This window comes from Pelophylax lessonae, assembly GCF_965119305.1.
Source record: "Pelophylax lessonae genome assembly, chromosome: 5".
Classification (NCBI taxonomy): domain Eukaryota; kingdom Metazoa; phylum Chordata; class Amphibia; order Anura; family Ranidae; genus Pelophylax; species Pelophylax lessonae.
In genome coordinates this window covers 95,316,289-95,604,646 of record NC_138772.1, presented here as the reverse complement: position 1 = coordinate 95,604,646, position 288,358 = coordinate 95,316,289, and positions in this window count along the sequence as shown.

Here is a 288,358-nt window from a genome sequence, read left to right as displayed (position 1 = left end):
CTCTTAGAAATATATATTATTCTTCTTTGTATTATCTCTTCTGTATGTTTCTTGAATATGAACATTTGATGAGTAGACTGTGAACAATTTGATATATGCAGTACATGTATTCATTGAGATTGTAAGCACGATCCACAACCTCATTTCCGGTGTAAACATTGAAGGAATATCATTAATAATACACCTGTTTAAAAAGCAATATGGCGGAGCTAGTATATCCGCCGGAACTCCGCTTACAAGTTCTTTCAAAATGGCCGCGACGATACTTCCGGTCCAGCTTATATAAATAAACGTCACATCCAGTATAGGCCACTCCCTGAGGAAGTCACGTGATGTGACGTAACGCGTAGGAGGAGCCGCCAGACTACCGGAAGTGACGTTGGAGATCGGAGCGATATCGCTCCCCGCGCTGCATTCATATATTATTTGCGAATGAATGATCTACAAATTGTAAGTGCAACTATGTTTTTAACAATAAACCTGATTTGATATACTGCACCATGATTGCCCTCTATTTTAACTGAGCTTACGATAAGGAGTTAAGGACGCCAGAAAGCTTAACACCCCAAAAGCTGAAAGGACAGGACAGGAAAATACCCGGAGGTCGAAACAGGAGATTGGAATTAGCAAAAGCCTACATGTTACCCGGAGGCTAAGCTTTATATACAGGCGCAATATACACCTTATTGAGGTGAGAATATAGAACACCTAGATGTGACACCTGGTGGAGGCAGCAAGTCACAACACCCTTATTTTTTGCATGAGAGCACATTTACTATTCTTTGAAGCTATTGAAGGGAATTGCACCTGACTTTTGAATTTTGATGAATGGACACCTTGAACAGTGCACTTTATTTATTTATTTTAGAAAGCACAAAGCACCTTTAATTGTTTTTGAAGTTCCATCTATATATTTATACTTTGTTAACGGATTATTTATACATTGAAGTACTCAGCACTTTTTCGTATAGAAGATATATTGTAATGGTTTATTTACATTTTAATTTATTTGATCACCACGGCATAATTTAACGATAACACAATTTTATCACAGGAACACGTTTTTATTTTATATATTCACAATTTTAAGCCATGTTTTAAGCCACACCCTTATAAGTTACATTTCCACTTCTGAAGCGCACCACCCACCCAAATTGCACACAGGAAATTATGTTTCTGGGGTGTGGTTATTATGCATTCTGTGTACAGAACACCTCCAGGTAGCCAAAGTGCATTGCATTTTCAGAAAATTACAACAGCTGCAGATGGAAAAGGAAAGGTCATTTTTAATAACATTCAATTGCAATATGATTTGTGTCGCAACTGTATACGCTATATTATTTTTTATTTATTTGCTATTCTTTTTCCCCACAAAAGGGGAGTTACCCTTTAGATCATTGTTTTACAGCATTACCAACCTTCAGTTTCCTCAATATAGCATTACTGCATACGTTTAGATTTTAAAAGGTTTTATTTAATACCCTGATGTCTATATCTTTTTATATGTCATAGTATATTTGAAAATGATGTCCTATTTTGTATGGGTTAATAAATATGTTAGTGCATTTTTAAAGAAAATACGACTTTGATTTTAAAAAAATGTCATCCTTTAACCACTTTACCACCGGAGGATTTTGCTGTCTTACGTCCAGGCTACTTTTTGCGATTCGGCACTGTGCTAATTTAACGGATAATTGCGCGGTCGTGCGATGCCGTACCCAAACGAAATTTACGTCCTTTTTTTCCCACAAACAGAGGTTTCTTTTGGTGGTATTTGATCACCTGTGCAATTATTACTTTTTGCGCTATAAACAAAAAAAGAGCGTAAATTTTGAAAAATAACAATATTTTTCACATTTTTTTATATGAAATTCCCCCCAAAAAAAAGTAAAAATCAAAATTTTTTTAAATTTTTGGCCAATTTGTTTTCTGCTATCTATGTTTGGTAAAAAAAAATCACAATAAGCGTATTTTGATTGGTTTGCGCAAAAGTTATTGCGTTTACTAACTAAGGGAAAGATTTCTGTCATTTTTGGTGTTTTTTTTTAACAAGTAATGGCGGCGATCTGCGTTTTTTTTTGCGGGACTGCGACATTGCGGCAGACAGATCGGACCCTTGACTGACATTTTTGACACTTTTGGGGGTACCAGTGACATTACTACAGTAATCAGTGCTATAAATATGCACTGTTACTGTAAAAATGACACTGGCAGGGAAGGGGTTAATTTTATTGGAGAGGGAGGGGTTAATGTATGCCTGGTGCTTACTAACGTGTGTGGGGGGAGGTGACTGAGTGACACAAGGACAGATCGCATGTTCAGCTATGCTGAACCCTGCAATCTGTCACTGTCTGTCACTTAGGAGATCCGCCCGATTTGTTTACACAAGCGGGCGGATCTCCAAACTCGATTCCCCGACGATCGGGGAAGAGCAGCGGCGATCACCCACAAGGGGAGGAGTCCAGCGTCGTAGGTCTACGTCGCTGGACGATAACTAACCACTTTGCCGCAGTAGAGCTCGAGTGAGCGGTCGACAAGTGGTTAAAATCAGTGACGCCTTTTTTTAATTCTGAATGTCCTGCATTTTTAGAAAAGATATTGTTTGGGAGGTGGGGTGTCTTTTGCAAACTTTCAAAGCTGTAATGTGTATGCGAAAATAATGAAATTGTTTAGGCACCTGAGGTGAAAAGAAAAGGCAGTGGCCGGCAGCAAAAAGGTTAAAGGGGACCTGTCATAACAATGAACACCTGTCTCGGAAGCAGCTGTTGGTTTCCCATGACATGCAGGCTAAATACTAGTTCCAGGCAATAAAGAAGAGCTAATTTAGCTTCACAGCGAGTGTCACTTGCCCAACATAGTATGCAGGCTGTGAAACGGGGAAAGAAAGCTTCCATCTTAGCTTTGTAACAAATTCCCTTTCAGGCTTTTTGATTTTGCTGAATGCTTCAAAGAATTTCTGTGAATTCTATTGTACTGGGCTTTTTTTTTGTTATACAGTTCAGTTTATATCAAGAGGTACATTATGATAGAAATGAATGGACTGGTGCTGACGTTGCTCTTTATGAAATATTATACAATGTCATTTTGTTAACTGCTGTAGTCACAATTTGTAATATCATTTAAAATACATGTACAAATGCGCTACTAAAATATAAGTAGAGGTTAACTTCAAGGTCCATGCAAGCTGGCTAGGAATCAACCCCACTTAATAAAAGAAGGGACTTTGTAGGGCATGGCTTGTGCAATCGTGAGCATTAATTCGCAAAGGAAGACAAACTACATATAAAAAATTCAATTTACTGTATATACATAAAAACATACTGGAACAACAATTATAAATATAATATTGCCATTACATATCTGTCAGGAAGAACTTTTCGGCCAATAGATGCAAATGGCCTGATGGTAGTCCCAACAAAGATGACAAAGATGACATAGGACTGACGCTTTTCGCCGAACTAAATCGTTCAAGAGTGCTTCCTCAGAAACCCTTTTTAAATCTTGGCAGGCTTTGTAAAGAAGAAATAATTACATAAAATGCAACAACCATTTCATATTTCATTCAATTAGTCACATTCAAATACAAATACATAATATTGCTCACCATGTACAAATAAAACAAAAAATCATCCTTGAAAGCTGGGATGGATAGGTGTACCAAGGACATCCAACAGCAGTAGATTGAGAGGGATCCCCCAGTGTATATTATTTAGTCTGTGTGAAAGTTAGAGTTTACAAACTATGCTATATATGAAAATTGATCTCATTTCGTGAACCCCTAAAATGCCAAAACAGTATAAATACAAATGACACCTTTTTGGAAAGAAGACAGTCCAAGGTATTAAGTAATAGGCATGATCATTTTTTTAAAATGGTACATTTTTGTCAAAATTTTGGGGAAAAATAAGCAGAAAAAAATCGAATTTTATTTATGATAACATACTGTGATTCGGCACACTGACTATTAACAGTATGTAAAAACAAAAGTAATAAAAATGATTATTTCCATTTTTAAAAATTGTTATAAGCAATCATTTAATGAATGCCATCTATTAATTTACAGGGTGTGCTATTGTGATAGCTGTGATTGATCACAGCTGTCACATGGTATAGATGCGCTGTGATTGTCCTTGTCTGTACAATGTGATCATTGTGACCAATCACACACAATGAATGGCTATGAAAGCTATTCCTTGTTTACAACTGTCATGTGATCGCTGTGATTGGTCACAGTGATCACATGGTAACAGGGCCAGCCTGGTACAATGCTCTGTCATCTGCTGTGTTCGGTGGACACAGAGGGTGACAGATCACGCTGCAGTGTGGCTTCTAGGGGGGCACACGAGGTGTGTGACTGGGTGGATGTTATATGATGTTCACCCGGAGCTGTAGTGCTCCCGCTCAGCTGTCATTTGTCTATAGGCCAGGCGGGAAGCAGTGAAAGCTATAAGATTTAATCCAATTTGGTGAAATGCGAGCATGGGCATGGACACAGTCGGAGATGGTCTACCAGCCAGGCAGGGGCAATAAATATACAGTGCATGGAGTGAAGTCATCAATGTGAGGTCTTGTTTTCGTTATTTGCTAGATAAAATAAATGCTTTCAATGTTATAGTTAACAGGGAGAAGTAAGAGACGTTATTTGTTATGATCGACATATTTATTAATATAAGACACTTTTCTACTATTCAGTTATTCAACTTTTTTATTCTTAGCTAATCTATATGCCTGCAATATAAAAATAACACATTTCATAGCATGTAGATTACACAATCAAGAAAACCTGCAAACCTATTTACTGTATGTAGCACCTCCTAGGTAGGTGCTAGGAAAACCATAAGGGAGGCCCTGTCTGCTTATCAGGGGGGCCGGATTGTTCAGCTAGGCTGTCATGTGTTCCTAGGTGTACTTGTTGAGCTTGGGGAGTCTCCCCACTGTGTTCAATGAGGGCTCTCATTGGACAATGGAGGAAACCTGACCAATAGCACACCAGGGCTTGTATCTACCCCAGAGGGCAGAATCTGCCGCAGTGCATGCTGGGAGGGGATATAAGTCTGAGGGGAGCACATGACAGGGGGTCATGCTAAGTGTTAATCTGACAAAGGTTTGGCGGGAAGCAGAGTCCCAGGAGGAGGGTGACGGCTGTCTCTCCTCCTGTCAGCATCAGTAAAGGTGTCCTTGGAGGTCGGCCTAGAGGACAGAAGGTTGAGCTAAGCTGCAGAGAGGGATCCAGTGTACTGTGGATGGAGTGGAGCTGCTGGGGCAGAAGTTTCCAGGAAAGCAGTGTCGTAAATACTGTAAACTGCCCAGGGGTCTGGCTGGGATAGGGGACCACTCCAGAAGGTCAGAGGTTTCCAGGAGCCAGCTAACCAGGAGGAAGCTTAGAAAGGGGGTGCCTGAGTCTAAGCCCTGAAGAGAAGTGTGTGTGTAAAGAGGGCGCCAGTGAGTGCCCTGAAGTGTTAAGCGTTGCAGCAGATGTATAAGTAGCTGAAATTGACATATAAAGCAAATGAGACGTATAGGTAACCCATTTATTATCAGGCAACTCTATGCTAAGTTTTAATAAGACAAAGCGTCTGCTGTGCTGACTCTTTATATAGGTTTAACTGCTTCCATACCGGGGAATTCTGGCATTCCTCTCCTACATGTAAAAATCATAATTTCTTTGCTAGAAAATTACTCAAAACACCAAACCAAACATTATGTATATTTTTTTTTAGCAAGGACCCTATGGAATAAAACAGCGGTCATTGCAATTTTTTATGTCACACAGCAATTTTTCAAACGTGATTTTTTGGGGAAAAAACTCTTTCATTAATTAAAAAAAAAAAAAACAGTAGTCCAATTTTTTTATATAATGTGAAAGATGAGGTTACGTCGAGTAAATAGATACCTAACATGTCATGCGCACATGGAATGGCGCCAAACTTCATTACTTAAAAATCTCCATAGGCTATGCTTTGAAATGTTTTACAGGTTACCAGTTTAGAGTTACAAAGGAGGTCTTGCCCTAGAATTATTGTTCACATTCTAACATTCGCGGCGATACCTCACGTGTGGTTTGAACGTCATTTACATATGTGGACACGACCTACGTATGCGTTCGCGTCTGCGTACGAGCACGAGGGGATGGGGTACAATACTTTTTTTTTAATTGTTTATTTTATTTTCCTTTTTTTATTTTTACACTTTCCCCTAATTTTTATTTATTTTTTGATCACTTTTATTACTATTACAAGGAATGTAAACATCCCTTGTAATAGGAATAGGGCATGAAAGGTCCTCTTTATGGAGAGATGTGGGGTCTACAAGGCCCCCGCATCTCTCCTCTAGGTTGGAAAGCCTGAGAAAAAAAAAAAAACACCTCAGGCTTTCCAGTTGAACACAAAGCAGTGTTTACAGCTGCCGGGGCTGAACGTGACGTCATAATGTCGCGCCTGGCCTCCGAGACTACTAGAGATGAACAGGGATCATAAACTTCCATCGCCGGCGGATTACTTTGTTACTTCTCTGGCTTGCCGCTTGTGTGGGGGGTGGGGGGGGGGTCCCTACAGTGCAGGGAATTGCCTACAGAAAAAAACATATCTGATTGACACCTGTAGCTGCACCCAGTTTTCAGATATCTATGCTAAAAGCCCAGGAGGTCATATGACATTCAGCAATATGGGAGTGGTTAAAAATTATATAAATATTGACCCAAAAACATAATTTCCTATTCTCTATAGGCCACTAGAGGTCTCCTCTATAGCCTGTATTTTGTTCTATTCTGCCGTGAGAGCTTGCTTTCAAGCCGGGGGGTTTCCATGGCAACATTCACTAAATATTGGAATGGGTGATGATTTGGCTCCACCCCCGCTGAAGAAGTCCCGTAGGACGTAATGCGTATGGGAGGAGGAACCTCACATTATTGATGTCACCTGCTGCTATGTGGTGGAGCCGACAGAGGATTGGAGTCATTTGTATATTACTCACTGCTTGTTTTAAGAGTTTTCCTGTAAGTGCGATTCTATTTATTAAATACTCAGTTTATATACAGTACGCACTTAGATGCTTTTTATTCCCATATACCTATATGTGCTGGCTGGTTGACACATTATTCCGCTGGTGAAACGGGAGGCACGACTGATCCTTATATACAGTGGATTGCCATTCACAAAGCTATGAGCAGGTGGAATGCTGAGGATCATCTTCCACTCTTCCCTTCGACCTTTCTTTTTGGTGGACTAAAGTGTGTTTGTCCTGCTGGTAATACAGGGGTCTTACAGTGAGGTGAGCGCATTCGATTGCATATTGGTGAAGTGATTGTCACCTGAAGTAGATCCGGTTTTCTGGCACCCTCTCTCTTACCTATCATTGGACTTTACCTGTTTACCAAGGGACTTTTGGGCCTCACTGCTATATGTGTTTGATGTGTGTTAGACACATTATTTATTGCGCTGCACTGTCTTTTGAATTTAAGATATCGATAGAACATCTAATTATTTTTCTGATTATGTATTAATAGAAAAGGCTTTCCTGGCATTCTCCTAAATGTGTTTAATATCTGTAGGGTTGGGCAAAAAGTGCATTTATATTTCAATGATTTTTATTGATTTCTTATTTTTCACACAAAGGAAAAAAAAAAACAGAAAAAAATATAACATTACATTTCAATAACATCGTATCTATATACCTAAACACGTCTATGTATAATCCAATCAATGAATCTCTTGGACTTTAACAATGCACTTGTCGCTGAGAGTTGCCCACCGGATCTCTCAATATAACCAGGTGGGTTCTCCCTATTACATAAATCACCCACACTACAGCAATATACCATTTAGTAATTAATAAGGAGAGGGAAAAAATAAAGGGGGGGGGAAAACCATAAAGGTAACCATCAAATCTCAATAAATATTTTGAAAATTAAACTATATATTCCCTTAAATGGGCTTAAATATTTAGTCCTCTCAGCCATATTGCCCAACTCTTATCAAATTTAATACAAGAAGAATTATTTAATGCCAATAATAGTTCATACTGATAATTCTCCTGTACCAAACATTTAACCTCAGAAATATTAGGGGACTCAGAGGATTTCCATTTCCTAAGAATAATATTGCGAGCAGCCAGGAGAATATGAGTCACTACTTGCCTCATCTGGCTCGGATACAAGTCAATACCCAAATTCAATATTGCCAGACCTGAATTCAAGGGCATTGTGGCTCCTGTAATAGTCCCCAGAAGCTGAAAAACGCCCTCCCAATAACTTATAAGATTGGGACAGTCCCACAATATGTGTAGCAATGTCCCTTTTCCACCACAATTACGCCAGCAATCTGAGGAACAACAAGTGTATTTAACCACTTGCCGACCGCCGCACGACTATTTACGGCGGCGGTCAGCCCCTCACAGGCAAAGCGACGTAGGGCTATGTCACTAGCCTGTGAGGCTCTGGGGAGCGAGCGCGCGCCGCCGGAGGCGCGCTCCCACTCGGTCACGGACCCCCCCCCCGGCGTCGCGATCGTCCGTTACACCGGGAGAAAGGCAGGCGGCTAGTGTAAACAAAGCCGCCTGTCATTCTTCCCTGTGTAAGAATAGTGATCATACGGTTCTGCTATGTAGGACCGTTGATCACTTTTCTCACACCTTAAGCCACAACCAATCACAGTTAGAAACACGCCCCTAGGGACACACTTAACCCCTCCCTCTCAAAAAAAGTTAACCCCTTCACTGCCAGTGTCATTTTTACAGTAACAGTGCATATGTATAGCACTGATTACTGTAGTAATGTCACTGGTAACCCCAAAAGTGTCAAAAATGTCAGTCAAGGGTCTGATCTGTCCGCCGCAATGTCGCAGTCCCGCAAAAAAAATCGCAGATTGCCACTATTACTCGTTAAAAAAAAACAACAAAAATGACAAAACTCTTTCCCTTAGTTAGTAAATGCAATAACCTTTGCGCAAACCAATCAAAATACGATTTTTGCGATTTTTTTTTTACCAAGCATATGTAGCATAAAACAAATTGGCCTAGAATGTTAAACAATTTTGATTTTTACATTTTTTTGGGAATTTCATATAAAAAATGTGAAAAATATTGTTATTTTTGCAAAATTGACGCTCTTTTTTTGTTTATAGCGCATGATCAAAAAAAAAAAAATCACACAGGTGATCAATACCACCAAAAGAAAGCTCTGTTTGTGGGAAAAAAAGGACGACAAATTAGTTTAGGTACAGCGCCGCACGACCGCGCAATTCGTTAAAGTCACGCAGTGCCGAATCGCAAAATAGGCCCTGGTCAGGAAGGGGGTAAAATCTTCCGGGGCTTAAGTGGTTAAAGGGGTGCTGAGGATGCCCTTTATTTCACAAAAAATAAAACTGCAGGATGTCTTAATATTTTTCCCCTTCCCATCTCAATTTCTTTGTTTCAAATTCAGATGTCAGCCACTGGAATGTCAGCCAAAGGAATTTTTTTTTTTTCGATATAGAAAAATAGTTATTTTAGGACTGCAAGCTTATAGGAATTGGTCATCTAGTTAAGAGGCGCAAGATTTCTATTTATACAGATATTCCTAAAATTATTATATTCATTTATTGAATTTCTAAAGTGGCAATATAACTAATTATTAAATAATAGGTTGTGATCTCAAACATGAATAACACTGATCTAGTTTTTAATAGGTGGAAATAACTGGATTAAACATGTATACACATATTGTCCTCAAAATTCACTCATGAACAGTAATATCCTTAAATTTAGTTTGACAATAACACCTACAAACAGTTTATGTTGCTTGTTTCTTAGATATATTTTGTTTTTTTTATTTTTTATCTTGTAAATCTGTCTGTCAAGATACTTGTAGTTTTATTTGCTCAACAAAAGTTGAACTTGATTTGTGTTGTTTTGTGTTTCCCTGGCATCCCTACTAAATCTTTTAGTTGTCTTGCAATAGTAGAACTGTATTAATACTAAGTAGTCACTTTTTATGGCATCCCAGAGAAGATAATAATACATTTGTATAACTTATGTTAGAGTTTTCTTAACATTAATCATGTTTTTTTTCCACAAGGGAAAACAAACTTTCATGATCTCCATTTCTGAAACATAAATAAAGTGAATGTAGCGAAGATATAAATTCTGCCAAAGAAAATATAACAGAGGAAACATATTCATATTTATATTTTAAGTTACCTATAATTTAATAAGGCTCCTGTGCAGAATTATAGGAAGTTGGCTGATTTCTTTTATTACATATATTTATTTTTATGCAAATCTGCAAGTGAAAACATTATTTATTCCAAAAACACAAAAAAATAAATAAATCTATAACACCCTTTTTAAAGTAGAACTTCACTCTTCCAATCAACATTACTTATTTTTAATCTTCATGCTGCTAGCATTAGTAAACAGATAGAAAAGTATATCATACTTACTTGTTTTAAACTTTTTTTTTTTTTTTTACATTTATTCAGTTACTTCCTGGTTTCTTGCCTAGGCAAATGATGTCATACATCCCCGAAGTCTTCAGGATTGGAGGAGGGGTTTTCTCAGCTGAGCACATTCAGGGCAGATGGTTTCCAGGAAGTAAATGCTAAATGATTAGTTTGCCCTTTCTTAAGATGGCAACTGCCAGAAATGCTAGGGTTTATTTTTCACAGTGATTTCTGAACAAAATAGAGCATAGAGACATGGATGGATATGGGAAATTGCTTTAAATATTAAAAATGAATTGAATAGAGTTTATGGTTTGTGGTGCTCAGATTAAGTGAAGAACCGCTTTAATAAAGTAGTTTACTTTGTTAAATAATTGGGCTCTAGTTCATCAAACTGCAATTGCAGAAGTGCACTTAAGGAATGCTATAGTGGTGCTATAGTGAGCAGGCTGCATGTTTGGATAAGGGTCTATTATGGATTTGGGGGGGGGGATGGCATTTAGAAAAATATGTTTTTTTGTTAAATACATTTTGGCATGGGGTCCCCCTTAAAATCCATACCAGACCCAAAAAAAGGGCCTGGTATGAATTGGGGGGGGGGTAGTACATCCACATGGTTTCTTTTGTTTTATATATATATATATATATATATATATATATATACTTTTTTTGTGTATTGGCAGCATTTCTTTTTTTCAAGAAAGTGTGCAGCTGGGAAAATCAATTTAAGTTATTTTTTTTTCTTTATAAATGTCAGTTTTGCTGTACAGGCAATATACTTAAAGGAGTTTTATATTTTTATTGTTTCACTTAAAGCATCATTAAAATCACTACTCATTTAAAATTATATTTTTAAAAAAATGTTTGCATTGAATCATGTCTCCCAGGGCAGTACCAGGGCCAATAACTTGCATATAAGCCTTCCAAATGGGGACTTTTGATGTTTCAAGTTTGGGTCCCTAGACTTTAATAGGATTTCGCTTCAGGTCTGAACTTTTTCCATGTTCAGGAGTTGTGGTGTGAACCAAATTGGGGGATGTTTGGCTCATCACTACTGTTTACCTGCCAAAGAATTTGCTGTCCATCAGTTCTTAGATGTTCCCTATTCTGCTTTATAACACAGACCTGTTTGGCAGGGCAGGAAACCTTATTTATGCAATTTAAAGCAGAAGCTCACCCTAAAGGAAATTCATACTTATGCCCTCCTATCCCCCCTTCTTCTATTTAGGGGGGGGGGGGTTCACCTCCACCTCAATCCCTCCTCCCTTCCCACTTGCTCGCAACCTTCTGGGAAACATCAAAGTTCCCAGAAGGCTGCGGAACTGTTCACAAAGAGCAGTGTGCAGTGGGCAGCCAGATAGCAAGCCATAAGGAATCACAGCCAGCTGCCCACAGTAAACATGCCAGCATCAGTGACCTGAAGACGGAAAATGGTTAAGGATAGTATTTGATAAGTCTTAAACCACCCCCCAGGATGTGACTCAACAGTAAAATGGGAAGCAACAGACTAATGAGCTCATCTCTCTGTCACTCTGCTCTTTCCTCGTACCAGCATTTTCCTTGTTAGTACATGTAACATAAAAGGAATGGCTTCCCTTGCTTATTCTCCCTCTCCCAGTATGATTTTTTACCTTTTAGCACCGGCACCTCCTGGCCCTTGAAGAGGTTTACGGTGCCGGGAGGCGAGGCACTGCTTAGGATCATGTGACCACCCTGATTGGCTGTCTCAGCAGTCACGTGGTCTGAAAACTCCCGATCGCTCCTTGTGGTTAGTCCACGGTATCTGTTCTAGGAGCGCGCAGCACAAGCGCTCTCGGCACAGGTATATTGGCAGTAATTCATGAGACTATGTGGCCCCTTAGGCCCCTTTTACACAGGCAGATCTGAACGGATGCCCCATGCATCTCTATGGGGCATCAGATGTCAGCGGAGACATGTCCGCTGACATCCGATCCGGTCCGTCAAATCTGAACGGATGGAAACCCTATTTTTCATCCGTCCAGCGGATATGAACGGATGGGAGCGGACAAAGGGTCCGTTCTCATCCGATTCCCCCATAGAGAACAGCGGGGACCTGACAGCTCTGTCTCCGCACACAGCGTGGAGACAAAGCTGCCATTCGCCTGTTCAGTGGTGATCGGCGGATCAATTCCCCCGCTGAGAAAACCAGAGTCCGCCAACGGACTCTACAGTGTGAAAGGGGCCTTAGTGCTAAGGATCAGATGCATATTTGTGTATGGCCGGCCCCAAGGGGTTCATGCACAGATGATTACAAGAGGCTGATATCAAGTCAAATTCAGATACTTACACTTCTTGCAAAAATGTATTTATGAAGAAGGCTGCATTGTGACCTATGTTGATGTGTGATGTTCAGCTTTAGACGCTACTTATTTCATTTAAACTCTTTGGCAATTTAATAAAAGCAGTTTTTTTGTATTAATTGCCCAGCTGTCATATAGCCTGTATAAGAGAATTGGAAAACTGGGCATTTCCTGCAGCAATGGGCTAATCGCCATCTTGCCAACGACTATTGAATTGTTTGTTTGAGCATTGTCTGCATCAATTGACTTGGTAAGGTATTGTCAGTATAATTGAAATGGGACATTGTATTTATTAAATAGAAATTTGGGCTTTGTCTGAATTTATTTCACTGATCTGAAAAAATGTAACTGCTCCATTTTCAATCTAAATTGATAGTTGGTAATTAATTGGCTAGCAGAGCATTCAGTGTAAAATGGAACAGTCTTTTCTCTAAAATAACGGAAAAAGCATTTCCCTTTATGCCTTACGTTTATAATAAACACATCCTCTCTTTTCTTTACAAATTGTGATTAGGGACAAAAGCACAATGTGTTAAAAAAATCATTTTAGCATTTTCATTATTATTAGTAGTAGTGGTAAAAATGAATACAGTAGATGACGTGTCTTGAAGCAAGAACAAAACCCTAGCTGGAAATAAAGACCCCTTTCACACTGCTCTGTAGCAAAATGTGCTGCTTCAGAAGCGTTTTCTGTGCGTTTCTGGGAGAAAAAGAAAAAATGTATGTATTCCAATGAACCTAGTTTACACCATTGTAGTGCCTTTATGTGCATCTACAAAAAGTACAGCACGCTGCATTTTTCAGCACCAGAAGGCAACAAAAATGCGCATGCGAACGCACCGCAAACACAGATGAACTTACGGGAATGCATAAAAAATGCACATAAATTAAACTGAAAGAAAATAAATTTAAATAAATGCAAAATGATTCCAAAAGATTCACTGCAAATGCACTGCAAACACATTGCAAACACATGTAAATGAACTACAAATGCACACAAATGTGTGCAAGCAAAAATTGTACAGGGAACACAGAAATTTAGGTGTAAATGAGCTTTAAAGCGTAAAGTTTTGTTGAGAAAATACATTCCCCTCTGGGTGATCTACGTACATTACATGGATTTTAACATTTTAAAATTTGCTTTGTTGCAGATTCCTACCTTTTGTTATTCAGAAGAAATCCCAGTTTTTTCCTCTGTGCCTCTGTGCTGAGTGGGTCAAATGGGAGTGGTTTCATAATTATCTATCAGCTGTGGCAGCTACAGAGCTCTAATGAGGAAATTTGCTTGGTTTGCATCCCTTTAGACGTGTTCCTATTGGGAGTGTCTCACCAAAAATGACATTTTTGTTGCAGGGGATGCCAGAAATCTGACTTGCATCTTAGGAAGACTTCTGGGAAAATTGGTGAGCCAATCACACGAGCAGGAAATTATGTTTCTGGGGTGTGGTCAGTACACATTCTGTGTACAGAACAGCTCCAGGTAGCCATATTGCATTGCATTTTCAGAAAATTACAGCGGCTGCAGATTGAAAAGGAAAGGTCATTTGCAATAACATTCAATTACAATATGATTTGTGTCGCAATTGTATACACTATATTATTTTTTATTTATTTGATGAATATTTACCCTTTAAAGGTCATTTTAGACTGTGCTTTGCATTTCATACATTAGGACACACTTTGGTAAGGCAGGTAATTAAAAAATGGCTAAACACCCTAAAGGGTTTCTAAAGTCAAAAGGTTTTTTTCCCTTAATACGTTATCTTCATCGGGATAAAAAACGTCCCACTTCTTTCCCCTCCCAATCCATAAACACGTATCTGCCTCCTCTCACAATTAAGCACTGTCCTGGCGGCAGCACCACTATCACTGGTCTCACATGAGACACTGGCAGCAGGCTCCCGCTGCTGTCAATCAGGAGGAGTGGGGTTTACGGTACTGTGTTTGTCTATGGACGCACACAGTCCAGATAAGGAGCAGGTGTTCATGGCACACAAGCCATGTGCTGAGAGGGGAACCTGCAGGGAGGAGGAGCAGAGAGCACTGGCGGGGGGATTCAAAAAGAGGAGGTAAAGGACCCCTCTGTGCAGTACTATTGCACAAAGCAGGTAAGTTTGACATCTTTATTTTAAAGTGAAACTTTAGTCATAAAATGAAGTCCTTCTAGATGACTTCAGGCTGGTCCCTTTTGCAGGTTTAGCTATGTGAAACATTATAAATAAGTGCCTATACTGTTTAAAATCCAGTAATACAGTCTTCTTACCCCGCTCTGCACATGCTCAGTTGCTCTATTTTTTGGCACTGTGCCACACAGAGCCGCTAGAGGCCAATCTGCTGAAAGCTTAAACATTTAGGCCCCTTTCACACTGATGGACAGATTGGGTTCGCCTGTCAGTTTTTCAGGCAGACCCGATCAGACCATCCATTGCTCTCTATGGAGTGGCGGACGTCAGTGGACATGTGTCGCTGACACCCACCGGCATCCAATCTGATAAAACAGGTGGATGGGGATCTGCCCACCATCTGTGCAGTGCAATGGAAACAGACAGCCCCATAGAGAACAGCAGACTATGGGGTTTATTTACCAACGCTAGAGAGGTTTCTGCAGAGAAACCAATCAGCTTCCAGGTTTGTATTGCTAAATTAAACAAGCTGAGGTTAGAAGCTGATTGGTTTCTTTGCAGAATTGTGACTAATTTTGCCCTCTCTAGCTCTTGCAAATAAACCCCTATGTGTCTGTGTCCACTCTGGATCAGCGGAATGGACTCAATCCTGTCATCCGCCTGCTCATCAGGGATCAGCAGACAGATCTCTGGTGAGCAGGCAGATCTGCTTAACAGAGTCTGCCCCGTTTGAAAGAGGCCTTACTGCTGCTCAGGGGCTCTGAGCTTCAGCAATATGGCAGCCTCCTGCAAAAAGAAACAGGAGCAATGCTGGAAGCATTTTACATCACACACTAATTATGGAAGAATAATTATTAATGTGGAATGTATGTTCCTTGGTAATGAACATTTTTTATGAAGTTGTTATGGGTAAAGTTCCACTTTTAATTTAAAAAAAATGTAGCCTTTATTACCACTTTAAGGTATTGTGTAATAGTAATAATTGTGAATAGGTCCTCCACTTTTCATACATACTTTTGTGTTATTGCCTGATTCAAAAAACATAAAGTGCTCCCTTTGACGAGCAGCCAGGGGACAGTGAAAACAGGTCCATGAGCTGCAGATTTAACACCCCCTGGATGCCCGCCTGAACTGTCCCTATACAGCTGGATGGGGCTGTACAGATGCTTCACCCGCAACATTTTTATCTTTGAGTGCAGAGTTTATCAAGCAGTACTAAACAACAACAACATTATGGTGTTCTACTAGTGTGGACAGAACTGCAATATATATGCAGTGTATAATAGGACAACTGTTAAGGATAAAGTGAGTAGTGGAGGAATCCAGGATAGTTTCCAAATCTTAATGATGGTAGTAGTCCAAGTAAACAAGGCTGCCGGCCGGAGCAAGGAGAGGCTCTACATGGTAAGAAGAAACAAAAAAACAGCGCCTACTGAGTGTAGCATAAAACGTTTAATAGGGGTTAAAAGAAATTATGCACTCTCAAAAGGTAAATGGTATGCCAGCATGGTGAATGTAATAGGTCATCTCCAGAGTCTCTGGTAGCGGATGGATGCTGCTGAGATGGGTAGGCTGATGGCTGTCAGTGTCTATCAGTCGGCATAGCTCCCCCAGAGCCTGATGAAGGAGCATGCAATATTTTTGCTCGTAGTGTGCATGGACCCTTAAAGTATCAACAGGTATTTTTGCACTTATGAAACTCATAGGAAAACACTTTTAATGGCATATCTAATACACCAAAAGAGATCAAGTAGGAAAGGTTCACTCTTAGAGATCCTACTCTATACTGTATACGTTAACAGACAACAAGGCTCAGTTTGCTAAAGGATAAAGATTTTTTATTTTCAGCCACGTGACTATAGTTCCAAACATCGTTGGACTTTACTTATGATTACTGTCACTTTTGTGAAAATATGGATCATTCTTTATCCTTTTGTGTTAGCTTTGTTAATTAAGCCTATGGGCTAGAAAACTGATTAAATGGATATTAATATATCCAAGCATGGGGGATCGTGAACAAAAGTGTGAAAAAATTATATCTTTAACCTATGCTCAGAATAACAATATTTTGTGATCGCATTGTGCTCAATATAATCATTTCTAGTTTCATTAAATCTTCCATTTATATTACTTTCATTCTTTTTAATAATCATTAAAGAAAATTCCAGTTTCACAAAATAACTCAGTCATCCATAGTTATGGTCTGTATTCTTAATTATTATCATCCATGCTTGTGGCAGCTTTGAATATTTTGTCAGAGCTATTTCTGAAAAATCTATTTAAATCTTGAAAAGCAAAAAAAAATAAAAAATTTAAATAATAATAATGTGAAAAGAAAAAGACATTTTCTTAAAAGAGTGTGATAATGCATTTTTTATGATCTGTTTTTGTCCATTACATCAAAGGTATATTTAATTCTAAGTACTTTTTGCAAATAAAACTGTCAGATTAGACTTAGATTCCAGACAATAGCATATTATTCATGAATAATGGTGAGAGAGAAAACTTTTTAATCTGTGTAAAAGTTCATATTAGACTTTAGCTAGATCAAGTATTGTTCATTACATTGCCCTTGCTCTTCACAGTCACATAAATGAATCGATTGCAAGTAGTCATTTATCAACTTATCTTCTAGAGGGAATGACGATTTTCTTCACCAAATTTGAAATAGGTATATTTCCTTTCTTAAATTCAGATGGATTTTATATCCTTGAAAAGAAAATTACCCCTCTCGCAATCATTGGTAAATAACTGATGTGAACTCAGTTTCCAAGATACTAAATACTGACATTCTGTCTACTGCCCAGAGACAAATAAAAGCTACTATGGATCCAGAGTGGTACAAAGGCATTTGCCATACAACTTTATGTGATCAACCATTAAAATCTTAAAAAGAGCTTCACCATTTTCTTAACAATTACAACAAAAGCATCTTTTCCAACTTTACTCACAATGTCCTAGGAGCTGTCTGCCACGCAGCTTTCCCAGGTAGTTCCTCAGTGAGGGAGATAAAATAACCTTCTTCATGCCAGGACTCCAGGACAGGGCCCTCCAGCAAAAAATACTTTAGAAATGTCCTCCAGGCCCAGCAACTGCTAAGGCCCAAACTGCAGTCCTTCAGTACACTCTAGCTGCCTCCTAGGGGCAGCAGGCCTGTGAGAAGAGAAACCCTCCTAGTAGAAGAAGAACACTCTAGAAAGCCCTCCTAAACATTTATTAACTCCCCAGCCACCTTTTGATGCCCCCTTTCAGGTATTGGCTTATGCATTATAAATATTCATAACAAAATATTTGATCTTCCCTGCTCTATATTCTGGAAGCTTCTCCTAGAAGCAGTAGAAATCAAACACCCAGTGTAGACTGCCCTGACCAGATAAAACAATATGTCACTGCTCCACTGACTATATTGAAGCCAAAAAACGAAGAAGGCTAAAAAGACCTTGCAACTCCCGCTATCTAGCAGTGGTCTGGAACTCCTGGATTTTCAATTATATTACTGGGAAGCGGTGCTAGTTAATGTGCCCTGGTGGTTTTCTACCAGCCTAGACAGAATCCTGCAGTAGCCTTGGAGGTGGCCCTCTTGAGCTCCTATGTGGCCTTAAGTAACCCGGTCTAAGTAACCAGGACCCCTCTGTGACAGGAGCTATGAGATTCACGATTCGAGTAGGGATTCAACATGGGCTATATATTTTCCCCACACCTCCCATTGTGGGGGAATCAGTGTCTTCCTCGCTTATATACACTTCAAGAATGATCCACACTTGTGGGCTAAATGGGGGATAACTACCCTAAAACATGTTTTCTCGAACGTTAAGCGTTTTTCCTTTTTGTCTCTGTGGCAAACGTATTCGTTGCCCAGATCCCTTAAATTCCGATACTGGCAATTGCAGCACACTATCATGGCTCAATTCCCAGAACCTATCGTCTAGGGGTTTGATCCTGTTGAGGACCTACTGTCCTTTAGCGTCATGGGGAAATGCTTGTCTTCCTTGTACCCCAGCTTGTCAGTGGCCTATGACACCAAATCTACCTGAGCCTTTGATTGATGGTAAGTTGATATTCCCACCCTTAATGAGGATGAGTGGGACGACGTGTCTCTTCCTATGTGACCTGTTATATAAGATAACATATGAGAGCAGAAGTTTTCCTAAAAAGTTTGACAACATATGGTCCACTTGGATCAATGCATATAGTCAGGATTCCTTGGATGATGCTTTATTGTGCTACCTCCTTTGACCTTCTCACCTCTTCTTCCCTTTTTCTTCCTTTGATGCCCCCTCTTCCCTTTCCCCTTCCCTCCTATAGTCTTAGTTTCTTTTCCCCCTTTTCTCTGACCCCCCTCCCCTCTTGTATCTCTTTTTCTTCACCCTTGTTTGTCAAGGAGCTAGCGCTAACATCTCCCTCTGGGTTTTATGTCTTTATATTATGTTTCCTTTTATGCTTTTGTATCACTGTATGCCATCCAGGACTATTTTACAAATTGTGAAATGTTTTCTTTTTGGCTGTAATGTAAACTTTGCTAATGCTAAAGTTTCTGTTAAAAAAAAAAAAACAATTAGGCTAACAACCTAACTAAACTTAGTAATGGCAATCTATAAACAGATACTGTAAGGTCTGTCAGGAGACTCTGACCGTCCCTCCAGTTTCCTGACTGGTAGTCTTCTTATTCCAGTATCAGATGGAAGGGCGGTTGGAATCCTACAGTCAGAAATATGGGACCTCAATAGAAAGTGCACACAGACTATATCAAGGAACACCAAACAAGCACTCATGGTTAGTAGAGAGAAGTCAGCGAACCAAGATCTGCGAAAATCCAAAAGGAGTAGTCCAAAAGGCAAGGTCAGGAACAGACAGAGTCAGCAATAGCAATCAACGAAATCCAAAGGGGTAGTCCAAGAAGCAAGGTTGGGAACAGGTAGAGTCGGCAACATCAATCAATGAAATCCAAGTTTCCCACCAACACATAGGGAACAAGGCCTATACTAGGGCGAAGACAGGAAGGGGAAGTAAGTGATGATTTATAGGATCACTGGATTAGATGACAGCCAACAGCTGGACACAGGTTGGAGCCAGCATCCAAACTCAAGGAATAGAAAAGCAAGGGTGTTACTCAAAAGAAGTTCCCCAGTAGCACAGGCAATAGGGAACTGTCCTAGGAACACCAGGTCTCAGGATTGAATCCCTGACACGGTGTGAGAGAACCCCCCACACAAAGATGCCCCCACCCTATTTGGGTTTGAATGGGTGCCTATTATAGAAAGGCTTGACCAGCCGTGGGGCATGAACATCACAAGCAGGCACCCAAGTCCTTTCTGCAATGGAGAAGCCCTTCCAGTCCACTAGATACTGTAATTGTCTACCCCTACGTTGGTAATCCAGGATTTTGTTAACTTCAATTTCCTAATGGTCATTCACCGAGACCGGTGAAGGACATTGAGGGTAGAGAGAACCTATTCTTAACAAAGGGTTTAAGCAAGGATACATGAAATGTATTAGAGATATGGAGGTGAGGGGGTAAGCGAAATTTATAAGATACAGGATTAACTTGCTGAAGAATGCAAAAAGGTCCTATAAATCTAGGACCTAATTTGGAAGAGGGCTGTCGCAGCTTAATGTTCTTGGTGGCCCTAGAGCCATGAGGGAGGCGTTGAGGGAATTCCAACCAGTCATTCAAGTTCGGAGTGTCAAATATTGATATTGACAACAAGACTACTGTCTCATACAGTGTGTGAGAGTGTGGAATGAGGAACCTACAGCTTTTTCAGCTGACAACAGAGATTGGCATTGGCCAAGAAACACTTTCTAGACTTTTCTGTGTCTTATCTTCCTGGACCCCTAAACACCCTTGCAGACCAGTTGGGCTGGAGAGTCTCAAACCACATCCTTAATTCCAAGTATCTAGCAAAAAGTTTTGCCCAGTAGGGGTTCTGGAAGTGGATCTCATGGAAACCATAAACAATTTCCAAGTGGCACTGGTTTTGTCCCAGTATTTTTTCCATGAGATCTAGGACTGAATGCCCTCTCCCAGATTTGGGATTTCAAGTTTGTGTACCTCTTTCCTCCAGCAGCCTTGGTTCTATGGTCCTTATTGAAGATCATAGAAGAGGAAGTGTCAGAAATAACAATTGCTTCCTTCTAGCCGAGAAGGCCATGGTATTCCCTTCTGTGTCAATTGCAACATCCCCAGGTAAGGCTTCCTTGAGTCCAAGGCCTGCTGTTACAGGACCGGCTGTTTCAACCGGACCCGGACTATCTGGCCTTGACTGCATGGAGCTTGAGAGGAGCAAGCTACAAGATTTAAACCCCTCTGAGTCTGTGATGTTCACCCTCTTTTCAGACACAAAAATCACTGCGTGTGACAGAGGTTTGAGACCTTTGCTTCCCAAAACCGCTTTTGCTTTCACTCTTCTTCCATTGCAAGTATCCTCAACTTTCTTTAAGCAGGTCTCGATAAGAGGATTAAGCTATACCATTCTAAAGGTGCATATGCCAGCATTGTCGGCTCTGACTAATCATTCCTGGTCTAGGGAACCTCTGGTGGTTCAAGTCCTTAACCAATTGCCGACCGCCCACAGTATATTTACTGCGGCAGTCAGCCCCGTGCAGGCAAAGTGACGTAGTACTACGTTGCTCGCTCCCGCCGGTCTGGGGCGCGGTCCAGCTGATGACCTGTTTGGGTTCAGAACTGATCAGTCATCAGGTCCAGGCCAATAATTTTTGGCCTGGACCTGTTGATCGGTCTTGCCCAATCAGATTCTATGCTGAGCCTGTGTAATGTAAACACAATCTCAGAAAAGACCCGCTCTCTTCTCCCATGATTCTTTTTGGATTCATTGAGAGGAGAGAGCACATCTAACTGTGAGTACTGCACCAAGCACATACATACACACTTAGATAGGCACATTTCACTCCCGATCCCCCCCCCCCCAGTTAACCCCTACACTCCCTTTCACAGCACACACTGTATACTGTACATAGCATTTTCCTATATACCCGTATAAGTGTGACTTGTGACCAGGTTTAGCGTTTGCGGCCCTTCCTTTTACACTTAAAATACCCGCCACCCCCCCCCAATAAAGATTTAACTCCCTGATCCCCCCCTGATCACCACCAGTTAACCCCTTCCCCCCTGTCACATTGCACAATAATACACACGTAATATAGTGTTTTTCTGTATTTTGTATTAGTGCGATTGTGACTTGAGTTAGCGCTAGTGAGTTAGTTTCTGTCCCAAGGAGGTTTAGGGTCCCCGCCACCACCCCCCCAATAAAGATTTAACCCCCTGATCCCCTCCTGATCCCCCCTACACCCCCTGTCACAACACACACTGTATACAGTATATAGCATTTTCCTATATACCCGTATAAGTGTGACTTGTGACCAGGTTTAGCGCTTGTGGTCGTTCCTTTTATCCTTAGGATACCCACCATCCCCCCCAATAAAGATTTAACCCCCTGATCCCACCTGATCCCCCCTGATCACCCCCAGTTAACCCCTTCCCCCCTCTCACATTGCACACTAATAAACACGTAATATAGTGTTTTATTGTATTTTGTAATAGTGTGATTGTGACTTGAGTTAGCGCTAGCGAGTTAGTTTCTGTCCCAAGGAGGTTTAGGGTCCCCGCCACCCCCCCAATGAAGATTTAACCCCCTGATCCCCCCTGATCACCCACAGTTAACCCCTTCATTGCCCTGTCACAGTGTCACTTTTATAGTGTACAGTTTTTTTTCTGATCACTATTATTAGTGACACAGGTGACATTAGCTAGTGTTAGCATCAGTCTAAAATAGCGCAGATCCCCGGCGCATAGTTAGAAATAACCCCTTGATTACCACACACACACGCACACGTGCACATACACTTCCATTACTAGTATAGTGTTTAAACAGATCAATATCTGATCAGAACTATACTAGCGTCCCCATAGTTTAGGGTTCCCAAAACGCAGTGTTTGCACGATCAGCACTGATTCCTGCCAGCACCTGTGTTTAACCCCTCCGCCCAGCCCACCCCACCCAGGCAAGTGTAGTAATCAATAGATTACTGTCACTTACAAAAAACACAACACAAAAAAACGCTGTGTTAGCAGAGTCAGGCCTGATGCCTGCTAGCATTAGCAGTTTTTTTTGGTAGCGGTTGAAATAGTCCTTGACAACCAGGTGCTTTTATTACCTGTGAGTCACACTACTGTACCGGTAAATTTAGTTACTAAAATGTCCAAACGTTGGTACAGTAGTGCAGAGGCTTACAGTATACTGACCATGTCAGATGGCAGAATCAGGGTCAGTATATGAACCTGATGACAGCAGCGGCTCCCTGACAGATAGCTCCAACGACAGATGGGTCCCTGTTAGACCCAGGTGTAGCCGACCCCATTCTGAAGTTGTTGTGATGCAGGAATCACAGGGTGCTCGTATGGAGCAGAGTGTCGGTACTAGTGCCGCTCATCCTTCTGGTGGCCTGGCAAGCGCCAGCGGCCTAGTACACCCTAGACCTAGTACAACCAGCACTGCAGTAACACTTGGTGACGTGGCGAGTCCCATAAGTGCAGTTGAAGATGGTGCGGTAGAAAGCACGAGTAGTGGCCCGCAGCCACCGCGTATTCAAAGACAGGCCCGTAGAGCCCATAGTGCCCTCCCTGATGCGCTGGCATATCCCAATTGGCAACCCACTGATTCTACAGCGGCAGTGCTTCCCCCATTCACTGCCCAACCTGGAATCAATGTGGAGACAGCTGGTTTTACGCCCCTGAACTTTTTTGAGCTGTTCTTCACGGAAGATCTTTTCGGATCTATTGTGGATCAATCAAATTTATACGCACAACAATTCATCGCCACCAACCCAAATTCGCCCCTTGCCAGACAATTCACCTGGAAACCTATAATGGTTCCCGATTTTAAAATCTTTCTGGGCCTTTCCCTGAACATGGGCATAACCAAAAAGAGTGAATTGCGGCTATATTGGTCCACTAGCCCAATCCACCATATGCCTCCATGTCCAGGGCGAGATACGAGCAAATTATGTGATTTATGCATTTCAACGACAATGAAATCTGTCATCCTCGGGGAGACCCTGAATATGATCGGCTCCACAAAATTTGGCCCCTCATAGACCACTTCAATCAGCGGTTTGCAATTTTGTTTACCCCCGAACAAGTTGTCTGCGTTGACGAGTCCCTGATTAAATTTACTGGCCGCCTTGCTATGAAACAGTACCTCCCCAGCAAGCATGCCAAGTACAGGGTCAAGCTGTACAAGCTCTGTGACAGGGCCAAAGGCTATACAGTTAGTTTCCGGGTCTATGAGGGAAAAGATACAGTAGCTGTGTGGAGCCCCCCAACTGCCCAGACTACATAGGGAGCAGCGGCAAGATAGTTTGGGACTTGGTGTCACCCTTATCCGGAAAGGGGTACCATTTGAACGTGGACAACTTTTACCCAAGCGTGTCACTTTTTAGTCACCTTCTCGATTTACAAATTGGCGCATGCGGCACCGTGCGACCTAATCGCCGGGGCTTCCCCCAACGGCTTGTAAATTCCCGTCTTAGTCGGGGGGAGAGAGCCTGCTTGAAAATGGACAAATTGCTTGCAGTGAAGTGGAGGGATACACGGGATGTTTTCGTTCTGTCCTCCATTCACCCAGACACGACACTCCAAATTTCTACGGTAACTGGCGTTATGGATAAACCTCTCTGTCTCCACGAATATAACCTTAATATGGGAGGGGTGGACCTTAACGACCAGCTTTTGGCGCCGTATTTAGTTGCTCATAAAGCCAGACGCTGGTACAAAAAGTGTCTGTTTATTTATTCCAATTGGCTATGCTGAACGCCTTTGTCCTATACAGGGCTTCAGGACGAACTGGATCCTTCCGAGAATCCAAGGAAGAGATCATCGAAGCCTACCTCGGAGGTGTTCCTATCCAACTTCCTCTTCCAGATACAGTGAGCCGGCTGCATGAGAGGCACTTTCCACAAGTCCTCCCGCGTACCCCTACCCAAAGACACCCCCAAAGAAGATGTCGTGTCTGTAGCAGGCGCGGATGTAGGCGTGACACCAGCTATTATTGTCCCGACTGTCCTGGCCAACCTGGTCTCTGCATTGGGGACTGTTTCCGTCGCTACCATACACTAGTGGAGTTTGAGTGGTTATACCAGGATGATGCCTGCAGATTTAGGCATCACCTTGGTATAGTTTTTTACAGCCATCTTACATGTAAAAGCAATCCTAGGGGATAATTGGCCACTAGACTGCTTTTACATGCAGTGGGAGGGGACTCCCCCCCCCCCACCACCACCTTCCGTGGTTTCTCTCAGGCTCTCCTGTCCCACCGGTTAACCCGAGAGTGCAACCGGTGGTTCAATTATCTAACCATAGAGCTGATTGGAGATGAGAATGGCTCCAATCATCTCTATGGCCTAAGATACCGGAAGCTACGAGCATTTCATGACTTCTGTTTTGCCAGAAATAAACAGCGCCATTGGGAAATTAGGAAAGTATTTTATTACACCAATTTTTGGTGTGGTCAGATGCGTTAAGGTCAGAGGAGAGATCTAGAGTCTAAAAGACCCCAATTTTTTTTAAAAAGAGTACCTGTCACTACATATTGCTATCATAGGGGATATTTAAATTCACTGTGATAACAATAAAAATTATTAAAAAAAAAAATGGAAGGAAAGGTGTCAAAATAACATAAAAAAGTAAAATAAAAAAATAAAATAAAAACTCAAGCCCCCCCTGTCCCCCCGTGCTTGCGCGCAAAGGCGCACGCAAGCGTTGGTCTAGTGTCATATGTAAACCACAATTGCAGCATGCATGTGAGGTATAGCCGCGAACGCCAGGTCAAGGGCAGTAATTCTTGCAGTAGACCTCCTCTGTAAGTCTAAAGTGGTAACCTGTAAAGACTTTTAAAGGCTTTTAAAAATGTACGTAGTTTGTTGCCGCTGCACAGGCGTGCACAATTTTTAAAGCATGTCATGTTTGGTATCTATGTACTCAGCATAAGATCATCTTTTAAATTTTACCAAACAATTTGGAATTATATAGTGTATTTGTGCATTAAAATGTAAATTTTTTTTTTTTGCAGAAATTGTGTTTGGAAAATCTGTGCGCAAATACCGTGTGACAAAGAAATTTGCAACATCCACCATTTTGTTCTATAGGGCCTCTGCTTTAAATATATATGTTCGGGGGTTCAAAGTAATTTTCTAGTAAAAAAAATATATATTTTTTCATGTAAACAAAAAGTCACAGAAAAGGCTTGGTTTTCAAGTGGTTGGAAGAGTGGGTGATGTGTGGCTAAGATTGAGCATAAAATGCCAGGACAGTTCAAACACCCCCCAAGTGACCCCTTTTTGAAAAGTAGACACCCAAAGCTATTTGCTGAGAGGCATATTGAGTCCATGGAGTATTTTATATTTTTCCCTAAGTTTCGGGAAGGTGACAATTTGTTTTTTTTTGTTTTTTGGTTTTTTTTACAGAAAGTTGTCACTAAATGATATATTGCTCACATATGTCATGGGTATATGTTAAATGACACCCAAAAATGCATTGTGCTGCTTCTCCTGAGTACAGGGATACCACATGTGTGAGACTTTTTGGGAGCCTAGCTGTGTACGGGACCCCGAAAACCAATCCCTATCTTCAGGTTTTCTAATGGCGTAAATTGCTTATTTTACCTCTGCACTACCTGTCACAGTTTCAGAGGCCCTGAAATTTCAAGATAGCACAAAACACCCCCCAAATGACCCTATTTTGCAAAGTAGACACTCCAAGCTATTAGCTGAGAGGCATGATGAGTCTATGGAATAGTTTATATTTTGCCACAAGTTTCAGGAAAATTATTATTTTTTTGTTTTTTTGTTTTTTTACACAAAGTTGTCAGTAAATTATATAATGCTCACACATGCCATGGGTATATGTGAAATGACACCCCAAAATAATACATTCTGCTGCTTTTCCTGAGTACAGGGATACCCCATGTGTGAGACTTTTTGGCAGTCTAGCCGCGTACAGGACCCCGAAAACCAACCCGCACCTTCTGGCTTTCTAAGGGCGTAAATTGTTGATCTCACTCCTTACTACCTATCACACTTTTGAAGGCCATGAAATGCCAAGATGGCACAAACCCCGCCCCCCCCCCCAAATGACCCCATTTTGCAAAGTAGACACTCCAATCTATTTGCTGAGAGGCATGGTGAGTATTTTGCAGCTCTCTTTTTTTTTTTTTTTTTTGGAAAATGAAGAAGAAACAGGAAAATGCATTTTTTCCCCTCTTTTTCCAAATTCCAAAACTTTGTGACAAAAAGTGAGATCTGCAAAACACTCAACATGCCTCTCTGCAAATAGCTTAGGGTGTCTACTTTCCAAAAAGGGGTCATTTGGGGGGGGGGGGGTTGTGCTGTCTTGGCATTTCATGGCCTCCGAAAATGTGATAGGTAGTCAGGAGTGAAATCAACAATTTATGCCCTTGGAAAGCCTGAAAGTGGGGATTGGTTTTTGGGGTCCTGTACTCGGCTAGACTGCAAAAGTCTCACACATGGGGTATCCATGTATTTTGGGGTGTCATTTCACATATACCCATGGCATGTGTGAGCAATATATTATTAAGTGACAACTTTGTGTAAAAAATATATATATATATAAATTGACATTATATGACGTAAATTGAGTATATTGTATATTTTTTAAAATACAAAGTTGAAAATGTCATTTTTTCTCAAAATGTTTGCTTTTTTTTATTAATATCGCAAAAATAAAAAGCGCAGAGGTGATCAAATACCACCAAAAGAAAGCTCTGTTTGTGGGAAAAAAAGGATGTAAATTTTGTTTGGGTACATCATTGCATGACTGCGCAATTGTCAGTTAAAATCACGCAGTGCCAAGTTGAAAAAAGGGGTCTGGTCTTTGAGCAGGAAAATCCTCCGAGGCTTAAGTGGTTAAGGCAGCCATCATGATTCCGCCACCTATCCGCTCTTTTTTCCAGAAGTGGGACCTGCCGTTAGTCTTGAAAAGTTTTTTGGAATCTCCTTTCTTTCCAGGAACGGACAGTTATATTTGGTATCTCACTTTAAAGACTGTCTTTCATAAAGCATTGCTTTCAGTGTCGCATGTTCTGGATTTTAGCGCTTTCTCTTGTAAGGAGCCATATCGCACCTTCTTTTCCAATAGTATGGTCTTGAGGCCTTCTCCAAGCTTCCTTCTGAAGGTTTCTTCAGAATTCCACTTCAACTGGAAGTCCATTTTTTTGGCCATTCCAACATCATCCTTAGGTTCAGAGGACCCGTGATATGGTAAATTAGATCTTAAGGCTCTTTTACAGCACATAGGACAGGCATTTAGATATAAGCGCAAGAGGTATATTCCATAGTTACCATGCCCACGAGAGCTCCCCTCTAGTCTGACTTAACTAATATAAACCTAACTCTCATAGACTTGCCTAGGGCCATACTGATTGGTGGAGCTATCCTACCCCTCTCCTCCCTCCGGGGGTATCTCATCCAGGATTGGATAATTTACTCTTCCCCTCTTCCCTGGGGGAGGGAGAAATTAATTATGCAAGGTAACCTCCTCTTGAATGGGGCATTAGGTATGCAAGGTCATACCCTGGGCAAATTGCCCATTTCTCAACATTTGCACACCTTCGTTGCATAACTAAAGAGAGCGTCTTTGAAGTGGAGGGAGAGATAGCAAAGTATGTGAAACGGCCTGGGGTAAATTATTACCTCGGTCCAGTAAAGTCTGCGAAAGAAACTTAATTAAGGTGTTGTCCTTTCTTGCATACAAGTTTACAGTAAATAGCAGAACCTCTTTAGGGACACACACATGTTTAGCCCAACCTAACATTCCTGCACTTCAAAAGGACTTGGCATAATTAAAGTCGTCACTTTTTTACCTTTTATCTACAATGGGATGGGATGAGTCAGCAGGGATGGTATGAGTGGCAGTAGGGATAGGATGGGATGAGTCAGCAGGGATGGGATGGCATGAATGGCAGCAGGGATGGTATTGGATGGTATAATAAGGCTTACCTGTAGGTAAAATTAATATCTCCTAAACCTGCAAGGTTTAGGAGATATTTGACTTGCATGCAGCCGCTGGCTGACCTTCAAAGCTCTATGCCAGCTCCTTGCCAGATAGTGACCCCTGCGCGCATGCGTGGGAGTGACGTCATCGCGGCTCCGGCCACTCACAGCACCGGAGTCGTCGAACCCAGAAGAGATGCTGAGGGAACATGACAGCTCCCTCAGCGGTGTCCAGGTGACCGTGTCGGGGGTTTGTTTTAAGGTAAGTATTTCATAATGAGCTAGTATGCATACTAGCTCATTATGCCTTTGTATTGCAGGGTTTTTTTTGAGGGGGGTTTTCGGTGAGGACACGGCTTTAATTTCCTGCAGACAGACACACAAATTAACTTCATTTAACCACCTCCCACCCGGCAACTGTACATATACGGCCGGGTGGGAGTCTCGTCCTTCTGATCGGACGTTCCGGAACGTCCTTCAGAAGGAGCGAGATCGCGCCGCCGCAATCTTGATGTGCCTGTGTCCCTCGGACACAGAGCAACAAGATGCAGCAGGAGGGCCCTGTGATTGGCCCTCCTGATCACATGACGGCTGTGTCCAATCACAGCCATCATGTAATGTAAACACAGCCGTTGTAACGGCTTCGATCTCTTCTCCTAACTGACAGGATCTGTACTGCAGCCGGGATGATCAGTGAGTATTTCTAATTACTCACTGATCACAGGAGGGGGGGGTCTGTGCTGGTAATCAGAACATTGATTACCAGTGCAGCCCTAGGGGGGGTGCCACTAGAGCCACCAGGGATGCCCACCCATGACCACCAGGGATACCCACCATGGCCACCAGGGATGGCAAACAGAGCTCAGAGAGCCTGCCAGTGGTGCCCTCCCTATCACTGCTGCCCACCAATGCCATCTATCAGTGCTGCCCACCAGTGCCCATTATTGCCATCTATCAGTGCCGCCCACCAGTGCCCATTATTGCCCACCAGTGCTGACTATCAGTGCACATCAGTGCCGCCCATCAGTGCCGATCAGTGCCGCCCATCAGTGCTGATCAGTGCCGCCCATCAGTGCCACCTATCAGTGCCGATCAGTGCCCATCAGTGCCGCCGATCAGTGGCCATCAGTGCTGCCTATCAGTGCCCATCAGTGCCGCCGATCAGTGGCCATCAGTGCTGCCTATCAGTGCCCATCAGTGCTGCCTATCAGTGCCCACCAATGCTGAATATCAGTGCTATCTATCAGTGCCACATATCAGTGCCCATCAGTTCTGCATATCAGTGCTACCTATCAGTGCCCATCAGTGCTGCGTATCAGTGCCACCCCATCAGTGCCACCCCATCAGTGCCACCCCATCAGTGTCTCCTCATCAGTGCCTGTCAGTGCGGCGTCATCAGTGCTCATCAGTGCAGGAAAAAATGTATCTATTTTAATTTTTTTATTTGTGCGCCAAAAAAGAAAAAACCTGGCGGTGATCAAATACCACCAAAAGAATACTCTATTTGTGGGGAAAAAAATACACAAATTTTGGTTTAGGTACAGTGTTGCATGACCGTGCAATTGTCATTCAAAATGCACCAGCGCTAAAAGCTGAAAATTGGCCTGGGAAGGAAGGGGGTTTAAGTGCCCAGTATTCAGATAGTTAACTTATATCAAACTATTAGTAGATACCAAAACCCAATATCTCCTATATATATATATATATATATATATATATATATATATATCACATATCTATTAACAGTTGCTAATAGAGATTGCACATAAACTCCTCAAAAGGCAACAATTCCCATGGGGGCACTCATGCGGACTGAATCCCAAGCCTTGCTGCTAAATCCATTAACATAGACAGCGGGACTTGGTCCTGCTCCCTTGTCACTGGAGTTGATTGACAGGAGCCAATGGCTCCCACTGCTATTGATTTGCACAGGGAGGAGGGACAAAGCCAGGTGAGGCAGCTCTCATGCACAGCGCTGGATCGCGATAGGGTTCAGGTAAGTATAAGGGGGGTAAGTCTGGCACACAGAAGGTTTTTTTTCTTACTTTAATGCATAGAATGCATTAAGTTAAAAACCCTGAGGCTTTAGAACCACTTTAAAGTACATCCATCATGACAGAAAGTCAAAAGCCATTGTTGATCCACTTCTGAATTTTAGTTCAGAACTGTTTTTCCAGACTCCTGACTTGAAGAGGAGCTCCAGGCTCCAGAAAAAAATAATTACTGTAACTGTTGACTTTTAATATTTGGACACTTACCTGTCCAGGGATCCAGTGATGTCAGCACCCAAACCGATTTTTGAACTGGCTATCGGGTGCTGCTGCTGCCATCTCTACTAAGGGAAACAGGTAGTGAAGACTTGCGGCTTCACAGACAGTTCCCTACTGTGCATGCATTAAGCATGCTATGCTCTGTGAATGGGCCAGCTGCAGGGGAAGGAGGAGGGGGGCCAAACTTCTGGCTTAGTTCGCCACGCCAAAGTGTGTCAGAAGTGGAAGCGGGTACCTGCCAAAACCAGGTACCCACCCCCACCCCCTCCCCCAAAAGGTGCCAAATGTGGCAGCAGAGGGGGGGAGTAGGCAGACATGGGAAGCTTCCCCTTTTGGGGGGAGCTCCACTTTAAGCAAGTTTTAAATGACTGACCTGGAACAAATGTGCAGTTTACAAAATCCTAATCTGCAATCCTGCTCTGGTAAGCCATTCTGTATATTGAAGCAAAAGTATCAGCATGTCAGCCAGGCAAGTAGCATTTTTAGAAAGAGAGGTCAGTGAAGACAGGCTTCATGTTTCTCTCATGAAAAGTTTTCTTTAAACTCAATTATTCAACATCTTCCTTTTTTCTGGTGGGTAAAGACTAACTATAATCAGGCAAATTCTAAATCTTTTTAACTCTGTTTGGTCATCTGAAGCTTTCATTATATCGTCATGAAAACTTCAAACCCATAAATGTTCTTGTTCCTTTTATAACAGTTCAGATCAGTCACATCTTTTAAAAATATATTCTAGCTGTTTTTTTTTTTTTTTTTTAGTCACATCTAAAATAGAAGTATATGCTTTGCAGTAACACAGGGCTTTCCCTCAGCATCTGTGTTACGGCCATCAAAAGAACAGTTGTACAATAGACGAGCCTTTTATATGTTCTTCACACAATAGAACAAAATGTAAAGCTATGAGCATCAATTCAGCTAACAGTAACGGAATCTTCCCCAACATATGCTCCCTTTTCTTTATACAGTGGTATCTGCATGAGAGCTTGCATGGGAGTTTTTAAGCATAAATACAGTATATAATACTGTATGCACAAGAGAAACCAAAAACATACAAAAACACTGTGAAAATGCTAAATGATTTCTTAATATAAGACAAAAATCATGTAAGGAGAGCTTTGTTTTCATTTACATTATTTGTATAGTCAGGGATAGAGATGGACGAACATCGGCCGGGCAGTTCACGAACGTCAGCCGCAAATTTTCTCAAAAGTCTGCAAACCGCAAGTTCGCAGCGGGCCCCATTGACTTTAATGGGAGGCGAACTTTAAAAACCTTTAGGTCATATTTGCAGCCACAAAAGACGTACTAGCTGTGCAAAAATAGTCCCAGCACATGGACAAACGTCATAACAGAAGTATTGCAATTGAAAAATTTGCCCTAAATTTTTTATTTTTTTTTCCATAAATCAGCCAGAACTGACAGCAGCCGGTAAATACATTGTCTAATACATATAGGTTCCATTCACACATCTGTAAAATGGGTCCACATCCATTCCACAATTTGGCGGAACCTTTACAGACCCATTGTTTTTCATTTCCAGTCTGAAAAATTAGGCATTTACAGGATAAAGAAGTAAGTGTCGGCCATTCCAGGCCCCAAAAATTAGCCCACATGCGTTTACCTGACAGCTAAGAACGTAGTATTCTGTGGCTGAAGGTACATTAGGCATTCACAGGATACAGAAGTAAGTGTCGGCCAGTATTGGCCCCAAAAGTTAGCCCACATGGGTTTACCTGACAGCTAAGAATGTAGTATTCTGTGGCTGAAGGTACATTAGGCATTCACACAGTATACAGAAGTAAGTGTCGGCCTGTATAGGCCCCAAAAATTAGCCCACATGGGTTTAACTGACAGCAAAAAACGTAGTGTATTTGATGGCTGGAGGTACAGTAGGCATTCACAGTATACAGAAGTAAGTGTCGGCCTGTATAGGCTCCAAAAATTAGCTCACATGGGTTGAACTGACAGCAAAAAACGTAATATTTGATGGCTGGAGGTACATTAGGCATTCACACAGTATACAGAAGTAAGTGTCGGCCTGTATAGGCCCCAAAAATTAGCCCACATGGGTTTAACTGACAGCAAAGAACATAGTGTATTTGATGGCTGGAGGTACAGTAGGCATTCACAGTATACAGAAGTAAGTGTCGGCCTGTATAGGCTCCAAAAATTAGCTCACATGGGTTTAACTGACAGCAAAGAACGTAGTATTGGATGGCTGGAGGTACAGAAGGCATTCACAGTATACAGAAGTAAGTGTCGGCCTGTATAGGCTCCAAAAATTAGCCCACATGGGTTTAACTGACAGCAAAGAACGTAGTGTATTTGATGGCTGGAGGTACAGTAGGCATTCACAGTATACAGAAGTAAGTGTCGGCCTGTATAGGCTCCAAAAATTAGCCCACATGGGTTTAACTGACCGCAAAGAACGTAGTGTATTTGATGGCTGGAGGTACAGTAGGCATTCACAGTATACAGAAGTAAGTGTCGGCCTGTATTGGCTTCAAAAATTAGCCCACATGGGTTTAACTGACAGCAAAGAACGTAGTGTATTTGATGGCTGGAGGTACAGTAGGCATTCACAATATACAGAAGTAAGTCTCGGCCTGTGTAGGTCCCAAAAATTAGCTCACATGGGTTTAACTGACAGCAAAGAACTTAGTATTTGATGACTAGTGGTACAGTAGGCGTTCACAGGATACAGAAGTGTCGGCCTGTATAGGCCCAAAAAATTAGCTCACATGGGTTTACCTGACAGCAAAGAACTTAGTATTTGATGGCTGGAGGTACATTAGGCATTCACAGTACACAGAACAGTAAGTGTCGGCCTGTACAGGCCCCAAAAATTAGTCATTCAATGGACATGAAATGCCTTTTATGCCGTTGTATTTAGTGAAGACAAGGACCAGGAATTGTTGTGGGTGGATGGCAGATATTTGTGGCCTGTGATGAGGAATTTCAATGAAACATGGTCTACTGGTCACATGTGTTGAATTCCTCAGAGATCCATGCCTCATTCATTTTTATAAATGTGAGGTAGTCTACACTGTCATGAGCTAGGCGAGTGCGCTAATCGGTCACGATCCCCCCTGCTGCGCTGAATGTCCTTTTGGACAGGACACTGGATGGGGGTCAAGCCAACAGTTCCATTGCAAATTGTGCAAGCTCTGGCTAGAGGTCAAGCCTGCCCACACAGTAGTCCAGGGGTTCATCACTCCTCAGAGCGTCCACATCAGCCGTTAACCCGATGTAGTCAAACACCTGTCGGACACCTTTTTTTTACGCTCCAACATTTGAGCCACAGAAGCCTGCCTTTTTCCAGAACAACGTGACAACGGCATCATGGAAGGTGGAGTGTTGGACAACTGTGAGGAGACAGGAGAAGGAGAAGAGGCTGGACGGTGAGAGCCTGGAGTGTGGCTTGGTGGGTTCTGACGGTTTTGCTTCCACTGGGCTCGGTGATGTGATTTCCGGTGCCTTCTTAAGGCGGTGGTCCCTAGGTAAGTGTTGGGCTTACCGCGACTTATGCGTTGACTGCAAATGGTTCCGGATGGCAACAGTGTTGTCAGCAACGGACACATTTAAAAAAGCCCACACTGCGGAGCCATGTGACGGTGTTCTGGGAGCGCCAGATGTGACTGTACATGGTTGATGGCTCGCTCCTGATACCTTTGCAGTCTGCTTTTTACCTCTTGTGCAATTCAAGTTCTGCCTGCCTCTCCTCCCTATCTGCCGGTCCGTCAGTCCGCCAGTTCTACAAATAATTGGCCAGTAACTGTTGTCACTGTGTGTAGCACAGTTAACACAGCAAAAGAGGCCAAATTTTTGCAGGACTAAAATACAATCTTAGAAAAGTATACTGTTAAATAACACCTCACTTCAATCTGTGGTATTGGGGGGCCACAGGTTTATCACACCAGTTCTACAAATAATTGGCCAGTAACTGTTGTCACTGTGTGTAGCACAGTTAACACAGCAAAAGAGGCCAAATCTTTGCAGGACTAAAATACAATCTTAGAAAAGTATACTGTTGAATAACACCTCACTTCGATCTGTGGCATTGGGGGGCCACAGGTTTATCACACCAGTTCAAAAATTGGCCAGTGAGTTTGGCACTGTGTGTAGCACTGTTTACACAGCAAGAGGCCAAATTTTTGCAGGACTAAAATACACTCTTAGAAAATTATACTGTTAAATAACACCCTACTTCAATATGTGGTATTGGGGGGCCATTGGTGTATCACACTAGTTAAAAAAATTGGCCAGTGAGTTTGGCAATGTGTGTACCAGACTTCACTCAGCAAACGAGGCAAAATTGTTGCAGGACAAAAATACACTTGTTAAAGTTTACTCAGATAACACCCCACTTCAATATGTGCTATTGGGGGGCCATTGGTGTATCACACCAGTTAAAAAAATTGGCCAGTGAGTTTGGCACTGTGTGTATCAGACTTAATTCAGCAAAATATTGTTGCAGGACACAAATAAACATGTAAAAGTATACTCAGATAACACCCAGCTTCAATCTGTGGTATTGGGGGGGCAATTGGTCTATCACACCAGTTATAATACATTAAGTGTTTTTGTCACTGTGTGTAGTATTGCTGCAGAAACGCTCAGTCTCACCACCACACCTGTCACAATGCTGCACAGTGCACAATAACACTACTAATCCACTATAATATGCTTTCTACCAGGTATATTATGATACCTGTCCCTATACTGAAGAGAGACTGGACCTATACCGAAATACCAGCCCTGAAAAGGACTTTTGTGGACATTACAGAGTGATTTGTGTGACTGCAGCCGATCTCTAACTGCCCCTAAAGCAACGACTGGATACCTGTCCCTAAACTCAAAAGATACTAGTAAACCTATACCGAAATACCAGCCCTGAAAAGGATTTTTGTGGATCTTCACAGAGCTATTTTTGTCTAGCAAACTCTCCCTCATGAGCACAGCAGACCTCTCCCTACACTGGCAGAAAGCGGAATGTGAAATGGCCGACAGCTCAGGTCTATTTATAGGGTAGGGGGCATGTCCATGTGCTGAAATGTTTCAATTGGCTGTCCCGTTCCACCTGACGGCTGTGTGATGGGTCAAAGTTCTCCCCAATGTAAACTAATATGGCCGCCACGAATGATGCCATGTGTTCGCAAATTTGGCGGGTAGCGAACAAGCAAAATTTGCCACGAACTGACCGCCGGGCGAACCGCAAGGCCATCTCTAGTCAGAGACAGTCAATGTCTATGTAAACCCAAAATCTATTTTTCAGTATGCTGGCATCATGCCTCACTGTATCAGGTTTTCATATAGGCCAACTGAACATTTAAATGAGTTAAATACATTCCTGGTGCATCAAAACAAATAGTGTTGAATGTCTATTTTATTTTTTCTAAAGTAGCCACAGCCTGAAAAGAAAAGCTTGTTCCCTGACAGCAGCTGAAGAGTGGGACCTTTGCTTTCTGTGGAGAAGCAATGTTCTTATTACAGAGGTCTGACCCACCCATTATTGAGTAGAATGGAAAAATAGGGGGAAAAAAATGTTTCCATTTCTTATAAGCTGTTTTTGTTTTTCAGGAAAAATTAAAAAAAAAGAAGTGTGAAATATGTTATTTCATAATGATAAACAATATATCTATGACGTGGTATTCAAACTATATCATGTGAAGACCTTAATGAAAGGTTTCTGAGACTTCAGGTAAAGTTAAATTATTGCAAGATTTCTCAGGCTCAGCTGAAAACAAGAAATTCCTGGAATAAAAATTACAATTCAATTAACACTGTACTTCTCAATGTAGTTCTCAAACAATAGAAATATGCATTTCTGTCACAATGGGGCACTGCAGGGGAAAGGCTCCAGTTTACTTTGCTTGTGGGTTCCATCTTGTAGCTCCTACAGTTGGGTAATTGTTGGGATACAGTAGATGATAGTTTTTTGGTATGATGGCGCTCCCGGACAAAATGGCACAAAAATAACTTGGATACTGCTCGGGATCTTAAATCATTGGACTTGTTTATTAAAATCAGTTAAAAATAAGCTCCTAGACAGGAAAAACCAGTGGTATGCCCAGGGTGCAGCACTCGGCAGACAGGTGTAACACCGGAAGAGACACCTCAAAAGCAAGGAGGACCCAGGAGCGGGGAAGCAACGTCTTACCACCTGTGCAGCCTGGATGGTATGGCACTTGTGGGTGGAATGACAGCCTCAATCAAGCCGGGTAACTTCTCTGCTGCTGTGCCTCCGGGCTGGGCGATGCCTGAGATGTAGAGAAGAGGCTGGGGGGGGGAGTAGAGTACTCAACCCCCACAGACAGCTCCGGTAGCGGTGCACTCCCGAGGCGGTGGCGGCCGCTGCTCGTCGGACCCTACTGGCGTGGCGCCGGAAGATGACGTCACCGGGCGCCTGGCGCAGACATGCGCACCGGGGACTGCAGCACCGATGTAGCTTCTACGGCCGCCGGAGGGATGTGGGAGCAGCTCACAGACAGCTGTACTGTGCAACCAAAGGGTCAACTGGCGGAGCTGTTGTGGAAAGCCACGGATGGAGGGGATGACATGTTTCGGGCCAAGCCCTTCTTCAGATCTCCTGTGGCTGACAGGCAGGGGGCAAATTTAATGAATGTAAGGAGGAAGAGGCGTTGCCCCCCACTCTCTGGCTCCACCTTGTGTCAAAACACACATAGATGATGTATACAAAACAAAAACAAAGACAAAACATCAAATGTCAAAGATCAAAATATAATGATTTAAGATCCCGAGCAGTATCCAAGTTATTTTTGTGCCATTTTGTCCGGGAGCGCCATCATACCCGTTTTTTGTTGCTACTTTCTTTTCTCAGTTGGGATCTGGGTTAGGGTAGGCAGCAGCCCAGACATGGACATGTAATTCATGGTGGACCCCTTTGGGCATTGTCCGACCTTATTGTTCCAGCCCCGCCTTCTGATTACCGGCACCACAGCGCCAGGATTTTCTGTATACATCGATGATAGTTTCTGACCTCTCAGACTCTAATTGACAGGCAAGAGGGTATGTTTTCCCTGACAAATTAGTTTACTTTTATAACCTTTAAATTAATCCAATATTGTTCTCCACACAATGTTCTCTCACGGCATAAATGTTTACCTGTAGTATGGTCAGAAAACAGTTTTTATTTTCCTCCTTTAAGTAAAAAGATGAGACCAACATCTAGAGTTTGGAAACATGTCCACGGTGCAAAGTTGCAATTTGCAAATGTGAGAAAAATATTCCTTTCCAAATGCTACAAGGGTGACAAAACACGTATTGGCATGCCAGAGGTGCCCTAAAAACATTAAAAATACTTTATGGAATTAACTTATGAGGACCATAATAAAAGTGAAAGTTGCTTTTCCCTCCATATTCTGATTCCAGAAGCATGCTGTTTCCTGTTTCTGGTTCATCACAAAGTGGATCTTCACCAGCAGCATCTTAAATAAGGATTTGTTAAAAACCACCATCTCACAAAAATACACAATACCTTAATTTATGACACCTGCTAATCAAAATGATTTCAGTTTGTAAAACTATTTCACACTGATTTTGTTTTTCTTCCTAAAATTTCAATTCGTTCCCAAAAAGCCAAGGGACATTTTTTTTTTTTTTTGGCCCCCAAAATTTTACATCTCTACTAGTGAGTCAGAGCTATTTCCAGCATAGTAGTAAATCCCTGAGCAGAAAACTAAAAATAAAAAACAAAACTAGAAATAAAACTTTGATGTACAGTATGCAATTTTTTCATTCAGCTTACTGTAGTGCTCCTGTCCACCCCAATCTATTTTGTTGGCAACCTAAAAATGTTAGAACTTGCCTGCTTCTCATGATGGAACACCGCCATAAGCTTTCAGCAGTTTCTCCCATTCAGTAAAAAGAGTCAGTACAAATAACATTTTTCAAAGCCATCGATCAGATTGAACCCTGCCTTAGAATTTTGAATGTAATTAGGGATACAGAAAGATAAGAAATAGGAAGTAGGGCTTGCCATATATAGATCGGATTCCTCCATTAACACAATCAAGGTGGATAGAGGAATCCTACCTGCTTGTATTTTGTCAGTGGAACCAGTCTGCTGTCAGAATCCACTGATTAGAGGCTGCAGCACATTGGCTGCAGCACCTTATTGGGAAAAAGTTTCCAACAAACCCATTCGATAGAGCCAGAACACTACACATGGATCGAAATTTAGCTGGTCCCTGCTGAACTGGCTAAATTGCGATCCATCTATGGCCAGCTTAACACAGCATGGCCTAATTCTTCTGGTCCTTCTATTCAGTCTGATTGATGGATTGTGAAATCTGGTTGCAGTGAATTGCCAAAAACTGAGATTAGGGTAAACTGAATGAGATAGTATTGGTAACACACTGATTTCTTTCAACCATTCAATTGCTCCTTAAAAAAAAAATGTATAAAAAGTTTATTTTTATTATTTGTTTGTTTTGAGCATAATAAAAAATTATACAATAAAAAACATTTCCTTGAACTAACCCACCCATTTCCCAGCGCCTGTTTGTAGAATCTTCACTCTTTTGCTGAGCAAAGCAGCCCGAATACTCTTCATATCTTACCACTACCATCACGCCAGCCCCTATGTCACTACAGGGTCAACCAAGCAAATAGTTTTTAATTGAGCACTGGGACAAGTGTTTATAAATTGTGTTCTTTTGCAAGAGCTTTTTGGGGGTTCTTTTATTTCAACAACAGTGCAGCTTTAGTGCCCGTTCACATCAGAATGCCATTTACTTGAATGGGCTGAAAATTGTGTCATGCTGAATCCCACTGATATCACACAAGAACGCAGGGCACCTAAAGAGATAGTAGGGGGGGGGGGATTTACTAAAACTGTAGCGTGCAAAATCTGGTGCAGCTCTGCCAAGAAACCAATCCACTTTCAGGTTGTTTTTTTTTTTTGTCAAAGCTTAATTGAACAAGCTGAAGTTAGAAGCTGATAGACTACCATGCACAGCTTAGCTTAGTAAATCTCCCCCACCAATTTAAAAATGTAGGTAAAAGCACAGAAAAATCAAGTACACAGCCCTTTCCCTACTCATACACCATAGCCCCTTCCTCTTCTAGGAATGTCCAATTACCATCTGTGCTGGCCTAGCTTCTTTGCCCCTCCCTACATTTTATGTAGATGTCAGGGCATGGAGTGTCAATTGAGTGACAGCTGTGAGTCTGCTGGAGCTGCTGATATCACATTCAAGATAAAGGCGTCCAGCAGCAATCTCAAGGCTTTTAGTGGTCTACGCAAGGGAGGCTTTTACAGGAAAATAACATACATGAAATTTGGTTAATGTACATGTAGCACCCTACGGTAAAAGTATAGTGGGCTATGGCTGCCTAGCAGCAGGGCCATGATTTCAGCTGGCTGTCATGTCTCCCAGGTGTGTCTCCTGAGAGAAGAGTCTCCCCACTGGCTCCATGAGAGGATTCTCATTGGGCAGTGGAGGAAACCCACTCAGGGACACACTCAGGCCTGTATCTACTATTCTGCTGCAGAGGATTCTGGGAATGGGTATTCGTTTTGAGGGAACGCATGACGCAGCATCTTTGGTGGGAAGCAGAGTCCCAGGAGGGATAGTACGGCTGTCTCTCCTCCTGTCAGAAGGATTGGGTGTTCCGGGTGGCTGCCTGGGAATCCAGAGAGTGCTGAGTTGAGCTGCAGTGAGGATCCGGTGTGCCAGTGGAGGAAGAGGGGTTCAGTTCCAGGAAAGCCTGCCAAGGTCATGAGTACTGTGAACTGCCCCTAGGGGTCTTCCAAGTGTAGAGGGGACCACTCCAGAGAAGGTTCCAGGGATCCAGGAGTCAGCTAGCTGTAAAGGGGGTGCCTAGTCAGAGGATCTTGAAGTGTTAGAGGGGGTACCTAGTCAGAGAACCCTGAAGTGTAAAGGGGGCACCAGTGGTTAGTCCCTGAAGAGTCAGTGTATAGTGTGCAGTGTACAGAGTTAAGAGTTGCAGCAGCACAAGCAGTGACAAGGAGCTACCTCAGCCAGTGAAGGGTTGGAGGGAGCTATTCAGTGACTTTTGAGCTAGATCGAGTGTCAAGAGTTAAGAGTTCTACAGTCCTGGATTTTCTGAGTTAACAAACAAGTTAAAGTCGAGGTTCCAGCACTAATTCAGCCAAGTGGTATTTGCAAGGGTCAGGAAGCTCTGGTCAGCATTCAGCTGGCGCCAAGACAGCGCTAGTGGGCATTTTTGTACAAAGTCCCAGTTAAGCCTAGAAGAGTCAGAGGAGTATCCCACTCATTCCCTTCTCCCATCCCCAATATACAATAAACAAAACAAACCAAAGATGCAGGAATGGTCATTGTCTCAGTTCTCACACTTGGGTTCACAACTTAAATGTGTTGGGAGTGTTACCGGTACAAATGGCAGACCCACCTCAGGCCCAAGGCCTGGAAACATTGCTACATACATATAATGTTATGGGAAGATTGTTGTTGAAATTAACGGTCTCCATTGGGATCTCTTTATGAATTTGCAGTAAAAAGCAGAGTGAGATAATATTATAATATAAGATTACAGTTGACTTTTGTCTATTTCTTGTTACAGATATGAAAACCACAGCATTTTTGGTTAGAATGAGCAACTCTTTTGTATCTTTATTCCAGTTTTCATAAAGTAGCTCAATTGTATTTTTTTAACAACTCATAATTCAAGCAAAAACACATCTAGTGACATAAAATTCTGGTCAGCACTACTCCTAAAATATTTCTCTGCAAAAAAAGGTTTTCAGCAACATAAAATCAATGAAACAATACATTTAGCTGCTGTGCAGTGTTTTTCTCCCAGCTATTTCTGCGGAGGAGAATAGCTGTTTTCATCTTCTATTTTCCCCAGTGCAGTGTTTCTTCCTAACACTTTTCAAGTACATACAGCAGTACTACATTTAATCATCCACTTTTTAACTTTGTCTATGAAGATGGTTTATGGAAGCAGAAGTTTTATCATTTCAATGCAATAAATAACAATATTGTTTCATTTAAAAACCAAGACTGCCACATTGGACTATTTAAAATCCTTAATATTGTTAAATGAATCTTAAAATTGCCTACCTTGTTATGTATTATAAGGCAAAACTGAACATTGGGAACTAGTTTTGTTCTGATGTAGTGAATTAATTCACCCACCCCCCAATGTGTTATAAATTATTGAGCTTCTTGTTTTTTCTCTTTATAGTACATGATAAGAAGTGTTTTTTTTTCTCAGAGAATAGTTGCAGGAACTCCCAACTTCTAAGTAACTTTGTGCCTCTGCCTTCTACCCACCTCCAAGCACTGATCCTTGGTTACGCCCCTACCCACCTCCAAGCACTGACCCTTGGTTCCGCCCCTACCCACCTCCAAGCACTGACCCTTGGTTCTGCCCCTACCCACCTCTGAGCACTGACCCTTGGTTCTGCCCCTACCCAACTCCAAGCACTGACCCTTGGTTCCGCCCCTACCTACCTCCAAGCACTGACCCCTAGTTCTGCCCCTATCCACCTCCGAGCACCAACTCTTGGTTCCATCCCCTACCCAGCTTCCAGTACAGTCCCTTTTAGAGAATATACAGCCAAGTATCACCTTGTAGTGCTAAGTAATTTTGTATACATTCCATGCTGGAGGTGTCAGACCCGTGTTCCCCCGTGTTCCTGCTGAAAAAAAGTCCTGATAAGAAGCACTCAAAGATGTCTATAATGGCTATGATTGATAATCAAACTGTCCTTACAGTGCCTTTTAGGATACAGCAAGCTCAACACCTCCGTCTGCATTTTACGAATGGGCTGCAAAAGGCAGGCTGTGGTGTAGTGAAGTAACCCTGCACAGTATAACAAAGAGTGGTTAGTTGTATCAGATATGGTTTACTCACAGTATCTGTAATCACAGGAGAATTGTGATTATGCTAATTATTTTTAAACTAATATTCTATACAGTGTATTCATATTTTGCTATTTTATGAAGTTTATTTGTTTTACAAATAAACATTTAATCAAAGTGTGCATCAATGGCACTGATATCACAGAGCATTATGGATCTTCACCAGAAGCTGTTTACTTTCTGGATAGCTATAACTAAAACGTTTTATGGAGTGATCTTAAATATATAATCTTAAATCTCATATATATCTAAAACAACAAACCTGTTATACTTAACTCATCTATGCAGTTAGTTTTGTACAGAGCAGCCTGGATTCTCCTCTTCTCAGGTCCCTCTTCTCTGCTCCTGGCCCCTCCCTCCTGACGAGTGCCCCACAGCAAGCAGCTTGCTATGGGGGCATCTAAACCGAGCTGCAGCTCCGTGTCTCTCTTCAGACACGGACCTACCATTCGACACCGCCCCCTCTCTCTCTACTGATTGGCTAACTGACTATGATTGACTGTCACGGAAGCCAATGGCCCACTGCTGTGTCTCAGCCGATCAGGAGGGAGAGTACCTGACGGCCGAGAGACTCGTGGACATCGCTGGACAGAGATGGGGCTCAGGTAAGTATTAGGGGGTGCTGGGGAGGCTGCTGCACACAGAAGGCTTTTTATCTTAATGCATATAATGCATTAAAATTAAAAACCTTCTGCCTTTACAACTCCTTTAACAGGGAAGGGGGGAATATGAGTTACTACTCTGAATTAATAATTTAGTGTGTGTAAAATTCAGCTTAGGCTGTTGGGCACTATAAATAATGGGCCTTTTCGGCAAAGCAGGGAAAGATATCCTCAAAAAACACATGACAAAGAGACTAGAGTTTCACTGGCTAGCTGAAAACAAGGATTTGAGATATTCAGATAAGTTGTACCTTAAATTGTAAGCTCCTTGGAGACAGGGACTGAATATACAGTATGTAAAATATTACGTAAGTTGCTGGCACTATATAAAAAATATAAAAATATAAAAAAAAAACGCAAGTAATTGTTATAATTATCTGACTAAAAAAGAAAAAAATGTTCTTCCAAAATGAAACTACAGCTTTTACATAGATAATGGTAAATTTAATGACATGTTGTTTTCTTTCCAGTATCCATTCAGGTCTTTGATATCTCTCAGCAGCTGTTTTTAGAGGGAATATGCAGTGATTTTAGAATTTCTTTTATTATTATTATTATTATGAAAATAAAATAATGTATTTTGTTGTGTTTTGCGTTTGATATATATATTTGATATATATATATATATATATATATATATATATATATATATATTTATACCACTGTTGTATGTTGGGCAAATATCAGTTGGCAGTTAGATGTTTCCATTGTCTTTACAGTAATAACGGGCAAATGATGCATTCAGGTAACCAATGGTCAACATAGCTTGACCTTTTAAAATATACAGTATGACTTACTGCATGTATGATACAATAGTGCCATCTAGACGTTAGATTGGAAATTTTTTCACACATAGGACATTAGTGTTAAATAGGGAAAAAGGGAACACACCCATGTAGCATTGTCTACCTAAACTTTCTAAAAAAAATTCAGTAGCCTAAGTTGAAAGGGAGGACTCTATAATTACCTAACACCAAGAAAGGTCTGTGGCAGGAGAAACTTCTCCTGATGACACTTTTGCCTGATTTCCTGCAATCGCTTGTAGAGTAAGCCGGGGGTCCTCGTTTCCTACGGAGATCATGAAGCCGCTTTAACCTGAGCTAAGTTTGGTATAATTATTTTAACCTTACATTTTGTGGCAGCATTCCGTGCCTTTTTGTTTTCACTATCGGTGGCTTGGTGTGCTTTCCCCGCTGACAGCTGAGTTAGTTTGGGCCTGCCTCTTTTGGATCATGTAAATGCTGGCAGGTAGTCGCAACCAAAAAATATTGAAATACCAATGTCCCCTGTCTAGAAGTGAAAGGTGTATGTATCACAAGACTGGTTGAACAGAACTACAGTTTCTTGGCTTTGTTTACATCTGTTTATTTCAGCTGCGTATGGACTTCTTTTGCCAAGCCAAACACCCAGGTTAGCATGAGAAAGAAAACATTTTGGCTTTTCGTTTGATTATTGTTAGAATTTCGTACGATTTACTAGACATTCTCAGCAAGTTTTATTTAGACGTAACACAGTGCAATAGTTTTATGACTGAAGTATTCCAAGTATTCACAAGACAAACTCTCATTCTGACTTGTTTGATAGTCACCAATCTATTCCAAACTGCTGAATTTGTTTCACAGGTTTTAACGTTGTCCAAAAATAACTATTTCAGCTAATCAGTGTTCCTTATATTCACTCATATCTGATCTGCTATACTCCCACACAGTCCGAGTGAAGGTTAATAACAAGCAATGGATATCATTACACACACATCTGAACTACACAGACCACATACGTCTTCTTTGTGAGTAATCATATCATAATGTGCCATCTACACAATGTTCTTGTCAGAAGTCACAGGTGGGTGTGCAGTAAAACTGATATTAGTAAGCAATCTGAGTTTATCATCTTATTTTTACTTATGTTTTCTTTCTCTTGCTACTTTGCAATTTAAAACTGGAAAAAATAAAACTTCTACCTAAATAAAACTCAATGGCCACTCCAAGCAACAAGCTAAAGTCATGCGCAGTTTAGAGTTATGGTCTTTAAACCAGTGGTTCCCAACCTTTTTGGCACCGGGAACCGGTTTAGTGAAAGAAAATATTGCCAGGGACCAGAAGGGGGTGGGGGCTGCAGTTTCTGAGGCTCTGCAATGATGTACATTCAGTTGTACCTTGCGTACAATGGCTGCGTTCTCCTTCTACAGATTTGAATCTGAAGGCCCTATTCACATTTATGTACTGTAGCTATCAGCACACTTATGCAAAGAGGCTCCTTTGACCACATGGCATGCACAGGTGTTCTGTGCATCCAGGTAGAGGCAGTCCCAATCATGTCTATTGGGAATCAGCAGCTGCACAGACCTAGCAGCTGGCTCCAATTTGCCAACCATTCAAGTGCGTGTCCCCAAATTTAAATAGCGGGGTTTATTTACTAATGGGAGTGTGCACAATCAGGCTAATTTCACCAGTTTTCCTTTGATAATAAAAAACAAATCAGGAGATATCTGTTACCATTTACCACCAAATGAAAATCAAATTTGTGCTGGAAAAAAAACAAGGTATGATCCACCTGGATGCACAAAGTAGTTGTAATGATATGAGCAGTTTTACTAACACGTCAAGATTTGTTTTACTCTTAGGCATTAAGACGTTAAGGGTCTGGATATGAAATTGGATGGATAAATTATTACAAATATGGGCTCCGTGGTACCATATTTTTTTTATTATGATACAGGATGTATATAGCACCAACAATTTGCACAGCGCATAACAGAAATAGGGCAGAGAGAACAGTTAGAATACAATTTGGTACAAGTGGAATCAGAGGGCCCTGCTATACTGAGATACCACTCCCTCTATTCCTTTTTTTATAAGTTAACTGTAGAACATGTCATAAACTTTTTTTTTCAACTGCTATCTAGGGCTCATTGTTTTATTCAGTTTCTTATGCAATGTCTAACTCTTGCTTATGTCAGAGAACATATTTTCATCATTGCTTTATAGCAATGTTGGGTAACTTCAGTTCCTTAAAAGAGATATAAGTTTTTTTTTTTAGATTCATACTTACCTAGGTGGATGCAGCATCTATCTCCTGGCGCCTCTAACACTGAGAACCGAGTGATCGAACACCATTGATCCCTCAGTTTTCACAGCTCCGTGAGCAGAGAGCTGCTGACTGTCAGTCAACAGCTCTCTGCTCTGCCCCCTCCTCGCTCACTGAACGCTGAGCTGTGAAGGGGGCAGGAGCAGCCAGCTCAGGCTCTTAGCGGCTCGCTGAGCTTGGTGCCGTTCCAGGCATGTAGACAGATCCTGACTCCATGGTCGTGATGACGCCTGAGCCTAGACCGACTCTGTGAGGTCAGCAGAGAGTGGACTTCAGAACGGGTCATAGAAGTGAAAAACGAACTGCACTCCTGTGATGTGATACAAGCTTTGGCTGTACTTCTCCTTTAACCACATGTAGCCCCCTTGTCATAAGCAGGGTTGCTGGTAAATTTATAATGCTGGGCAGTAACTAGCTTAGCTGATTCATAGCAACGTGGTAAATTGGACTTCCTCTTAATCTGGGTTCTCCCTTCTGTCAGTAGGTGGCACTGTTGCCTCTGACACTAGAGAGAGAAATACAGTTAAACAGGCTATGAATATTTATGTCTCTCTTAGCCAATTACATTGCAACTAGTGCATGCTGGGAGAGGCTATTTAACTGGGGGTAAGCCCAATGCTCTGTCTCTTGCCACCCGGTCCCCCTCTGGGGTGGGTGTGTGCCACTATGCTGCTGCTGGGTAGGCCTGAAGCCTGGGGCCTAGCCACATGCCTGAGACTCTGCTGAGGAGAGCCAGTCTTCTGCATGGAAGTGAGCATCCACAGAGCTCCAACAACCTTCTGTGAGTTACCTGCCCTTTTGATATAGAAGACAGCTGTCCAGCCAGTACAGATTGCTGAAAGAGATTGGACCCAGGGGAGAGGAGTTGCCTCCCAGGTCAGTCTGAAGCTTCACAGATTATTGAAAGGGACATAATCCAGGGAAGAGGAGTTGCCTCCCAGGTCAGTTTGAACCTCAAGGTCTGTTTTCCTGTACCGCTGTCTAAGTGCCTGTCATTTTTGTAAATGGAGTCTGCCAATTTGACTGTTTTCTAAGGGTGTCCTGTGCCCTACCCCTCTCTCCATTATCTTATTTTTGTTCTGTTGAGAAGAAATAAAGCTCTTCTGTTGTTCAAGCATAAAAGTGACTGGCGCCCATCGTTTCTTTACTTGTTCATTACCCACCATGCCTAACAATCCACCCCCCAAAGGAGGTATGTAGGCCCTCTCTGCCTCTAAGGGTCACCACCAGGCCCTAGGAGGTTTGGGGGATCCACTACACACAAATTATATTCTAAATACCTTTGTTCAAAATCTGTTACCATTACAACAGTCTGTATGCTGTATGAACCGGGTGCCTTTTTTTTTTGTAAGTCTTCTTCTCATAGTTGTGCGCAACCTATTGTATTAGGGTGTGCACCTCAAAGTTTAAACACACATTAATGTGTTTACATATATATATATATATAAACATAGACACACACACACACACTCTTATGGCAGAGCCAGTAGCACTGCATTAATGGCAGAACTGGTCAGAGGGAGATATTTCCCATCTCCCTGCTGGCACACAGAGCGATAATGCTAAAGCACATGGGGTGATTAGAGTGTGCTTTCTTGGAGGGTTGAGACAAACTGGATCTTATTCATTTATTTAAAACCCTTATTCTGAAAGGAACACAACTGTTGCTGTAACCACTTAAAAAGTCTTAGCTGGAGTCTCTCTTCAATTTTTTTTAGTGTATTTAAATCTGCTAGTACATCTAGCACTCCCCTCCCCCTCTAACCGATAATGCTGCTGTCCAATGGCATCTTATTGCCCCTTCATTCAGAGTGTAGGCACTCTAATACAGGATGCGACTTACTGGTCAGATCACCAGGTGAGAAGAGGGGGAAAAGGGAAAAAAGCCTAAAAAAAAAAAAAGAAAACGAATGCACACACCACATCTAATGATGGGTAAGCTGAAAAATTACAATTTCTGGTTATTACTGCTTTCATAAAAATACAATTAAAAAAAAGTATGGAGACTTCCAGGTCCACCAACCCCCATCCTTAAAGGCATTCTCCTGCCATGCCCTTTTTAATAAGAAGAATTATATTCATACCTTTTTTTAAAGTGTATTTGATCCAGTCACGTGTTGTACAGCTCCTTTTTTGTCCTCCGTAGTGGGTGGGTCCGACATTTTACAGACGACTGCTTTCTAGTATTATGTGGCACAATTCCATGTAGCATTCTCATGCTCAGTCCTTGATTACCTAATTTGGCACCCTGGAAAGATGGAAGCACTCCATGGCAATTCACTGATGGAAAAGCAGGAGACTGTATCAGTTGTTCCCAAACAAACAGTGACAGAGTCTCTTTAAAATAAAGCTCTTTGTCTCGCATTCAGTATTTTAGTGCATCAAGTATATTTTCCAGCATTTTCCATTAAATATTGATTTTTATATATCACTCACTATTTATCGTTACTATTTAGTACTCATTTTAGTCACTGAAATGTTATTTGCTGTGTGGTATTATATATTGATATTTTAAATTTGGAAAATTGGATGACAGATTATAGCCAGCTTCTGTGTTTAACTATCTACTTGATCCATAACTTTCGCTTCAGCTAGAAACTATTCATTGTCATTTCGGGCTGGAACTTGTCCTACGTTTCCGAGGAAGCGACTCCACCATTTATTTTCAAATCAATACTCAATTACTAGGACTAAGATTTCCTCCTTTTCCCATCTTCAAGATGAAATTATGGACTTCAGCAATAACAGTTAGTCAATGCAATTCACTGTCCATTAACTTGTGATGCTGATAAATTAAAGGCCATGAGGATACTTTATTAGGCCTTTAGTATTGCTCTAATATTAATTAATCTTTGAAGAAAAGGTCTTTTGCATTGTGACGGATGACCTGAGAAAACAATTTACTGCTAACTAAACACCTTTTAATTCCTGTTCTTTTAGTGCTCATTGACAATATCCCTCAACAAGCCATCAACGTTACTAGTAATGTTTCCTTTTTCGTGTTATTGAGAGGAGAGTAGTGATGAACTTTTGTCCTTTTCTTCAAAGAGCAAATCACTAAGTTAGTAAATGTCATGCACTTTGAGAAGGACCCCAGGCAAGCATTAAAATATTATCTATATAGATTCACTGAAAATGGTAGAATTATATTTAAACAGAGCTATGTTTCATTACATTACCTTTAAATAGAATCTACCATAAATCCCCCCTCAAGGGCCTATGTTGAAGTGCTTTTGTTGGCATTAGATGGGTTTTGTACAAGTCTAAGAAAATAGAAAGCCCCCCTCGTAGGTCAAATGCAGCTCAGAAGGAAGTCAACTGCAGGTCAAATGCACCTGTAAATGAATTGGACATGATCTCAAAAGTGCCTAAGGCATCTTTCACATGAAGGGACTGATCAGGTCTGCCTGTCAGTTTTTCATGTGGACCTGATCAGACCCTCTATTCACCCCTATAGACTGTCAGGTGTAAACAAACTTGAGTCCGTTTACACCCACCTACCTCTTATCCAATCTGGTCCACCAAAAGACTGAAGAGGATCTATCCCCCTTCATCTAGATGGATCAGATAAGTGGGTAATTGGGTGTAAACGGACAAGCAAAGTCCATTTATACCCACCGGACAATAAAGCAGATCGGGTTCTGTTCATGTCCGCTCTGCATAAACTGAACATACACGGGCCTGTCATCTGCCCCCTCTGCTCTGATCAGCTTGGGAACAGTGGACAGATCCCCTGATGATCTAATCAGAGCCCATCCCATGTGAAAAGGGCCTTAAACTGATGTCATGGACACAAGCCCAAAGTTCCTCCATACAAACCATAAAAAAAACTCCTGCAGTTTTCAAAACCCTGGTGTTATGGCCAAATGCTGGGCTACTCTGGCAAGAAAAATTCAAACATTTCTTGATAATGTGCCTCTAGCTTTCCCATTTTCCTACTGGCCTATCACTCTGATAGGCTGCCACAATGACCAATGGGAAGGTGCACAAGGCAAGAATGGGTGGGCAGCTTTGGCACCATGAGATTTGCCTATTATAATGGATCAACAGTAACAAGAGATTTTTTGAGGTTGCTGTAGGTAAGTGCAGATGTCCTTTAAAAACAGTATACTGGCAAATATATAAAACACCAAAAATAAGCTACTTGTCCCCATCTCCTTCACAAATAGATCGTTTTTGTTTTTAAATTGCATAATGAACTGGCTGTTCAAAGAATGGATGGGCTCATAGACAAGGTCAGGGAAAATAACTGAGAACAAAATCTTTGTGATTTCGGCAAGTGACTAAAATGTTCACTGGTAATGCATTTTCAAAATAATACTTTGCAAGGACTCTGAAACTCAGCAGCTGTGAAATCTTGGAGCATATTTTCCCTTCCTTCTCTATGACACCTTGATAAGGCAATTATCACATAATTACCTTAACAAGTGGCATTACAGGAAATTATTGTCATTCTACTGTTAAAATAACACATAATCAACTGCAAGTGAATTCTAGAATCCTCAATCAGCATCTCATTAAACAGAACTATCTCAGTAAAGGAAGTGCTATTGGTGAGTAATATATGACAAACAAGTCTACGGGAAAAAAAATTCTAAAAAGTATAAAGAAGAACAAAAATCCACTTAGGCAATATCAGTTTAAATACCTAAAATAAAAAAAAAAAAAAAGCAGCATCTAGGTTTTGTCAAGTCTAATTTGGTTTAATTTTACAAGTACTTTTAGAAACTAGTATGTTACAATATGAGGACAATTATATTTAATACGCACAACTGTCTCCACAGTAAAGTACAAAGTGGTTTATAAATTACTGTACACATCAAAAAGACATAACAATATAGGTTTGTAAAAATATAAGACTACATTTATTATCGTGAAATATACAACAGGAAAAAAAAAACCTCTAATATCAAATTTATTTTTTACATAAATTTAGTGACTCAAGGAAGTGTGGAAGGTGGTTGTACTCCATAAAAGATATCTAAACGGAAGAACAAAATGTAGTATATTTTATTTTGTCAATATTTCAGTATGATGATTTAATTTGTTTTGTTCAGGCTAAGTTCAATTTTTGCAAGTACAGAAAATTATCCGCTGATCCTATCAGAAATCTTTTGTTCTTTTAACTTCCTGTACACTGAACTGACGTCTTAGACATTATCATCAACATTGTAAGCTATATTCTGTCAACTACAAAAAAACTCCCCTCTCTGTAATGACTATGAGGAGGGAAGGTGGTGTAGTCCAAATCAGGAGAGCCAGCTGGAGTGACAACGCTGCTCCTCCACAGACACAGTACAGTAAGTGTCAGCTTAGGACAAGAAGTGTGTTTCTGGTACAATCAACAAGAAAAAAAACTGGAACACAAATACAGTGACCACATCCAAGGACTGGTAATTAGGGTTGAGCGAACCCAGACTGTATTGTTTGGGATCGTACCGGACTTTTGGGTGTTCGGTACCCGGACACGGACCCAAACATTTCACTGTATGTTCGGGATACAGTCCGTTGTTCGGTAATTTATTTCATGTTTTGGCGCGGTTTTAATGGCGCGGTTTCAACAGCTGCAAGGCTGCCAATCAGCAAGCGTTTAACTAGTGTGCCCTTAGAAGCCATCACAGCCATGCCGTCTTACATAGTTACATAGTTAGTGAGGTTGAAAAAAGACATTAGTCCATCCAGTTCAACCTATGATGTGTGTGTGTGTTTGCTTTTAACCGTACATTGTATACCCCTGTATGTTGTGGTCTCTAAGGTGCCCATCTAATAGTTTTTTGAAACTATCAATGCTCCCTGCTGATACGACTGCTTGTGGAAGAGAATTCCACATCCTTACCGCTCTTACAGTGAAGAACCCCTTACGCACTTTAAGGTTAAACCGCCTTTCCTCTAGTTTTAGTGAGTGGCCACGTGTCTTATTGTATCTCCTTTCTCTGAATAGTTTTTTCCTTATGCTAGGGTCGCCAGTACAGTATTTGTACATTGATATCATATCCCCCCTCAATCGTCTCTTCTCCAGAGAGAATAGGTTCAGTGCTTGTAGCCTTTCCTCATAGCTGATGTCCTCAATTCCCCTAATTATTTTTGTTGCCCTTCTCTGGACTCTTTCCAGTTCCAGCACATCCTTCCTGAGAACCGGTGCCCAGAACTGGACAGCATACTCCAGATGTGGCCGGACCAGAGTCTTGTAGAGCGGGAGAATAATCTCTTTATTTCTGGAGTGAATCCCCTTTTTTATACATCCCAGTATTCTGTTGCTTGCAGCGGCTTGGCATTGCATGCCACTGCCAAGCCTGTTGTCTACCAGTACCCCCAAATCCTTTTCCATCCTAGACTCACCCAGAGGTTCCCCCCTAGTGAGTAGCTTGCTTTCTGGTTTCTGGCCCCCAAGTGCATTACTTTACATTTTTCAACATTAAACCTCATCTGCCATGTAGTTGCCCACCCTGTTATTTTGTTCAGGTCCGCTTGAAAGGTTTCCACATCCTGCATAGAAGATATTGGCATGCTTATAAATGAATAAATTAAACAGGATTGGTCCCAGGACAGAACCCTGGGGGACCCCACTTTCCACACCCGCCCAATCCGAGTACTCCCCATTTATCATCACCCTCTGGACTCTCCCCTGGAGCCAGTTCTCTATCCAGGTACTTACCTTATGGTCCATACCTACCTTCCTTAGTTTGTACAGTAAGCGTTTGTGGGGAACGGTGTCAAAGGCCTTTGCAAAGTCCAGATACACCACATCCACAGGCTTTCCTTTATCTAGGTGGCAGCTCACTTCATCGTAGAAGGTTAATAGATTGGTTTGGCAAGAACGATTTTTCATGAATCCATGCTGATTACTACTAATAATACCGTTTTCATTACTAAAGTCTTGTATGTGGTCCCTTAACATCCCCTCCAAAATTTTGCAGACTACTGATGTTAGGCTGACCGGTCTATAGTTACCCGGGATACATCTCGGCCCCTTTTTAAATATTGGTACCACGTTGGCTTTTTTCCAATCAGCTGGCACCATACCCGTCTGTAAACTATCCTTAAAGATCAAGAATAATGGTCTGGCAATCACCTGGCTGAGCTCTTTAAGAACCCTTGGGTGCAAGCCATTCGGGCCCGGGGATTCATTTATGTTAAGTTTCTCTAGTTTAGTTCTAAGTCTATCTTCTGTTAGCCATGGTGGCACTTCCTGAAGTGTGTTGTTTAGTTCGGCCTTACAAGCAAGGTTCGTGTAGCCCCCCGATTCTTTTGTGAAGACTGAAGAGAAGAAATTATTTAACACTTCTGCCTTTTCTCTGTCCTCAGTGGCAATATTTCCTTTGTCATCTTTTATGGGGCCAATGTGTTCTGGCCTCGCTTTCTTACTGTTTATATACTTAAAGAATTTCTTGGGGTTCTTTTTACTCTCCTCCGCTATATGTCTCTCGTGTTCTATTTTAGCGCCCTGATTTCATCTTTACATTTCTTATTACACTCTTTGTAATGCTTAAATGCTGCAAATGACCCCTCAGTCTTGTATTTTTGAAGGCCTTTTCCTTAGCACTAATATGCATTTTTATGTTGGAGTTTAGCCACCCAGGGTTTAGTTTTGCTCTTTTAAATTTATTTCCCTTTGGAATGCACTGGCCAATCCCCTTGTTAAGTATGCTCTTGAAGCACTCCCATTTTTCCTCCGTGTTCTTTGTTCCCAGGGTTCTATCCCATTTGATATTTTCTAGCAGCGAGTGCAGTTTAGGGAAATTGGCTCTTTTGAAATTCAGTGTCCTTATATTACCCTTGTGTTTCCTATTACTGTAATTAATACTGAAACTTATTGACCTATGGTCACTGTTTCTTAAGTTGTCCCGTATTTCTATATCCATGAGCAGGTCTGTATTGTTGGTAATCAGTAGGTCAAGTACCGCATTGTTTCTTGTCGGTGCATTCACCATCTAAACCATGATATTGTCCTGCAAAACATTTAGGAACTGCCTAGCCTTGGCTGAGTGCGCGGTTCCTTCTGCCGAGTCTATATCTGGATAATTAAAGTCCCCCATTATGATGGCATTTCCCATCCTTGCTGCCAATCCTATCTGTAACATGAGGTCCGCCTCCCCCTCCTCCCTCTGGTTGGGAGGCCTATAGCATATGCCCAATATTACCTTCCCCACCGTGCCTTCCCTTTGAAGCTCTACCCATAGGGATTCTGCCTCATCCATAGCTCCATTATTAATATTATCCCTCAAATTTACCTGTATACTGTTCTTAATATACAGACATACCCCTCCTCCTTTTTTACCTTCTCTATCCCTGCGATAAAGGGAATACCCCTGAATGGTCGCCATCCAGTCATGAGAGCTGTCAAACCAAGTCTCAGTTATCCCCACAATGCCTACTAATGGCATGGCTGTGATTGGCCAGTGCAGCATGTGACCCAGCCTCTATATAAGCTGGAGTCACATAGCGCTGCACGTCACTCTGCTCTAACTACTGTAGGGAGAGGTTCCTGATGATGCTGAGGGAGAGATAGGAGATTATTGTAGGGGCAGGCTGGAGATTGCTTTATATATACCCCTATACAGAAGTTCAGATGTTATGCCTGCCTCCAAAGACGCCCAAAAAATGCCCAATAAACGCCTGCAACAAAAACGTCCAGGTGTGTTGTTGCAGGCGTTTTTTTGGGCATTTTTTGGGCGTCTTTGGAGGCAGGCATAACATCTGAACTTCTGTATAGGGGTATATATACACACACACATATATGTATATATACACATACACACATATAGATATGATAGAAGCGGAGCCACATCCCTGCAAATAATTTCATTAGCGCATGGATGGGGTTCGGCTACTTTTACACCTATATGTGTGTATGTGTATATATACATATATGTGTGTGTGTGTATATACCCCTACACCGAAGTTCAAATGTCATGCCTGCCTCCAAAGACGTCCACAAAAAAGCCCAATAAACGCCTGAAACAAAAACACCTAGGTGTGACAGGAGCGGAGCCCCATCCCTGATCTACTAAAAATTCTAAGACAAACTATATTTTTCTTATGGCGGTCACCCTGACATGGATGAATTCAGTCACCCTGGCATACAAGGAGCGGAGCCCCATCCCTGCTCTACTAAAAATTCTAAGAAAAATTATCTTTTTCTTATGGCGGTCACCCTGACATGGATGAATTCTGTCACCCTGGCATAGCAGTCAGAGTCAGTTCACCCTACACTACACTACGGTCACCCTGACACTTAACACTTTCCCTACAGAAACTAGATTATTAAATCTAACTATAGTGGTATATAGTACCCTGACTACACTAGATATCCCTTTCCTCACACTAATAATTGCTAAATGACACTTTTGCAGCAGGAGTAACAGAACTGCTTCCACTCTCTTCCACAGCCCCTGTATTACAGTGCTAGAGATTTGACAGGGCTATGTTATATACTGGGGGGCGTATTCACTACTGATTGGCCTCTGGACCCCCTAGTCACTCCAATCATATTCCTAGCATCCTCTTGCCCCCTCAATTGGCTTCTACTGATGTTTCTGGTCCAATCATGGGCTTTTAAAGCCCAGTTCCTGTCCCATTGCATTTTGGTCGGTTCTGGTTGCCGAATTCCGAACTTTTTCCGTAAAAAGTTCGGAATTCGGCCGAATTTCGAACAGTCAATGTTCGGGTCGACCCGATGGTCGACCCGAACCGTTCGATCATCCCTAGTTCTGATCTGCTATTCAAAAAGCACCGATTTAAGAGGACAATTATTTTTCAGTTTTTCATTCATACTTTACTGTGACACAGTCATACAGCGTTTAGACACCGCAGTTCTAATCTGCTATTCAAAAAGCACCAATTAAGGGGAAAAATAAAAAAGTTTCATACGTTACTGTGATATACACCCGTTGGATACTGTTGTTCTATTCCGCTTGTCAATAAAAACCCCAATTTAGGGGAAAAAAATTAAATTGCGGCATAGTCTGCATCTGCATATGTTACAGTGAGATACACCCATTGGATACTGTTGTTGTATTCCTCTTCTTAATAAAAACCCATTTAGGGGAAAAAAATTAAATTGAGGCCTAGTCTGCATATTTTACAGTGAGATACACCCTTTGGATACTGTTGTTCTATTCCGCTATTCAATAAACACCCATTTAGGGGAAGATCCTAAATTAGAGAAATATGATGGAAGGTCAAATAAGTGACGTGGGTCTGGGTCATGGTGCTGCTGTGGAGTTCCTGTTGCAAGGAGAGGACGTGGTCAATCTGTGCCAGCTACAGGCACAAGTGAAACACCTTCCTCAGGTGTGAGTAGGCAACAGAACCTGCAGCAGTATTTGGCAGTGCCTAATGCGCCTCTACAAATGTTGAGGCCAGAACAAGTACAGGTGATAGTAGATTGGGTTGCTGACAGTGCCTCCAGTTCCTTCACATTGTCTCCCCCCCAGTCTACTGCTGAAAGGTCAGAGCTGGCACCTGCAGCCGATGTCCATCAATCTTTCACCTCAGCCCCTTGCAAATCAGCCAAGCAGTCTGAGCCCCAAGTCATGCAGCAGTCTCTTCTTCTTTTTGATGACTCTGTTAGCATGGTTTCCCAGGGCCATCCACCTAGCCCTGCCCCAGAGGTGGAAGAGATTGAGTGCACCGATGCCCAACCACTTATGTCTCAAGATGAGTACATGGGAGGACCATTGCAGAACGTCTCGGATGATGACGAAACACAGGTGCCAACTGCTGCGGAATTCCAAATTTTGGAGACCGACAAGAAGGGCAGGGGTGAAGACTGGGTGGAAGATGATGTGGAGGATGATGAGGTCCTCGACCCCACATGGAATGAACGTCTTGCAGGTGACCTGAGTAGTTTGGAGGAAGAGGCGGTGGTCGTAAAGAGACACCAGCACAGCAGAAGAGGGAGCAGGGTGAAAAAGCAGAGCGGCCGTGCCCTAGACACTACGCCTGCTACTGCCCAACGCAGCAAGGGACCAAGCACACCAAAGCCAGCTCAAAGGAGTTCCCTAGCGTGGCAGTTCTTCAGACAATGTGAAGATGACAGGACACGAGTGGTTTGCACGCTGTGCAATCAGAGCCTGAAGCAAGGCATAAACATTCTCAACCTGAGCACAACCTGCATGACCAGGCATCTAAGGGCAAAGCAGGAGCTGCAGTGAAGTAGACACCTCAAAAACCAAGAAAGGTCTCTGGCTCCTCCTGCTTCCTCTTCTGCTGCAGTCTCAGCCTCTTCATCCACCTCTGTAGTGAGACCGGCACATGCCACCCCACAAACAGAGGATCTGCCAGCAACACCACCACCTGGGTCACCAACAACCATCTCCACAATGTCCCAATGAAGCGTTCAGCTTTCTATCTCCCAAACACTGGAGCGGAAGAGGAAGTATCCCCCTACCCACCCGCGATCCCTGGCCCTGAATGCCAGCATTTCAAAATTTCTGGCCTTTGAAATTCTGTCATTCCGTGTGATGGAGACGCAGAGTTTTAAAAACCTTATGGCAGTGGCTGTCCCACAGTATGTCGTGCCCAGCCGCCACTACTTTTCCAGGCAAGCCATCCCTTCCCTGCACAACCAAGTGGGTGACAAAATCAGGTGGGCACTGCGCAACGCCATCTGTGGCAAGGTCCACCTAACTACGGATTTATGGACCAGTAAGCACGGTCAGGGACGTTATATCTCCCTAACAGCACACTGGGTAAATGCAGTAGCAGCTGGGCCTGAGGCGGATAGCAGTTTGGTGCATGTCCTTCCACCACCATGGATTGCAGGGCGCTTCAGTTTGCCTCCTGTTCCTAACTCCTCCTACTCCGCTTCCTCATCCTCTACCACCTCCTCATCCAGTCAGCGTAACACCTTCACCACCAACTTCAGCACAGCCAGGGGAAAACGACAGCAGGCAGTTTTAAAACTTGCCTGTTTGGGAGGAAAACCCACACACCGCGCAGGAGTTGTGGAGGGGCATTTAACAGCAGACCGATGAGTGGTTGCTGCCAGTGAGCCTCAAGCCCGGCCTGGTGGTGTGCGATAACGGGCAAAATCTCGTAGCAGCTCTGGGTCTAGCCGGTTTGACACACATCCCTTGCCTGGCGCATGTGCTGAATTTGGTGGTGCAGAGGTTCCTTAGAAATTACCCCGATATGTTAGAGCTGCTGCAGAAAGTGCGGGCTGTCTGTGCGCACTTTCTGCGTTCTCATCCTGCTGCTGCTCGCCTGACAGCGCTGCAGCGTAACTTCTGCCTTCCCGCTCACCGCCTCATATGTGACGTGCCCACAAGGTGGAACTCCACCTTGCACATGCTGGCCAGACTGTGCGAGCAGCAGCAGGCCATAGTGGAGCTTCAGCTGCAGCACGCACTCGTGAGTCGCTCTGCGGAACAGCACCACTTCACCACCAATAACTGGGCCTCCATGCAAGACCTGTGTGCCTTGTTGTTTCGAGTACTCCACCAACATGGCCAGTGCCAATGACGCAGTTTTCAGCTTAACTATCCCACTTCTATGCCTTCTTGAAAAAACACTTCGGGCGATGATGAAAGAGGATGTGGCACAGGATGAGGAGGAGGAGGAAGAGGTATCATTTCCAAGGCTTTCAGGGCTGTCATTCACAAGTGGCTCAGAGGGTGGGATCCTGCACCCACAAACGCCAGGTTGTAACACTCCTGCGTTTTATGTATGATGTGGATTTTCAGCTGCAGAAATATTCCACTTCAGTAGTCATGTAGAGAAACACTGAGACACCATTCCCAACTCTCAATGACTCATCATGTGTGGATGATCTCAATTCAGCAAGTAAATACACACACTCAATAAGATGTTTCCTAGAGTGACTTATGTATATAGTAACACAGTGATGATAGGCTGAAGAGACAGGTTGGGTAGAGATGGTAGATGACAGACACTTGAAAGGAAATGTTCTTGAAAGTAAGATAGTAGCAGATGGGATGCAGATAGGTTTAGCAATCATGTATGGTAGCAGATGACAGAGTAGCAGGTGGACATACAAGAGAGATCAATCCAGTGCAAGAACAGGTGGTAGTAGGCTCAAGAGCTAGCAATCTTAGATAATGCAGATGTAGTAATAGTCCTTAGTATGCAGAGCTAGATAGTGTAAGCTTTAGTATGAAAGTTATAGAGGTTTCCCCTGTGGGGTACTTATCACTAATAGCAATGTAGCAGAGGAGAGGTTCGGCAAGAGCGGATGATCCGGTAGCGGGATACAGGGATCAGCGCAGCGTGGTTCCGACAGCGAGGTATGCTTGCAAGCATGAGAGCTTCAAGACAGGTTAGCATCAAGGCACAAAGCAGTTTGAACGAACACATGTGAGTGAGAGCCGGCAATCTAAATAGCCATCCAGTCCGGCGCTCAGTGATGACAGCATCAGTCTTAAAGGTGTATGCGCACCTTACCAAAAGAGAATGGTGGGGCGCATACACTTATGAAAGAGTAGTTAGGGTACCCAAAGGTACCAGAACATTACAGTACCCCCCCTTAAGGCCGGCTCCTGAAGGCCTCTGGAGCTGGTTTGTCTGGGTACTTCGCATGAAAATTGCGGATTAATCTAGAGGCATGTATGTCAGAGGTGTTTAGCCAGGTGTCGTCTTGGGGCCCATAGTTCTTCCATCGAACCAAGTACTGAAGTCTTCCTCTGTGGATACGAGTATCCAGGATCTCTTTTATCTCATATTCTTCTCCACCTTCAACTTGTACAGGAGGAGGAGGTGGGATAGTAGGCCTTATTCCTTGGTCAGGAACATGGGGCTTCAGTAGCGACACATGGAAAATGGGATGTATTTTGAGGTCTATTGGCAATGTAAGCTGTACTGCAGCTTTTCCAATAAGTTTCTTGATTGGGAAAGGTCCCAAGAACAGAGGTCCAAGCTTTTTGCTAGGGATTTTCAGTCTTAAATTTTTTGTTGAGAGCCAAACGAGGTCCCCGATAGCGTACTGAGGAGAAGGTCTTCTGCGAAGATCATAGTACTTCTTTTGTTGACTATGAGCGTGTGCAATGGTAGTATTAAGCAAACCCAGAGAGTCCTTTATTTGGGTAAGATAGTCTGAAGCTACTGGGTTATTTGAAGGAAGGATGCGTGGTGGAAGAATAGAGGGATGAAACCCATAGTTCAAGTAGAACGGACTCTGCTTGGTCGTACTGTGGGTTGCGTTGTTGTAGGCAAATTCTGCCAGAGGGAGAAGATCCACCCAATCATCCTGTTGGTAAGAAGTGTAGCAACGTAAATATTGCTCGATGCATTGGTTGACTCTTTCAGTCTGTCCGTTGGTCTGCGGATGGTAAGGAGAAGTGAGCTTCCGCTCGATCCGTAGTATGTGACATAGTTCTTGCCAGAACTTGGAAATAAATTGTGATCCACGGTCAGACAGAAGAGTTTTTGGGATACCATGTAACTTAAAGACATGTTTCATCAGGAGTTCTGCCGTTTGTTTGGACGAAGGTAGTCTGCGAATAGCAATGAAATGTGACATTTTTGTCAGATGGTCCACTGACACTAAGATGGTATTAAATCCTTTGGAAGGAGGTAATTCCACTATAAAGTCCAAGGACACAACTTCCCATGGAGTTTGGGGTATTGGTAGACTGCATAGTAGACCGGATGGTCTCGTAGTGTCAATTTTGGACCTGGCACAGACATTGCATGAAGAGACGAATTTTTGTATAGATGTTTTCATGTCAGGCCACCAGAATTGCCTGGTAATCAGATTAAGAGTCTTTGTCATACCCATATGTCCTGCCATAGGCTTATCATGCGATAATTCCAAGATCTTGGTGCGTATGGTAGGTGGTGGTATGTAAAGTTTGTCGTTGTAGTAGAGGAAGCCTTCTGCATCAGTATTTAGTTGTGGTGGGGGTGAATCCAAACTTATACCATGCAAAACCTCTTCCTTCAAGGAACGGACAACTCCAATAATGCGTTTGTGAGGTATTATAGGAACGGAAGGGATTTTGAAGCAGTTTTCTTCAGCTAGTCGTGACAGTGCATCCGCCTTTTTGTTCTTATCTGCAGGTGTGTAGGTCACTAGGAAGTTAAACCTTAGAAAGAATAGTGACCATCGTACCTGTCGGTGCGAGAGAGTTTTGTTAGTCTGAAGATATTGGAGATTTTTATGGTCCGTGTATATAAGTATTGGTAATTGGGTGCCTTCGAGTAGATGTCGCCAATTCTCCAGAGCCAATTTTATAGCAAGCAGTTCCTTTTCACCCACGGGGTAATTTATCTCTGGACTGCTTAGGGATTTAGAAAAAAAGGCGACTGGATGAAGTGGTGAAGTGTGAGTTGGTCGTTGGGAGAGTATTGCTCCTACTGCCATGTTTGACGCATCTACTTCCAGAATGTATTGGAGGGATGGGTCTGGATGGCGTAGTATGGGAGCAGAAGTAAACCTTGTCTTTAACAGGTGAAAAGCTTTATTTGCTTCATCTGACCATTTGAATGGTTTTTTAATGCTAGTGAGCTGTGTGAGGGGTCTCACAATGGAAATGAGAGAAACAAAGCCGCTCAGGTATATCAGTCCGACCTGGTGCTGGTGAGACCCGTCATCCGGATGAAGTGCAAGGAAATAGTGGAACCGCACTCAGGTAGATGAAAGTAAAGGAATACTTTTTATTCTTCAAATCAAATATGAACAGACAGTGCAGGGAACAGGTATCCAGGGTTAACGCGTTTCACGGCGCACACAGCCGCTTACTCATAACCGTTAAATTGGGATTTCAGAGATGCATCATTCCATTCTGAATCAAGGGTCCATCTCTTGAATTCTGCGACAAAGTCTTCTACAGGTCTCCCACCTTGTTTCAAGGATCTTAATTGAAGATCGGCAGTACTCTGCCTATTGGGATCATCATATAGGCTAGTGAGTTCTGCTAGGAACAAGGCATAGGAGTTGAGAAGCTGATCGCTTTTCTCAAAAAGAGAGTCTGCCCAGGCCCGAGGATCGCCTGTTAGGTAAGAAATAATAGTACAAACCTTAATGTGATCAGTAAGGTAGGTACGGGGTTTTAGCAAAAAAAGTAACTCACATGCGTTTTTAAATTCTTTTAAAGTTTTACGTATGATGTGGATTTTCAGCTGCAGAAATATTCCACTTCAGTAGTCATGTAGAGAAACGCTGAGACACCAATCCCAACTCTCAATGACTCATCATGTGTGGATGATCTCAATTCAGCAAGTAAATACACACACTCAATAAGATGTTTCCTAGAGTGACTTATGTATATAGTAACACAGTGATGATAGGCTGAAGAGACAGGTTGGGTAGAGATGGTAGATGACAGACACTTGAAAGGAAATGTTCTTGAAAGTAAGATAGTAGCAGATGAGATGCAGATAGGTTTAGCAATCATGTATGGTAGCAGATGACAGAGTAGCAGGTGGACATACAAGAGAGATCAACCCAGTGCAAGAACAGGTGGTAGTAGGCTCAAGAGCTAGCAATCTTAGATAATGCAGATGTAGTAATAGTCCTTAGTATGCAGAGCTAGATAGTGTAAGCTTTAGTATAAAGGTTATAGAGGTTTCCCCTGTGGGGTACTTATCACTAATAGCAATGTAGCAGAGGAGAGGTTCGGCAAGAGCGGATGATCCGGTAGCGGGATACAGGGATCAGCGCAGCGTGGTTCCGACAGCGAGGTATGCTTGCAAGCATGAGAGCTTCAAGACAGGTTAGCATCAAGGCACAATGAAGTTTGAACGAACACATGTGAGTGAGAGCCGGCAATCTAAATAGCCATCCAGTCCGGCGCTCAGTGATGACAGCATCAGTCTTAAAGGTGTATGCGCACCTTACCAAAAGAGAATGGTGGGGCGCATACACTTATGAAAGAGTAATTAGGGTACCCAAAGGTACCAGAACATTACAGTACCCCCCCCTTAAGGCCGACTCCTGAAGGCCTCTGGAGCTGGTTTGTCTGGGTACTTCGCATGAAAATTGCGGATTAATCTAGAGGCATGTATGTCAGAGGTGTTTAGCCAGGTGTCGTCTTGGGGCCCATAGTTCTTCCATCGAACCAAGTACTGAAGTCTTCCTCTGTGGATACGAGAATCCAGGATCTCTTTTATCTCATATTTCTTCTCCACCTTCAACTTGTACAGGAGGAGGAGGTGGGATAGTAGGCCTTATTCCTTGGTCAGGAACATGGGGCTTCAGTAGCGACACATGGAAAATGGGATGTATTTTGAGGTCTATTGGCAATGTAAGCTGTACTGCAGCTTTTCCAATAAGTTTCTTGATTGGGAAAGGTCCCAAGAACAGAGGTCCAAGCTTTTTGCTAGGGATTTTCAGTCTTAAATTTTTTGTTGAGAGCCAAACGAGGTCCCCGATAGCGTACTGAGGAGAAGGTCTTCTGCGAAGATCATAGTACTTCTTTTGTTGACTATGAGCGTGTGCAATGGTAGTATTAAGCAAACCCAGAGAGTCCTTTATTTGGGTAAGATAGTCTGAAGCTACTGGGTTATTTGAAGGAAGGATGCGTGGTGGAAGAATAGAGGGATGAAACCCATAGTTCAAGTAGAACGGACTCTGCTTGGTCGTACTGTGGGTTGCGTTGTTTTAGGCAAATTCTGCCAGAGGGAGAAGATCCACCCAATCATCCTGTTGGTAAGAAGTGTAGCAACGTAAATATTGCTCGATGCATTGGTTGACTCTTTCAGTCTGTCCGTTGGTCTGCGGATGGTAAGGAGAAGTGAGCTTCCGCTCGATCCGTAGTATGTGACATAGTTCTTGCCAGAACTTGGAAATAAATTGTGATCCACGGTCAGACAGAAGAGTTTTTGGGATACCATGTAACTTAAAGACATGTTTCATCAGGAGTTCTGCCGTTTGTTTGGACGAAGGTAGTCTGCGAATAGCAATGAAATGTGACATTTTTGTCAGATGGTCCACTGACACTAAGATGGTATTAAATCCTTTGGAAGGAGGTAATTCCACTATAAAGTCCAAGGACACAACTTCCCATGGAGTTTGGGGTATTGGTAGACTGCATAGTAGACCGGATGGTCTCGTAGTGTCAATTTTGGACCTGGCACAGACATTGCATGAAGAGACGAATTTTTGTATAGATGTTTTCATGTCAGGCCACCAGAATTGCCTGGTAATCAGATTAAGAGTCTTTGTCATACCCATATGTCCTGCCATAGGCTTATCATGCGATAATTCCAAGATCTTGGTGCGTATGGTAGGTGGTGGTATGTAAAGTTTGTCGTTGTAGTAGAGGAAGCCTTCTGCATCAGTATTTAGTTGTGGTGGGGGTGAATCCAAACTTATACCATGCAAAACCTCTTCCTTCAAGGAACGGACAACTCCAATAATGCGTTTGTGAGGTATTATAGGAACGGAAGGGATTTCGAAGCAGTTTTCTTCAGCTAGTCGTGACAGTGCATCCGCCTTTTTGTTCTTATCTGCAGGTGTGTAGGTCACTAGGAAGTTAAACCTTAGAAAGAATAGTGACCATCGTACCTGTCGGTGCGAGAGAGTTTTGTTAGTCTGAAGATATTGGAGATTTTTATGGTCCGTGTATATAAGTATTGGTATTTGGGTGCCTTCGAGTAGATGTCGCCAATTCTCCAGAGCCAATTTTATAGCAAGCAGTTCCTTTTCACCCACGGGGTAATTTATCTCTGGACTGCTTAGGGATTTAGAAAAAAAGGCGACTGGATGAAGTGGTGAAGTGTGAGTTGGTCGTTGGGAGAGTATTGCTCCTACTGCCATGTTTGACGCATCTACTTCCAGAATGTATTGGAGGGATGGGTCTGGATGGCGTAGTATGGGAGCAGAAGTAAACCTTGTCTTTAACAGGTGAAAAGCTTTATTTGCTTCATCTGACCATTTGAATGGTTTTTTAATGCTAGTGAGCTGTGTGAGGGGTCTCACAATGGAAATGAGAGAAACAAAGCCGCTCAGGTATATCAGTCCGACCTGGTGCTGGTGAGACCCGTCATCCGGATGAAGTGCAAGGAAATAGTGGAACCGCACTCAGGTAGATGAAAGTAAAGGAATACTTTTTATTCTTCAAATCAAATATGAACAGACAGTGCAGGGAACAGGTATCCAGGGTTAACGCGTTTCACGGCGCACACAGCCGCTTACTCATAACCGTTAAATTGGGATTTCAGAGATGCATCATTCCATTCTGAATCAAGGGTCCATCTCTTGAATTCTGCGACAAAGTCTTCTACAGGTCTCCCACCTTGTTTCAAGGATCTTAATTGAAGATCGGCAGTACTCTGCCTATTGGGATCATCATATAGGCTAGTGAGTTCTGCTAGGAACAAGGCATAGGAGTTGAGAAGCTGATCGCTTTTCTCAAAAAGAGAGTCTGCCCAGGCCCGAGGATCGCCTGTTAGGTAAGAAATAATAGTACAAACCTTAATGTGATCAGTAAGGTAGGTACGGGGTTTTAGCAAAAAAAGTAACTCACATGCGTTTTTAAATTCTTTTAAAGTTTTACGTATGATGTGGATTTTCAGCTGCAGAAATATTCCACTTCAGTAGTCATGTAGAGAAACGCTGAGACACCAATCCCAACTCTCAATGACTCATCATGTGTGGATGATCTCAATTCAGCAAGTAAATACACACACTCAATAAGATGTTTCCTAGAGTGACTTATGTATATAGTAACACAGTGATGATAGGCTGAAGAGACAGGTTGGGTAGAGATGGTAGATGACAGACACTTGAAAGGAAATGTTCTTGAAAGTAAGATAGTAGCAGATGAGATGCAGATAGGTTTAGCAATCATGTATGGTAGCAGATGACAGAGTAGCAGGTGGACATACAAGAGAGATCAACCCAGTGCAAGAACAGGTGGTAGTAGGCTCAAGAGCTAGCAATCTTAGATAATGCAGATGTAGTAATAGTCCTTAGTATGCAGAGCTAGATAGTGTAAGCTTTAGTATAAAGGTTATAGAGGTTTCCCCTGTGGGGTACTTATCACTAATAGCAATGTAGCAGAGGAGAGGTTCGGCAAGAGCGGATGATCCGGTAGCGGGATACAGGGATCAGCGCAGCGTGGTTCCGACAGCGAGGTATGCTTGCAAGCATGAGAGCTTCAAGACAGGTTAGCATCAAGGCACAAAGCAGTTTGAACGAACACATGTGAGTGAGAGCCGGCAATCTAAATAGCCATCCAGTCCGGCGCTCAGTGATGACAGCATCAGTCTTAAAGGTGTATGCGCACCTTACCAAAAGAGAATGGTGGGGCGCATACACTTATGAAAGAGTAATTAGGGTACCCAAAGGTACCAGAACATTACAGTACCCCCCCCCTTAATGCCGACTCCTGAAGGCCTCTGGAGCTGGTTTGTCTGGGTACTTCGCATGAAAATTGCGGATTAATCTAGAGGCATGTATGTCAGAGGTGTTTAGCCAGGTGTCGTCTTGGGGCCCATAGTTCTTCCATCGAACCAAGTACTGAAGTCTTCCTCTGTGGATACGAGAATCCAGGATCTCTTTTATCTCATATTCTTCTCCACCTTCAACTTGTACAGGAGGAGGAGGTGGGATAGTAGGCCTTATTCCTTGGTCAGGAACATGGGGCTTCAGTAGCGACACATGGAAAATGGGATGTATTTTGAGGTCTATTGGCAATGTAAGCTGTACTGCAGCTTTTCCAATAAGTTTCTTGATTGGGAAAGGTCCCAAGAACAGAGGTCCAAGCTTTTTGCTAGGGATTTTCAGTCTTGAATTTTTTGTTGAGAGCCAAACGAGGTCCCCGATAGCGTACTGAGGAGAAGGTCTTCTGCGAAGATCATAGTACTTCTTTTGTTGACTATGAGCGTGTGCAATGGTAGTATTAAGCAAACCCAGAGAGTCCTTTATTTGGGTAAGATAGTCTGAAGCTACTGGGTTATTTGAAGGAAGGATGCGTGGTGGAAGAATAGAGGGATGAAACCCATAGTTCAAGTAGAACGGACTCTGCTTGGTCGTACTGTGGGTTGCGTTGTTTTAGGCAAATTCTGCCAGAGGGAGAAGATCCACCCAATCATCCTGTTGGTAAGAAGTGTAGCAACGTAAATATTGCTCGATGCATTGGTTGACTCTTTCAGTCTGTCCGTTGGTCTGCGGATGGTAAGGAGAAGTGAGCTTCCGCTCGATCCGTAGTATGTGACATAGTTCTTGCCAGAACTTGGAAATAAATTGTGATCCACGGTCAGACAGAAGAGTTTTTGGGATACCATGTAACTTAAAGACATGTTTCATCAGGAGTTCTGCCGTTTGTTTGGACGAAAGTAGTCTGCGAATAGCAATGAAATGTGCCATTTTTGTCAGATGGTCCACTGACACTAAGATGGTATTAAATCCTTTGGAAGGAGGTAATTCCACTATAAAGTCCAAGGACACAACTTCCCATGGAGTTTGGGGTATTGGTAGACTGCATAGTAGACCGGATGGTCTCGTAGTGTCAATTTTGGACCTGGCACAGACATTGCATGAAGAGACGAATTTTTGTATAGATGTTTTCATGTCAGGCCACCAGAATTGCCTGGTAATCAGATTAAGAGTCTTTGTCATACCCATATGTCCTGCCATAGGCTTATCATGCGATAATTCCAAGATCTTGGTGCGTATGGTAGGTGGTGGTATGTAAAGTTTGTCGTTGTAGTAGAGGAAGCCTTCTGCATCAGTATTTAGTTGTGGTGGGGGTGAATCCAAACTTATACCATGCAAAACCTCTTCCTTCAAGGAACGGACAACTCCAATAATGCGTTTGTGAGGTATTATAGGAACGGAAGGGATTTCGAAGCAGTTTTCTTCAGCTAGTCGTGACAGTGCATCCGCCTTTTTGTTCTTATCTGCAGGTGTGTAGGTCACTAGGAAGTTAAACCTTAGAAAGAATAGTGACCATCGTACCTGTCGATGCGAGAGAGTTTTGTTAGTCTGAAGATATTGGAGATTTTTTTGGTCCGTTTATATAAGTATTGGTAATTGGGTGCCTTTGAGTAGATGTCGCCAATTCTCCAGAGCCAATTTTATAGCAAGCAGTTCCTTTTCACCCACGGGGTAATTTATCTCTGGACTGCTTAGGGATTTAGAAAAAAAGGCGACTGGATGAAGTGGTGAAGTGTGAGTTGGTCGTTGGGAGAGTATTGCTCCTACTGCCATGTTTGACGCATCTACTTCCAGAATGTATTGGAGGGATGGGTCTGGATGGCGTAGTATGGGAGCAGAAGTAAACCTTGTCTTTAACAGGTGAAAAGCTTTATTTGCTTCATCTGACCATTTGAATGGTTTTTTAATGCTAGTGAGCTGTGTGAGGGGTCTCACAATGGAAATGAGAGAAACAAAGCCGCTCAGGTATATCAGTCCGACCTGGTGCTGGTGAGACCCGTCATCCGGATGAAGTGCAAGGAAATAGTGGAACCGCACTCAGGTAGATGAAAGTAAAGGAATACTTTTTATTCTTCAAATCAAATATGAACAGACAGTGCAGGGAACAGGTATCCAGGGTTAACGCGTTTCACGGCGCACACAGCCGCTTACTCATAACCGTTAAATTGGGATTTCAGAGATGCATCATTCCATTCTGAATCAAGGGTCCATCTCTTGAATTCTGCGACAAAGTCTTCTACAGGTCTCCCACCTTGTTTCAAGGATCTTAATTGAAGATCGGCAGTACTCTGCCTATTGGGATCATCATATAGGCTAGTGAGTTCTGCTAGGAACAAGGCATAGGAGTTGAGAAGCTGATCGCTTTTCTCAAAAAGAGAGTCTGCCCAGGCCCGAGGATCGCCTGTTAGGTAAGAAATAATAGTACAAACCTTAATGTGATCAGTAAGGTAGGTACGGGGTTTTAGCAAAAAAAGTAACTCACATGCGTTTTTAAATTCTTTTAAAGTTTTACGTATGATGTGGATTTTCAGCTGCAGAAATATTCCACTTCAGTAGTCATGTAGAGAAACGCTGAGACACCAATCCCAACTCTCAATGACTCATCATGTGTGGATGATCTCAATTCAGCAAGTAAATACACACACTCAATAAGATGTTTCCTAGAGTGACTTATGTATATAGTAACACAGTGATGATAGGCTGAAGAGACAGGTTGGGTAGAGATGGTAGATGACAGACACTTGAAAGGAAATGTTCTTGAAAGTAAGATAGTAGCAGATGGGATGCAGATAGGTTTAGCAATCATGTATGGTAGCAGATGACAGAGTAGCAGGTGGACATACAAGAGAGATCAACCCAGTGCAAGAACAGGTGGTAGTAGGCTCAAGAGCTAGCAATCTTAGATAATGCAGATGTAGTAATAGTCCTTAGTATGCAGAGCTAGATAGTGTAAGCTTTAGTATAAAGGTTATAGAGGTTTCCCCTGTGGGGTACTTATCACTAATAGCAATGTAGCAGAGGAGAGGTTCGGCAAGAGCGGATGATCCGGTAGCGGGATACAGGGATCAGCGCAGCGTGGTTCCGACAGCGAGGTATGCTTGCAAGCATGAGAGCTTCAAGACAGGTTAGCATCAAGGCACAAAGCAGTTTGAACGAACACATGTGAGTGAGAGCCGGCGATCTAAATAGCCATCCAGTCCGGCGCTCAGTGATGACAGCATAAGTCTTAAAGGTGTATGCGCACCTTACCAAAAGAGAATGGTGGGGCGCATACACTTATGAAAGAGTAATTAGGGTACCCAAAGGTACCAGAACATTACACAGGTACACAATTGTCCAGCAGGGGCACAGTTCTGGAGAATGACGAGAATGAAGAGGAGGAGATGGAGGAGGAGATGGAACCATGTTCACAGCAGGGTGGCACCCAGGCCAGCTCATGGCCATCACTGGTGCGTGGCTGGGGAGATACAGAGGACACAGAGGATACACCTCCCACAGAGGACATCTTTTCGTTGCCTCTGGGCAGCCTGGCACACATGAGTGATTACATGCTGCAGTTTCTCCACAACGACCGCCGAGTTTCCCACATTGTAACTTGTGCTGATTACTGGGTGGCCACGCTGCTGGATCCCCGTTACAAGGACAACGTACCGTCCTTAATTCCCTCACTGGAGCGTGATCGGACAATACGCGAGTACAAGCGCACGCTGGTAGACGCGCTGCTGGTGGCATTCCCACCTGACAGCGGGGGCACAGTGGAAGCACAAGGCCAAGGCAGAGGAGGAGGAAGAGGTCACCAACACATCCAGCCAGAAGGCAGGGTTAGCATGGCCGAAATGTGGAAAAGCTTTGTCAGCACACCACAACAAGCAGCAGCACCACCAGCTGATATGGAACGTGTTAGCAGGAGGCAGAATTGCACTAACATGGCGGAGCAGTATGTGTGCACACGCCTAGATGTACTGAATGATGGGTCTGCCCCCTTCAACTTCTGGGTCTCCAAGTTGGGCACATGGCCTGAGCTTGCCCTTTACGCCTTGGAGGTGCTGGCCTGCCCTGCAGCCAGTGTATTATCTGAACGGGTATTTAGCACGGCTGGGGGCATTATCACAGACAAGCGCAGCCGCCTGTCCAGAGCCAATGTGGACAAGCTCACATTCATTAAAATGAACCAGGCATGGATCCCACAGGACTTGTCCGTACCTTGTGCAGAATAGACATGTATACCGGCCTTACCTAGCCATTGTTATATTTATTCTTTCTTACTCTTTTGGGGTGTTCTCTAATTTAAAAAAAAAAAATTTAATTAAAAACCAAAACCAGTGTTGGCTACCTCGTCCTCCTCCTCCATCGCCGCCGCTTCCACCTACACCGCCATATCCACCGCCACCTCAACCTTCTACTCCAAATGGGCCTCGTACTCCACCTACATTATTCAAGATTATTATTTTTTATTTTTATGTATTATATGTTATTTTAAGTTATTTACCTATCCACATTTGCAGAGCACTTACCATGCTCTTAATACGATTTTGTTGCCATTTGCAGCCCTCTAGCCCTTTCCATGTGTTTTTAGAGCCATTTTAGTGCTCAAAAGTTCGGGTCACCATTAACTTCAATGGGGATCGGGATCGGGGTAAAGTTCGGGTTAAGTCCGGGTCACGAACCCAGACTTTTTTTCAAGTTCGGCCGAACCCGGACATCCAGGTGTTCGATCAACTCTACTGGTAAGCTACAATCTATCAAAAGTTTTTTTTGTGTGGCTCGGATACACTTTAACTCCTCTTGCTGCTCCCCCAAAAGTTAAAACTAGTTTTCTTGAAAAGTACTCCTTTCAGCTCTAATTAGCCTTTGATTCTCTAACTTTCTGGTTCTCAATAGAGATGTCCCGAACTGTTCGCCGGCGAACAGTTCCCGGCAAACTTCGCATGTTCGCATTCGCCTCGGCGGGCGAACATATGCGATGTTCGGTCCGCCTCCTATACATCATCATTGAGCAAACTTTGACCCTGTACCTCACAGTCAGCAGACACATTCCAGCCAAATCAGCATACCCTCCCTCCCAGACCCTCCCACCTCCTATAAAAAAGCAAGGGCAGCATCCATCTTAGATTCATTCTGAAGCTGCAGAGTTAGTTAGAGCAGGGAGAGAGCTGCTGTTGCTGCTGAATTGATAGGGAAATCATTAGCTAGGCCAGTGTTCTGTGTCCACTCCTGCTGTAAGGAAAAAGAAACCAGAAAAGAAAGATCATATAGGTGTAAAAGAAGGGTTCCCACCATCCATGCTCTACTGAAAAATTATCTTTTTTTCTGGTTCTGGACATGCTACAGAGCTGAAACTTCACAGGTACACTTTTTAGACCCCCAGACACTAAATCACACAAAAAAGTTCTTAAAAATTGTCATTTTTGATAGAGAGCCAATTATTGGAAAAATTAAAAAAAAAAATTCTTTGGATTTAGTGTCTGGGGGTCTAAAAAGTGTACCTGTGAAGTTTCAGCTCTGTAGCATGCCCAGAACCAGAAAAAAAAGATCATACAGGTGTAAAAGGAGGGTCCCACCATCCCTGCTCTACTGAAAAATTATATTTTTTTCTGGTTCTGGACATGCTACAGAGCTGAAACTTCACAGGTACACTTTTAAGACCCCCTAGACACTAAATCACACAAAAAAAGTTTTAAAAAATTGTCATTTTTGATAGAGAGCCAATTATTGGAAAAATTAAAAAAAAAATAAAAAAAATTCTTTGTATTTATTGTCTAAAAAGGGGGGGGGGTCTAAAAAGTGTACCTGTGAAGTTTCAGCCCTGTAGCATGTCCAGAACCAGAAAAAAATAGAATTAGGTCTAGGGTTAGGGTTAGGGTCAGGGCTAAGGTTAGGGTTATTTTTAGTGCTTAGGGTTAGAGGGTTAGGGTTAGAGGGGTAGGGTTACTAACTCTAACCCTAAGTATCTCACCGTAACCCTAACCCTATCCCCTAACACTAAACCTAACCCTAACCCTCTAACCATAGCCCTAACCCTCTAACCTTAACCCTAACCCTCTAAGCCTAGCCATAAAAATAACCCTAACCCTAAACCTAAACCTAACCCTAGCCCTAACCCTAATCCTAACCCTAACCCTCTAACCTTAAACTTAACCCCCTAACCCTAACCCTAGCCCTAACCCTAGCCCTAACCCTAACCCTAGCCCTAACCCTAATTCGTATCTTTTTTCTGGTTCCGGACATGCTACAGAGCTAAAACTTCACAGGTACACTTTTTAGACCCCCAGACACTTTTTTTTTTTTAATTTTTCCAATAATTGGCTCTCTATCAAAAATGTCAATTTTTAACCCCTTCCATACCGCGCCATTGTCAAATGACGTCGGCAGGAATCCTTTCTCGATCCGGGCGGACGTCATATGACGGCGCCCGGATCTCCCCGCTACTGAGCGCCCCCGGGGGGCGCGCAGCGCGGCGATGGGGGGTGAGGCTCGTCCCTCGGACTGAGCCCAACCCCGATCAAGGTAAACAGCCAATGAAATTGGCTGTTTACCACGTGATCGGCTGTGTCAATCACAGCCGATCACATGAGCGGCTCCAGTGCGAGCCGCTCGTTCTTTCCTTAATGCGCGCCCCCCGGGGGCGCGCAGCACGGTGATCGGGGACGAGGCTCGTCCCTCGGACAGAGCCCATCCCCGATCTAGGTAAAGAGCCAATGAAATTGGCTCTTTACCACGTGACCGGCTGTGTCCAATCACAGCTGGTCACAAATGTCATCAGAGAACACGGTAACTAGCTGTCACCGTGTTCTCCTCCTCACACACTGATCCTGTGTGAGGAGGAGATTGTGGTAACAGCTAGTTACCAAGTACAGTGCACCCCAACCACACTGATTGCCCCCCCCAATAAAAAGCACCTGTCACTAGCCCATCAAAGTACCCGAGTACCTGTCACCAGCCCATCAGGTACTCTGACAGGTACTCGGGTACTCTGATGGGCTGATGACAGGTACTCGGGTACTCTGATGACAGGTACTCGGGTACTCTGATGATGGGTACTCGGGTACTCTGATGACAGGTACTCGGGTACTCTGATGACAGGTACTCGGGTACTCTGATGATAGGTAATCGGGTACTCTGATGATAGGTACTCGGGTACTCTGATGACAGGTACTCTGGTACTCTGATGACAGGTACTCGGGTACTCGGGTACTCTGATGACGGGTACTCGGGTACTCTGATGACGGGTACTCGGGTACTCTGATGACAGGTACTCGGGTACTCTGATGACAGGTACTCGGGTACTCTGATGACAGGTACTCTGGTACTTTGAGTACCCGTCACCGGAGTACCGAGTACCCGTCATCGGAGTACCCGAGTACCTGTCACCTACCCATCAGAGTACCCGAGTACCTGTCACCTACCCATCAGAGTACCCGAGTACCTTCCACCTGCTCATCAGAGTACCTGACACCTGAAGTACCCGAGTACTTGCCACCTGCTCATCAGTACCCATCACTACTCATCAGTACTCATCAGTACCCATCAGTACCTATCACCTATCAGTATCAGTACTGATCATCCGTACCCATCAGTACAGTATCAGTATCACCTGTCAGTATCAGTACTACTCATCAGTACCTATCACCTGCCTGTCACCTGCCCATAAGAGTACCCGAGTACCTGTCACCTGCCTATCGGAGTACTCAGAGTACTCGAGTACCTGCCACTTGCTCATCAGTACCAGAGTACCTGTCACCTGCCCAGCAAAGTACCCGAGTACCTGTCACCCTTCATACAGCCACCATGTCTAAGTCCAAAAAGGTTTATATACATCCTCCGTTTAAACCTAAATACCGGTGTTATGGCAGCAGATAGCTGCCATAACCCTGGTATTTTTTAAACAGTGGACGGTTGGCTTTCCGATAAGGGTGGTCCCAGCAGCGGATTCGCCGCGGGATCACCCTTCCGGGGTGGCGGAAGAGGTGCCCCCCCTCCCGACACATTCTGGTCCTTTTCCCCGCTTACCGGACCCGCCGGCAGCGGGGAAAACAATCCGGTCCCGCATCCTCACAGACAGGATGTCGAGTGAGGGCAAGCTTGCCCTCACTCGACTCTATGGTCTTGGAGGACCGGAGCTACGGCAAACGTCGTTGCCTAGCAACCAGTTTAAAGGTCCCTTTTTTTTCATTTTATTTAATTTTTTTTTATTTTTTTTTTTATTTTTTCTATCTTTAAGTGTACTTGTGAGATCTGAGGACTTTTTGACCCCAGATCTCACAAAAAAGAGGTCCTGTCGTGCCTTTTTCTATTACAAGTAATGTTTACATTTTTTGTAATAGAAATAAAAATTATCATTTTTTTAAAAAGAAAAACAGTGTAAAAATAAAAAATAATAAATAAAATAAATAGTAAAAAAAAAAACATTAAAGTGCCCTGTCCCCGCGAGCTCGCGCGCAGAAGCGAACGCACACGGAAACCCCGCCCACATATGTAAACAGTGTTCAAACTACACATGTGAGGTATCGTCGCAATCGTTAGAGCAAGAGCAATAATTTGAGCCCTAGACGTCCTCGGTAACTCTAAGATAGCAACCTGTAGAAATTTTTAAATTGTCGCCTATGGGGATTTTTAAGTACCAAAATTTGTCACCATTCTGTGAGCGTGCGCAATTTTGAAGCATGACATGCTGGGTATCTATTTACTCAGCGTAACATTATCTTTCACATTATGGAAAACAATTGGGCTAACTTTACTGGTTTCTTATTTTTTAATTAAAAAAAGTGAATTTTTTCCCAAAAAATTGCGTTTGGAAGACCGCTGCGCAAGTACGGTGTGATAAAAAATATTGCAATAATCTCCATTTTATTCTCTAGGGTCTCTGCTAAAAAAAATATATAATGTTTTGGGGTTCTAAGTAGTTTTCTAGCAAAAACAACTGATTTTAGCTTGTAAACACCAAATGTCAAAAATAGGCCTAGGCAAGTGGCTAGGATGCATGATGATGCTCCTTGGATGTTGGGCCCCTCTATATGGCTAGGCTGTGAAAAAGTCTCACACATGTGGTATTGCCATACTCAGGAGGAGTGGCAGAATGTATTTTGGGGTGTCATTTTTGCTATGTACATGCTATGTGTTAGGAATATCCTATAAATTGACAACTTTGTGTAAAAAAAAAAGTTTTTATTTTTTTCCCACATTTTCCAAAAACTTGTGGAAACAAATGATATTTTCAAAGGACCCATAATGCCTCATAGAATATACGTTGGAGTGTTTGCTTTCCAAAATGGGGTCATTTTGTGGACTTTTCCATTGTATTGGTGCTCTAGGGCCTTGAAAAGTGTGATAGGTAGTAAGAAAGTTTTATGTGTATTTATGCTCCTAAAACGCCTTATGGTGCTACTTGGACGTGGAGTCTCTTTTTGTGGCCAGGCTGTGTAAAAGTCTCACACATGTGGTATCACCATACTCAGAAGGAGTAGCAGAATGAATTTTGGGGTGTCATTTTTGCTGTGTACATGCTATGTGTTAGAAATAGCTTATAAATTAACAACGTTTTGGGAAAAAAAAAGAAAAAAAAAATTTCTTCATTTTCCCAAGAATTGTGGGAAAAAATTATAACTTCAAAAAACTCACCATGCCTCTTACTAAATACCTTGGACTGTCTACTTTACAAAAAGGGGTCATTTGGGGGGTATTTGTACTGTCCTGACATTTCAGGGCCTCAAGAAAGGAGATAGGCCATCAGTACATCTGGTGTGATCAATTTTCAGTAATTGGTACCATAGCTTCTAGACTCAATAACTTTCACATAGACTAAATAATATACACTAATTTGGGTTAATTTTACCAGAGATATGTAGCAGTACAAATTTTGGCCCAAATGTATGAAGAAAAATTAATTTTTTGCAAAATTTTATAATAGAAACTAAAAAAAGTGTTTTTTTTTGCAAAATTTTTGCTCTTTTTTTGCTTATATCACGAAAAAAAAAAAACCCAGTTGTGATCAAATACCACCAAAAGAAAGCTCTACTTGTGTGAAAAAAATGATAAAAATTTTGTTTGGTTACAGTGTAGCATGACTGAGCAATTGTCATTCAAAGTGTGAGAGTGCTGAAAGCTGAAAATTGGTCTGGGCAGGAAGGGGGTCTAACTGCTTTGTATGGAAGCGGTTAAGAACTTTTTGTGTGATTTAGTGTCTGGGGGGTCTAAAAAGTGTACCTGTGAAGTTTCAGCTCTGTAGCATGTCCAGAACCAGAAAAAAAAATAGAATTAGGGTTAGGGCTAGGGTCAGGGTTAGGGCTAGGGTTAGGGTTATTTTTAGTGCTTAGGGTTAGAGGGTTAGGGTTAGAGGCGTAGGGGTAGGGTTACTAACTCTAACCCTAAGTATCTCACCATAACCCTAACCCTATCCCCTAACACGAAACCTAACCCTTAAAGCCCAGTTCTTGTCCCATTTTGGTCGGTTCTGGTCTGTTTGCGGTTGTTTGCGGTGCGTTAAACGGGGAGTTTGGTCTGTCACTGTGAAGCGGGCGTAACCCTTACACTGCCTGATCGATACAACATCATACCTGATCGTATACACACACTGGATGTTTTAAAGCACGTTATTCCAAACAATTTAGGAATGTTAGGTGATTTATGCCCTTTATGGATTAAAACCCGACTCTGCGTCAACTACGTAATTTTCCATGGGAGTTTTGCCATGGATCCCCCTCCGGCATGCCACAGTCCAGGCGTTAGTCCCCTTGAAACAACTTTTCCATCACTATTGTGGCCAGAAAGAGTCCCTGTGGGTTTTAAAATTTGCCTGCCTATTGAAGTCTATGGCGGTTCGCCCGGTTCGCGAACATTTGCGGAAGTTCGCCGTTCGCGAACATTAAATTTTATGTTCGCGACATAACTAGTTCTCAACTGTGGTCTAGGCTGGGTACTATAATATTATATAAATATGTGGAATTCCACGCTAGATATAAAGATAAACTAAAAGAAAAAGTGAAAAGAAAAAGGACAGCTGCTGGCACAGGTCAACAGATACAAACCTACTACAAATAATTCACATGAAGTGCAGCACTTATCACAAAAAAACATGAATAAGCTTAAGTTGCACAAAAAACATAAAACGAATTAGTACTTTCTAAGAAAAAGCCCATGCATATAACTTATTCAAAATAAAACAGTGCAGTACAAATGAAAGATCATTAACAAAATAAATATAGCTAAAAGTCCATATCTCCAGAATAGTGCATCAATAAAGAAATGTCAGCCACTGTGAAGTTGTGTAACCAATTGGGCATGCAAGTATCAGAATGAGAGAAATACCTCTATCGAAGAAATTAGCAGCTGCTCACCTCATTTATATGACCCCTGAGATCAGGATGGTCAAAAAGCTCTTTCCCCAATAAGGGGATTCCAATAAGGGGATTAAAGTCATCCGGTGGTCAATCAGTGGCGAAGATGCCGATTCCTCTGTAGTGTATATAAAAAAAAAATGAGCAACATCTAGTGCTCTCTGCTAATTGTATATTTATTTAAAAGAAAGGTAAAAAAAACGTACAAGTCAAGCAATTGTAACAATTTGTAATAATTTCATATATCGAGTGCTCCATGATCAAACAAGAAACCAGAAAGATGGTTTCATCATGCATGGCTCCTCCCCTGTACGCGTTACATCCTGGGCGGGACCTCATCAGCGGGAACCATATAACTTATGCATGGACTTTTTCTTGAAAAGGACTGGTTCTTTTTATGTGTTTTTTGCAACTTGTTTATTCATGTTTTTTGTGATAAGCGCTGCACTTCGTGTGAATAATAGGTACTATAATAGACAGAGGCATTGACTGGCAGCTCTAATTCTTTGTCATGGCTGGGGGTTGATTCTAGAAAGTTGAGTTACTATTTTCATCAAATCAAGGACACCCACTCCTCCTCAAAAAAACTCCACTCTCTTGGCCTCTGTGACTGTACTCTTCACTGGTTCTCATCCTACCTATCCCAACACACCTTCAGTGCTACTTACAACTGTACTACCTCCTCTCCTTTTCGATTCTCTTTCGGGGTCCCCCAAGGTTCTGTTCTTGGACCAATCCTTTTCTCAATCTTCACCTCCTCCCTGGGTCAGCTGATTGCCTCCCATGGCTTTCAATATCCTCTCTATGCTGATGACACCCAAATCTATCTCTCCACCCCTCAGCTTACTCCATCAGTCTCCTCACACATCACCAGCTTACTAACAGACATATCAGCCTGGATCTCACATTACTTCCTCAATCTCAACCTATCCAAAATTGAGCTCATGATATTTCCTCTCCCACATTCCTCTTCCCCTGGTTTCTCTGTCAACATCTACAGCGCAACTATCAACCCGTTCACCCATGCCAAGGTCCTAGGTATAATCCTGGTCTCTGAACTATCCTTTTGGCCACACATCCGGTCACTGTCCAAATCTTGCCTCCTCAACCTCCCCAATATCTCCAAGATATGCTCCTTTCTAACCAATGATACCACAAAGCTTCTAATCCACTCCCTGGTCATCTCTTGTCTCGATTACTGCAACTCCCTTCTCATTGGCTTACCTTTAAATAGGCTATATCCCCTTCAGTCCATTATGAACACTGCTGCCAGGTTCATCCACCTTGCAAACCGCTCTGTGTCTACTACCCCTCTTTGCCAATCCCTCCATTGGCTGCCACTGAACTAACTAATTAAATTCAAGTTACTAACCATAACTTACAAAGCCATCCATAACTTGGCGCCCAGCTACATCATTAACCTGGTCTCAAAATACCAACCAACTCCTTCTCTTTGTTCCTCCCAGGACCTTCTGCTCTCTAACTCCCTTGTAACCTCTTCCCATGCTCACCTCCAGGACTTCTCCGGAGCCTCTCCCATCCTCTGGAATGCTCTACCCCATACTGTCTGACTATCTCCTACTTCATATCTCATTCTCGTTCTCTCTTTTTCTTTTCACGATTTATAGGGTTCTTACTTCTTTTGTTACTCAGCACTCACTCTCTATACACTAGTCACACGATGGGCATCCTTGCTTTCACATCCTTACCTCCTCACAATATTCTAGTCACACTTTGGTACTTTGGTTTCACCTTATTTCCATCTTGATACACTGTGGTTTTCTTTGGTATTCTGGCAGATCTTTCTGATCTCCCTTTTGGGCATACATGATCACATTCATTATGATATATATCCCTCATTTTTTCTTTTATTTGATTATATTCAAATATGATGAATACACTGGTAATTATGATTGTATATATCAATAATTCTTTTTTAGATCAATCTGGTCATGATTTTTCTCTACCACTGCCGATTTCTGGGATGTATCGTCCTACTCCCCCTTTGGGACAATTCCAGGCTTTCCCTCCATCTCCTCCTCCCCACGCTCCGACCTCAGCCAACTTATCCGCCTCAGCCCTGGGTTAGACATTTGCTGGGTTCTGATGACCTCCTTGTTGGTTGGAACTTTTTTATTTTCTCTTTTTTTTGGGCTATCTCAGTAAGTAGCTTTTATTTACATTGGAGCAATGGTTATATATATTTTTTTCTATATATATGCTATATCTCAATGTTAATTTATATTAACAGACCCAGAATTTCAAACTAGCTCCTAATGAGTGGAAGTTGAACCACGAAACGCGTAGAGCCTATAAGATATGAAGAAAAAACATTTGAAGACTGAGTTACATGTTGTTTATTTATTTATTTATTTATACAGTGTACTGGCGGATTATGCATTTATTGATTGACTATTATGTATGTATTTTTATGAATTCAAATACTTCATGTTCAGTCTTGATATGTGGATATTTTCAATTTCATCTATTCACAATGTACTTTTTCATTAATTATGCAATAAATCATTTTTATGAGATGGCATATTATCTCCAATATTTACTAATGACTGCCCTCACTCAAAGTCCCACAAATCTTGCTTTTGTTTTTATCTCCTACTTTGTCCACTTTCAGACGATCTCTTCAGAGAAACCTATCTGGCAACCACCAAACAAATGTACTTTTATTTTCTTTATCCATCAGCCCACCCCCCACAGTTATTATCTCTTGTATCTCCTGACCCTCCCTCTTGGATTGTAAGCTCTAACGAGCAGGGCCCTCTGATTCCTACTGTATTAAAGTGTATCGTATTTGTACTGTCTAACCTCATGTTGTAAAGCGCTGCATAAACTGTCGGCGCTTTATAAATCCTATATTATGATAATAATAATAATAACAACACAGTCTTATGTATCAATGTCTTCTACTTTAGAAAATTTGTTGTTTTCCATGGTCATAAGTAATGTCAAACTTTGAAGACAAACTTTCCAGAAACTTATTAGTGAAATTCTCAGATCTGTAATATAGCAAACTGATACATTAGACCAGTGTTTCTTGAACTTTTGTCAGTCAAGGCACCCTTTAAAATTATTTAAAATCTCGAGGCACCGCATTCTAAGATATAAAAAATTTAACTAATAGTTTTACATAACATAGCAACATCCACACATGCAGGACACCCAACGTGACTTATACTTGCAAAGCATATACACCTTTGCACACTGGTACTGACTAGTATTGCAATGTTTCTCTCCCTCACTCAGCTAATGTGACCCTCAATGCTGATGGAGAGGAACAGGAGAGGGGCAAACAAAGATGTCATGCTGGCACCTGATGTCCTTCCTTATCAATTGATGACATTGCTAGTTGTTAGCAAACCAATGGCTGACAGGACATAATTGTGCACAATGAAAACCTGTGACCTTGTGTAACTTAAAGGCAGGCTTGGTTCACCTGATGGCTTGTATACAATTTGTGGGCAATTTTTAGGCATTTTGCCAAGGCACTCTGAAGAAACCTCAGGGTTCCTGGGCACCCTGGTTCAAAAAGGTTGCATAAGACCACTGGAGACTTTAAATTTCAAATGATACATTAGACCATTGAGACGTTAAATTGCACTAAAAACAGGTGAAGTCATTGTTGTCCACCACATTGGTCATGGGAATAATTAATTGTATGCAGGAATTGATAAGATTGCTGCCACTTTTTTGATATCACCAGCTCAGTGATTGCCTACTAGAGGCTATTCCAAGTGATTATTTCTGGAGGAAGCTGTAATTAAAGAAAATAGGCGGGGTATATGATGAGACATTAATTTTTTTGGTCTTTTTTCCTATGTATACCAAAAGTTTAACTTTAATTCTGGCGTAATAAGGGTAAATAACCTGTGAAGGTTTTCAGTTATCCAGGCTGTCGTGTATCTAGAGGTAGTAAGTCACATTCAACTGGACTAGTTCTGTTGAAGACCTTTCATGCTCATCCAAGTTGCTTCTTGTTTTTTTACATCATTTTTTTTTTAAATTTACAATACATGGCATAAAAACATACAGTATCAATCATTTATCAAACTAATATCAAAAAGTACACATGCTACAGTTTTCACAAGTTGAAGGCAACTGGCACACCAGTCCATTAGATTATAAGTCTGTCAATGTGAATCAGGATGTTCATATCAATTTAACTGCTTTTAGGAAATACAAGTCTCCCAAATAAACAACCATAAGATTAACATTAAACTATTTTGCAAATAATGTGCTTTTTTTTCGAGTAGGAGTGAAGTGATGAGTACATGAGTGGCTGCTCCTGTCATGCAGTGGCATCCAAGAGGCAAATTCACCTGAGGGGGGGCTTTGAATGAAAAGCGGAATGTAGTTGGAAAAGAAAAGGGTAGGAAGGCAGTAATGAGGGGTATAGCTAGTGTAAGCCAAACCAGATTTCTACCACCAAAAGTCAAGTGCACATTTGTGCTCATGCTCATGCACATTGTACACGTGCTAATATTATAAGCGAAAAAACCAATGTCACTTCTGCAGTGCCAGTTCATCGCGCACATATATGTGCTCATGCACAAATCCATGTGCGAACGCGTGCACGCACACGTGTACACACCAATTAGCACTTGGTGCCCAGTTGCCTATTTAAACTGCTCTATTACTGTGAGCAGTTTCTGAATGGTCTTTAGCTCATTCCTGTGTTCCCAAGACCTGATCCGTTGTTCCTGCTTACCCAGTGTATGATCCGGCTTGCCTTTGGACTTTGCCTCTGCTCGTGCTCTAGCTCTGTTACCTACGACTCTGACCTTAGCTTGTTTACTGGATATGATCTGCCTGCTGACTTTGTACCACATTGCCTGGCTTTTAATGACCTTGGCCTATATCCTGGACTTGCTTGCCTGCTGATTCTATACCTTACTGACTACTACTTGTCTCCCTGATCTGTTTCCATCCCACACTCTGGTGCCAAGCTGCTACTGCATCCAGTTCTGAGGACTGTGACTACCAGCTCTACCCACCTACAGAGTGGACATCACCAGCTAGCTGCTACGGCACTCCTACTACTCCTTGCCTTTTACACTGTCCCCACCTTCAGCAGCGTTAGGCGGGAGATGCAGGAGAGGCCTCCACAACATTCCAGTCTTCACCAGGTACTTGATAGATAGTAAAAAATAAGGTAATGGAATCTAAGGTAGATCCCTTATGGCATTTGGCTGCACATCTTTAAGCAATTAAGTTGGCAAGAAGATTTGTCTACCTATTCAATGTTGCCCTTGTTCAGCCTTCTGTTTGATTTCTTTATGAATTTTGAGCACTGTCTCTTAGTTTTAGCTAAAGCCAGAATATCAAGTATGTTTGTAGGCTCTTGCCCTGACAGATCTTTTCAAATATTGTCAGACGGTGAGTAAAAATGGATCTGCGTGAACAATGGGTTAGATAGTGTTTAGCTTGGAGATAGATCCTCCAGGGCAATTTTGCTGTTACCATGCATTTCCCTGTCAGAAGTTTATCTTCACCCAAACTTTTCTTGCAGTGAGTAGGCATTGGTCTGACCATTGTCTTGTAAACTCAGTAGCATTACCAGGTGGAAACTCCTTAATGATGTGAGGGGACTCTTTCAAGAATAATATTATCCCTCTGCTAAAGGATGCTCATCTATGGCTTAGCACTTCCAGACCATATTTTTCTTTTGGGGGCTCTGAGTATAGTATTCCTTAGTCTTGGTTGTTTGTTGAGCCAAACAAATAGGCCCATCTCTCTGTCTTGAGTTTGAAAGAAAGCAGGTGGGTTTATTATAAGTTTCATTTACGTATAGCAGTCGTGGTAAGATATTCATCTTGATGATTGCTGTTCTTCCTAGCCAAGACAAGGAAATATTTTCCACTTTTTAAGGTCATATTTAATTTGTGTAAGTGCGGTTAATTATTTGTAAAAAGTCTCATCATGGAGGATTTTAGATTGATCCCTAAGTATTTAAGATGAGAGAAACAGTGAAGTGCCTTTTCTAGTGTCTACCTAATATCACTCCAAGTGCTAATATGCATTGCAGCTGATTTAGCATAGTTATTTTTAAGCTAGAAAATGTTACATAGCATTCAAAAAGGGTTGTGTCACAAGAAATAAAATGTCATCCTCAAATGCAGCCACTTTTTTATACTTTTTTATATGTTTTGATCACCTAACAGACCATGAATCTCCTCATTAGCTCCAATGGTCCTAAGGAATAGCTTCAGGGTTAAAATAAAGATAAATGGAAAAAAGGACACCCTTGACTGGTAAGAATTTTGAGATTGATTCAACTCAAGCACTCAGATTTGACTAGATCATTCTGATCCAAGACATATTTTCTCACCATGGCTGATATTTGTACAAGGATCTGTAGGATCACTAGAAAGGTTATAAAAATACATCATCTGCCCCAGACTTCATGGCCCTAGGGTGATTTGATTATTTAGACTAGAGTAGGGTGCCTTTTTTAAAACATCATACCTCACACCATGTTCTTGGACAATCAAAATCTGATTTGACACAGTAGTTGTTATTTAATTAAGATCATTGAGTTACTTGTGTGGATCTAAATGCTGGTACATGTCCCAGGTACTCATTTGAACTACCACCTGGATGACTGGTTATGGTTAAACGTCTTTAGCATTACACATTATTGAGTGTGCTCATTTAAACTCTTGTATATATTACCAGTACCTCTGTTTTGTGAGGTAAAGATTTTTGTATTTTTTGTGATTTGTTAATTGGATGTCCAACTATGTCTGGTTTATTAATATTATCATGTTTCTTATAATCATTATCATGCATTATTTTATTATTATATTTTATTATTACAGTGTTATATTTTTATCATGTTTGTTCATGAGTTCTTGCATTAATAAGATTATTAATGCAGGCATTCATAATCAAACGTGAAAATACCACAAGAAAATAACTATTGTTTCAAATATTTAGGCAACAAAATAAATGATATAATCTTGTAAAAGATGCTGTTTCATTGGTCTCAATGATTATTTCAATTTGTCTTTTATAGGTATGTATTTATTTGTGTAACAAAATGTACAAAGTACAAAATGAACAGTTAATGCCACGGAATAATAGAAGAAAAAATATGCATGGAAGTCTCAACTATTCTATCATATTTAAATGTGTTGTTGCTTTGTAAAGCCCATATAAAAGTCAGTGGTAAAAAACTGATATGCTATTTAAAAGATAAAAAGGTGTTTTTTCATGTGCCAAGTACTTAAAAAATGTAACAACAGAAACACTTTGACATTTTCAATAATGTCAATAACTAAAAAAATATTGATAATAGATTAAAAAATGGTAGTATAATAAATAATAGATAATAGACAAAAATGGTGGGAAAGTTTGTGTATAAAAACATTAAGCGCTCAGTTTCATTTTAGTTAGTTTATCATTTCTTCAAGATTTTTGATTTCTGCTTTTGGCAATGCCAGAAGAGTACACAGTGATTTCTATAGCAACGGCAATTTTCTAAATTACTTGTGATAAGACTTTTTGAAGTCTATTAAATGTGAACTGAGCTTATTTTTCTTTAAAAGGTTACTAGGATATGTGGAAAATAAAAGTCCAGAACTGTTAACCTTTCAAGGGCTGGCTGAGTGGGCCCAGTTTATGTATGACTCAAATTTGAATTTTTACAAACAGGAAAGCTACGACTGGTTTATTTGGTGATTTGGTACTCTGCTTCCTGTCAGCAATTTTATTTCAGTGTAGCTAAGAAAAATTGTGGCAGAATGGCAACACCCTTTTTTTTAAGTTTTAAAGTTTAATTCCAGGCAAAACTTATTTTTCTAATTTTGGATGTAGTATGCATGGGTTATAACTTCTGTTGTGTTTTCTATGGGATGATTCACACCTGCTATTAGCCTAGGTGACTAATTTTATGTAACGAGTGAATCCAAAATGTTACATGTTAAATCTATTACCAGAACAGTAATAGAGGAAATGACTTGTAATGCGGACTGTTGAATGACTGTTGTAATGGGTGACATATGTCAAAAGTGGGATTTCCCTTCATTTTGGGAAAATACCTACTTACTTTCCAGTGTCCCTGAGGATAGAAAGTGCAGGGACATTTCACTGATGGCCACAACAATGAAAACTTGACAGGTTCTAACCCTTGACACTCTGCCTTGAAATAGGATCCTACAAGGTCCCAAAGTGTGGGCTTGTGATACCTGTTGCTTTATGTGAATAAAGAACAAAATTATCACTATACCAAAGTGTGCATGGTGACATCATACACAAATTCATTACAGTACCCTGCACGAATGGTGGACAAGTCTATAAAGTGTGCTACTGACTCAATACAACTTCTCTGAGGTTCAAACACTTTTACACTTTATCCAAAATGCAAAAAATGTCTAGAGTTAAAGTTTAAATATAAGATTTTATTAAACCTGGTGTAGCTCTCATTAGCAAATTTTGAAATGCATTGAAGAAATGTTTGTTGAGATAGTATAGGTGTGGAAATATGAAAAACATTCAAAGGACCACTAACTGCGGGGATACACCGTACATGCCTTAACTAAATCTTTCTAAATCTGTAGAGTTTTAGGAGCCCTTACTATGTACGTCCTTACAAGCATTATGTCCTTACCAGGACCTTAGTGGATGCTACATAGAATAAAATAGACAATGCATACCAAAAAAGCTAACCCAAACTGACTTGTTAGCTATCATCAGTGCAGTGCATGAAAAACAAGGTTTCTTTAAAGCAGGGCTTGGGAACCAACAAGAAAGTGAGGGCATTACTATCACAAAAAAGCAAACAACTGTAAACAGTGGAAGTTAAAAGAGCTTAGTTAAGCAGAGCCTGCATTTACTCATGTTTATTTACCATGCAACTTGCAAGATACTCACATAAACCTCAGTACAAGAGATCATAATATATATATATATATATATATATATATATATATATATATAGATATAGATATAGATATAGATAGATATAGATAGATAGATAGATATAGATATAGATATATTTATATATATATATATATATATATATATATATATATATTTATTTATTTATATGTATTTATTTATTTATTTTAAGAGTTTCTAATGAGAACTTTGGTCAAAAATCTGCATTATACAACACAGCTTCCATTGTGAAAATTTGTACTCAAAACATTTGTAACATACAACTGCCTGTTACAGTTTACAGAGTGCTGTTGTCCAGAGAATTTAAAATACAACACAGTAAACAAAGTTCACCAGTTAGCAATATGTACCATAAATCACAGTTAACAGAGTGTATTGGTCCAGAGATTTCAACATACAGGACAGCATACAAAGTGCAGCGGTTAGGGTCCTGAATTGGTGGTCAGGGGGAGGTAGAATGCCCCTTACATTGTTACAAAAAATACAATGATGGATGGGTCTTTTAAGGCACCACACAAAGACAAAAGATACATAAGTATAAAATGAACTCTATTAACTGGGATTTATGTTACATGCTCCTAACTGGTGAACCATTCTGCAAACCTTTATTTATTGTTTCATTTAAAAAGCAAACACATTCAGGTCTTTTTTTGTTAAACTGTTGGAAGACTTAATTATAGTGCTCACTCTTATTAGAGCAAAAACAATGAACTCTGTATGAACATAGACAGAACATATATTATATATGCTAAAAGTGCAGGGAATATGTTTAATCATTTATTAACACTGTTGCAATGAAAGTGATTTTTGTGATAGCTCATCATCACAGATTTTGTCATGTGTAATTGTTTTTAATCTTCATCATAGGTATTAATATTAGGCTTACACATTTTCCTTTATGATATATTAGCATAGAATATATAGCACATGTTACATATTAATCATAGGTTTCAACAAATCATAAAAGTATATAATTACCCTATACTTAAAAATAAGGAGAAGTAATTTTACAGAATTTTAGAGTGTGTTAACGTACAACCACTGTCAGTATCATATCATCAGTAATCAAATTTTATCACATTATGCCCACTTGTTTGTACTTTCTGTTTGCAACAGTAGTTACATAAAAATAACAAATCATATTACACCCCCCAATCCCCAAAAAGTTGGGACGCTGTGTAAAATCTACATAAAAATAGAATTGAATGGTTTGCAAATCTCATAAATGTATTCACAATAGAAAAAGGTAAACGTATTGAATGCTTAAACCTAGAAAATATACCATTTTAAGAAAAAATAGGGTCATTTTGAAATTGATGGCAGCAATGTGTCTTAAAAAAGTTAAGACAGGGTCATGTTTACTAGGGTGTAGTACCCTCTCTTCTTTTAATGTCTGGGAACTACGGAAACCAGTTGTTGGAGTTTTGGGAGAGGAATGTTGTCCCATTCTTGCCTGATATAGGATTCTAACTGCTCAACAGTCCTTGGTCTACTTTGTCCTATTTTCGCTTTAAACTGGATGTAAACACATATACCCAGTGAAGTAACCATCTTCAGATGATACACAGAGATTAAACAAATCTCCCTACATACGTTTTTTTTTTGTATATTTGCTGTCTTCAGTTTGCTATAGTCTTTAGAAAGTGAATATCGTGTTAGAGATTTTTTCTTCCTGTTCAGCACTGGGTATAAACTGTGTGACAGCTGATAAGAGGAAAGGCACACACACCTCCTCCACATAGGCAAAAGAAGTAAGAATTTTGCAGAGCTGTCCTGTGAATAGACCCGCTCTCTGCTAATCTATTTATAGCACCCACCCAGACATAAATTTCAGGCTGGTTTTATCTCCGTCATCGGACAGAGTTATCATGCTGATAAAAGAAGAAAAGTGCAGCAGAAAGACACGGGAATAAAGGCTTTGGAGAGAGATAAGAAAACACAACTGATAAATGTGCTTATGTAGCACCCTACAAGGTAGGTGCTAGGTAAAAGCCTGATGGGCTTTGGCTGCCTAACAGCAGGGCCATGATTTTCAGCTGGACTGTCATGTCTCCCAGGTGTGGCTGCTGAGAGGGGAGTCTCCCCACTGGCTCCATGAGAGGATGCTTATTGGGCATTGGAGGAAACCCAATCAGTGGCCCATTCAGGCCTGTATCTACCCCAGAAGGCAGATTCTGCCGCAGAGGATTCTGGAAGTAGGTATAAGTTTGAAGGGAACGCATGATGCAGCATCTTTGGCGGGAAGCAGGAGGGGGGAGTACGGCTGTCTCTCCTCCTGTCAGAAGGATCGAGTGTCACGGATGGCTACCTGAGAATCCAGGAAGGAAAGCTGAGCTGCAGATAGGATCTGGTGTGCCGAGGACCAGTGGAGGAAGAGGGGTTCAGTTCCAGGAAAGCTTTCCAAGGTCGTGAGTACTGCGAACTGCCCCTGGGGTCTGCCTAGTGTAGAGGAGACCACTCCGGTGAAGGTCCCAGGGATCCTGGAGCCTGCAAGTGTCAAGGGGGTTGCCTAGTGAGAGGACCCTGAAGTGTTAAGGGGGTTGCCTAGTGAGAGGACCCTGGAAGTGTAGAGGGGGCACCAGCGGTTGGGCCCTGAAGAGTCAATTGTACAGTGTTAAGAGTTGCAGCAGTACAAGCAGTTACAGGAAGCTACCTCAGTCAGTGAAGGGCTGGAGGGAGTCGTACGCAGGACTTTTGAGCTAGACAGAGTACCAAGAGTCAAGGATTATTACAGTCCTGGATCTTCTGAGTTAACCAAGTTGTTAAAGTCGAAGTTTCAGCACTTTCAGCAGAACAGTATAGTAAGTGCCAGGAAGTGTTGGTCGGCATTCAGATGGCTTTAGGACAGTGCTTACAGGCATCTTTTCTACAAAGTGTCCCAGTTAAACCTAGTTGAGCCAGAGGAGTATCCCATTCATTCCCTTCTCCCATCCCCATTATAAAATAAATAAAACAAACCAAAGATGCCACAATGGTCATTGTCTCAGCTCTCACACTTGGGTTTTCAAGTTAAATGTGTTGAAAATGTTCCTGGTAACAATGGCAGACCCACATCAGACCCAATGCCTGGAAATATTGCTACACTTAGGTCAAATTTCATGAATCAGGTTTACATCCACTTTAAGATACGCCAAATATTTTCAATGAAAGGACTGGACTTCAGGCAGGTCAATTAACCACTTGCCTACAGGGCACTTAAACCCCCCTCCTGCCCAGGCTAATGTTCAGCTTTCAGCGCTGTCGAACTTTGAATGACAATTGCGCAGTCATGCAACTCTGTACCCAAATTAAATGTTATAATTTTTTTCAAACAAATAGAGCTTTCGTTTGGTAGTATTTAATCACTACTGGGGTTTTTATTTTTTGCTGAACAAACAAAAAAGGACCGAAAATTTTGAAAAAAAACTATTTTTTATAGTTTGTTATGAAACTTTGCAAACAGGTAATTTTTCTCCTTCATTGATGTGTGCTGATGAGGCGGCACTGATGGGCCCTGATAGGCACTGGTAGGCTGCACTGTTGAGCACTGATAGGCTGCACTGATGGGCACTGGGAGGCTGCACTGATGGGCACTGATAGGTGACACTGATGGGCACTAATAAGGCAGCACTGATGGGCACTGATAAGGCGGAAATCATTAGGCAGCACTGATAGGTGGCACTGATAGGCAATAATGGGCGGCACTGAAGGGCACTGGTAGGTGGCGCAGAAGGGCACTAATAAGTGGCACTCATGGGCACTGATTGGCACTAATAGGTGGCACTGATGGGCAATAATAGGAACTGGTAGGGGACACATGATGGGGCACTGATAGCTGGCACTGGGGAGCACTGATAGGTGACGCTGGTAGGTGGCTCTGGTGGGCACTGGTAGGTGGCACTGGTGGGCACTGGCGGATGGCATTGGTGAGCACTGGTAGGTGGCGCTGGTGGGTACTGGTAGGTGGTACTGATGGGCACTGGTAGGTGGCACTGGTGGGCACTGGCAGGTGACACTGGTGTGCACTTGTGGGCACTAGTACTGTAGGTGGCACTGGGGGCAAAAATACCTCTCCTCTTTGGACCGATGTCCCTCTGACAGCAGCTGGTGATCATTGTCTTTTTCTCCTCACACTGATAGTGTGAGGAGAAAAAAAAAAGCTGATCGCCGGCTGCTGATCATTGGCTGACAGCTGATGATGTGGTAAGGGGGCAGGATCGCCCCCGATCTCCGATTTGTGATCAGGCGAGTCTCATGAACTCGCCGATCACAGAGCGAGCCGGCCGCACTCCGCAGGGAGCGCGCAGGCCCCTCATTGCCGAGAGGACGTCATTGCACGCAATTCAGGTGCGCGCTGTAGCCGTCATTTGGCTATAGCGCGGACGTCAAGTAGTTAAGCACCTAAACTATTCTACTACAAAGCTGTGCTGTTGTCATAGATTCAGTATGCAGTCTGGCATTGTCCTGCTGAAATTTGCAAGGCATCACCTGAAAAAAGACATCACCTGGGTGGGTGCATATGCTGCTCTGAAAATTGGATATATCTTTTAGCATTGATTGTGCTTTACAGATGTTCAAGCTGCCCATTCCATACACACAAGTGCATCCCCATACCATCAAAAATGCAGGCTTCTATACTAAGCGCTGATAACTAGCTGGAAGGTCCCTCTCTTCATTAGTCTGATGGACACGGCACCCATGGTTGCCAAAAAGAATGTAAAATTTCAGTTTGTCTGACCACAGAAGATTTTATTCAACTTTGCAACAGACCATTTTAAATGAGCTTTGGCCCAGAGAAGATGGTGACGTTTTTGGATGGCAGGGCAAACTGTGTTCACAGAAGGTATTCATGAGCCCATGCAGTGATGTCCATTACAGAATCATACCTATTTTAACGCAGTGCTTTCTGAGGGCCTGTGGATCATGGGTATCCAATATTGCATTTCAGCCTTGTCCCTTGTGCATATTTCTTCAGATTCTCAGAATCTTTTGATGATATTATGTACTGTAGATAATGATATACAAAGTCTTTGCAAGTTTACATTGAGGAACATTAGTCTGAAATTAATTGGAGGGCAGCAGCCTTTAAAGCAGCGGGTTGAACAAAAAAAATTAACCAATTCCCCCATCCATATATTTAATGGGAATGGGGGAATTACTCCCACTGAGCCTACTCCGCCGGCAGAGTACAATGATCAAGGTTGCCAGCTATTGCCAGCGACATTGGGCCTGTCCAAGCTGAACTGGCTGAATTTTGATCCACATATGGCTAGCTTTAGTAAAGACTAGGAATGAGTGCATGTGTCTGGGTATAGTTTGAAGAGCTGAAATTGAAGCACGGCACCACTGCTAAGAGGTCCAAATACAAATTTATTCCATTAAAAATCAAGGATACATATCAAAAGGTAGCCAATGCATTTTGGGGACCTAAGTGCCCCCCTCATTAGGGCTAGAGATGTCCCGAACTATTTGCCGGCGAACATCGCTTGTTGGCGTTCGCCGCAGAGGGCGAACATATGCGATGTTCGGTCCGCCCCCATACATCATCATTGAGAAAACTTTGACCCTGTACCTCACAGTCAGCAGACACATTCCAGCCAATCAACAAACCCTCCCTCCCAGACCCTCCCACCTCCTATAAAAAAGCAAGGACAGCATCCATCTTAGATTCATTCTGAAGCTGCAGTGTTAGTTAGAGCAGGGAGAGTGCTGCTGCTGCTGCTGAATTAATAGGGAAATTGTTAGCTAGGCCAGTGTTCTGTGTCCACTCCTGCTGTAAGGACAGCATCCTGACAGCACCCCAAAAAGCACTTTTTAGGGCTGGTACATCAGTCTGCTTTCATTTTTATTTATATATATATATATATATATATATATATATATATATATATATATATATATATATATATATATATATTGCCGTTGCCTGCCCATGTGTGAGAGGCCACAGGCCCACAGACTGTACTGTGTGCACACCACTCATATAGGATGGCACAGTACCTTTAATATAATTGCAGTTGCCTGCCAGTGTGTGTCAGGCCCACAGACTGTACTGTGCCCGCTGCCAGTGCCCACCACTCATATAGGGTGGCACAGCACCTTGCAGATAAAAAATGTATTTAATTTTTCCTCTGTAATATAATTGCAGTTGCCTGCCAGTGAGTGTCAGGTCCACAGACTGTACTGTGCCCACTACCCACCACTCATATAGGGTGGCACAGCACCTTGCAGATAAAAAAGTCATTTAATTTTTCCTCTGTAATATAATTGCAGTTGCCTGCCAGTGAGTGTCAGGTCCACAGACTGTACTGTGCCCACTGCCCACCGCTCATATAGGGTGGCACAGTACCTTGCACGGCGCACACGCAGTGCCCCAAGTTGGAGGTAAGAGGACCTACCAACCATCTTTTTCCATCTCCCGGTTCCGAAAATCTATTCCATACACCGGCCCCTGATAGGGGACAAACAGAGATTAAACTGGGGACAAACAGAGATTAAACTGGTAAGAACAGATTTTTTTAATTTGAAAAAAAGAGGACAGCCTCTGCGGAGCTGGTTATTTTTTGGCCGCGTTACTGAACGCTCATGCACAATGGCTGTTGGCTCATGCGTCCTTTTGCAGAGGTGACAAACCTGGTCAGTCAAACCCAAGGCAACATCATCGACCTCATCCCATATGCGTTTTTTCTGGAGCATGCCCTAGGAAGAGTGCTGGATCAGGCCGTAGATGAGCATGAAGAGGAAGAGTTGTGGTCACCATCACCACCAGAAGCAGCCTTGTTGTCATCGATTGCTGGACCTGCGGCAACGCAGAGAGAGGAGTCTGAAGAAGAGGAGTCAGAGGAGGAAGGTGGCTTTGAGGAGGTGGAAGACCAACCACAGCAGGTGTCCCAGGGGGCTTGTTGTCCCTTTTGCGGGGATCCTTGGTGTTGTACGTGGCTGGGTGGAGGAAGAGACCTTCAATTACGTCAGTGAGGACAAGGAACGGGACATGGCTAGCTTGGTATCCAACCTTGTGCAAATGGGGAGTTTGTGGTTGTGCAAATGGACTATTGGGGTTGTTTGCGGTGCGTTAAACGGGGAGTTTGGTGTGTCAGAGTTTGGTCTGTCACTGTGAAGCGGGCGTAACCTTTACACTACCTGATTGATACAACATTATACCATGATTGATACAACATCATATACACATACTGGATGTTTTAAAGCACGTTATTCCAAACAATTTAGGAATATTAGGTGATTTATGCCCTTTATGGATTAAAACCCGACTCTGCATCAACTATGTAATTTTCCATGGGAGTTTTGCCATGGATCCCCCTCCGGCATGCCACAGTCCAGGTGTTAGTCCCCTTGAAACAACCTTTCCATCACTATAGTGGCCAGAAAGAGTCCCTGTGGGTTTTAAAATCCGCCTGCCTATTGAAGTCTATGGCGGTTCTCCCGGTTCGCCCATTCGCGAACATTTGCGGAAGTTCGCGTTCGCCATTTGCAAACAGAAAATTTTATGTTCGCGACATCTCTAATCAGGGCTTGACTGGCAACAAAGTGAACAAACCAGAAGTGAACTGGACCTAAATTATATTTTTTCCATTGTGAATTCAAAGCACAGGCGTAGTAAGAAACTTGTTTGGCAGCCTGGGTTTAGTTTTATGGAGGTGTCTTCAAACCCATCATGATGTCTGAAAATTGTGAGTATAAATCCAGACCCCACTGGAGACTATGGGAGTGCAAATCTTGAAAATAAACAATGCAAACAAAAAAAAAATAAATACTCTACAGCTGGGAGACTGTCTGCCTTTTAACCACCTCGATACCAGGCACTTTTACCCCCTTCCTACCAAGGCCAATGTTCAGCTTTCCACGCTGTCACACAAATAGAGCTTTCTTTTGGTGGTATTTAATCACCGCTGTTTTTTTTTTTATTTTTTTGCAAAACAAAAAAAAAGACCACATTTTTTTTTAAAAATATGCATTTTTGGCAATAAATAATCTTTCTTCATAAATTAATGTATAACATGTGTACTGCTACATTTCTTTGGTGAAGATACCCAAAACCAGTGTTTATTGTTTAGTCTTTAGGAAAGATATAGGGTTCACAAACTATGGTATATATATGTAAAAATAGATCAACTATGATGTACTGATGGCCTATCTCATTTCTTGAGGCCCAAAAATGCCAGAACAGTACAAAATGACCCCTTTTTGGAAAGTAGGTAGTCCATGGTATTTAGTAGGAGGCATGGCAAGTTTTTTGAACTTGTAATTTTTTTATCACAATTTTTTGGAAAATGAAGAAATAATTTTATTATTTTTTTTTTTTTTTTTACATACTGTCACCAGTGCAGTACAGTGTCATCATATAATTGGTATGGTGGTAATCAGGGACAAGAGTCATGTAAAAAAAAAAAAAAAAATTCAATTTTTTTAAAATATTTTAATTACATTTTTTTTTCTTTTTTTTGTAATTTTTTTATTTACAGTGACCAGAGCAATACAGTGTTACCATAGTAGCGGGCAGCATTTGCAGAAGGGGGGTGGTACAGTGAACTGTCATCGGCCGTGTCTGCTGGATACGACAGGTGACAGATTGCGCTGGATCACCACCCTTGGGGCGCGATCCTGGGACGATGTCATTTGACGTCCTCGCAAAACAACAGTGCTCCTGCCCAGCCTACTGTAATATGGCAGTATAAGGTGATAATGTGGCTTTGATTTTTTTTGGTCACACAATAGTTTTGAAGCCATTTTTAAAATGCAAATTTTTAGGAAAAAATACAGTTTATTAAATTTTAGTGCATACAAACACAATATAATACCCTAATATTTTCTAAAAAAAAAATAACAATGATGTTACGTCAAGAAAACAGATACCAAACATACAGTATGTGGTGCAATCACTGTTTACATATGTGTGCAGGACCTAGGTATGCATCCATGTTTGCGTGTGAGTACAGGGGGACGGGGGCGCTTTACATTTTTAAAAACATTTTATTATTCCTTTTATTTAAATTGTTTTTTTTTACACTGTCCCTTTAATTTTTTTTTTTTTGGATCAATTTTATTGCTATGACAGGGGGTGAGCAACATCCAAACCAAACAACAACAACAAACCAAACCTGGAAAGGACAAAATCCTCGTCACTTCCTCTTTATGACATCACAGGAGGGGTGGGTACAGGTGTACTTGCCTTTCCAATGACAGGGGGTGAGCAGGTGTACTTGCCTTTGCTTTGACAGGGGGTGAGCAACATCCCTTGTGAAAGCACAGGTATTCTTTACTGAGGGATCTGGGGCCCTCAAAACCATTTGATCAAACAGAGATTGGTTTGATCAGATGCTTTACAAGCCGGTAACGGCTTGTAAGTAACAAACCAAACCTGGAAAGGAAAAAATCCTCGTCTCTTCCTCTTTATGACATCACAGAAGGGGTGGGTACAGGTGTACTTGCCTTTCCAAGTCTAGCAGTCAGATAGACAGGTTTTCAGTGGTCCCAGGCTCCCCAATTGCACCGGAGAGGCTAGAAACGGTGGAAGGCAGTGATGGGAGAGGGGCCCCCTTTCACACCCTGTTGAAATGTTTAGGAGGCTGAAGAGCCACTTCTACATGAAAGCCCATTGCTGGCCACAAATTTTGATAATAGGATCATGACTGCAGCTGCAGCCATAACCCCAGTATAACCCCCTAAACTCGAAGATGTACGGTTACATCCTAAGGGTGTAAATTGGTTAATATTTACATTTTTTTTTTGTTTTGTTTCTTAAATCTTTTAGTGAAGCAATTAAAAAAACACGGAAAAAAAGGCCTAAAAAATATATATATATACATATTTATATATATATACATATATATATTTTTCTGCCGGAATGTGGCAGAACTCAGTTCCGCCACCTCTGGCAGCCCTCTTCTCTGCAGCCTGTCTCATTACACAGAAGCCAGTAGAGGAAGTTTTTCATACTATTCACTTCCTCCACCGGTTTCTGTATGCTAGCACCGGCATCCAGGGCATATGTGCCCCACATGTGATTAATGTGTGCTCTGGGACTGGGTCCAGGCTAGGGATGATTGAATGGTTCGGGTCGACCATCGGTTCGACCCGAACATTGGCTGTTTGAAATTTGGCCGAATTCCGAACTTTTTGCGGTAAAAGTTCGGAATTCGGCCACCAGAACCGCCCAAAATGCAATGGGACAGGAACTGGGCTTTAAAAGCCCGTGATTGGCCCAGAAACATCAGTAAAATGTGATTGGAGTGACTACGGGGTCCAGAGGCCAATCAGGAGTGAATACGCCCCCATACATCCCCCAGTATATAACATAGTCCCTAGTAACTCTAGTACTGTAATACAGGGGCTGTGGAAGAGAGTGGAAGAATTTGTGTTACTCCTGCTGTAAGGAGCTGTTCTTTTAGTGTGAGGAAAGGGATATGCAGTGTAGTTAGGGTACTATATACCACTATAGTTAGATTCAATAATCTCGTTTCTGTAGGGATACCTTTAAGTGTCAGGTTGACCATAGTGTAGTTTAGGTGACCTGACTCTTCCATGTCAGGGTGACCGTAGTGTAGTTTAGCTGACTCTGCCTGAGACTGCCATACCAGGGTGACCGAACTCTTCCATGTCAGGGTGACCGTAGTGTAGTTTAGCTGACTCTGCCTGAGGCTGCCATACCAGGGTGACCGAACTCTGCCATGTCAGGGTGACCCCACTATGCAGATTTTGGGTTAGGGGTATACATATATATATATATATATATATATATATATATATATATATATATATATATATATATATATATATATATATATATATATATATATGTGTATATATATATATATATGTATACATACACACATATATATATATATATATATATATATATATATATATCAAAAAGTAAATGACACTGATATATATATACATACATATATTTATATATATATATATATACATACACACATATACATATATATATATATATATACATACACACACATATATATATATATAGATATATATCTATATATATATATATATACCCCTATACAGAAGTTCAGATGTCATGCCTGCCTCCAAATGCCCAAAAAACGCCTGAAACAAAAACGCTCAGGTGTGAAAGGAGGGTAACACCATCCCTGCGCTACTGAAATTCTAAGAAAAATAATCTGTTTTTTTCTGGTTCTGGACAGGCTACAGAGCTGAAACTTCACAGGTACACTTTTTAGACCCCCCAATAACTGCCTCCAATAACCCCCAAAAAATGCCCAAAAAAACGCTTGCTACAAAACCGGCAAGGTGTGAAAAGCCATATCCCTGTTCTATAAGTGTTCTAATACAAACAATCTTTTTTTTTCTGGTTCTGGACATGCTACAGAGCTGAAACTTCACAGGTACACTTTTTAGACCCCCCAGACACTAAATCCAAAGAAATCACATTTTTTTTTTCAATAATTTTTCCAATAATTGGCTCTCTATCAAAAATGACAATTTTTAAGAACTTTTTTGTGTGATTAATAGTCCCTGGGGCATGACCCAGAACCCTAGGCACTTTTTAAGGGCATTTATTGGGTTTTAGGGCTGCAAAATGGTGTTTTTTGATTCCAGAAGTTCGGGTCCCATTGATCGAACTTTCGGGAAATTCGGGTGTTCTGGCCAAACCAAACTTTTCAAAAGTTAGATCATTCCTAGTCCAGACACTGCAACTCTCGGCAATATTGGGGATTCCAGAGGCAGCTATCCCTGCCTGATGCCTGTCAGATGAGTGCAGTATTGAGCTGAGTGAAGCTTGCTGAAACTCCTCCTATGTTCTGCGCTACACTGATCTGACAGGCGGAGCCACAAACAGGAAACCGCACAGTAGGCTAAGGAGAAAAAAAAAAGCCTGATGTGCCTAGTAGACCAGAGACTGATGCACTGCTTTAATAGGTAAGGTAAGAGAGCTGCAAAGGAAAAGAGGGAGGAAGAGGGGGGGGGGTGTGCTGGTGGTGTGTAGTGAGTAGAGACTTCTGTGAAGTTGTGGATGTTCTGCAGAGGTCACAACTGGGGGGGGGGTAGATTGTGCAAAGTGAGAGCTGTGGGCAGGGGAATTTGTACAGGGTTAAGAGAGCTGGAGGGGGGAGGGGACTTGGGATTGCAGAGGTGAAAGATAGGGGGATGTTGGGGTTTAGAGCTGTGGATTGGGGTGAGCTGTAGATAGGAATGCAGAAGTGAAATGTGGAGGGGGGAGATAGACTGTGGATGGGGGTGTAGAGGTGATTGTGGACTGGGGGTGTAAGCTGTAGATGGGGGGATGTGCAGAGGTGTTATGTTGACAGAGGTTAAACGTGAAGTTGTGGATGGGGGGCTGCTGTGGAGGGTGAGATAGTGAGCTGTGGATGGGGGGGTGAGCTGTGGGGGGGAGGAGGGGGTGAACTGTGGATAAGAGAAGAAAAGGTAACCTGTGGGTGGGGGGAGAGCTGTGGAGAGGGGAGAGGGGGAGCAGTGTGGCGGGGAGGGGGGTGAACTGTGGAAGAGAGACGAAAAGGTAACCTGTTGGGGGGGAGAGGGTGAGCTGTGGATGAGAGTAGAGGAGGTGACCTGTGGACAGGGAGGTGAGCTGTGGATGGGGGGTGAGCTGTGGAGGAGAGTAGAGAGGGTGACCTGTGGATGGAAAAGTGAGCTGTGAAAAAGGGGGGAGAGGGTGAGCTGTGGACGAGAGCTGAGTAGGTGACCTGTGGGCGGGGAGGTGAGCTGTGGACAGGGGGGAGAGGGTGAGCTGTGGACAAGAGTAGAGAAGGTGATCTGTGGACGGGAAGGTGAGCTGTGAACAAGGGGAAAGAAGGTGGGCTGTGAATGGGGGGAGTTGAGCTGTGGACAGGAGGAGAAGGTGAGTCTTGAATACACCCATTATTTGACAATACTATTCTTTCCCAAGGAATGGCAGGATTGAGGGCGGGAATAGGGGCAGGGTTGGGGGCGGGGAGTTGACTGGGTAGGGTGGGTTCCTGCACCTATTCTCTGAGAAAAAAAGCCCTGTATATATATATATATATATGTATATATGCTGTATATATATATATATATATATATATATATACTATATTACCAAAAGTATTAGGACGCCTGCCTTTGCACGCACATAAACTTTAATGGCATCCTTAGTTCGTAGAGTTCAATATTGAGTTGGCCAGCTATAACAACTTCAAAGGCTGTCCACAAGTGTGTCTTTGGGAATGTTTGACTATTCTTCCAGAAGTGCATTTGTGAGGTCAGGCACTAATGTTGAAAGAGAAGGGCTGGCCCGCAGTCCCCGCTCTAATTCATCCCAAAGGTGTTCTGTCGGGTTAGGGTCAGGACTCTGTGCAGGCCAGTCAAGTTTCTCCACCCTAAACTCGCTCATCCATGTCTTTATGGACCTTGCTTTGTGCACTGGTCCAACTTATTTGGTGGAGGGGGGATTATTGTGTGGGGTGTTTTTTTAGGGGCTGGGCTTGGCCCCTAAATTCCAGTGAAGGGAACACTTAAGGCATGAGCATACCAAGACATTTTGGATAATTCCGTGCTCCCAACTTTGTAGGAACCCCTTCTATTCCAACATCACTGCGTGACAGTGCACAAAGCAAGGTCTGTAAAGACATGGATGAGCGAGTTTGGGGTGGAGGAACCTGACGGAGAAGTAGGGCCAAAAAAGCTTTGGCCATACGTCTCCTTTAAATTAAACCTAAGAGAAAACCCTTTTTTCGACCCTGAACCTATTTATGTGTTACACATCCATAAGTCTAATGGTAGCTATCCCTAACCCTAGAACTAACTGTGACGGTACTCACCGTCACTGGGAGTGACAGACAGATACTTAAGGGACACTGATAAACTGGTTTAGATAACTTCAAATGGGAGAGTAACATTTATCAACAATATCTCTCAAGAAATATGAAGATTTAATCCCACTTTACACTCTGAGACCTATATCCTGTTGCCATAAAGTCTGTGACTCCTAAATAATCATAGCAATATGTAGATGTGTATTCCATGTACTTCAATGTAGGAGGTGGACAGACTGTCACTGGCAGGCTCTCCCTATTGTCTGTCTACTGAGGTGGGATGTGTATTGTGTTAAGTCTATCTGTTTCATTGTTAAATGTTAATGACCTCACATTGTTCTGTCCAGATGGCTAGATAATTAGTTCAGGTTAATTATATTTATGTATACAATTTCCTCTGCATATGATAATGTAATCAGGCAGATGGGAGGGATTGTGTACACTGTATGGGAGTGACTAAGTGTAAAACTCAGTTTTTTTTTTGGATTGTGAATTTCATGTCCTGTGCCCCACAAGGTCCACCTGGGTGGTAACTTTTTGGGGGAAAACTGTATAAAAGAGCAGCTGTACCATTAAACCTGCACCCTCAATCTAGAGTCCAGTCTCTAATGGGGGGAATTTGCTACAAAGGATTGCTTTGCTCCCCATACTCCCTTGAATAATCACTAAGCTCTTGTAAAAGCTTGTTCCTATTCCTGCTTCACTCTCTGGGGAAAGAGAGGTTCACACACTGGAACCTGGAGCCTTGTTGTAGGTCCAGGGTGGGTAAGAGAAGGCGAGACCCAAACCAAGCTGTGGCGGTTCATGGGGTCTGCGGTGGTTATGGTGTCTGGAGGAGTACTTGGAGCCCTCGGGAAGCACTAGGGAAGCACATAATTGAGTCAACTAATTCAGTTCTAAAGCTCTCAAAATGTCATCCAGAGCTGCTATTTGAATGTGATCCTAGACGTATTAAACAGATTTCCTTACAATATGTACCATTTGTCCTGAACAAAAACTATATTCACAGTTAAAATTTGTTCAAAGTTGAAAAAAAACATTTCTTGTTCTTCACTACGGTCAAAAGTGAACGTTAAATTGACCCCAATAAAGAAATTTGAACAAACGTTTCGAAAAAGAAAAATTTCAAACAAAATTCTACTGCCAATGACCTTGAAAATCACCTACAGTAGAACAACCTTTGTGCTAAAGATGTACCCAAAATGTATCCAAGGCAGGAGACCAAAGGATTTAATTGAATTTTCACTGAAGTATCTGAAGTATCCCAGTCACGGAGTACAGAGTGGAGATTCAGTTACAAACATGATCACATTTTCTAATCTAGAGAAAAATGTCACTGCATTTGCACAATGTTGTAATTAATCCTTTTATGCTTCCTTGTCTGCATAGTACAATATAACTATAGGTTGTCTTTGACAGAGTGACTTTTACAGGTGAGCAATTATAATGATAATTATAGGTTATACAAATTACGGGAACAGCCTTTCAATGTTGTAAAAAGGAAGACTTGCAGTTTATACATGTCTTGTTTTCTTGTCTTTGTGTGCATCCAATCCTACAATCCAAAAAAAAATATAATATCAACAGTACATTGAAACATGTTTTAATGCCTTTTAACTCCAAATATTCCTGCAATTATCTGAGAAGAGAAACCTTTTTTTCCTAGCAGGAGAATTATATCATCCTTAAAAATTATAATGTAGTTTTCTTTTCTTCCCCATACCCCACCTTAACTGCAAGTCCTTCCCCTTTAATGGTGACTGATGGCACATATTGGGTGACCCATAATTGCTCTTGGTGGGGTTAAGGGAAGCCATAGCAACACTTGCTTGAACCCAGTGCCACTCACTGAAACCAATGTTTAATTCTTTAATTAAAGCCACGGCCATGGACCACCTAGCCCTTGGTCTACAGAATATATTCCAAGACCATGCAGGTATACAGGGGGTTATTTACTAAAACTGCATAGTGCAAAATCTTTTGCAGCTCTATACAGAAACCAATCAGCTTCCAGTTTTTTTTTTTTTTTTGTCAAAGCCTAATTGAACCCACTAAAGTTTTGAAACTGATTGGCTGCTATGCACAGCTGCACCAGATTCTGAGTGATCCAGTTCTAGGAAATCTCCCCAACCATTTGAACTTCCTTCCTGATGCATGAGCACAATGTCATACCATCTACACTCCTCCACCATGGATTTTGGCTTGGGGAGGGAGGTGATTTTTTTCTATTGTACTCTGTCTACTGACCTTACCATTATGCTCTCCTGGCCAATGAGCTCTGTGGGTTACGTATCCTTGACACCTGCACTGTGTTTTGTAATTCTCCATAATTCGCTCCATACGCCTGAACTCATTCTCTCTAAATGTTGCGCACTTCTGACCCCTGTGCATTAAGTAGCCTGACCCCTACAAACTTCTGACCTTTGCGTTCCATGTGTTTCACGCTCCTAACCCCTGCACTCTGTGTGTTATGCTTTCCTGCTGGGTGTCAAGTTCTCACCAAATTTTCACACAGAACACAAAGATTTATTTTCAGAGTATGTCCTGTGCAGAAAACATACAGTGTATAAAGAAGAGTTTCATTTTTTACAAATGATTGTTTTAATGTTTGCACATGGCTTTTAGTTGCTCACTTTTAGTACAGAAATTAAAGCATATTAATGGGTACAAAGACTTGTAGCATTGGATACTGTGTACAGGTTGTAAGTCCCTTTCACTGTTTGGCTACACCATGCTCAGTGCACTGACTATTTATTTTCCCTGGGGAGGGCCAAAGTCTAAGGAAAAAAACATTGTCTATAGCCCTGGTCATGCCACTATACCAATGATGTGATGGTACTAGCAGTTATGCAGCATGGTAAACATGCTGCATGTGCAAAAGAACTGCTGTTCAAAAGTTTTAGGCAGGTGTGAAAAAATGCTGTAAAATAAGAATGATTTCAGAAATAGAAGTGGTAATTGTTTACTTTTAACAATTAACAAAATGGAAAGTAATTGATTAGAGAAATGAAAATGAAATCAAAGGGTTACCACCCTTTTCCCTCAAAACAGCATAGATTCTTCTAGGTACATTTGCTCACTGTTTTTGAAGGAACTCAGAAATTGGGCTGTTTCAAACATTCAAAAATGACCTCATATTTTCTGTGGATGTAGGCTGCCTCAAATTCTTCCGTCTCTTCGTGTAATCCCAGACAGACTTGATGATGATAAGGTCTGGGCACTGTTGTGGCCAAAACATCACTTCCAGGACTCCTTCTCTACGCTGAAGTTGGTTCTTAATGACATTGGTTGCATATTTGGGGTCATGCCTCCCTGATAGTATGGCATTATGGATAGGTATCTGTCTGTATTTCTCAGCATTGAGGACATTATTGATCCTGACCAAATCTCCAACTCTATTTGCAGAAATGCAGCCCCAAACTTGCAAAGAACCTCCACCATGCTTCACTGTTCCCTGCAGACAACTATTATTTTACTGCTCTCCGGACCTTTGCAAACCAACTGCTTCCTGCTACAGCCAGATATTTCACATTTTGACTCATCAATCTAGAGCACCTGCTGCCATTTTTTTGGCACCCAGTTCATGTGTTTTTGTGCATAGCTGAGTCGCTTAGCCTTGTTTCCACATCGGAGGAATGGCTTTTTGGCCACAATTCTTCCATGAAGACCACTTCTGGCTAGACTTCTACAGACATTAAATGGGTATACCTGGGTCCCACTGGTTTCTGCCAGTTCAGTGCTGATGGCACTGTTGGACATCTTCCGATGTTGAAGGGAAATAAGCATTATGGGCCTGATTCATAGTACGGCGAATTGGCGTTTCGGCGTGATTTTGCGAAGCGGCGATTATTTAAGTCTGAAATTGGCATTCAAAGAACGGCGGGCGGAAAATAGCGCCTAGTGTGAGATTCATTAAGATGCAATATGGTCAGAGCGCGACTTAAAACCACGCCAGCTAAAAGCTCGACTAAAGTTTAGCCAAATTTTCCCCTGTACCCCCAAAAATCCCAAATCACTGTGGAAGGTGTGGAAGGTGTGGAAGTCAATTTGGAGATGACTTGCGTTTAAAAAATCTCAAAAACTGACTTAGAAAGAGAGATATCTGCGAAAGTGTGGAAAGGTTAAACAGCTCCTCCAGCCGCGAGCTGCGAACTCGCGAATGTGCGCATGCGCAACGTCAAATTGGCTCAAAAAATTTCGCCAGCGCGATTTTGGGTCAATTTTTTTTTGAATACCGCTTGCAAATCCGCTGTCTCGCCCATAGAAAATGGCAAAAACCGGCGGAATTGGAAAAACATGCACACTTCCAACAAGGGATCCTTTAGTAAACACCATCACATTCCATACACCTTTCCTGCTAACTCCGAAATCATAGCAGTCAAATCTACAGTGTTTATATAGAACCTCCACATTCTCTGAAAAAACCCACAAAATATTACATTGGGGAATTGGTCGTCAGATAGAAAAAAAATAGATGTAAAACATATTTCAAAGAAAGATTATTAGCATTTCACACATATCAAGGAAATGTCACAATTTTGACAATATTTTATGTGTTTCCAAAGAATGTTTTTAGAAATATATTGCAAATACTACCTTTTCTTCCATATGGGTATGGCCAAGTGTTACCATTTTACTACACATTTAACTGAAGGTATATATATATATATATCCCTTATACTTGGCTAATTAGCAAAGTATGCCCAACAAACAAATAGAGCTTTAGCTCACAATATTGCTACATATTGACTTTATGGGGCATCTTTTGTATTTTGTTCATGTCTTTGGATTAAAAGTTTGCTGATACACATGCCTTTTTCAAACATGAACAAAATTAATGATGTCAACATTTGGAGGATTGGAGATATCCAAGTGTTGCCCATACAGAGGGCACCTTCCGGATTCGAACTTACAAACCTACAGCAGGAAGGCAGACTCCCTAATCATTGTGCTATTTCTCAGTGAGCGTTGGGTGTTTTCCTCATGCCGTCAAAATGCTCACATGGGAACAGGGGCCATTGAACTGAATAGGATTGGATTTTTTGCCTGTTTTGGGAGCTGATCCTTGAGCTGGACAAATCCCCCTCAAACGCCCCCAAACGGGCTACGTTCACATGTACGTGTTTGTGGTCTGTTTTTGGGGCTTTTGTAGGTGATTTCATATAACAATGCCTGCCCAAAAAATGCATGTCAAAACGCCTGGGAAAACGCCAGCCAAAATGCACATAAGAACGCCTGATATAATTGCCACGCCAAATTTAGGGATGTTCATGAGTGATGAGTCAGATTGTTGGCTTACATATCTGGTCAATCGTCACAATCTCACTTCTCAAATCCCAAAAGGTGTGTTTCAATTGTTTCCCTAAATATATATTTCTCTCTCTCTCACGTAATTGTATATATATGTATGTATTCCTGTATCTAAACATTCTAAATAATGACTAGCAAACTTCAAGAGAGAATTTTTTCAATTCACATATACTATACACACCTACATACATTTCTATTCCTCATTTCTATTTCCCTTGTTTTGGCAACTGAGCATGCTCCAAAACACACAGGATACACACAGTTAATTTTTGGACTGGGCGTTACCATTCTGGGTGTGTTTGCTTGGATTATATATAGCTCACTCAGACATCAGGAAAGATTTGACCTACGAAGAGGTCCAATATATTTGTGTGTCACATGTTTTATGGGTAACATTTTTGGCCCTTTGTTATTTATGGAGGTGAGATTTGGCTGTGTTGTGTGTTGACTCTCTGTAAGTATTTATTGCTGTTAACATAATTCTGTCAATCTGCACATGCATCTGTTGATTATGGGCTCTTTGTCGATGTATATGGTCTAAATGTTGTACAAAGGTTGTTTTGGTTTGAAAAATACAAATGTAATAAACAGCATGTTTCCAATTTTTTTTTTAAAATGTCTTCATGTGTCTAAATAAAGTTTTCTGGTGTCCACAAATGTATGTATTTGTATTTCTTTTTCTAAGTTAAATCTGCTTAATGGTTGTGTATGTTCACTATTCGCGAATTCGCGAATATACAAAACCGCGTTCTCACATTTATACATGAAACCGGAAACGAAACTTTTGCTGCGTGCACACGTTTCCGGAAATTGTCCAGGCCCTGTCGTAAGTGTGCATCATGGCTCCTGCACTGTTTACAGACGAAATCGTGGCATTTGTGTGTAAGGTAAGGAGGGGGTGTGAGTGTGCAGGGTGCGGGATGGGGGATGGGGGATGGTGGCAGGGTGGGTCGCTTATCTAGCGGGTGTGCAAGAAACTTTTGGTCTGCTGATCTGCGCATGCACTTTCTGCCTATTAGACGTGATCTAGAAGCTTCCTGTTATAGAAACTTCCTAGATGTGAACCTGTTCCCTATATATATATATATATATATATATATATATGTATGTGTGTATATATATATATGTGTATATATATATATATATATATATATATATATATATATATATATATATATATATTATATGTATATATATATATATATATTATATGTGTATATATATATATATATATATTATATGTGTATATATATATATATATATATATATTATATGTATATATATATATATATATTATATGTGTATATATATATATTATATGTGTATATATATATATATATATATATATTATATGTATATATATATATATATTATATGTATATATATATATATATATATATATTATATGTATATATATATATATATATATATTATATGTATATATATATATATATTAATATATATTATATGTATATATATATATATATATTAATATGTATATATATATATATTATATGTATATATATGTATATATATTATATGTATATATATATATTATGTGTATATATATAGATGTATGTATGTGTATCTAAAAAATATATATATTAGACAATATATATACTATGTATATATTATATACAATATATATACATTAGATACATTATAGAATGTTATATACCATATATTAGTGTATATAATAGGGAACAGGTTCACATCTCTGAACTTTCTATATAGATATAGATAGGCATACCCTGCTTTAAGTACACTCACTTTATATACAATCGTGAGTAAGGACACAGCTTGTTCAGCTTGCCATGACACTGCTCACAAACCATAAGTGACAGGGATAACAAACTTAGGGAGCAACGACAGGGTACCCAGGTACCCAGGACTACACCATATCCATTTTGTGGCTGGCCAGCTTGCCTAGGTAATCTATCATGTCATAGTCCTGGATCCCCTTAACATGCTCCCACATGGTTTGGGAGTAAGGCTATGTCAATGTGGCCAAAATTTACAATGGAGCTGGTGTATTTTCATGCATCGAGAAAAGAAAAAAGGGATTGCTTCACTTTAAGTACATTTTCAGTTTCCATACATGCCCTGGTCCCATTGTGTACTTAAAGTGGGCTATGCCTGTATATAGATAGATTTGATTCGTTTCAACTTTTACACAAAATGAAACCCAATTATCTGTGACAGATTGCTCTGACGCTTTGGAATCTATCTAGATAAAGACAAATGTATTGACCCTTTTCATATATGCAAGATTAGAAACATTATATTCCCTAAATGCATAATGCAAAAAATTATTGCCTTACATACATCCATACACACTGCAAGCTCGGCCCCGTTTGTCTTGTCTGACACTCTTACCATCATAAGCTGGATCTGCACACAGCAGCTAATTGGTTCACCTGAGATGGAATCAGTGATCACAAAAATCTGGAATGGTCATGTCTTCAAAGGATTGCCTTGAACAAATCACCTCTAAAAGAAACACATGAGTGTATAATCACTTGTCTCAATGGATCACATTCCCAACAGACCCATCTCACACTGCCATATGATAATGAATGGGGGTGTCCATTGCAAGTTAAATACACCCCCAGATCCCATTGCTTTGTTAATTTACAGATCTAACTGGAATCTGATGGCACTGCTGTGAACCACTATGCCATCAAATTCTGCTGGTGACCTTTAAAAAGGATTATGTGTGATTGTGTGGATAATTATGCCACCTTAAATTTGCATCTCCCACATACCATGTGCAACTCTTGCAGGAATTGTGAATCAAGGATAATTCAGCACAGCTTAATGAACAGACACATTGAGGAGTGTAGGAACACACCGTCAGATTACCCGATCACACTATGGGGTTTTAACTCCTCCATAATTTTGCCACTTTGGAAACCAAGTGCTTACTTTATGTATACTTTTTAGACGGAACTACAATTTCTAGTAGGGTGATATCATTGCATGAGATTTTCCCTCACTTCCTGTCTTAGTGTCACCAAGACAGGAAGTGAGGGGAATATCACTGTGGGGAAATAGCTTGCAATTGTTGCCTTATAATGTCCATAGTATATATAAAAGGAAAGAATTGCTGGCTGTATCCCCACGGGAGATTCCCTCACTTCCTGTCCTGGTGACACCAAGACAGGAAGTGAGGGGAATATCACTGTGGGGAAATAGCTTGCAATTGTTGCCTTATAATGTCCATAGTATATATAAAAGGAAAGAATTGCTGGCTGTATCCCCACGGGAGATTCCCTCACTTCCTGTCCTGGTGACACCAAGACAGGAAGTGAAGGGAAATCTCCTGCAATGATATAACACTGTTACATGTTCTAGTTATGTAGCAAACTTAAGAATATACAAAGCAAACATCTTTTTTTTTCCATTTTGGCAAAATCATGGATTCATTAAAAAAATATCTTTGTTTGTCCCGTGGCTTGCAGGAAAAACATTTTGCCTTGATTCCACCATCAACACAGACAGGGGAAACCCTCCTGCGGAGCCATTGTGTTCTCCTGGTGCTGCCCCTGCCAGGAAAACACAGTGATTATTGCTAGTGGCTACAAGAGATGCTAGCGATAAGTGTGTGTAAAATCTGACAGACTGGTTGTACGTTGTCCTCCAGGTGATCGACCAATCAACTTGGGTACCTTCAGCCTGGCCATACACAGTTTAAATCTGCATCTCAAATGAAGCAATCCCATTTACATATAACACTCCATAAAGGAGAATTGAGGGGCTTATCAGGTCTGCGTCAAAAATTAACAGCCACACCCAATCAGACAGCTCGTGTTAAAAGGGACCTGAAAAGCAATCTGCATGGCTTGCTTTTCCAAGCATTGGCTAGTTTAGTGAGCCTGGACTAATAACAGTCACTGTAATGCTACCCATACTGCTGTCCTTTTAACATGGTGACAAAAGTTGATACCTATGCTACATGTGTGTAAAGTTACTTGCACCCTGCTAAATGGACAGCAATAAGGTTGTAAATACAGTGACTGCCTGTCCCCCCTGATGGCGGCCCTGGGTGTGTCATGAAAGGCCAATTGAGAAAATGGCTATATCATGTAGAGGAAATCACCAGTGTGGGGCAACCTATGTCATGGAGGTAGATTTGGACATCGATGTATATGTATCACCAGAAATGGAATTCTTTGTTCTACAATATCTCAAAGACGACCTAGCATGTTATTTGAAGACTGTACTATTTTGGACATACTTGGACTCAAACATACACTGCTCTTTCCACAGCTCCTCCTCCTCTGGGGGTATGATAAAGTTTATACGCATCTTCACCAAAAGCACAAGATGATGTGTCGTCTCCGGATGAGGCTGCAGCGGAGATTTCAGTTCCAGGCTGATATAGTGGATCTGCAGCGGGCCTGGAGTGATGCCAAAAGGCGCTCACCCAGGCTCCTGCTAAAGGCTGTGGAGCAAATCTCCGGTAAGTAAAAATATACATTACATGTGACCAGATAGGTTACAATTTTTTGGGTAGGTGGACATGTGTTTAGCTATGCAACAACACTAATACCAACACCCCCCCCCCCCCCTCCCTCTCGCTCCTACCTTTCCTACCTCCATCAAGTGTCTCTTCACAACCTTTAATACTACTATGTACATTCGTATTTTTTATGTTTTTTTTTTTCTTCTGCTTCTAGCCAAAGCGGACGGACGGCACCCTCTTGTGATTTTGGTGAAGAAGGGGAGGAGGAGGACGGCCACACTCCAATATGCAGTCAGAGGCAGCGAGCCATTTGAGCAGCTGAAAATTGTGGATCGTAAGTAGAAAATAAAAATGTTAGAAATTTCTAATCTCTAATCACATTTTACAGAGCCCCCTTTACATCGGAGTCTCCAGACTTACTACACTGTAAGAGGGAAGTGTGAAGACTCTGATATAAGGAGAGTTTGGGAACCATTATTTGAGGGGGGAAGCTGGGGACTCTGGTGTAAAAGGGAACTCTGTGTTCCCCAAAGCTCCCCCATACATCTGAGCTTACAGAGACCCTCTTACACTTCCCTTCCTCAGTCCACCACAGTCAAGGGCACAACAAGTCCCACTGCAGAAGGCTACCTGCTTGGACTTGTAATCCTCTCTGTAGGGGAATGAGGAAATACTGCCTGCTATGCTAAGACTTGTAGTGCCCTCTGTTAGGGACTAAGGATTCCTCAGTCCTCAACATTCTAGGGCACTATAAGTCTCAGCATAGTGGGCTGTCATACCTCAGTCCCTCACAGCTCGGGTCAAAAACAACACAGTTAAACATCTAAAGGACAACTCCAAACAAAACTACCAATAATGGACAGAGTCCATATGCTCTATAATGTCAAAGACCCGCTACCACTCACCTTCCACCTCTGGTGCTGTCATTGTGTAGGGCAAAGGGCTCCATCTACACCATGTTTGGCTTTCATGTCAGATAGGCAGGACTTGCTCAGCTCCACTCTCTTCCTTGGCAATTGACTCTGGCGTCATTGTGGATCTTTCCTCCTCTAGAAAACCCCCAGGGGCCCTCTCCTTGTCCCCCAGCCACCCAGGGCCTTCTTCTCCTCCTCCTCCACCAACCATTTTCAGACTCTTCCAACTTCCCTGGGGCTACTCAACCACTTTGCATAGTGGACACAACAAATCTATGACCAGCCTGCAAAATATCAAGTCTGGGCCTGGTTACCTGTATGTTCCGGGTCCAGGGCGGAGCTCTCCTCCCAGAGCAACAACTGATGATAGCAGAGTGAGTTGACCGGCCAGTCACTTCCTACTGGTGCAGGTACACACCTACCGATTCCTCCACATCTTAGGATAACATGATCAGACGGCCAATCCCCAGGCAGAGAAGGAGGAGTAAGTGTCAGCGGACAACAGACACCTGGCAGACGCAGTGAAGGGACTGCAGCACACTGCTGCAACTTTTTGATCCGAGGATTGAAAGCAATCTTTTACTTGGGAGATTTCCCTGACTGCGCCCTTCGAAATGTTGGTGCTCCGCCACTGGCCGCAAGGCCCCTGTAGGTGCGAGGCCTTAGGCGCCCGCTTAATTTGCATGGTGCCCTCCTGTTTTAAAACATGGTCAATGCATCTCATTGGTGTAAGTGCACTTCTATGTTCTGAATTGTAGGGGCATTGAGTATGGTGCTAGCATGATGAGAGGTTACTGCCTATTTGTGTCCATAAATAATATATAATGTATTTCTTTTATTTTAGAAACCAGTGATCAGGATGTTGCGGCTCAGCCTTCTCAGGCCCCCTGTAAGTAATGTGGATGTGCTGGTGTGTTGTGTATTAGGTCGAACTTGGAGGAATGATTGTTTGTTTTGTTTTCTTTTGTGGTTGATGTAACTTCAGCAAGAGAGGAGCCTCAGGCAGGGCCGAGTCGCCTGGATCCGGGCCAGGAACAAACTGTTGGCCAAGAAGAGGCCAATTGGTCCGACTCGGATGAGGACCTGGGCTCTCCTCAAAGGGGAAGTAAGTATTCTACATGTGTTTGTGTGTTCAATGTGTCCTGGTAAATATAAGGGCTGTAATATATATATTTTGACATTGGGGTTTTGTAGCAGCTGACATTGAGGATGTTTGTTGTGGAGGACTGGGGAAGAGGGGCCACTGCTTACCCAGTCCACTGTAACTACTACCTTCAATGTTTCCAGACTACTTTCTGTGTGCCTTTATCAAATAGCTTTTGTTCAAGGATTGTATTTGTGTCTTTGTGTTTCTAGGAGATACAACGCCATCCCCCCATGAAGGGACACCATCCCCCCATGTAGGGTCTCCCCCATCCTCCCCCACTCCAGGCTCCCCTGAACTAGTCTGTAAGTACCTAAAATTAGATTCTCACATGAATTGTGTGTGCTAGGATGATGTGTATCTAGGATAATCTAAGTTGGAGTCAAAGCAAGTGTAGTTTTGCTATATGTGACAGGAAGGTTGGTCATGAAACACTCTTGCTTAACCTTCATGTTTGAAAGGTGGTTTTGGGGAGCTTTACAGGACATGTTATCTTTTGTAAGTTATCTCAAGCCACCCTATTCTAAATTGGTGTTAGTTTCTCTACATTGGAAATGGTGTGCTTTGTACTTGTAAATTTTTAGGGGACATTGTAATTTAATCATGTCCTGATTTAGTCAACACTGAAAATGTGTGTTTGTCAATCTTTCATAAATACTCTTCCTCGGTAATGTACCACATTCCAGTTCACAATTTGTGTTCTTTTTGTGCAGTTTCTCCAGAGCCAGCCACGCCATCCACTTCAGGGGCCCCAAAAAAACCTGATGATGGTAAGTTGTGTGCTTTTCCAGTAATGTGTCTACTTAGTAAGTGGAGAAATGCTAACTGTGTATGTCCCCGCTCAGGCTTCAAGTTGTTCTAAAGGCAGCGGGTTCTTTATGTGAATGCATTCTATGCATTAGTATTCCAAGTGATAGGTGTGCATATTCCCCCTAAGACTTACTGGGACCATTTTTTACGGTCCAAATGTTTGCACTAATACTTGTCTGGAACAGACTCCCCCTCCTCCTTAACTGAGGTGACAGCATGCCAATATTGCCTCCTGATGCTGTCACTCCTAATCATTGAGACCAATGGAAGGGAGGGGGGCAAGGCTGGCTCACAGCCTAGTGCCTGAACAGGCACAGGGTGCTTGGCTTCATCTCATGTGCCTCCATAGCAAGCTGCCTGCTGTGGGGTCAAACAACAGGAGGGAGGTGCCTAGAGGTGTGTACAGGGGCCATGTAAAAAGGAGGATTGTTATTTCTCTTGTCCCCAAAAACCTAGAGAGTGTAAGTCTAACCTGATTAGTTTTCCGCAGCCCTCCCAAAATGATATGTTTCCAACACTTAGAACAGGCAGGGCTGAGGCACCAAAAACATCAGAAAAACACAATCAGCACAAAAGCAGGGAGTACGTATCCTTAACGCTACAAGCTTCACCCAGAAGAATGACGCTTGCACTGTACAAATCTGCATCACCACCATATCAATGTCTAAATAAAACTTTCAGGGAAATGTGGAGGGGTAATGAGTGGGTGTTAGAGCGTTTTCATGACTGCGTAACCTACAGTTAGCGTGAGTCCATTTGTTGATAAACTTTTTCTTCTCTCTTAACACAGCTGGGATGGCGGAAAGGAGATCAGGGGAGCAGACACATCTGCTCCGTCCAGAACTGGCCCTCAAAATTCCTAAGGGTGAGTCTCTACTATGTGTCAGGTTCAATCTATAGACAGTAAGAGTGAGAGAGAACGCTCCACAGATTCCAATGGTGATAGAGATAAATGTGTGCACATGTATCGTGTTGACCAATTGAACCCAAAACACCTTACATTCTTCAAAATGATTGCTTGTGTTTACATGCAGAAAAGCATTTTACTTAGCTTTGGTGGAACTGCTACTAACATTCCAAGCCATCTTATGTAACCTTTTGAACAATTTGCTGTGAAAGTTTGAGTTTAAGGTTTACAACAGCAATTTAGCATATTTGCTTCAGAGTGTTGATAAAAGCCAACCAATAGACTCCTAAGCATATTTGTTGAGGCACATTAATTACAATCCTTGTTTGGATCATTTTGCCTAAAACTAATTGTCATGTTTTTTTCTACCCAGGGCACACCCACCTCACCTACGAGGTCCTCCTGGATTATATGAGGTGGTGCGGAGACCGAATTCTATATTTGGAACACCTTTGTGGCGTGGATCCAGACCCTAAGGAGCCATTCGTTAGGAATGTCACACCTTTAAAAAGATCCTAGTATTTTTTTTTTGTGGTTTGTTTACTTATGTTGCACGTTGCAACACAAAGAAATGTCCCATTTGTAATTGTTGCCCATTATAAACAAAAATCTAACAAAAAAATCAAAAACAGTTTAAAAAAAAACCCTTTTTTTGGGACCCAAAAAAAAAAAAAAAAAAAAAAGCCTTGTTTTTGGCAACCAAAAAAAATATAAAAATTTATAAAAAACCCTTTTTTTGGGGACCCAAAAAAAAAAAAAAAAACAAAAAGCCTTGTTTTTGGCAACCAAAAAAAATATAAAAATTTATAAAAAACCCTTTTTTTGGGGACCCAAAAAAAAAAAAATAAATAAAAAGCCTTGTTTTTGGCAACCAAAAAAAATATAAAAATTTATAAAAAACCCTTTTTTTGGGGACCCAAAAAAAAAAAAAAAAACAAAAAAAGCCTTGTTTTTGGCAACCAAAAAAAATATAAAAATTTATAAAAAACCCTTTTTTTGGGGACCCAAAAAAAAAAAAAAAAACAAAAAGCCTTGTTTTTGGCAACCAAAAAAAATATAAAAATTTATAAAAAACCCTTTTTTTGGGGACCCAAAAAAAAAAAAAAAAACAAAAAGCCTTGTTTTTGGCAACCAAAAAAAATATAAAAATTTATAAAAAACCCTTTTTTTGGGGACCCAAAAAAAACAAAAAAACAAAAAAAGCCTTGTTTTTGGCAACCAAAAAAAATATAAAAATTTATAAAAAACCCTTTTTTTGGGGACCCAAAAAAAAAAAAAATAAATAAAAAGCCTTGTTTTTGGCAACCAAAAAAAATATAAAAATTTATAAAAAACCCTTTTTTTGGGGACCCAAAAAAAAAAAAAAAACAAAAAGCCTTGTTTTTGGCAACCAAAAAAAATATAAAAATTTATAAAAAACCCTTTTTTTGGGGACCCAAAAAAAAAAAAAAAAACAAAAAGCCTTGTTTTTGGCAACCAAAAAAAATATAAAAATTTATAAAAAACCCTTTTTTTGGGGACCCAAAAAAAAAAAAAAAAACAAAAAGCCTTGTTTTTGGCAACCAAAAAAAATATAAAAATTTATAAAAAACCCTTTTTTTGGGGACCCAAAAAAAACAAAAAAACAAAAAAAGCCTTGTTTTTGGCAACCAAAAAAAATATAAAAATTTATAAAAAACCCTTTTTTTGGGGACCCAAAAAAAAAAAAAAAAAATAAAAAGCCTTGTTTTTGGCAACCAAAAAAAATATAAAAATTTATAAAAAACCCTTTTTTTGGGGACCCAAAAAAAAAAAAAAAAACAAAAAGCCTTGTTTTTGGCAACCAAAAAAAATATAAAAATTTATAAAAAACCCTTTTTTTGGGAACCAAAAAAACCAAAAAAAAACAAAAAATGCCTTGTTTTTGGCAACCAAAAAAAAAATGTTTACAAAAAAGCCTTGTTGTTTTTATGGCAACGGACAAAACCAAAAATGTTTACAAAAAAGCCTTGTTGTTTTTATGGCAACGGACAAAACCACAAATGTTTACAAAAAAGCCTTGTTGTTTTTATGGCAACGGACAAAACCACAAATGTTTACAAAAAAGCCTTGTTGTTTTTATGGCAACGGACAAAACCACAAATGTTTACAAAAAAGCCTTGTTGTTTTTATGGCAACGGACAAAACCAAAAATGTTTACAAAAAAGCCTTGTTGTTTTTATGGCAACGGACAAAACCACAAATGTTTACAAAAAAGCCTTGTTGTTTTTATGGCAACGGACAAAACCACAAATGTTTACAAAAAAGCCTTGTTGTTTTTATGGCAACGGACAAAACCACAAATGTTTACAAAAAAGCCTTGTTGTTTTTATGGCAACGGACAAAACCACAAATGTTTACAAAAAAGCCTTGTTGTTTTTATGGCAACGGACAAAACCAAAAATGTTTACAAAAAAGCCTTGTTGTTTTTATGGCAACGGACAAAACCACAAATGTTTACAAAAAAGCCTTGTTGTTTTTATGGCAACGGACAAAACCACAAATGTTTACAAAAAAGCCTTGTTGTTTTTATGGCAACGGACAAAACCAAAAATGTTTACAAAAAAGCCTTGTTGTTTTTATGGCAACGGACAAAACCACAAATGTTTACAAAAAAGCCTTGTTGTTTTTATGGCAACGGACAAAACCACAAATGTTTACAAAAAAGCCTTGTTGTTTTTGGTAACAAACTAAACCAAAAATGTTTACAAAAAAGCCTTGTTGTTTTTATGGCAACGGACAAAACCACAAATGTTTACAAAAAAGCCTTGTTGTTTTTATGGCAACGGACAAAACCAAAAATGTTTACAAAAAAGCCTTGTTGTTTTTATGGCAACGGACAAAACCAAAAATGTTTACAAAAAAGCCTTGTTGTTTTTATGGCAACGGACAAAACCACAAATGTTTACAAAAAAGCCTTGTTGTTTTTATGGCAACGGACAAAACCAAAAATGTTTACAAAAAAGCCTTGTTGTTTTTATGGCAACGGACAAAACCAAAAATGTTTACAAAAAAGCCTTGTTGTTTTTATGGCAACGGACAAAACCACAAATGTTTACAAAAAAGCCTTGTTGTTTTTATGGCAACGGACAAAACCACAAATGTTTACAAAAAAGCCTTGTTGTTTTTATGGCAACGGACAAAACCACAAATGTTTACAAAAAAGCCTTGTTGTTTTTATGGCAACGGACAAAACCACAAATGTTTACAAAAAAGCCTTGTTGTTTTTATGGCAACGGACAAAACCACAAATGTTTACAAAAAAGCCTTGTTGTTTTTATGGCAACGGACAAAACCACAAATGTTTACAAAAAAGCCTTGTTGTTTTTATGGCAACGGACAAAACCACAAATGTTTACAAAAAAGCCTTGTTGTTTTTATGGCAACGGACAAAACCACAAATGTTTACAAAAAAGCCTTGTTGTTTTTATGGCAACGGACAAAACCACAAATGTTTACAAAAAAGCCTTGTTGTTTTTATGGCAACGGACAAAACCACAAATGTTTACAAAAAAGCCTTGTTGTTTTTATGGCAACGGACAAAACCAAAAATGTTTACAAAAAAGCCTTGTTGTTTTTATGGCAACGGACAAAACCACAAATGTTTACAAAAAAGCCTTGTTGTTTTTATGGCAACGGACAAAACCACAAATGTTTACAAAAAAGCCTTGTTGTTTTTATGGCAACGGACAAAACCACAAATGTTTACAAAAAAGCCTTGTTGTTTTTATGGCAACGGACAAAACCAAAAATGTTTACAAAAAAGCCTTGTTGTTTTTATGGCAACGGACAAAACCACAAATGTTTACAAAAAAGCCTTGTTGTTTTTATGGCAACGGACAAAACCACAAATGTTTACAAAAAAGCCTTGTTGTTTTTATGGCAACGGACAAAACCAAAAATGTTTACAAAAAAGCCTTGTTGTTTTTATGGCAACGGACAAAACCACAAATGTTTACAAAAAAGCCTTGTTGTTTTTATGGCAACGGACAAAACCACAAATGTTTACAAAAAAGCCTTGTTGTTTTTGGTAACAAACTAAACCAAAAATGTTTACAAAAAAGCCTTGTTGTTTTTATGGCAACGGACAAAACCACAAATGTTTACAAAAAAGCCTTGTTGTTTTTATGGCAACGGACAAAACCACAAATGTTTACAAAAAAGCCTTGTTGTTTTTATGGCAACGGACAAAACCAAAAATGTTTACAAAAAAGCCTTGTTGTTTTTATGGCAACGGACAAAACCAAAAATGTTTACAAAAAAGCCTTGTTGTTTTTATGGCAACGGACAAAACCAAAAATGTTTACAAAAAAGCCTTGTTGTTTTTATGGCAACGGACAAAACCACAAATGTTTACAAAAAAGCCTTGTTGTTTTTATGGCAACGGACAAAACCAAAAATGTTTACAAAAAAGCCTTGTTGTTTTTATGGCAACGGACAAAACCAAAAATGTTTACAAAAAAGCCTTGTTGTTTTTATGGCAACGGACAAAACCACAAATGTTTACAAAAAAGCCTTGTTGTTTTTATGGCAACGGACAAAACCACAAATGTTTACAAAAAAGCCTTGTTGTTTTTATGGCAACGGACAAAACCACAAATGTTTACAAAAAAGCCTTGTTGTTTTTATGGCAACGGACAAAACCACAAATGTTTACAAAAAAGCCTTGTTGTTTTTATGGCAACGGACAAAACCACAAATGTTTACAAAAAAGCCTTGTTGTTTTTATGGCAACGGACAAAACCACAAATGTTTACAAAAAAGCCTTGTTGTTTTTATGGCAACGGACAAAACCACAAATGTTTACAAAAAAGCCTTGTTGTTTTTATGGCAACGGACAAAACCACAAATGTTTACAAAAAAGCCTTGTTGTTTTTATGGCAACGGACAAAACCACAAATGTTTACAAAAAAGCCTTGTTGTTTTTATGGCAACGGACAAAACCACAAATGTTTACAAAAAAGCCTTGTTGTTTTTATGGCAACGGACAAAACCAAAAATGTTTACAAAAAAGCCTTGTTGTTTTTATGGCAACGGACAAAACCACAAATGTTTACAAAAAAGCCTTGTTGTTTTTATGGCAACGGACAAAACCACAAATGTTTACAAAAAAGCCTTGTTGTTTTTATGGCAACGGACAAAACCAAAAATGTTTACAAAAAAGCCTTGTTGTTTTTATGGCAACGGACAAAACCACAAATGTTTACAAAAAAGCCTTGTTGTTTTTATGGCAACGGACAAAACCACAAATGTTTACAAAAAAGCCTTGTTGTTTTTGGTAACAAACTAAACCAAAAATGTTTACAAAAAAGCCTTGTTGTTTTTATGGCAACGGACAAAACCACAAATGTTTACAAAAAAGCCTTGTTGTTTTTATGGCAACGGACAAAACCACAAATGTTTACAAAAAAGCCTTGTTGTTTTTATGGCAACGGACAAAACCACAAATGTTTACAAAAAAGCCTTGTTGTTTTTATGGCAACCGACAAAACCACAAATGTTTACAAAAAAGCCTTGTTGTTTTTATGGCAACGGACAAAACCACAAATGTTTACAAAAAAGCCTTGTTGTTTTTATGGCAACGGACAAAACCACAAATGTTTACAAAAAAGCCTTGTTGTTTTTATGGCAACGGACAAAACCAAAAATGTTTACAAAAAAGCCTTGTTGTTTTTATGGCAACGGACAAAACCAAAAATGTTTACAAAAAAGCCTTGTTGTTTTTATGGCAACGGACAAAACCACAAATGTTTACAAAAAAGCCTTGTTGTTTTTATGGCAACGGACAAAACCACAAATGTTTACAAAAAAGCCTTGTTGTTTTTATGGCAACGGACAAAACCACAAATGTTTACAAAAAAGCCTTGTTGTTTTTATGGCAACGGACAAAACCACAAATGTTTACAAAAAAGCCTTGTTGTTTTTATGGCAACGGACAAAACCAAAAATGTTTACAAAAAAGCCTTGTTGTTTTTGGTAACAAACTAAACCACAAATGTTTACAAAAAAGCCTTGTTGTTTTTATGGCAACGGACAAAACCAAAAATGTTTACAAAAAAGCCTTGTTGTTTTTATGGCAACCGACAAAACCACAAATGTTTACAAAAAAGAATTGTTTTTGTGAAAACCTTCCAAAAAATGATGTCAAAACATAAAAAATGTTTAAAATGTTTATCTAAATTAAATTTAAGTATGTTGCTCTTTGCAACACAAATGTTACATTGGCAATTTAGTTCATTCTATTATATATTGTAATATATTTTTTGTACGCTACAGTTGGTAGACACCCACATGTGTTATTAAAACATTTATTTTATTACCCAAGTTTTCTTTTTGGTGTACACATCGAATGTCTTTTGTGTTGTATTTGTTTACTTGAGTGGTGTGGTCTGTAATTGTTAGTATGTTGGCTTTGGTTTATGTTAGCCTTGAGACTTGTTTTGAAGCTACATTTGAAGGGAGACCTTTTCTTGGGTCGTTATGTGAACATTGAGTTATCTAAATTTACATGAAATCATATGTTTGGAGATCGAGAAGCACGTGTGTATAAATGCCTACATTAACCAGGGCCATTACTTGGCCACCAACACTCCTAAAAAACCAAAGAGCAAACACAAACTAATCATTTTGCATAAAATTTTATTTCATCCCCAAAAAAAGCACTATAAGAAATCATATTGTGCCACCCTCAAATTTAAAAAAAAAATGGCCCCACAAATTGGCCAATGTAACAATCATTAACAAAACCAAAAAAAAAAAGAAATTAAGTTGGTGGTGGTGGTGGTGACTGAAGCAGTGTGGTGAGCAATGGAAAGGTTCCTGCCATCAAATGGTGGGCCAATAGTCCCATCTGCTCTGGGGTTAGCCTTAGAGTTCTGGTAAAGTGGCCCATTAGAATCAGATCTTGTGTCTGAGGCTGCTGCTGATGCAGGGTGTTGAACCCTGGAAATGTCCCAGACTGAAGATCTTGTGCCAATAGTCCCATCTGCTCTGTGCTCAGCCTAAGAATTTGGGTAACGTGTGCCATTACCATGAGATGGGATCGTTGCTGCTCCAAGGCTATTTGATGCTGCTGGTGGTGCAAGGGTTGTGAAGATGTGTGGGGAGTGGTGGTTGATTGGTTGTTGTGGTCCACGGTGCGGGGGCAAACGACATGTCGCATTGGTGACAAAAAAGAAGAACGGCCTGGGGAGGAGTGAAGTGATAAAGGTGTGGAGGGAATGTAGTCAGGTGGAAGGGGTACTGTGGAACCAGTGCGCATTGAGGTTGTGCAGGAGGATTGCTCATTGAGGGGTGTGGGAGTCCGAACGGAGTGTGAAGTGCTAGGAGTGGCTACAGGAGGAATTGTCCCATCCCCAGCTGCCTGACAAGTGGCCAACACTGGCATTACCCTCCCACTACCACAACCTGCAGTGGCAGGTGAGTGAGATGTTTGGGAGGGCTCTGCCAATGGGGCATCTTCAGATCCAAACAGGCATTGGCGTGTGGCCAGCACCTGAGTGTCAACACTTTGCCGATCCCGTTGATGCTGGTCTGCTAAACTTACCAAGCTGTTACGCATATCCTGTTGAACCTGTAACATATCCTGGTGAACCTGTACCATTGTTGCTACAGATTCCTGTATGAGCCCGAGCAGACGTACTGCCTCAGTAGATTGCTGAGTACGCCTCCTTAACTCATTTTGGACCTGATACTCATCAAGCAGCCTCTCGGCTACATCCAGCATAGATGGACGAAGTTGGGTAGGTGACAATCCCTCTGCATCTAAGGCTACCTGAAAGCAGAAGAAATAGACCAAATCATTATCAAACATCATGACTAAATATTTCAGATTAGTTTGACAACTTAACACCCCAAGCAGAACGTTGAAAAGTTTGATGTGCTTCTAATGAGTACTTGTTCATTGTAAGATTATCCAAGCTAGCAACACTTCTGATAATGGGTACATATTATATTGGTAGGACTAATATGACAAAGGCAAAAAAGATTCAACATGAAGGTGTTCCCAATTAACCCTGGTGTGGTAGGTTGTTTATGCTTTTGGTAAATCTGTTACTACACCAATGACTTTATACATCTACGTATGTTGTCTAAAATCTTGCCATCAATCGGCTAGAGGACAACCCAACCAAACGATACCCATGAATTTGGACCTGGAAAATCAAAGACGGGCCGGACTTTAAAGATCCTGGATGTTTTTGGAACATTAGTGGCACACCAAATTATAACATAATTCCCTGATGTTCAAGATAGAACTCTTGTTGTGCTGGTGCATCGTCAGAATGTCATAGCACTAATTTAACACACACAATGTAAGCCACATCTAGTCCAAAATCAATGCTACCATTGAAATGTTACATGTGCACCTTGTTCCCTTATATCACATACCACAGCACTGGATGCAGAATCGTCGCCAGCTCCTGATCCAACTCCAGCTGCAACGTCAAGAGGGGCCTGATGTTCTTTTAAAAAAAAAAAAAAAAAACATGTTTAGTACATAACCTTAGTCAGTAATGATTATGGCCAGATTGCCCTCCTAGCTTCATGAATGAAGCATTGAGGCCAAACATTCAAAAGTGCTTTCCTGGGCTCATAGGACACTTGCTAAACCCTCCCAAAGGTTAAGAAGGCTTGGTCTGCCTACTAATGACGGCACCCATTAATGCTGTCAACTGTGTTTTGCAGGGTAAACATCTAAAAGGCAACACTCTTTCCTAAGAAAAAACATGTGTGTTAATGGGGTTAATAAGATTCAAAAAAACATTATTTGACTAGACATACCAACACCTTCCTCCAGGCCTAGCTGCACTGGGTGTGTTCCCTGCTGCGGATCTTCTGTAAAGGACATAGCAATATGAGCTATCTTGGCCAAAAAAAAACATCTACATTGTTTGGCACAGTATGATATTGGACCTACCAGGAGGAGGGTCAGCACTGATGTCAACACCTGTGAGTCCGTCTGGTTCGCCAAGCTGCATGGGCTGTGGAGGGGCTGAGATCCGTGCTACAGATGAACAAATTGCAGGTTGGGGAAAACAAAAAAAGGACAATTGGAAGGGCAAGTATCACATTCTCTTAATGTCACACATAGGATAGTAGTTAATCTTTTCCAAACAACTCACACAATTGACATCCAAGATAATATCCTACCTCGGTGCAAAGCATCCGAATCTAAGTCCTCTCTGGTAAAGATGGTATCGGGTCCTATGATGTTCAAGAAAGGTAATTGATAATCCCAGAGAGAACTTCGTGCACGTTCATCCAGCCGACCTTGACGGTCATAAAGACCCTCCGCAGCCCATGCAATTAGCTTCTTCCGAACGGACCCACAGATGTCGTTGACCTTCTTCCGCACACTGTCACGGTGGCGAGGTGCTTCACCCAGTGCATTTACAGCATCCCGGATTTCATCCCACAATCTGTTCTTCTCTGTTACTGAGTAAGACGCGGCCCTGGTCCCATGTATCGCCTGATATCTGGCCATATAGGCGTGGACCAGGGCACAGCACTGATTGTGGGTGAAACGGGGAAGCCGGGTTAATGTGGACAAGCTGACTCTGGTGGACGGACCCTCTCCAGGACTACTGTCAGAAGAGCCAGCTTGTCCACTTGGTGTGTTAACACCTCCCCCGGCTTCCTCCTCCGGGATGGGGATGGTGGACTCCCTCATGGATACAGCTGGAGCCTCCCTCACACCAGAGCCAGACGATCTGCCCACCCTGCCCCCCCTGCCCCCCCTGGCCCCCCTGGCCCCCCTGGCCCCCCTGGCCCCCCTGGCCCCCCTGGCCCTTCTCATCCTTCCAGTGGGTGGGGCCATGGGAGCACGAGGTGGGCAGAGAATCTGGCTGTCCAGCAGCAGCAAAGAGCCCCAAACTCCTAAATCTGAAATGACAAAAGAGAAAACAGAAAAAACAGGATTTGCAGATTGCTCTTCATATACAGTATAATTAGTGAACAGTTACAGAACACACTTACCTAATGGCACAAACAGACTTGGTCGTGGTGGTGGTGGTAGTAGTGGGCAAAGAGCAGAAGAGGCTGCAAAGAAAAGGAAAAAAAAAAAACACATAAGAAAACGCATATGGGTACAAATCACACGAGGCCCTCCAAACACTTACCTAATGGCACAAACACGGTGGTGGTGGTGGTGGTGGCAAAAAAAGCAGAAGAGGTTGCAAAGAAATGTACAAAAAAAACACATAAGAAAACGCATAGGGGTACAAATCACACGAGGCCCTCCAAACACTTACCTAATGGCACAAACACAGTGGTGGTGGTGGTGGTGGTGGTGGTGGCAAAGAGCAGAAGAGGCTGCAAAGAAATGTAAAAAAAAAACACATAAGAAAACTCATAGGGGTACAAATCACACGAGGCCCTCCAAACACTTACCTAATGGCACAAACACAGTGGTGGTGGTGGTGGTGGTGGTGGCAAAGAGCAGAAGAGGCTGCAAAGAAATGTAAAAAAAAAAACACATAAGAAAACTCATAGGGGTACAAATCACACGAGGCCCTCCAAACACTTACCTAATGGCACAAACACAGTGGTGGTGGTGGTGGTGGTGGTGGTGGTGGTGGTGGTGGCAAAGAGCAGAAGAGGCTGCAAAGAAAAGGAAAAAAAAAAAACACATAAGAAAACGCATATGGGTACAAATCACACGAGGCCCTCCAAACACTTACCTAATGGCACAAACACGGTGGTGGTGGTGGTGGTGGCAAAAAAAGCAGAAGAGGTTGCAAAGAAATGTACAAAAAAAACACATAAGAAAACGCATAGGGGTACAAATCACACGAGGCCCTCCAAACACTTACCTAATGGCACAAACACAGTGGTGGTGGTGGTGGTGGTGGTGGTGGTGGTGGTGGTGGTGGTGGTGGTGGCAAAGAGCAGAAGAGGCTGCAAAGAAATGTAAAAAAAAAACACATAAGAAAACTCATAGGGGTACAAATCACACGAGGCCCTCCAAACACTTACCTAATGGCACAAACACGGTGGTGGTGGTGGTGGTGGCAAAAAAAGCAGAAGAGGTTGCAAAGAAATGTACAAAAAAAACACATAAGAAAACGCATAGGGGTACAAATCACACGAGGCCCTCCAAACACTTACCTAATGGCACAAACACAGTGGTGGTGGTGGTGGTGGTGGTGGTGGTGGTGGTGGTGGTGGTGGTGGTGGTGGTGGCAAAGAGCAGAAGAGGCTGCAAAGAAATGTAAAAAAAAAACACATAAGAAAACTCATAGGGGTACAAATCACACGAGGCCCTCCAAACACTTACCTAATGGCACAAACACAGTGGTGGTGGTGGTGGTGGTGGTGGCAAAGAGCAGAAGAGGCTGCAAAGAAATGTAAAAAAAAAAACACATAAGAAAACTCATAGGGGTACAAATCACACGAGGCCCTCCAAACACTTACCTAATGGCACAAACACAGTGGTGGTGGTGGTGGTGGTGGTGGTGGTGGTGGTGGTGGCAAAGAGCAGAAGAGGCTGCAAAGAAATGTAAAAAAAAAACACATAAGAAAACTCATAGGGGTACAAATCACACGAGGCCCTCCAAACACTTACCTAATGGCACAAACACAGTGGTGGTGGTGGTGGTGGTGGTGGTGGTGGTGGTGGTGGTGGTGGTGGTGGCAAAGAGCAGAAGAGGCTGCAAAGAAATGTAAAAAAAAAACACATAAGAAAACTCATAGGGGTACAAATCACACGAGGCCCTCCAAACACTTACCTAATGGCACAAACACAGTGGTGGTGGTGGTGGTGGTGGTGGCAAAGAGCAGAAGAGGCTGCAAAGAAATGTAAAAAAAAAAACACATAAGAAAACTCATAGGGGTACAAATCACACGAGGCCCTCCAAACACTTACCTAATGTCACAAACACAGTGGTGGTGGTGGTGGTGGTGGTGGTGGTGGTGGTGGTGGCAAAGAGCAGAAGAGGCTGCAAAGAAATGTAAAAAAAAAACACATAAGAAAACTCATAGGGGTACAAATCACACGAGGCCCTCCAAACACTTACCTAATGGCACAAACACAGTGGTGGTGGTGGTGGTGGTGGTGGTGGTGGTGGTGGTGTTAAAGAGCAGAAGAGGCTGCAAAGAAATGTAAAAAAAAAACACATAAGAAAACGCATAGGGGTACAAATCACACGAGGCCCTCCAAACACTTACCTAATGTCACAAACACAGTGGTGGTGGTGGTGGTGGTGGTGGTGGTGGTGGTGGTGTTAAAGAGCAGAAGAGGCTGCAAAGAAATGTAAAAAAAAAACACATAAGAAAACGCATAGGGGTACAAATCACACGAGGCCCTCCAAACACTTACCTAATGTCACAAACACAGTGGTGGTGGTGGTGGTGGTGGTGTAATCCTTTATAGGCAAAAGGAGGCTGCAAACATTAAACATACATGAGAAATCGCATGACCTACATACGTGCACATAATAAATTACAGTTATCAGGAAAGCAAAAATGGTGTCTTTGGAAGCTGGGAAGGTAAGGGGGCAGGTTTAGATGCCAAATCTAGACTGCACACCTTTAACAAACATGAGAAAACACATGTCCAAACCACATGCACATGGGGCCAACTGCCAATGATTAAAAGACACTTGAGGGGTTCCCAAGCTATTGTGGGTTGGAGGGGATTCACCATAGACAACTTAAGCACACCCAAGATAAGTACAAATTGTCTCCTTCCTTTTTTTTGGGAGAGAGAGATACAATTGTCTTACCTCCAGATAATGTAGGTTGTGGGTCACAGGGTCTTGCTAGCACATAAGAAACATCGATCTATAACATCCAGCAGCCATATTGGCCATGTGCTCCTTTTATAGCTGGCTCACAGGTGTGATAATTAGCGGCCGTTTCTATATATATCTGCGCATTCGCGAATTTGCGCGTTCAAAATGGAGGACGATATCCCAGACGCATTAGATGGTGCAATGCTGGCATTTATTGGTGCCTTGTTTGAGGAGGCCCTGGCACAGGAGGCAGCAGAAGGTGGGGAAGCTGCAGCAGCAGCAGCAGCAGCACCTTCAGCAGCAGCACCTCCAGTCCGTGTGCCCTTACCTCGCCAGCCACGCATTTTTGCTCCAAGGATCTATTTGGACAAGCTGCGGGATTCTGATGTCAGGAGGAAGTTCCGGCTCGAGCGAGGAACTATTCTACACCTCTACCAGCTCATAGCAGAGAAAATTGACCCGGACACACAGCGCGGCCATGCGGTGCCCGGCATGGCCAGATTGCTGGCCACTTTGTATATTTTAGGGCGTGGCAGCTTCCAAGCCACTTCGGGAAGTATCATGGGCATTAGCCAGCCCACAGTTTCAAGGGTGTTCATGTTGGTCATTAATGCCATAGTGGATATAGTGCCCAATTTTATCCACTGGCCACAGAATGAAAATGAGTGGAATGAAGTCAAGTTGGGTTTCTACCGGCGGGCACACATGCCGCAAATCCTAGGGGCAATCGATGGCACCCACATAGCCATTAGGCCCCCAAGGAGCCACGAAAGTGAATACCGGAACCGCAAGCAGTACCACTCTGTGAACGTCCAATTAGTGTGTGACGCCAAACAGCGCATCATGAGTGTCAACACTGGTCACCCAGGGTCGTGCCATGATTCCAGTATGTTAAGAACAAGTACTCTGTACGAGGTGTTTGAAAGTGGACAAATGCCCGAAGGGTGGCTTATTGGTAAAGTATTTTGTCTTAACAACATAAACTGTAAGATTACATAGACATAGGAATAAGCTACATCGGTGTACACCCTGATTTAAGCAAAGCCTACCTAAAATGGATGTGTTATTAGTTGTCAGGCTGTTCACACACAACCAGATCAGCAGCTTAGCAGCTCACAAAAGAAAGATTTGCAAAGTTGTCTTTGAGTCCAATGAAGGTGGTTAACCAATGTGTAAATGGTGTCCTCTAGCCACCCAAAGAAAACCTACAAATGATTCCAATGGTATTGCCATATCCCCAAAGTACTTTGCATAAGTGAGTCAATATTGGTTTCCTCACTCTAGTTGCAGATATATTCCAGAAGTAAGACCTAGGCTAATGTAATAGGAACAGAATAGGGGCCAAGTTGTAACTTGCAAGAGAAACCCACCACTTTGTGTGTCCTTTTTCCCATTTGTATTAGTGATTTAGGCAGTTAGACAGAGTTGAGATGTTTCATATGATTTTTTGCAAACAGACGAGCAGGTTGTTTAGTAAAATGCCTAATTGTCTCCCATTTTGAGGAGTCATCTAAAGTCACATGATATGAATAACTAATGTATATTTTTCTTATTTTTCAGGGGATGCTGGTTACCCGCAGCTGACGTGGCTGATGGCTCCAATCAGGTACCCCCAGGGCCCAGCAGAGAGGAATTACAACAGGGCCTTGCGGAGAAGCCGGAGTATCATTGAGTTGACCATAGGTCTTCTCAAGTCCCGGTTTCTCTGCTTGGCCCGGCCTGGGGGTGAACTCCTGTACTCTCCTACAAAGGCTTCCAAGATCATCCTGGCGTGCTGCGTGTTGCACAACATGTGCGTTGCCCGGGATGATTCTTGGGAGCTGACGGAGGAGAGGGAGCCAGAGGTCCGTCAGCCGGCGGCCCCCAGGCGGCGGAGCACCGCTGCCGGTATGGCCACCCGGAATACCCTGGTTGCTAGCCACTTTACATGTAAGTACTGTAACCGGTCAAGATAGGGCATGTGTATTAATTAGCTAGTTAGCAGAGGTGCCACTCACAGGGAGACAGAGGGTGATTATCATCTGCCAATGACACTTGCCATTGTAGATAAAGTGTAGTCAACATTGGTAAAATTGTGTTACTTGAGCAAAAACATGCACCTCTAACCATAAACATGTTGGTATTGTGAATAGTGTAAAGGGCTGAGAAGAGCTGGCAGGTGTTTATTTGTGTCTATGCCACCTGTGTAGTTATTGATAACATGAACGGCTGCTTGGTATCTTATGGTGTTGTAATTTTCCAGAACATCAACATCTTGGAATCATGGCACGTACCATGGGAAGCCTGTGGTGATGGGCTGTCTGGCGTCACAGGTGTGTATTCAAATGTTTACATTAATGATTTCTGGTTTGTGTAAGTTGGCATAAAATGTGTTATTTCACTCGTGATGTCGAAATTAAATGAAGTTCAGAATGAAGCAAACAGGCATTAAGATGTGATTTTCATAATGAAATGTCTTATCCTTTGTTTTATTTTTCCAGGAGTGGTACTGCTTGCGGGTGTAGGTGGTAGAAACCCACCTTGATGGACTCCACTCATTTTCTTTTGTGGTCAGTGGATATTTGGTAAGGCACATGGCCAATGACCAACATGAACACCCTGGAACTTCGAAAGTGGCTTGGAAGCTGCCCAGCAACCTTGCCATGCCTGTCCCCTATGAGCTGGTAGAGGTGCAGAATGGATTCTGAACTCTGCCGGAAGTTGTGGAAGACATCAGAATCCCGTAGCCATGGAGCAAAGATCGTGGTCTGGCGCTGTAAAGGCACACGGACTGGAGAGTGACAATATTCTTTTGCTGCATCCCTCCTTCTGCTGTCATTCTCAAATAAATAAATACATTAGAATTGAACATGTGTTTTTTTGTTTTGTGTGGGTGCCTACAGACAAAAGGGCCATCCACACTGTAAGATTTAGAGAAGACTTTATCCTTCCGATTGACATTTTCTATGTAGTGCAAGGGCCTGCCTGATTGCATCCAAATTGAAAGTGTTGAGGTTTGAGCTTCTATTATATGGTTTGGTTAAGTCTACAGGAAAAAGTCTAGACAAATTGTTAGTGTATGGCCCATTAAGCTGCCAAGGCCGGAGTTTTGCACTTTGCATGCTGCTTGTACTGGTGATGTGAGGGGTTGTAATGTAGAGTAGGGATGTGACAGTGTTGTGTTGAGGTGTGAGGCAAATGTAGTGTTGGACTATGAGGGCCTGTGTTGTTGAAATATGGAGAGAGTCCAATATCAGACACCTATGTTTATTGGTCAAGAAATTGTAAGAACCATGGTAAATATGTAAAGAATTGCATCTCGATAAAACTAGGACCACACTCATAAAATCAAAATTGTGTTGTTTCCATTGATGTGCTTGAAATTTGGGTAGGACACCCCCCTCCCCCCCCAAATTCAAGATAGTTTAAAAAAACTGTTTAAAAAAATGAGAGTGAAAAGAGATCCCAAGTGTAGTGATGTGATTTGAACCCATGACGTTGTGAACTGCAGTGAAGTTGCAAAGCACTTAGCTATTGTGCAGAATAAAGCTGTATGGTGGAAAAAAGGGAGTGTGTTAAGGCTAAAAAGCACATATAGCTAAAGAACTAAACATTGTATGGAATGTGGGAAGAAGACCATGGTAAAATTGTGAGGTTTCATCTTGCCCTGAAGTAGGGTAGGGGTTTGGTCACTTGCCTTTGGTACTTTCCTTCATAAGATCGATTCGACACACAGACAAGATCAAAAAAACACTTAAAATGGTGTAAGCTTGCAAGCGCTTCTGAGTGTAACATTATTTAGCAATATATATGATGTAATCCGTTCCATTTTAGCAATATAAACAAAAAAAGAAAATAAAAAAAGTAGGTGGAGATGGTAAGCCTCGAACCTACAGCAGAGGGAGATGAATTACAGACATGTGATGTGTGCACTAATCCACTAGCCCACATCGCTATGTGAAACTGCTATAAGCAGGAAGACATAAGTTTGCGAATTGGCGAAGCCGCGATCGTAAGTGAATCCCGCTGACGGCGGAATTCATTATTGCTGTTTTACTCGCCAATTCGCCGCAGCGCCAGTTAATTGATTTGAACGCGGCGAAACTGAAACACGTCATAGATGTTTGAAGCTGCAGTTTCTTTAAATCCGGCCCCCCGTGTCTTTTATCTGCTGCAATAAATTTCCCTGGCCAACCACACTGTCTACAGTACTCAACGTTGTCTGTTTCTTTGTGCTTCTTCAAAAGAGCTTAAAGCAGAGTTCCACCCTGAAGTTTGCACCATCCGCTAGCTTAAAAACACCTAAACAAAATTGGATAATTAAAATGTTTTTTTTGTTTCACTTACCTTCTTTTTAATGAAAATATATTTACCTTCCTTCCTCTTCCTCCCTCTGCAGACACAGCCCACAACGTCACTTTCTCCTTGCATTGACTCCTGGGAGATGAGCGTCATCAATCCCAGGAGTCAATGTGCCTGCACCAGTGTCACTCGTCACTTCCGGTGCAGGCAAGTCATTCCCTGCTGAACAGCTTCTGGGCATGCGCAGAAGCTGTTCAGGGATGACGCTCCTGCCCCGGAAGTGACGAGCAGGGCATTCTGGGACTCCGACGTCAACGAAGAGGACGCGAGGAGGGACGCTCTGTCTTCAGCTGCCCACACCTGAGATGGCAGCACTGAACAAGACATTTTCAAGGTAAGTATTTCTTCTTACAGGTAAGTGAAACAGGGGACAGTTCAGAGGCTATCGTTGCTTAAATGCACTAGATCTGACTGTCCCGGGTATTTTTAGCTTAAAATTTGTTTTTTTGCCCAGAACTCCGCTTTAAACAGCACATCTTGAAACCCCAATCTGCTTTAAAATCTTTGACTGGGAGAGACCTTGCTGAATCAGAATAACTACCTTGTGTCTTGTTGCTGTGCTCAGTCTTGCCATTGTGTATGAGCTGTGAAATGAAACTGTCTTTCAGAACCTCACCTTAGTAGCAGGGTTTGGCAGTTCCTCGCCCAGTTGTAAGCCTCCTACACAGCTGTCTCTGTTTCAATTAATGACTGTGTTTCAACCTACATATTAAATTCATTATCACTTGTGTGGTATAAATAGTTAATTATACACCTGACTGTAATCCTACAAAATCCCTGACTTTCTGCAAGTGTACAAAGTGTGCAAGTGTAAAAATTGATGCTGGTTTAAAGCCAAAGGGTAGTCAGTTAGTCACACCAAATATTGATTTGATTTAGATTTCTCTTCTGTTTCCTCCTTTGCTTTTGTAAAAACAAACAAATTGAAATATATATATATATATATATATATTTTTTTTTTTTCTAAAGCATTCTAATATTACAGCATTTTTTCACACCTGCCTAAAACTTTTTCACAGTACTGTACATTTTTAAATGGGGTTTTGAGTAAGCGTTGCGCTAGCATCATGTCTAACATTTTCTTATCCAGCTTCCCAGGAGGTGAACGGAAGAGATAAATTTTAGTTTTGAAAGACTTACCAGAGGTTCTGCTTATTAGCTCAGTTTAATCAGATGAGTCAAGCAAATAGCTTTGATCAGCTGTGTCCTGGCTGTGCTTCAATATTTACTCCCAGCATTAAAATGTAGTGTTTAGTATAATCAAAATGTATCAAACGTGCACACATTACATTTAAATGTTTGCTTTTTAAATGTTTAGTTCATTTCCTCTGTCACTGTAATTCCACATTCCGATTTGGAAACAGTCTGTGCTGCATGTAATCTTTTGGCTTTATATGTTTGCTTATTGCATATGGGTTGAATAACTTTGTTCACATTAAAATGACATTGTTACAATACACTGCATGCTTAACCCCTTAAGGACCAAAAGATTTTACCCCAGGCCAGGTCGTTTTTTTTGTAATACGGCATTGCGTTATCTTAACTGACAATTTCGTGGTCATGTGACACTGTACCAAATAAAATTGATGTCCTTTTTTTCCCCACAAATAAAGCTTTCTTTTGGTGGTATTTGATCACCTCTGCGATTTTATCTTTATAAAAGAGCGACAATTCTGAAAAAAAAAAAACAATATTTTTTACTTTCTGCTATAAAACATTCCCAATAAAAAAATGGAAAAATCAAATCTTTTCATCATTTTAGGCCAATATGTATTCCGCTACATATTTGCCTAAAAAAAAAAAAAAATCCCAATAAGTGTATATTGATTGGTTTGTTATCGCGTCTACAAACTAGGGAAAAGATTTATGTAATTTTTTTTTTTTTTTACTGGTAATGGCGGTGATCAGCGATTTTTAGCGGGACTGTGACATTGCAGCGGACAGATAGAACACTTAACTGACACTTTTGGGGGGACCAGTGACATTACTGCAGTAATTAGTGCTAAAAATATGCACTGTTACTGTACTAATGACACTGGCAGGGAAGGGGTTAACACCAGGGGCGATCAAAGGGCTAAGTGTGTCCCTAGGGCAGTGATAGTGAACCTTGGCAGCCCAGATGTTTTGGAGCTACATATCCCATGATGCTCAACTATACTGCAGAGTGCATGAGCATCATGGGAAATGTAGTTCCAAAACATCTGGGGTGCCAAGGTTCGCCATCACTGCCCTAGGAGACGCTTTCTAACTGTGTGGGGTATGGCCTTGCTGGATGAACACAAAGACCTGTTTTCCTAAATAGAAGGAACACAGAATCCCAGTGTTCATCACTGACAGAACAGCGGCCTGCCGTGTTTACATCGGCAGACCGCCATTCTGTCTCCATGGGGAGTGGTCGCAGGTGCCTGGCGACATTGCATCCGCTGGACCCGCTGATTGGCTCCCCCTGCGGCAAATTGGCGAGCGCACACCACCACTAGCTGTCTCACGAAGCGATGTACAGGCATGTCATTTCGCGGGACAGAGCCGACCTGCTGCAGTAAAAGTAAGGTGGCTGGTTGGCAAGTGGTTAACTATTTACAGCAAATTTTTAAAGCCAAAAAAAAATAAAATAAATAGGACTACAAAAATAAAATTTTTAAACATATTAGATTACATTTATATAAAATATTGTGTTTTTTTTTTTACCCAACACATCTTCCTTAGGCTTCTTTTTATATATGTATTTCTATTTATCTACAATCTTTTGTCTGTAAATTCCTTAGCTAAAGCCACAGTTGACAGATCTAAGTGGATGACTCATCTCAGTGACTCATCCTTTGTTGTATGGCTTTGTCCAAAGTTTCAGATAAACAGAGGCACAAATCAGGTGCCAACTGCCATGATGTGCATTAAGCTAACCCACGGTGCTCTTGGAATCCTTTGTCATGTTTTAATTGTTTATTTATAAAAAAAAAAAACATTTGTTTAGTAACAAACACAGAAAATCTGTGTGGTTGATAGACTTCACAGCAGAGATCCCGCCAGAGAGGGGACAGCTGAGTATGTGACTTGTCAGGAATGCTGGGTAAGAGCAATGGGCCCACTAAGAGTAAAAAGGGTAAGAGAGGGCCAGTTGTCCCTGGAACAGAAAGGCACAGGCAGCAATATATGCATTGTCAACAATTCTATGCTTTCTTCTGTGCTACTAGAAATGAGTTTTGTTTCTGTTGTACAGTTGGAGACATTTCTCATCATTTCCTGTTTTCAGAACTTAAGTTCCTCCATCCATCTCTGTATGAACTGTAGTGACTGATGTTTGTCCCCAGCAACAAGCAGGGCATATAACAAGGAAAGAGTATGTCTAAGTAGACCATGAGCGTCACACATGGCTTCAAAAGGTGTAAGTGGGTGATCGCTTCACGCTTGAGGAGGAATAGAAATAAGGAAATTATGAAGTTGGCATGCCCTACAAAAGCCGAGAGGCACGTATAGAGGATCATTGATCATGGCCAAAAGTGAAGGCCAGTTTGGCATATTTCAAAAATAGGAAACTCTAATGCAGCCTACGTGTATTAAATGTTGGAAGTCTGGACCATTCATACTATAATTATGTTTCCCCTCCAGCACAAGGGAAATGGTCTGCTAGTCCACAGACTAAATCTGTTCAGACCTTGTGAATTAACAGTAAAAAATACAAAGAGATAATTTTTATAATTAATATTTTTATCAAGGTCTCTGTATTATTGTACCCAGATATTTATTTGCATGTATGGCCCATTTAAAAGGAAAATTGCATGTGATCCTAGTGATAATCCTCTCTGGTTTTGAGATATTAAGGGCTTCCAGCTTTTGTAGGTTGATTTTAAAATGTGAAAGTGTGCTGTATCTTTGCAGTTCAGATATCAATTTGGGGAGAGTAATGGTTAGATTGAAGAGGAAAAATTAAAGGTTGTCTGCATACGAATAATGCCTTGAATATACAGGTTGGTTCTGGTTTTGCGGAGCAGGGGTCGCAAGATTAAGATAAATATTATTGGTGACACAGGGTACCCTTGTCAAGTATGGAATGGTTCAGAGAATATGTCATTTTCACCCTGGCAGATGGGTTCAAGTATAGAGAAAGTATCCTGGCTCTAAATGCATCACCTAGTCCAATATATTTCAGGGCTTTTGCCATGAACTGACCTGGTTGAAGGCATTCTCCATATCTGTGAAGAGTAAATTTAGATTTTGTGCCCTTAACCAGGCCAGATGGCTAAGATCAATAATTTTGTGCTATTATCTCTAGCCTCTCTGGTTTCCACAGAAGTCTATCTAATCAAAACAAATTCATTTTTGAAGGCTTCAGTTTAGCCAACAGGTCAGGAATTTTCAAAAATAATTTATTATTAGTATTCAAAAGCAAAATGGGCCTGTAGCTGGAGAAAGAATTAGGGGTTCTTCTTCCTTTGGAAGGATTACAAAGTGAGCATAAAGGAGGTCCAGGTGCAAAGTGTTTTCAGGGGAGGTGGAATTGAGCAAATGGGGGATTAAGAGCTCTTGAAAAGCTTTTTATTAGGGTAGTGAACTAGTGATAGACCATCCGGTCCAGGCACCAGTAAATATTAGTATTTGTTATTTGTTAATTCCCAGGCACCACATCTTCGTCTGGGTTCAAAGGTTTGGGATATGAAGTTTAGGTGTTATGAGGGAGTAATTGTAAAAAAGTTATGTTACCAGGCAGGAGGAATGATGCAGGCTGGGTATTAAAAGTTTCCAAAAGCAAGAAGGAAAAAAAAAAAGAGACATGTACCTCAGGGGATGAGTAGGGCTGGGGATGGGGATGGGGATGGATGCATAACAAGGTTGTGAAAGAAGAGACAATCTTTTGTTTGTATCAAAAAGTAAATATTCATAAGCCTTGTTGGAAATGTCCCATGGTGGGGTGATTCCTCTTGATGGAGTCAAAGTGACAACTTGAATATCAAGCGATGCCCCCCTAGGTGATCACTATTTCATGGATATTGCCAAAATAGCTAACACCTGTGTAGCGCTACTCCCATAGGAGCCGCAGGAATTACTATCCAAGCTTTCCCAACCACTGCCCCCCAGCCAGGCACACAACAGGCTCATTCACTCTTTCTCCAAGGACCAGTCTAGGGGATGTTGTTTTTGTTGTTTTTATTTTTGAAGAACTTGGATAGGAATGAGGGAAGTGGTGGGATTCTCCAAAAATAAGAACTGTGTGTAACTGGAGACTTGGTTTTCCTTCAGGACAAGCTATGATGTAGTCCAGGCTTGTAACAAACAGTAGACTTCAGCTTAAGTAGAGGTAGAGTCATTAGAACAAAATCCCTTTAAGTAGGAAAATGTCTGAACAGAGCTCTTCGGACTATCAGCTGGTGTCCCTTTTACACCAGAGGGCTAGCTAAAGCACAAGGTCCTCAAGATCTTGCAATGTCTGTACTCACAAAGCCCAAAGACAGATGGAGCCTCCTTCCAATATTCCATACAATGTCCTCCAGAGATACCAGACAGATGTATTGCAGACAGCTCCCCTCAGTCTGCTTATTCTAAGCACCTGGGTGTCAGTATTCGTCCCTCAGATCGGCCACCTGAGGTCTCCTCTCAGCAGCCTGCCCCCCCCCCCCCTTTAACTTGGGCTCTGTGTGAATAAATACAGTCTCCCAGCATGCTTCCAGAGCCTGATTCTCTGGGATAGGCTGGGCTGTATCAATATACATGCTGTGATCTGCATTGCTCTACACCTATCATCCATAAACTTCTCATGTTACCTAGACACATAGGGAGCTATCCAGCAGACTGGCAACAGTAGAACACACAGACCAGGCTTAACTAAACAATATCAGCACACTGGGTACAGTGAGCCAAACTATGCTTTTACCTTACCCAGAATTATAACCACACTGCCTACAGTCTGGAAACTAAATGTACCTATCAAAAACATACACCAACACCTATTTATTGTTCCTAGCACCTACCTAGGAGGGTGCTACACCAGTATACTATTTATTATAAAATAGATAAAAAAGAAAAACTGCATTAACAAAAAGCACTTCAGCATATCCTCATATCTAGATTGTACGACCACATGCAGATGGCTGAAGCAGCAAACCTTTACCAACTAAAGCAATATGCAAACTGAACCATTTATGATGATGTCTAAAATATAACATTTTTCTCTGCCTAAACCCCTGGCTGGGCTTTGTGTCTGCAATCTAAATGAAAAAACAAAGGGGCATAGCTGCAACATTGGCATAAATTGTTGAAAGTGATGCACAGAACAGAAAGTGTCTCATTGTAATTCTGGACTAGATTACAAGAAGGGGTAGTGTCTAGGATATTTGTGTGGTATATTTTAAAAAGCCAAATAGAATCCAGTGCCTCAGGAACAGCCATAACCTATTTTACATTAGGGTTTATATGACACACTAACAAAGACAAGGTCCCTTGAGCAAAACTTAAGAGATTGAAGATAAGGTAGCCCAAAATTTACCAGTCTCTGCCAGACACTGTTCCTTGATTAACAGTGATCCAGCCAGAGGGGTGCTGAGAATACACGCATCCTCTAGGACAGGGGTCTTCAAACTATGGCCCTCCAGTTGTTCAGGAACTACAATTCCCATCATTCCTAGCCATGTCTGTGAATGTCAGAGTTTTATAATGACTCATGGCATATGTAGTACCGCAACAGCTGGAGGGCCGTAGTTTGAGGACCCCTGCTCTAGGCAGCAACCACCAAACAAAAGCTAAAAAAAAGAAGGTATTGCTCCACAGCCAAATTATGATTCTGGTTACCCAGGATTTTTGTCACAGTGGTTTGAACATATGGATTATGATCTTCGCCGTCTTTGTAGCCTGGGAGGAGATTTGGCATTACCTGGATATTCCACCAGCCCATCTAACCAGTCTGACACAGTGATAGGTTCCACATCAAGAAAGCAGAAGGGCCCTGGAAAATCTAAGAAAGGGTGCAGTTGGAAAGACCTGTTTTATTTCCTAATCTACAGTATATGTGCAATGGGTGTCCTCATTTGTTTTCTGCTCCCACAAATCGACTTCGATCCAGAAGTGGTCTCAGAATATACCACTTTTGTAATGTAGATCTAGCTATGTTTGGCAGCACTTGGATCATTAACCTGTCAAAGGTGCCCTTAAGCCAGGCATGCCTCATGATAGCCTTCTTAACTGTACAGAAATGTATACAACATATTACATTTCTGGGCCAGTCATGATTAGGTACACACCAGCCAGCCACCTGGTTAACTCCAATTCAATCGGTCCTGTCAGAGTGTTGTCAAGCAATATGTTTAGTATTACCGTGGCTATGTTTTTAAGCTGGTGCCAAGACCGTTGTGCCAGGTTTTCTGTTTTAGGGTGGCTCCTTTCTCTTGCAGCATCCTTTAAAGTCACTTTTGGGGCCAGGGTAAGAACTTTAAAAAATAGATTATTGGTGTAGCAGAATTCCCAGCCATTGTGCTGGATGTGGGTCTGCCAGGGTTACCGCTAGTAACAACAGCACATTTAAGCATGTTCTCCAAGTGTGAGCACTGAGACAAGAAACAGTCCGGCATCTTTGGTTTTTGTATATATTTTTGGAACTTGGATGGGAGAAGGGAATGAGTGGGATACTCCTCTGGCTCGACTATACACAATAGATTGGGACTCTGAGAAAAATGCCTCTTGACGCTGACTTAACGCTGGCTGAATGCCGGTCAACGCCCGTTGGCGCAAGTGAACTCTATCTTGCTGTCTGTGGAATTGAACTGACTTCTGACACTTCCTTATGATTCAAAAGTCCTTTGTACTGCTCCCTTTAGCCTTCCTGGCTGAGATAGCTACTTGTAAACACTGCTGCAACTCTTAACATTTCAGAGCCCGCACCGGCACCCTTTCTCATAGAATTTTCTTCAGGGCTTAGACTCAGGCACCCCCTTTCTAAGGTTCCTTCTGGTTAGCTGGCTCTTGGATTCCTCTGACCTCCTGGAGTGGTCTCCTATCCTAGGCAGACCCTGGGGCAGTTTACAGTACACACGACTCTGCTTTCCTGGAAACTCCGGCCCCAACAGCTCCGCACGGTCCTTAGCACACTGGATCCCTCTCTGAAGCTCAGCTCAACCTTCTGTCCTTTAGGCCAACCGCCAAGGACACCTTTCCTCACTCCAACAAGAGGAGAAACAGCCGTCACCCTCCTCCTGGGACTCTGTTTCCCACCAAAGACACCCTGTCATGTGCTCCCCTCAGACTTATATCCCATCCCAGGATGTATTGCGGCATATTCTGCCCTCTGGGATAGATACAAGACCTGGTGTGCTATTGGTCAGGTTTCCTCCACTGTCCAATGAGAGCCCTCATTGAACACAGTGGTGATACTCCCCAAGCTCAACAGGCACACCTGAGAACACATGACAGCCTAGCTGAACAATTAAGGCCCCCCTGATAAGCAGACAGGGCCACACTTATGGTTTTCCTAGCACCCACCTAGGAGGGTGCTACATCGGGAAATGTTTTTTTGTGTTGTGTTGTTTTTATTATTGTGATCAATGTGTTAAACTGATTAAGGCTGATAGGTAATACTATTTTACGATAGGGTATGAACTCAGTATGGACATCAAAAAAGAAGAGATTTCAGGCCAACAGTCTGGATAGGATGACGTCTACTGGGTCTATTGCTGATGTGTTTACCCAATCTAAGCAAATTTTACCAATTTATTGGGGAAACCCTGCACTTGATACGTTCATTTTTTGAGCCAAAGGTAGGGGTTAAATTCTCCTCCATAGACTCGTAACTGGTAAGCTTCAAAATCTAGTAGGAGGCTTGCTGACTCAGTAGAATATTCTAATTGTATTACAAAATGTCATCAAATGCTACAAAATATCATCAAACACTATGGGTAGCAAAAGGGGTGGAGTCAGTACAAAAATAAATAATTATTCTCATATAAACAGAGCAGTATAATCTTTAAATAAAACTCGATCCTGGCCAAGCGCTCCAAACAGACGAATGAACAAATAATATACATGAACAAAAATGGAGCACATTATTTTAAATGGCTACACTTTTATTGATTTGTGACATATGGCAAATGCACTTGCATACTTATGGGTAATTATGCCAGAGCTGATCAGGATTCCTATTCCATTAAACGATTTCTGAATCAGCAGAGCTTGGCTGTAGCACAATCAAAGACTTCTTTGTGACAGATTGCAAGCAATACCCTCAACTCTTAGAGGACAATAATATTGACTGTATGTTAGATAAACATGAATCTTCTAAACAAGGAGTAAATATGCATAAATTGGCCTCCTTTTCATGCCTTGCACTAAAAAGACATTGGGACACAGTCTGCAGAGTTTAATTTAGACTATAATTACCTTTTCCACTGAAGTGTAGTAAGCTAGTAAATGAAGTGTTGAAATGCAAGGTTGCAGAGGCACAAAAATATCTGTTAAAGTCTTTTTAATATTCCTATTTGAAGCTCAATCATTTGCAAGCTGAGCATCCTACAGCTGCTTTCAAATAAAACCCTAAATGCGTTATTAGAAATACAATTAAACAAAACATTGCATAAAGTGAAAATTATGATTTGCAATTGTAATAACTCAATACTTAATATTGTTGTGCTGATAGAAGATAGCTCAGGACTAAGCGGTGTGTGCGCTCATGAAAGCACACAGTTGGTGCCAGTGGGTAATATTGCTAGTATAGAAATTATTACTCCAAGTTAATTAAAGGGGAGGATCATTTTTAGTTAAAGGAATACTGTCATGTGGATTTGCTGAACTTTCATAAGATATCCATGTATTTTCAATGAGCTCTCATACTGAGTTATTGTAAAGTTTACCTGTGTATCATTTTTGTAAATGCTTTTTTTTACATTTTACTTGCTAACTATATTATAGTAGTAACCATATATGCAGATCTGTATCATACAGATTTGTAACACTCCCACTAGTGTTTTTTTTTTATGCAAGACAGTGAAGTCATCCTCCTTACCTTATCATCATTTACAAGTTGAAATACATCTAAACTCAAATACCTCCTTTTCACTGAGTGGTACGTTTCTGTTCGGTACAGTTCAGTACAGTTCAGAACGGTAAACCTTAAAGTGGAGTTCCACCCTATTTTTATACTTACCTCCATCTTCTCGCTCCGGGTCACCTGAAAAAGAAATGGATAATCGCATATTTTTTTTTTTTTTTACTTACCTCGTAGTGAAGAAAAAATACTTACCTTACTTCCTTCTTCCTCCTTCCTCGGCCGCGGCCCGTCGTCACTTCCTGGCTCTGCAATGATTCCTGGGAGCTGAACGTCATAGCTCCCAGGAATCATTGCGCCTGCACCGGCCCCGACGTCAGTTCCGGGTCGCGCACGTCATCCCCTTCTAAACAGCTTCTGGGCATGCCCAGAAGCTGTAGAGGGATGACGCGCGCGACCCGGAAGTGACGTCGGGGCCGGCGCAGAGCATCGTGGGACCAAAGAAGGCGGAAGAAGACGCCGAAGGGGATCTCGCTGGCTTCAAGCTGCCAACATCTGAGATGGCAGCGCTGGACAAGACGTTTGCAAGGTAAGTATTTGTCCTAACAGGTAAGTGCAACCCGGGACAGATCAGAGGCTAGCCATTGTGGAATGTACTAGCCCTGACTGTCCCGGGGGTATTAAAAAAAAAATAAAAATCCAGGGTGGAACTCCGCTTTAATCAGGCTTGCGTTTCCACTGCCAACAGTACCTCAGCAAAAACAGTACCTCAACAGTGTAGCTCCACCCTGTTGGTATGGTACTAATGTGCTTTGTACCCCAATGAAAGGGTCCCAAAAAAGTGGTACGGTACGGTTCGGAATTACCATTCACAACTTTTGACAATGGAAACAGCAAAAATTGCGTACCATACTGAACCGAACCGTACCGCTCAGTGGAAACGAGGCATAATTGAATGACATTTTTTTTTTTCCAAGAAAAATATAATTTTTTATTGAGGTTAAACAGTACATGGTATAAATAACTCAGTATGAAAGCAAAACATTCGGCAGTAACATCAGTACAGTGAACAAGTAGTAGAAAAATAGTACCTTTAAGGACAATGTGAAGTTGCAACAACATACCATGTCGAAATAAACATCAGCAGCAATATATATCGTGGAAGGAGACAATAAAATTAAAATTATTTGTAAAACATACACACATGACTTATACCACAACTTCTAGCTCATACCCCAAAATAATGAAAAATTAGTAGAGGGAAGAACAGCGGCAGAGAACAAGAGGGGCAGGAAAGGGAGAGGAGGGGGAGAGGTGAGGAAAGTTAGAAAAGAGAAAAAGGGGGGGGGGGGAGGGTGGAAGGAGGCAAGAAGGAAGAGGAATGGGGGAAAAACGTCAGGGCATGGAGAGAAATAGTCCACTGCAACTCACCATCAAAAACTGTTGGCATGTAAACAACTCAGCCTGTTAACAGCCTATCCATAACCAATTGAGGCGGAGCCAAGGCTGGGTCATCCAGCCACGGCTGCCATAGTAAGTAAAACTTCTTATGTGCCTTGCGGTGCTGATAGGTCAGCTTTTCCCTAATTAGAGAAGCGTTAACTTGTGCAATCCATTGTCCTGCACTCGGAACCCGGGGGGAGATCCAATATCTAGCAATAAGCTTACGTGCAGTATAGAGCAATCTCAAAATAGCCACATGGGCATTAGGAGACAGAGTTTCCACCTCCAGGGCCCCAAGCAAGCAGACCAAAGGATCCCTTAGCAATTGAAAGTTATACACTCTAGATATGATATCAATCACTGTTGACCAATAACAAAAACAATTTGGGACACCTCCACAGCATATGTACAAGTGTGCCCTGATCCCCATCACACTTCGGGCAAAGAGGGGAGGACCTGCGGCCCCAGCGGAACAACTGCACCGGCGTCCTGTAGGCTCTATGGAACAGTAAGAGGTGAGAGACCTTATGAGAGGCAGACACCGACACCAGTGGGATCGAAGAGAGACACAGCTCCCAGGCCTCTCCATCGATGGGGCTGAGGTCCCTCTCCCAACCCGCCCGAGCCGGCAGGGAGGCCAGATCTTGCAAAGAGCCCAGCAAAATAGCGTAAACATTGGATATCATTCCCTTTTTATCCGATACCTGAAAAACTTCCCCAATTAAGGGATGAGTAACAAGTTGTAAGGAGGAGGACTGTGCCTGGGCCAAAATAGCGTGCCTCAGTTGCAAGTATCTAAAAAAGAAGTGCCTGGGGATAGCAAATTCGATCAGTAGATCCTGAAAAGACTTCAACACATTATTACTAAACAACTGCGACATGAAACAAATTCCAAAAGTCTCCCAGAGCCAACTCCCTGTAGTTCCGATTGTGCCAGACCGGGGGGCCTAGAAAGGATCCCCTTGACACAGCGTCAGACCATCCGAAGCAGGTTGACCGTCGGAAGGCCCGTCGGCACGTGCACAAACCCCACTTCTAGATGAACCAGCACCGGGTGCGGTGAGTCCAGAGGGACCAGGAGAGAGCCAATAGGATCCAGGGGGGTCTGGGAGACCCCAGCCCCCCATGTGCTGAATCTGGGAGGCCAGGAAGTAAACCCTAGGGTCTGGTACCGCTAAACCACCACAATCCTTTCCCAACTGTAGTGTAGAGAGTTTAATTCTAGCTACCTTTTTACACCAAATGAGATCACGGAACTGTGATTCTATCCAACGAAACCACCTCCTGGGTATCCACCCTGGGGAATTGTGAAGGACATACAGGAGCTGGGGAGCCCAGACCATCTTAATCAAGTTGACACGACCTGCGACAGATAGTGGGAGTTTGCACCAGCTCGAGCATTTAGAACGAAACCTTTGCAACAGAGGTACTAAGTTCAGGTCAAGATATTTAGAAGAATCCGGGGGGACAATGATCCCCAGATACTTAAATGATTCAACCACCCTCACCCACGAGGCACAGTCAGGAAGGGGCGCAGGTAGAGAATCTAGTGGCATCAGGACCGATTTGTCCCAGTTTATGGAGAAACCCGACAAAGACCCAAAGTAATCTATGAGGGACATCACTGCCTGGAGAGATTCCCGGGTGTCACCAAGGTAGAGTAAGATGTCATCCACATATAGCGAGATGACGTCCATGTGTGGTCCCCGTCGAAAGCCCACTATCCCAGGGGAGGTACGGATCCGTGCCGCCAAAGGCTCTAGCGCCATGGCGAATAGTAACGGAGAAAGCTGACAGCCCTGCCTGGTGCCCCTATAAAGACAGAAGGACTCAGACAGCTCTCCATTGATTCGTAATCTAGCCATCAGATTCGCGTACAGCACTCTCACCCATGAGAGAAAAGTCTCACCTACACCAAACCGTTTTAGGACCGCCCACAAGTATATCCATTCGACACTGTCAAATGCCTTAGCGGCATCAAGCGAGAAGACAGCCCGATTTCCCGGGTTATCCACAGGGATTTGGAGATTTAGATATAGGCGTCTGAGATTCAGCGCAGTCGATCGAGTAGGAATAAATCCCGATTGATCTCTATGTATAAATTTTTGTATAACTTGAGAGAGTCGTGTGGCTAGAATCTTGGCTAAAATTTTAACATCCGCAGTGAGAAGGGAAATGGGTCTATAGGAATCAGCCAGCAAGGCATCCTTGTCGGGCTTTAGTAGAAGGGCCACGATCGCTTCAGACATAGAAGCCGGTAAGCTCCCAGTATGAAACGCCTCATTGTAAACCCCGAGCAGAACTGGCACCAATTGTTCAGCATACCTCCCATAAACCTCTGAAGGAATACCGTCCGCCCCCGGGGATTTACCATGCTGGGTAGATTTAAAGGCGACGAAGATATCATCTTCCGTGAGGGGAGCATCAAGCATAGCCACATCCGAGGCAGAAAGCGTGGGCAATTCGCAGGCATCCAGAAAATCCTCGATCTATCGAGTACCAGCCGTTATTTTGGAAGAATAGAGGTCAGCGAAGAATTCACGCATCACTCTCCCTACGTCTACATGCCAGTGCACCCCCTGGGAGTCCCTAATCGCGGGTATAAAGGCCGCCGGTTTTTGTCAGGATAGGCAGCCTGTACATGCGCTGGTGTATACCAGGTAGACCGGGCACCCACAGGGAACTCTGTGGGGGCACCCCAGTGCATAGGACATCCAATAAAATATGACACTCAATTAGGCAATAATAGGGAAAGAGAGTCAGGGCAAAAAGTGAAGCAGTAGGCAGGTGTAATCCAGGCCAGTAGTGATGCAGTGGGTCGATGCGGTATGCACAGTGGGGATAAATGCAAAGTCACAATCCAACGGAGAAGGGGAAAAAAGAAAGGGAAGGGGAACACATCTGCCACGTGTAGGGACAAGGGCCAGTCAATGGGGTACGTCCAACCAGGACAAAGAGGGGGAATCCGGGGAGGGACTGCAGATGCTACAGCAATCTCCTCAAAAACTGCGAACATGATAAAGACAGTTACAGGTAGTGCTGCCGGACGGCTTCCGCCAGTTCAAGGTAACATAGAACAACAACCGGACATCAGGGCAAAATAGAACCAGGGATCTCCCAAGTCAGAATAGTGAGCATTCCAGGGGACAAGTTGCTTCACAGGAGTTGTCACGGAGCCCCCCGTCTGGAAGAGGCAGCAGCGCGCAGTTCCCCACCATTAGCATCTAGCCATTGAGCAGCAGCAGCAGGCTTGTCAAAGAACAGTACTTCATCTCTGGCAACTACGCGAAGCTTGGAAGGGAACAGCATAGTATAGGGGATATTGAGGTCCCGGAGTCTCCTCTTCACATCCACAAATTGCGCCCGTTGCTTTTGGACCTCTGCAGAGTAGTCAGGGAACAGTGAAATCTTGGAGTTATCAATCGTCAGGCGCCCCTGCATTTTTCTGGCTTTAGTAAGGATAATGTCCCTATCCTTATAGTTAAGGAGCTTGAAGATAAATGTACGCGGAGGGGCACCTGGGGGGAGGGGGCGCATGGGGACTCGATGCGCACGTTCCACAGAAAACATGGCGGTGAAAGAGTCCTGCCCAAAGGTAGATGTTAACCAACGTTCAATAAAGGTCACTGGGTTCTTACCCTCAGCTCTTTCGGGGATGCCAATAGCCCTGATGTTGTTTCGGCGCATCCTGTTCTCCAGGTCATCCAGCTTGGCAGTTTGCTGAGCAGTGAGTAGGGCAGTATGTTTAACCTCCCTTTGCAGAGGCGCCATGTCGTCTTCCAAGGATCTCACGCGCCCCTCCACCGCAGATGTGCGTTCCCTGAGCTTCTGCATGTCATGGCGCATAAAGGAGAGTTTGGCTTTGACCCCCCTTTAGTTCAGCTGTCAGGGCCGTGATTGAAGTAGTGCAGGTCGTCACAGCCACCATGATGTCCCGCAGGGTGGGCTCTGAGTCAGGGGATGGGGAAGAGTGCATGGGGGCCTGTTCCAAGCCAGCCGCCTCCCAATCCACAAGCTGGTGTGAGATATCCCCCAGCGGCACAGTATCATCAGTATCTGACTGCGATCCAGAGGAGATTGTCAGCGCCGTCCCACTGGCTGCGGGAGAATCATGGGTCGCTGGTTTGGCGAACAGTTTTTGTGCAGCTTCCATGTACTTCTCTTTTTGAGAAGCACGCTGCTGGGGGCCGCCATCTTGGGCCGCAACGGCCGGAGCTGCCTTGCCGTCTTTTCCCCGCTTAGACATGATGAAGGAGAGGTCTGGATGACTCACCAGATGCGCCCCGACGTCCAGAGGTTCTCAGAGTCTCCCCTGAGGTAAGTAGGAGAGTGGGTCCGGTGTTGTGAAGGATCGGTAACAGGATGATCGGCAGAGCTAGCGGCGCACACGTCCTCTCACATCCGCAGCTCGGCCACGCCCCAACTGAATGACAATTTGTTTGATAAAAAACGATGTATCATAAGCCACTGACATGTTTTGTTATTTATTATTATTATTATTATTAATTTTATTATTATGAAATTCTGTTTTATCATTGTTTTATCCTTTGTTAAATCTCAGTGCTGCTGATAATCTGTGGCCTATTTTCAGATACTTTCTATCTCCACACATCCATTCTATCAATAGCTGCACGGCATTTTTCAGAGTAGGTTTCTGATAGTGACCACAATGGTCCATGCCTGCATTATCTGAGTTGAAGGAGCTCTTTGTAGAACCCATATGACAAGGTGACAACAGAGGAGAACAACAGGGAGGTAGGAACAGAGTGTTGTCACCCTATCACAAAATCTTGAAGTGTATGAGCGCTAGGTATCTCTTTATTTGTTAATGACACTTAAATGAATACATGAATCTCATATAAACAACAAAAAAAATAACGTGTTGAAAAGATCCATAAACAAAATTGGCCATCTTTTAGTCCATTATGAAGCCATCCACCGGTGGTTTATTTGGGTTTGTATGTATCTTGGGTAAATAATGTACGGTGGAGACTCTGCGGGCCTTTGTTATAGATATCTAGCTTATTTTTCTATAAGGATTCCTACCTTCTTACCTTTCTTCATTTTTGAGGGTATGTTTCAATTTATTAATAGGGTTCCCTTATAACTTTCTATAGGTGTCTTTAGTTGCCAACAGTCAAGCCATTTCTTCCTCGTAGTCACATTTATTTAAAATGACTATTGCCCCTCCCTTATCTGCTGCTCTGAAAATTATATCCTTCCTTTTTTCCAGTTCCCTACATCCCTTTTCCACATCCTTATAGGACTTAGATCTACCCATAATCTTCATGGTTTTGATATATTTTTCTACCATTGTTTTAAAAACCTCCAAAATATAATTCTTTTTACTTTTAGGGTTAAACACTGATGCATTTCTCAATCCACTATGTTGATAAGGAGTGCTTACACTTTTTAATTCATTAAAATTGTCTTTATTCAGTTCAAATCTTTTTTTGTATTCAACTTTCTCACAAATTTCTGTAAATCAATATAGGTGTGAAATTTATTTATACTGATATGGGTTATAAAATTCAAACCTAAATCTAAAATTTCTAATTCCGCTTCTGTCAGAGTAACTTTATTTAAACTTTACTTAAATTAAAAAACGCTGGTTCCTAATTGTTTCTTTTTTTTTTTTTTTCTCCTTCCTCTTCTCTTCCCTTTTGTTCTCTTATTTCCTTTCCTTGATAACCTCTCTCCTCTGTCCTGTATCCCCCTTTGTCCCAATTCCTACTGGTATTCCTGTTGTTGATTCCAGTTTCCCCTGTGGGGATCTGTTCCCCTGTGATACTCCATAGGGTATTGCCCCTGAAAGTATGTGGATCCCCCTCTCATATAATGATCCTGATATCCCCCCCCTGATGCCATCCTCCCCTTGGATGGGGGGGGGGAGGGGCTTGTGATTTAAAGATCCTCATGGGGCCCTATAGAAAGAGTTCCCTTGTGGGTATTCATAATGTTGATAATTGGAATAATGGGTAGGTCGGTCACATTTCTTGGTGCCTATGCCGGCAACCAGCAATATCAGCAGTGTCTTGTATATCTCCGGCCGCCAAACACTGCTGATATCACTGGGTGCTGGCTAAGCGCAAGCTGACTCACAAAACATTGGGTCCCAAAATCTGGTGAGTGGTAGTAGATGTCTAAGTGTGGTGTGGATCACAGGACACACAAGTCCACGGCGCGGTTGTCTGCATGAAGTTATGCACTATTTTGGAGGTGTTGATTTACCGGTGGTCACACGATGGATGGCTTCATAATTTACTAAGAAGATGTACAATTTTGTTTATGGATTATTGTAACACGTTATTTTTTTATATTTTTTGTTTATATGAGATTAATGTATTCGTTTAGGTGTCACTAACAAATAAGGAGATACCTAGTGCCCATACACTTTAAGATTTTTTGATTGTAATCGGTGAATCACACGGTTATATTTAGTAGATTTGAGGACACTTTGGCAAAGTGGTTTTTGTTTTAAGATGTTGTCATCCTATCACAGAAGAAGAATTACAAGGCCTGGTATACCCCATTGTCCTCTGTCCTATATTTGTAGAACTTTGAAGGCCAATTTCTGGCAACTAAACTATTATCCCTTGAAGTGGGCTTGTGCCTGAACTGCAAGGGTTAATTGGTGGTTTATGTCTAGGGGAACGTTTAAAGAAGATTTACTTACCTGATCCTCCACTCCTCCCTGCTGCTAGAGCAGTAGCCGTAGCATCTTCCCCCCCATGCTTAAGCGTTCTATGGTCCTGATGTCATCAAGACCAATAGCCCTGCATTAGGCAAGTTAATGACAAGGGACAGTTCACCGCTGGGGTATCGTCTGCCAGGGGAGTGGAGGATCAGGCAAGTTAAAGTATTTATCCTCTCCCCTAGACAAAATGAGCAACTAGCCCTTGCAGTGCAGGGGCAGCTCCACTGCAAGGGCCCTTTTTCTGTTTTCCCAGGGGTGGGCTTTATCCTCCATAATACCCAGGGGTGTTCTCACTGTCTCATTGTTAGAACTACACATGCAAGTATGATTTACTAGCACTTCTCTATCCCTTGTCAAATTAAATGTTTAAACATGTTATCAATGGAGACCCACAAGTAGGGTTGCCACATCATCCCTTTAAACCAGGACACATATTAATAACACAGGTTCTGAGGCTAATATAGTGCACATAAGGCACAGAGTGAGTTTAATTACCACCTTAATCAGCCTCAGAACCTGTGTAATTAATGTGTGTCCTGGTTTAAAGGGATGAGGTGGCAACCCTACCCACAAAACACAGCAGTCCCACTCCCAACACCAATATATACATATATTCATTTTATTCCTATCAACTTCATAAACTCTGTTGTTATTATTTGATGAACAGAAACACATTTTTTTCCAATTTTATAGAGAATGAAGATTGAAGATGAAAATGTTGGGGCACCATTTCTATTGTACATACTTACTCTGGTTTAGTATAACTGACCAATAAAAATCTCCCTGTGGCCAGCTCTAGTGTTACTTGAGGACACATTTTGCAGTGTGGGCGTAAAGTATATACTGTACCTAAATAAAGATGTTTATCATTAAAACTTCAGATGTACACCGAAAGATTCTCAATGCTAATCACCTGAGCTGATTGCTAATCTGTTGTAGATGATTTCTGTTCTAGAGGGGAATTACTTCTGACAAGTTCTCAGAAAAAAACGTTTTTGATTAATAGTTTGGTGTGATTGAGTCGTTATGCTGTTATGAAATGCATTCCCTTCATTCATACATCACAGACAGCTTCATCTGAAAGTGGTACAAGTATTTTCAGATCAGGTATACAGCAGAGAGCATACAGTACGCCATGTATCTGTTAACCTATTGCAATTTCAATGAACATTAGTGTATCCTCAGTTTTCTACAGATCCTGAGAAAAAAGATGTCATGGCTTTAATCTCTGATTTTAATGGCCCTTACAAATGAATACAATTATTAAAATAGACCTTGGCTCTTAATTGATGATAATTTTGAGACAGCAGCAACTATTGTATCCTGAATACTGGACCGACCCAAATAAATATTTAGCAAAAAAAGTGTTCAGTCCCTTTAAATCAAAATTGTTGTGCAATTCATCAAATATCAATCAAACAAACATGATACAATACTTCTATTTCATGAATATAATATAATCCATGCAAAGGCACAATTAATAGCCCACTTAAAATATTATAAATATAAACAACATAGATAGCAAGGATAACTTGCCACACATTTGTGGCAGCTATATTGTAGGTTTTGTAACTTGCTGCACATTTTCACTGGTAAGTTGTTCACTTTCAGAGTTCTAATTTACATTTTTCCAAATTCAGCCACAGTGACTCCTGTGGTGGGATGACTATTGCACAACATAACTGAACAAGAACTTGCAACGGACTTGCAGAATGTTTGCAAAGAAAGTTGATCTGGAGTCATGCAATGCGGACTTGCTGCAATTGTGCAACAAACTTGTGAAGCCTGGCAAGTCTAGCAATAGCTTAGCAAGTAATTTTCAAACTTGCAGCACAATTGCCTGTTATCTGGGAAATAGTCCATGATAAATCATATGTGAATAAAGTACTCTGTGCTCATAAACGTCTATAGAGAAAGTGCTCCCTAAACAGAAAGGGCCTCTTACCAGACCGAGGAGACAGAGAAAAGATTGGCACTCTCACTGTCAGAACCCTGTGTAATTTGAATGGATGGAAATGGTAAAAATCTGCACATAGAAGAAACATATCACATCCTCTGCTCCAACTGCTGATCATCAGCTCTCACGTGTACTGTAGGCATGGGCCGAACACCCCTCTAGCGAACATGCAAACTCTATTAAAGTCTATAGGACACGAACATAAAAAATCAAAAGTCCTCATTTTAAAGGCTTATATGCAAGATATTGCCATGAAAAGGGTGTGGGGAGCCGGGTACTGCCCTGGGGACATATATCAATGCAAAAAAAACATTTTTTAAACAATCATTTTTAAAGGAGCAGTGATTTTAATGATGCTTAAAATTAAACAATAAAAATAAAAAATTCCTTTAAATATCGTACCTGGGGGGGTTCACTTAATGTGCCTGTAATGTGCTTGTAAAGTTGCGAATCTGTACAATGTATGGAGCCTGCTGCAGCAATACTGACATTTCTAAAGGAAAAAAAAACTAATTTAACCACTTCCTGTCTTCCCTATAGGCGATTGACGGTGGGAAAGTGGTTGCATTATCCTGACCGGATGTCATATGACGGCGGCAGGATAACGCACTCTGACACACCGCATCTCCGATCTCAGTAAAGAACCCACTGACGTAGGCTCTTTACCATGTGACCTTTCCTTAGTTCGTGCCTGACAGGTATGAGTAGAGGAGAGCCGATCTGTGGCTCTCCTGACAGGGGGGGTCTGCATTGGTAATCAGATCATTGATTACTAGTGCAGACCCTCGGGGGGGGGGTGCCACTAGAACCACCAGGGATGCCCACCCATGACCCCAGGGATGCCCACCATGGCCACCAGGGATCGCAATCAGGGATTAGGGAGCCTGCCAGTGCCCTCCCCATCAGTGCTGCCCACCAGTGCCCATTATTGCCCACCAGTGCCGCCTATCAGTGCCCATCAGTGCCCATTAGTGCTGCCCGTCAGTGCCCATCAGTGCCGCCTATCAGTGCCCATCAGTGTCGCCTATCAGTGCCCATCAGTGCCACCTATCAGTGCCCATCAATTCCGCCAATCAGTGCCGCCTATCAATGCCCACCAATGCTGCATATCAGTGCTACCTATCAGTGCCACATATCAGTGCCCAGCAGTGCTGCCTATCAGTGCCCACCAATGCTACATATCAGTGCTGCCTATCAGTGCCGCATATTAGTGCCACCCCATCAGTGCCTCCTCATCAGTGCCTGTCAGTGCAGCCTCATCAGTGCTCATCAGTGCAGAAAAAAACGTATCTATTTACAAAACTTTTTTTTTTCAAACTTTTCGGTATTTTTTTATTTGTTTAGCAAAAAAGAAAAAACCTTGTGGTGATCAAATAACACCAAAAGAAAGCTCTATTTGTGGGAAAAAAATGACATGAATTTGGTTTAGGTACAGTGTTGCATGACCGCGCAATTGTCATTCAAAATGCAACAGAGCTAAAAGCTGAAAATTGGCCTGGGCAGGAAGGGGGTGAAAGTGCCCTGTATTGAAGTGGTTAAACTTGCTCGCGGCTGTTATGTATTTTCGGAAAAACAGATTTAAAAAAAATGAAAAAAAATGGTGTAAGGTCCCCCCCAAAATCCATAGCAGACCCTTATTCAAGCATGCAGCCTGGCAGGTCAGGAAAGGGGGGGATGAGCGAGCGCCCCCCCCCCCCTCTTGAACTATACCAGGCCATATGCACTCAACAGCTCTGACCCTCCCACCCCAAAGCATCTTGTCCCCATGTTGACGGCATGTGGCCTCTTCCTGGCAACCCTGGCCTGTGGTTGTTGGGATCTGCAGTTGGGAGGCTTATCTGAATCTGGAAGTCTCCTTTAACAAGGGGGCCCCCAGATCCCGCCCCTTATGTGAGTGAGTATGATCGTACCCATACCCATTCACCAAAAATGTTTTAAAAAAGTAAAAAACACAGTTTTTGACAAGTCCTTTGTTAAAAAAACAAATCCATCGTCAATCACGACGCCTGCCGGACCCAAAACATAGAAAAAAAAATTAAAAAATGCCTTCCCTCTTAAGAGGCTACCCACCATATGCCCGATCTTCAGCTTTGACATTTCTTTTATAGGCAAGGAATGGGGCCACCCGGCTACATCACACGGTGGCACCGCCCCCTTCTGACGTCACGTGGCATCATGTGACATCAGAAGGGGCAGCGCCATCGGGTGACGTAGTCGGGTAGCCTGCCCCTTGCCTATAAAAGAACTGTCAAAGCCGAAGATCAAGCATACGGCAGGTAGACTCTTATGAGGTTAAGCGTTTTTAAATATGTATCTATTTTTGGGTTCAACGGGCGTCATGATTGACGATGGATTTTACATCGAGGGACACAATTTTTTTTTCTGTTTTCTTTTTAATAAAGGACTTGGCAAAAATGTTTTCTGTAGTTTTTACTTTTTTTTTTACACTTTTTTTGTGAATGGGTAGGGGTACAATGTACCCAATACCCATTCACATGGGAGGGATGTGGGGCCCCCCTTTGTTAAAGAGGGCTTCAAGATTCCGATAAGCCCCCCAGCCACAGAACCCCACAACCACAGCCTAGGGTTGTCGGGAAGAGGCCCTTGTCCCCATCAACATGGGGACAAGGTGCTTTGGGGGGCACCCCAAAGCACGCTCCCCATGTTGAGGGCAAGTGGCCTGGTATAGTTCAGGAGGGGGGCACTCGCCCCCCCCCCCCCCCTTTGCTGGCCTGCCAGGCTGCATGTTCAGATAAGGGTCTGGTATGAATTTTGGGGGGGACACCACGCTGTTTCTTTTTTTAAATTTTGGTGTGGAGTTCTACTGGACCCAAAGGGCCTGGTATAGATTTCCGGGGGGGGACCCCACACGTTTTTTTTTTAATTATGTCATAGGGTTCCCCTTAACCACTTAAATACAGGGCACTTTCACACCCTTCCTGCCCAGAATAATTTTCAGCTTTCAGTGCTCATTGGCATCAATAGGAAATCTTGGTTAGCTTGACATGGCACTGCTCACAAACCATAAGTGACAGGGACACCAAACTTGAGGAGCACCCAGAGGGGACCCAGGACTACAACATAGCCATACATTTTAAAAGTGGAGCATGCCTGTACACTACACTGACTGCACTAAACTGACTGAACTCACTATCCACTAACTACCTGCCTAATCTCTATTGTCACACATTATACACGGCTGCCGTGTAAGCAGTAGCCTTATATAGTGTGGGGCGTGGACTAAGCCCCTAAACCATAATTGTCTAAAGGCACCCTGCCTTTGGCCAATTGTGGCTCTAACATGACATTGTGCTGTGATTGGCCAAAGCATATAGGTCAGGTGCATGCTTTGCCTATTTACAAGCACTTAGTGCACTGCGATCTCGCAGTGCATAATGGGGCGCTCGCCAGTGGGCGACTCTCATGCTGAGCGCCCAGGGTGTTCAGCGAACACCTGATGTTCGAGTCGAATTTACGTTTGACTCGGACATTAAGCCCATCCTTAATGTACTATATAGAGCATAAACAGGGAGAAACCTCACAGCGTAGTACATTCTAAACAACTTTTATTTAAAAAGGTATTGCACTTACATTGAGATGAATGAAAACAGACAACAGACTAGTTCATATGGCCACAGAAGCCAGCAGACATGACAATACATGATGCCGTCACCGGGATGAGGTTGTTGGTTTTATCCCTGCAATTATGGATCTCAATATTTGTATAGACCCTTCACTATGCCTCTTTGGATACAACAAGCAGGAATTAATGGAAGTTATTAACAAACCTAGGCCTCTCCCACAGTGGATACAACTTCTAAGTTCTCATAGCTCGCAGTACGATCCTTTGATCTTGGACTTGTTCAACACCTCCATTCCTTTCACTTTTCAAGAGGGATTTCAAATCTTTGCTCTACCTCGAAAAATTGGACATTATTATACAGCATTTTTTTACTTGATGGCGATCCTTTATATTCCTTCTCTACTTTAGAAACTACTTCTCTAATTACATGTTTCCAATATACGGCATGGTATGCAAGGGTGAACGTGACAAAATCTTTGGCATTTAAAGATTTAAACAAGTTCTCCTCCTCCTGCCCAGTACTCTGATCTAGGTCTTCTAGGAAATCATAATTGATATCGAAGTACTCTGGTTGGTTAGCAGACGTTACCATGTTCCACTCACCGGTGTTTTTGTTGTTATTCCCTGCCACAAAATCTACTTGGGTTACTAGGGGGGGTTCTACCCATGCTTCCATATGGATAGGTTCACTTATCTAGTACCCCCCCCCTTCTTCCCTCCCCTCCCCATTACCCTATTTGTGGTATATAGGATTAAACCTTGTAATTTGGATATTTCTTGTTTTTTCTTATCTATGCTAATTCTGTTAAGATGCTGTAATCTTTGTCGATGCTTGAATCTGTTGTGGAACATAGCCTGAGGCTTAGTTCTGGCCCTGTTTTCTCTTATCAACAGGTCGATTGTACTGCTTTGTAAAAAAAAAAAAGAAGAAAAGTTTATGTTGGCAAATAATACACATATCCTGTTGTTGTTCAATTCCTTAGTAAAATGGTTACTTGTATAATAGTGAAAGCATTACAGAGTATCTGTATTTTTTCTGTGGATGGGGACAGGGCATCAACATTTTGCTATGATGTCCTGTGAATTCTGGTTATCTCCCTGCTGTTGTGTATTCCTTTAAAGGCTAAGTTCACCTTTTGTACTTTTGGGTGTGACATGTAACATATTACTGTACAGCACCCCCCCCCCCCCCCAGAACATCCTGATACCCTCCCCTTCCCACTGTCACAATTCAAACATAGAGTGGCCATGTGAGGCTCCTCCCACACAGCCACATCATTAATTTACACAGATGTGTGAATGAATGAACTACAAGTCCCATCTTCCACCGCAGCAGACAACTTGTAGTTCTCAATGAATTACCAGGGTGATCATCAGAGCTCTGGTAGTTCATTGACAGTTCCTGCATCCCTATCTCTATGGAGATACGGGCAGACAGCTCTCAGTAGTGTCTGCAGGAGCCTGACATTGCACCTGCAACCTACAGGTGCAATGATCTACAGGCTCATTTTAAAAAATAATAAATGCACATTTTATACCTGCAAAAACAGGTGCATTTTTTTTTAAGGTGAACTTATCCTTTAAATACAATTAAACATATGTTTTACATACAGGTAGTATAAATACCTTTATCTGTTTTTTTATCAGCCTCCTGTCTTTTCCCAACAGCACTTTGATGAGTGGATAGCATATCAGTGCGTTGCTGCTCCATCATTGACCAATCATCAGGCCACAGGTGTGGGATGTGACACCACTATGTTCTTTACCTCACACACAAAGTGATGCCACCCAACTGGTTGTGTTGGTTGGTGTAGGAATCACAAGTGATTCTGCTTCAAATGCTGCTTTATGCATTGACATACCGCCCTAAATCAAGTCTGTCCAGACAGTATGGTCATCTGCTGACTTAGCACCATTAATGGGCAGCTTAACTCTTAAATAAGTTGAGAAAAGCAGAAAAAATGCACTGGACCCTTGGGTTATTTTACTGGTATTTCTATCTTAAAGTATTAATGTTGATGTAAATGATCTGGTTCTTGAGCAGGCAGCTTCTACACCCACAGGATCTCCACAGTCTCCTTGGCTTGTAGTATAATGTAAAAAAATAAATAAAATTGAAGCATCACACCACTGCTAAGGCGTCCAGATACAACTTTATTACAATATAAGTCATGGGGACAATCCAAAGACTAATCAACATGTTTCGGGGGTCTAAGAGTGCCCCCTTCCTCACTTTGGTTTGGCAGCCAAACCAGCTACTGACATGGCCTGTGCTTGTAATCACATTAGTCTATTCACATTGTTGTCAATCAAGCCCTGATGGATTGGGCGCTCTGTGACCCTCAAAACACATTGGATACTTTTTGGATTGTATCTAGATAAATTGTTTAAGGACCTCATAGCAGTGGTGTGGCACTTCAGTTCTAATTTTGGTAACTCTTCAATAAGACACAAAAGTTGAATCCAATGCAATTTTACATCAGCTAATTGCAGAACAGAGGATGATTTTCCAGTCTTTTGAAGTGTAAAAAGAATGACTTTTCTAAGCCCTCTCTTTGCAAAGCACTAACATTGACTAAGGGAACATGGAAGAAATGGGAATGGTCTAGCTAGGTCTGAACTAATTAGCACTATACAGGATGGGGGGCATAAGAAGAAACCAAAGTCACATAGCAAACAAGCTGTAGCAGTCCAAATCCTCCAATAGATGTTAGCAAACTACTCAACAATAATGACCTGATGCAGTTTAATACCACACATAAAATTTGTAAGTGGAACACAGCAACAAACCTAGCAAGGATGGATCTACAAACCTCTAACAGAAAAGACAATTTACATATTTGTCTTTCATCAGTGTATTTAGTTATATGGCTGAAATCCAGCTTTAACATCAAATACGGGCTTGGCAATGGGTGACAAAATTAAGATCTTTTTATTTCCTTCTTCTGGGATTCTTCTTTAATAATTATTTATCTATTCCATTCACATGGCAAGTGTCTTTCCACTGAAAATATTGACTGTCTATTCTAGCCTTGACTGGAGCTGAAACCCATCAGGTTTTATTTATCCTAATTTCTATGATTTAATATGAATGCCAGCTGTGTACAGATGATATCTATGTGCAATAGGTGACATAAATTGGAGTCTTACAGGAGCTGTCTCCATGTGAGGGAACTATCAAACCTATTAAATGCACTGAGTGACACTGACAAATAGTCATGGCAGCCTGGATCAATGACATAAAAAATAGCTGTCACATTATGATTAGTGAACTATCACTAGCAATAATCTTGTTCAATAGACTCCTCGGAGGGTAATATTTGATTATCAGCGAGCACATCACAGTGTTAATTATGACTGTGCTGCATTTTCAATCTAAGTTTTATTTTTACAGTATCTGACAAGTGAAAGCTGGAGGTAATTTTCAGTGTCTTATTAGACATTTTAAATTCAGTTTCCAGTTCTATTTTTTTTTTCTTTTCAAAGCGGCAGCCTTTTCATTTAGCCCCTACTTAGCAGATGTGTTTGACAGGGAATAATCATTAGGGTAGCGACTGAACCTAGCGGAAGTCTCTTTGGAAAATATCCATCAATTTTACATTAAATGAAAAGTCAAACTTGTGGAGTCAAAAGTTAATTTCTTTTAAGTTGTCTATTGCCTTCAAAAACGCTGATGTTGTTGCTATTGGGTTTGATGCCACTGGGAATGTTATGATTTCTGGTTTTGGAATGGATCGGAGTATTGGACACTAGCAAACAAAAGCCATTCCAAGAATGGAACAGAATGTGAAAGGATGATGGATGCTGCAGTGTAATGTAGCAGGTACCTAACCAGTGTACCCGAGAATTCAGAGATGTCAACACACTGAAATACCTAATTGTTGTTTATAATGAAGAAATTTAATGATCACAGAAATAAGGTCGTTTACAGCAATGCAACTACATATGCTGCAAGGTATGCCGAAAAGGTAATGTTCATCAGCAAGGCACTTTTTCAAAGTTGTAAAGAAAAATAATCTGCGCTAAGTGTACCTTTCTAAAATATCGGTCACTGTATTGCACCTATCAATACTAAACCATATAAACAAAAAAATAGTGTTGCGCTGTTGAAGCAGAGTTTCAGCCTGGGGTTAAAAAAAAATTAGAAGTCAGCAGCTAGAAATACAATCACTGCTGACTTTTAATATAAGGACCCTTACCTGTCCAGGGAGCTATGTCAGCACCCCAAGCTGATCTGTCCATCAGCTTCGGGTGCAGAAGCCGGCATTGCAAGTAAGGGAAACCGGCAGTGAAGCCTTCAGGCTTCACAACCGGTTTCCTACTGCGTATGCGTGAGTTGCGTGGAGCTTTCTGAATGCTCCCGTTGTCTTCTGGGACACATACGGGTCCCAGGAGGCAACAGGGGGAAGGAGGAGGGCATGATAAAACCGTGGAAGTGACGTACCTTGCCATAGCGACAAGGGACAGAAGCCCCGAAGAAAACATGCGAAAAAAGTACAAAAAATAAAATAAATATCCATAAACAATGGGGGATGGGGTGTTATTTTGTTTTATCCTGAGTCCTGCTAAAGAAGCTCATGAGGCGAGTGTACGCATACGGGTGGGAGGAGCCATTGACATAATTTCATTAAATTTATATCAGTGTGGTGAGCTGATGACTTGCACATTTTACTTGTACCTTTGTGAGTGTTTTTACCCCTAGTTCTTTTCAATAATTATATTTGTAGCAGAGAGCACTATGGTTTCTCCATTTCTGCTTTTATGGTATATTCTTTGACTATTGCTAGTAAGAGGTGGAGGACAAAGATTTAGGGGTGCTACCAGAGGGAGTGTTTCTGTATCATCCAGGATCATCTTAAATGGAGGACACTAAGGCTGATTTGACTCTGTGGTGGGGTCAGATATTGGAGGTAAGCAGGAATTTTGCCTGAAGGTGGTGGGCACCCAACATGTTGGATACAAGCATATGTCACTATATTTGACCTACAGTGGAATTCTATGAATGGGACTTTGACATAGATATTTTTGCTATTACATATATGATTCAGCACTATTTGTATTTTGCTATTTATATGTTTTGTCATTAATTGATAGCGCTGCACTTATATGTTGCACTTTATTATGAGTTCAATTTTTGCCTGGAACTCCACTTTAAAGTGATTGTAAAATCTAGTTTTTTTTTTTCAATAAAAATAACTTACATGTTATACTTGCTTGCTCTGTTCAGTTGGTTTTTCACAGAGAAGCCTGGATCCTCTTCTTCTCAGGTCCCTCTTCAGCTCTCCTCGCCCCTCCATCCCTTTGAGTACCCCCACAGCAAGCAGCTTGCTATGGGGGCACCCGAGCAAAGGCACAGGTCCGCGTATCCATTCAGACATGGAGCTGCGGTTCGGCCCCAACATCCTCTCTCTCCTCATTGGCTAACTGACTTTGATTGACAGCAGCGGGAGCCAATGGCTACTGTGTCTTAGACAATGAGGAGGGGATTCCTGATGGCTGAGACAGTCGTGGGGGGCTCAGGTAAGCATTAGGGGGGGGGGGGCTGAGTGGGGCTGCTGCATATAGAAGGTTTTTTATCTTAATGCATTAAGATAAAAAAACTTCTGTCTTTACAACCCCTTTAAGGTGCTAACATAAAAACATAGAATATAGGGCTTTCACAACACCAACATTCCTTAAAGTGCATATATGTGCTCAGTATTCATAAAAACACCATATGTACCAACGTGAAAGTATATAAAATAATGTGCAATCAGATATAGATAGAAACAAATTTCGAAAATTAATGCTGTCATGCAAAAATTCATTTGTGTGCCAAACCTAGAGCTATTGCATTAGGAATTGTTATATAGTCCCAAATCCAATATCAGTGATGAAAATGGTGTTGCACACATGCTTTTCCCTTTCACGTCAGTGCTCCAAGTGCTCACTTAGCATGCTGCACACTTGTGTAACAAATGGCCTCTTACCTAACATGAAGACCCTAATACAGGGTCTGGTCACCCATCAGTGAGAAAACCCCTCACTTCAGGTATGGAAAATTACTCCCATCAAAGGACTCTCTAAATCATTAGATCTTCAGTAGGGATCTCCGGGTCTCGCAGCTTGTCAGATGTCATACATCCAACACAAATTAAGCACATATGTAAAGAGGAAGAGAATCGCTCATTGCGCAATTTCCCACCGCTATGTCCTCCGCCCAGCGTACATTTTATCGTAGAAGACGTCGTCACTGGGGTAACGGAGATAGTGGTGCTTGCAGATGACAGAAATGATATAGCCCCATAACCAAGATGCACTAGAGCAGTGATGGCGAACCTTGGCACCCCAGATGTTTTGGAACTACATTTCCCATAATGCTCATGCACTCTGCAGTGTAGTTGAGCATCATGGGAAATGTAGTTCCAAAACATCTGGAGTGCCAAGGTTCGCCATCACTGCACTAGAGGGTGCTGCCACCTTCCGAGTCATTTTGTATTGGTCACCGTTCATCATATTACTGGAGTCCTGAGACGAACCTTCTGCACATGGTGAACTAGAAAATGGACCACTGAAAAACACATTGGTAAACAAGGGTTTATTTAAATATAAAAAAATAAGATAAAAACTTTATTTGTAACAATTTTTAGATCAGAACCACTGATCGGCATATACACATTTTTTTTCAATAGTGACTGAACATGAGCTTACAGACCACAGAATGCCGGAGGAGCAATCCCCGCAGATAAGGTATAAGATTACTGGGTCTGGGTCTCTATATAATTGGACATGGTTCTTGTTCATCAAGCAATGGTGGTGCAGTTGTGTGTGTATTATTATATATCACTGTAAAGCAGGAAGCGGACACTGCATGTGTAATGTCCAAAAAGGGCTGCCTGTATGCACTCATATAATTACACACTAAACACAGAAACTATTTAAAAATAAAATAACACACATTGGTAAAATTATTGTACCTTCAACAAGCTGATGAAAAGACTATACGCTCTGTTTAATGACTTCTCATGTACCATTATGTGTATTACATGTTCAAAACAGTACAATAAAATGTATGGCAGTAGGATATTGATACGGGATAACACATAAGAGATTTATGAAAGATTCACTGGGCAATATGCCTAGTGAGTTATAAAGAGATTTTTGCCCAAATGTAAAGCTATAGTATTCACTCTGAATTCCAAATTCACATTCACCCTATTTACAATAGGGTGAGTGTGCATCACATGCACAGCCCCTCTGTTATGTAATATCAGCCCACAGCCCCTTATCACTGGGGGTTCTTTGAGAAGGGGTCAACATAAAAAAATGGAGGGCTCCCACCCAAAGGCATGGTCTTTGAAAATAACGGTTTACTCATAAAGTAAAAACGTTTGCTGTAATTCCCCCTCCTCAGCAACACATATCTTTTTCACTCTCTCACCAGGCCTGTTCAACCAACAGATCCAAGGAACAAGAGCCCAGTGTAAGCTAAGCCACATTAGTCATTGTTTACATGAAGTCCTCATGTGACAGCACTTGTCCAATCATTGAGGGGAATGTAGAGTGAATCAATCACATGCTTCTACATACTCATAGGTACCAGTTAGAGCTGCACTATTAATCGTTAAAAAAATTGCGCAATCTCGATTCAACCCCCCTCACAATATTATTCTGGCATTTCCACACTTCATGTAAGTGCAGAGCAGTTCCGTGCTCACAGCTGTCAAAAAAAAAAAAAAAACAGCTGGCAAAGTTTATAACAATATTGCTCAGCACTGAGAGATAAATATGAAACATTGTATCATTTAGTTCTTTTAGATCAAAGGGATAAATTTTGTCTGCAAATGAGGTCAGTTTACCAAAAAAAAGCCTTTTTCTGGCACTTGTTGCTTACAAAAATCGTAGAACCCCCAAACATTATATATATATATATATATATATATATATATATATATATAGTATCTCACAAAAATAAGTACACCCTCACATTTTTATAAATATTTTATTATATCTTTTAAAGTGACAACACTGAAGAAATAACACTTTGCTACAATGTGAGTGTACAGCTTGAATAACAGTGTAAATTTTCTGTCCTCTCAAAATAACTCAACACACAGCCATTAATGTTTAAACCACTAGCAACAAAAATGAGTAGACCCCTAAGTAAAAATGTCCAAACTGGGCCCAATTAGCCATTTTCCCTCCCCGGTGTCATGGGACTCGTTAGTGTTACAAGGTCTCAGGTGTGAATGGGGAACAGGTGTGTTAAATTTGGTATTGTAGCTCTCACTCTCTCATACTGGTCACTGAAAGTTCAACATGGCACCTCATGGCAAAGAACTCTCTGAGGATCTGAAAAAAAGAATTGTTGCTCTACATAAAGATGGCCTAGGCCAGTGATGGTGAACCTTGGCACCCCAGATGTTTTGGAACTACATTTCCCATAATGCTCATGCACTATGCAGTGTAGTGGAGCATCGTGGGAAATGTAGTTCCAAAACATCTGGGGTGCCAAGTTTACCATCACTGGCCTAGGCTATAAGAAGATTGCCAAGAACCTGAAACTGAGCTGCAGCACGGTGGCCAAGACCATACAGCGGTTTAACAGGACAGGTTCCACTTAGAACAGGCCTCGCTATGGATTACCAAAGAGGTTCAGTGCATGTGCTCAGTCTCATATCCAGAAGTTGTCTTTGGGAAATAGAAGTAAGAGTGCTGCCATCATTACTGCAGAGGTTGAAGGGGTGTGGGGTCAGCCTGTCAGTGCTCAGACCATACGCCACACACTGCATCAAATTGGTCTGCATGGCTGTCATCCCAGAAGGAAGGCTCTTCTAAAGATGATGTACAAGAAAGCCTGCAAACAGTTTGCTGATGACAAGCAGACTAAGGGCATGGATTACGTGAACCATGTCCCGTGGTCTGATGAGACCAAGATAAACTTATTTGGTTCAGATGGTCTCAAACGTGTGTGGCAGCAACCAGGTGAGGAGTACAAAGACAAGTGCATCTTGCCTACAGTCAAGCATGGTGGTGGGAGTGTCATGGTTCATTGAGAGAACCATGAATGCCAACATGTACTGTGACATACTGAAGCAGAGCATGATCCCCTCCCTTCGTAGACTGGGCTGCATGGCAGTATTCCAACATGATAACGACCCCAACACACACCTCCAAGATGACCACTGCCTTGCTAAAGAAGCTTAGGGTAAAGGTGATGTACTGACCAAGCAGGTCTCCAGACCTAAACCCTATTGAGAATCTGTGGGGCATCCTCAAATGGAAGGCGGAGGAGAGCAAGGTCTTTAACATCCACCAGCTCTGTGATGTCGTCATGGAGGAGTGGAAGAGGACTCGAGTGGCAACCTGTGAAGCTCTGATGAACTCCATGCCCAAGAGGATTAAGGCAGTGCTGGAAAATAATGGTGGCCACACAAAATATTGACACTTTGGGCCCAATTTAAAAATTTTCACTTAGGGGTGTACTCACTTTTGTTGCCAGCCGTTTAGACATTAATGGCTGTGTGTTGAGTTATTTTGAGGGGACAGCAAATGTATAATTTTATACAAGCTGTACACTCACTACTTTACATTGTAGCAAAGTGTAATTTTTTCAGTGAGGGGTTTACTCATTATTTATTTTTTTTCTGCAGAGACCCTAGAGAATAAAATGGTGGCCATTGCAATATTTTATGTCACACTGTACTTGCGCAGCAGCCTTTCAAGTGCAATTTTTTGGGAAAAAAATACACTTTAATAAATTAAAAAGACTAAACAGTAAAGTTAGCCCAATTTATTTGTATAATGTGAAAGATGATGTTAGGCCGAGAATTGTGATCTTTATTCTAAGCAAAATAATTGTGATTCTCATTTTATCCAGAATCATGCAGCTCTAGTACTAGTATTTTCTTTGTCACTGGTACTTAAACAGAGTGGGGAGTGTGAAGAAAATGTGTGCCTCTCGGGTAAGAAATTAAAGTGAACCAGTTGCTTGCTCGCCCTGCATTGGTAATGCACAGGTTTGCTTTAAAGCAGAACACAGAAACACCATCGTATTGCAAGAATCACATGCTGCGTTACTTATGTTATTCCCTGCCCCAGCGGGCTCCAGTGCTATCCTCCTATCCCCTAAGTTCTGGCCTCCCTCAGCGCCATTAGATACAAAGCAGGGCTAATAACCCCGTACTGTATGTAGAAGGGTATGCATGCAACTGCAGCCACAAATGGTCTAGAGGGGAGGCAGTTCTTGACTAGTCATATGGAGAGAGGGAACCCCTTATTCCTGCACACCTAGACATAACAAGCATTTAACTCTTGCAGCGTGGAGGGGCTCTGTTTTTCTTTTGTTTTTTTGTTTTTTGCTTCCCAGAATTCAGCTTTAAAGAAATGTGATCCAATTCAAGTAACTATGCTGTAATCTAATCATTTCATATTATTTAGCATGAAATACGTGCTCCTACTTGCATCTGGCAAATACTCATGCGTCAATATGCCCAGGCTACTAGTAAAGTGAGCGACCGCAAATGGCCATAATCAACCACATGCCAGGAAAGGAAGCTTTTTCTGGGAAGATGTATTTGGTACTTTACATTACATCCTCTGAAACTGCTACTTTTTGAAATGTTATGCTTGATTTAATGCAAATAATGTAACTTATTTAACATTCTCTGCTAGAATAATGTATAACAGAGTGTAAGTGTGATTTGAAGCAAATAATTTAACAAAGTAATGTGCCTGGCAATAATTTATCCATCACATGAGACGCCTACCACTTCATCTTAACATAAGAAAGTATTAAATAGGAGGACCTAAAATTCCCCAAATTGTTTTTTTTTCTTAATTTAACTGCTAAGTGTTAAAAGCGAAATGAGTAAGTGAGAGCATACCAGGGCATGGATGGTGGCCTAGGGGCTGGCACTGTGTGTTTTGCAGTTCAGAGTTAGTGGTTTATTTTCAACAGGGACACCGTCTGCATGGAATTTATATGTTCTCACTATGTTTGTGTGTGTTTCTTCTTGGAACACCAGTTCCCTAAAACACACTGGTAGGTTAAAGTGTAGCTCTAGCCAAAACTTTGTATTTTATTTTGGATAGACTGGAGAAGGTCTTTGTATCACTATCTGTGTCCTTATTGGGGATATCCTCCCTAACTTTCCATCAGAACAGTAAGGCTCCATTCCCACCTGAGCGATCCAGGATCCTTGACGGAATCGTCGCGATTCTGCCCACGATTCCAAATTGCATCAAATAACAAGGTGTTTGTGCAATGCCATTACTTCTCAATGGCACCCCAATCGTGCCGCAACTTTGCCACGATTGTCACACAATAAATCGTGCTGCAAACACAGCAAATCGCAATGCATGACGCTGTCGCTCCAAAGAAGCTGTTGCTCCTTTTTAAGAGTCACGCATTGCAATAACATATCATGAAGATAAGATAACACAAATTCCTACACAGATCACTTCTATACCACAGTTGTGTGCAAGAAACAACACTATAGGTAACCGGGCCAAGATCTTACCAATCAGCCTAAACTGTAACAAAGTAGCCTAGAGCAAGGTAAGGGCAGCCAAGAATGGACAACATAAACCCCCAGATGCTATGCTGCCTTAGGCCCTGGGATGACTCTGCTAGATCCAAGTCTGCCTGCAGGACTTAAGTGTATAAGAATATGAATAAAATAGCTAAAGTCTGTGGAAGTACTGTAAACAGGGAGGAATAACCTCCATTTGGAAAAGAAGAGAAAAAAAATACAGTTGTTTCTGCCGGCGTGGGTGGGGGTCATGTGGTGGTGAACTAGTGATATTGCTAAATGGCTTCCTGATGCCCCCAATTAAGGCAGGCAGAGGCTTGATGAAAAGCTCTGGTAGGAGGAATTTGAACGGAGCTTAGCAGTAATGGAAGGGTCAATAATAAGTGCCAAGAGGAATTAATTGGATCCCAGTTAGTAGAGTAATCCGGCACAGGTAATACGGCGCCTCTTGTATGGCAAAGGTATGGTAGTGTCTTCAGACACTAATGGCAGGCTGTGCATTTGGGGTCCTGTTTAGATTAGTGGTGCAGAATGTTTGGGGGGTTTGCAACCCTCTCACCAATCCTGCGCTTCAGTATTATGTTACGACTTTGAAGGGGAACCTCGTGGAATGGTGGCATGTGGCCTGGCGAACCCACTCTGGATAACTGCAGCCGCAGATGCTGACCAGCGAGCCTGCTCTGTAACACTGAAGGTGCAGATGGTGACCAGCTGATAAGGCTGTACGTGCAGCGAGAGGGCCACACTGATAGGTGAGTGCCCTGGAGCACTCTCCCTGGATGTCCACTTCCTTCCCCAGTCTGGCACTAAAAGAACCCAAACTTTCCCGAGCAGCCTGCTAAATTTCCTTGGCCTTGGCTAATGTAGTTTACCCCCCCCCCAATAGGGGGCAATGTTGCTTGTCCTCAACAAACTTCATCTCCCACAATCTTTGGCTGAGCAACTCCCCCTCCCTCCAGTCTGAAACTTGCCAATCCAGAGTGAGCAATTAAAGTCAATGGAGGATAGCTTCCGAACTTGCTGGGACTTGTTGTCCCATTCTAATAACTGTGAAAAGTTTGTCTTTATGTCATCTCCCCAAAAAAGGGATCCTTGTGACAATCACACACACACACAGCACGGAGACACAGCTGTCATCCTCCTGCTCAGCGGGGGACCGGCGGATCGATCCCCCGCTGAGAAAAACGGTGTCCGTCCGATGGACTCCATGTGTGAAAGAGCCCTTAAAGTCTTGAAAGGACTGCCCCTGATAGCCAAAAAGTGTGTAATTTTGCAACAAATTAGATAATAATAGTTAATTAAATTTTGAAGCTTAACCACTTGCCGCCCGCCCGCCGTCAATTGACGGCGGAGCGGTGCGACCATTATCCTGGGAAGACGTCATATGACATGATCCCAGAAAACAGGGCAGGCGCGCGATCGTGTGCGCGCCGCCCTGCACTGCCGGTGTCGGGGTGTCCCCGGGACACCCCCCGTCACCGGCAGGGGGGAAACAGCCAATGGGCATGGCTGTTTCCCACGTGATCGGCTGTGTTCCAATGACACAGCCGATCACAATAGAGGAGCCCGGGAGATGACCGCACATGCGCGATCGGGAGCGCGCAGCGCGGTCATGTCGGTGGCACTGTGTTCCGTAGGAACACAGCTGTCACCGGCAGTAGTAAACAGTCACTGACAGTGACTGTTTACTAAGTGATCGGCTGTGAATCCATTCACAGCCGATCACAAAATGTAAACAAAGAGCAGTAACTCACTGTTACTAGCTCTTCTCTCCTCATACAGTTTCCAGTGTGAGGAGAGCAGAGCTAGAAATGGTGAGTTACTGCTCTGTGTACCTGTAAAAGTAAAATCACACAAATAAATGTCCCCACACAGTCCTCAGCCCCCCCCCCCCCCCAATTGCACCTGTCACCCAACAGTCACCTCATCAGTGCCCAGAAATTGACACCCATAAGGCTACGTTCACATGTGAGCTTAGCGATCGCGGGCAGAATCACTGCGATTTTGCCTGCAATCCGGAAATCATTGCAAATTGCGGGATGCCTGTGCATTGCCCGTGATTTGCAATAGCACCCCAAACGCTGTGCGATGCCGCGAATTCCACCTGCCGAATCGCGGTAACATCGCGCAAACAACGCATGACGCCCAAAAAAGGTACAAGAGCTTCTTTGGGGCGTCATGCGTTGTTTGCGTGATAATACCGCGATTCGGCAGGCGGAAATCGCAGCAACATCGCACAGCGTTTGGGGTGCTATTGCAAATCACGGGCAAAGCACAGGCGTCCCGCCATTTGCAATGATTTCTGGATCGCGGGCAGAATCGCAGTGATTCTGCCCGCAATCGCTACGCTCACATGTGGACATAGCCTAAAGTTCACCGGTCACCAGAGACTGCCATCAGTACCGCCATGCACCATCGCCCGTCACCTGTCACCCATCAGTGACCATCGCCCGTCACCTGTCACCCCATCAATCACCGTCACCTGTCACCCCATCAGTCATCATCATCTGTCACCCTATCAATCATCGTCACTTGTCACCCCATCAGTGATCGTCACTTGTCACCCCATCAATCATCGTCACTTGTCACCCCGTCAGTGATTGTCATCTGTCACCCCATCAATCATCGTCACTTGTCACCTCATCAATCATCGTCACCTGTCACCCCATCAGTCATCGTCACCTGTCACCCCATCAGTCATTGTCACCTGTCACCCCATCAGTAATCGTCACCTGTCACCCCATCAGTCATTGTCACCTGTCACCCCATCAGTCATTGTCACCTGTCACCCCATCAGTCATCGTCACCTGTCACCCCATCAGTCATCGTCACCTGTTTGCCATATACATGCAATCACTTACTGACCGCCTAACGACTATATGCGTTGGCCATTAAAAGCTAAATACCGGGGTTATGGCAGCAGATAGCCCCCTAACCCCGGTATTTTTTGAAACGGCGGGCGGTCGGCTTTCAGATAAGGGTGGTCCCAGTGGCGGATTCGCCGCGGAATTACCCTTACGGTGCAGGGGAAGAGGTGCCCCCCCCTCCTGCCGCGTCCCAGATGTTTTCCCAGCTTACCGGACCCGCCGGCAGCGGGGAAAACTATCCGGTCCCGTATCCTCAGAGACAGGAAGTCAAGTGAGGGCAAGATGGCCCTCACTCGACTCTATGGTCTTGGAGGACCGGAGCTACGTCAAAAGACGTTGCCTAGCAACCGGTTTAAAAGGGACGCTTTTTTTTTTTTTTTCCTTTTTCAACAATTTTTTTTTTTTTTCTTTTTTAGTGTGGTTGTGAGGTGTGAGGTCTTTTTGACCCCAGATCTCACAATAAAGAGGATCTGTCATGCCTATTTCTATTACAAGGGATTTTTTAAACTGTGTAAAAATAAAAAAATAATAAATAAAATAAATAGGGAAAAAAAATTAAAGCGCCCTGTCCCCGTTAGCTCGCTCGCAGAAGCAAACGCATACGCAAGTCCCGCCCACATATGTAAACGGTGTTCAAACCATACATGTGAGGTATCTCCGCGATCGTTAGAGTGAGAGCAATCATTTGAGCTCCTCTGTAACTCTAAGCTAGTAACCTGCAGAATTTTTTAAAATGTTGCCTATGGGGATTTTTAAGTACCAATGTTTGTCGCCATTCTGTGAGCATGCGCAATTTTGAAGCATGACATGTTGGGTATCTAATTACTCGGCGTAACATTATCTTTCACATTATTGAAAAAAATTGGGCTAAATTTACTGTTTTCTTATTTTTTAGTTCAAAAAAGTGATTTTTTTTTCAAAAAAATCGCATTTGGAAGACTGCTGCGCAAATATGGTGTGATAAAAAATATTGCAACGATCTCCATTTTATTCTCTAGGGTCTCTGCTAAAAAAAATATATAATGTTTGGGGGTTCTAAGTAGTTTTCTAGCAAAAAAAAATGATTTTAGCTTGTAAACACCAAGTGTCAAAAATAGGCCCAGTCTTAAAGTGGGTAAATGGACAACTTTGTGAAAAGGGCTACTTGGATGTTAGGCCTATGTATGTGGCCAGGCTGTGAAAAAGTGTTACACATGTGGTATCGCCATACTCAGGAGGAATAGCAGAATGTATTTTGGGGTGCAATTTTTGCTATGTACATGCTATGTGTTAGAAATATTGCATAAATGGACAGCTTTGTGTAAAAAAAAATGTGTTTTCATTTTCTTTCCACATTTTCCAAAAACTTGTGGAAAAAAATGACATATTCAAAAGACTCATTATGCCTCAAAAATTATACGTTGGGCTGTTTGCTTTCCAAAATGGGGTCATTTTATGGGGGTTTCCATTGTCCTGGTGCTCCAGGGCCTTCAAAAGTGCGATAGGTTGTCAGGAAATTATATGTGTAATTTGTGCTCCTAGAATGCCGGACGGTACTACTTAGATGTTAGGCCTCTGTATGTGGCCAGGCTGTGAAAAAGTCTCACACATGTGGTATCGCCATACTCAGGAGGAGTAGTAGAATGTGTTTTGGGGTGTAGTTGCAAGTATACATATGCTGTGTGAGAGAAATAACCTGTTAATACGTCAATTTGTAAAAAAAAAAAATCTTCATTTTGCAAAGAGTTGTGGGAAAAAATGACAACTTCAAAAAACTCACCATGCCCCTTATTAAATACCTTGGAATGTCTACTTTCCAAAAAGGGGTCATTTGGGGGGTATTTGTACTTTCCTGACTTTTTAGTGTCTCAAGAAATGAGATAGGCCTTCAGTACATCAAGTGTGATCGAATGTGATTAATTTTCAATGATTAGCACCATAACTTGTGGACTCTATAACTTTCACAAAGACCAAATAATATACACTTATTTGGGTTATTTTTACCAAAGATAAGTAGCAGTATAAAATTTGGCCAAAATTTGTGAAGAAAAATTACTCATTTGCTAAATTTTATGACAGAAACAAAGAAAAATGTGTTTTTTCACAATATTTTCAGTCTTTTTTTATTTATAGCACAAAAAATAAAAACCCAGTAGTGATTAAATAGCATCAAAAGAAAGCTCTATTTGTGTGAAAAAAAGGACACAAATTTTTTATGGGTACAGTGTTGCATGACTGAGTAATTGTCATTCAAAGTGTGAGAGCGCTGAAAGCTGAAAATCAGTCTGGACAGGAAGGGGGTGAAAGTGCACTGTAGGCAAGTGGTTCATTTCAGACACAAGAATGTTCATTTATTTTTATTCCTTAACCAGTTCTGGACTGGAAGGATTTGCCCCCTTAATGACCAGGCCATTTTTGCAATTCGACACTACGTTACTTTAACGGAAAATTGCGCGGTGTTGTGACTCTGTACCCCAAAAAAATTGATGTCCTTTTTTCCCACAAACAGAGCTTTCTTTTGCTGGTATTTGATCACCTGTGCGTTTTTTTTATTTTTTGCGCTATAAACAAAAAAAGAGTAATTACTAGTAATTTACTAGTAATAGCGGCGATCTGCAATTTTTAGTGGGACTGCGGCATTGCGGCGGACCGATCGGACGCCTAACTGACATTTTGACACCTTTGGGGGGACCAGTGACATTACTACAGTAATCAGTGCTAAAATATGCACTGTTACTGTAATAATGACATTGGCCGGGAAGGGGTTAACACAGTGGGTGATCAAAGGGTAATTGTGAGCTTAAAGGAGTTTTTCTAACTGTGGGGGGTATGGGCTTTTGAAATTATCATAGAGACCTGTGATCCTATATAGAAGGATCACAGGCTCTCTGGGGGCGGTCCTTAAGTGGTTAATAGCCACAAAGAATTGAAATTCTCTTTGTGTGCACCAATCGCATTTGCAGTTTTGTCCCCACTGGTGTCAATCACAGCCAGTCAGCCAATGAGGAGAGAAGGGGAGGCGTTGGCCCGAGCCACGGCTCTATGTGTCTTATGGACGCATAAAGCGGGGCTCAGGAGTGAGCAGTGTCCCCATAGCAAGCTGCTTGATATTGGGGGCACTGGTCAAGTGGGAAGAGCCAGGAGCGCCGGGGGGAAGGAGGATCGGGTGTGCTCTGTAAGAATAATATGTTCATTTTTTTTTTTAAAAAGAAAACTGAACCTTTAGAATCACTTTAACATATTGTATACCTTTAGTTTTCACTACGCACATGACAAGTTTATGCATGTTTACCACTTTGTAGAAAAGTATGGTAGATAGATAAATAGATCATTTGTATTATTTTTAAACCTATAGGTGAACCTGGAAAAATTAACCAGGACTGTTTCCCCCCAGGAGATACCCCACTATCTATCTATCTATCTATCTATCTATCTATCTATCTATCTATCTATCTATCTATCTATCTATCTATCTATCTATCTATCTATCTATCTATCTATCTATCTATCTATCTATCATTTTATTAATATTATATATATTACATTTATTATCCATCCTTATTCATTGTGTGCCTTAGTGCCTTATACAACATTGCCACCTACTGACTTATCCTATTCTAATTAGCTTACTACATTGGTTACCTTGTCTAATTAACCTTATTTTCAGAGTAAACCTAATGCCTGGTCCTGGCATGTCTGGCTGCGTGGAAACAACATGTATCCACTTTATAAATAAAAGCCTAAAAGAGAAAATTCCTACTATAGCAGGGTTTTTTTATATATATTTTTATTTAAATGAACGCCAGGCAGATATAAAAGACACAGACTAATGTAGCTCTTTCTTCATAAATATATAACTAAATGTATATATTTCAAAGGAAGCTGTTTAAAGCGGAGTTCCGACCACAAAAAAAAATTTTCAATGAAAATACCCCCGGGACAGTCAGGGCTAGTACATTCCACAATGGATAGCCTCTGTACTGTCCCGGGTCGCACTTACCTTTTAGAAGAAAAACTTACCTTGAAAATTTCTTCTCCAGCGCTGCTATCTCGGATGTGGGCAGCTGAAGCCAGCGCGTCCTCTTCTGCGTCCTCTTCCATGTCCTCTTCTCCCAGAATGCGCCTGCACCGGTCCCGCTCGTCACTTCCGGTGCAGGCACGTCATCCCTCCACAGCTTCTGGGCATGCCCAGAAGCTGTTTAGCAGGGAATGAGGCGCCGCACCAGAAGTGACGAGCGGGGCCGGTGCAGGCGCATTGATTCCTGGGAGCGATGACGTTCAGCTCCCAGGAATCAATGCAAAGAGGAAATGACGGTGCGGGCCGCGGCCGCAGAGGGAGGAAGTGGAAGAAAGGTGAGTATATTTTTCTGCAATAACAATGTAAGTAAAAAAAAAAAAAAATCTTAATTATCCATTTTATTTTCAGTTGACTAGAAGCAAGCAGATGGCCCAAAATCGACTATGTCGATTTTGTGGCCGGAACTCCGCTTTAACTACCTAAATTTGGTGTCAACCTTTTGCATTTTGTACAGTTGGGTTTAAATAGTGGAGAGGAGAAGCAGCACTAGAAGCCAATCAGGTGCAGTGTTGCCAAACGTCAGTATTTTTACTGGCAGCCAGTAAAAAATGGGCACTTTTCTCCTGCCAGTAAATGCCAGTGACAGGCAAAGGTTGCCAGTAAAAAAATATGGCTGTGATGCTTGGCTCAGAACAGAACTGCGCATGTGCAGTTCTGGTCTGGAGCCGGCTGAGGCATCCAAGTGCCAGCCACAGTGCGTTCAGGTGGCGTCGGCGAGGGGCGGGTCTTGCGTGGGCAGTGCCTGAGCATGTTGTGTGATGTCCCGATGCAAGGGAGCCAAAGGGGAGCAGCCAGAGCCTTGTACGTGGGTCTGCGGGACAGGAACAAGGCAAGCCAGAAGCGGACTCTCAGTGCTGATTGGACTGGAGTGGACTGAAGGGACCACCTGGCATGGGGAGAGACTGTCACAATGACTCAGGAGGGGACGTGTCATGTCGGTGAGGTGTCATCATCATCTGTGCTGCTGACCCTGCTGTCACTGTAAGAGTCAATGTCATGTGTGTGCCGCTCATTCTAATTTCTTGCCCTCCGGAGTCCTGTCCCTGAGCTACTTACTATTTTGAAAATAAAATAAGAAATATGTGTTTTTGCCTTAATATCTACCATAAATCACATTTCTAATTGCATATTATACTTGTTTGTAGCCTAAATACTGAAATTGCAATTTTTGTAACTTCTGGAAATGCCAATAAACACTTGTCTGTGCCAGTAAATTTTGGGTGTTGTGTCAGTAAATTTCAGTCTGGTAGGTTGGCAACCAGAGGCGTAACTAGAACCTTCAGGGCCCCGATGCAAGAAACCATGAAGGGCCCCCCAGACCCCTGGCCGGGGCCCTTCCCTTCAAGCCCGGGGCTCTTCCCACTAATCCTGGGGCTCTTTACTCTCATTGCATGGCCTTTTATTATGGTCCCGCATCAGGATCCTTTCACAAGTTCTGCAGTGGGCCCCCTTCCTGCAATCTTGCGGCCTCCCCACAGTGGTGAAATCAGGGCCCGGTCGCAAGTGTGACCTTTGAGATCCTAGAGGTTCCCCCACTGTTTTGCTACCGGGCCCCCTGGAGCATGGGGCCCAGTAGCGATTGCAACCCCTGCAACCCCTGTAGTTACGCCCCTGTTGGCAACACTGATCAGGTGTGCTGCATTGCAAGAAGCATGTTGATAGGAAGAGAGAGCAAAGTGATAGAGAAATAAACCCTTCAGCCTGCTGTTCCTCCTTTTACTAATTTGTTACAGGGTGGGATGTATTTAGCAAATGGATACTGTAAATACACTGATAAAGTATATACATATAGAGCCGCTGATAGGGGGGGACCACCAGTCCTCCTGTAGGGGGCCCAGGCAGACAGGCGGGCCCCAACATCATGAGAATTTTGATGCGGTCAGGTTGAGGGGCAACTAAGGAAAGAAACCCTGTGTGGCTCTCAGGCAGCAGCTGAAAGCCAGTTTTCCCCCTCCTGCCAGCTTTCAGCTGCTGCGGGAGGGGGGGGGGGAGACACAGACACAGGGCATTTTACCTGTGTTTTTTTCTCCAACACCGATCACCCCCCCCTGTTCTGCCTGCTTATGATTCACCGTGCCACCCCCCTCATCCCACCCCCTGCAGCGCTGCGGGCTTCCCTGTCCTGTAAAAATATAACAGATTGTTAAAAAAAAATAATAATAATTAAACATTGTAATAAATAATTAAAAAAATGCTAAAATAGAATAATTGTAAATATTTTTAACATTTTTAAAAAAATATATCATTTTTTTAAAAAAAACTGTAAAAAACAATTAAAGAGGGCTCATTCACACAGGTTCTCTGTTATGTTTGTGTCCATTAATTATGATTTTAGTGTATTTATAGTGAAAATATTGTCTTGACATATTGGGGGGGGGGCCCTGCTAGGATTTGTATTACTGTCCATTCACTCCAGAGATTTTCACAGTTTTGTTATACAACCCAGCCCTGTCTCCTAGGACTCAGCATCCCAGCTTGTGACTGGACGCGGTAAGGGGAAACAATAGACTGATCGCTTATCTCATGCTCACTTTGCTCTCCTCCCTCATCAGAATGCTCTGTTCACTGAAGCACCAAAAAGTTTCCTCCGGCTTCTCCTTCCCAAAGTCTAAATCACGCTGTACAGGGACTGCAGGAGGTGTATATCAAGTGAAAATCAGTTATTTACACTAAAACACACATACACATAAAAAAAACACACACATTTAGGAAAGTATATTCAAAATGTCAATTCTGTATGTTTAACCACTTGCGGACCGCCCCATATCAGACTTTCTGCTATAGGGCGGCCGTACTGTGCAGAATCATCTATAAAGTATATATGTGATTCTGTACTTCCGGGTAGGGGGCACGCACACTGCTTCTGGTGTGATTAGTCCCAGCAGAAGCCGATAAGCGAATGCAGAGCTCTGTCCTGACAGCAGAGAAGTGATGGATTTTCTTTCCTTGCAAAGCAGGGAATAAAATCCATCAGATCCCTTAGTAAAAACACATCACATAGTACACACAAACACTGGTTAGGCACACATTTAACCCTTTGCTCGCCCTAGATGTTTAATCTTTTCCCAGCCAGTGTCATTAGTACAGTGACTGTGCATATTTTTAGCACTGATCACTGTATTTATGTCATTGGTTCCCACAAAGTGTCAAAAGTATCGGTTAGTATCAAACTGTCCGCAGCAATATTGCAGTCTCGTTATAAGTTGCTGATCGCTGTCATTACTAGTATAAAAAATAAATAAATAAAGAGAAAATTAAATAAAAAATTCAAGTATATATCCCATAGTTTATAGACGCATTAACTTTTGCACAAACCAATCAATATGCGCTTATTGAGATTTTTTTTTTAACCAACAATATGTAGCAAAATACATATTGGCCTAAACTTATGAAGAAATTTGATTTTTTGACCTCGAGGCTCAACGGGCGTGGTGGATTTATGCCTTTCCCCCGGCGCTTATGTTCCCACTGGGATGTCGGGGAGGGGGGGCTGTCTCTCTCCTCCATGTCCTCTCTGCCTTACAAAGTGGTCCACCTCCAATGCCCCTCCTGGTTTAATTCTTTATGCTGGTCCTTGAATGTACCATTTACTCATGTTTTCAGTTGTATTTGTTAATGTTACTGCTTTGATTGCTACCCTTCTATTGATACCAAGTCTGGAGTATTCTCTCCCCCTCCCCCTCCCTCCCCCCTCCTTCTGACTCCCTCCCCTTGTCCCCTCCTTTCCTATTATGACATGTTATTGATGGCTGTTTATTCCTTCTCGCACGTTTGTACAATTTTGCAAAAATTCAAAAAAAAATATTATTCAACCTCATCAAAAGGATCACTTCACTTTCAATTGAACAAACCCCTCAAGCGGCATTTCTACACATGTACAATCTCAGGGCTACCAAGCATTCACTTTCCCTGGTTTTTTATACTTCTGGGCGCTAAACTCACCTTGGCCAGAGCCTGGAAAAGGCCTTCCGTACCTTATCAAGCTGTACCCAGGAAAGTCTCCTGGATCATGGCCCAGGAAAAGATGGTTGCGATCTTAAAGGATCGGGTACTCAAATTTGAGAGTGTCTGGGAGCCGTGGGCACTACACTTCAAGATCACATTGTAGCATGAAAAAGATTTTTCTCCTTCCCTGCTTACTTTTTGACTCCCCCGGTGACTACCTCCTTTGACTATCCCCTCTCCTAAGCTATGTCTATTCCCACCCACTCTTCTTCTTTCCCCCTTTCATGTTGTATCTGTACGTTGTGATGTATCCACCGATGACAGTTGACAATATAGTTGGGTTGGCCTGCCACTGTTGCCCCCTTCCATCTGCAAATTCTGGTTTTAACTCTAGAGATGGACCCTGAGGGTCAGGTCGACTATTTCTGAGGAATGGTGGGATCCCCGGATATCAGTCTGGGAATCTCCCTCGACTGGACCCAGGCGGGGGTCTCCGGATGTTTCGCAACCTTTATGGTGCTCGGAGACCTCGGCCTGGCCAGGTATTTAGGAATCCCCAAATCCCCTTAGGGGGGATGGTTAGTGGTGGGTCTTCTCCCATTTTCCTCCAAGTTTTCAACTGTTTGAGTTTTATGTGGTAGGGATTGTTGCAAGATTACATGCATGTCGCACACTGTTGTCCCATCCTACCTTTCACCTTAGTTTATGGCTGGGTTCTAATATCCTGCATGATTTGTTTTATATGTATGTTCTATTTTTGACTCATTTGACTGATACCTAAATGCAACTGCCACTGCGAACCTCTACTGGTTTGAGGTTCTATACACTTGATTGTTTGATCTTATGAATTGTATTGTGTTTGACAAAATAAAAACCTTTTTGATTGAAAAAAATATTATTCAATAAAAAAAAAAAAGAAATTTGATTTTTAAAATTTTTGTATTGGATTTGTTTTTATTGTCGGTCCTTCTTTGTAGCGCTAAAAAAAAAAATCTGGGGAAAGAGGGGGGGGGGATTAAATGCCACCAAAGAAAGCTGTATTTGTGCCCCCCAGGCAATACCACATCTAGTGGCAGAAAGAAATGACTATGGGGAAATTCCCTCAATTAAAGGTTTAGTAATGTACCAAAAGCTGTTTTTTTATTTTATCTTTTGATGGTCAATTCATTTTGTATCTTATTTTTTTTAGTGGGAGTTCTGTTTTACATAGTAAAAGCGTCAAAACCTGGTGAGGGTCATGCATGCTCATATGAAGGGCAGCAGATGAGGTTAAGGTGTGAGGGCTTTTAGATATTGTGGTCTATGTAGTCTATGCTGAGGGTCCACTGAGATTGGAGATCATCAGTCTGTTGCAACAAAGTATATCCCAATCAAATGATGCACGTAAGAGTGCCATGCAGAGGCCAGTGGCGCTCTACCTTGTTGCCAGCACTTCAGCTGGGAGTAGGAGCTTCACTATATCACCTTCTCATAAGAACATACTGTCTGTGTATTTAACCACTTTACCACCGGAGGATTTTGCTGTCTTACGTCAAGGCCACTTTTTGCGATTCTGCACTGTGCGACTTTAACTGACAATTGTGCGGTCATGCAATGCCGTACCCAAATGAAATTGACGTCTTTTTTTTTATCACAAACAGAGCTTTCTTTTGGTGGTATTTGATCACCTGTGCGATTTTTACTTTTTGCGCTATAAACAAAAAAAGAGCGAAAATTTAGAAAAAATAACAATATTTTTCACATTTTTTTATATGAAATTCCCCCCCCCCCCCCCAAAAAATGTAAAAAATCCAAATTTTTTTATCATTTTTGGCCAATTTGTTTTCTGCTACATATTTTTGGTAAAAAAAATTGCAATAAGCGTATTTTGATTGGTTTGCGCAAAAGTTATTGCGTTTACTAACTAAGGGAAAGATTTCTGTAATTTTTGGTGTTTTTTTTTTTTAACGAGTAATGGCGGCGATCTGCGATTTTTTTTGCGGGACTGCGACATTGCGGCGGACAGATCGGACCCTTGACTGACATTTTTGACACTTTTGGGGGTACCAGTGACATTACTACAGTAATCAGTGCTATATATATGCACTGTTACTGTAAAAATGACACTGGCAGGGAAGGGGTTAATTTTATTGGAGAGGGAGGGGTTAATGTATGCCTGGTGCTTACTGACATGTGTGTGGGGGGAGGTGACTGAGTGAGTCAGGGACAGATCGCATGTTCAGCTATGCTGCACCCTGCAATCTGTCACTGTCTGTCACTTAGGAGATCCGCCCGCTTTGTTTACACAAGTGGGCGGATCTCCACACTCGATCCCCCGACGATCACTGCCGCTCCTCCCCTGGCCCGACTCCCGCTGTGACTGAAAACAGCGGGAGCGAGCCTCTGGCAGTGCAAGGGGAGGAGTCCAGCGGTAGGTCTACGTCGCTGGACGATAACGAACCACATTGCCGCAGTAGCAGCAATGTGAGCGGGGGTAAAGCGGTTAAAGTAGTTGCAAACATCTGAAAATAAAAATGAACAAAGCATATCTCTCTATAGTATGTTTTAGCCTCAATATTATTCTCAATCCAAAGCACCTAGTGTGGTTTCTATCTGACCTCTCCTCCCTCTGCTATCTGCATGAATCACTTCTGACAATCTAACTTAACACCAAGCAATCCTGGAAGACAGCCCTGTCCCCTTCTCCAGAACTCAGCAGGCAAATGACAGCCTCAGTTATGCATATTTCCCTATAAGTTAGTGTGGAGGGGGGGGGGGGGTTGTCCATTCTCTCCACTCAGCTCTCAGATGACATTCAGCTCTCCTCTCATGCAGTGCAGTGTGCGATGTCAGGTCCCCACCCCCTACCTTTTGGAGCTGATAAAAAGCCTTTTAATGTGTTTTTTAGAAGGCTGTAAAGCAGAGGGGGCTGCAGATAAGTAGAACTGATCTAGAAGTATTTGTTTTATCTCCAAGGCTAGTCATTCCAATAAGTATATGTAAGGGTTTACAACCACTTTAATGCATTTTAGACACGTTAATCACCTTAAAAAACCTACGCTGTGTAGACATCCAAAAGTTCTGAGACTGCGGCTGGGTGCTGCCATCTTGGATATATAGGCAGCAGCCCCAGCGGACTCAGAGATGTCACTCAAGTGACAGCCTATAGTATTCTCTGTTGTTACTCCCCTGACAGCTACATTAAATGTTTTGTAGTGAAGTGAAGGGAGGGGCGAAGGAGCTGGGCCAGCGCAAAGTATACTTTAACACTCTCAGAAGAGGATAAGGCTATAGTGTCCAAGGAGGGAGGGGGCTGTTCTAGGACATTGACTCTTTCCTAGTAAAATTTTATAGAAAGTGCAAAGGCATACTACAAGTGAATAAAAAACTTTGGGGGGGAAAAAAAATACTGCAAGGAAGCATTTAACCTCTTCCTGCCCGCGTTGTAGCCAAAAGACAGCTACAGAGCGGGCTTTAAGTTCTGGGACACATCCAGCGCTCTCTTTTACCACTGTGTCCTTTTGACACAGCTGATCACAGATCGCGGTAAAGGACCAATTACAGCTGCCATTTACCATGTGATCAGCTGTGTCCAATCACAGCTGGTCACATGTTAACAGACTTGCCAGTTATTGGCAGTGCTTTCCTCCCAGCTGTGTCTGTGTGAGGAAAGGAGAGACGTTAATCGGCAAATCTGTCAGTACAATGTTTACACTGATAATCAGGGCACTGATCATTTGTGCCCTGATTATCATTGCAGCCCCAATCAATGACAATCAGTGCCCATCAGTGCAGATCGGTGCAGCTTATCCGTCCTCATGAGTGCAGCTTATCAGTGCCCATCAGTGCTGCCTATCAGTGCAGCCTCCCCAGTGTCCGTCAGTGCAGATTATCAGTGCCCATCAGTGCTGCCTCTTCAGTGCTGTCTCATTAGTGCAGCCTCATCAATGCAGCCTCATTAGTGCCCATTAGTGTAGCTTCATCAGTGCAACCTCATTAGTGCCCATCAGTGCAGCCTTATCAGTGCCTATCAGTGCAGTCACATCAGTGAAGAAAAAAAAATACTTATTTGCAAAATTGTATAACAGAAACTAAGAAAAAGTTTTTTGTTTTTGTTTTGCTTAGCAAAAAAAAAAAAAAAAACAAGGTGGTGATTGAATACCACCGAAAGAAAGCTCTATCTGTCTAAAAAAAAAACTATAAATGTAATTTGGGTACAGTGTTACATGACCGTGCAATTGTCATTCAGAGTGTGAAAGCACTGAATGTTGAAAATTGGCTTGGGCAGGAAGGCGGTGAAAGTTCCTGGCATTGAAGTGGTTAAAATACGTGATTTTTATTTTCCATGCATTTTATTTTCATTATAGACTTAGCTAACCTAATTCTACATCTTACTGTTTACTACATTTATATATAACCTGAATATGTAAGCCATATGTGGAAAAGACGTAAGAATGCTACATTACTAAACTCATAGACCTTGTCTTCGACTCTTCCCAGAAGGGCAGCTTATTTCATTTCTCTCCTTGTTAACATCTTCAACACTTACAGAAGTGGTGCTGAAAAGTCGATGGAAGGTTAAGATTTGTTCTGCTCTTCCGCAACCTAATTCTGCTGTACTGGTAAAATGAAGAAAACACAAACAGAATGGGAACATCTGACTTTACACATTTTAGCACAGATGTAGGCCTTTTAGAGTGATTGAACATGTACTGCAACACTTTAAAAATACATTTCTTATATAGATACAGTATGTGTTCTATTTCAATGTCTGAATTTATTTATATGGCAAATAAATACCTGTAGATTTACTTCTTGAACTTTGTAGTGCATTTGGCAGATTTCCTCATATTGTCTGCTTGCAGTGATTGTCACATTTTTCTTGTTCTAGGCTACACCTTGCTTTCTCAACAACAACAATATATTTTAAATATATTTTGTTTTATAACTACACATACTGTCTATATATATATATATACCGTATATGTATATATATACAGTATATATATATATATACATATACATATATATATATATATATATATATATATATATATATATATATATATATATATATATATATATAAACATACACACAGTACTGTGCAAAAGTAATAGGCAGCTGTTAAGAAGTGTTGTCAAGTATGAATGCTTTAACCACTTTACCACCGGAGGATTTTGCTGTCTTCCGTCCAGGCCACTTTTTGCGATTCGGCGCTGTGCGACTTTAACTGACAATTGCGCGGTCGTGCGACGCCGTACCCAAACGAAATTTACGTCCTTTTTTTCCCACAAACAGAGCTTTCTTTTGGTGGTATTTGATCACCTGTGCGATTTTTACTTTTTGCGCTATAAACAAAAAAACAGCGTTTATTTTGAAAAAATAACAATATTTTTCACATTTTTTTATATGAAATTCCCCCCAAAAAAAAGTAAAAATCAAATTTTTTTTAAATTTTTGGCCAATTTGTTTTATGCTACCTATGTTTAGTAAAAAAAATCGCAATAAGCGTATTTTGATTGATTTGCGCAAAAGTTATTGCGTTTACTAACTAAGGGAAAGATTTCTGTCATTTTTGGTGTTTTTTTTTTTAACGCGTAATGGCGGTGATCTGCGATTTTGTTTGCGGGACTGCGACATTGCGGCGGACAGATCGGACCCTTGACTGACATTTTTGACACTTTTGGGGGTACCAGTGACATTACTACAGTAATCAGTGCTATATATATGCACTGTTACTGTAAAAATGACACTGGCAGGGAAGGGGTTAATTTTATTGGAGAGGGAGGGGTTAATGTATGCCTGGTGCTTACTGACGTGTGGGGGGGGGAGGTGACTGTGTGACAGAAGGACAGATCGGATGTCCAGCTATGCTGAACACTCCGATCTGTCAGTCCCTGTCACTATGGAGATCCGCCCGCTGTGTTTACACACAGCGGGCGGATCTCCAGACTCGATCCCCGACGATCGGGGCAGAGCAGCGGCAATCGCCGCTGCTCCTCCCCTGGCCCGACTCCCGCTGTGAATGAACACAGCGGGAGCGAGCCTCCGGCGGCGCGCGAGCGCCACCCACAAGGGGCGGAGTCCAGCGATGTAGGTCTACGTCACTGGACGGGATCGCGGCACTTTGCCGCAGTAGCCTCAATGTAAGCGGGGCTAAAGTGGTTAAAAAATATATATTTTTTTATTTCTTTTTATTAATTTTCAAAATGCAAAGTGAGCTAACAGAAGATCTAAACCAAGTCAATATTTGGTATGATCACCCTTGCCTTCAAACCAGTATCATTTTTTCAGTTCTTCCTGGTACACTTGCACACAGTTTTTGAAGGAACTCTGCAGGTAGGTTGTTCCAAATATATTGGAGAACTAAATATAGATCTTCTGTGGATGTAGGCTGCCTCAGATCCTTCTGTCTCTTCATGTAATCCCATACAGACTCCATGATGTTGAGATCAAGGCTCTGTGGGGGTCAAACCATCACTTCCAGGACTCCTGGTTCTTTTATATAGAAGAATTGATGCGGTTTTACAGGCAAAGGGTGGTCACACCAAATATTGATTTGGAATTCTCTTATGTTCATTTACTTTTTTTTTTTACTAATTTTGTTATTTGATAAAAAAAAACAACTATTAAAACTTTTTATTTCTGAAAGTAGTCTTAATTTATAGCATTTTTTTCACACCTGCCTAAAACTTTTGCATAGTACTATACACTCACTTTACTAAGCACACCTGTTCAATTGCTTGGTAACACAAATTGCTAATCAGCCAATTACATGGCAGCATCTCAATGCATTTAGGTATCTAGGCTTGGTGAAGGCAACTTGCTAAAGTTCAAACCAAGCATCAGAATGGGGAAGAAAGGAGATTTAAGTGACTTTGAATGTGGCATGCTTGTTAGTGTAGTCTGATTATTTAAAAAACTGCTGATCTACTGGGATTTCCACACACAACCATCTCTAGGGTTTACAGAGAATGGTTCGAAAAAGAGAAAATATCCAGTAAGCAACAGTTGTGTGGCAGTAAATGCCTTGTTGATGTCAGAGGTCAGAGGAGAATGGGCAGACTGGTTTAAGATGATAGAAAGGCAACAGTAATTCAAATAACCACTCGTTACAACCAAAGTATGCAGAATACCATCTTTGAATGCACAACACATCGAACCTTGAAGCAGATGGGCTATGGCAGCAGAAGACCACACCTGGTGCTACTCCTGCCAGCTAAGAACAGGAAATTGAGGCTACAATTCACACAGGCTCACCAAAATTGGACAATAGAAGGTTGGAAAAATGTTGCCTGGTCTGATGAGTCTCAATTTCAGCTGCAACATTCAGATGGTAGGGTCAGAATTTGGCGTAAACAAAATTAAATCATGGATCCATCCTGCCTTTTACCAAAGGTTCAGGCTGGTGGTGGTGTAATGGTGTGATGGTGAGGGGAATATTTTCTTGACACACTCTGGGCCCCTTATCACCAATTGAGCATTGTTTAAATGTCACGGCCTACCTGAGTATTGTTGCTGACCATGTCAATCCCTTTATGACTACAGTGTACCCATCTTCTGATGGCTCCTTCCAGCAGGATGATGCACAATGTCTCAAAGCTCAAATCATCTCACCACTGGTTTCTTGAACATGACAACGAGGTCACTGTACTCCAATGGCCTCCACAGTCACCATATCTCAATCCAATAGAGCACCTTTAGGATGGGGTGGAACAGGAGATTTGCATTATGGATGTGCAGCCGACAAATCTGCAGCAACTGTGTGATGCTATCATGTCAATATGGACCAAAATCTCTGAGGAATTTTTGCAAAATCTTGTTGAATCTATGCCACAAAAAATTAAGGCAGTTCTGAAGGCAAAGGGGGTCCAACCCAGTACTAACAAGGTGTACCTAATAAAGTGGCTATTTCGTGCTTATATATATATATATACACACACATAGGTAAACAGTATATAATTATAATGATCTAAATGTTGTAGCTGGTTCATATCTGTGCAGTGCCTTTTTTTAATTTCTATTTGTGCTCCTATTGATCTCAACAGAACATGCATTTTGATTTAACCACTTAAGCCCCAGGCCTATTTCAGACACTTTTTGTTTACAAGTTAAAATCAGTATTTTTTCCTAGAAAACTACTTAGAACCCCCAAACATTATATATATATATATATATATATTTTTTTTTAGCAAAGACTCTGGAGAATAAAATGGCGGTCATTGCAATAATTTTTGTCACGCGGTATTTGCGCAGCGGTCTTTAAAACGCCATTTTTTTGGAAAAATTCCGAAAAATCCCATTTCACTGCATTTAAAAAATACCAAACAGTAAAGTTAGGCCATTTTTTTGTATATTGTGAAAGATGATGTCACGCCGAGTAAATAGATACCCAACATGTTACGGATTAAAATTGCGCACACCCGTGGGATGGCAACAAACTACGGTCAATAGAAATCTCAATAGGCGACGCATTAAAATGTTTTAACCGTTACCAGTTTAGAGTTAGAATGTAGCTCTTTTTTTTTAATTATTGCTCATGCTCTGGCGATCGCGGCGATACCTCACATGTGTGGTTTGAACAGCGATTTCATTCGCGGCTCAACTTCCATATGCGTTTTCTTTCGTGCGCGAGCTAACTGCGACGGGGGCAGCTAAAATTTATTTATTTTTTCCTATTTATTTTATTTATTTTTTTAACTTTATCACAGGTTTTAAAAAAAAAAAAAATCTGATCACTTTTATTGCTGTCACAAGCAATGTAAACATCCCTTGTGACAGCAATATGCAGTGACAGGTACTCTTTATGAAGGGATCGAGGGTCTAAAAGACCCTAGACCCCTCCACTACACTTCCATGTATTTAAAACGCCGCAAACTGCATTTTTGAATACATTAATTTTTTAAATTTGCCGCCTTTAGCAGCAGAGTAACCTGGACGTGACATCATGGGCTCCGCCTCCGTGTTATGTCATCGCAGACCCGATCGAAGCCACTTCTGGCTTTGATCAGGACTCCATCCAGCCGACGGTCATGCCGGCTGGGTGCTCGGGTCTCCCGGTGGGACGGGAGACCCGGGCAAAGCTGCGGAAGGTGGCGGGGGGGGGGGACATCCTCTCCTACTCACCGGGGTAACAACCGAGCGGCTCCCGGGCTGCATCGGTCCTTACTGCCGGAAAGCCGACCGCCGGCTCTAAACAATGGTACCGGGGTGATGGCTCTAGCTAGAGGCATCATCCCGGTATAACACCGCAAAGTTTGCCGACGTAGCCCTACGTCACTTTGCGGTAAGTGGTTAAGCACATCAAAAATGTAACATGCAGGACTTATTAAAACTGGAGAGTGCAAAATCTTGTGCAGCTGTGCATGGCAGCCAATCAGCTTCTAATCTCAGCTTATTCAATTAAGCTTTGACAAAAAAAAAAACAAAAAAAAATACTGGAAGCTGATTGGTTTCCACGCACAGCTGCACCAGATTTCGCTCTCTCCAGTTTTATTAAAGCAACCCCAGAGGCGTGGCTAGGATGTAAACGAAGAAGGACGTGCTTTCTAGGAGCTCCACAGAACCCATCTCCATCCGACTCCATCGTGGGGTAATCAGTCCTGCAGGCTGATATTGCTCCATCCATCGCAGGCAAGCACGGAGGATTCATGTCCAGCTGAAAATCGGCTTCTGTTACACAGACTTGTAGGTCCCAGAGAGCTCAGAGGCCTAGAGGCGCGTGCACGACAACCGCCATCAATAAAGCAACCCCATACTTATTTCGTTCAAACCAGCAGGCTGAACCAAAAAAAAACTGAGAGATTGCTGTACTAACTAAGCGATGTTAGTGCAGTGACCTCTCCCCCACCCCCGCCAGAACACATGAATTAGTGCTCACAGCCATTGGCTTATTTCTGCTACTGCTAAATTGTGCAAAGCATAATTCTGTACTACTGCTAAATTGTGCAAAGCATACTTCTCAGCCGATCTGTGTCTGCTAAAGCCTAAAGGAGAAGCATAGTCAAAGTTATTTTGGCTATACTTCTGTAGATAACAGGAGTGCAGTTAATTACCCGTTTTCAGCCAACAGTGGCTTTAGTGGGCTGATGTGGGTGAGCTGACATCACAGAGCCTGTCCAGGCTCTAAAAAGATTCTGAACATATGGTTGTTATCCACTCAGATGCCTGGACAGCAGGTCAGCTGAGAGACTGAGCCTGAACCCTTCTGCCCTCTCCACAGCCCAGCGCTCCAGTGATCTCTGGAGGGGCAGAGCAGGGAGCCAGTCACTGACTGCTCAGAACGGAGGGGAAAGCTGAGTGATCATCTGTGTTTGATCAGTGGGGGGACAGTTTAAATACAGTTTATACATCACCAGCTTGGTCCAAACAAACTATTCAAAGTTAAAGCGGAGTTCCGGCCTCGGGGAGTGAATTTTAGATAAAAATACCCCCGGGACAGTCAGGGCTAGTCCAATCCACAATGGATAGCCTCTGTACTGTCCCAGGTCGCACTTACCTTTTAGAAGAAATACTTACCTTTAAAATTTCTTCTCCAGCGCTGCCATCTCAGGTGTGGGCAGCTGAAGCCAGCGCGTCCTCTTCTGCCTCCTCTTGGGTGACGTCGGAGTCCCAGAATGCCCTGCACCGGCCCCGCTCATCACTTCCAGTGCAGGCGCGGCATCCCTGCACAGCTTCCGGGCATGCCAAGAAGCTGTTTAGCAGGGAATGTCGCGCCTGCACCGGAAGTGACAAACGGGGCCGGTGCAGGCGCATTGACTCCTGGGAGCGATAATGTTCAGCTCCCAGGGGAGTCATCGCAAGGGAGGAAGTGGAAGGAAGGTGAGTATATTTTCTTCAAAAACAAATTTGGGAGCATCCATTTCTTTTTCAGGTGACCCTCAGCAAGCGGATGGCCCAAAATTTGATTTTTAAATCAAACCTGAAGTTAGGGTAGCGATAGATGATTCTTTTATTATTTTTCTTCCATCAGCCGGTGGGCTGATTGAAAAAAAAAAAACGGACTGATTCCTTCATCCACACAAAGTGCACAGGGATCTCCAAACTACGGCTCTCCAGCTGTTGCAGAACAAACATCCCATGAGCCCCTATTGTTTCCTTTTATGGCGGATGTCTGGAGCCTTCTGGATCTGTGAGCATGGAATAAGTGCTGGCTTACTGGTGACACATACCGCCTCCTTCCTCTAATAGTGGTACTTCTCTGGGTTAATCCCTATATCTCCATCTTGTTGGTAGTCCTGTTGAGCCCATTGAACATCAGCATACCATCATATTGGCTGTTTGGCTCCATTACCTGTGCTATCTGGTAAGCAGATTTGCATGCGGTGGTGGATCATTGCGCAAGCGGTGGAGGATTACACAGCACATGTTTATTTGAAATGTCATCATAATTTATCTTATATATACTTTTCATGTTTTGGGACTTTTTGATTGGGTTTATTTATTATTTATGATATGGACATTTAATTTATACATATATGCATATTTATTTTCGTTTGTGCACAGTGGTCATTTGCTATTTTTGGAAGATCTTGTATCACTGTTCATCATTTTTTAGCGCAGCTTGTATTACTATATTTATATTTGTGTTATCTCACTGGAAGTTGCGGCTTATCACATATATATTTTTTCATTAGTGCGGTTATATAATACATATATTTGACACTTGCATTATAAAAATTTTAGTTAATTGATGAGAAAGCAGAAACTGTTTTTTTATTATTATTTATTTATTTTTTTTTTTTATTTAGAACAACACCGAAAACAAATACAGTAAAACCTTGGTTTGAGAGTAACTTGGTTTAAGAGTGCTTTGCAAGACAAGCAAAATTTTCAAATAAATTTTGACTTGATATACAAGCGATGTCTTGATATACAAGTAGCCTCAAGTCACAGCTGAGTATAAAAGAGAAGAGAGGCGCCTCTAAGTGTAGCAATATGGTTAAATTTAATGAAGGTACAACATTTAGCAACTCACATGGTTGATGATTGGAACAGGCACATCTAAGGATGCAGGCATCCGGGGTAAAACTGTCCACATAGGACCATCCTTCGCACCATCATCTACGTCATCCCTTCCATGCTGCCTCTTGCTTTCAGATCGCTTTACTGCAGGGTGGTCTTCCCGGTCAGGATTACAGACTAGCAGCTGGCGGTGCAGAAGATGTGGACAGCTTTACCCCGGATGCCGGCATACTTAGATGTGCCTGTTTTATTCATCAACCACGTGAGTTGCTAAATGTTGTACCTTCATTAAATGGAACCATATTGCTACACTTAGAGGCGCCTCTCTTCTCTTTGATACCCTGTAGCTCCTGCTGGATTTTGATTCCAATCCCCTTGTGGAAGCGGCTATTTGTGGATGGACATTTTATGGTTACACAACCTATCGCAATGCTATAATCTTTTTATATGGACTATAAACTGCAGGATTTATGAATAAATGGTTGTGGAACGAATCATCTGAGTTTCCATTATTTCTTATGGGGAAATTCGCTTTGATATAAGAGTGCTTTGGATTACAAGCATGTTTCCGGAACGAATTATGCTCGCAATCCAAGGTTTTACTGTACAAGAATTATATGTCTCTAAAAAAAAATATATAAAATTATTTAGGTATGAAATTTCGCCATAATAGTACTGTTAGGTTACCCACCACATGCTGGTGCTGCTAATTCTGGTGTTGGCATCTAGACATCAAAGACCAATCGTCACACCCCAAGTGGTAATTGTAGTGATGACACAACTTCTTCAGTTTTCAATTGTTTGCTACCACTAATTGTATGATCTATGATTTTGCTTTCTCTAATCTGCCTGCCTGCTTCCAACTATATGAGGGAGTATCACCTTTAGAGCCCTTTCACATTAGCGTGACTTGTCAGGCGACTTGTCAGCCTGACAAGTCGCGGTCGGTCGCGGTCCATTGAGTAGTACAGGACCCGTTCTAATAGGAGCGACACAAGTCGCTCCGACTTAGAAAAAGGGTCCTGTACTACTTTGGGGCGACCTCGAAGCGACTTGCATAGACTTCCATTATGTGAAGTCCCTGCAAGTCGCGCCGAAGTCGCGGTGCACAGCGGTGCACGCGACTTCACAGGTCGCCCCCCGAAGTCGTGTCACCTCAGTGTGAACCGGCTCTTACTGTTATATTATTTTCTTATTTTATGGATAATACAGCTGTAGGAGACTTCCAAGTTCTGAAGGAGTTCCAAGAAAGGTAAAACAGTCCAGGAACAAACACAGGAAAATCTAACCACCAGGTTTCCTGAAGATAGTAAGAATCAAATGAGAAGCACAAAATTCTTGCATCTGTCATAAACTGGGTAGGTTGACTGACCCTTTAACCACTTAACCACCAGGGGATTTTCCTGCTTTACGTCCAGGCCACTTTTTGCAACTTGGCACTGCGCAACTTTAACTGACAATGCGCAGTCATGCAACCCTGTACCCAAACGAAATTTACATACTTTTTTTCCCACAAACAGAGCTTCCTTTTGGTGGTATTTAATCACCTCTGCGCTTTTCATTTTTTGCGATATTAATAAAAAAAGAGCGAAAATTTAGCGAAAAAATTGACATTTTCTACTTTGACAGTTAAAAAATATCCAATATATTAAATTTGTGTCATATATTTAGGCCAAAATGTATTTAGCTACATGTCTTTGACAAAAAAAAATTCTCAATGAGCGTACTTTTAACCGCTTTAAGACCGGAAGATTTTACCACATTCCTGACCAGGCTATACAGTATTTTTCAATTCGGCACTGTGTTACTTTAACGGACAATTGCGCGGTCGTGCAACGCTGTAGCAAAATTAAATTTATGTCCCTTTTTTCCCCACAAATAGAGCTTTCTTTTGGTGGTATTTGATCAACTGTGTGAATTTAAATTTTTGAAGAAAAGAGCGACAATTTTGAAAAAAAAAAAACAATATTTTTTACATTCTGATATATAACATTCCCAAAAAAAATTTAAAAATCAAAAATTTAACATTTAAGGCCAATTTGTTTTCTGCTACATATTTTTGGTAAAAAAAAAAAAATCACAATAAGCGTATTTTGATTGGTTTGCGCAAAAGTTATTGCGTTTACTAACTACGGGAAAGATTTGTCATTTTTATTGTTTATTTTTTTTTTACTAGTAATTTTTTTTTTTGCGGGACTGCTTCATTGCGGCGGACAGATCGGACACCTAACTGACATTTTTGACACTTTTGGGGGTAAAATATATCCTATGGAGCTATAAATATGCACTGTTACTGTAATAATGACACTGGCAGGGAAGGGGTTAACTTTATTGGTGATCAAGGGGTTAAATGCCTCATGCTTACTGACATATGTGGGGGGAGGGGAATGTGTGACACAGGCACAGATCGCAGGTTCAGCTATGCTGAATCCTGTAATCTGTCACTGTCTGTCACATAGGAGATCCGCCCGCTTTGTTTACACAAGCGGGCGGATTTCCTCACTCGATCCGACGATCGGGGAAGCACGGCGATGATCACCGCCGCTCCTCCCCTGGCCCGACTCCCGCTGTGACTGGAAACAGCGGGAGCGAGCCTCCGGCAGCGCGCGAGCGCCCGAGAGAGGGCGGGATCCAGTGACATAGGTCTACGTTGCTGGATGATAACAAGCCACTTTGCCATAGTACCTTCAACGTGAGCGGAAGAATGGTCAAACATTCCCATAGACACACTTCTAAAGCTTGTGGACAGCCTTCTCAGAAGAGTTGAAACTGGTATAGCTGCAAAGGGTGGGACAATTCAATATTGAACCCTACCGACTAAGACTGGGATGACATTAAAGTTCATGTGTGTGTAAAGGCAGGTGACCCAATACTTTTGATAATATAGTGTATCAGCACAGCCTATGAGCAGGAGTGCCAACCTGATACAGAATGGTGTACCCCCCAATTTGGTGGTTCTATGTATGGCCTGGTGTGTGGTTGGGGCCACCTAACTCACTCAAATGGTCTACACAGAGGAGGGAAATTGCTGCCTGGACCCTGGCGGACTAGTACTCAGGGTTTCAGGGTTGCACCCAGACTATTTTGATTATAGTTGTGATTCCTCCATGCTAAATTCCCCAGGAAGCAATGAAACGTGTCAGAAAAGGACCACTTCTGAATGCCTGCAGATTGCTACTTGGGAACTTTACACGTTGACTGTTCTTAAAAGTAACTGTAAAATGAATGTGGCAGATAGTGTGGAGTGGTAAAAAATAGACGTATTTACACGTTTTTATGTTGTTTGATTTCGTTGTATTTTTATGACATTGTACTGAAAATATTGAGTAATATTATATAGAAACGAATTAAGAGAAAAGGGTTGGGACTTTAGATGAAATGCCTAGCCACTAGTGGATGTTACATAAGTATCTCCAAATATTTGTGGTAGTGTTACTAGTTCATATATATACATGGATGAAAAGGTAAAATGATCAGGTGTGAAAAATGGTAATGTCGAGAGCAATTGCATGGAAAAAACGAATCGACATAGTAAATTACATAATAAAATCTTTATCCCAAATAAAATTGTAGACATAATGTAATAATAATCCCCAAGTATTTGAACGAAGACACTACCCTAAGGGGGCTTGGCTTGTCTCCAAAAGACAAAACCCAAGATGAAAAAGACATAATTTTGGAGACATTAATGGAGCTCTTCCACTTTGGCATAACCCCATGTTCCCCCATTTACGGCTATTTACAGATTACTCTTATTGGGAGTGTGGGGGAATGCTCACTCCGGGAGATGTAAATGATGGAAATGTTTTGGTCTTTTTTCATGTATTGCAGAGGAAATGTGAACTTCCCCGAACTGCCTTTTATAGATATCTCCAGCTCCGCCATGTGATTCAAACTCAGTTCGGTGCCCATGACACTAGCTTTTCTGATTACCCATTGATAGGTGTATTACGGTCACAAGGACCTGGGGGACTTATTTTGACGTTATACAGACATTTATTGTCTATAACAACTAACAAAACCCCATTGGTAGTACGCATTAAATGGCAACAACTCATGTCCAATGAGGATTGGAAGGAGGCTTGCTCCTCTTATCTATCTGCATCCCCGGGTGTTAATAATAAACAAATTCACCTATATATGTTGAGCGTTTTTTTTACTGTGTCAAAGTTTTATATCTTTTTCAATAAAAAGAGTTTAAAAAAAGATTGTAGACATGGGGTACGACTAGACCATAAGGTGCTTAGCTTATGTCAGTCAGTAAACAATAAATATATAACAAACAAAGTTACATGAATACAATGAAATGTAGAAACGCATAATGATGTAATGGTTAGCATCAACAGGCTTGACGCGTTTCGTGGATTTGTCTCCACTTCCTCAGGAGCAGATGCATGCATTTCTATAAAAAATATAAACAACCTTATAGTCTAATCGCAGGTAACATTATAAATAAAGAGGACAAAAGAGATAGGGAAAACCACCAAATAAATGGAAAGTCCTACCCTAATGTTGCTCAAAGTCGACTCAATGATCCACATGTGATAATGTCGGCTAGGGGCAGCATGGAACTCATTTAAAGTCCCAAAACCCCCTTCTTTCTTTGCTTATATAAAAAGTAGTTGTGCAAGTTTTTTGGGGAGGGGTGCCTTAAAAATCCTAATTCAAAAAATCTTATTTGTTCAAAACTGGGATGCGGCCCACTATTACCACCTTATGGATAATGGCATTGGTACAAATATCAGTGTTCAGCGCGTGTTTCTGTATCATATGTCATTGCTGTTTCCTAAATAGTCCAGGCAAGGCTAGTCAGAGTGCTGTAACCTCATGTGATCTCATTTGGCTCTCGTACTGCTGACCTCGGCACAGGTCCGCTCTTACTAACCCGCAGCCCACAGAGATTAGAGGAGCCTATTAGTTCCCTGTTCAGCCCTCTAACCTCTCACCACAGCCATTTCCTCCACAGACACAAAACTCATATGAAAGGCTTTCCTTGGCTTTCATCAAATCTGGGTTGCAGGCCTATTTCGTAACATTAATTCTCTCCCTCACTGACTGCCACATCAATTCAGTATTTTATAAACTATTTCTGGGATCCGATTTATCAGGCCTGACAGAGCTTCACAGTGAAATAAACAGCGCTGCTTCAGCTTTCTCTCTCCCTCTCCCTCTCCCTCTCTCTCTCCCTCTCTCTCTCTCTCTCTCTCTCTCTGCGCTTTCTATTTATCATTATTTAATTCAAGGGCCTAAAATTCTCTGACATTATTAATAGTAAGATGAATCGCTAGAAAGCAGCAGAATCTGTGACCAACCAAGTCGAAATAATCCATTTTGGTAAAAATGTCTGCGTGGAATTGCATTCCCTGACGGGTACACTCACTGTCATTAGCTCCTTGGTATGCATGGGTGGTAAAGTACTGAACCATAGGTCTCCAATGAGTAGAAAAAAACTTCAATTGCAATTCCCCTTCCAACAGTTAACACGTCAAGGCAAAGGCGACTATAGGGAAAAAAAAATGTGATGGCTGCTGTCAGTGGAATTTAAATGCACTAATTTAAAACTTTTGTACATGATTAACTTTTAAGTTGTCTGAGGTTGAAGTTTTGTGTTATGGAGACAGGAAAATCTATTAGTTCAATTCTAAGGGCAGTATTACTTACAGCCATTAATGAAATATAATCAGCTTGCTAGTAGGGCTATGAACACATAATGGTAGGCCAGCTAACCTCATTCGTTTTTTTTTTTTTATGTCTTTTATTAATTTCGTTTTCTTTTCTTTGAGAAGAGAATGTGGCAGTGTGGAGTCAGGGAACCTTTAGGGGCCCATGCACACTGATGCAGTCAAGCGCATTTTTTTTTTTTTTTTAATGGGACGGCAATACCCCAGACCACAGTTAAATTTGGGTATGTATGATTTTAAGCAACAAAGCACACCATGTTGTATGGTAATGCATTATCGTGTACTGTGGCGTCCTGCAACACAGGTGCGTTGGTAAGGTACCTTGGGGTGGCAATAAACAAAAACTTCACTGTAGCTGAGCACCACAAACTGAAAATGCTATTTGATTAATTTAAATATTCAACTCACCCATCCATGTCTCCGTGCTTTATTTTGTTGAGAAATTACTTTGAAAAACATTCCCCCCCTACACCTCTCTGGTTGAACCACTCACTTCATCAACCTTATATTTTTCCAGACCCCCAAATATGGGTCTCCAAAGAAATCAAGTATCTTAATCAAATATGTGCAGGAGGTGCCCTTCATACTTTTGAATCCTTAAAAACCCAATATTCTCTCTCTAACTTGTATCTGTTCTGATGCCTTCAATTGTGCCATGCTTTTCATTTGTAATTCTCTACTCAGCCTGTTTCCCTTTACAGTTTTGGGGATTGAGTCTCTGTAATGAGATCCTCTATCTACCATATACAAAGCCCTTCATCCTAATATACATGAGGGCCTTGACAAACTTTTAGTGTGCTGGCGCAGGGAGTTGGGTTCAGCAGTTAGACTCCGAGGACTGGGAGGACATTTGGGATTACCCCATGCAACAATTGGTCTCCACCAGATATCGACTGATCCAATTTTAAATTCTCCATAGGGTATATTTTACCCCCCAAAAACTGCACCTTATTTTCCCCTCACACCCATCAAAATGTGGTGCAGTCCAGAAGACCCAGCCACATTTACACATGTTTTTTGGGAATGTCCAGACATTAGGTCCTTTTGGGCAGATGTCTCTAAGTGTATTTGTTCCGTCACAACTGTTTTGGTGCCCTTATCAATTGATATCTGTATATTGGGCCTTGTTCATTTACTGGCCATGTCCAGGGCAATGAGAACTCTGTTGGGACTGTTACTGTTCTACGCTCTTTAAACGGAAATCCCATCAGGCTCCTACATCTGATTTCTGGAAGTCCATAGGTAAAAAAATGGTACCACTGTATAAATATACATACTGTATGAATCTAGAGGATGCCTTAATACATGTTCCAAGGTCTGGGGTGTTTGGACTGAATCCAAGGAAAGGGTGGATTCCATGCCCATGTCCTCCTAGCACTTCTGGTAGTATTTCATTGGCAGTGGTTTTGGCTCATTTCAGAGCGCTGTAGGATCAATCATCTTTGTATGTTATTTATGGTGCCTTAAGTAGAACAAATTAATTTGCCCTAGGGCATTGCTTGCCATTTCAAGTGTGGTTTTGTTAGGCCATTTTGTGCTTGTTTAAGCCTGGGTATGCCCAATAGGCTTTGTTTTGTGTAAATATACCTTTTGAAATTCCATAAAAAATTACAAAAAAAAACATTCCCCTCCTCCCAGCATTTCTAGCCAAATCCATCTTAACTAGTGTTGAGCGAACACGGACTGTATAATTCGTGTTCGTACCGAATAATTGGATTTTTGTTACCCGAACACGGACCCAAAAACTTTACTGTATGTTCGGGTTTAAAATCCGTGTTCGGTCATTTTATTTCCTGTTTTGTATGTAATGGCGCGCTTTTAATGGCGGGCTTTCAACAGCCAATCAACAAGCGTTTAACTGGTGTGCCTTAAGCCATCCCAGCCATGCCTACTAATGTATTAGTAGCTGTGATTGGCCATCTGAGGCATGTGACCATGTTTTTATAAGTTCGAGAGCCCCAGCGCGCTGCGTCATTCTGCTGTAGTTTAGGGACAGAGCACACATCATACGTGCTGGCTGCTGATTAGGGACAGACAGTGATTCTGTGAAAAATTGTGTCCGAAAAGAATGCAGGGTCAGGTCGGAGTGCAGGCAGGGATAGTTATTAGAGCATTTTAGGGCGAGCCTGGAGATTAGGCAGGGTCAATGTTCTACATCGATTTTGCTGTGTGGGGGGTTGTGCAGTGAACGATCTTATTGAGCATATTAGGGCGAGGCTGGAGATTAGGCAGGGTCAGTGTTCTACATCGATTTTGCTGTGTGGGGGGTTGTGCAGTGAACGATCTTATCAAGCATATTAGGGCGAGGCTGGAGATTAGGCAGGGTCACTGTTCTACATTGATTTTGCTGTGTGGGGGGTTGTGCAGTGAACGATCTTATCGAGCATATTAGGGCGAGGCTGGAGATTAGGCAGGGTCAGTGTTCTACATCGATTTTGCTGTGTGGGGGGTGGTGCAGTGAACGATCTTATCGAGCATATTAGGGCCAGGCTGCAGAGATTAGGCAGGGACAGTATACATCGATTTTGCTGTGTGGGGGGTGGTGCAGTGAACACAATCTTTTTGCCCTCACTTGAGCCCACTGAGGAGGAGGAGGAGGAGGGAGAAAAAAATCTATTTTTATCAGTCTGTTGTGTGCAGCGTTCAGCTATATTTCACTACAGATTGCTGTTCTAATCTGCTATTAAAAAAATAATTTAAAGGGGAATTTCTTTTTAAGAGCACTTGCCATGCTCTTAACTACATTTTGCTGCCATTTGCAGCACTCTAGCCCTTTCCATTGGTGTTTTAGAGCCATTTTAGTGCCTGAAAGTTCGGGTCCCCATTGACTTCAATGGGGTTCGGTGCCCGGGTAAAGTTCGGAAAAAGTCCGGGACACGGACCCGGACTTTTTTTTCAAGTTCGCCGAACCCGCCGAACACGGACATCCAGGTGTCCGCTCAACTCTAATCTTAAGTAGTGATGAGCCGAACACCCCTCTGTTCGGTTCGCACAGAACATCTCGAACAGGGGAAATGTTCTAGCGAACATGCGAACTCCTTTAACAACTATGGGACACGAACATGAAAAATCAAAAGTCCTAATTTTAAAGACTTAAATGCAAGTTATTGGCCCAAAAAAGTGTATAGGGACCTGGGTACTGCCCTGGGGGACATGAATCAATGCAAAAAACGTTTTTAAAACAATTGTTTTTACAGGAGCAGTGATTTTAATAATGCTTAAAGTGAAACAATAAAAATGAAAAATTCCTTTAAATATTGTGCCTGGGGGGCCCCCTTAATGTGCCTATAAAAAAGCGCATTTGTGCAATGTTTTTAGCCTGCTGCAGCAATACTGACATTTCTAAAGGAAAAAATGACATTCAAACTTGCTCTCAGGTGTAATGTATTGTTGGCTCTCGGCAATACAGGTAAAAAAATGGAAAAAAAAAACGGTGTGGGGTTACCCCTAAAATCCATACCAGACCCTTATCCGAGCACACAGCCTGGTTGGCCAGGATGGGGGTGGGGCGAGCGAGCGCCCCCCCTCCTGAACCATACCAGGCCACATGCCCTCAAGATGGGGGGGGGGGTGGGTGCTTTGGGGCAGGGGGGCCTTGCCCCCATGTTGATAGGAACAGGGGTCTCTTCCCGACAACCATGGGCTGTAGTTGTGAGGGTCTGTGGGGTGGGGAGGTTTATCAGAATCTGGAAGCCCCCTTTAACAAGGGGGCCCCCAGATCCCGCCCCCCCTATGTGAATGGATATTGGGTACATCCTACCCATTCACCAAAAAAGTGTAAAAATAAAAAGGAAGACAAAAGACAGTTTTGGAAAAGTCCTTTAATAAAAATAAAAAAAATAGTGTCCCCCGATGATCAGTCGCCCGTCTGCCCGAAAAATAGAAAAAAGAAAAAAAGAAGAAGAAGCTCCAGCTTCTCCGGGCGCTTCCCACGTTCTGAGCTGCTTTGATTTTGACAGCTCTTTTACAGTGACCTGATGTCACAAGCCGCCCCACAATGCACTACTCAGGTGCAGTGAATAAATTACTGACGTCATTTTTTTTTACCATTTTTTGGTGAATGGGTAGGGGTACGATGTACTGATATCCATTCACATAGAGGGGGGCTGGGATCTGGGGGCCCCCTTGTTAAAGGGGGCTTCCAGATTCTGATAAGCCTTCCACAAACACAGCCCATGGTTGTCGGGAAGAGACCCCTGTCCCCATCAACATGGGGGCAAGGTGCTTTGGGGTGGGGGGCAGAGCCCCCCTGCCCCAAAGCACCCACCCCCCCATGTTTAGGGCATGTGGCCTGGTATGGTTCAGGAGGGGGGGGGGGACACTCGCTCGCCGCCACCCCAATCCTGGCCAGCCAGGCTGTGTGCTCAGATAAGGGTCTGGTATGAATTCAAGGGGGAACCCCACGCTATTTTTTTTATTAGTTTTGGCGTGGACTGGGGGGGAACCCCACGCCGTTTGTTTCAGCAATACTGACATAAACTGATAGAAACTGAAGTGCCTATATATATATATATATATCTTTGTGGTATACACTGAACTATCTGATCTCAACAAACTGTAAAAAGCAAAAATCTATCTCCCTGCCAGCAATGTATTTATTAGCTATAGAATTCCACTTAAAAATCACCCACAACCCCGCAATTAGCAAGGCTGGTGTTCTACCAGCTATGCCATCGTCAAGCACACTTAGGTTGAATACACTTTTCCTGCCTAACTAACTAACTCCTATCTCACCCTACACACAGTGGATGAGATAAAAGTTAGGGAGAGTGTGTTCAGCTTAAGCAGGCTTAATGGTGGTGTAAATGGTAGAATACCAGGCCTGCAATGACATGGCTGTGGGCTTCGAAACCCCCAGCCAGCAGGTGGTTTATTGAGATCAGAGTCCATGATAATGCAGGAACTCAAAGTTCCCACAAAGAAGCCCATTTATTTAACAAAGGAGCGAACAGCCAATGTTCGAGTCAAACTTACGAAGCTCATCCCTGATCTTAAGTAAGGCCAGATGATTCATGTAGCATTTATTTCTTATAATCCACCTGCCCTTAGCTCAGGCATACAGGCAGGAAGGTGTGCTTAGCTAAGAGAGACCCTCTGTCCCTCTTCCGGATGAAAGAAAAAAAAAATGAAAAGAAATCTCATAGAATGTTTGACATCATTTTGGTCTAGGCCAGAAACCAAGAAACAACTCTATTATTATTATAATACAGGATCTATGTAGCGCCAACAGTTTACCCAGCGCTTTACAATATAAAGGGGGGCAGTACAATTACAACACACTTCAAAACACAAGGAATAGGAGGGCCCTGCTCATGCTGAGGAAATTTAAAAAACTGTTGAAAACTAGTAAATATAATATATCTTCCTATCTATTTACTGATACTAGCAGCATAAAGATTAAAAATAATGAATGTTCATTGAGAGAGTTTAGTTCCACCTTAAGAATGGATGCCTTACTATACCGCAATAGTGCGAATGGACACTAAAGCATCAGCCTACCCAATAAAGATATTTTATTTTTGGCAGCGGCCGAGTCCCGCATCATTTTATCTCATTATATTCCACTTTGTTATGATTTGTGACTGATTTTTGCTTGGAACACTTTAAAACATATTTTTCTCTTACTAAAAATGCTGCTTCATGCTCTCACATTGAAGTGCTCTGTACTGACAGAGCTGAGTAATAGCAACATTCCTCATCACAAACTTCCTCACACAGAGTGCAGAGAAGGAAGGGGGTGTCTGTCTAGGTCTGTGTAAGTTACTAAGAGGAGTAGGTTTTCTCTGGTGCCTACTAGACGGCACATTCACATTTAGACACCCTTCACAACAATTGTAACAGATGAGTGGAGGTAAGACTATGAAAATACAGGTTATTAGCACAGGGAGGTCAATTTACTAAAGGAAATTAGGCTGTATACTCTGCAAGGGAAGTTGCACTTTGCATTGGAATTTGCGCCAGCGCTTAGTGAATATGGTGAAGTTTCAATTTGCAATGAACACCCTACAACTTTTTTGCTTGGACATGGTTTGATGATGGAAGTCAGCAGAGCTCCCCCTCATTCACTAAGCTCTGTAGGAAATTCTCTTGCAAAGTGCATATTCCCTTGCAAAGTGAACAGCATATTTGCCTTTAGTAAACCAACCTCATTGTATATATTCTATGACTTTAAATTAGATTTTAATCACTAAACAGTTTGTTAAATCTCTTGAGAAGTCTATTGGTGAGAAACCTGTGCTCCAGTTCCTAGGTTTGCACAACTGCTTTATAATGGAGTCCTAAATATATCAGGATGTCCCGTTCAAGACTATTACCATAGCTTCTCCTAATCTGCAAGAAGAGGAAGTAAAATTGGTAAGTAATTATTAAAACAATTGCTCATTTAAAAAAAATGCTCTGCTTTTCTATGTAGATCACACAAGGCTGAACAAGGAAACAAAATCCTTTTTCCACACAGGGATATTTTTAATTTGTTTGGTAATTTCCCCTATCCGTCAATACAAGTTTGACTATAAGTATCTATAGAAAGCTTGTTAAAGGCCAGAGATACAGCAAGTATCCCTGATATATATATAAATATATATATATATATACATACACACTATTTTGTCAAAAGTATTGGGACACCTGCCTTTACACGCACATGAATTTTCATGGCATCCCAGTCTTAGTCCGTAGAGTTCAATATTGAGTTGGCCCACCCTTTGCAGCTATAACAGCTTCATCTGTTTTGGGAAGGCTGTCAACAAGGTTTAGGAGTGTGTCTATAGGAATGTTTGACCATTCTTCCAGAAGCGCATTTGTGAGGTCAGGCACTGGTGTTGGAGAAGAAGGTCTGGCTCACAGTCTGCGCTTCTAATTCATCCCAAAAGTGTTCGATCGGGTTGAGGTCAAGACTCTGTGCAGGCCAGTCAAGTTCCTGCACCCCAAACTCACTCATCTATGTCCTAATGGACCTTGCTTTGTGCACTGATCTGAATCATTTGGTGGAAGGGGGATTATGGTGTGGGGTTGTTTTTCAGGGGTTGGCTTGCCCCCCTAGTTCCAGTGAAGGGAACTCTTAACCCTGTTCAGCTCTTTGGACATCAACTGTTCTCCTTATGATGGCACAAAGAAGATAAGACCAAAGGCTCCAGAGTGCATCAGTTTTCGGCAGATTGGGGGGGGGGGTGAAGTTCCTTGATCATTCTCAATTTAAAACAGTTATATTGAATTATAAATTGGTATTTTTTTATTCCTAGCCTCCAGTGTATTTTGGGTTATATTATATATGTAAGTTTTTTGTACCTTATTTCTGCTCAGTAAAAATTATTTGATACATACAATGTTATTCCTTGGTAATTACTAAATTAAATTAGTTTAATTCTACACCCCAGGCAAAATAATTGGATTCAACCATTGCCAACTGAAGCAGACATTTGTTGGAATTTTATTTATGTTTACTAGTGAGGGTGCAGAGAAAGATAGCAAAAAGGAGAACAATTTGCTTGCAAGTACTAAATCATATTTTTCTGCATCTCAAGAGTTAGCCAAGTGAAATAAATATGGGGCGGTTTTTTATTCCTATAGTTAGCTAGTCTATCAAAGCTCTGATAATATTACGGGTGATGATATAATAACAATGTTAGCTATAGAAATAAACACACTGCTTATGAGCAAGAATCTCCTTTATTTACAAAGAAAGCAGAGATGATAACATAAAACACTAAAGGAATACTGCAGAGCATCTAAAACAAAACATGTATAGATGATACTTTACATATGGTCATCCTCTGTCTTCTGAAGGTTAGCTGGGCTCCAGGAGAAAGAGGAAGAACTCTAGCTGGCCATTACTTTTAAAGCTCACCCAGACACCACTGACACAAACACCCTCTGTCCAACTGTATAGTCCTCTGTCCAAGGCTGTTCTTCCTCATCATCAGTAGGTATATTCTTCTCCTGCTTTTTTCCAGGAAGCATGCTGTAGTCTCCACTAGGGGCAGCATTAGTCTATGAACCACTGCTTTGACCCAGGTCAACATTCCAACAGCAGTGTGTCTTTGAAGCTTTGTTTGCAGTCATGGTAATCAGGCACTTTTTTATTCATTACACCGGGCAGTTTGAGGCAAAGCTCTCCTATCTCATACTCCATCACCAGGGGGTATGCGTGACTCCTTCTTTCTTCCAGATGAAGGTTTGATATGCATTCTTCAGTTACCTATGCCCTGCTGGGTAAACCTGCTGTACTGGCATCCCAGGCTACCCACAACAGTATTCAGGCTAGGTGTAACCAGATTTTACAGTTCAGAAACATCTTACATTAGAAAAAAAAACACGTTGCCTTCCAACATCAAGTATGCTCCTCCTTCAGTTCTGAAAACTGTTGTAAAGTCTCTATGTTCTTTATGCTTATGATCACAGGTGGCCATAGACTGCCAAAACAAATCCAAATAGACGCGGGGAAGGAAGTGGGCACTTAACTTATAAAAAAAAAATAGGAAATATAGATTTTAGGGTGTACAGATTTGGCATACCAATCATCTCTCTTGTCTGAAAGAACTGGAGGGACACACGTGAAAGTTTTGCCATTGGAATCTTATGCATGCAATATTGGTATTGATTGTATTATGGTGGTCATTGACATTAATATGAATGGATGGTGAGTGCTGAGGTTCAGTCTTGAAAGTAGCAAGAGCCAATACTTGTGTGAAGTTCCCCAAAAAAGGGCCCAGGAAATATATCACAGCTTCCTAAGACACTGAAACCATGGGCAAGCAAGGTGGGCATTCAGCTGGTAATCTGTGTTCTGTAGAAGCATTTTCTCCAGGAAAGATGGATAAACTTTTTTTATTTCAGTAAGATTTCTTTAGGGGTGGATAACATAAACTTAAAGAGTATGTAGGCTAACCCTAGCAATGACTGTCTCCTATTGCTCTGTTAAATATACAAGTAAACGCGTTTTGTTATATCTGAGGGCAGCCAGAGATGTGCAATAACATACATTATGAGGGAGATTTACTAAAACTGGTGCACACAGAATCTGGTGCAGTTGTGCATAGTAAAAAATCGGCTTTTCGGTGTAATTGCCAAAGCATAATTGAACAAGCCTATTGGTTTCTATGCACAGCTGCACCAGATTCTGTGTGCACCAGCTTTAGTAAATCTCCCCCCACCGGGTTAGCAGTGCCACTTTATTTATTTCTGTGGGTTAACGAAAACCATAACCATGTGGACCCTCTATCTGTATATATCCAATAGAGCCAATGGCATCCTGGACTCACGGGAAGTGGGTTGATCTACCTTGGGTGTCTGGAGGAAGAGCAGTGAGTCTGTGGGGTTGTATCTGCTTTTTTTTTCTGCTGGTGACTAACTTTTTTTTGGACTTGGGTCTTAAATGTGAGATTGTCAACTCTTTACAGAAACTATCATCAGAAAAGTACAGCACACCACTCATATAAATAAGTAAAAGTTGAATGAAAAATGACTTTCAGGTAACTTTACTGTAATGACTCATACTGTGTTTTGGCTGCATATGCACTGTAGTTTCCCTTTAGAAAAGAGCCGTGAGCATTTGAATAAGCATTTCAGCCTTATTTATTCAATGGTTTTGTGTATATGTCAATAAGGATTTGAATGTGTCTTTGCCTACTGTGATTTTTGCATAGCCCGGTACAGTGTGTGGAACAGCTCAGCCAGACGCACAGCTTTGTAAGCACATCAGTGGCAAATTAAAGCAACTGCAGTTCCATCGCGAGAGTGCTTCAGTGCTACACTTTATGGCTTGAACTGCCTGTTTAATGGACTGTGAGATCTTTCTCATTTGCTCTGAACAAAAGTAAAGGAAATCTGCTTGGCACTCAAAAAAAAAAAAAAAATGATCATTCTAGTTAAATCCCTGGCTGCATTGGAAATTAGAAAATTCTAAGCGCAGCCATCAATCTTTATGAATTTTCAGAAGTAGAACGCCCTACCATTTGAGTAGAGAGGATGCAATAGACTTTGACCTCTCATTTGAGAATTTTTTTTGCTTCATTACCTGTCTTATTTAATTTAGATAAAAGAAACATAATTATATGCACATATATAATAAATTGAAACAAGAAGATAAAGTACAGGGCCATTTTATTTCCTGAGCTACGAATAACCACAACGATTCAAGAAATATGCCATTCATAGCAGTGGGGGGAAAATACGTGTTTGATTCCTTAACAATCTCTATCCCACTGTGCGCCCTACTTGACCTACACATTGCATAATACACTGACTAGCTGGATAGGTAATGAAATACAAATTACAGAGGCACGAATAACATCTATTCATCTGTGCATTAGGACACAGTGATGTCATGGAGCATGGTGGCACTGACATGATTAAACACTATGTAAAGATTTATATTACGTGCCATTTATTTACAATGAAGAGAAGACTATGTTTATTTTAAATGGCAGGAAGCACCACTGACAATATACCATACTACTTGTCATTAACTGTCCTGGTATCTAGATAGGGCTAGCAGATTATTGTGTACCAAAGGCCAAAAAGTATTGAATTGCTTGATTTGTTCAAAGTAATGTAGCAAAACTGGCATTTATGTTATATTTATCACCATCACTTTATTTTGTTTTGCCAACAGACCACAAAAATAATTAGTAAGGGTTTTTTGTTTTAAATAGGATAGGGGGTTCCTAACCTATTTATTGTTAAAACTTCCCTATGGATTGTCCATAATGTCCCCATACCCCTGTAGGTAGGTTCAGTCAATTTTTTCGACTGTAGGTGGTGCTCGACCATAGCAGAATTGCAGTTGGAGGGGACATCAAGAGGAACATGGTTTCCCTATGATTTCCTGGGTCACTGGGGAAGCTATTCAGTCCTATGTGACTCTGGCAACCATTTTTGTTCAGGCAGAGCTTATTTAAGGCCATGGCTCTCAGGCTTGGCACAAATTTCATAGGTGGGTAGTGTAGGGCCAGGACACCTGTCTGACATGGATTAGCAGCAGGGAGAGGTTCCAAATTAGTAGGGACAGGATAGGGATATGCCATCCTTCCTGGAGACCTCCCAATTTGGGCACAGAGTGACCAGGCTGCATTCCACCCCTCAAGACAGATGCTGTTGGCTACACATTGCTACAAATCGCTGTTGCATTCTGTGAGTCAGGTGCCAGTCAGGTGCATTTCCGCCGAGCTTGTTAGGAATTGCTGAACTTCAACTTTAATACAAGTTCCCTTTCTGCAACTGGACTCTGAGTGTTTACTGCCACTGCACCTCCCCACTCCCCTTTCACCAGACCAGTCATAATCATGATTACCAGACAAATTAGTAGAAGAAGGCTTTCTACCTGGTTCTAGGCCCCAGGTAATGAGCCCAGGCCTAGAGAGTATGAACCCCCTGTTTGAGAAGGTTTGTGCCAGGTTTGAAAGCCCAAGGACTGGGGCCCAGGCCTAGAGGGAATTGCCCCTCTGTTTAAGAAGGCAAGCCAAGTGAGTGTCAGAAGACATCTTCAGTCATCACTGGAATAGAGTTACACCCAAACCTCTTGTTTTGTGGCTAATGTGCACCATAAAGAAGTTCTGTGTGATGCTTCTGGATGCATCCAGTGACTGCTAGCAAAGCAACCAAGACCCACCCAGTGACTGCCAGGGAGCTGTAGAAGCTCCATGAAAGATTAAGGTAATCTACTTCCTTTGGAATTTCCTATGGGGAAGACCCTTTTGTATCCACAAAACCCCATAGGTGGAAGCACTAAAGACTTAAGAGCATATTGGTTTTAAATGTAGGATCTCCCACTTAGTAGATGTTCATGATCCTCTTTCACTAACTGCTGCTACAGCATTTGAATGTAATGACTGCAAGTTAGGGGTCATCAGACATTACTTCCCACATCTCCTTGAAACACCCCAAAAATAAGTAACATCTCAACATACTGTATACATTTTTTTGACAGTAAGTTTCCCTCTCCTGTAAATGACATCTAGACAGGCAGGGAGCATTTACAAAAACAGAAGAGTGGCTTTGATAAAGGGGTACTCTTGATGGTGTGGAGCCTTCTTGTGTTGGTTGTTTTCTTGGTCTCCAGGAGACATGAAGGGCATTAGTAAGATATTCCAGGGCTTTGAGGTGCTGCTGAGAACAGGGTTTGGATATGCTTTGTTTATTGCTTATTGGGACCAAATGTTAACCACTTGATCTCCGTAAAGTTTTACCCCCTTCACGACCAGGCCATTTTCTGCTATTCAGCACTGTGCTATTTTAATTTACAAATGCAACACTGTATGTAAATGAAATTTATATATTTTATTTCACACAAATAGAGCTTTATTTTGGTGGTATTTGATCACCACTGTTGAAAAATTATTTAAAAAAAAATTAAAAGAAAAAAAACAATATTTTCAAATTTTTGTTATAAAACATATCCAATAAAATCAATAATTTAGGCCAAAATGTATTCTACTACATGCTCTTGGTGAAAAAAAACCCAATGAGTATATAATCATTTCTGATGTACTGACAGTCTATCTCATTTCTTGAGGTCCTTAAAAAACCAGGACTGTACAAAAATCCCTCAACTTTTTGGAAAGTAGACAGTCTAAGGCATTGGTCCTCAACCCTGGTCCTCAGGGCCCACCAACAGGCCAGGTTTGCAAGATAACCGAAATACATCCCAGGTGATATAATTTGCTGCTCAGTGATTGCAGTACTCTAGTCTGCATCTCCCCAAGGTAATACCTAAAATCTGGCCTGTTAGTGGGCCCTGAGGACCGGAGTTGAGGACCACTGGTCTAAGGTATTTAGTAAGAGGGTTTTTTTTTTAAGTTGTTACTTTTTGTAAAATGAAGAAATTAAATAGAATTTGTTTTTTATTTTAAACATTAAACACTTTCATCAGAGTTGTTCAGTGTCACCATAGTGACACTGTACCACTCGGGGGTGCACTTTGATTGCTGTTACAGTAATGATCGCTGTAACAGCAACTTTTTGAACTGTCATGAATGGGTTACATCCATAACAGCTGTGATTTACTATTGTGTGCTGTGCTTGGCCCTCAGGTATCACATGGTACAGGGTGCTGTTATTGGCCCAGGTACCATGTGATAGCTGTGGGCCAATCACAGCATCATTATAGGAATCATAGTTGTTAAGAATGAAATTTATTCAAAACAGCTTTGTTGTGATCATGTTGTGATTGTGATCATGTTATTGCATTTCAATGACACGATCCCCTATCCACTCAAAGTGTATAGGTATCGGGACCCGCAAATCCAATGTGGACACAGCAGTCTCCGGAGTACCACGCTATGCACCCTTGACCTGGAAGAAGCAGGATGTCGTATTGTACATGTATGTGACACTGCCTGCCCATGCCACCCTGCTGAAGTAAATTTACTGTGACAAAGCAGCAAGTGGTTAAGGAACATTATTGTTCTTTAGTATATGAATGCCTCAGTCAAGACATGAAATTAAAAAGAAGACTATAACTGCATTATTAAGTATTAACAACACACAATATAACATTTTTTAAAGGAAAAAACTTTGATCAATGCAGCCAAGTATGAAATTGAAAATTTTAGATTGCGAATTGGTTCTATAGGTTTCCATATCATTTATAAATAAAGTTATCACGTTTAGCTAGGTAAAGTCAATGTAAACCTCAACTGAATGACATTTAGTTTGTTAAAGCACTGTGTATCATAAACAGTTGTCACGTTTTTATAAAATACTGGGATTGCACATTTGTTATCCAGTTTCAATTCAGTGCTGCTAATCTACCACGGCCTCTTTGTAGCTTTCTTCTCTTTACATGCATGTATACCAGGGATTGCGGCAGGTTTCCTAATGGGGAACAGTGAACAATGCCTGCATAATGTTTGATGCATTGGCCACTGGCCATAATCTCCATTGGAAGCCCCTGTGACAGAATAACAGTGCAGCAAAGCTTTGCCACCCTATACCCTTTGTCACCCTGGGGACAGAGCTTCGTCACTCTATACTATTATATTATAAAATGCTTGAACAGAAACAGAGTATTATAATTTGAGAGCTGCAGGTTTATAAATATTAAAGATTACATTTGAAATTGCATTAACATATCACATATTAGTGATTGGGTTCACAAATAAAGTATACTTTATCTGTAGATTGTATTCAATTGTATTAGATTGTAAGCTCTTATGAACAGACCCTCATAACTCTCTTGTATTTTATTGTATTGTACCTGTACAAAGCAGTTTACAAGCTATATAAATCCTGTATAACAATAACAATTTAAAGCTTTTTCTTTCTGTATCATTCTGTCTTGAATGCATGTAAGGTTTGGCCACCTTGTAGAGAATTTTGGGTACTATGCCACATATATTTTCTTATATATATATTTTTTTTTAATAAATTGTAGACACCTTTTAATTACTTTACAAATGTTTTTTTCCCCTAGGCTTCTTTTTTTTTGTGCTGTAATCTTCTTTGTCAATCAAACAATTCACTACTTTTTTTAAATGGCAAAGTTTGAGATCTTTTTAGAAACTGTCATCTTGCCTATAATTTAAATCTGCTAAAATAAAACGGATTCCTTTTGATTTGTTTTATTTCTGATACACCACAGAAGATAAGTAATCCTTTCTATAAATTACTTATCTATCGCACCCAGATTGGAAAAAAAAAAAGCCTTTGTCAAAAAATATAGGTCATATGAATGACTCTGACTTTGTCAGATACAATAGGCCGAGTCAAATAAACACGATTCCTTTGAAATCAGCTTTGTTATAGCTCAATATTTGTTGCCTTTTGTTCATTAATACTTTGGATGGAAAACATGTGAATGTTCTCTCCATTAGCTGTGCATGCCAAGGGAAAGAAAAGCCTTTCTGACACTTGTTATCCAGTTTTTCCTTTGGTGAATGAGATAAGGTTTTATTGAGATCCCTCATATTAATACAGAGCTAAGCATGTGCCTAGTGCTTCAGGATTTGCCTGTGAAATTTTTATGTGGGAAATAAAATGAGCAAATGTCACAATCTTGTTTTCTCTAAACTCAGTTTTGATGGGGGTTATGAAGTGGGAAATATTCATAGGCAATTTTTTATCCGTTAAGCTCTTTAACATAAGCATTAACTGTAACATTAAAATTTTAATTAAGCACTTATTTTTGAGTATATTATTTTTAATGAGTCACATACTTAGTTTGATTGATGTATTATATTATGTTTGCTTTACATCCAATAATATTGTGGCCAAATAGTTACAGTAAAAGAAGAAAATGCATGATATTGTTGGAATTCAAAGACATGATTAAAGTAAATCAAAACCCTTTCTGGATAACTTATAGTTTGCTAAAGCACTGAGTATCATAAAATATTGTCTTGTTTTTTTTCTCTACCAGACAATACCTTTTTCACTGCTTTTGTATCTCATTGCTGATGTTCTTCTACAACTAGGGAATGGGATGAGTTAAGGTTCAGAATGAACCCAGTTTGACCTAAACTTACAATAATCTGTCACATGTTAGCAGGCCTCAGCTATGATTGGGGAATTCCCTGACCTGCAGCTGCATACAACTGAGATGTCAGGTGCTGGTGGCATCATTGACCCAATATGGCCACATGGCAATGACATTATCCAAATATGGCTATGTGGCCAATGATGTCACTAGCTTCCCTGTCCCTTTGTTACATGCAACTGTGGAGCAGGGAGTTGTCTGGCCGTAGATGACTTGGTCTGCTATCATGTCACATTTTTCCATGTATTCAGGCAGAACTGGGTTTGGCCTAATCCTTAGCTCAACGCCTTAGCTCAGGGATCCTCAAACTGCGGCCCTCCAGCTGTTGCAGAATTACACATGTCATGAGGCATTGTCAGAGGCGTAACTAGAACCTTCAGGGCCCTGATGCAAAAAACCATGAAGGGCCCCCCAGACCCCTGGCCGGGGCCCTTACCTTCAAGCCCAGGGCTCTTCCCACTAATCCTGTGGCTCTTTACACTCATTGCATGGCCTTTTATTACAGTCCCACAGCAGGATTCTTTCACAAGTTCTGCAGTGGGCCCCCTTCCTGCAATCTTGTGGGCCCCCTTCCTGCAATCTTGGGGCCTCCCCACAGTGGTGCAATGCCAGGGTCCGGTCGCAAGTGTGACCTTTGCGATCCTGGAAGTTCACCCACTGGTTTGCTACCGGGCCCCCTGGAGCATGGGGCCCGGTAGTGATTGCAACCCCTGCAACCCCTGTAGTTACGCCCCTGGGCATTGTAAAACTCTGACTTTAACAGACATGACTAGGCATGGTGGGAATTGCAGTTCCTGAACAACTGGAGGGTCATAGTTTGAAGACCCCTGCCTTGGTTCATCATTACCTAACCTGTTTGCAGCTACATCCTGTCTGCATGCTCTCACTCCTGCAGTGGCTACACATCATTGCTTAAAGTGGGCTTCCTGTGGTTGACAATGTTGGAACATGTCTGCATGCCGAGAGTCTCCACAGGCATTTATAATGTCTTATAGGGAAAAAATAAGCATCTCTTGCAACAACATATAATATTCAATTGTACAGAAAAAGTGTCAATGTGCAAAATAGAAATCAAAAACAGTCCATAAGTGCAAAACAATCCAACGAAGGAATGATCTATGTAGAGTGAAAGTAAAGGGATCCGTCACCAACAACACCCTTATGGGCCATACACACTATAAGATTTTCTGAGGACTTTTTCCTTTAGACTTACCAAAACCATATAATATGAGGTCAAACCTAAACACTTTCAATTTGTATGCAATCTGGCAGGCCCTTGCACTACATAGAAAAGGTAAATCTGAAGGAAAAAGTCTTCAGAAAATCTTATAGAGTGTATGGCCCTTTACACTCAGACTTCTTACCAGATGTCCAGGACCATAAATTATAATAGTCAAACAAGCAGCATCAAGTTTATCCAGGAGGGTAACAGTCACATGGATCACAGACCGTATTGGGGAGACTCACAATGATTAAAAGGAAAACTCCCAGTTGATGTAGTGAAGTATTGAAATCCATCATATTGTAAAAGAGTTTTAATATGGAAGTTTTTTTTTATCATTGTGAGTCTCCCCTATACGATCTGTGACTGTTACCCTCCTGGATAAACTTGATGCTGCTTGTTTGACTATTATAATTTATGGTCCTGGACATCTGGTAAGAAGTCTGAGTGTAAGGCCCCTTTCACACATACGGTCCGTTCAGTTCATCAGTTCAGTCACGTCAAAATGTATCAGTTTTCCATCCGTTTTTCATCCATTTTTCATCCGTTTCTCATCCGTTTCTCATCCGTTTTTCGTCAGTTGTCATCCGTTTTTCGTCAGTTGTTATCCGTTTTTCATCCGTTTTTCGTCAGTTGTTATCTGTTTTTCATCCGTTGTCATACGTTTTTCATCCGTTGTCATCCGTTTTCATCCGTTGTCATCCGTTTTTCATCCGTTGTCATCCGTTTTTCGTCCGATCCGTTTTTATGACAGATGAAAAATAGGGAGTCAATGTCCGTTTTTTTGAACGGATGAATGCCCTATTTTTCATCCGTCAAAAAAACGGATCGGACGAAAAACGGATGACAACGGATGAAAAACGGATGACAACGGATGGAAAACGGATAACAACTGACGAAAAACGGATGAAAACGGATAACAACTGACGAAAAACGGATAACAACTGAAGAAAAACGGATGACATCTGATGAAAAACGGATGAAAAACGGATGAAAAACGGATGGAAAACTGATACATTTGACGTGACTGAACTGATGAACTGAACGGACCGTATGTGTGAAAGGGGCCTTAGGGTGTTGTTGGTGACGGATCCCTTTACTTTCACTCTGCACGGATCATTCCTTCATTCGATTGTTTTGCGCTTATGGACTGTTTTTGATTTTTTTTTTGGTGTTGCATTATTAAAATTGAGTTCTATTTTTCACATGGACACTTTTTCAAGTTTTTGTTCAATTGATAGTTATAGATTGTTGCATTGTTTGGAGCGCTGCTTATTTTTCCTTTACAATTTATTACTGGTATCATGGTTTGTTAAGTGGCTGCAATTTTTCCTTATTTAAACGGAGCACAGATTTTACATTCTTTTACTTTTTATAATGTCTTATAGCATGTGATAGAATGGCAATGCAAGAGAGCAAACAGGGAGATGGGAACAGAGTGTCGTCACCTCATAAAAGAAAGTGTCTGAATAAGGATCTTCATGTCACCAGGTGATACTTTATTATAATACTAGACATTAAGCCCGTTAAATTAACGGGCGCTAGAACATATGTGGTCAAACATTTGTAAAAACAGACTTGTTCCAGTAGGGCGTACTTTGCTACTAAAGTCAGTTTGCTTATAAATGTCCCTTTAATAGCGTGTCTATGTTCTGCGATTTTTTTTTTTACAGTAATGCACCTACAGTCGCAAATTTCATTCAGGCGTGTTTTGCGTCTGCAGTCTTTCTATTTGCAAATGTCCTGTTCAAAACGTGTCTTTACTATCCATTTTTTTGTAAGGTTTCGCAATCACACTCGCAGATTTTCTGTAGGCGTACTTTGCTACTAAAGTCAGTTTTCTTATAAATGTCCCTTTAATAGTGTGTCTATGTTCTGCGTTTTTTGTTTTTTTTTACAGTAATGCACTTACAGTGGTAGATTTCAATCAGGCAATTTGCTTTGCTGAGTGTGACAGGTTTTTTTCCTCTGTTTAAATGATCCTTTTCCTGACAGCAACAGCTTTTTTCCTTTAAAAATGAATCATGGCTCTATTCGTTTTTTTCACCACAATAATTACAGTCAAAGGCTTTGCCAAGTATAAGTTTCCTCATGCAATTCCAAGTATAAGTTTCCTCATACAATGTCCTTTTAATATCTTTAAGTCTCTCATCAGCCTCCTTGTCCGACCTGTCACGCACTGTGCACTGCGTCCCTGTTGCTCTAGCAACCTCGGGGACATGCGCAGTTCTTACTGAGCCACTCTCCCTTGTAATGTTTTTTTTTTTAAATCACGTGAGACCCGCATAACTTTGTCAGCTCTGCGTCCCTGTTGCCCTAGCAACATTCGCAGAGCTGACTGAGCGGCTCTCGCTTATCTTGTTTTTTTTTTTAACAACGCAAGAGCCGCATGACGTAGCCAGCTCTGCGCATAGCGTTCCTGTTGCCCTAGCAACATTGGGGACACACGCAGAGCTGACCGAGCGGCTCTCGCTTGACATCGCTCGCCCGCCGCCACTTGTAGCGGCCACTGCCGCTTAGAAGTAAGTCCACGCGAGCGCTCACACCCGCCGCTTCAACAGTTTCGCCCGAAGTCTCTGCGCTCCAAGTCCCAACGGCTGTCCGTGGGGCACAAGTGCAGTAGCGCAATCCCACGGACACAGGGACTGGATGCAGAGACACTTGTACTTTATATATTAGATTCGATTATAGTAAATGATTATAGTAAATGTTTTGAATTCTGCTTTTAAAGCGGAGCTCCACCCAGTTTGACTCCCACCCCCCAAGCCAAGGTTTCTCTTAGCCGAGATGGTGGCAGTATCATCCGAGAGCTGATTGAAAAATTGGCTCGTGTGAAGACACCGGTGGGTTTTTGGATGGGTAAGTGTCTTAATATTAAAAGTCAGCAGCTACAGTATTTGTAGCTGCTGACTTATTTTTTCTGAAGGAGCCTGGAGCTCCACTTTAAGGTTTGCAGATAATGTGGTCAAGCCTGGCTATTGGTGGCCAAATGAATGCCATAAAATAAGGCATTCTTATCTTCATTGCTATTGCACTTGCACTTCACTCCTGTACTGACATTGCTAAAGCCCCGTACACACGTACCGATCGTCGTCATACAAACGTTCGTCTTTTCTCCCCGGGATGTCGATGTCTGTTGAAAAGTGCAAAGACAGCACAAGAATGTTGTCCGCCGACTTCAGCTGACTGCAGAAGTGATGTCATGTAATGGTTAACTTTCCCTGTGTTTTTTCTTTTCTGAGCATGCCCAGTCTTGCAAATCTGCGGTCTGTCGGCAGAATTCTGTACTGAATGGCGAACAATCGTCCGTTCTGGTGTCGGCATACAAAAATTTTCATGTTTGCAAGAAAGACTCTTGTCCGCAGAATGTGCGCAGACAGCTGTCGGAGGCACCATACTAACAAGCGTACAATCGGCAGATCTTTCGTCCGCCGACGTTTGTATGACGACGATCGGTACGTGTGTACGGGGCTTTACTTTGCTATCCATACACACTGTGCGCTTCTCACAGTGTGCATTAGAAGTTGCAGCAAGTCAGATAAAGCCCGCCTCATTTCCTGGCTCAAGGAAATCTCGCATCACCTAGATCTTTCCATCCAACTGACTATCCCGGGCCCAGCTATGTAATTAATTGGATTTCAGTTGGAGTTCTTTCTAACATGAAGCCTCAGCAGTCAACATTACATGTGGACATTACCTCGGCAGGTCTGCTTTCATGTGTATTTTCCCTAGGAATGCCAACTCCTATAGACAGACATCTACCCATCAAGCAATTTTTTATTTGTATAAATCCTCCCAAGAGCGAACCCACAATGGATCAGCATCAGGGCTAAGGGCTCTTGGTAAAAGTACTGAGACAGGGTGCTGTGATGTTTTCAAAAAACTATGACCATCACCTGCTAGCCCCTCCCACCAAACGTGATCTACCTGCATTTCATAGAGATGCACAGTGTCATCACTGGGTCCAAAATAAAGTATGTAATGAAAAAGGAAACATTTTATTTAAAAATTGATAAGGGAAAAAGGTGGAACCAGGGAGGGCATAATACAAGCACATTCGCATTCTGCTTTGAAAATTTAGATGCCCTAAGCTGTCTTATAAGTGGGAACCCCATACCTGACCAAAATATCCTTTTTTTATTACTGCTTGTTATATTCAATTCCTTTCCTTCTTTCAGCCTCACATACTGATGCACACGTCCATCTGTGTTTTATTGGCTTATTTATTTTCAACCTCCAAAATGTTCTAAAGGCACAGATTGGAAATATTGTAGAAATTGTGGACTTTGCCCATCTTTTTAGCTCTCTAATACATACTGTTATTTATTGTATTTACTTTTGTATTTTCCTAAAATGTCCTTCAAAATATCTTCAATGGAGTGTTTGTAACTCACTGTTTTTAAGAGGATTTTAGAATTCAATAAAAAACAAAGAAAGGGGCAAAAGGTTTTAATAGTGTTTACCTGATGTGACTTATAAAAGCGTTCAATATTTGAACAGGCACACGGATAAAGGAGGAAAACAGCTGCAATATTAACATGAAGCAGCATGCTCATAATTATAATAAGGGGTCCGTAGGGGAATAACAAAAGAAGTTTGGCATCGTGCTTCTCGTTTTGAGTATATGAACATATGTTTCCAGCATTCACCATGTCAAGCTTGTTAAATATAAATTTACATTTATAATTCATAAAGCACGGGTTGCACTCTCATTCATGAAAATGGTTTCAAACATGAATCTAGCTGTGAAACATTCATTTTTTTAAGTTTCAGTAGAAGCCACTGTTTATTTTCTGTATTTAGAATGTACTAATTTTATCATTCTGCAGTTTATAAAGAGGAATCATATAAATACGTTCTTAGCCTAGTAGATGGTATAGTGTAAAGTCCTCCATGGTGAAGGAGAACAGGCATTGAATGGTGAAGGAGAACAGGCATTGATCAAAGGACTTTGATGTTATAAGCTGTTGTAGGGTACATTATCATTATTTTAGATTTTTATATATTTTATTTTTATTTACTACATATATTTACTGTTTATAGCACCGTCAATTTACACCGTGATTTATAAACATATATTATACATTAAGGAAGGGGGGGGGGGGTCATAAAAACCAGACTGAGCTCAACCTAAATATACAAAAGTGTAATGTATCCCTAATTGAATATAAATGTAAGAGACCCAGCAAAATAGCCTGACACATGTAACAATTATCGAAAAATAACTTTATAAAACACCTATAACCCAGAACATACAAGAACCCACTATCTAACTAATAAAATAATAATTTAAAAATTACTAAAAACCCAACCATGGCAGCTGCAGAGAAATTGTGTGAGCATCCCCCCCCCCCCCAAAAAAAGGGGGAACAAAATTGTGCATTTCAAAATTTTCATTGGCATGTATACCAAAGTAGGGGGTATAGTCTATGTGAACTAGGTCACAAAATTAAAGCCTCTCCTCCAGTGCTTTAAGTGGGCCAGTATGCACTGGTACTCAGTACTGCCACTTCCAAATATGGCTCTTGAGCATACCGCCACCTCATTTTGGACATCTGCGCCCTCAATTGCCCCCCCAAGAACATTTCCAACTCCAGAGCCAAACCAGTCACCACCAGTGAGTCCCCCTGCTCCAGAGTCCCAGCCCAGGCCAGGGGGGGTGCTCTGTGGGGACCCTGATGTGGGATGGGGGGGGCAAAAAAATGTATAGGCTACAATAGAGTACCGGCACCTCTTTTGGGCCACTTAAAGCACTGCTCTCCTCCATATGAATGTTCACGATTAGATAATTATATGTAACTGAATGTTATTCGGAATTCCTAGAAAGATCCTTTGCTAGGATGTGTTCCAGAACCAACATGTGGCTGGATGTCATTCAAAGTTCATTAAGGGATCCTCCAATGGAATATAGGTAGAAAGAAAAGAACAGGCGCCACTGTAATTAGCCAAACAATTTATTGCACAAAATACATAGTGACTTACACATGGGTAAGCTGCAGTCCGTATCGCAGCGTCTCCAGCGCACGATCCGGCCGTCCACCGGTCCGGAGGTGACGTCACAGGAAGCTGCCCAACAACCACTTTTCCAATGGAATATAGAGTAAGACCTACCCACATATAATTTGGTGGGCCACTAAATGTGGCTGAATATATTATACATTTCACATCAGTCCTTGCCCTCAAGGAGCTTACACTCTAAGGTCCCTAACTCACATTCATACACACACACCAGGGTCAATTTAGACAGGAGCCAATTAACCTACCAGTATGTCTTTGGAGTGGGGAAGGAAACCGGAGTACCCGGAGGAAACCCTTGCAGACACAGAGAGAACATGCAAACTCCAGGCAGGAAGTGCCATGGCTAGGATTCAAACCGACAACCCTAGTGCTATTAGGAGGAAGTGATAACCACTTAGCCACTGTGCTGCCCTTAGACACAAAGAGGTGGGTACATCGTATCGTCTCTGTTCTACCATGATTCAATACATTTCTAGCTAATTCCACTCACTCTCCCCAATTCAAATACATATGTACTGTATTTATTTTGTAAAAATGAATTAGTAATAACAGTTTTTCTGTGGTATGACATTGTAATAATGCTTCCTTTTTCTGCTGGTTATTTTGTACATAGCATAGTTGGGTAGGTAGTAGGGATCGACCGATTATCGACAACATCGATATATCAAGTGCCGATATGCACTTTTCCTGATATATCGGAATCGGCCCCTGAGGTTACCGATATTGCCGATATTTAGAGAAAGTGTATGTGCCGGGGTGATGCCTGCAGTTAGAGGAATCACCCCGGTACCGGTGTCCATAGCCGGCGGTCGGCTGACTTGTAATGACAACCGATGGGGCTGAGAAGGGACGTCCCTCCTCCCGCCGCCTTCCGCCGCCACCGCCGAAGAGAAGACCCGGGTCTCCATGTAAAAAACCCAGAAGTGATGTCACTTCCGGATACTTGGCGCTGAATTAAAAAAACTGACAGCATTCAAAACAGCCAAACTTTTAGACCCCCAGATCCCTCCACAAGGCCTTTAAAAAAAAAAAATAAAAACAATTTCTTTTACATGTCCGAAAAATATCGTCCGATATCGGCCGATACCGTTATCCGATGACCAAAATATCGGTATCGGTATTGCCATTAAAAAACGATATCGGTCGATCACTAGTAGGTAGTGATAACAATAAGCCAGATGCTGCAGCTTAAAGGAAACCTGTCATGAGAGTAGGCTTCCATTGTTGACTTCTCCCTAATAAAGTTACTCTCAGTGCTGCTGATTTAATAGTTGCAGTATTTTTCAAGTAATTCAATCCAGAACATGTATTAAAGGAATTTTTAGCTTTCCCTAAACTTAATGTCAGGATTCATCAGCTGGGAGACCAGATATACTGTATGTAGCTACACACAGAAACTGGGACCAGATCATGTATGTATGTCTTTAAAGTGGGATTAATTTACAGTGAACAATAACCACACACCAAGACAGAAACTACTGCTCCAGGTGATTCTTATAGGCTGAAATGAACAAAATCCTGCTGGGGTGCCACAACCTGCCACCGCTGCAGATTCCAGGTGTAAGAAGAGTAGAGGAATGGTCGCATTTCCCATAGGATGCAATCAGAATTTATTATTAAAATTATAAAAAGGCACAGGATGTAACAAGGATCATGCAGGGGACAAAAGGATGATGCGTTTCACAAGAACAAGCGAGCTTTATCAAACCACACACCAACAGCAAAAAACATGGGAAGGCATGAAAACCAAAACTGAACAACCAAAATGCAGAAAGCTAACAACCAACTAAATATAGAATCATACTATATTACCAAAAGTATTTGGACGCCTGCCTTTACACACACATGAACTTTAATGGCATCCCAGTCTTAGTCTGTAGGGTTCAATATTGAGTTGCCCCACTCTTTGCAGCTATAACAGCTTCAACTCTTCTGGGAAGGCTGTCTACAAGGTTAAGTAGTGTGTCTATAGGAATGTTTGACCATTCTTCCAAAAGCGCATTTGTGAGGTCATGCACTGATGTGGACGAGAAGGCCTGGCTCACAGTCTGCGCTCTAATTCATCCCAGGTCAGGACTCTGTGCAGGTCAGTCAAGTTCCTCCACCCTAAACTCGCTCATCCATGTCTTTATGGACCTTGTTTGTGCACTGGTGCGTAGTCATGTTGGAACAGAAAGGGGTCATTCCCACACTGGATCTAAGGGACCAAGCCCATTCCCTGAAAAACAACCCCACACCATAACCCCCCCTTCACCAAATGATTTGGACCAGTGCACACAGCAAGGTCCATAAAGACAGGCCAGTCAAGTTCCTCCACCCCAAACTCACTCATCCGTGTCTTTATGGACCTTGCTTTGTGCACTGGTCCAAATCATTTGGCAGAGGGGGATTATGGTGCGGGGTTGTTTTTCAGGTGTTGGGCTTGGCCCCTTAGTTCCAGTGAAGGGAACTTTTAAGACGTCAGAATACCTAGACATTTTGGACAATTTCATGCTCCCAACTTTGAAGGAACAATTTCGGGAATAACTGCACACCAGCGCACAAACAAGGTCCATAAAGACATGGATGACTGAGTTTGGGGTGGAGGAACTTGACTGGCCTGCACAGAGTCCTGACCTCACCCTAATAGAACACCTTTGGGATGAATTAGCGCCGAGACTGCAAGCTAGGCCTTCTTGTCCACATCAGTGCCTGACCTCACAAATGCGCTTCTAGAAGAATGATCAAACATTCCCATAGACACACTCCTAAACATTGTGAAAAGCCTTCTGAGAATAGTTGAAGCTGTTATGGCTGCAAAAAGGTGGGCTAACTCAATAGTGAACCCTACGGACAAAGACTGGGATGCCATTAAAGTTCATGTGCGTGTAAAAGCAGGCGTCTCAATACTTTTGGTAATATAGTGTATCTACACAGGAAATATACAAGACAGGGAGAAAACTGGGGGAGCAGATGGAAAGAATGTAAACAAGACTGAGAAAGGAACAAGGCAACAGAGTACTGGATACAGGGTAAGATCAAGGGTAAATGGCACCAGAGTCTGGCATCAACACAGCAAACAGGGAACCAAGGCAGGAGCCCTAGCAGGAGTGGAATTTCAAGGGTAACTCCACTTTCGTGAGGAAAAAAATAGCAAATAAAGAAAAAATAATATAGCGAATACAATTGCAACACAAGTCATATTGTAATTAAATGTTAATAAAAATTACTTTTCCTCTTCATTCTGCAGCTGTTGTTACACAGAATGTGTACTGAATAGTGATGAGCCGAACGCCCCCCTGTTCGGTTCGCACCAGAACATCTCGAACAGGGAAAAAGTTCTAGCAAACATCCAAACTCTATTAAAGTCTATGAGACACGAACATGAAATATCAAAAGTCCTAATTTTAAAGGCTTTTATGCAAGTTATTACCATAAAAAGTGTATGGGGACCTGGGTACTGCCCTGGGGGACATGCATCAAGGCAAACATTTTTTTTTAAATAATCGTTTTTATAGGAGCGTTGATTTTAATAATTCTTAAAGTGAAACAATAAAAATGAAAAATTCCTTTAAATATCATGCCTGGGGGGGTCCCCTTAATGTCCCTTTAAAGTGACACATTTGTACGATGTATGTAGCCTGCTGCAGCAATACTGACATTTCTAAAAAATATAATTTAATCTTGCTCACAACTGTAATGTTTTGTCGACTCCCAGCAATACAGATAAAAACAAATGAAAAAAACAGCCATGCCATAAATGGAAAAAAAAAATGGCGTGGGGTCCCCCCCGAATTCCATACCAGACCCTTATCAGAGCAAGCAGCCTGGCTGGCCAGGATGGGAGTGGATAAGCAAGTGCCCCTTCCCCTCCTGGACCACACCAGGCCGCTTGCCCTCAACATGGGGAGGGTGCTTTGGGGTGCCCCCCAAAGCACCTTGTCCCCATGTTGATGGGGACAAGTGTCTCTTCCAGTCAACCCTGGGCTGTGGTTGTCGGGGTCTGCGGGTGCGGAAGGCTTATCGGAATCTGGAAGCCCACTTTAATAAGGGGGCCCCCAGATCCCGCCCCCCATGTGAATGGATATCGGGTACATTGTAGCCCTACCCATTCACCAAAAAAGTGTACAAAGAAAAAAAAAGGCAAAAGCCAGTTTTTGACAAGTGTCCCCCGATGTAAATCCATCGTCAATCACGTTGCCCGCCACACCTGAAAAAGAAAAAAAGACGCTCCTGCCTCTTCACACGCCTGCCACATAATGAGCTGTTTGAGCTGTGACAGCTCTTTTATAGGAAAGGGGTGGGGACAACCCCCCGGTGGCTCCGCCCCTTCTGACATGACGTCAGTAATTTATTCACTGCACCAGCGCAGTGCATTATTGGGTGCTTGTGACCTCAGAAGGGGGCAGGGTGTCCCCGCCCCTTTCCTATAAAAGAGTTGTCACAGCTCAAACAGCTCATTACATGGGAGACGTGTGAAGAGGCAGGAGCATCTTTTTTTTTTTCTATTTTTCGGGTGCGGTGGGCGACGTGATCGACGATGGATTTACATCGGGGTACACTATTTTTTTATTTTTTAATAAAGGACTTGTCAAAAACTAGCTTATTTCTGGTTTTCGTACACTTATTTGGTGAATGGGTAGGGGTACGATGTATTTGATATCCATTCACATAGGGGGGGTTGGGATCTGGGGGCCCCCTTGTTAAAGGGAGCTTCCAGATTCCAATAAGCCCGCCACCTGCAGACCCCAGGGTTGTCCGGAAGAGGCTCTTGTCCCCATCAACATGGGGACAAGGTGCTTTGGGGGGCACCCCAAAACATCCTTCCCATGTTGAGGGCAAGCGGCCTGGTATGGTTCAGGAGGGGGAGGGCCGCTCGTTCATCCACTCCCATCCTGGCTAGCCAGGCTGCTTGCTTGGATAAGGGTCTGGAATGGATTTTGGGGGGGACCCCACACCATTTTTTTTTTCAATTTTGGCATGGAGTTCCCCTTAAAATCTGCACCAGACCCAAAGGGCCTGGTATGGATTTTGGGGAGGACCCCCCACCATTTTAAAAAAAAATTCTGTCATAGGGTTCCCCTTAACCACTTAAATACAGGGCACTTTCATCCCCTTCCTGCCTAGACCAATTTTCAGCTTTCAGTGCTCATTGGCGTCTATGGGAAAATCTCGGTCAGCTTGACATGGCTCTGCTCCCTATCTTCAACATTGGCGTCTATGGGAAATCTCGGTCAGCTTGACATGGCACTGTTACCTGCCTAACATTGGGGTCTATGGAAAATCTCGGTCAGCTTGGCATGACACTGCTCGCAAACTATAAGTAATAGGGACACAAAACTTGGGGAGCACCAAGAGGGGACCCAGGACTACAGCATGTGCTCCCCTCAGACTTATATCCCCCTCCCAGGATGCATTGCATCAGAATCTGCCCTCTGGGATGGATACAAGCCCTGGTGTGCTATTGGTCAGGTTTCCTCCACTGTCAAATGAGAGCCCTCACTGGATACAGTGGGGAGACTCCCCAACTCAACAGTCACACTTGGGAAAACATGACAGCCTGACTGAATAATTAGACCCTGCTGATAAGCAGACAAGGTCTCCCCTATAGGTTACCTAGCACCTATCTAGGAGGGTGCTACATCCACCCCCCACCAAAAATGAGTCATGTCCCCAATGACTCTGAGGCAGCCACCTCCTACAAAAATGCTGCCAAAAATTCAGGAGTATCCCACAAACCTGGAAAGGGGGAAAAGAGAAGAAACAAATGTACAAATAAATTACATGAAAATATATATGTATCTCTGCTGTGCAAATATGCAAACATTTTAAAGTGCATGAAGAGATGCACCCCCACCAAACAAACTCTCTTTGTGGGGATTTCAAGCAAATTTACAGTTCCTCAATAACTACCTCTACTGTGAGCCCACCTGTATAGAAAGAAAAAGAGTTAGTCAACTGCATACACATAGAAATTACAGGTCTAACTATCTAGACAGTTGAGTGAGAAGACCCTCCTCGCAAGGGTGACCTTTTCACTCCCTTCCCTGAACTTTCCTCCGTTGAGCAGCTGCAGCTTCTGTTTACTGACACAAACTTCTTCCTTGCTTTCCAATGCCCGATAGCAGAGTACATGTCATAATCAAAATGGAAGGTTCCCATAATTTTGCAGAACTGACTAGAACACTTACGTTGCCATGGGCAACCTTCCATATATACAAAGAATTCCTGGCGCTGGAAACCGGATAATCAGAGATCCCAAAACCTGAAACCTGTGGTGTCAAGCTGAATAGGATGGACGGCCATAGGTAGAGTGCCAATAAGTCAATTTCAGGGGTGCAGCTGTCCCACCTGTCCCAGCTGTCACAATTGATGATTGTCACATTTATTAAAAATTGGTGAAAGAACTGTTGAGCAGGATGCATCCAACATATACACTACACTGAATGCACTAAACTAACTCAACTCACTATCCACTAACTACCTGCTTAACCTCTATTATCATACACTATACACGGCTGGCGTGTAAGCAGCAGCCTTATATAGTGTGGGGCGTGGACTTAGCCCCTGAGCCATGATTGGCTAAAGGCAGCCTTCCTTTGGCCAATCATGCCTCTGACAAGACACTGCTGTGATTGCCCAAAGCATACAGGTCAGGTGCATGCTTTGGGAAATCATCAGATCATCAGTAATTTATTCACTGCACTAGGGCAGTGCATTATGGGGCGATCATCGGCGTGCAAACTTCCCGCTGAGCGCCCCATTTGTTTGTGTGCTCAGCGAACACACAATTAGCTAATGTTCGAGTCTAACTTACGTTCAACCCGAACTCGAAGCTCATCCCTAGTACTGAACACACCCCAGAAACATAATTTCCCACTTGTGTGATTGGCTCACCAATTTTCCCAGAAGTCTGATACAAATCAGATTTCAGGCATCCCCTGCAACAAAAATATAATTTTTGGCTAGATACTCCCAATAGGAACACGTCTAAAGGGATGCAGGTCCAGCAGATTTCCTCATGAGTGCTCTGCAGGTGCACAGCTGATTGAATATTATGAAACTATTCCCATTAGACCCACTTAGCACAGAGGCACAGAGGAACAAATAGTGATTTCTTCAGAATAACAAAAGGTAGGAATCTGCAACAAAGGTTGGTATAATCCTTGTAATAAACAGAGATCACCCAGAGGGGAATGTTTTTTTTTTCTCAACAAAAGTGGAGTTACACTTTAAGTGCCCTCCCAGTAGGTGTGGCCAGTCTGAGCTGATTGCTGGAACTTGCTGACTGCTGGGAGACACCTGCTGGTGAACACTGGAACTGCAGCAATCGGCCCAGAGCACCACAGTGCCACCAGCAGGCGAACTCTATGCTAACACTTAGTGTGCCATATGCTTTTTCTGGGTCTGTTATTATAAAATTGTTAAACTAGACACAGTCAAGCAACTGCCGGGTGTTTCAAAAGTAGACCCGCAATAGCCATACCTGGAAAGTTTTGGAGGGGAATTTTTTATAATAGGTAATATGACCCCTAAAACAAATAGACAGCCCGATGGCGTTACATTTTGGCACAGGCATGACACCGACATATCCTGGAACTTGCTAGCTTTTGGTTAGACTTGATAGCTATTTAGGAGGTTTACCGAAACACCAGCTGTCTGGATGCAATCTCCAGCAGCCTATTGACAGTAATAGCATGAGTCAAGATAGTTACTGATACCACTGATGCTGTCACATTTGTTTCTCTAACCTACACCACAGACACTGGAGGATTTTTTCCTCCTAATAAAAACAGCAATGATGCATAAAACATTGTATGTGATGACACTGTGGCTGGCATGGCCAATGGGCTGCAGGAAAGCAGGCACAGGGGGTGGATGCAGGGCACCAGCACTGGTGTCATATAAAGCTGTCTCACTAGTATAGTCAGTGACCAGAAATCCTTTGCAAGCTGTATCAATAATTAGAAGATATGAAATATATGATATATGACGTATATAAAATAAATTATTTTATATACTGAATCAAATAAAGAAAGCTAGATAGTCTACATTGGGAAGAAGATAGGAAAATATGGTAAACATATTAAAATTGCAGTGCCTGGAGTTTGGCATTAAGAATGCTAAAAGAATATAATTTCAGGGATTGAAGTTCAACTTTTCTGCATGTGTATGCCTCTCTGCTCCCCAAAAAGTGCCACGTTTTCAAGGGCTTCTCCCTGAACATGCATAAGTAGGTAAATGCCAATGTAGAAGCCATTGGCATTTACCAGAGCACAGCTGCGTAGAGCCATTCATGTGTATTGGCGGCTATATGTGTCAGAAAGCATTGGGGATTTTACACCTCATCACACTGGAGCTGCCATATACATAAAGTCTAATTACATTGTCCTGATAATTTACCTAACAAACACTACTCAATAACTATATGAAGTGTTAAAAAAAGTTGCCAAATCTCTATTTGACGGCAGTCCATAAAATCATCTCTGAGGGGGGGCGTGGCCGGAAGGGAACCGAGCTGGACGTACAGGAGAGGAGCTCTGCCGGTCTGGAGAAACAATCCACCGCAATCCTCGGTTCTGGAGGCTTTTAGAGACCCACCGTTGCCCTACTAAGTCTCCCCATACTCTGGGGGACCCACTTGGCCTAAAATTTTTAAAAAATGGGCAACCGGGAGCAGAATTCCATTCGGGGCCTAGTCCGGACAAAAGCCGCGGACTCGCCTGGAAGCGGCATCCGGCCGCGATCGCGGACTCGCCATCCACGCGGATCCTCCAACGACAGGCCTGGGACCATCATCTACGGGGGGGACCCATCACCCTGCTTTCATCGGGGCCCGTATTACAGCTCCCAGTCCCGGATTACCGGCCGCGAGGTCTGCGGCCTACTCGAGGCTAGCCATCTCCCGGCGGCATATACATCCGCAGTCATCCGCGCGGATACTCCACCAACGGGCCCGTGACCATCATCCACGGGTGGGGCCCATCACCCTGCATGACGTGGTGCCCATATTTCAGCTCCCGGACCCGGTTTGCCGTTCGCGACACTCGCGGCCTATACCAGGCCTGCTGCCTCCAGGCGAGCCCGCTATAGTGACTCTGGATCCCACAGCCCTGCATCCTGAGCTGCTTCCCCGCACTGCTGCATTAGACTTTTCCTCGGATTCCCATCCGCCCAGGACGCAGCCAAATCCAGCTTGCCTGCCGCTGCCACCACATTTGTGCCATATTGTTGGCCTCCATGGACACCAGGTGCGCTACCACCCACTAGCGCCTCCACCTTAACCTACACATCATCTGCATACATAATTTGAGTATCTGTTCAAGTACTCTACCTGGCTCACTTCCCCACTTCATACAACAGCCTACCTTCACAGCTTTAACCCCCCCCCCCCTTTTTTTTTTTTTTTGTTGTTTGGCTGATGGCAGCTTAAACTGCGGTCCTCGAGAGAGGGTGCATGCGCGGCAGCCTCGGGATGACGGCATAGTCTCGGAGCTCCGCACCGCCTCAGCCGCTACAGCTTTCTTCAGCGCACGGTCACTGGCTGTATCTGTTCCGCAACACCCTTGGCAGATTAACGAAAACCCACAGCACAACACCCGATGTCCGGTGTACCGGCCAGAAGGGACATCATGTCCCAAATCGACCACGGGCCGTGGCCGTCCGGGGCCCTCAATTTGACGGTGCCAGACACACAAAGCTCAGAACAGTCAGCAGCAGCAGTTGATTCGATAGCAGACCAGGACCAAGCAGCTACACCTCTGACTACCCCTCATCTGGGCGCAGTGAGTACTATGGGACTACCATACACATCCCCAGCTTCCACCGAATCACTTTTGGAACGTTCATTGGGGGAATTTGCACTGACACCCTTGGGGGACTTCCCGCCCACCCCTGATCCACAGGGTCTGGCAGCACAAGATCTCTCACCCTGTCCCACAGACTTTGCCTCCTTAATGTCCTCATTCTCTAGGATGCTCTCCAGGGGATTGGCACAAAATGCATCCCAAATCACATCCTCTATCCACAGGGATATAGTGCAACTGGGAGCTAGGATCGAAACAGTTGAAAAAAAGACTGACCAAACTATAGCAAGGATGAACCAAAACTCTTCCCACATTCAAGAGCTTCAGGACCAGCTGGACTATGCCATGTCTAAAATAGACGACCTAGAAAACCGGTCCAGACGATACAATTTTCGGATCAGGGGGCTCCCTGAATCTGTCAAAGATGTTCACTCTGCGGTCCGTACATTCATAAAAGAGCTAATACCAGACATCCCAGACAACCGCCTGGAATTGGACAGGGCCCATAGAGCTCTTCAATCACCTCGCCCTGACGGCCTACCTCGTGACATAATTGTCAAGCCCCATTTTTATGCTGTTAAAGAGGAGGTCATGAAACTATCTCGCAATGCGGAACGGCTAACCACCCAGGGCTCCCCAATCCAGGTTTTTGCGGATATCTCCCCCTACACCATACAAAAGAGGAGATCTCTAAAACCATTGCTTCTAATACTTTCGCAAAAGAACATCACCTACCGCTGGTCCTTCCCATTTCGTCTGAACTTTTCTTTCAACAACAAATCTTACGGCTTTTCTTCATTCCAAGAAGGCGAGAAGATCCTACTTCAACTGGGCCTCATCACCCAGGAACAACTTCCTGCAAGTCAACACAGATCCCAAGCACCACCCAAACGACCGTCTTCTCCTAACCCTTTGACCCCCCTTTGGGTTAAGCAGAAATCTAAGCGTTCAAGGAATGCTAGGCCGCCCTGACGGAGACTGTGACAGGGGATCTACCCCCCAGGTTTTTCTTCTTTGTTTGATGAGCCCTCATTCCACGAGGCTCCGACCCCATCCACACACCTTTGGATTCGGTCCCCCTGGCTAAATGGACCCATATTGTCCTACATTTTCTGATCTTGACATCATCCCCCCCCCCCCGTTCTACTTCTGCCTCCCGCTTCTTTTCATTTACCCTTCTTCCTTTCCCTCCTTCCCCTCCCCCCTCTTTTCCCTGTCTCCGTCCCTCACTCTCCCTCCCTGACCCTACCTGTCCCCATTTTCCCCCCTCCCCCCCCCCCCCAGCTTTCACCTCCTTCTCACCCCCGCTCCCCCACATACGTTTTTGGTCTGGGAGCACTGCTCCCGAGGTTATCTGTTTAAGCAAATTGATATAAGCTTATTTCTTTCATATGCTGACTTTTCCATTTTTTGATATTTTGATGAACACTTATCTGCTGAAATGTTACTTAGTTGTCTGATGTATCCGCTACTTTGATTGCTGCTGGTTTTTCTTGTTTCCACAGCCACCACAAAGCGGCTGAGGAGGTTGCCATGCACCTCGCCTTGTCTTTGAGTAGTATCTCCATTCTATTCACTGACAATTTTTGTTTTCCCTCTCTGGGGCCCTCTTTTTTTTTGGGACCTCTGTGAGGGACTGGAGTTTCTTCCCTAGCCTCTACGGGCTACTGGAACTCGCTCCCTTGTTTCATTTGTTGTTTTCATTCTCTGCATTTTTAATTTAAACTACCTTTTTGAGGTTACCTCAGGTTTTTGGTATGCTCCTTTTTCTGAGACCAATATATCTTATCTTCATAGACATGAGCTCATCTCCTTCTTTCTCTTTCTTGTTTCTGTTCTTGCTCTTCTTCCATGGTTCCTTTCCAGGTCGCCGCAGAGCTTCCCGGACACTCTGTTCCCCGGGTATCCATGTTCCAGGACGACACCAAGCCACTAGCCACCCTGCTCGGACTCTTCCGGTAATCGTTGGGGGTGAGTTGCCAGCGAGCCGAAAGGCTACCTACCTCTCTGATCCAATATGACTCCCTGTACTGCTAACCCTAGTCTTACCATAGTTTCGCATAACACCCAGGGCCTCAACTCTCCTGTTAAGAGGCGTAAGATCTTTCAATTATACCATTCCCAAAAGATTGATATTGCCCTTCTACAAGAAACCCACTTCCCTAAAAGTTATCAGCCGTCCTTTTTACACCACAAATATAACAAATTTTACCTAGCTAATGCTGTCAATAAGACAAAAGGAGTGGCGATCTGCATTGCTCGCCACATTGATTTCTCCCTGACCAAGACAGTTTCTGACCCTGATGGCCGCTACATACTGATCTCGGGCACCATTGACAACTCAGTTTATACCTTCATCTCATACTACGCCCCTAATAAAGGTCAAGCAAAATTTTTCTTTGACATGTTACGCACTCTTGGGCCACTCTTTGAGGGCTTTGTTGTGATGGGTGGAGACTCTAACATCGCTTTGGACCTTCCCAGGCAAAGCACTAAAATTGCACATTCCATATTCGCTTCCAATCTCACCGACATTTGGCGGGAACTCAATCCCAAGACTAAAGATTACACCCACTACTCTTCCCCCCACCACACCTATGCGAGGATTGATCATATCTTTATCAAAACCTCCACCATCCCCTTCGCACTGAAATCTAGAATTAGGGACACGGCTCTTTCGGACCATTCTATGGTGCTACTTTCTATATCCAAGGCGTCCCATTCTCCCCAATCGTTTAGATGGCGACTTAACGAATCCATTCTGAGTGACCCGACCCAGTGCTCACTTATCTCTGATGCTTTGTCTGAGTACTTTCTCCACAACGATATAGCACCCATCTCCCCTGAATCCCTCTGGGCAGCTCACAAACCCACGATCAGGGGAAAACTAATCCAAATCTCCTCACAGCTGAAGCGTGAGCGGAAACAAACTGTTACTACCCTAACCAACACCTTCCTATCCTTATCAAAGCAACATAAAGTTAACCCCTCTGCAGGCTCCCTGATCAAATTGGATTCATCTCGTCTGGCTCTGAATTTAGCTCTTACTACCGAAGCCGAAAAACATCTTAGATGGTCCGGAGCCCGCCACTATTGTCAGAAAGATAGGATAGGTCCTGGATTGGCATCCAAACTGACCCCCAGGTCTCAGGCCACTTTTATTCCCAAAATTCGAACTGCTCAAGGGGATCTTACTCAGCATCCCCAGAAGGTGATGCCAGCTTTTCACGATTTCTACTCCAACTTATACTCTGCCCCCACAGCCCCACCCAAAACTCTGGACTCCTTTATGGAAGACATTAATCTGCCCAAATTATCTACAGAACATTCCCAGCTGATGGAAAAACCTATTTCTGAAGAGGAGATTCTGGGGGTGATTAAATCCCTGAATCTGTCATCAGCACCAGGCCCTGACGGCTTTTCTAACTTATATTATAAAAAATTTGGCTCTACTCTTGCCCCATATCTGGCTCGATTCTTTAATTCTCTCTGCGATGGTCACGGCCTAGGAGCAGACCTAAATTTTGCTACTGTTTCCCTCATTCCAAAGCCAGGTAAAGACCCTAATGATGTTGCTAATTATCGCCCCATCTCCCTAATCAACAATGATCTTAAAATTCTTACTAAGGTTTTAGCGAACAGACTTTCCTCATTTATAGCCCGCTACATCCACATGGATCAGGCAGGGTTTATCCCAGGCCGACAAGGCACTGACCAGATTCGGAGAGCGATAGATATAGTATCTCTTCTTAACTCTGCTTGGGACGGGGGTGCTAAACAGGAAGGTTACCTCCTCTCTATCGACCTCTGTAAGGCTTTTGATTCGGTGCTGTGGCCCTATATCTTTGACACTCTGGAGAGATGGGGATTTGGTCCAAGCTTCCAGGGAATACTACGCTCTTTGTACTCTAAACCCTCTGCCCAGATCCGGATCGCTGGACAATACTCGACTCCCTTCTCTATACAAAAGGGAACGCGGCAAGGCTGCCCGCTATCTCCTATAGTTTTTGCTATCGCTATAGAAACCCTAGCCACCACCATCAGAAAACACCCAGACATTAAAGGAGTCTCCTGCGGTAACTCTGAACATAAATGCGCACTTTTCGCGGATGATCTCCTGCTATTTGTCACTTCTCCTCTCACATCAACACCTAACATTCTCAAACTGTTACACGACTTCGGTCAAGTATCTGGCCTGCAGGTCAATATGTCTAAATCCACAGCCTTGAATGTTTCAGTTCCCACTCGTCTCCTGGACACGCTCAAAACATACTTTCCCTTTTCTTGGAACCCCCTCTACATACCGTACCTGGGAGTTAATCTTCCACATTCCATTGACAAACTCTACTCGGTTAATTATCCAGGGGCCTTCAAGAAATTGGAAGCAGATCTAGTGTCCTGGTCAAAAATTGAGCTGTTGGATAGGGAGGATTAATATGGTCAAAATGACACTCCTTCCACGCATACTCTATCTATTCAGGTCACTGCCCATTCCAATCAAAAAATCACAACTGGCCAAGCTTCAATCCAAAATTGTTCAATATGTTTGGGGTGTTAAAGGACATCGTTGCCCAATATCCACATTGCTTAGGCGGAAGGAAGACGGAGGCCTAGGTCTCCCCAATCTATGGTGGTACTATCAAGCTTCTCAATTGGCCCAAATATCTATGGTATATTCCAGGGGCCCAAAGCCTGATTGGATCCTCATGGAAAGACAGGCAGTCCCGCGCAACACCATTGACTATTTGCTTTGGTGTCCCCCTAATCGTAGACCCCCAGTACTAGCTCCGACACTTTCCCACTCCATCGCCCTATGTGACACTTTACACAAAAACTCTGCCCTGGTTTCGAACTTGAGACCTCTGACCCACATATTTCATAACCCAGACTTCCCTCCGGGAATGAACATAGAGGCCTTCAAATGGTGGCTCAACAAGGGCCTATTTCGAATAGGTCATTTTTTTAATAGCTTAGGCCCTCTTAGTCAGGGTCATTGCTCCAAAATACTGAAAATGCCCCCCTCTGAATCGTTCCGATACACTCAAATAGCCCACTTCCTACGCTCCAGGTGGCTTAATAAGAGCGAACCCCCTAAACTTACTCCTTATGAACACTGGTGCTCTAACATATTGGATCAGAGAGGTGGCATATCTAGCATCTATGCCTCATTGGCGACTGTTGGCGATAAGCCTTCCTATGCGCTGGCCTGGGAATCTGACCTGGGTGACTCCTTTTCGTCCGAAGTATGGTCACAGTGCTTCCGACGCTCCTTTAAAGGAGTCTTAAATGTCTCTTTGATCGAGGCCAATGTCAAAATCTTCACCAGATGGTATAGAGTTCCGAGCAGGCTGGCTAAGATGTTTCCAAACACTTCACCTCTTTGCTTCCGCAATTGTGGAATGATAGGCTCCATGTTCCATACCTGGGGGTCCTGTCCTCGTATCAGATCGTTTTGGAACAAAATCTTTCATCTAATGCGGAAACTCTCAGGCCTGACTATACCCCAGGACCCTAAAATAGCTCTTCTCAACTTTAAAATAGATCATGCGCCCAAACATATGTCTAAACTCCTTTTCTTCCTTTTGCTTGGTGCTAAAATGACTTTGGCTAAATCATGGAAACGGGAATCGGTTTCCTTCTTAGCCACCAAGCGTAAAATTTCTTGGATTATGACCCAAGAAAAATTGGCCAGCACTCTCCTAGATAGGAAGAGCGCCTTCGAAGCGGTCTGGGAACCATGGGCGATCTATACCAACATGCCCCTCTATACAGGACACTTATCTTCCCCGTCCGGAAACCTCTAAGGCAACTTCCACTCGTTATCTTTTCACCTTCACTTCCCTTGCCTTTCTCTTCCTCTTTCTTCTCCTGTCCTCTTTTCTTCACTTCACAGTTTTTGTGCTTTTTGTCATTTTGAAGATGGTTTTTCATCTTGATGCTTCTTATATGTCTATTTTGATTTGGATTGCACTCCCCTTGAAGCCCATTGTATTCCTGTACCCAGTTGCTTCTGCAATCCCAACTTGCATACCGCCTGTTCTGGTTTTGCTCTTGTTTGTAACCTTGCCCTTTGTACTAATAAAATATTTTGAAAGTTAAAATCATCTCTGAGATTATAAATGTATTCTCTGTCTGCAGTTTACTTTTCTCTTTCTCAGAGTTATGAGTTTGGGTACAGTGGGAGTTTTCAGTACATAGATCAAACGATGATTTAATTACCTGTGTGATGCAACTTTTCAATCAGTAGAGCAACAGGGGTTTTTATGCAGAGGAGAACTTTTATTAACAGTCAAACAACTTATTTTAGATTAGGGTTTTACAGGAAAAATCAGACTGGACTAATATGTATCACAAAAAAAAAATATTCAACAGATATTTGAAGCTTTAAAGACAAATGTTTTTATTTTAAATATTACTATTAATAGTGATGATTTATGCAACACAGTCATCTCCTGTTACTTTGTACAAAGGTAATTATACAGATAATACAGAGACATAAAAAGCATGTGACGTGAAAAGTACAGTTACTATTGTAGCACTATTTATACTGATCTTTAATAATGATTGATAGATATTGATCTTCAGCTAACACCTACCAGGGCTGCTGCAAGACATCCTGGGGGCCCGTACAGACTACCTGACAGGGCCCCCCCAAGAAAATATTAAAGCTATATTTCGATAAAAATACTGTACACTAAAATCATTATTAGCAGACACAAATACAACATAACTCACAGAATTCCTGCTAAATTTAAAAGATGAAACTGAATTGATAAATAAATCTGTGTGTGGGGGGGAGGTCATGCACATGGGTGCTGTGGTCTGCACAGTGTGAATCCATTGGTCATTTATGTGGCTTGAGCTACCTGGAGCTATACAAACGCAGCTGCATGTCCTAGTCTGACAGGCGTGGGGATGCAGGTGTGCAGCCCGAACACAGACATGTGTGTGCATTTGGGGGCCACTCACCTGCACACCTGTCATAGTAGGGCCTGCGGCAGAGGCTTAACTAGAACCTTCAGGGCCCCGGTGCAAGAAACCATGAAGGGCCCCCTGGACCCCTGGCCGGGGGGGCCCTTCCCTTCAAGCCTCGGGCTCTTTCCACTGATCCTGGGGCCCTTTACTCTTGTTGCGGGGCCCTTTATTACAGTCCCGCAGCGGGACCCTTTCACAAGTTCTGCCGTGGGCCCCCTTCCTGCCATTTTGGGGCCTCCCCATGGTGGTGGAATGCCAGGGCCCGGTCGCAAGTGGGATCTTTGCGATACTGGAAGTTAACCCACTGGTGTCAGTAGTTTTTATTTTTTGATATTTTAATTGTATTATTTTTTATCATTTTATTTTTTTACAATGTCACTGACTATGACTCTGTCCATTCAGAAAAGGAAGGAGCTGGTAAATTACATATTTACCGACTCCTTCCTGGTTCTCTATTGTGACACATCCCCTGCAGCAGCCGGCAGGAGAGGGGAGGGAGCACAGTTGGGGGGGGGCAGGGGTAGCACACAGGGGTCCTAAGACAGCAGAACACAAGTGAACTGGATACGAGGAGCGGTGGGGGCAGCATACAGAGGAACCAATCTCCTCCATTTTCCTTCTGCGGCTACAGGAGGAAAAAGGAGGACAGTGATTTCTCTACATGCTGCCCCCGCCACCCCTCCTATCCAGGTGTACAGGGGAGCTACACAGGCCCCCTCGAGTATGGGGCCCGGTTGCAATTGCAACCCCTGCAACCCCTGTAGTTACGCCCCTGGCCTGCGGCTGTGTTCGCACAGGCGCTACATCTCCATAGAAAGACAGATGGCTCCAGCCCAAACCCCTCCTTCACACAGCCAGAGTACCTGTGGGAATGAACCCATAATTATAGTTTTCCAACCTAAAAAAACAGATCTCTCCAGTGGTGTGCTGTCACTAGTAAGAGAGATTCCATCTTTGTCTGGTCTTCTCTCTGGTTTCTTGGGCTCCAGTCATTTGGCCAAACTGCGATGATGTAACTCACACGCATGCCCGCAGTAGGGTAGCCACCTTATCCCTTTAAACCAGGACACACATTAATTACATAGGTTCTGTGACTGATTAAGGTAGTAATTAAACTCACTTAATGCCTTATTTGCATTATGTTAGTCTCAGAACCTGTGTAAATTATCCTGGTTTAAAGAGATGAGGTGGAAACCCTAGCACGCGGGAGTCATGGTCACAGCACAGATCACTCAATGGATGGTATGTCGTTCATTGGGAGTGCAGTGCACATGCGTTGGTGCTATCCCTGGGTGCTAAGTTTAGGAGATAGTCACTGTACCTTACCTGTAGATACAAGTTAAAAAATGGAGTTTAGTATTGCCAGATCAGTTAGTAAAAGATTAAATAGAAGGAGTTTATACAGTATATGGATGCAAAGGGAACTGACAGTGAAGGGGAGAAGAAGCAAAGTTGCATAGATTAGGAAGCAGTCTGGGGGGAGAGGAGTGGGAAGCCCAGCTACATAAAGCACACTGAACAGCACTGGGACAAGATAACAGGCAGCTATGGAATCGGTGTATTCACCCCATGGAAATGCAGCTGATCAACTTGACTGTGTCAGGAAGACAGAGCAAAGGGGGTAGAGAGATGAAAAAAATATATACATGCTGGGACAAGGAGTGTAGGAGGAACTGCAGGAAGAGAAACAAAGTTACAGAGATAACAAACTCCAGAGCAGAGCTAACATTAGAGCCAGGGCTGGGAGGGGGGCCCACACAGGGATAACTGAGGGACAACTGTATCTTTCTCAGCAGATAAAAGCTGGCAGCAGGGAGAGGGGGAGAGATCATCTTTCAACTGCTGGCGGAAGATTTCTGTATATGTCGTTCATCACCAATCCCCCTCCCTGTGTGCTCGGGCCCCCTACAAGAGAACTGGTGGTACACCCCTGTCACCTACAATAATAGATGCTCTAAGTCCATTAACCTACAGTAAAGTCCCAGACACATTTAACCCAGCTGTGGTTCTTTTCTTTGATTGTTCAGAACAAGTGCCAATCACTTTAGTGCATTCTAAATAAAAAAAAAAAAAAGGTTTATTGCACAAGGCAATAGGGAAAAGGAGGGTGAGATGCAGATCAGGATGTCCCCACTGGATCACAGACATCCATGTGCAAGAAAAAATATTTTTTTTTTTTGTTTTCTTGCACATGATTGGGTATTCTTTGCAAAGTGAAATGTCACCGGTAAATTCCTTTCAAAAATGCAACTTTACTTTTAAGTGAACATCCTGGTTGCCTTTAGTAAATCAACCACAAAATTGCTGCTTTTTTCTTTTAGATTACATATTTTGCTGGTTTGACTCTATAAGAGCTTGAATTACTCAATGGTATGACTCAGTGGTATCTCAATCTTCACTTACAGGGAAGGACAGCATGTAACGGTTTCTATGTATATCTTCTTAATGAATCATATCTCCCACATCTCCATATTTAGGAAATGGGTCCAGCTTGCTTTCCCTAGGCCATACGCCCTCTACTTCTTCCAACAGCCAAGCACCTTCAGAGGTTCCTCCTAGAAGGGAAGATCTCTGCTTCCAGCCTTGTGTCTAGGTCCAAGGCCTAGGAGAGTGTAACTAGGCTTACATCCTTATAGGGTAGAAGCCCATAGGGATGAGCCAAAACAAGAAGTTCCTCAGGTATTTAATAGTTCTCACAGCATGCACAGCAGGTTTCCCAGGCCTTCTGATTTGCTAGACCAGTGGTCTCTAAACTGGGGCCTGGGGCCCAGATGCGGCCCTTTGCCTTCCTTTATCTGGCCCTTGGGGCATTATTCCTCCCACTGATAATAGACACTATTCTGCCAACTGACTTTAACAATGGGGCACCATTTCTCCCATTGACACCAACAATGGGGCACTATTCTGCCTGATGATACCAACAGTGGGGCAATGTTCCTCTACCTAATACCAAATGTGATGTATACTTCCACTGATGCCAGGAAAATTTCTACTCCCTCTAGCCATAGTTCGGCCCCCCCTAAAGTCTGAAGGACAAAAAACTGGCCCTTTGTTTGGAACGTTTGGAGTCCCCTGGACTAGACTTTTAAAACCCTCAACACAGAATATGCAACAGAGGAAACACACTCTGCGGGAAACTATTTGAGCAAATCTGTTTTTGTATTGGTCAATTAACTATTTACATTAAACTACTAGTTTATGGTTGATTATGGCTATATCTGTAGTAATGTCAGTGATTATGAAGAATTGAAGATCGCAGGATTTATTTGTGTCAAAACTGTTGCATTAACATTTTTCTTTACAGTTCAGTTGCTACCGCTGCAAGCCTGCTTTCATCATCCAGCTGATGGCAACTTGATGTAAAGAGAGATTTTAGGTCATTTCACTTGCAGAATTTAAACATTATTTATTACACAAATTTTGAAAAAATATATAATCAGAGGGTGTTTTTATTTGTTTGACTGGTGATCTTAAAGGACCATTTGACGTTTTCATGAACCGTAGCATTAGAAAACCAGGTATAATTGTTGGCTGACAACTCTTAGCTTCCTGTCACCTTATCATGCGCATCATACCTACCTTGAACTTCTAAGCACACAATATATCCCTCTGTCACTTCATTTCATGCCTCACAGCTTCACTTTTACTGAGTATAACTCCTGGCAAATCTCAGGTGCAGTAAGAGCTCCATCACGTTGACAGCAAAATACACAATCACAATCAGCCTTACAATTTTACAGGGATTCAAATTATGTAAAAGGTTTGTCAGACTAACTGCTGTGAAATAGCATTCAGACCCTTGGCAGGATTTAGAGAGTAGCTAGGTTTTCTGATTATAATATTATTCAGATAAATTGTACTCTTCGCTCTATAGAATGTTAAATAGAACAAGGAATGTGATTAACTGAAAGATGCTTATCATTGTACTGCATGGCTGTAGCCAATTAAAAATATTTCTTTGTGAAAAGTTACAATAGTATAGTTTTAGTCCCTAAAAAAAATAATGTGTCAAACATTCAGAAAAAGATTAGATGAAGTTTGAAGTATTCCATTAGGATGTAGACATTTTTTCATTTCCGTTTCGGTAAAGGCTCAGCTCACAGAAGCATAATACATGCAGGATTTTTATCAGGACCTTTGCAGACTTGTCTGCATTACGCAGCAAAACTCATGCATTTTGCTGCATGAAAATGCATTCCAAGTACAAATCCTATTCCTTTCTATGTGCCTGGTTCACATCTATGCATTGCAGTGTAATGTGAAATTAAATCTGTATAGGCTCTTTTAAAAATACATGAGTACATTGCCATGCCCACTGTAATGCACATGAAGCAGTGTGAATCCACTCGTTGTGCACTTTTTGCTTTTTAGGGCTTATTCACACCACTACACCCCTAGGCCCTGCATCACAATGCATCCATTTTAATGCGTAACAGTGCTCTTGTTTAGGCATTCAAAATGAATAGGCTGCAAGACACTTTGATGCATTAACCACTTTACCACTGGAGGATTTTGCTGTCTTACGTCCAGGCCACTTTTTGCGATTCGGCACTGTGCGACTTTAACTGACAATTGTGCGGTCATGCAACGCCGTACCCAAACTAAATTTACGTCCTTTTTTTCCCACAAACAGAGCTTTCTTTTGGTGGTATTTGATCACCTGTGCAATTTTTACTTTTTGCGCTATAAACAAAAAAAGAGCGACAATTTTGAAAAAATAACAATATTTTTCACATTTTTTTTATATGAAATTCCCCCCCAAAAAAATGTAAAAATCAATTTTGAAAAAATAACAATATTTTTCACATTTTTTTTATATGAAATTCCCCCCAAAAAAATGTAAAAATCATTTTAGGCCAATTTGTTTTCTGCTACATATTTTTGGTAAAAAAATTGCAATAAGCGTATTTTGATTGGTTTGCGCAAAAGTTATTGCGTTTACTAAGGGAAATATCTCTGTCATTTTTGGTGTTTTTTTTTTAATGAGTAATGGCGGCGATCTGCGATTTTTTTTTTGTGGGACTGCGACATTGCGGCGGACAGATCGGACCCTTGACACTTTTGGGGGTACCCAAACTACAGTACAGTAATACTGTAATCAGTGCTATACATATGCACTGTTACTGTAAAAATGACACTGGCAGGGAAGGGGTTCATTTTTATTGGTGATCAAGGGGTTAATGAATGCCTGGTGCTTACTAACGTGTGTGGGGGGAGGTGACTGAGTGACACAGCTATGCTGAACCCTGCAATCTGACCCTGTCTGTCACTTAGGATGCTTGTGTAAACAAAGCGGGCGGATTTCCACACCGCCGCTCCTCCCCTTGCCCGACTCCCGCTGTGAATGAATACAGCGGGAGCGAGCCTCCGGCGCCGCGCGCGCGCCGCCCACAGGGGGAGGAGTCCAGCGACGTAGGTCTACATCGCTGGACGATAACTAACCACTTTGCCGCAGTACAGTCAACGTGACTGGTCGGCAAGTGGTTAAAAAATAAGCATTCCTGCTTCTATTTGCAGCACACCACTACGCACACAAAACAGAGTCAGTACGGCTGTAAGTACAAGAAAGTGTCCAAAAGAAAATGTTTACTGCTGTGCGCACCCCGATGCTTTACTTTAGGCATGGTGTTATTTGGATGGTGAGCTGTATTTGATTTCCATCAGGCAGATCATTTGGTGTTGAGGCCAAATATTTCAATTTTAGTCTCATCTGACCACCTTAAATGCACCATGAAGATTCTGGGGCCACATGGAAAAAAGGTGTTATGGTCAGATGAGACTAAAATTTAATTATTTGGCCTTAAAACCAAACGATATGCCTGGTGGAAATTCAATAAAGCTCACCATCCAAATAAAACAGTTCCTACAGTAAAGCATGGGGATGGTAATGTGCTGGTATGGGAGTGTTTCTCTGCAGCAGGGACAGGAGCACTTGTCAGGATAGAGGGAAACATGGATGGGGCAAAATATCATCAAATTCTTAAAGGAAAATCTGCTGCCCTCTGCCAGAAGGTTGTCCATGGGAAGACGGTTTCCCTTCCAACATGACGTCAATATATACAGTAAACCCCCCTCCATCGCGGGGGTTACATTCCGGACCCACCCTCAAAAAGTGAAAATCCGCAAAATAGAAAGACCCTATTTAAATACACTCTAGGCATGTTTTTATAACTTTCACTTTACTTTTAAAAGCATTTTAAGGTCTTTAAACACACTTTTAAACAATATAAACTCATTTAAACACATAAAAGATACTAAGAGACAGAGCAAGAGCAATGGAAAACACTAAACACTAAAAGGGGGGTTTACTGTATACTGTACATATATTCACTGATCAACCATAACTTTATGACTATCCACCTAATTCTGGGTGGGTCTCCCTTTTGCTGCCAAAACAGCCCTGACCCATCGAGGCAATAATGCCACTAGATCTCTGAAGGTATGCTCTGTTATTTGGCACCAAACTGTCAGTAGCAGACCCTTTCATTCCTGTAAGTTGCGAGGAGAGGCCTCCATATATCTGATTTGTTTTTCCCACATCCCACAGATGTTCGATTGGATTGAGATCTGGAGAATTTAGAGGCCAAGATAACACCTCAAACTCAATGTTGTGTTCCTCAACCCATTCTTGAGCCATTTTTGCAGTATGGCAGGATGCATTATCAGGCTGAAAAAAAAAAAAACACTGCCTTCTGGGTAGACTATTTCCATGAATGGCTATTCAGTGGGAATGTGTTAGGTAGGTGGTATGTGTCAAAGTAACAACCACATAAATGACAGGACCCAAAGGTACTCAGCAGGACATTTCCCAAAGCATTACATTGCCTCCACCAGCTTGCTTTCTTTCCATAGAGCATCCTGGTGTCATCTCTTCCCTAAGTAGGCACACGCAAACATGGCCATGCACATTATGTAAAAGAAAGCATGATTCATCAGAACAGACCACCTTCTTCCAATGCTCCATGGTCTAATTCTGATGCTCAAATGCCAATTGTAGGCAGTTTTGGTGATGGACACGGGTCAGTAGGGATACCCTGACAGGTCTTGGACTACACAGCCCCCATATACTATAAACTGCAATGTTAAATTTTCTGCTTTCTTCAACTTCAGGGACAACATGTTTATCTGCTGCCTAACATATCCCACCAAATTACAGATGCCATTGTAACAAGATAATCTTTGCTATTCACCTAACCTGTCAGGTGTATTTGAAAAATGATCGGTGTATTTGAAAAATAAAACAGGTATAAGACATTACATTTAGAGCCGGTTCACACTACTGTGACCAGAAAGTCACCCCATGAAGGAGCGACTTTTTAACGCGACTTTAGCATAACTTTGAAGAGACTTTGAAGAGACTTAAATGATAGGCGACTTTGTCTGTGGAGAATGCCTGGGTAATCTTTTTCTTCTTCCTGGAAAGTCTGATCACAGTCGCTTGAAAATAGATAAGGATCCGACTTAGACGCGACTCACATTGAAGTCTATGTGCACAAGTCAGATAGAGGTCGCCTTGAAGTAGTGCAGGAACCTTTTCTGAAGTCGGAGCGACTTCAGTAGTGCATATTAAGATGGCTCTCATTCATTTACATTGATATGAAATTCTTCAAATAAATTGAATCTACAATGGCATCATACACAAATTTAGAGGTTTATTATCAAGCAAGAAGCAGATTGCAATTAAGCATTAAAGTGATAATAAAGGTTTGGTTATTTTATTTATTTTTTTAAAATAGAAAACATATTATACTTACCTGCTCTGTGCTATAGTTTAGCCCCAATCCTCCTTTCCTCTGGTCCCCTGCCAGTGCTCCAGGCCCCTCCCTCCTGCCTAGTGCCCCCATGGCAAGCTTCTTGCTATGGGGGCACCGAGCAGACTCGCTCACAAACCGGTGCTCCGTGTGTCCATTTGCACACTGAGCGTGGCTCGGCCCTACCCCTGTTCTCTCCTCATTGGCTCACTGGCTGTGATTAGTGGAGTTAGTGGAGTGGAGTGGAGTCTATGCTGTGGAGGGAGGGAGTGTCAGTGCAGTGACTGAACCGAGGAGGAGGAAGCAAGAAAGGATTGGAAGGATACTTTTGGAGAATTCTGTTGAGTCATCTTGGCATTGAAACCTACTGTGAACATCCCCAGCAGACAGACACTTGGCTTTCCTTTCATTCATATCTGGTAAGCAGCTGTATTGTCGGTGGTGGTCTCCCCTTGATTGCTATCTGGGCTATATGAGGGTGTTCATTTCCTGGCTCTTCGCTAGTTTATCATTTCCTTTTGGTAAGCAGATTGGACTTAAGGGTGATGTTTTCACTATCCGCTTTGCTTAATGCATGTCTGGTAAGCAGTTAGCATTGGTGGCGGTACCCCCTTTGGTGGTATATACTGCAGTGGATCACATTTTGGTTTAGTAACCCACTGGATGATACAGTATTATGCTATGGAATGTATTATCTTTTACATGCACTTGGTATATGACTGCTGAGGCTCCATGGACATCTGAGGAGTCATTTAGAAGTCGTTCTTGGCTGGATTCAATACTCTGCGATTTGGGCAATTTAGTTCTCACATAGGACTTCACACAGACTTCAGTTTTTTTTGGGAATTTATTTTATTCAATGAACATTTGAACTTTTGAATATCTGTGGTTCACTTAATTTTCTGTCTGGATATTTGCCTACCAGTGGGAGACCATAACAGTGGAGATCCAAGCCTGAGACTGGGAGTGAGGACACCCTGGGGCAGGGCAGCAACGCCCACATTACAACACCTGCACTGCTGCAGCAGGGAGCCTGGATAATCCACTTACCCTCTGCTTCCCACCACTGATCACTAGAGGCTTTTTGGGGATGGATCGAGGGGGCCCTCCTTCTACGGGGAGAGGTCATTAAAACAACCCAGGGACTGTTGAGAGGGATATTCGCTCATCGCTGATACTGCTATCAGGGACTGAGCCACTGAGAGTAGGACACCAAGTGTACCCAATCTATACCACACCCATATTGCACTCTATACTGCACTTAATCCAAACCTAGACTGCACCTATACCAACCCTATACCCCAATATACTGAACCTTTATCACGTCTGATTTACAACTACCTTTTATCTGTGCCTAGACTATACTGTACCTATACTGCATTCAGGCTAACTGGGACTGTCATTAAGTGCAAAGATGCTCTTAAAGGGCCCCTAAACTTTAGCTGCAGAAGAACATTTCAAAGGACTGCCCCTCCTGTAATACTTATTCTGCAAGCCCCCTTTGTTTACCCCTCTGCTACTATCCTCCTTTTCTTTTGGACAGTGCATACCCAGTCGGTCTAGGACTGCATCTGCACCATAAATGCACTCCAGCAGTATAGTTTCAGCACTCGGTAGATTAAACTTTACTACTGCTCACTGCTGCACTTAAGGTGGCTTTGCTAGTTTTTATGTTGATCTGGACACCAAATATCATCTAATGCCTAGCCCTTACTGTTAATCACATTGTATGCTAAATGGTGGTATTATCATTGGTATCCCATTTGAAGCTTGCCTAGTTACCAACCATATTGGGTGACAATAAATGATGCTTGCCTTTACTAACTGGTTTGGTGCCTGTTTTCTTTAATATAGCACTACCACTGGGTACTAAGTATTATTTTTCAGGCATGTCCGGTGATATTGTATGTTTGTTTACTCAACCTGATGTGTCAGCGGGGATGAGGTTCTTGAGAAGATCGGGGCCAAGAACTGAGGACCCTTTCTATCCAGTGGCTCTTACGGGGGTAGCACTGCACAATGAAAGAGATACAGGTACAAAAATAGTAAAGATTTCCTATACCGTTCCCAAAAGCTTTAAATTCATATTGTTTATTACCTGCCATTTTAAAGTATCCCAGATACAGTCTGGTGTTCATCCAAAACAAAGTAACAAGAGAATTCAATTAGAGAAGCATGATAAAGACACATCAATTTAGATAACGTAGTACCCAGCAGAGAAGGAAGCCAATTAGCTGCTTATGATATCCATAATCTGTGATGGTTTGCTTCCTGGTAACTGCTGTGTAACTTCCAATCTTTCCATTCCTGTATTGTCAATCACATTCAAACTTCCAAGGCAGTTGTGAATTCAGTAGTAAGTAGCTCTGTCATTTTTTAACATAAAGGCCTAGTTCACCATTACCAAAAAAGCTGCCTTTGCAAGTAAGGGGTGTTTCTAAATAAAAACAGACTGTGCAGCTTTGACTTTAAAGTTGAATAATGTCCTTGCTATAGGTATAGGCCAATAATGTACCTCTTGAAGACTGACTGGAATACTCCCAGAACGTTTCTAAGGACATTACTAAGAGAGGCCTAGCCATTGCTGTTCACCACCACTACCGCTGGAGTGAGCTCATTTTTCGAATTTAAACCCCCTCACGTGCAATTTCTCTCTGCTGATGCTGTAGCTCTTAGCTCAGCGTTTGAGAGCATCCTCCTGTTATTGAGAAGGTGAACAATAATAGCTAGGCCTGTCGTAGCAACATCCTAGCAACACCCTGTGAGTTTTTCAGTCAGGCTTAATTAGCTATGTAAATTGCCTACACCTTTAGCAAGGGCATATTTCAAGTTTAGTCAAAGCTGCACAGTTTATTTTTATCTACAGTGGCCCTTTATCTCCACAGGCAATTTTTTTGGTAAGGGAGAACTAACCCTTAGTGGATGTAAACCCCATTCATGAAATTTGAGCTAAGCACATATATCTGTAGTGTTTACGTATCTCTCTCCAAACCTATAAGTGCCATTTCTTACTGGTGATTCGTTCTTCTGTTATCAGCATGAGTCACTTTTGACAAGTTCTCCAACACATGAGATAACATGAGACAAAAATTTGTGCCGGGGAGGGAGCTTAGAGGGAGGTAAGCAGGGAGCTTGTCCATTCAGAATAATCTCTGCATGTTCCTTTGTTCCTCTGCCTATGTGGAGGGGGGGTGTCCCTTTCCTCCAATTAGCTCTCACACAGTGTAAGTCCAGTCTCCCCACCCACCTCTATGTACTGCTGAAAGATGAAGAGAGATTTTTAACATGATCTGCATTTTTCAAAGGATGTAGAAAGGGGAAGACAGCAGATATTTAAGTAAAACTTATGTAGAAGGATATCTCTGTGTATCATCTGAGGCTATTCACTGGGCAAATGTGAGGTTTTACAACAACTTTAAGGCTCTTACCTTCATTTACCTCCTAGCAGCTCCATTTGGCCACCAGGAGCAAAGACAGGAAGGTTGTCACAAGCTTTGAGTTGTGAAAGCCCCATGTGAGAGCACTGGATGCCTTTGTGGCCAAGCAACATTACTGTCACGTAGGAGTAAGGGGAGCAAGGCACATGCTTGCCATACCTGAGAGTATGTAATGATCAGCAAGGGAATAAAGGGAAGGTGATTACATGCTACTGTATTGGTGGGGCTGCCTTTAAAGTGAACAATTTACTTTTACCTGCTTGAGCAAAGCAAATTAAAAAGCTCTTCAGTTTTTTCTGGAATATATTTTTAGTTTTAGTTTTATGTAAGCCAGATTCAGTAAGTTTCTGATATACTGTAAGCCTGTGGGTGGGCATGCAGCCTTAAGCCATGTGAACCCTGCTCTCCTGCTCCAGTAAGTGTAGGTCAAGATGCAATGGGTTTAGAGGGTGGTGCTTGTATCATTGAACGCACTGACTTGTTGCTATGCAGACTTATTTGCACACTCCACATTTATATGATTTTGCTAGAAGAGGCAGCCAAATAAACAAAATGATTCCAAATACAAATAAAGCATTTGAGAAGATAGACTACTGTAACTAGGGATGAGGTTCAGGATTACTGCTACCATGTGGCAAATCCCCAGGATTTGCAAAATTTGTGAATGCCGAACTTATGGCTGAAAAGTTTGCAGTTATGTAGCTGAAAAAAGGAACAAACAATAATGCAGTGCATAGCCTTTGCGCCTGGTCAGCCTTATTGTCAATGTGTGCTGAAGTTATTATGAAGAGCTGACAATTGTGTATATGGAGAAATACTGTTTTTTGGTTTTTTGGCATTGGTACATGTCCCCTGTGGCAGTGCCTGGCTTCATGTGCCCTTTGTTTGCCAAGACTTTGGTTATTAGCCCTTTAATTGGCTATGTGAAGTGAATAACAAGATTTGTCCTCTAAATGAGGTTCATAAACTTCCAGCAAAATCCTGTTTGCAAACCAAACCCAAGCAGATTTGCTAATTTTTAACTAAACCTAAATTAGTTTTAGTTCACAATGTTCCTATTTGAGTGGCATATTACTTTAATCATGACCAGTTAACAGGCAAGACCCACTGTATATCATATCATCATTATTCCAACCTTATCAAGTCCATCACAAGCAGGCTTTCACAGAGGCGATGAAGACAAAAAAAATACCACTTTTCAATTATCCAATACATTTTTTCTTCTAAACTTTAGAGGAAGCAAAGAGAAAGCCACTCTAGGTGAAATGCATCTGCTCTGAAAGCCGATGTGATAATAACTGCTGCTGAGACAAGAACACACAGCATGAAACACTTCTAAAATGTTTTTGTGATTTTTCTTTTCTGTTTGTTCTCAGAGCGAGTCACTGTTTAAAAGAAATAGATATAATAGCAAAAGTATGCTCTGAAGGAAGAGTAGCAATTCCTTTATCATTGTACTTTACATACAGGACAATAGGACTCATTCACTAGGAGTCAAAGAACTCGTAATTGGAGCTTGAATGAACTCTTTAGGAGGTTCATAGGCTGAATGGCTTACTTTATACACCCAAAGTCTTCTACTGGTTAAAGAGCAAATGCAAACAAGTGGAATCTGCTGATGCTATCCAGTAGATGCTGCTACAGCCAGAAAGTTCATCAATTCACCTAAATCTGTGTTTTTCTACTACATCCAAAAACACACTCCAAAATCAAGGAGGTCAGAAGACGTATAATTCCAGAAGCATATGCTTCATAACTGCATTTTAGTATCCTGGTTGCATACCACAACCAAAGGGCTTGGATTGATAATAAGGGTTACTGTGGTTACTTAAAGGCTCAGCTGCTCATAAAAATCAAATATACCGCAGTACCTTTCCAGCCTGGGAAAATAATGCACTCCTATCAATCCACTATCTTTACCAGTTCCCAAAAATCTCCCCTTTTCTACTGTCTTTGGAGGAAAATTGAATTTTTTCTGGACTGGTGAAGATAGTGGATGATGAACAGCAAAGAGATTAGATTTATATGCATTCAGGAGGCAATACTGTCCAAGTGCATTAAGGGTTACAATACTAGCCCTAGGCTTATTATGTTACAATACTTCTTAGATGGATAAAAGGTAGGGACCAGTGAAAAGGCTTAACATAGGAGGGGCAGACCTTTATGATGTTGTTTTTTTTTTTTTTTCGGCTATAGTTGGGGTCATTTAATAATGTTGGTGCACTTAACAGTCTTGATGGTCTAGAACAGTATTTCTTAACAGGGGTTCTAAAGCACCCTGGAGTGCCATGAGGAGTCCTTTGGGGTTCCACGGCAACAGCCCAATTTAAGCAATCCTTTGTTAGCTCCTGTGCTACATAAGGGAGACCGCACGATTAACTCCTGTGTACAGAAGAGTCCGATAGCTATGCTTTCTGCTCCTCTAAGTACTCTTACCGGCAAAAAAAAAAGCTGAGCTGGCTGTGTGACTGCAACCTGCCAGCCGATGACATCATCGGTTGCTAAGGACTTTCTGACAAGGGTACAGAGAGGGGCAGAAAAGCAGAGAGCTGGGGGAGGTGCGGGCATAGCTCTCTACCTCCGGTCAGTCCAGTGGGAGTCAGTGTGTCATTCCCGCGGTATTTTCAACCTCCTCTTATGCTTGGCACATGACAGCAGTATGGTGGCCAGAGTCCCAGCATAGACTATTCTACTCTCCACTGCAGTGCTGCTTCCCCTCATCTCTCAGCTTGAGCGTGAGGCTGGCAGAGGAGTGCGGAGTATATCTGTTATACAGGGGAGTACAAGGTGGATCCTTCAGGAGGGCTCAGACTCACTTTGGATTCTGATTATTGTGTCACACTTCTGCTTGCATTGACCCCCTATAATCAAGGGGTCAGTGCCTTCTGGTAAGCATTGCCACACACTGGGTGTCCATGTGGTGAAGGGAGTGAAGATTTGTTTTCATGTGGAAGAATCATCCTTTAGAGACTGCACCATTTATTTTCTGATGGTGTATGGGACTTTATCTATGATTCACTCATTAACCTATTGTTGATGCGCTTTATATTTAATTAATGGACTTTGCATGGGATTTTATTTACTATTAACTGTTGATGCACTTTATATTTGATAATGCATTTTGTATTTAAGAATATATTAATTTTATATATTTTATTTATTAATCATATAGTGCACTTTAGGTGAGCGCAGCTTTGTACACTTTAGGTGAATTTCGTACCACATAGGGGGATGACAAGCCTCCATGTGATAGTATTTTTCAGTGACAGGTTCTCTTTAGGGAGGTATCAGGGGTCTAAGAATCCTGATGTCTCCCCTGTCCTCTACCAATCTGTGTCCTTTTAGCTTCTTCCCTGGCAGCAGGGAAAGTGGCAGCTGAAACCGGAAGTTACAAAATCCACATTTTCTCAACTCTTACGGTGAAGAAACCTTTCCGTATTTTGAGACGACTCTGTTTTCCTCTAGACGTAAAGAATGCCCCCTTGTCCTCTGTGCTGACCTTAAAGTGAACAACTCAACACCAAGTTCACTTTATGGACCCCTTATGTATTTATACATGTTGATCATATCCCCCCTTAATCTCCTCTTCTCAAGAGAGAATAAATTCAGTTCCTCTAATCTTTTCTCATAGCTGAGGTCCTCCATGCCTCTTATCAGTTTGGTTGCCCTTCTCTGCACTTTCTCCAGTTCCCCGATATCCTTTTTAAGAACTGGTGCCCAAAACTGAACTGCATATTCCAGGTGAGGTCTTACTAATGATCTATGCCGGGGCAAAATGATCTCTCTCTCTCTCTATATATCATTTATAAAGATATTAAAAAGTAAGGGTCCCAACACTGAACCTTAGGGTACACCACTGATAACTTTAGACCATTCAGAGTAAGAATCATTACCCACTACTCTCTGAATTCTATCTTTTAGCCAATTTTCTATCCAATTAAAAACCGATCTTTCCAAGCCAGTAAACTTTACCTTAATCATTAGCCATGTGCAGGGAACTGTGTCAAATGCTTTTGCAAAATCCAAGTATACTACATCCACAGCCACCCCTCTGTCCAAGGTTTTACTTACCGCCTCATAAAAAGAAATCAGGTTTGTTTGACAACTTCTGTCTTTAATGAATACATGCATTTGCAGCTGCTACATAAGTGTAGCCTTACATAGATGGCAATAAAAGGGTTGCCAGGAAAATTGGAAGAACAGTGGCTAAGTGGTCAGCATTTTGGCCTGGCAGCACTGGGGTCATCGTTCCCAACCACAGCACTAACTGCCTGGGGTTTGCATGTTCTCCCTGTGCCTGCGTGGGTTTTCTCCAGGTACTCTGGTTTCCTTCCACACTCCAAAGACATGCTGGCAGGTTAATTGACTCCTTTCTAAATTGGCCCTAGTATGTGTATAAATATGTTAGGTTCCTTAGATTGTAAGCTCCTTAAAGGGCAGGGACTGATTTGAAAGTACAATATATGTGTAAAGCACTGCCTAAATTGAGGACACTATATAAGTACCTGTAATAAATAAATAAAAAATAAATGAACAAGCCACCCATCTGAGCAGGCCAACCAGGAAGCTGTCTTAAGCAGCCAAGGCATTCCCTGCCCTGCAGCTGCATCTGTGCATGACCATTTTATATTTGGAGCTGCAGGGTGGGGAATGTCCCAGCTAGAGATGGATTCATTTGTGTTTGGGATCCTAGTCCCAACCCACCTGCCCGATCCTGCTAGAAAGGCGACACCGCTAGTCACAGGCACTGAGACATTTCCCAGTCTTTGTAGCTGCAGGCCAGGAAATGTCTCACTGCCTGTTATTAGCGGTGTGCGGTGTCGGCTTCCTGGCGGGATTGGGCAGGTGGGTTGGGACTAAGATCCTGAACACAAGTAAGTCCATCTCTAGTCCCAGCCACAGATGACAGCTTTCTGGGCTCACTCAGGGAGGGTGGGTTCAGAATAGAATCCAAACATACCTGAGCTCAGCACCATTTGAGACGCTACTGAGATCATTTAAAATTGTTGGCAAGTGCAGTACATATTTTTTTCTCTGATCCTACCTTCAAGAAAAGCTGAAGTTTAGGTATGCATATTTGTGCATAGTTACATTGGTCCAGCTTGGACCAATGTAAGTATGTACTGTATGTGTGGAGCCTGGAATATCCCTGTTGAAGTGGGAAATCACTATAATAGACAAAGTGGAGATTGTGACATCACCACTCTACCTCTCCTCCTCATCCAATCAGAGAATGCTTTGCATTCATTGAGAAATTACAAAGTGCTCTTTGAATGGTGCCCCTGTTGAGCGAGTGGCCTCCTGTGTTCATAGAACCCAGAAGCTAACTGTGGGGCATCATGAAAATCTTCCAGGTATGACACATGCATACTTCATATTTGTTTAACCACTTCCGGACTGCCTGCCATATATACTGTGGCAGGGCGGCCCAGCTGTGCAAAATCACATACATGTACGTGATTCTGTGCACGAGATGTTGGGGGTGTGCGTGCGTGGAGGAGCCAAACAGCAGGTCCAGCGGCTGTGATGGCCACCGGGACCCACCGATCGTATGGTGGAATGACAGAGCGGCGGTCTCCCTATGTAAACAAGGCAGACCACCGTTCTGTCACAGAGGAAGAGAGAGATCTTGTGTTTCAGCTAAGCTAAGCAATCCCACTTAAAATCACTGATCGCCACCATAACTAGTAAAAAGAATAAAAAGTCCATCAATGTATCCCATAGTTTGTAGACGCTATAACTTTTGCACAAACCCATCAATATACACTTATTAGGATTTTTTTTACCAAAAATATGTAGTAGAATACAAATTGGTATAAGGTGATGAAAAAATTAGATTTTTTAAATTTTTGCATTGGGTATGTTTTATAGCAGAAAGTAAAAAATATTGGGTTTTTTTTGTTTTTTTTTCAAAATGATGGTTCTTTTTTTGTTTATAGTGCAAAAAATAAAAACCACAGAGGTGATCAAATACCACCAAAAGAAATCTCTATTTGTGGGGGGGGGAAAAAGACATGAATTTTATTTTTGGAACAGTGTCACACGACCGCGCAATCCTCAGTTAAGGTACGGCAGTGTCGTATCGCAAAAAATGGCCTGGTCATTAAGGGGGTAAAACCTTCTGGAGCTGAAGTGGTTAAGCTAGACCACTGTAACTATTCAAAAATATGCATAGGCATACCTGGAATTCAGCTTTAATTCAAATAGTTTAGGGACTCCACTGCTCTATGCCCTGTGTCATCTGTGATATTAAAATCTATATGTAGAATGTGGTTTTGGAAGTAACATGGGGTCTGCCTCCCCTTCCCCCCATAGTTATCTTCCTGATTTTAGCCATAAATTGCAAGATTTTGTAAGAAGAGGGAAACAAAGCAAGGAAAAAGTTATCCCATTTTATACTGTAAGTGTTAAAAACTGACGAAGACTTTTCTAACCCTGCTGCTCTCAGCACTGGCCCTCAAGGGCCAACAGCCTTGTCTACGGTCAGATTAATATAAGGTATAAAATATAATAGTTAGTTCTAATGCCTAATATGCATTCCTGATCCTTAATCAATACTTATATATATTTATTAGTCCACTGCTAACAGCTGTGATATTTCCCATGAAATTTAGTACCTATAATATTTCATATTCTATCTAGGTGCCAAGGGCCCCACTAGAGTGATCTATGTCCTGGCTCTCTCCATTACATCATTCCTGAATCACTGCAATCAAGTGAGTTCTGTACTATTGTGTAAGATAAGCAGCACAATGTCAAGGATCAGTGCAAGGGTAAGGGAGAGGCGGCATGCTCAGATGAGGTGGACTTATATTTCATCAACTTTTTAATAGGGATGGAGGGTTGGGAGCACTATACAGTCTGAATTTGGCTTGATAGAGATGTTCAATCAGATTGTTATCCTAAGGCATAAAGGAGCTTCGATCATCAGGCTTTCCAATTTTTGAAAAAAACTGTTAAAACGTCTTTCTACTTCTGTCAGGACTTCTATATCCTTCCTATCCACTCTTGGTATTATACTGACACTCACTGACAGATAAAATCACAGCTTCTTTAAGGGGTTTTTGCCAAAGCAAAATACATTAGGAATATGTACAGATAACTGCGAAGTAGGAGAACGACAGGGATTTACAGCATCCCTAACCTCAAGAAAAATGTTATATACTGAAGCTTACCAGTGTAGATGTGATGGCTGCATTCATTTTCTTTTTTTCAAGTTTTATTCCTTTATTTTCACTTTGTGATCCTGCCAGTAATACATTTCCTGTCCTAGGGTGACAACGCTCCCTTGCTGTACTGTATATATAAAGAAGCTGCTTACTACTAATTTGAACAACAAATACATTTCCCTCTCCATACCAAAGGACAGGATATCTCCACCTTTTTTTCCATGGAGCTCTAGGGTTCCTTTGGAGATTGCTAGGGGTTCCTTGAGCAATGAGAAACTTTTGCCTCCCAGATGAGTTACCATGAACACCATTGATCTTTTTAGCTATTGTCAGGGAACTTCCCACAAGAGAGCTGGATCTTCCGCCCACACTAATGCAGTGGCCTATTTAAACCAGCCTGCTCCAGCCATTAGTTGCTGGATGATCTTCAGCTTCCTGTTTCCTGTGTTCCTGTTCCTGTTTACTTGGATTACCTGTTACCGACCCGGCTTGTCTCACCTGTCTTGTCTCTCCTTCTGGTTCCAACCATCGGCTTGTTTACCTACTCTGCTTCAGTCTGCTGTTCCCGTGTATGACCCCCGGCTTGCTCCTACGGACTCCTCTACTGCTTGATGAACTGTGTTTAACCCCTTGGCTTGATCGTGACCTCGCTCTTTTCGCACGCCTGGCTACCTCCTCCAGTCACCTTCAAGGCATCCTGCATTTCAGCAAGCACTACGTGTCTACTACCACAGCAGTCACCTCTTCACCGGAGCTTGCCACAGCTGGCGACCCCTGTTCCTTTGGGCACAGCATTCCCTGTCTCCACCTCCAGGGGTGCCTTGCACTTAGCCACAAGGGAAGCCCTCTCAGCACCTCGGCCTCTGATCAGGTACGTGATAGCTATCTGTAAGGGGGTAATTCTTCCCACTGACCACATGTGTAAGGAGCACTCTTCCCACTGGCCATCACACTAATGTATCATGAGTTGTAGATATACTGTAGTAATTTTAGCAGGGGTTCCCTGATATCGGAAAGATATTTCAAGGGATCCTTTGTGTTGAAAAGGTTGAGGAAGGCTGCCATAGAGGGGAGTCTTCTGTAGTCCACAGAGAGAACTGGAAGGTCCCATTGTATTGTTTTATACTTCAATCTAGTGCACGGGAGGTTACAAGGACACTAGATTGTTTTTCAGGATCAGTAGCTATTTTTATGTACTTACAGAAATGGACCAGCCACTACATATGATAACTGGTAAACTGCAATGTGTTACATCTTGGGAGGGGGGTGGGATTTTATTATTATACAGGATTTATGTAGCGCCAACAGTTTGTGCAGCACTTTACAACATTGAGGACAGACAATACAGTTACAATACAACTCAATACAGGAAGAATCAGAGGGCCCTGCTTGTTAGAGCTTACAATCTAGGAAGGAGGGTCCAGTGATTCAAAAAGTAATAGCTGTGGGGGATGAGCTGGTGCAGAAAATAAAAGTTCAGTTGTTATGTGAAGGCAGGATAGGCTTCTCTGAAGAGGAGGGTTTTCAGGAAACGTCTAAAAGCAAATAGAGTAAGAGATAATTGAGAGGCTTGAGAAAAGTCCAGAAGGTGAGAATGGGAGGAGGTGATAAGGGAACTAGCGAGCAGGAGGTGTTAGGAGGAACAAAGAGAACGATTAGGTTGGTATTTTGAGACTAGACTAGTGATGTAGCCGGGAACTGAGTTGTGGATGGCTTTGTAAGTTGTTTTTAGTATTTTGAACTTCGTTGGGTGAGCGGAAGCCAGTGGAGGTATGGTGGCAACACCATTCATAACGGACTGAAGGTGGAATTGCCTATAAAAAGGTAATCCAATGAGAAGGGAGTTGCAGTAGTCGAGGTGAGAGATAACCAGGGGGTGAATTTGGAGCTCTGTGGTGTTATTGGTTAGGAAGGGGCGTATTCTGTAGATGTTGCGGAGGTTGAGGCTGCAAGATTTGAACAGTGATTGGATGTGGGGCCGAACGGAGAGAGTTCATAGTCCAGGATTACACATAGAACCTTGGCATGCAGGGACAGAGAAATCAGGGAAAGAGGCAAGTGGGGGAGGAAAAATTATGAGTTTGGTTTTGGATAGATTGAGTTTGAGTGGTGTGACATTCAGCCTGAAATGTCTGTTAGTAAATCAGTGATAAGTGAGGATACTGAAGGAGTGGGCTAAGGAGCAGAGAGACATATGTGGGTGTCGTCTGCATAGAGATGGTATTTGATAAAACATTTTTTGTAGTTACAAAGCCCAAAATATAATCACATTTGTGTAAATCTACTATATATTGTTACAGCTTAGCTTCCAACTGTCCCTGATTTCGAAGGATTGTCCCTGATTTAGAACAAAGTCCCTCTGTCGCTTTTTCCTTCTCATTTGTCCCTTATTTTGGTCTGATCTATTCAGTTATAAATTTAATGCACATTTTAATCTTTCAAAACATGTTTTATTGTGCTAGACTTTTCATCTAGTGATGAGCCGAACACCCCCCTGTTCGGTTCGCACCAGAACATCTCAATCGGGGAAATGTTCTAGCGAACATGCGAACTTCATTAAAGTCTACAGGACACAAACATGAAAAATCAAAAGTCCTCATTTTAAAGGCTTAAATGCTAATTATTGGCCCAAAAAAGTGTATGGGGACCCGGGCACTGCCCTGGGGGACATGAATCAATGCAAAAATGTTTTTTTAAAACAATCGTTTTTACAGGAGCAGTGATAATGCTTAAAGTGAAACAATAAAAATGAAAAATTTCTTTAAATATCATGTCTGGGGGGTCCCCTTAATATGCCTGTAAAGTGGCGCATTTGTACGATGTATGTAGCCTGCTGCAGCAATACTGACATTTCTAAACGAAAAAATGTAATTTAAACTTGCTCGCGGCTGTAATGTATTGTTGGCTCCCGGCAATACAGATATAAAAATTAAAAAAACACGCTAAAATTAAAAAAAAATAAAAAAAGGTGTGGGGTTCCCCCTAAAATCCATACCAGACCCTTATCCGAGCACCGCCTGACTGGACAGGATGGGGATGGGGACAAGCAAACCCATTAGTGAGAGAGCCCAGTGGAGTTTTTTTGAGAGGCCAGGGAGTGGACAACATAAGTGAGAGAGCCCAGTGGAGTACTTTTGAGAGGCTAGGGAGTGGACCCATGCTACAGGGAACAATAAGGGCAAGTTTGCGCTGACCAGACAGTAGGTGGGGTGCAGGGCGGAGTGGCAGAATAACAAACTCTGCTCCAGTGCAATGAAAGAACTTGTATTAAATAATGCATAAACAGTTCACAAATAACCCAGTGGGAACATTCATAGTTCCATCAGTCTGTAGAGAGCAGAGAGCGGCTTAACTGACAGTGTCTAGAGAGAGGGGAAAAATGCGGTCTAGCCATCTAGTGCCCAACTGGTATGTGTCCAGAGAAGTTGCGAGCCCTGCTCTTTCCCTCCTCATCAGGAATCTTTCACTGCTGCTAGGGCTGTCCCTACCAGGTTGGGTCCCTGTCCCTACTCTACCAACTTGCAAAAGCACGCCAAACCTGGGAGTCAACAGGCTCTGCCTGACCCAAGATGGCTGCCAGAGTCACATGGGATGGCAGCATCCAATTGGATTACCCAGGAAACCATAGAGGAACTGTGTTCCTCCTGACTTCCTCTCCAACTGCAGTGCCGCTGTGGAAGAGCGCCACCCGCAGTGGAAAAAGTAGATTGCACCTGCCTACAAGGCTAACACCTGGAATTACAGTGGCTGGAGGGAGAGGCGAGTAAACCCCATTGTGCCATGGACTGAGGGTACTGTAACTGTAGGCTAAATAAGCCAAGAGAAGAGCAGAGCTGTGTGACACAATTGGAAGGACTAGTGAGCAGAACTGTGGTGCTGCTGAAGAAAGAGCCAAGTTGCTCGGTATAAAACTGAAGCCTCTGCATGGGTAACTCTGCTTGTGAACTTTTCTTTTTGTTTGCTTTAAAAAAAGTGGGCCGACAAGCCCTTAAAACACAAGTTAAGACTGGCATGACTCACTAAAACGCATCTACCATTGAGCAAAACATTCCCCATATTATTATTATTATTATTATTATTAATATTATTATGCAGGAGTTATATAGTGCCAACAGTTTGTGCAACGCTTTACAATGTGAGGGAAGACAATACAGTTACAATACAATTCAATACAGGAGGAATTAGAGGGCCCTGCTCGTTAGAGCTTACAATCTAGAACAATGTGTATATGGAAACCACATGTGTTGCAATGAAAGATATAAAAGGCTTTCAATGTGTGGATTCTTCCTTATCCTTACTTTAAGATTAGAATGTTTTTTGGAAAATAACTTTTGATGGGTGAGGTTGCTAGGAAGACATAAGGCCTTACACATAGCCAAGAAGATATTGTTCATTTATAGAAGGATGTATGTATTTGTTTAGCTAGCTAAAACCTATTCTGTACTGACTGCCCAAAGTGTGGCAACCCAACAGCTCTTGAAACAATTACAAGAAGAACACATTTGGTATAAAATATTTAGAACACATTATGGGAAGCAAACTTTCTGGTGAATACTGTGGCCCCTGTTGTGGCCGTTGATGGGTTGAAGGATTTTTTTAGCTTCAATAATTCTGAGCAATAAAACTAGCTAGGTCACTCAGTGTAATATATGTACAACATAATAAAGTGCAGGGGTTAGGTGTATAACATACAACATAGTGTGTACAGTGCAGAGGACAGGAGTATAATGTGCAACTTAGTAAATGCATTGTAGGGGTCAGGAGTATAATGAACAAAATAGGATATAGTGCAGGGTTCATGAGTAAAATGTTTGTAGAGTTCAGTTGGTGTATGTCATATCAAATTAAAGATCGACATATAGAGCTCAGTGGTCAGGTGCATGAAATGTCTGACATGGTGTCTATCATGCAGGCACCAGAAGTTTATAATGCACAATGTGTTGGAGTCAGGGGTGCATAAAATTGCCCCCTCTTCCCACTTCAAACCCCACCCAATAACAAGTCCATATCTCTCACTGTACAGATCTCTCCCAACATCTCCCACCACCCACCTAAAGCCCCCTAAGCACAGACCCCCCTTCCCAGCCCACTACCTCAGAACAGACCCCGAGCAGTACAAGACCCCCCTTCCCAGCCCACTACCTCAGAACAGACCCCGAGCAGTACAGACCCCCTTCCACTGTGGGCACACTGTAGCAAGCACAGAACCCTTGCAGCACAAAGCCTCTGTACACAGGACTCTGGGACTACAGTGAAGATGTGGGATAATCCCACACAATCTGGGACTGTTGGGAGAATGTCATAAAGCCTGAGGTATATTTGGAATGGGCTACAGGTGGTACTGGTTATGGCAGCTTTGGGGTGCCTCAATAATGACACTAATGCCCTAAGTGCCTTAATGAGTGTAAATAGGGCAATGTATGCCGTGCAGGAATGTATTCAGGGGTACATGTGCTCCCCCACCACATAGAAATGTTAAGGATATGAATGCCAACATGTGCTAGGCTGTGGTACAACATTAGCAACTCAGAAGTGGAGACCTAAAGACCTTACAAACTTGGTGGCTGAGAAAATTCACCAGCATCTACAAAAACTGGGATATCACTTTTTAAAGTATGGGCCTTTTAAAAAACACTGGGAAGGTCGATTTATTGAGCAATAATGCACCAACATCTGGTGTCCTCTATATTTTTTACTAAACATTTGGAATTAAAAACTCCTACTCTGAAGCCCCATGGATGCCCACCAAACATGCATTTAGCTCTTTAGACAAGAAAAAAAAAAAAAAAAAAATGAAACACCAGAAAATGAATATATCTCATTGCATGCCTCATTGTAATTAACTAATACAATTTTTAGAGTAAGAAAAAACAAGGAAATGGGTTGCATGGAAAATGACTGGAAGATGAGATAATAGATTAATGACAAATGTAGAGGGAGAATTTATTAAAGGATATCAATTGGCAGCATAGGTGAAATAGAAAAAGAAGCTGTGAGAAGCATGCAATATCAGTGATTAGTTTAATATATAATTTGCTTGTTCTTTCATGATCCATAACAGCGAGTAAAGTTCTAAACTGCATTATCATCTATTACAGAGAGAACTAGTCTGATAACCTGCGAAGATTTCACTATTCCTCTAATTGCATTTTCTGAAATCTTATTAGCAGCATTCATTTTACTGTACAGCTGAGCTGACTTCTTCTGCAGCAGTGTGCTGCTTCCCCCTAGTGTTAGAAACAAAAATTACATTGTACCGCTACACATTATCTTTGGGTCACACATTTGCATTTAAAAGGTTAGTTTGCTTAGAAATAAAATTGCAATGCAGTCAGGGGCCCTGGTAGTTTACAAATTATGGTGCAGATTTGCACATAGTGTAGAAAAAATGTTTTTCTTTTCATTTACATGCATGTATCCCAACCACACTGCACATGCATAGCTCCCAACTGTCCCTGATTTCAAGGGACTGTCCCTGATTTGGAACAATGTCCCTCCTGTCTCTCTTTCCTCCTCATTTGTCCCTTATTTTAGTTTGATCCATATAGTTTTATATAAAATGTCTTATTAATCTTTTAAAAAGTGTTTGCCAGTGCTAAACCTTTTGTCCAGTTTCTAAATTGCTAAATTTGCAAATTTCAAAAGCAGTAGTAGTGGTAACAAAAAAGCACTTGTGGGTTTAATTTTTTTGTATAGTTCTTCTTTAAGGGGGCGTGGCAAGGGAGTGTGTCCTATACCTGCATACTTTTGCTAATAGGTGTCCCTCGTTCCCACCTCAAAAAGTTGGGAGGTATGCACATGTGTGGATTTGTGGACCAGGGAGAGTACACTGTGCATGTGTGGATTTGTGGACCAGGGAGAGTACACTGTTCATGTGTAGATTTGTGGACCAGGGAGAGTACACTGTTCATGTGTAGATTTGTGGACCAGGGAGAGTACACTGTTCATGTGTAGATTTGTGGACCAGGGAGAGTACACTGCACATGTGTTAATTTGTGGACCAGGGAGAGTACACTGCACTGCACATGTGTTAATTTGTGGGCCAGTGAGAGTACACTGCACATGTGTGGATTTGTGGACTAGTCAGAGTACACTGTGCATGTGTGGATTTGTGGACCAGGGAGAGTACACTGCACATGTGTTAATTTGTGGACCAGGGAGAGTACACTGCACTGCACATGTGTTAATTTGTGGGCCAGTGAGAGTACACTGCACATGTGTGGATTTGTGGACCAGGGAGAGTACACTGAGCATGTGTGGATTTGTGGACCAGGGAGAGTACACTGCATATGTGTGGATTTGTGGACCAGGGAGAGTACACTGCACATGTGTGGATTTGTGGACCAGGGAGAGTACACTGCACATGTGTGGATTTGTGGACTAGGGAGAGTACACTGTACATGTGTGGATTTGTGGACCAGGGAGAGTACACTGCGCATGTGTGGATTTGTGGACCAGGGAGAGTACACTGCACATGTGTGGATTTGTGGACCAGGGAGAGTACACTGCACATGTGTGGATTTGTGGACCAGGGAGAGTACACTGCACATGTGTGGATTTGTGGACCAGGGAGAGTACACTGCACATGTGTGGATTTGTGGACCAGGGAGAGTACACTGCACATGTGTGGATTTGTGGACCAGGGAGAGTACACTGCACATGTGTGGATTTGTGGACTAGGGAGAGTACACTGTACATGTGTGGATTTGTGGACCAGGGAGAGTACACTGCGCATGTGTGGATTTGTGGACCAGGGAGAGTACACTGCACATGTGTGGATTTGTGGACCAGGGAGAGTACACTGCACATGTGTGGATTTGTGGACCAGGGAGAGTACACTGCACATGTGTGGATTTGTGGACCAGGGAGAGTACACTGCACATGTGTGGATTTGTGGACCAGGGAGAGTACACTGCACATGTGTGGATTTGTGGACCAGGGAGAGTACACTGCACATGTGTGGATTTGTGGACCAGGGAGAGCACTCTGTTCATCATCTGTTCATAGCGAATTTGCAGGATGGCACCAATCACTCAGAAAACAATTTTCTTGGCCAGGCTTTGCGGAAGCCGCAGTTGGCCCACAGATATGTAATTTTAAAAAAAAGCTCAATTTCTTCTCACTGTACAATGCTTAATAAATTACTGAGGCCCTTTGACTGCACTGTATATGTTATTAGGAAAGGGAACTAATTTTGACTTTCTGCTGCAGCCCCCAGCTCTTTAAGGGGATCTAAATGACTGTGCCGGAAATTGCACAGTGTGCTTGCTCTCTACACAGAAGAGCCAATCCCCATAGATGCATACATGCAGCAGCTTGGCATTAAGGCCCACCCAGATGCAGCATATATGCATATGGCAAGCAGGAGCAGGGTAAAATCCCATCACATATTTCCTCCCTTTTTAATGCATTTACCATGTGCAATTCATGTATTGTGTATTTGTCTTACACTTCCATTATTATTCAAGCAGGGAAGAACTGGGATCACTTGGCCTTAGAGGCATACACAACTAACTGGTCCTTTTAAGAAATTTTTCCAGTGGGCTAAATAAAGTGGTCCGTGCAAAGTATCCACTTGCTGACCACAATACGTATATATACATTGCGGTTTGCAAGTGGTTTAGCTGGGTTTTTGCTGAAACAGCTATAACCCCAGCATTTTTATTTATTTTTTTCTTCAGCCGGCGACTGGCTTTCACATCAAAGGCGTCCGAGCAGCTACTAAGCCACTGGGTCGCTTTCAGAAGCAGAGGGAAGGGACGTCCCCTTCCTCCACTCCCTGCTGTTTCTCAGGCTTACTGTTTTTAAACGTCACATCCGAGAAAAGATCAGATGGGTTGGGCAGCTGGCCTTAGAGGTTCCCAGAGACTAGATCGTCTCTGATCGCCTCTATGGTCTAGGGCAGAAGTAAACAATTAATTTTTTTTAAAGCAAAAGATCAATTCTTTTTTTTTTTTTTATCTTTGCTTTTGAAGGTAGAGGGGAGATTTGGAGTCTTATTGACCCCAGATCTCTTTATAAAGAGTACCTGTCATCCCTTACAAGGAATGTTGGCATTCCTTGTTATAGCAATAAAGGTGATCCAAAAAATCTAAAGGGATAGTGTAAAAAAAAGAAATAAAAAAAAGAAAAAAAAAAACGAAAGCGTCCCCGTTCCTCCATTCTCAAGGGCAGAAAAGAACGCATACAGTATACACTTATATAAACTGTGTTTGTACCACACATCTGAGGTATCGCTGCGAATGTTAGAGTGAGAGCAATAATTCAAGCACTAGACCTCCTATATAACTCTAAACTGGTAACCTGTAAAGCGTCAGCTTTGGAGATTTTTAAGAATCATAATAATTTTTCACTATTCAACAAGCGTGTGCAATTTTAAAGCATGATATGCTAGGTATCTCTTTACTCAGCATAACATCACCTTTTATAGTCTACCAAAAATTGGGTTATATACTGTGTTTTTTTGCATTAAAATTAATAAAATATTTTTTTCCCCAAAAAATTGCGTTTGAAAAACCTCTGTGCAAATACCGTGTGACATAAAATATTTTAACAATCGAGATTTTATTAGGGTCTCTGCTAAAAAAAATGTTTGGGAGTTCTAAGTCATTTTCTAGCAAAAAAAATACTGATTTAAACTTGTAAACAGCAGTGATTGATGGCCATGGTGAAAGCGGGTGTTGTCTGATTTAACATATATTGTAATCTGTATCTTCACGTACAGAATAAAAAAAAAAAAAATTGAGGATTGTAAGAAATACATTGTAAACAAAGAGGTAATTTATGAACTGAGCAAGGACTGCTGCTTTGTAAAATTAGATGGGCTCACTCATATAAATTACTAAATAAAGTACCATGGCCTCATCACAAATATTCATTATCATTCAACTTCTTTTAATAAATGAGCAAAGCACAATGCACAAATTTACATTCTTTTGCTATTTACTTTCTGTGCCTGGTTGTATATAATATCAGAGCTGCAAAGAGGGGAGATCATGGAAAAATGCAGGTCTAAACAGGGAGCAGCTAGAACCTGTCACTGACTGCAGGTCCTACTCTAAAGCCTCGTACACACGCAACGAATTTCCGCCGACCGGTCGTCCATCTTTTGTCCAGAGTGGTGTCTGTTGGTTGGAATGTACCTAGACTGCACACAAATTTTCCCGTACGACAAAATTCTACTTCAGAAGTGATGTCATGTGTTGGTTTGCTTTCTTTGTGTTCTTTCTTCTCTGAGCATGCCTAGTCTTGCTCATAAGATTTTTCCCTGTCGAAATCTGTACTGACTGCACGAAAATCGGACATATTTTGACGGAGGACAAAAATTTTATAGTCTGCACACCAGAATTTTTTCGGCAGAAAAGTCGGAGTCGGTTGTCGGAAGCATCATACTAACAAGCCGAAAATCGGCAGATCGGTCGTCGGACGAAAATTCCCGACCGAATTTCGAGTCGTGTGTACGGGGCTTTAGATCTAACTATCCCCACTGAGGGTTACCAGCCTACCATATATTATATATACTGGCCTGAGGGGAAAATGCCTCTTTGCCTCTGGACCAGTCCTCCTCTGTCTTTACAGAATATAGTATTTTGTCTAAATGGACAAAAATGCTGTGATGTAAACACTGGTGTTGATGACAATCGCATTCTGTATGCAGTTTCAGATGCATTTATCTGCACCAGAAAAGGGAACTTTTGTAGCGCTTACCCCTGGAGGGACAACTGGAAATAGGTTCTCCCAAAGTAGTACAGAGGCTGCCAGTCACACAGGCATGGTCCCATGCACACCAACAATTCAGGCCCAGTCTAGGGGATGTCTTTTTAGTATTTATTGCTGAAGATCTTTACCAGGAGAGGGGTTTAGTGTCACAGAATACTACAAAATGATCACTGGCAATAATTAGAGGACAATGTCTCAGTAATCTTCTAAAGCAGGGGTCTCCAAACTTTCTAGACTTCAGACTTTAGGGGGGCCGGACTGTGCCCAGCGGGAGTAAACAATGCCCAAGTGTTGGTATTGGGGAAGAAATAGTTGGTGTCAGTGGGAGGAATAGTGCCCCATTTTTGTTGTCAATGGATGGAATTATGCCACATTGTTGGTGTCAGTGGCAGGAATAATGCCTCAAGGTCTTGATCTAGGCAAGCCAAGGGCCGCATCTGGCCCCAGAGCCAAAGTTTGGAGACCATTGTTTTTACCAGGGTCACTAGAACTTGTGTCCCAAATTTGAATATTTCCTCTCTGTTCCTGGTCTGATGTCAACCCAAAATTTGGTGTGGTCTTTCACTTTTACCCATAATGACAGGGAAACAGACAGGAATAAGATCCTGACAATTGTTTTCATTCTTCCTTTTACTGTAGTTATACTTTAACCAATTTGAATACACTATGTAGGACTTCCTCACTACACACTGCAAAGCAAAGCATTAGGCTTTATTTACACCTATGCAGTTTGCTTTATAGCATGCAGTACTTTTTGCTGTGCTTTTTACGATTTTTACATCGATTTTGCAGCATTTTTGCCACGATTTGTATTTTTTATGCTTTTTTTTTTTTTTTTTTGACAAATATGTTGCTGGGTGGATTAAAAAAACGCAAAATGCAAATCACAGCAAAATCGCTGTAAAAACACACTACATGCTTTTCTGCTGCTCCTCCATTGAAGTCTATTGAACTAAACAAGGAAAAAAGGACCGTTTTGCATTTAAAAAAAAGTCCCTGACCCTTTCCAAAAACGCAGAGATGCAACGATGCATTGATTTTAACGTGTTCCATAGGAACCCATGTTAAAATGAATGTCCGGCGTTTCTGCAAAATGCATGAAAAAACGCATTGGGGTGAACCAAGTCTTATTGTGTATTAGGTGCTGCTACCTGCCCAGTATATACTGTAGGTACATGCACTTAGTACAGATGTATAAACATCAGATTCTTGGCAGAAAGTTCTTGCTTAATAATAAGAGGATGAGCTGTATAGGAAATGCGCATACAAAATTATTCTAGCTTTCTTGGATTCTGGTGTATGTGTGTAGGCATGTAAAATACTTCTCAGCAATGCAAAATTTTTTTGTTTACTGATCTATACACAGCGTGTGTTTTTTTGCCTGTGTGTACGGGCTGATTAAAAACAATGGACTACATTTAGATCAGTAAAAAAAACAATAACACCTGAATGCCTAAAAACATGGTGCATTTAGGCATCCTTGTGCAGGGGGCCTATATGAGGGTAATCTGAAAAGTTCACAGTCCGTTACAGGAGTAGTGACCACACAGACATGAAACGTTATCACTGCACCAAGCCACTCTTCCAGGTGTTTAACACTGAAAATGCCACATGCATGCTATACGGTTTTTGTTGACTCTTTGCAAACAGTTGGCACCCTCTGTAGTCAAGTTGAAAAGGGAGAAAGTGGAAGAAGAAGGCTCAAAGTGTTCTTCAGCAGGCAAAGTGTTGGTCTTCTGGGATTCCGAGGGTTAGCAGCAACAATGCAGAAGACTGTTGTCATCACTCCATCGCTGATGGACACTTCAAGTCTTCTTCTTCCTCTTTCTCCATTTTCAACTTGACTACAGGGGATGCCAACTGTTTGCAAAGAGCTCATGAAAACCGTATAGCGTACTTGCACCATTTTTAGCCCTGAGCATCTAGAAGAGAGTTTGGTATAGTAATAAAGGGAGTCCAGGAGCAAAAAAAAAATAAAAAATAAGCATAGGGATAGCGTGACAGGGTGGATAGTGAGGCCAGCAGGGAAAAGCTTAAATGTTAGGGCAGTTTAGTGTGGCCTTACCTCATGGGTAGTGTTCTGTGGCTGGGAGAGGTCCCAGGAAGCTTAGGGGCAGTGGTGAACTGCGAGGGGCCAGTCAGGTGCAGCACAAAGGTAAGGAAACTTACCACCCGCCCTCCCTATTATTGTGGTGTTCATGTTATGTGGTTATCATGGCAGCTTGGCAGTGGTGGGTCTTCTTTGGAGGAGAAAATTATGGATAATAGAATGGTCGGGACCCATCGGTGGTATGGGGTTCTCAGATACATTCTTGTTAACAATGGGTTAACTCGGAATACGTAAATGGAGGTCACTGCAGATAATGAGGATCGTCTCCGAGCCGGTGTGTTGCAGCTGGGGGCCTAAGTTTAAGCAAAGGTTTGGCAGTGAATAGGTTGTGTGTTGTTGCCTTCAAAGACCACCAAGCTTCATTTCTCAGTTTGTGTTCTAAGGAATGTTATACTATTTTATTTAAAGTTATTTATTTTGTTAATAAAAGGTTGCGATGGCCATTTTACTCTAAAACCTTGTTGTGTCCTTTATTGTATAGTTTCGGGTTGGAGGGGATGGTCCAGCAGGCTTGGGTGAATGCTGGAGTCAGCGGCGTAATTACAGAGATTGCAATTGCAACCGGGCCCATGCTCCAGGGGGCCTGTGTAGCTCCCATGTACACCTGGATAGGAGGGGCAGCTAGGGCAGCATGTAGAGAAATCACTGCCCTCCTTTTTCCTCCTGTAGCTGCAGGAGTTAAATGGAGGAGATTGGTTCCTCTGTATGCTGCCCCCGCCACTCCTCCTATCCAGTTCACTTGTGTTCTGCTGTCTCTGGGCCCCTGTGTGCTCCCCAGGCTTGAAGGGAAGGGCCCCCGGCCAGAGGTCGGGGGCCCTTCATGGTTTCTTGCACCGGGGCCCTGAAGGTTCTAGTTACGCCTCTGTGCAGTAGTTTAGATTCTCTTTCCATAAGGTGATGCTCTTGGTATCCTCCAAGAATACTTATCACTGCACAAAATTTTACTTTTGAGTTTCAGCACAAAATTGTAAATTGACCATTATTCTACATGGGGGGTCGTGTTTGCAGAGTATTTAGGTGCAAATAACATTTGTCAGTGGGCAGTGGGAGTTCTGCTGCAGATGAAAATAAGCAATCCTTTGTTAACTAAACAAACTAGTTTTATTATCTGCCCCAGTCACTGTGGATTTTAATTGATTGTCCCCTGTTCCCTCATTATTATACCTGCACCGGAGTTAGTCCTGACAGGGAGGAGTGCCTGAGGTCTGAACATAAAGACAAATGCTGCAGGGCCACGTGTAGAAAAAAGCAGATAATAAAGTAGCAGCGGGAAATAAGCAATATCCAAGCAGCGTGATCTGCAGACCTCCATCACAAGCACAAGGCCAGAAGGAAGGAACAGATGCTTTGAATTTCCTTTATTGGCAGCGGCGTCTGTCTCATGTGGTGAAAAAATGTATAGATTTTAAGGACAGCAAGTTTCCTAAAAGCGCTGGCAAAGAGGGAAAATAAGCTTTAGCATAGAGAGATAAATAGCTGACTCTGTCCTCCCTCCCAGCATCCTCATGTTTATCTCTTAACATATAGAAAGAGGACCTATACATGGCAATGCAATATTTTCTACTATTAGAGTTGTAATGTTGGGTGACTATGGGCACCACATCCCACTAGCAAACTGTAAATGAATAGTATCAAAAAGTGTGTTGGGACTGCGATTTATAGCAACACAACTGCCCAAAATGTTATTAAGTTTATTGTACAAAATTAATTCAAATATTACATGAATCATAAAATAAAATATGACACTTTGGTTGCTGTTTGGCCTCCCTTTTGTAGTGAGGCATCTGCCTTAACCACTTCCATTCCAAGGCTCTTCTGACACTTCTTACATACATGTAAAAATCAGCTTTTTTTTTTTGCTAGAAAATTACTTAGAACCCCCAAACATTATATATTTTTAAGCAGAGGTCCTCGCGAATAAAATGATGGGTGTTGCAATTTTTATATCACACGACGTTTGCGCCACAATTTTTCAAACACAATTTTTTTTTAAATGCAGCTTAAAGAATTTATATTTAGCAATATTTCCAGGCATTGGGCCTGATGTGGGTCTGCCATGATTACCGTTAACACCAACAGCGCATTTAAGCTTGTTGCCCAAGTGTGAGATCTGAGACAATGAACAGTCCACATCTTTGGTTTTTAGTTTTTTTTATATGGGGATGGGATAAGGGAATGAGTGGGATACTCCTCTGGCTCAACTAGGTACAAGAATGGGACACTTGAGAAAAAATGCCGTCTAGCGCTGTCTTGGCGCCGGCTGAATGCCGACCAACGCTTACTGATACTTGTGATTCTGACTTGCTGTCTGTGAATTGAATCTTGACTGCTCCCTGTAGTCTTCACTTTCTGAGGAAGCTACTTGCAATGCTGCTGCAACACTTAACACTTTACACTTCGGGGCCCAACTGCTGGCACCACCTTTACTCTTCAGGGTTATCACTGGCACCGCCTTTACTATAATCCTGCACTGGCTAGCTAGCTCCTGGATCCCTCTGACCTTCTCCGGAGTGGTCCCCTCTGCTAGGCAGACCCCCAGGGGTAGTTTGCAGTACTCACGACTCAGAATGCTTTCCTAAAACTCGACCCCAACAGCTCCGCTGGTCCTCAGCACACCTGGATCCTTCTCTGCAACTCAGCTCAGCCCTGTGTCCACTGAGGCAAGCCACCTGGGACACCCGATTCTTCCTGACAGGAGGAGAGACAGCCGACACCTCCCTCCTGGGACTCTGCTTCCCGCCAAAGACGCTGCGTCATGTGCTCCCCTCAAACTTATACCCTCTCCCAGATTGGTGTGTGGCATAATCTGCCCTCCTGGGATAGATACAAGCCCTGGTGTGCCATTGGCCGGGTTTCCTCCACTGCCCAATGAGAGCCCTCATTGGGTTACAGTGGGGAAACTCCCCAGTCTCAACAGTCACACCTGTGAACCATGACAACCTCACTAAACAATCTGGCCCTGCTGTTAAGCAGGCAAGGCGTCCCTTATAATTTACCTAGCACCTACCTTTTAGGTTGCTACACACAATGTAATATGTTTAGTAAAATATAAACGTTGATGTTATGCTGAGTAAATAGATACCTATTATTTCTCACTTTAAAATTGCGTACGTCTGTGGAACGGCGACAATTTACAGTACTTTAAAATCTCCATAGCCTTTGCAGGTTACCCATTTAGAGTTACACAAGAGATCTGGATCACCGTTCATATATGCATGGACCTATGTGCATGTTCGCCTTTTCGTGCAAACCTGGGGAGGGGGGGGGGGGGGCATGGACGCGTTCGTTTTTTTAAATATTTTTAATGGAAATTTTTTTTTACATTTTTTTTTTTTTTATATTAACTTTTTTGCTATTGCTAGAGATGAACAATATCCTTTGTGATAGCATGGACCATGACAGGTCCTCTTTACTAAAGCTGGATACACACTATCCAACTTTTGTGGTTAGATTTCCTTCAGATTTACCTTTTCTATGTAGTGCAAGGGCCTGCCAGATTGCATACAAATTGAAAGTGTTTAGGTTTGACCTCATATTATATGGTTTTGGTAAGTCTAAAGGAAAAAGTCTTCAGAAAATCTTATAGTGTGTATGGCCCTTAAAGCTGGATGCACACTATACAATTTTATCTTGAATTGTTCCTTTAGATTTACCAAAACCATATAATATAAGGTCAAACCTAAAAACGTTGAATCTCTATGCAATCAGGCAGGACATTGCACTACATAGTTGAAGGTTAAACTAAAGGGAATCGAACAACAAAGGTTGTATAGTGTATCCAGCTAAAGCCTCGTACACACAATCAGATTATCGGACTAATTTTCTTTAGTTTTTTGTTGCATGCTAGTCTCATATGAAAAGTGAAGAGATTACTTTCAGACACAATTCAACTTCAGAAGTGATGTCATGTGAATTGTTTTGTATGTATTCTTTAGTTTTCAAGCATGGCTAGTCTTGCTCTTATGATTTTTTTTTTGGACGCCCATTCGGTAAGAATGCCTGCAGCCCCTGCATCTCCTGTACCATGCCTGCAGTCTCTGCAACTCCTGTACCATGCCTGCAGCCTCTGACATCTCCTCCTGTACCATGTCCGCAGCCTCTGCATCTCCGGTACCATGTCCGCAGCCTCTGACATGTCCTCCTGTACCATGTCAGCAACCTCTGACATGTCCTCCTGTAACATGTCCGCAGCCTCTGCATCTCCTGTACCATGCCTGCATCCTCTGCATCTCCTGTACCATGCCCACAGCCGCATCTCCTCTACCATGCCTGCGGCCTCTGCATCTCCTGTACCATGCCCGCAGCCTCTGACATCTCCTCCTGTATCATGTCCGCAGCCTCTACATCTGCTGTACCAGGTCCGGCAGCCCTGCATCTCCTGAATCATGTCTGCAGCCCCTGCATCTCCTGTACCATGTCTGTAGCCTCTGACATGTCCTCCTGTAACATGTCTGCAGCCTCTGACATGTCCTCCTGTAACATGTCTGCAGCCTTTGACATGTCCTCCTGTACCATGTCCCCAGCCTCTGACCTCTCCTGTACCATATCCACTGCCTCTGACATCTCCTGTACCATTTCCGCTGCCTCTGACATCTCCTGTACTATGTCTGAATCCTCAGACCATCTCCTCCTGTACCGTGTCCACAGCCTCTGACCTTCTCTCCCTGTACCATGTCCACAGCCTCTGACATGTCCTCCTTTACCCTGTCAGCAGCCTCTGACATGTCCTCCTGTACCATGTCTGCAGCCTCTGACACTTTACACAGCCCCCCACACCTATTGACCCCTTTATATTACACAGCCCCCCACACCTAAGGACCCCTTTACAATACACAGCCCTCCCCCCTCAAACCTGTCGCCTCCATAGGTCCCTTTATATTACACCCCCCCCCCATGGACCCCTTTACATTACACAGCCTCCCATGGACCCCTTTAGATTGCACAGCCCCCCCCCCATGGGCCCCTTTACATTACACAGCTCCCATCACACTTCCGAACCCTTTTACATTACGCAGCCCCCCATGGACCCCTTTACATTACACAGCCCCCCCCCCATGTGCCCCTTTACATTATCTAGCCCCCCATGTACCCCTTTACATTCATACAGCCCCCCATGGAACTCTTTACATTATCCAGGCCCCCATGGACCCCTTTACATTATACAGCCCACCTCCCATGGAACCCTTTACATTTTACAGCCCCCCCCATGGAACTCTTTACATTATACAGCCCCCCCCCATGGAACCCTTTACAATATACAGCCCCCCCATGGAACCCTTTAGATTATACAGCCCCCCAGCCATGGAACCATTTACATTATACAGCCCCCCCATGCAACTCTTTAGATTATACAGCCCCCCTAATGGAACCCTTTACATTACACAGCCCCCCTCCCATTGAACCATTTACATTATACAGCCCCCCCCCCAATGGAACCCTTTACATTACAAAGAAAAAAGCCCCCTCCCCCCGCCCCACCGTGGTGCTCCCTGACACCCCCCAATGTGTGGCATCTGGGGTGGACCGCCCCCCTGTTGGTCCCCCACGAGTCATTCTTGTCCTGAATTAATCGTTTTGCCTCCTGTAGGTTTTCCCTACATTCAGGATTTATGTTTACTTCTGCCTGCTCTTTGGGAGTGTCCCCAGAAAAGTCTAGAAAAAGTCTGTAAAAAAGTATATTTTTCCAGTTTTCAGGTCCTATATGTCTCCACATTCAGCAAAGGTGAAGCAGTCCCCTGGCCCCCCTGGAACAGATAAACACTCCTACTAACCAGATAAACTTACAGTTACCTTAGGCTGAGATCATGGCATCTGATGGGTAGGGGGGTTGCATAATTTGTCACTTTTCTTGATGAAAGAAGATTTTATGGGATAGCAGACAGGACTTATTCTTAACTCTAATAACTTAAACTAAAATAAAGAGACGGCATGCCAATCTGGAATTATAAAGGCCGCGGCCGTTTTAATACTTGTATCAATAAATTAACATAAAACTCAATAAACTTTAACCCGATCACTGAGATCCAGGTTACCAAAAAGTTATAATATAATCAACCAAATTATCCAAACATACTCATCACACGGAATGGTAAATAAACCACAAGAAAAAACGTCCCTCTTTGCACCGCGCAAAGATGACCTAACAAGTATAAACTGGCCGCGACAGCCAAGGGGAGGGGGGGAGGGTAAAAAAACTTGTCAACTTGCCACGAAGTCCTTCTTGAGGTAAGTGATGCTTCAGGCGCTGAGCCCCCCTTTAAATAGCTCCCAGGGCAGGCTCAAAAGCGGGAAGAAAACAAGAAAAAAAACAGTTTAAATTCTGCTCTGCCCAGCTACAGAATAAGCCCCACTGTGATTGGGGCTTATTCTGACCATACACTGGCTTCCCCACCTAAAACTGCCTAGAAACTCCTGCACTAGCTGAAAGGGGGATGCCTATCTCTTAGCAGCCTGTCGCCATCCCATCTAGAAAAAGGGGCTCATTCTGAACCCCTTTTTCTTTACATTCTAATTATAACTCGAGGGAAGAGGGAGATGACCCCAGATGTTTATGGTCTCACACAGACGCCAACACATTGCTAGACAGGAGAAGGAGCCTAAGAGAAAGTACTAGGGCTCCTGAATCTTGACAAGAGAGCGGATGACTATATTCTTTATTCTCAAATCAGTCAACCAGTTTCCTTCTGTGAGGCACCAGTTTCCTCAAGCCTTACACACACCTCCACCAGGATTCTCCCCTGGGATTGTATCTCAGGCCAGCTACCTTCCTTACAGGCAAGACCAGCTGTAGGCCTAAATACCAGGTCTAGCTCTCCAATACATAAAGGCTCTTCCCAGGCAGTAAGCCTGGAAATACAGTAATATTCAACAACGCCCCTATCCAGGCCTGAGCCCAGGGAGTACAACACCCCAGCCCAAGATCAATATTTCTTGCCTTTCTCATAACGCACTACTCAAAATGAAATGCTTTGTGATTGGGTACGAAAGAACATGAATATCCATAGTACAAGCCCACTGTATACTCTCACTCTATTGTCAGAGACAGCAGCAATTCTTACGTACAGTCAGGGCAAACTGAACAGACTATACAGCTCTGACTGATTACAGCCAAGCAGTTTAAATTTGGCAAGACACTCCACACTTCTGTTTAAAGCAGGGTGGCTACATATGCAAATCCACAATTGAGGATATGTGTATTAAAATGCTCTGTCCCATCGAAGGCACTTTAATAATATGAGCTCTCTAGGTTTACATCTAACATCTAGGGAAAACACTAGGTTATACAGCTGGTAGCATGCACATGTCTCTACACATGGGCTTTCGCTGCCATTGTAGATAAGCTCAGTATGCATATTTGTTAGAATTCAGGACAGACTATGAGCATGGCAGTCAGGCACTTGGGCCCCTGCCAAGTCCAGGGCTCCCACGTAGGTTTTCATGTGGGTAATCCTGCTCTGACGCTTTGTTGCATGTTAAATTCTGTGACAACTGCACTTTATATGCTATGTTGTGTGTTGCATAGTCCCAATGACTTAATTTTTGAAGTTGCCCTGTACATTACATACACCCGACCAAAGTTTTGTTTTCTCAACATTTTCTAGTTTTCTAATAGTTTCCAACTATTTTTTTTTTGTAACAAAAAATTTTAAGGTAAGCTTAGATAAAGTATTTTTTTATGCCTTGAAGGCAGGGACTGATGTGAATGTACAATGCATATGTAAAGCGCTGCGTAAATTGACAGCGCTATATAAGTACCTGAAATAAATAAATAATAAATGTCTATATTATATATTATATATATATATATTGAGTTTGCTCTCAGTACAAGCCACCTCAAGTAAAGAGAACAGACTCCTAACCCCTTGTAACCAATCTGCTGTTATACAATTATGGAAAACTAACAACTTCAGGGTTGACCCCAACTGGATTGATCGTTGAAATCTTACTCTCGATTCAGCCTTTAAGATTAGAGAACAAAGAGTTTTAAGTGAACCTAAAGTAAACCTCAAACATGAAATATGAAAAAGCATACCCCTCTATAGTGTGTACTTGTCTCAATTAAAAACACTAAGTGTAATTTCTTTCTGCTGCTTCAGTCCTCTGCTATCAGTATCAATCACTTCTGAAAAGTTTTCCTGACACCAAGAGAAACATGGTGACAGGGAAGGGAGTTCCAGCTGATTGACAGCCTCAGTTCTGTTCCTATGTATTATGTGTGGGGGGGGGGTCACTATACATTTGACCGCCATTTATCAATGGAGGACCAAATCGGAGCATAACTCCAGGGGAATCCCAGCCTTTGATGGCAAAAGTGCTTTTCGACCTACCTGTACAGAAAAACATATATGATTGAAGAGTTTATTACAGTATTTTTTAAATGTATTTTGCCTAGAAGTTTATTCATGTCTTTGAGATTCTTGTGGCTCAGTAATTAAACAATATCTAAAGCCAGAACTTTGTTCAAGTTTCTAAAAGTGTGCGGAGCATTTAAAGCCACTATCATTTTTTGCCATTTGTGTCCTTTTGAGGAGATTTTCTTTCACTTCTTGTCCTGTAGACACAACAGGAATTGAAGTTATATTTCTATATAGTGTAGCACCCTCCTAGGTAGGTGCTGGATAGTGAGTATAGTTTTTGGCTCTGTCTGCCTATCAGAGGAGCAGCAGGTAAATTCTATATTGCCCTGTGCTTAACAGGGGGCAGGATCTATGAGTTAGGTCTGCTCTACGTGCTCATTGTGTGATTCATCTGGTCTAGGGGAGTGTTTCACACTGGTCCAATAGGGAGGCATGTTGGACAGTGGAGAAAACCTGGCTGATGGGTACACAGGGTTTGATACAGCCCCAGTGATTGGCACAGACTGCTGTCTCGTTGCATTGTGGGGTGTGGTATAAAAGCCAGGAGCACATGTGCTCGGGTCGTTGGCTGGTGAGCAGAGTCCCGGAAGGAGGGTGGCGGCTGCCTCCTCCTCTGCAGCAGTTGGTGTATGGTAACAGGCAGTCAGCCTGGTGAGCCAGAAGGCAGGAGCCAAACCCAGAGGTCCAAGAGAACTGACTAAAGGAGTTGAGACACTGGAGAGCCTGGAAAGCAGTATCATGAGTACAGGGGATCATGTCTAAGGGCCTGACCAGGAAGGGGGGCCACTCCGGAGTAGAGTAGTCAGAGGACGGGTGTCAACTGGTGGAATGAAAGGGGGTGCTAGGCGAGTACCCTGAAGATAAGTGCTAAGCAAGTGTTTATTCAGGAACGTTACCTCAGATTCATCTAGTGGCAAGGTGAAACTGCGGTCTTGCCGCATCCTTAGATAGAAGTCCTCAGCATTATGAATAGTTCAAGTTCTGGAGTATCCCACTCATCCCTTCTCCCATCCCCATATAAAATAAAACAACAAAAACAACAACCCCTAGACTGTTCATTGACTGAGTCGGAAAGTAAAGTGTTAAGATTCTGCATGCAGTTGCTACCAGTAACCCAGAAGGACCCAAAAAGGTATGAAATTCAGCAGCTCTCAAGGGGGCAGTACTATAATAGTGAGGGAAATCCTCTCTTGGACAGCTATTATTGCAATAAGTCCCCTTGTTGGAATACTTTCCCTCTATTCCTGTTCTGGTGAAAATTGTGGATTTTCTCTCATTTTCTGTCTTAGTAAACATGTTTACTAAGGCTATAGAGAGGGTTAATCTCCATAATAGGATGCCATTTGCACTCAAAAACTGACAGGGTTGCAAATTTTTCCCTTTACTATCCAAATGCTAAAAAAAAATAAAAAATAAAAAATAACCTCTCATTTAGCAGACGGATTTATTTAATAATTCTCTCATCCAGTCCTTGTCAACTCTTTTCTCTCTTAAACCCTCTAATTCTTTCCCCACTGCCACTTCCCTCTAACTCATTCACTGCCCAAGACATTGACAATCACTTTAAAACATAGATGCAGTTTGTGGTGAAATCTCCACTGTCTAGAGATATCTCCCTGACCTAGCATACCATGTCTACCCAGGGCTGCTGTTAGAAATCGCGGGGCCCCATACAGACTACCTGGCAGGGCCCCCCCCCAAGAAAATATTAAAGATATATTTAGCTAAAATTACAACAAAATCACTATTATCAGACACAAATATAACATAACTTGCATAATTCCTGCTAAATCTAAAAAAAAAAAAAAAAAAACTATGTTAAATAACAATGAAGATGAGATGAGAAAAATATACAGGCTGGGCGGTTGGAGCTCAGTGATCAAAGAGATAGAGAGAGAGAAACAAAGTTACAAATAAACTCCTGAGTAGAGATAACATTAGAGCCAGTGCTGGGAGGGGGGCCCACACAGGGAGGGGGATTAGTGAAGGGATAAAAGCTGATAGCAGGGAGAGGGACAGATCAGATTCAGGTGCTGGAGGAAGATTTCTGTATTTTTTGTCCATCACAAATCCCCCTCTCTGTGTGGGCCCCCCTGTGTGCCCGGGCCCCCTACAAGAGGGCTGGTGGTCCCCCCCTATCAGCGGCCCTGTGTCTACCACTACATTAAATACTTTGGACCCAGTCACTACAGAGGAGGTTGTTAAACATTTTCTCTTACACCCACATTACCACCTGCCCCCTGGACTATTCTATTGCTTCACAAGGTCACCCTCTTGCTCCATTCTATGTTCTCTTACTCACATCTTCAGTGTTCAGAACACTGCCATCCCAAAACTTACTAAGGACTTTCTAACTTCTAAAACCAATGGCCACTACTCTGTAATCTTACAATACAAACCTTCTGCTATAACACCTGCTCCTCCTCAAAAATGTTTACTCCCTTGGCCTTTAAATCTATCTCTAAGTGTCACCTTCAACTCTACCTCCTCCTCCGCTTTCCATAGGGCCCTTACAAGGCTCTGTTCTTGGATAGTGTTGAGCGAACACGGACTGAATTATTCGTGTTCGTACCGAATAATTGGATTTTTGTTACCCGAACACGAACACGGACACTTTACTGTATATTCGGGTAAAAATCCGCGTTCGGTCGTTTTATTTCCGGGTTTTGCATGCTTTGGCGCTCTTTTCATGGCGGGCTTTCAACAGCCAATCAACAATCGTTTAACTGGTGTGCCTTAAGCCATCCCAGCCATGCCTGCAAATGTCTCAGTAGCTGTGATTGGCCGTCTGAAGCATGTGACCAAGTCTTTATAAGTTCGAGGCAGCCGCAGCGGCGTCATTATGCTGCTTAGATCAGGGACAGAGCACACATCAACGTGCTGGCTGCTGATTAGGGAAAGATAGGCAGGAAAAAACCATTTATGTCCGGATAGAATTGAGGGACAGATCGGAGTGTTTAGGCAGGGCGAGTTGTAGGCATTTTAGGGATAGAGTCTGCTGAATTATAGGGTCAGTGTCTTCTGCAAACTACAATCGATATTGCTGTGTGGGGGGTGGGGTCTGCACTCAATCCTGATCTACGATCTCTTCTCAATCCTGTTAGGGAGAGGCTGCTGCTGAATTTTAGGGTCAGAGTGTTCTACAAACTACAATCGATATTGCTGTGTGGGGTGGGGTCTGCACTTAGTTCTCCTGATCTACGATCTCTTCTCAATCCTGTTAGGGACAGAGTCTGCTGAATTTTAGGGAAACTGTGTTCTACAAACTACAATCGATATTGCTGTGTGGTGTGGGATAGGAGATAGGCAGGTGTCAGTGATCCACATCCATTTTTCTGTGTATGGGCTGCAGTGAACACAATCTTTTTGGGGTGCAGTGAACACAATCCTTTTGGAGTGCAGTGAACAAAATCTTTGTGGGGTGCAGTGAACAAAACCTTTGTGGGGGTACAGTGAACACAATCTTTGTGGGGTGCAGTGAAGACAATCCTTGTGGGGTGCAGTGAAGACAATCCTTGTGGGGTGCAGTGAACAAAATCTTTGGGGGGTACAGTGAACACAATCTTTGTGGGGTGCAGAGAAGACAATCCTTGTGGGGTGCAGTGAACAAAATCTTTGGGGGGGTACAGTGAACACAATCTTTGTGGGGTGCAGTGAACAAAACCTTTGTGGGGTGCAGTGAACACAATCTTTGTGGGGTGCAGTGAAGACAATCCTTGTGGGGTGCAGTGAAGACAATCCTTGTGGGGTGCAGTGAACAAAATCTTTGGGGGGTACAGTGAACACAATCTTTGTGGGGTGCAGTGAACAAAACCTTTGTGGGGTACAGTGAACACAATCTTTGTGGGGTGCAGTGAACAAAACCTTTGTGGGGTACAGTGAACACAATCTTTGTGGGGTGCAGTGAAGACAATCCTTTTGGAGTGCAGTGAACACAATCTTTGTGGGGTACAGTGAACACAATCTTTGTGGGGTGCAGTGAACAAAACCTTTGTGGGGTACAGTGAACACAATCTTTGTGGGGTGCAGTGAACACAATCTTTGTGGGGTGCAGTGAACAAAACCTTTGTGGGGTGCAGTGAACACAACCTTTGTGGGGTACAGTGAACACAATCTTTGTGGGGTGCAGTGAACAAAACCTTTGTGGGGTACAGTGAACACAATCTTTGTGGGGTACAGTGAACACAATCTTTGTGGGGTGCAGTGAACAAAACCTTTGTGGGGTACAGTGAACACAATCTTTGTGGGGTGCAGTGAACACAATCTTTGTGGGGTGCAGTGAACAAAACCTTTGTGGGGTGCAGTGAACACAACCTTTGTGGGGTACAGTGAACACAATCTTTGTGGGGTGCAGTGAACAAAACCTTTGTGGGGTACAGTGAACACAATCTTTGTGGGGTACAGTGAACACAATCTTTGTGGGGTGCAGTGAACAAAACCTTTGTGGGGTACAGTGAACACAATCTTTGTGGGGTGCAGTGAACAAAACCTTTGTGGGGTACAGTGAACACAATCTTTGTGGGGTGCAGTGAAGACAATCCTTTTGGAGTGCAGTGAACAAAATCTTTGTGGGGTACAGTGAACACAATCTTTGTGGGGTGCAGTGAACAAAATCTTTGTGGGGTACAGTGAACACAATCTTTGTGGGGTGCAGTGAAGACAATCCTTGTGGGGTGCAGTGAAGACAATCCTTGTGGGGTGCAGTGAACAAAACCTTTGTGGGGTACAGTGAACACAATCTTTGTGGGGTACAGTGAACACAATCTTTGTGGGGTGCGTGAACAAAACCTTTGTGGGGTACAGTGAACACAATCTTTGTGGGGTGCAGTGAACAAAACCTTTATGGGGTACAGTGAAGACAATCTTTGTGGGGTGCAGTGAAGACAATCCTTTTGGAGTGCAGTGAACAAAATCTTTGTGGGGTACAGTGAACACAATCTTTGTGGGGTGCAGTGAAGACAATCCTTGTGGGGTGCAGTGAAGACAATCCTTGTGGGGTGCAGTGAACAAAATCTTTGGGGGGTACAGTGAACACAATCTTTGTGGGGTGCAGTGAACAAAACCTTTGTGGGGTACAGTGAACACAATCTTTGTGGGGTGCAGTGAACAAAACCTTTGTGGGGTACAGTGAACAAAACCTTTGTGGGGTGCAGTGAACAAAACCTTTGTGGGGTGCAGTGAACACAACCTTTGTGGGGTACAGTGAACACAATCTTTGTGGGGTGCAGTGAACAAAACCTTTGTGGGGTACAGTGAACACAATCTTTGTGGGGTACAGTGAACACAATCTTTGTGGGGTGCAGTGAACAAAACCTTTGTGGGGTACAGTGAACACAATCTTTGTGGGGTGCAGTGAACAAAACCTTTGTGGGGTACAGTGAACACAATCTTTGTGGGGTACAGTGAACACAATCTTTGTGGGGTGCAGTGAACAAAACCTTTGTGGGGTACAGTGAACACAATCTTTGTGGGGTGCAGTGAACAAAACCTTTGTGGGGTACAGTGAACACAATCTTTGTGGGGTGCAGTGAAGACAATCCTTTTGGAGTGCAGTGAACAAAATCTTTGTGGGGTACAGTGAACACAATCTTTGTGGGGTGCAGTGAACAAAATCTTTGTGGGGTACAGTGAATACAATCTTTGTGGGGTGCAGTGAAGACAATCCTTGTGGGGTGCAGTGAAGACAATCCTTGTGGGGTGCAGTGAACAAAACCTTTGTGGGGTACAGTGAACACAATCTTTGTGGGGTACAGTGAACACAATCTTTGTGGGGTGCAGTGAACAAAACCTTTGTGGGGTACAGTGAACACAATCTTTGTGGGGTGCAGTGAACAAAACCTTTATGGGGTACAGTGAAGACAATCTTTGTGGGGTGCAGTGAAGACAATCCTTTTGGAGTGCAGTGAACAAAATCTTTGTGGGGTACAGTGAACACAATCTTTGTGGGGTGCAGTGAAGACAATCCTTGTGGGGTGCAGTGAAGACAATCCTTGTGGGGTGCAGTGAACAAAATCTTTGGGGGGTACAGTGAACACAATCTTTGTGGGGTGCAGTGAACAAAACCTTTGTGGGGTGCAGTGAACACAATCTTTGTGGGGTGCAGTGAACAAAACCTTTGTGGGGTGCAGTGAACAAAACCTTTGTGGGGTGCAGTGAACACAACCTTTGTGGGGTACAGTGAACACAATCTTTGTGGGGTGCAGTGAACAAAACCTTTGTGGGGTACAGTGAACACAATCTTTGTGGGGTACAGTGAACACAATCTTTGTGGGGTGCAGTGAACACAATCTTTGTGGGGTGCAGTGAACAAAACCTTTGTGGGGTACAGTGAACACAATCTTTGTGGGGTGCAGTGAAGACAATCCTTTTGGAGTGCAGTGAACAAAATCTTTGTGGGGTACAGTGAACACAATCTTTGTGGGGTGCAGTGAAGACATCCTTGTGGGGTGCAGTGAAGACAATCCTTGTGGGGTGCAGTGAACAAAATCTTTGGGGGGTACAGTGAACACAATCTTTGTGGGGTGCAGTGAACAAAACCTTTGTGGGGTACAGTGAACACAATCTTTGTGGGGTGCAGTGAACAAAACCTTTGTGGGGTACAGTGAACACAATCTTTGTGGGGTGCAGTGAAGACAATCCTTTTGGAGTGCAGTGAACACAATCTTTGTGGGGTGCAGTGAACAAAACCTTTGTGGGGTACAGTGAACACAATCTTTGTGGGGTACAGTGAACACAATCTTTGTGGGGTACAGTGAACACAATCTCATACTTCTGAAGCTTTGAGGGTGCTGCCTGTTCTATACTCCTCCTCCTCCTCCTCATCCATCCTTTTAGGTGTACAAACAATAGTAATTGGGGCCTAGTGTGCTTCTGTACGTGTGAAAAACATACACTTTTTTTTGATCATATTTCCTATTCCGCTATTCAATAAAAACCTTTGGGGCTCAATTAAATTGCAGAATAGTCTGTGTCGGTACGTGTGAGATCCACCTTTCCAAGTTTTTGGGGTTCATCTCATACTTCTGAAGCTTTGAGGGTGCTGCCTGTTCTATACTCCTCCTCCTCCTCTTCCTCATCCATCCTTTTAGGTGTACAAACAATAGTAATTGGGGCCTAGTGTGCTTCTGTACGTGTGAAAAACATACACTTTTTTTTGATCATATTTCCTATTCCGCTATTCAATAAAAACCTTTGGGGCTCAATTAAATTGCGGAATAGTCTGTGTCGGTACGTGTGAGATCCACCTTTCCAAGTTTTTGGGGTTCATCTCATACTTCTGAAGATTTGAGGGTGCTGCCTGTTCCATACTCCTCTTCCTCATCCTCCCTTTAGGGTAGGAAAAAATTTAATCGGGCCTAGTCTGTGTTTGTACGTGTGAGATACACAGTTTTTTATCCTATTCCGCTATTCAATACACACCCTTTTGGTGTAAAAAACATTAAATTGCGGCATAGTTTGCATATTTGACTGTGAGATACACCCGTGCGATACTGTTGTTCTTTTGTTCCGCTATTCAATAAAGACCTTTCTAGGGCAAGATCTTAAATTTCAGAAATATGAGGAGAGCGTCAAATAGGGGCCGTGGCCTGGGTCGTGGTGGTGCTGCTGCTAGAGCTCCTGTTGCAAGGAGAGGACGTGGTCGATCTGTGCCAGCTACACGCACAAGTGAAACACCTTCCTCAAGTGTGAGTAGGCGACAGAACCTGCATCAGTATTTGGTAGGGCATCATACGCCCCTAGAAGTGATGAGGCCAGAACAAGTGGAGGCGATAGTAGATTGGTTTGCTGCTGACAGTGCCTCCAGTTCCTTCACATTTTCTCCCACCCAGTCTACTGCAGAAAGGTCACAGTTGGCACCTGCAGCCGATGTCCAACCGTCTTTCACCTCACCCCCTTGCAAATCAGGCAAGCAGTCTGAGCCCCAAGCCATACAGCAGTCTCTTCTTCTTTTTGATGACTCTGTCAGCAGGGTTTCCCAGGGCCATCCACCTAGCCCTGCCCCAGAAGTGGAAGAGATTGAGTGCAGCGATGCCCAACCACTTATTTCTCAAGATGAGTACATGCAAGGATCATCGCAGCACGTCTCCGATGATGACGAAACGCAGGTGCCAACTGCTGCGGCGTTCAGCATTGTGGAGACCGACAAGGAGGGCAGGGGTGAAGACTGGGTGGAAGATGATGTGGAGGACGATGAGGTCCTCGACCCCACATGGAATGAACGTCATGCAGGTGACCTGAGTAGTTTGGAGGAAGAGGCGGTGGTCGCACAGAGCCACCAGCACAGCAGAAGAGGGAGCAGGGTGCAGAAGCGGAGCGGCCGTGCCCTAGACACTACGCCCGCTACTGCCCAACGCATCAAGGGAACGAGCGCACCAAAGTCAGCTCAAAGGAGTTCTCTAGCGTGGAAGTTCTTTAGAAAATGTGCTGATGACAGGACACGAGTGGTTTGCACCCTGTGCAATCAGAGCTTGAAGCGAGGCATAAACCTTCTCAACCTGAGCACAACCTGCATGATCAGGCATCTAAGTGCAAAGCACGAGCTGCAGTGGAGTACACACCTTCAAAACCAAGAAAAGTCTCTGGCTCATCCTGCTTCCTCTTCTGCTGCAGTCTCGGCCGCTCCAGCCACATCTGTAGTGATACCGGCACCTGCCACCCCGCAAACAGACGATCTGTCAGCAACACCACCACCTGGGTCACCAACAACCATCTCCACAATGTCCCGTGGAAGCGTTCAGATTTCCATCTCCCAAACACTTGAGAGGAAGAGGAAGTACCCCCCTACCCACCCGCGATCCCTGGCCCTGAATGCCAGCATTTCAAAATTATTGGCCTTTGAAATGCTGTCATTCCGTCTGGTGGAGACGCACAGTTTTAAAAACCTTATGTCGGTGGCTGTCCCACAGTACGTCGTGCCCAGCCGCCACTACTTTTCCAGGCAAGCCATCCCTTCCCTACACAACCAAGTGGGGGAAAAAATCAGGTGTGCACTGCGCAACGCCATCTGTGCCAAGGTCCACCTAACTACCGATACGTGGACCAGTAAGCACGGTCAGGGGCGTTATATCTCCCTAACGGCACACTGGGTAAATGCAGTGGCGGATGGGCCTGAGGCGGATAGCAATTTGGCGCATGTCCTTCCACCACCGAGGATTGCAGGGCGCTTCAGTTTGCCTCCTGTTCCTAACTCCTCCTACTCCGCTTCCTCATCCTCTACCGCCTCCTCATCCGGACAGCGTAACACCTTCACCACCAACTTCAGCACGGCCAGGGGTAAACGACAGCAGGCAGTTTTACAACTTGCCTGTTTGGGGGACAAACCACACACCGCGCAGGAGTTGTGGAGGAGCATGGAACAGCAAACAAATGAGTGGTTGCTGCCAGCGAGCCTCAAGCCCGGCCTGGTGGTGTGCGATAACGGGAGAAATCTCATAGCAGCTCTGGGCCTAGCCGGTTTGACGCACATCCCTTGCCTGGCGCATGTGCTGAATTTGGTGGTGCAGAGGTTCCTTAAAAACTACCCCGATATGTCAGAGCTGCTGCAGAAAGTGCGGGCCGTTTGTGCGCACTTTCGGCGTTCTCACCCTGCTGCTGCTCGCCTGGCAGCGCTGCAGCGTAACTTCTGCCTTCCCGCTCACCACCTCATATGTGACGTGCCCACAAGGTGGAACTCCACCTTGCACATGCTGGAAAGACTGTGCGAGCAGCAGCAGGCCATAGTGGAGTTTCAGCTGCAGCACGCACGCGTGAGTCGCTCTGCGGAACAGCACCACTTCACCACCAATAACTGGGCCTCCATGCGAGACCTGTGTGCCTTGTTGCGCTGTTTTGAGTACTCCACCAACATGGCCAGTGGCAATGACGCCGTTCTCAGCTTAACTATCCCACTTCTATGCCTCCTTGAAAAAACAATTCGGGCGATGATGGAAGAGGATGTGGCACAGGATGAGGAGGAGGAGGAGGAGGATGAAGAGGTAACATTTCAAAGGCTTTCAGGGCAGTCATTCGCAAGGGGCTCCGAGGGTGGGTTCCTGCACACACAAACGCCAGGGACACAATTGTCCAGCAGGGGCACAGTTCTGGAGGATGAGGAGGATGAGGAGGAGGAGGAGCTGGAGGAGGAGATGGAACCATGTTCACAGCAGGGTGGCACCCAGGCCAGCTCATGGCCATCACTGGTGCGTGGCTGGGGGGATACAGAGGACACGGACGATACACCTCCCACAGAGGACAGCCTTTCGTCGCCTCTGGGCAGCCTGGCACACATGAGTGATTACATGCTGCAGTGTCTCCACAACGACCGCCGAGTTGCCCACATTCTAACTTGTGCTGATTACTGGGTGGCCACGCTGCTGGATCCCCGTTACAAGGACAACGTACCGTCCTTAATTCACTCACTGGAGCGCGATCGCAAGATGCGCGAGTACAAGCGCACGCTGGTAGACGCGATGCTGCTGGCATTCCCATCTGACAGCGGGGCCACAGTGGAAGCACAAGGCAGAGGAGGAGGAGGAGGAGGTCGCCAACTCAACCAGGGCACCGCCAGCACCTCAGAAGGCAGGGTTAGCATGGCCGAAATGTGGAAAAGCTTTGTCAGCACGCCACAACAAACAGCAGCACCAGCAGCTCAGATGGAACGTCTTAGCAGGAGGCAGCATTTTACCAACATGGTGGAGCAGTTTGTGTGCACACGCCTACATGTAGTGAATGAGGGGTCTGCCCCCTTCAACTTCTGGGTCTCCAAATTGGGCACATGGCCTGAGCTTGCCCTTTACGCCTTGGAGGTGCTGGCGTGCCCTGCAGCCAGTGTATTATCTGAACGGGTATTTAGCACGGCTGGGGGTGTTATAACAGACAAGCGCAGCCGCCTGTCCAGAGACAATGTGGACAAGCTCACGTTCATTAAAATGAACCAGGCATGGATCCCACGGGACTTTTCCGTACCTTGTGCAGAATAGCAATGGATACCGACCTTACCCAGCCATTGTTCCATTTTTGCTCTTTCTCACTCTTTTGGGGTGTACCCTCATTTAAAATTTGTGAAAAGAAGCAGTGTTGGCTACCTCGTCCTCCTCCTCAGGGCCAGATTAACGTAGGGGCTATTGGAGCTGCAGCTCCATGCAGGCCCCTACCTTTTATATAGGCCCCGGGTCGGCCATATTCACTGTGACCGCTCTTCTGTCACTTGTAAACACAGAAGTCTGGCTTCTATGCTCGCTTCCCCAGGCAGCACCCTCAGAACCTCCCCACACAGCGCGAAGGCCGGACAAGGAGGGACAGTTGCCGATGCATGGATGTGTTTATGGGCTTCAGAGACAGCATCCCATGTTGAATTAGGCATGCATGGCTGCACCCTTCCTCCTCTGGGTGCATGCCAAGGCACGGCCCTTAAGGCCCTTCAAAATCCTCAGCACCAAGACCATGATGCTCTTAATCCGGCCCTGGTCCTCCTCCACCGCCGCTTCCACCTACACCGCCCATAGGTGTGCGCAGCCTATTGCATTAGGGTGTGCACCCCAAAGTTGAAATACACATGCATGTGTTTGCCTACATGTACATGGCCCCGATACATTACTCTCCCTGCTGGCAAAGAGAAATAGAGCAGAGCAGGTGCGAGGGAGATCTTTCCCATCTCCTCACTGGCAAACAGAGCGATAATGCTATGTGCCCTAGGTGATTAGGGTGTGCCCAGGTACACCAGGCACACCCTGTGCGCACGCCTATGACACCGCCACATCCACCACCACCTCAACCTCCCTCCTACTCCTTATGGGCCTCGTCCTTCAGAGATGAAGAACATTGTTTTATTTTTCTGTTTTTTTTTTTGTTGTTTTAAGTTATTTCCCTATCCACATTTGTTTGCAGAGCACTTGCCATGCTCTTAACTACGTTTTGCTGCCATTTGCAGCACTCTAGCCCTTTCCATTGGTGTTTTAGAGCCATTTTAGTGCCTTAAAGTTCGGGTCCCCATTGACTTCAATGGGGTTCGGTGTCCGGGAAAAGTTCGGTAAAAGTCCGGGACACGGACCCGGACTTTTTTTTAAAGTTCGGCCGAACCCGTCGAACACGGACATCTAGGTGTCCGCTCAACCCTATTCTTGGACATCTTCAATTCTCTAGCTGCACCTCTTCCCTTGGTCAGTTGGTAACCTTGCATGGCTTCCAATACAATCTTTACCCTGATGATAAGCAAATCCATCTTTACACTCCTCAGCCCCCCCAACAGCCTCCCTCACTAATTTACAAATTGACATATTTATGGATGTCACACCACTTCTTAAGACTCAATCTTTCAAAAACCTGTTGGTAGGGCCACCTCGCTCTGCACGTAGGGGGTTCCTTTCACAGTGCACACGCTCATCAATGCCTGGGGCTAGGCAGGGACTGCAGTCATGTGGAAGTAAAAAAATAAGACATTTCCACAACAAAGGGATAAATTCCATAAATTCCCCCCTCCCACATACACTTTCCCAGTTCTCCTCTTCACAAATCCCCCCCCCCCCCCCCCAGCACTCCTCTGTGCTCAAATCCCACACACACTTTCACAGTGCTCTCTGCTCAAATACCCCCCCCCCCTTATTTTACAGTTCCCCTCTCTACACAAACTCAGTCTCCAGAGCCCCCCTCCCCCGTTTTTCCTTTACAGCTCCCTCACCTCTTGCACAGCCCCCTCCCCCCTCCTGTTTTTCCTTCACAGCTCCCTCACCTCTTCCACAGCCCCCCCCCCTCCCGTTTTTCCTTCACAGCTCCCTCACCTCTTCCACAGACACCCCCCCCCCCATTCCCGTTTTTCCTTCACAGCTCCCTCACCTCTTCCACAGACCCCCCCCTCCCATTTTTCCTTCACAGCTCTCTCACCTCTTTTACAGCCCCCCAGCCCCATATTTCCTTCTTAGCTCCCTCACCTCTTCCATCGCAGGTGCTCCAGTCCATGGTCTGCGCAGGCTTTCTTTGAAGCTGATGGAGACATCAGAACTGTAGCTGGGGCGGAGTTTCAGGGCTCCTCCGCTCTGTGCTTCAGTGTGGGTAGAGGCGGGGACAGAAGCTGCTTCCTGAATAGCACAGGCAGCTGTACGTTGCCGTGCTGGTAACTGAAAAACTCTGTGGCTGCAGCTGACACAGAATACATAAAAAGGGCTGCCAGGTGGCAGGACTCCATTCCGGTGCGTTCCGTCTGAAAAAAAGCCCTGGGCCTTGACATGGTAGAAGTTTAGTGCACATGCTCAGCATCATATTCAGAGGTTGTCTTTGAGAAATAGATGTATGAGTGTTGCCAGCATTGCTGCAGAGGTTGAAGGGGTAGGGGGTCAGCCTGTCAGTGCTCAGACCATACACCGCACACTGCATCAAATTGGTCTGCATGGCTGTCATCCCAGAAGGAAGCCTCTTCTAAAGATGATGCACAAGAAAGCCGTCAACAGTTTGCTGAAGACAAGCAGACTAAGGACATGGATTGTACTGGACTAAGGACATGGACCATGTCCTGTGGTCTGATGAGACCAAGATAAACGTATTTGGTACAGATGGTGTCAAGTGTGTTTGGTGGTAACCAGGTGAGGGGTACAAAGACAAGTGTGTCTTGCCTACAGTCAAGCATAGTGGTGGGAGTGTCATGGTCTGGGACTACATGAGTGCTGCTGGCACTGGGGATCTACAGTTCATTAGGAAACCATGAATGCCAACATGTACTGTGACATACTGAAGCAGAATATGATCCCCTCCCTTCAGAGACTGTGCCGCAGGGCAGTATTCCAATGTTTTAATGACCCCAAACACACCTCCAAGACGACCACTGCCTTGCTAAAGAAGCTGAGGGTAAAGGTGATGGACTGGCCAAGCATGTCTCCAAACCTAAACACTATTGAGCATCTGTGGGGCATCCTCAAATAGATGGTGGAGGAGCGCAAGGTCTCCAAC